This window comes from Ochotona curzoniae, unplaced genomic scaffold, assembly GCF_017591425.1.
Source record: "Ochotona curzoniae isolate NIBS_2020 unplaced genomic scaffold, NIBS_Ocur_1.0 contig_899, whole genome shotgun sequence".
Taxonomy (NCBI): Eukaryota; Metazoa; Chordata; class Mammalia; order Lagomorpha; family Ochotonidae; genus Ochotona; species Ochotona curzoniae.
The window spans coordinates 587,794-876,151 of NW_024466605.1; the positions used below are offsets into that span (position 1 = coordinate 587,794).

At 43.8% G+C, this 288,358-nt stretch overlaps 1 non-coding gene across 1 annotated transcript; it reads right to left on the minus strand.

Annotated features, from left to right (window-relative positions):
* Positions 1–154,689: 154,689 nt before the first annotated feature.
* Positions 154,690–154,796, minus strand: LOC121165584. The gene has a single exon (XR_005885287.1). It is a non-coding gene; the product is annotated as a U6 spliceosomal RNA (small nuclear RNA).
* Positions 154,797–288,358: the final 133,562 nt, after the last annotated feature.

Genomic DNA, 288,358 nt, shown 5'->3' on the forward strand with positions numbered 1-288,358 from the left:
TGTGTGTGTGTGTGTGTGTGCATAGCACATACTAGAAGGCAAATAATGGCAACAAAAAATAACAGGTGAAAGTGCTGATAGCATTGGCAGGCCAGCTGACCCCAAACCTTGCAGGATGATTGCTGCTGCTAACGAGGAGGGCTGGGAGTCAGGGGCAGTAAGAGTGGAGTGTCTCTGTTTCCCCACCCCCTTTCTCTCTGTCTCCACCCACTCTTCACATAGCGACATGTGCAAACACAGCCCCAAAATATCAACAATAGTTATTTCTGAGGTTTTAAAATTTTTTTTAACATTTTACACTAAATTTTTCTAAGAATATATGTATATGCATATGTGTGTGTGGATGTAAATATATATATGTATATGTATGCAGAGACACCCACAGAAATATGAGGATACTTAAACAAGTTTATGGGAAATTATATTAAATGCAAAGTTCATCTGAGAAAAAAAAATCCATGTGTGGGGTCCAGCGCTATAGCGTAGCGGTTAAGGTCCTCGTCTTGAATGAGCTGGGATCCCATGTGGTTGCCATTTCTGATTCCGGCAGCCCCGCTTCCCATCCAGCTCCCTGTTTGTGGCCTGGGAAAGCAGTCAAGGACGGCCCAAGACCTTGGGCTCCTGCACCTGCGTGGGAGACCCAGAGAAAGCTCCTGGCCCCTGGCTTTGAATTGGCTCAGCTCCGGTTGTTGTGATCATTTGGGGAGTGAACCATCGGACAGAAGATCTTCCTCTCTGTCTCTCCTCCTCTCTGTATATCTGACTTTGCAATAAAAATAAATGAACCTTTAAAAGTAAATCCATGTATGGCTTTTTATAATCTGTATCCACAAACATTCTGTCAGCTTCTTGAACGTATGGATCTCACAATCAATTTTTGCTTCAAGATTCGCTTATGTATTTGAAAGAGAGAGAGAGAGAGAGAGATCTTGCAATGGCTGGCTTACTCCACAAATGCCCTCACAACCAAGACTAAAACCAGGAGCCAGGAACTCCATCCAGGTCTCCCCACATGAGCAGACCGGCTGCAGGTGCTTGGCCCATCACTCACTGCCTCCCAAGCACGTGAGCAGGGAGCTGGCTGGGAAGTGTGGCAGGAAGCAGGCCTCCAGGAAGCCATGCAGTGTCCCAAGCAACAGGTTCATCTGCAGCAAAACACCTACTTTAAAAATCAAACGCTTTGAAGTACATTCTTAAACATGCATCTTTATAAAATAATAATCCTCTATTTTTAAAACAAGACTTTGAACCAAACTTCCACAATAACAGTTAGAAAAACACCATGTGGGGACCCCACCAGCATGGCCTAGCGGCTAAAGTCCTTGCCTTGAATGTGCCGGGATCCCATATGGACACTGGTTCTAATCCCGGCAGCTCCACTTCCCATCCAGCTCCCTGCTGTGACCTGGGAAAGCAGTCAAGGATGGCCCAAAGCCTTGGGACCCTGCACCCGTGTGGGAGACCCGGAAGAAGTTCCTGGATCCTGGCTTCGGATCAGCATAGCATTGGCCATTGCACTCACTTGGGGAGTGAATCATCGGACGGAAGATCTTCCTCTCTGTCTCTCCTCCTCTCTGAATATCTGACTTTCCAGTAAATAAATCTTAAAAAAAAAAAAAAGAAAACGACACCATGTGTACAATAGACAAATCAGTCCTTGGCTGGAATTCAGCCACTGTTCCAGGCAGAGTATGGGACAAGCTGAGGAATGGAGCCTTGCTGTTCACACAGAGAGAAGTGAGAATGTTCTGGTGGCCAGCTGACCCAGCTGCTTCCACCTCCGACTCCTACAATGAGAACACATCCATTACCAGATGATCAAAGCATTAGCACTGCGCCTTTCTTGCTGCAGGAATTGCAAGTAACTTCGGTAGTTTAACACAACAGGGTTCATGCAGGTGTCGAGCTCTCTTTAAAAAAGAAAAAAAAAAGCTGATTAAAAACTACAGGATCCCTTAGAAACCCTTTAGATGACCTAAGAGCTAGAATTCTGGCAGACTCAGCTCAAGGAATCGGCATCATCATTTCCTAAAATTCTTCCGAATCTTTACCCTCGTTTGTCTTTCTTAAATCTACAAGCTCCTCTTCCCTAATCGGTAATTACAGATATTTCTACAGATGGAGCTCAAACCCCGGGCCTGTGCAGCATTTCTGAGCTGCCTTTATGAGAGTCCTGAGCCTCTGTATGAGAAACAAATTAAGGATCTGCAGTTTGAACGGTCACAGGCAAAACTTTCAAGAAGGAAGCACCTTGTAATTTTCAACCTGTGCTAAGTATGATCAATGCAACATTTCTACAAGATTGATTTTAAGCAGAATCTTGGGAAATTCAACCTCTTCTCAGAGCATCCTTTACCGCCTGCCAATAATATGTGGAAGATGGTTTGGCCTCGACTCTATGATTCATTGTGGTCCGGGATGGGGATCACCGGAGAGCTGCTAGCGGGGCTGGGAAGACACTGATACACATGGAGAGAAGCTGTGCTGCAGATTTTCCAAGACTGTTTCTTGGTCCTCACTACTTGGGTGTGTACTTAAACAGAGAGCTTCTCTGGGGCTCACCAAGTGTCCTCTCTAGTATTGCTTTGTTTTTCCGTAAGGGACATTAACTCACGGTGTGCCACTGAATGTCAACGTGACATCCTCAGCATCACCTGTATCCCAATGATGTGAAGGCTGTGCTTGGACCAAGTGACCACCAGGGAAAGCTCTCTTTATAGGGAACTTATCTCCTTCCGCACCTCAGCCTCACTGCAAGTCTGTGAGGTGATTCAGTGGAGCCCTAAGCCACCTGCTGACACTGTCCCAACCCCTTCCAGCGGGCTGACACTTCTTTTCTAAGAAGCTACAATCCCAGATTCAGCTGTAGCCAGTTTGAGATGCCTGTTACAACTGTAGCCTTAATCATAGAAAACCCAGATGCCTCCTTGTGCTGTTGAATCTCCACTTCCAGGGGAACATGGGCACATACGTCATCCCCTATAGCCGAGGGAAGTCATCCCATTTCGAACCTGCAGAACACTTTCCTGGGACTGCTCTGAAACCCAGAGAACTTATCTATCTCTCAGAAAAGCCAGCTCTGCAAAACACACAGCTGCAGAGAGCCTCATTTGGCTCAGTCAGTTTGGCTCCCGGCTTGTGGAAACTGCATTTCTGTTTATAGATCAAATTCATGTCTGTCTATTTCCATTGGCACACATGTTAGACAAGAACCCTCGGATATTCTGCCTGACTACAACGCTGCCCTTGGCACACTTACAAGGCTACTTCAAAAGGCACATGGAAGCTGGGTGAGCACAGTAGCCTAGTGGCTAAAGTCTTGCCTTGCATGTGCCAGAGTCCCATGTGGGTGCTGGTTCGTGTCCCAGCAGCCCCACTTCCCATCCAGCTCCATGCTTGTGGCCTGGGAAAGAATTTGAGGATGGCCCAGATTCTTGGGACCCTGCACCTCTGTGGGAGACCCAGAAGAGGCTCCGGGCTCCTGGCTTCAGATAGACTCAGTTCTGGCCATTGTGGCCATTTTGGGAGTGAATCAACAGATAGAAGATCTATCTGTCTGTCTCTCCCCGCTCTACATATCTGACTTTCCAATAAAAATAAAATAAATCTGGTTTTGCTTTGGAAAAAGGTACATGGAAACAATGGCAAGTTTACTTTGGTGCTAAGAAACCTTGAAATCTGTGCCTTTCCATGAACTCTTGAAAAACCCCTTGGATATATGAATTTCAAAAATTTTTGAACCCGAATAAATATCTTTTAATTCTATTTTAAAAATTGTATGTATTTTCTTTAAAAACCATGGTTCCAGAGAAAGATAAATGGAGAGAGAGCGAGAGAGAGTGCACACATTTTATACCCACTGGTTCACTCTGCAAGCTGCTTCAAAGACAGCCCTGGTCCAGGTTGAAGCAGGCAGTCTGGAACTCCACTTTGATCCTCCGTGTGAATGTCTGGGGTCTAAGCACTTGGATGATCTTCTGCTGCTTTCCCAGATCCATTAGCAGGGAGCTGGATTATAAGTAGAGCAGTCAGGAGTCACATTAGCTTTCATAGGAGATGCTGGTAAGTGGCAGCCTAGCACTCTGCACCACAAAGTAGGCCTCCCTTATTTCTATGTGTGGTGAACTTTTTGAAGCACCCACTGACACGTTTTGCAAGTGTCATTACAATGATCTGGCAGCTTTCCAGGGAAATGGTGTCCTTTATTAGTTAAGAACACATCTTTGGATATCCGGATGTACAAGTTTGCCTTTATCAATTACTAATAGCATTGCAGAGTTGCGATACTATAAAAATAGTTATTTCAGAGAGCTTTTGTGAGGATTAAGTGGTATAAGAGTGCTCCAGCAAAATCTTGTCATATTTAAATGCCAATGGTGATGGTGATGACGATAAAAATTCCAGTTTCAGCTGAGGAAGGCGCTCTGGTCCAGGAGGAATCTCTACCACCATTCTTCCCGTTCCAGCCACTGCCTGAGGCACCACGCCAAAGCTCTGCTTCTAAAACCATGCTCTAGCTATAGAAAAGAAAGTTTTAAAAAGACGTGTTTAGCTGGGGCCAGCACTGTAGCCCAACAGGCTAATCCTCAGCTTTGCACTGCCGGCATCCTATATGGGTTCCGATTCGTGTCCCGTGTGCTCCACTTCCCATTCAGCGCCTTGCTTGCGGCCTTGGAAAACTATAAGGACTGCCCAAAGCCTTGGAATCCTGCACCCAAGTGGGAGACCCAGAAGAAATTCCTGGCTCTTGGCGGCAGATCAGGTTAGCTCTGAGCATTGGGGCCATTTGGGGAGTAAATTAACACATGGAAAAATTCTCTGTCTTTCCTTCTCTCTGTAAATCTGCCTTTCAAATAAAAAAAAATTAAAAAAAGGTATATTTAGCTGCAAGTGAACTAAAATTTGCAAAACGATGCTTGCATCTAGGATATCAGACTGCTGATGAAGCACATGAACTACCCTGAGTCCAGGATCACAGGATTCAACCCTCACTCCATCACTTGCTAACTAGGAGCCCGGGACAAGTGATCACCTGCAAAGGAGATAATCGGATCCCTTCATGGGATTGATCGAATATCCATGAGCGCTATTATCCAATCTGTGCTCTAAAACTAGAACTTCATTGCAGAGTTTGAAATAAGTATACCGTGTTTACAGCCTTTTGATATCTATTATAATGCCCTAAATCAGAAATGTGCCACACTGGCGGGTGTTGGACCGAATGCTAAAGATGGCTGGACTCCATGTTAGACGGGCTATATTGCACTCCCAGCTCTGGCTTCTAATTCTAATTTTCTGCTGAGACTGACCTGGGGAGGTAGTGGCAATGGCCCAAGAAGATGGGAATCTCCTGAAGAGATGCCAGTCACTCAGGGTTTCCTCTGTGTGCGCCAGTTTCATGGCCCTTATGCCAAATGCGATGCTGTGGAGCGCTATACATACTCTGTTATTTTTCATACGTAGGGCATAGGCATGGAAGATACACAGGCACAAAGACAGGTGGGTGTGTCCAAAAGAATGCCTCCTGGAGCTTCTTTTCTCTTCAGCACGTTCTCAATTTCCTCTGCGCTCCTCAAAAACATTGATGGATAAAGAACATTACTTCAAAAGCAGTGATTCCACCGTAGTGATGATTTTGATGGAGAATCGAGTAAAAGGGACCTGGATAAAGCTTGGAGTTTTTGCCTAGTATTCTTTTGTTCCAGCCTGAAGGACTTCCTTTACTGTTTTACTTATTTATTTATTTATGAATTTATTTTATTTTTGTTGATGCTTACATAGTTGAAAAAGATGTACACTCAAATGGATGGGAAGAGTTAGCGAATAGGGGAACGTGGGTAAGACAACTGCTTCCAACCTTTTTGGAGAGAAGGGGAGAGGGCTGCTCCCAGCAGTGTAACTACATCACTACCTGGAGATGGGGGACAGCCCCTTGATATCATCCTAGGATCCCCAATGTGGAACATGTTTAAAGGGTACAGCTACGTGGTTTTGATAGCTCTGAGATGTTGTTGATTTTGTTGCTCCCAGACTAAAGAAATCCTTCCAAGGTCCATGGGCTGACATAGTCCACGCTAGGGTTTCCATTTATCTAGTTACTTGCAGTCAAAGCTTGGCTGGGAGAGTTGTCCAGTATGTTCTGCCATCCATGATACTGGACATCCTCTGCAGGCCTCAATGAACTGTTGCATCCTAGTGATGAAACACAAATGCCAGAAACCAAGTTGGTCTCATTGTTAGTGAAGTGTTGATATATGTGAAAAAAGCATTTTCTGCTAAGATGTACTTATTCTTTTTTTATATTTGTGAAATGGGATGAGGTTGCCTCTTGCCTTTTGTACCCCATTTTAGCAAATAACAGCACAGGGGTCATTTAAGTGTCACTAATGTTCAGGCTTTTTCCCCCCCTTTTTTTTCTGCAGGAGATTTGATGCTTCTTTCAGGTGGTTAGTTGATTAAGATGTAGGGACACCATCATGCTCACCCCATACACCCAATTAAAAGCCCTGCCCAACTCCCCACACTGCTGGCTGCATGTGAGAAAGCACAAGGCCCAGAAAACCTTGTCTGAGTTAGGAGCAGAGCTGCGACTTAAACACTGAACTCAAGCAGGAGGAGGTGGTCACCTTCACCACTAGGCTCGGGCCCTGCCCCTCTAACTCCCTTCCCAAAGACCCTTTGAAATACACTGGCATTCACTGCCCAGCAGAAAACCGTCCCACCTAGGGGCACAAGCAGCCACACTGCACATGATATTACAGATGAAGAGTCCCTTCTAACAGCAAAGCATCAAGTAGATGAAAATCAACATATATTTTAAAGCCCAACAACCATTTTTTTACGGAGACAGTGTCTTCTGGGAACTACACCATTCCACTGCTTTCTTTACATGGCACAAGTGAAATAAAACTTTCTCTGAACAGCCCTGGTTGAGGCTGATGACTTGGGGACATCCCAAGTGAATGGACCCCCTTCTGACCATTAATACAAGAGCCCTGCAAAGGCAGGTTTGCTTTAATCCATCAAGCACTGAGACCCATGCTTAGTTTTTGAAAATACACATTTTCCAGTAACATGTTGAGGAAGCTTCATTTGCATCAATTCTGAAATTGCTGCACTACAGGAAGCCTATCTTTGTCTTCTGTTTTTTAACCCCTGCTTTCCCCTAGTGCTAGTTGGAACTGCTGTACTGTGTGTAGTTCCATTGCTTGGCTGTTGGACCTCGTTGCACCTTCATCAGCCACGTCCAAGCTTAAACCAACCATCTAATTTCAGACTCGTAATGAACTTGCAGGGTGTCGATTTCGATCCTTTCCAGAGGTTAAGAGGTTGAAGCCACAGAAGCGGGAGCTGTGGGTGCCATGCCTATAGACCCCAAAAAGGAAAATGACATCAACTGACATGTCACTCCCTCCCCTACTCATCTTTGTTTTTTTTTCTTCTTCTTCTTCTTCTTTTTTTCTCTGAAGAGCTATTTGCCAGAGTGAAAAATTGTTTGCACAGACAAATTGGTTTCCAGAAATTTCCTAAGGTAAACAGAAGCATTATCGATTAGTTTTTCTGCCTTATCTTAGAAAAAAGAACCATTATTTTGACAGCAACGGTCGCAGTTCCTAGTCCTGGATCGAGCTGTGCAGACACGGCTGGCTTGTTGTCTCGCTGTCTTTCTCCCTGCTCCTGCCCTCTCTGCTTTTGCCTCATCCTCTCTTTCTTCTCACTCAGCGCTCCATTCCCGACCAAGCCGCCCGTCCTGGAACTTGCCCTCCCTCTGCGATCTGGGTTGATTGTTGCTTGCGCTGGCAGCACCTGTTGGCATTTTTCTGCTGCATTCTGCTGCTGGAGACCTATCTCCTTCAAGTCCCTCTGGTGGAGCACAGCCTCAGCAACTACTTCCTGAGGGAGAAATGCGTAGACATCTTGAAAGCCTCTTTTCATTTTATGATTTTTTTATTGTTATTAACATTGTACTATGTGATACAGTTTTTTTTTTTTTTTTTTAATTGTTGCTTACATTGTATTGTGTAGTACAGTTTTATAGGCGCTGGGGATTCCCCCCACCCCTCCCATACCCCTCCCCCCATGGTGGATTCCTCCACCTTGTTGCATAACCATAGTTCAAGTTCAGTTGAGATTCATTGCTTGCAAACACATGCCTAGCATAAAGTTCAGCATCTTATTGTCCAGATAAGTTCAGTGGCCTCTTGGGGAGACCTTCTATGGTCTGAAGATAGGTCTAACAGAGTAAAGATCCGGTCAGTTAAAAGCCCCAACAAGGCCTCAGTATCAATATACAACATTATGGAATTAATTGACATAGTAATGGGTAGACAATATGTTAAAAATAATGCAAGTTCCATTCTTCGAAACATCTGGGTTGAGACAGTATCAATGACAGGTTCAAAAAATAACAAACAACCAAACAAAAAATTACAGGTTAAATCAAGGCAAACATGTGGTATCTAATCTTTTGGGATTCACTCATTTCCCTTAGCATTATAGTTTCCAGTTGTGCCCATTTAGCCACAAAGAACTGCATTTTGTTTTTTTTAATAGCTGAGTAGTATTCCATGGAGTAGATGAACCAAAGCTTTCTTATCCAATCTTCTGCTGATGGGCATTTTGGTTGCTTCCATGTTTTTGCAATTACTGATTGTGCTGCAATGAACATAGGGATGCATGTTGGTTTGTCGTAAAACAGGTGTTTTGGATATATTCCTAGGAGTGCTATTGCTGGGTCATATGGTATGCAGATTTTGAGTTGTTTGAGTGTTCTCCAGACTGATTTCCATAAAGGCTGTACCAATTTGCAGCTCCACCAGCAGTGGAGTAGGGTTCCCTTTTCCCCGCATCCTCGCCAGCAAGCGTCGTTGGTGTTCTTGTTTATGTGGGCCAATCTTACTGGTGTTAGATGGTACCTCATCGATGTTTTAATTTGGATTTCCCTTATTGCTAGGGAGCTGGAACATTTTTTCATATGTTTGTTTGCCATTTGGACTTGTTCCTTTGTGAAATGTTTGCCCATTTCCTGTGCCCATTTCTTGAGTGGTTTGTTTGTTTTGGTTTTTTGGTTGTTTTGAAGTTCTTTGTATATCCTGGAAATTAGCCCCCTATCGCCTATATCGTGTGCAAAGATCTTCTCCCACTCTGTGGGTTGCTTTTTTACTTTGTTGATTGTTTCCCTTGCTGTACAGAAGCTTCTTAGTTTGATGAGGTCCCATTTGTTTATTCTGTTCTCAACTGCTATTGCTTTTGGTGTCCTTCTTAGAAAGTCGGAACCTACTCCTAGGTCTTGCATGGTATTTCCTACATTTTCCTGCAAGAGTTTGAAGGTTTCTGGATGTAGGTTTAGGTCTTTTATCCATGTAGATTGGATCTTGGTGTATGGTGATAGATGTGGGTCTATCTTTTTGTTTTTACAGGCTATCAGCCAGTTGTCCCAACAACATTTATTAAAGAGGCCTTCCCACTTGCTTGAGTTGTCATTGGTCTTTTTGTCAAAGATTAATTGGCTGTATTTGTGTGGGTTCCCTTTTGGTGCTTCTATTCTATTCCATTGATCTTCCTTTCTGTCTTTGTGCCAGTACCAGGCTGTTTTGATAACCACTGCTCTATAGTATGTCCAGAGGTCCGGGATTGTGATTCCCCCTGCTAACTTCTTATTTTTCAGGATGGTTCTAGCTATTCGTGGTTTTTTGTGTTTCCAGATGAACTCTTGAATCATTGTATCCAGTTCCGTGAAGAATGTTTTGGGCAATTTGATTGGAATTGCATTGAAAATGTATATTGCTTGTGGTAGTATAGACATTTTAATGATATTGATTTTGCCTATCCAGGAGCACGGGATGTTATTCCATCTTTTGAGGTTTTGTTCAATTTCCTTTTTAAATAGTTTGTAGTTTTCTTCGAATAGGTCTCCTACGCTTTTGGTTAAATTTATTCCCAAATACTTCATACTTCTCTCTGCTATTTTGAATGGTATCCTGTTGGTTAGATCTTCTTCCATCTTGGTGTTATTTGCGTACACTATGGCTGTTGATTTTCGTTCGTTAATTTTGTACCCCGCCACTCTGCCAAACTCTCGTATAAGTTCTAGCAGTTTCTGTATTGAGTCTCCTGGTTTTTCTATGTACAGGATTATGTCATCTGCATATAGTGAAAGCTTGACTTCTTCGTTTCCTATACGTATGCCTTTGATTTCTTTTTCTTGTCTTATGGCCTCTGCAAGTACCTCTAGGACTATGTTGAATAGCAGTGGTGATAGCGGGCACCCTTGTCTTGTTCCAGATCGCAGTGGGAAGGGTTCTAGCTTTTCTCCATTCAGTATGATACTGGCATTGGGTTTTTCATAAATTGCTTTGATTATGTTGTGGATTTTCCCATCTATGCCTACTTTGGCTAGAGTTTTTAGCATGAAGAGGTGTTGGATTTTGTCGAAAGCTTTTTCTGCATCTATTGAAACTATTATGTGGTTCTTGTTTTGCAGTTTTTGGATGTGGTTTATAACATTTATGGATTTCCGAATGTTGAACCATCCCTGCATTCCAGGGATGAATCCTACTTGATCCGGATGAATGATCTGTCTGATGATTTTTTGAATTCTATTGGCTAGGATTTTGTTGAGAATTTTAGCATCAATGTTCATCAGAGAAATAGGTCTGTAGTTTTCCTTCTCTGATGGTTCTCTGTCCGGTTTTGGGATTAAGGTGATGTTAGCTTCATAGAATGAGTTTGGGAGGGTTGCTTCCTCCTCTATTGTTTTGAAGAGCTTGTAAAGGATTGGGGTTAGTTCTGTTCGGAATGTTTTGTAGAATTCTGTAGTGAAGCCGTCTGGGCCTGGGCTTTTTTTCGTTGGGAGATCTTTGATGACTGTTTCAATCTCTACCTCGGTTATGGGTTTATTTAATTCTGCAGTTGCCTCCGGACTGAGTTTTGGTAAGTGGTGGGAGTCCAAGAACTTTTTTTGATTGATTATGTATTTGTTTGAAAGGCAGCGATAAAGACAGAGAGAGCTTCCATGTACTGGTTTACTCCCCACATGTCTACCAGGTCAAGGCCAAAGCTGGAAACACAGATTTCAAACCAAGGCCTCCATGTGGGTGGCAGCTCTGAGCTGTCAACGTTGCCTCCCAGGGTGTGCAGTAGCAAAGAGTTGGATCAGCAGCTACACTGAGACACAAACTCTGGAAAAGTGGACGTCGTAACCAATGGGACACTGACCTATTCCCACCCTTTCATCAGTTACTGGAGTTTTTTCTCCCCAAGTTTCCAAGCAATGATCATCAATATTCCACTACCTGCCTCCTGTCCTTTTTGTAGACTAATAATCATTTTATTATTTTCCTGAAATTTTAGTGCTATGCCAAGGACACGGCGTTCTACAGTTTTCAATTTGATGTGCATCACCAGTTTATGGCTTCATTCTACACAATTTTACATATTTAATTTTCTTTTTAACATTATGCCATAATCAAAATGCTAAAAGTTTGAGGAGCATATTGGTTTTTAAATGAACTAACTTTGAATTTCCACTAATTTCATAGCATTTGTCTTCACTGATTCACAATTTTATCTTTGAATTTCATCCATGCAATAATAAAACTGATCTCCTTATGGTTTAAAAATAAACATAGACTGAATTTTAAAATTGATTCTTTACATATTTCTTAACTATTCTTGTTCATTGCTGACACAGTGAAGACCTTAAAAAAGATTTAGGTGGCCATGGCATTGGTAATCTATTGCAGTATTTCAAGTCTAATTTTGTTGGGCCACAACGCCAAGCAGCAGAGGCAATCTCACGAACAAGGCCTGCGCGCTCTCCCCTTCCTCTTCCCATCTCTGCTTTGCTTTTCTTACTCTCCTGAAGTCCCCATGTCAAGCGTTCCACAGATGCAGCAGGCGTTGTGGCGTAGCTGCTACAGCTGCTGCCTTCGATGCCAGCATCCCAGATGGGAGCTGGTTCATTCCCTGGATTCTCTGGTTTGGATCCAGCTCTGGGCTGATGGCCTGGGAAAAGCAGCTCTGGGGACAGAGCACACACTTAGACCCACCTTGGTTGGATATCCTAGCAGGCTCTTACCCACTTCCTTATGCAAGGAAGAGCTCTTTTTCTGTCGCATACCACACTCACGCATGGATGTGTATTTATTCCTTCACTGCTAAGTAATTTCTGTTCCTATTTGCACAGACACTAGTCTGAGCTTAGCGCTTCTGTCAGTGGAAACAAGAATCTGGACTGAGCGTCACCACGTTCACTGCTCACATCACTTTGACTTTGGGGTTCTTGTGGGTTTTTGTTAGCTCTTCCTTCATTATTGATCATCAACTTCCTAGACACAGAATTGGTTTTCTTTACCTGACTTTAGTGTGATGAGGTCACAAGGAGGCAAATCCTAGTAAGATTCTCTTTTCCTCTTGTTCTTGGAAAAGCTGAACCTTCTACATGGATCCTTAGTGGTGAGATGGGCCCCAAACTCAGCCTGGATAACTAGTTGCTTACTGAAATGAACACTTAGCAGGAATTGTGCTGCTCTTTCAACCGCCAAGACAAACAGCCTCCCAGAGTCCCGTGTGCCAGTTGCACCTGACCGATGGTAATGAGGCACAAGGAGTCTGCGCGTTGGGGTGTCGACAGATTGTCAGTTTCATGCACGAACCACTTCAAGGGGACACTCATTCACTGTGCTACATGGAGGAGATGGTGAGAAGGCAGAGTTCCCCATGGAAACCACTTCCCTGAGAAAGTCTCCAGGGGTTGGGGAGCAGCTGTTCAGTGGAAAACAGGAGTGTGAAGCAGAGCTCCATATGTGTCTTGGCCGCAGGTGCTGGCTACCATCAAGTACTCCTCTCCACAGTCTCCCAGACCCACTCCTTCAGCTTAAAGCTTCCTTTTCTCACGTTTATGAAGGTCAACCACCTCCCCACCGCCACTTACCAAAATTCATCAAGTTGAGGTTAGCGGTGCAGGTTGTCCCAACAAGATCCCCAGTCACTAAATGCATCAAATTCAAGAGACAGTTCATTGAACACTTACTCTTGTTTGACTGGGATTTATTTGCCAGGAACCCCAGACCCCTAACCTAAAGTATCCACCACTGTTACACAGCCCCAGCACTGACTGGAGCCTACTCTGTGGTCATCAATGCTCTGTGAAGGACCCTGAACTGCTGACCAAATGAAGGAAGGTCCAAGAACGCTGCAGACCAACCAGGACCTTGGGCGTGAGCTTGAACACACATCTCCCAACACCAGCTTTGTTCTACGAAGTCAACCCCTAACCCCGCTGCAAACTAAGCAGCTGCCCTACTGGCTCCTTACTGTGGACCTAGCATGGACAATTCTTTTCTTCCAGCACCCAGCATGGATTGGCTCTATGCTCACTGAGTGAGAGCACTCAGCCCGGGGAGCTTCCATAGCCATCCCTGCGACCAGCTTTGGGGGTGCTTTGTATTAAGTAAAGGGGCCTTTCCTGCTGGTGATGTGTGTCTTTATCCATGGCAGACACAAATTCTAAGCCTGCTTTCTCATAGCTTCCTCTGAGTGCAATGCTGCATGATCAGCTTTTCTGGAAAATTCTTTGAAATGCAGGCTCAAGAGAGGCAACTGTCTCAGGGTTGCCGTTTGGGCCCCAGTGGCTCCCTCTCTCCAATATCCTACATCTTTGGGCCTCACAAAGAACTGTGGCCCACAATCAATTTTTTAAAATCAATCCATCAGGACTCAGTGCTTTCCCACAAGCCTCCATGCCTTGATTGATTGTGTATCTCATGGGCAGAGACTTCCGCTTTAAAACACAGCCTCTCTCTTTGTCACACCTTTTTCTTTGTACCACAAACTGTTCCTCTGCTATCTGTGGATGATTTCCCAGAAGAAACAAGAAAGCTCTCCATTTTGTCATTTCAGCCTAGCTGCAATGATTGCCACTGACATTTCCACATCTCAAGAGCTTGGCTCATGCCCATCGGGTTCACACGAGTCTCCACCACCAGCACGTATAAGGCTAGACCAGGCAGTCAGCCATTTGGCCGGTGGGGGTCTCCCATCTCTGCTTGAACTACGTACCAGTTCTCAGGAGGGTGTGTCTGAACTGTTTCAACGTTCATTGCCTTGATAGCATTAAGGGTCTTTTTTTTAAAATCTTTTTTGTTGGGGGGTGGGGCATGTTGAGAAGAACTACACACACCCTTTTTGAAAGACAATTCCTGCGTCTAATGGTTTTCAGATCTAAAAAGACTTACTGTTTTTGAGTCATTTGTGAATATATTTTGGTTCCTTTTTTCCCCTTTTTTATTACAAGTAGGCTAAAATTTTCATTTAGATTCCTCTCCTAAGCCAAAAATGGAACTACAGTCTCAGAAAGTAAGAAAGCAGCTTATTAAAAACTTGTTTAGGGTCTCTCCAGGTTCACTCACTGCTTCTGGCAGCCACACAACCTTCCCTGTCGGATGCGTGCAGACTCTGTAAAAACCAGGACACAGAGACCATCCTGCTGCACTTCCAAAGAAGGACAAACATTTCATAAGGAGCCACAGGATCAAATGCAGCTTAATTAAAATCTGATTCTCAGGATACCATTTTCTTTCAAGGTCTCTCTCGTCTCTGTCCTAGATTGTGCTTCTCTCCATGAAAATGCTTCACTTTGTTGAAATCCTTGTCTCGGACCCTTGTTCCTCTTTGCAAAATGTAAAAACCTTTAAGATCTGAATCTTTTTAATTGCTTCTACTTTGCCTACCTCCATTCACTACCAAGAATCCTCCATCCACTTCCCCTGAATCTTCCGCAGGTTTCCCTTCAAGTCTGTAGCACCTGCAGACAATGAAATGACAAAATTACTAAGGGAAGCACGAGAGTTCTGGCCATCACGTAAGAGGAACTTAGCCCCATTATGGAAGCCAGAGAAGACTCCAAGGGCCCTTTCTGGGATCTTCTTAATCCCTTCCTGGGGGCCTTTGGGTCATTTGCAATGGAAATTGACAGGCAGTCAATGTGCAATTCAGAAAAGGCTCATTAATTTTTTAAGACTGATTTTATTTATTTGAAAGACAGAGTGGGACTGAGAAAGAGAGAGAGAGAGAACGTTTTCTGTCTATTAGTTCACTCCCCAAATGATCACTATAGCCAGGGCTGGACTAGGCTCAGCCAGCATCCAGGAACTCCACCCAGGTCTCCTAAATAGGAGTCAGGTGTTCCAGCACTTGGACCGTCATCCATGGCTTTCCTGGGGCATTAGCAGGGTACAGGATCAGAAGCAGATCAGCTGGGACTCCAAGCAGTGCCTTAATCAGATGGAGAACACTAGGCATATTCGCCTCCTTCCTGCCCTCCCACCAGGCAAAGTTTGTGGAAGGCTTATGCTAAGCAGGAAGGATGGCTGAACAAGGGGAGCTAGGCGAGGGCTGGAGAAAGACGGGAAAGTGTGAGGCTGTCTCCTCTGCACTCATTACTGTCATCTGTACCCTGTCTGCAGTTCTGGATGGTTCCCTGCAGCACAGGGCACTGGTGGCAGCCTGCATGGTTGCTGCTGTTTGTCTTGCACAATATGTACCTCAAGCAATAATGTCGGTCACTGTCACCACCTCCTGGAACGTCACATATCAATTATATTGTGCAAGCAGCAAAGGGTCTTATGCAGGGTCTGGCTGCTCCTTGCTCCTGATTGGTTTGGAGCCGGGTGGGGAAATAGACTGGAGATGGGATCACGTCCGGCAGGAAAGGGCCTAGTTTCTTGAGTCCTGCTTGTATGCTTCCTGTATCTTCCTGGAACTGCCACAGGAGTGTGGAGAGGCTCCTATGGGGCTGAAACTCTGCCTTGCTGGATACGAAGGTTGCTGATCTCTTTGGCTTTGGTGAGTACACAGGGTTACTTATTTCATGCTGTGAAAAGACACTGTGACCTTTGTGTGTTTCGTAACAAAGGAGTCACTGGCAAGAGGTAACTAATGGCAGGTGCATTGTATGGTCTTGATGCAGTTTTCTATCGTCTTTCTGCATTTCAGGAAGTCTGGCTGAGTCAAACGGGCAAGAAATGGTCATTTGCTGTAGAGAACGACTCAGCTGGGTTGATCCATGGATCCTGGTGAGACCCGGATGTTGACAAGCTGCTGGAGCCCCGGGGGAGCAGGATGGTCACAGCTGGGCTGTAGGGTCTTAGAGCTTGTGACTGCACAGTTGCATTCTTCTTCAAGCAAAGAGCTAATCACCACAGTGTTCGCAGCTTTCAGCATCTGCAATATTTCCTTTCTTCTTTTGACAATTTGTGTTACCTCCTGCTTTGGGGCACTGTGTCGGAAAAAAGGCATTTTGTGCAACTTACATGTTTTGAAATATAATCCCGTCTTGTTCTTGATCTTACCATCACTAAATAGTCTTGGTTGGCTGATTCGGCGTCTGCAGAGCCCTCATCCCTCCCCACATGTCACCTGTAGGGAATGTGCCTGCATTGTGCCCAACTGTTGTTTCCTGGTAAAGATTATATTTTCCAGGGGACAGGCATGGTGGCTCAACATAACGTGCAGGGATCTTATATGTGAGACTGGTTGGAGTCTCAGCTGTTCTGTTTCTGACTCAGCTTCCTGCAAGGGCACCTAGGAAACCAGTGGGTGTAGCCCAAGGACCAGGACCTCGGCTGGATTTCCTGGCTCTCAGCTTGTGTTTGGCACGTATCTCACTGTTGTGGCCATTTGTGACCCAGCAAACAGCAGGGCTCAGTGGGTCTGTTTCCAGTTCAGGTACTCTCTGGCTCTCTCCTCCCACTCTGTCCCTCATTGTTTTTTGCCACTCTACCTGTCAAAGAAATGAAAATGCATGCCCCTCCCCGCCATTAAACAAAGACTACTGCAAATTCTTTCACCTCCTTTTTAAACATTTTTTTGGCCTTGGACATGGATGCTGTGACCAGAGCCATAGTAGGCATCTTACAATCTTGAAGGAAAAGCTGAAAACAAAAATCACAGAACTCAAATGCCATGGTATGCAAGAAAAAGGAAAAGACAAACCAAACAGCCTCTCCCGTGCCTCAGCAGCCATATTTTAATAACTTGACATAATTCCTTACTAATATGGACCTATTCATTGCATACTAGTGTTCCAAGACAATTTCAGAGGATTATCGTAGTCTAGAGTGTCAAAAATCCTAACATTCTCATTATATCAACCTTTAAGAATGTATGTTATACAAGGAAATACCCGTAGTCTTTTACCCACAGCTTTCCGTTATTTCCCCTGTAACTTGGGCATTAGTTGTTAATATCACTGCCTGGTGGTCATTTTGCGAAACATATTATGTGCAAAGAATTCTGTTCCTTATTTGCCTTCTATATTGCTGTATGATTTTTTTTTTTACAAGATTAGATTCAATGGCATTATGTTTAACTGATTTGGATTCTTTTATGTCAAAGATTTCCCAGTCTGAATTTTAATTAATTAATTCTCAGAGGCTGGAGACAGGGACATACATGGAGGAGAGAGCAAGAGTGAGTGACAGAAAGAGAGAGAGCACACTCCTATGCATTGCACCCACCGGCTCATCCCCCACAGTGTATACTTCCAGGCTTGGTCAGGTTGAAGATGGAAGCTGAGAACAGAAGGCAGCTCACCCTGGGGAGTACAGGGGATCCAACCACTCAAGCCAGAGCGCTGTCTCCCAAGATGTGCTTTCACAAGAAGTCACAATCAGGCCCCAGGGCTGAGTGCCAAATCCAGGCACTCCGAAGTGGGATGTGGCCTCTGAGCCAGCATCTAGACACCTGCCCCATCACGACCTTTTCAGATTGACCAATGGCTTGCTCCGGAAGAGCACACGTGATGCAGCGGCGATAACGCACTGTTGAGATGGGGCCTAATGTCTTCTTTTTCTCTCTAGAACAGGCTTAGACAGAGAGGTACACTTGGTTCTGAAAACTTCAGACAAAAGGCAAAGACACTGGACTCAGAGGAAGGCTATCCGGTGGTCATGATAACAGCGGCGTGGCATTTGCACAGGTGGTCCAGAGCCACGGCTGCCCGGAACTATGGGGTACACTGCTGTGCTCAGCTGGTAGCTCTGGGCCCTCAGGTTTTCGGGGATGCTAGGAGTTAGCCGGTGCCCCTGCTACATGTACATTTGGTTTGGATTGCTTAGAGCCGGTCTCTGTTGAAAGCCACTGCCTCCTAGATGCCACTCCCTGTGTGCCTGGGGCTAAGCTCCAGAATTCAGCTGTTTCTACTTGCCTTAGCTGCTCAGCAAGCTAAGCTTGTGTATTTGCACAAGTCCCCTGCAAGCACACGCCCCAGCCGCCCAGCAGCCGGTGCACCAGCCTGCTACCAGGTTCCTGAAGGCAGCAGAAGATTTAGGGGACTTCCTCCCGGGATTTTACTGACACTTCTTGCTGTTCAGCAGAGCTTGCTCAAGTCAGCCTTGATGAACTCGGTTTTTTTTTTTTTTTCCGCTTCAGGATTGTTATCTGGAGATTTCTCCAAGATTCTCACTTCTTGATTGAATCCTTCCCCGACTACCAAGAGCTTTTGTTTGTTTCCCGCTATGCTTTCCAATGCATTGTCTATTTTATTGAGGGCGATCTTGATATTTTGCTGGCTGTTCGTGATGCAGAAAGTGAATAGGTTATCTTGCCATACCACTGGACTTCACTTTTCAGCCATGTGAGATGAAGGAACTGTCCCCATAAAACTATGCAGCAGTTGCAGCAGCACCACAGCTACTACAAGACTTCCTGTCTGTCCCCAGACTCATATACCGGCTTGAGGGGCCAGGGCAGAGTGTGGAAGCATTGTGTCTGTAGTGAAATGCACCCTGGCTTTGATCCTTCGAACTCCGGGTGCCATTAGACCATCACCCTGAGACTCCAAGTCGCTACGCTGACCAACGGCATCTTACAGCTCGCACAACGCCTGCTTCTTCTCTAAGCATTCCCTCTTGCTCAGCTTCCCTCTGACCTTGACAAATCCATCAACCTGCTCCCCAAATCCTACCCTAAATTTTTCTCTGGCTAAGACCAAGAAGTAAGGACAGCCTTGTACTCCCTTCCTCTATCCGAATGCCCTGTTGGAACCCTCTGGGTGGCACTCTCCTGGCTGCTGTCAGCACAGGGTTCTTTATCTGTGGAAGAGAGCTGATACTCCCCACCATATGTACAATATTTGGAAGATCAAAAAAAAAAAAAGTGTTCTCCTGTCCCCATCACCTTAGATCCATTTCATTAATTCAGGACATAAATTCCCATTTTTAATATAAGCTCACGCCTCCTTTTTCTATTAATTTGCTCATTCAATTTGCTAAAGCCGTGGGCTGACTCATAAGCAGGCGTGCAATCTAAATGATCCTCTTTGATCTCTTGCTGGCCTTATTTTCATCGTTAGTTAAAACGTCCACTAACAAATGTGTGTATTTTTATGGGAAAATTAGGAAAAAACAAAGCAAGCCTTCCACTTGTGGATAAGCCTAAGAAAGAGAGGAAGCACAAAAGATGACAGGGGGAAAAATGAAAAAGAAGAAAACTAAAGGGCAATTTTTCTGTAATCCTAGAGGCAAAGCCTTCCTTATGTTTTGACAAATTGGTTTCAGAGCTTGGTGGCAATTCAGGTGGCATATATATGAAAATGCCAAAAGAGTTTACTCTCAGAGGGAATTTTTTTTTTTCCCCTGCAGATTCTGACAGTAATTTTTTAATACCTATAAATGATGTAGTTGTGCGTTTCTTTTCAAAAATAATTATCTTCTCAGTCAGTTCTTTCCTCATCATCCTTACTCATCATTCACATTCCTCATAAGCAATTCACGTCATTCCCCACAGCACGTTTTACAGGCATTTTCTTTACTGTCCTTCCCCGCCCCCCTCTCTCTCTGATTAATGAGAACAGGCAATTTGTAAAATAATCTTTAGAAGGTGATAACGATTAAATAAATCACCTTAACTAAGTTTCTGAGACAGAATTCTGCTGCAGGAGACTCGCTTTGACACGTGTGCCCTACAGGTGCCGTCATGGCCCTTGCTAGTCCACCCAGGGCTCCTCTCCGCGGGCCGTGTGCAGAGGGGCAGCTGTCTGTCCCGTGAGAGATTCTTCATGATGAGCAGTCTTAGGGGCATGCGGCGTTGTAGACGGGGAGCCCTCAGGGATGGCAAGGCTGCCACGTGACCCCATTGAGGGTGCACTCAGTGGGGCTCAGGCGCCACGTCGAGCCCCTGGCACTGCCCGCTGCTACTTGGTTCTGCTGGAAAACGATGCAGGTTACAAATAAGCAAAAGTCTAAACCATCACCCTTGCTCTACATGAGGACAGCCTACTGGCTGGAACCATCGCTTCGCAGGGAACCAAAACTCCTGCTCCACCCATCTTGTTTATGTCTGACAAGGTCAGACACAGTCCCTCCAAGTTCCCGCTCTTGGCTTTTGAATGTTAGCTGAATTTCCTATCACTGGTTGATTGGAATTTTACCATTTACCCAGTCTACGTTCCCGGATCCCTGCAATGCGGCTCCCATCGTTGGAGGAGCCCACACTCCAACACAGGCTGGACTGCTTACCTGCTGCCTGATGGTACAGCTGTGTCTACCCTCTCTCTGAAAGAAGACCACCACCATTCTCTTCTGCAACTCTCGAGTCACTTGTATTTCTTATGTTACAGCATCCACTATTCCGGCTGCAACAGCCACCCTCACTTTATTGCAATAGTGTCTTATTCCCACCTTGCAATAATCTTTTTGCAAAGTCTCTTTATAATACACCCATTTTTAAAAAAATTGACAACAAGCGCTGTGCTCAAGTGTGGATCATGCCACGTGGTAGGCTCAGTATATCACACTGAAACAACCTGAGAGACGGAACATACGAGAAGACATCTCTGACTGCCCCCCGTTGTCTTGTAGCAGGTCCTGCTAAGCAGAACTTCTCTGGATCAGGAGGAAAGGAAGATGCCTGTTTGCAGGGCTGGCACTAACACATCAGATTAACCACCTGAGAAGCCAGCATTCCATATGAGCACTGCTCATCGAGGCTGCCTCGATCCCAGTCCAGTTCCTTCTTGATATGCCTCCTACACCCATGTGGGAGACTCAGAAGAAGGTCCTGGTTTCTGGATCCAGGCTGGCCTAGCCCTGCCTGCTGAGGCAATTTAGAGAGTGAATTAGAGGATGAAAGATTCTCTCTCCATTATCTCCTTCACTTACTGTAATTCTTTCAAATCAATAAATCTTAAAAATCTTAATAGACTTCCAGTCTCCTAAATGACAAGGAAAGGATCAACATGAAGGATGTTCGGGGAGTAGGGCGATGGCTTGGGGAGGCAGGTCTTGCTAAGGCCCTGTGGCCCACACTTGGGGAGCAGGTTTTACTAAGGCCCTATGGCCCACGTGCTCCTGGCTCTGCTGTATACTAAATCCCAGTGTAATAGCACCGGGTTGAACCAACCATTGCTTTGGTTCCTTATTTATTTGTTTTTTTTCTTTTTCTTATTTTTATTGTAAAGTCAGATATACAGAGAGGAGCAGAGACAGAGAGGAAGATCTTCCTTCTGATGATTCACTCCCCAAGTGAGTACAGTGGCAGGTGCTGCGTCAATCCGAAGCCAGGAGCGCAGACCCTCTTCTGGGTCTCCCATGTGGCTGCAGGGTCCCAAGGCTTTGGGCTGTCCTTGACTGTTTTCCCAGGCAACAAGCAGGGAGCTGGATGGGAAGTGGAGCTGCTGGGATGAGAATTGGTGCCCATAGGGGATCCCAGTGCATTCAAGGCAAAGATTTTAGCCACTAGGCCATGGCGCCAGGCCCTAGGTCCTTATTTCCTTATGAAGGTTCAAGTGTCACCTGTATTGTGTAAAACCAGTGTATACATTTTTTGCATTGTCCATGTGTATTTTGTCGATCTAATCTGTAAACGCGGTTTCCTGGAGCTTAGTAGGCCTCTACTATTCACCAGAATGAGCACGTAAGAAGGGGCAAACTTTGACCCTCTGGTCAGGGCTCCCACACAACAGCAGTGATCGGCACGCAGGGCTGGAGTGACGGAGGCAGGATTCTCTCTCAGAAATCAGCTCTCTCTCTATCACTTGTATAAATAAACAAATTAAAGAATCCCACTGGGCAGGTCATGTGACACTGTGGGTTAGGATTAGGGTTAGGATTAGGGTTTAGGGTTAGAGTTTGGGTTAAGGTTAGGTTTAGGGTTAGGATTATGGTAAAGGTTAGTGTTGAGGATTAAGGCTTAGGGTTAGGTTAGGGTTTAGGGTTAAGGTTTATGTTAGGGTTAAGGTTAGTATTTATGGTTAGTGTTGGATTAGGACTAGAGTTAGGGTTAGCTTTAGAATTTAGGGCTAAGGTTAGCGTTAAGGTTAGGGCTTGGTTTAGTGTTAGGGTTTCGGTTAGGGTTAGCGTTTAGGGTTAGGGTTAGGGTTAGGGTTTCGGTTAGGGTTAGCGTTTAGGGTTACCTTTAGGGTTTTATGTTAATGTTACAGTCTAGGTTAAAGTTAGGGTTGTCAGCATTAGCTTTAGGTTTAAGTTTTGGTTAGCATTTGTTGTTAATGTTAGGTTTATGTGTTAGCTTTATGGTGTTTGGTTAAGGTTTACATTTAGGGTTAGTTTTTAGTGTCTGGCTTCTGGTTTAGGGTTTGCCTTAGTGCCTCTCGCAAATGCTGGCATCCCATTGGAGTGAGACAATATGCAACGGCCTTGCTCTGCTCCCGTTCCCACTCCCTACAGATGTTTTAGAAGGCAATGGATGGTTGCAGACGCGCTGGGGTCCTGCTCCCTGTTGGAAAGACTGCATTCAGCCCCCGACTCCCGGCTCACCCTGCCACAGCCACTTCCCGGGAATGAGTCGCCAGGTAGACCACTCCCTACGCTTGACTCTCACCCGCTCCCTCTCTGTGCTTCTCCTTCACACCCTTAGTCATTCCTGCTTTCGGGTAAGTACATACATCTTAAGCAAATAAGAAAGAACGTCTTTCCTTGCAATTTGTGGTTGGAAAACATTTTATTAGGAATACGGTTCATTTCTACATAACAGAGGGTCCCCAAAAATTTCATGGAAAATATGTATCAGGAAAGCAATGTATAGATATTTTTTTCAAAATATAAACTCACCTCAATCCATTTTTTGTCTCACAAACATTGTGAAAACCCATCTTGGAGGGCAGAAGGGAGTCAGGTTCAACTCTCCCCCGATTTCTCTCACCCACGTCCTAGTTGATCAGCCAAGGAGGTCAGACCGAGTCTAGTGAGTTTTTAAAGTAGAGCATCCGACAGCCGCTAGGTGGCACCAAACACTGCAGCGACAAGGATAGCCTGGCGTTCAGGAGGGACCCTTCCTGGTGCAGCTTTGCAGTGGAACCTGCCTGTACTCACCAGAGCAGCCCCTCAGGGGGTTAGCCTATATTTTGGATTTTGGACTCTGCTCATCCATTGGTTATCCCTCATAAATTGTATGTCGTAAGTACCTACTTAAAGAAAAATTTAAATTTAAATCAATATAAACAGGGCCTGGATTAACAACCCTGGGGTTTCAGACACGTACCCTTTGAACGGATATGTGAAACTCATGCTATACCTACAAACCCAGTTTAAATTCGGATCCAAAATACTTAGAAATGTTGGTAGGTCAAAGGTGAGGGGAGAGAGTGATTCCAAAACTGGAAACAATGGAAGCGGAGGCTAAAACTCCTTGGGGTTTCCTTTGCTGTCAAGATCATGTGGGTGAGACTCCTTGTTACGGGAGTTCTATGCAGCAAAGAGCACGGAGATGAAGATATGGGAGCCGCTGCACGGCTGGGAAGAATAACAACATACAGGCTATTATTATTATTATGGTGCATTATTTCATTCAAACTTCCACAGACCGTCCCTAGGCCCTGTGGTTTACACTTATCGTGGCAGAGCTCACACACGCACTTCCCAAAGCAGTTTTCCTCAGCCCACGCAGGTCTTCCACAAGGGCCGTTCGTATTCTGTCCAAGTTTTACATTCCTCCATCATTGCACATAACTTCATGGTTAAGATGCCCGTGTTCCGTGCCCGAGGTAGCCGAATGCCAGACTCGGTTCCAACGCTTGACTCAAGCTCTCTCAAAACACAGACTGTGAGAGGGAGCAGTGATGGCATGAGGAGTGGGGTTTCTGCCCCTCGCGCGGGAGACAGAGACGGGGCCCCTGGATCCTGCCCTTGGCCAGCTGCTGTGAACCTGCACATGGGAGCCCTCCGTCTGCCTGTGCCTCTCTACCTTTTATAAAAATTAGATAACTAAGTCCACACATAAATGAAGAAATAAAATCAGTCTGCTGAGTTGCAATCTGCCAATTTAAGGGGATTTTATTCAAAACATGTTTCATTTCTAAATAGGATGCATTTTTTTTTCAAAAAGCTCCTGGAAAATGCATATTACAAAAACTGTATGCAGTTTCGACATTTAGTTTTGCACTAAAATAAGCATTCCTTTTAATTCTGTGCTTCCACGAACTTTTGAGATTTCCTTGTATCATATTTGGAATATTTCTCACTCTTGTGGTGGCAAGACTCTCCTGTTGACAAACCCTCAACTCCTTCTTCTCAGAGTCCTCCCTCCACTTGTCTCTGAGCCTCACCATGAACAGCCCAGATGCAGCAAGCTTCTCCAGGAGTTCCACCCTGAATACCTCAGCACCCGGACCTGCCTTCAGCAGGAATCCTGTCCAACAAGTTCAACAGCAATCCTCTCTCCTTACTTTTTATCCTCTGTCCCATCCAACCCGCTCTTCTGCCACCAATGCTCCCGTTCATCTGTCTAACAAGTTCTCTTCTGAGGTTTGCTCTGTACTGTAACTCTGTCTGTTTAAAATTTTCTTTTACTGCTTGGTCTACTATCTAGCTCTTTGACAATGGAGACATGACCGTTTTTGTTCTAGTCGTTTCTACTTGTTTTAAAGATGTATTTACTAACTTGAAAGAGTTATAGAAGGAGAGGAGAGACAGAGAAGTCACCCATCTGTTAGTTCACTCCCCCTATGGCTTCAATGAGTGGGGCTAACCCAGTGCAAGGTCTCCAAGTCCTTGGGCCACCCTCCGCTGCTTTCCCAGGACGTTGACACGGAGCTGGGTTGGAGGTGAAGTAGCCTGGACTTTAATTAGTGTCCATAGGGGACGCCAGCATTGCAGTGCTGCGGGGGCAGGCCTAATTTGTGATGCTATAACATCTGCCCCCACTGGTTTCTTTGGGGAGATCCAGTAATGATTTGGAAGCTGCAGGGGAACTCACCGAGGAAACACCTGCCTCCTGTTGTCTGAGACACTGAGTGGTGAACTGGGCTGTGGCATGCAGTCTGGAATGTGCTGATGTGTGCTTAGAAACGATCCAGAACATACCGAGAGTTAGCTGGCTCCTGTGGATGAAATCGTGCCTCTGGGTGTGAAGGAAACGCTGCTGATGGGAGAGTCGCTGGATGCACCACTCTCAGGAAAGAAACAATGGCCATGGATAAGACATTGACCCTGAGGTAGGTAGACAATGGCCAAGGCTTCCTGGAGACCTGGGGTAACCTGGCCAAGCACACGCAAAGGCAGAGACATGAAGCGTAAGAGTGGGTGAGAATGAGCCTGCACCTGTCGTTTCAGACCGTGACCTTTTCTAGAAGCATTGTTATGCATTCCTTCTTGCATTGTTGACATTTCTGTGAGGTTGTGTCTGAACATGCACCTGGTTGTTACTCACACAATGACATGTTATGATGAGGGTGCTTTACATGCCTAGACAGTGCTTGGTCATCACCTGGATCCAGAGACTGCGGTAACAGGACCCACGCAGCCTGGAGAAACCTGTGGGGCAGCCATTGGCCATGAGGCAGCCTCCTGATGACTTGGTAAGAAGCCAGAAAGAGAAAACGCAGGAGCTGTGTTCTTCAGCGCAAGTAAATAGAGATGTAACTGTGGATTCTGTCCTGAAGGACAAAGACGCAACTTCGCTGTAGTTTGCCCAGTAAAACCTAACAATTCCTGTTCCTAAGTTTATGCACAGGAAATGATGAGACGGCTCCAGTCCTGTGACTTTTTTTGCCCACTGTCCAATAAGCCAGGCTCTCAGAGTTTAGAGGAAGTTTGACAGGACCAGCTTAACCCTCAGGATTTGGAATCAGATTACAACAGGTGGCTGTCAACAGGAGAGCCTGGGAGAAAGCTTCTTCCCCTGCAGCCTTGTGTCCGACACAACACCGAAGGCAGTTGTCTGACGGAGACAGAGGTGACTGAACAAGCTCAGCAGTGTCAGCTCCGTGCAGACTTCAGAACCTTCAGGACTGTCACCGGGACCAGGAATTCGGCATCACAGGTCAAAAATAGCAACACGCAAAATATAAAATCCCCGCTTGTTTTAACTTCAGGGACTGGGTTTTGACAGTAGAACCAAATCACTTGTGTGGTTCCAATTTCAGCAACTGCAGTCCCAGTGCACAATAGGTAACTAATTGAGCAGAGTGGGAAATGTTCCAGGATTATTGCTACTAAAACTCCCAAATAACAAGGCAACGGGAAGGGGGTGGAAGCTGTACTAGAGATATTTCAAACCCTCCTTTCAAGTAATGTGGTCCAGATCCTTTTGGCCAGCTCTCCCACTGAGAACAAATAAATAATACATTAAAATGTTTTGCAAGCCTTGAGAATCTGGAGGATGTGAGGATATGTAGGAAAGAACCATCAGGAGAAAATCAAGGCAAAGAGGATGTGGGGACCACAAAGACCGCTTGTGCTTTGGGAACAGCTGTCTACCAGGAACATCCCAAATGGCTCTCAAGGGCCCCAAGCCTTGGGGACAAGAGACCACGGCCCAAGTGCATCCTGGTTACAGAGGCTGAGGGGTGACCTTCGGACAGTCCACCAGGGCCCTGCAGAGGCTTCACTGTGAAAGTAAACATAAGCTAAAAATAAACTCCCCATCCATCCTCCAACTCTAAGGGATGTTTCTAGAAATCCCTTTGTTCCCAGTAAGTGGTGGTGAGGTCATACTGTTCCTGAGAATGCGTGAATGAAAACTGGTCCTGTCACTGACTGGAAGTCAAATCCTCATCTCTCCAGGAGCCAGCATCAAAACACAAGCCTGCAGATTGCAAATGTGTCTTCAAGAGTTTCAGGGTGATTTACTCTCTTAGGGGCCCTGCCTATGAGAAACATTCCTCCCACCCGAAGTTGTGGAAAATGTGTATTATGAAAGAAATGCATGTATTTCAAACTATTTTTGTCTTTTAATTCTACTTCCCATGAACTTCAGAAGTCCACTTGTGTAAATGTTCCCGTGGCATAGTTCTCAAGGCACAAACGCTCAGAAGAAATCTGGGAGAGACTGTAATTGAGCACGTTTGTGAAAATAAGACTAAAAGTAAGCCACATGGAGCCCAAAGCGTGGACATTAGCAGGTGTAACAATACCTCCTACAGTAGTATTGTCACTAGGAATGACATGTGAATTAGAAAAACAAGCTGGGTCAGAGAAAGGAAAAAGACTAACTTGCAGTTTCCCCAAAGGCAAGACTATATATAAAAAAGGAACCTTCCTGTTTACTAAAACAAAGTCCAAATAGAAACACTGGAAATGAAGACCGGGTTATAATCTCTGAAATACGACAGCAGTTTCATAGAAGAATTGAGAAGCAAATTGGACATAGTGACATGTCAACAAACTGACTGGGAACCAAGAGGAGGAAGTAGTAACAAAAGCAGAGAAAGTGCATTAAAAAGAGAGAAACATTGGAGGAAAGTTAGGAAGTGGTAAGAGTAAAAGAGGAAGTACAATATGGAGCATTCAAATAGCTCATGGAAATGCATATTATAAAAGTTGCTTAGACTGCAATATTTTTGGCCTTGAAACAAATTTACCATGTAATTCCATTTTTAAAAAAACTTTTTGAAGTACTCATAGATACTTAGTTACAACCACTGAAGGCAAACAGAGTAAATGTGTGAAAATAATGACTGAGAAATTTCCACAGAAAAAAGCATTCAAGAATCTTAATGAGCGTCTAGCAAATGATTTTTCAATCCTGTGTCTAAAGAAATCCCACAAACGCACAGAACCCCAAAGATAAGCGACTAGCATAAACATCATCAGAGAAATGGGATGTTGGCTTGTTCAAAGAAGCCACAATCAATTTGTAACTGACTTGTGAGCATTGGAAACCAGGAGGTAACAGAATTATATCTGCGATTTGCTAAGAGAAAATTGATAATCTAGAAAAATCTCTATCCAGAGAATCAGCCAGGACAAAACAATTCATTTTATGTTTTCAAACCCTGATTATTTACTTTTTACTTACTTGAGAGAGAGAGAGAGAGAGAGAGAGAGAACAGGGAAGAAGGAGGAAAGGAGAGGCAGAGAGAGCGAGTGAGAATGAGAGAATTTCCATTTGCTGATTTATTCCCCCCAAATGCCTGTGACAGCTGAGGCTGGGCCAGACCAAAGGCCAAACTCAATTTGTTCTCCCTTGCAATTGGGGTGGCAGGAACCTCACCCCTATGTGGTCACCTGGCCTCCCTGGATGTGGATCATAAGGAGCTGGAATTGGGAGAAGTGGAACTGGTGGCCAGGCACTCTGAAATGGAACGTGGACATCCAGAGTGACATCTGAAATGCAGTTCTGGTTGACTCTTGTCTGGGGTCAAGCACAGACAATGGAGAGTGAGGGAAAGCAACCCAAATCGGGTGTGGAAGACGCTTATAGACCGGAGGTCAGCAAATGCCAGCTACACGTTTCCCACCTGTCTTAGATAAAAATTACGTGGACTACCACCACATCTGTTCATCACATACTGTGTGTGTGGTTTTCACAACGCAATGTAGAACCAGTTGTGATAGATGCTGCACGCCTTCAAGCCTAAATGTTTATTTCATATTTTACCCTGGAGGTAAAGAGAATACACTTTGAGTCAGCCCAAGATGGAGAATGCTGTGTGGAAAAGGTGAGACCCAGAACTGCACGTGGAAACTCAGCTCCGTCTGCAAAGCTCAAAGCGGCCAAGCCATGCTTGTGCTGGAGACCTAGCAGCCAGTGCAATGCCTCAACTGGCTGACCTACTACTGTCAGCAAGCTATATGGGCACCGGTTTGTATCCTGGCTGCTCCATTTCCCTTCCAGCTCCCCACTTGTGGCCTAGGAAAGCAGTAGAGGACGGCCCAAAGCCTTGGGGCCTTGTACTACGTGGAAGACACAGAAATAGTTCCTGGCTCCTGGCTTCAGATGGGCTCAGCTCTGGCCATTGTTGCCACTTGGGGAGTGAAGCAGCAGATAAAAGATCTTGCTGTCTGTGTCTCTTTTTCTCTAGAAATCTGCCTTTTAAATAAAAATAACATCTTAAAAAAAAAAAAGAATGAAAGCTAAAACCCTTGTTGGTCAGACTCTGGAGAAAAGAACGCTGTGAAAAGTCAGAAGGGTTCACTTTCTAAGGACATTGGGAACAAAGATTCCCAGACCGCGTGTGTGAGAGGGGCGCTCTCAACTGGCTGTTGGCTTCGTGATTGCCTCTGACATTGTCCTTGCACGCTCACTACCTCCTCACGGCAGGACTGTTCCTGGCTAGTTCAGATGGTTAAACTCTCATCTCTAGGGAAGAGCCTTTGAAGAAGACGTTAAACAAGATCACGCAGACGGACCCCCCTCCAACATTTTCTGTGTTTTTCAAAAGGGGAGGTGATTCAAGGGGCGTGAGCCCAGAGACCACAGCGAGTGAGGACACGGGAAAGGTGCCATCTCGAGCCTTAGGCGGCACTTGCCTAGCCTGAACATCCTACCCAGAACAAGGACACGTTCTGTTTTGTGACACAGGCTGTGCGATTTCATCACAACATCCCCATAGCAAGGCGAGATATCCACTACCTGTTCATGTTAAAACTTCTCAGTCTTTAAAGACGGAGACATTTCTCAAGAAGAAAAAAAGCTCTATAAATGTGTCTTTTTAAGTGGTGTTTTATCTAACGGGAGGTATAGTTGCCTCTACGTTTCAGGACACTTTGGGAGCAATTTGTTCATGGAATAACACGTTTTTCTTAAACTCCCAAACCTAACCTGGTGTAATTGTGATCTATTAAGATTGGCCTAATTTATGACCTCCCCTGAGGCTATGTCTTCTTTTTCTTCTTCTTTTTCTTTTTAATCAGAGTGGCTGTGTTGTCTGAGGGAACTTCTAGGGGCAACCATTCTTACCATAGACGCATTTAGCTCATATTTGGTGACTTTCCGGTTCCCAGACACATCTGGAATAGTGAAGGTTCATTAGCTGTCTGGAGCCATAGCTTGCATCATACCACTAATATTTGTCTCCTAACATGAAAGTATCACTTTCACATCGTGAAAGAGAAAGAAGTGTGACATGTTTGAGCTACAAGCTATGCTGCAGGAATAATTTTCCATATCATTTCCTAGACAAAGTTATAAGCAACTAACATCCAGTATAAAGAAGTTGCCTCATATCCAAACATAGTTACAGGCAATATAGACTAATATTAGAGCATCTTTATTTTGGATGAAAATTGTACAAAGCGTAATTTATGAACAAATCTTATTTTGTTATGCTACCAATTGCAACTACATTTGCAACAGCTAATATAAAAAAGAAGCTTCATAGATTTTTTGGATGATTTTTCTACATTACTTTAAAAGTTAGAGTTGTTTGGAGAGAGGAGAGATGATGGCCAGGGCTGGGCCAGGCTGTGTCTTCCATGTGGTAGCGGGAGTCTAAGCATGTGGGACATTTTCGTCTGCTCTCAGGCACACTGGCAGGGACTGGATTGGAGTAGAACAGCCGGGACTTGGACAGATGCACGGATGGGGTGGGTGACCTGCTGCACCACCATGCCAGCTCCATTGATAAATTCTTTAAATTTGACAAGAATCCCAATCACCTTTAATTACCAATATCAAGTGATGACATGAAATCAACCTTTTTAAAACCGTCAGTAATAGAACTTTTGACAAATGATGTCAAAGGAAAAAAAATAATTACCCTTCTATGGTTTGTGTAGAGAATATTATCAAAAAGCTATCACCATATAGAAAGGCACGCATGGGGCCAACATGGAAGCTCAACAAGTCGATCCTATGAACATTTGTTAATGTCATGACTACTCCACTTCTCATCCAGCTCCCTGCTTGTGGCCTGGGAAAGCAGTAGAGGACAGCCCAAAAGCCTTGAGACCCTGCACCCACGTGGGAGACCTGGAAGAAGCTCCTGACTCCTGGCTTCAGATGGCTCAGCAATGGTCATTGTAGCCATCTGGGGAGCAAGCTAGGAATGAAAGATTTTTCTGTTGTCTCTCCTGTCTGTTACTATGCCTTTCAAATAAAAATAAATAAATCTTAAAAAGAAAGGCTGTCAAAGAAGCAGAATCAAAAATGCAAGAGGAATCATCCTATAGGTGTGTTCAAACATTAATTATTAGTAAATTGCTTTCTGGATTTGGCAATATATACAACATTAGAGGAAGTTGTAATTTATTCTTATTGATTTTCACTTTTGAGGTAAATAGTTCCTGCTATTCAAATACATGGTGCAGTTTTTAAAGGAATGTCCCCAAAGTAACATCAGTTTCATGACTTCCAAATCTAGATAAGCCTTAATCGAAACCATCGGTTATATGTCTGCTGCTTTTTCCTTTCTTCTAATAGTTCTGTCTGCCCTGTGCAAAGATACAGTTTTTCTGTATCTCTATCTTGTCCTATTTTTACACAGTAATCCTATTTGTGAAATTACTGTTACTCATCGATTAGCCTCACATTGGTTAGCACTAGCCTGTCCTTGGAAAGAACTATTTTCCACGTATTTAATCTGGAGATGTGACCTTCAAGAAAGCCAGCACAGACCCTCAGTAATTTCAACCTTATATGCCTTTGACCTCACATTTTGTGTTCTAGTGACTTTGATGTCTTATTATTCTCTGGTGAAATAATTGTTTATGTCTCGTATGCTTTTGATGAGTTCATTTTAGTTTACTTGCAACCTTGGTCTAATCATTTTGAATAATTCCATTAGATTCTATTTCTGATGATTTGCATCATCTTTTTGAGCATCTTATTTTCTCAACAAACTAAATTATTTACAATATTAATCCTAAGATTCCAGCTAAAAGCTCAGAGATAGAAACAGGTAAAGGAGTTTCAATTTAGACCTGTCAGTCAGATACAATTTAATCTACTTTTCTCTGCATGTTTGAAATAGTTCCGTAGAAAAGAATGGAATTCTTTCAGCTATTAGGTTTTCTTACTTGAAAATAGCAGGAAGCCTTCAAGATCATTTAGGAACGAAGTTAATCTACCACACACAGGCATTTAATCAAACTGTCGAGGAGGTGGCATGTGCAGTCTTTTATTGCTTTCCAAACACTCTGTGTCCAGTGCTGAGTTAGGCATATGGCCGTGGTTAACTAGATGATGATGCAAGATGGACCATCAGGAGGCTTTATTTAAGTGGTATGCCCTTAGGGAGTAACTAGAAATAATAAAATCGGGTAACAAGATGAGCAGGAAAAGATGTTAGCATCCTAATTAACATAAGTCACATGAGTAAGTAGGATTGACAAGGATTCCATTTTTAAAAGCTTTGTTTTATTTGACAGATGGAATGATAGAGAAAGGGAGAGTTAGAGAAGCAAAGAGGGAAAGCTTCCATCCACTGGTTCATTCCCTAAGTAGTTACAATGACTGAGGCTGAGCCAGGCCAAAGTCAGCATCCTGGAACTCAACTGGTCTCCCATGTGGTTATCAGGTGTCCTAGCATGTGGAGCATCAAGAGCATTGACAAGGACTTGCATTCCAAGTGGGTCAGCTGGGACTTGAATTGGTGCTCATATGGGAATCCAGTATCACAGGGAATGGCTTAACTTAGTGCACTACAACACCAGCCCTGGAAAAGATTTCAGAAATGAACTTAAGCAGATAAAATAATGATACAGTGTGTTTAATATCAACATTGACAACACTGATCTCTCCAAGTCTGGTTGAAAATCTTCCCAATCTTGATGTCTTATCAAACCTACCTGATCGGAGTGAAGCATTCCATGCTTTTAGCACTCTGTACTTCTGTTGAAGCAAGCTGCCAAAATCAGACATAGACACCTCACCTAACACAGGGAAGGCCCAGATGCCTACACATGCGCCAGTGGTAAGACAGCAAATGATAGATACTTTGACATGATTTGAGGGCACTTGAGTACTTCAAAGGTTTGTGGAAGACTGGATTTAAAATATATGCTTATTTGCATGCAAATTTTTTAAACCCACGCATGGTTTTTTTCATAATTGGCATTTTCCATATCCTCTTTGAAGGCCCTCATGTGCATGGAATTAAAAATGATTTGCTTCCAAACAAAACTATCTCTCAATCCCACTCCCCCTGAGCTTACTCCTACTGACCTTCTAGAATACTTACTTTTTGGCTTACAGGAGATCAAAACCAAGCAGGAAGTGCTTAATGAGAGATGGAACATCCTAGCGTGTATGGTTCAGGTCTCACAGGTGATTCAGGCCTCCATCCACGTGTCCAACAGTAGGCTATGTGCTCCAGTCCTTCCATCTGTCTTTCCAGCTTACATACTGCTGGGTACATGTCACTGAAATCCATATGAGTGTTTATGAACCCAAACAAAAGAGTTTCTTTCTCACAGGTGGGTTAATGTCTCAAGTGTGGGACCTGATTGGCATGGTGTGGGTCAGTTGACCACCCTTGATGCAGTCATACAGTTCTTTGAGAAAACACAAATGGCCACAGGAGGGATCTTGTTTCCATCTGTTGCAAGGGAAAGAGAAAATTGGCTAAAGGCTTGAAAAACTTCATACGGGAGCTAGAAGCTGTGCTTCAGTGCTGCTGGTTCCATCATCAGTTCCCACGCCACATTCTGTATTTGAGAGCCAACTACTCTGCTTCCAATCCAGTCCCCTCATAACTTTCCTGGGGAGGTAATGATTGGTGACCCAAGAACTTGGTTCCACTCCAACCACTAAAGAGACCTGGAGCTCCTGACTCGTGGCTTTGACCTGGTTGGAACCAGTGAGGGAAATAAAGAAATCAATAAGCAAATCTTTAAAAAAAAAATAAAAACAACTCAGATTAGGAAAAATACAACCAGGAAAAATACAACCAGGATAAGCAAAATAAGTAAAACGGATGCAAAGATATAGGCAAAACTGAAGGGTCATGATCTATGTAACAAGCAACATATATGCACCTGTTTTTAAGGGCTAGTTGAAAATAAAATGGAGGGAAAATTTTAATTTTGGTAATGTGAACCATGGATTAGAATATGAGCATGAGTGAGAAGGAGATATCAAAACTGTATATCAGAGATGAAAATTGGAAGAACAAAGTTGCTCATCAGACAGTGGAGACAGAGGGATGCTCATTTAAAAATAGCAACGAAGAGTTAAGGGAGACTAAGTGATTGAGGATCTATGTAGAATCGATAACGATGTAAAATATTTGCCTCTGATAGGTATTTGGAAAGACATGAAGAAAGCATTTTTTTAAATAATCTCATTTAACTGATACATCACTGCTATCTTAGAGACTGTCTTTTAAGCAGCATGGAATATAGAATTTCACCTTGAGTGAAAAGTGAGAGGGAGAATGAGAGAGGCCATTATCAGTCCTATTTAACTGAAAGTGCGGTACTGAAGGAACGGGCTTCCCAAAGACGCCAATGAGTATGGAGCTGACCATGACCGTTAGACTCCTAGCTGCACAGGTGCGGGGAGGAAGCTAGCAGAAGTTCTGTTGACTTGATTCTGTTGAACTGTAAAAGAGAGACAATTAAGAAGAGAGTTGTAAATGTTAGCAAAGTCACCTTGAAGTGATATCTCAGGGAGAAGCACTGATTAAAAAGACAGCAGGCAAGAGTCACAGCAGAAATTCTTAGTGGGCGGAAACATTGCGAATCATAGCCAACAGCAAAGATGACTCTCTCTTGGTCTTGCAGGGAATATGATTGCAATTTCCTGCTGGACAAGGGGTTTAGGAGGTGCTCTTGCTCAGCAAGTGCCCACACTCTCTTGGGAAGGACACTAGCTTGAAGGAGTGGTGAATACAGAGAAGCCGGATGTGGAGAGATGGTGTGGTGTCCTTCTGAGGGACCACCAGGATGCACATGGAGTTGGTCCATGGGGACAGTGAGGGGGAGCGTCGTCGAACTGGTTCTTACAGTGTCTGCAGCTACCTCTTTCATTGTATGGAGCAGCACACTGGTGGTCGCCATCTTATCAGCACCAAGGTATCCATTAATACTGAGTTATCAACAGAAACACGTGCAGCTTCATTGCCTATAAAGGAAGTCTCCTTACAGTGTCACCCAAGACTAAATATTTGTGAGATTTAAGAGTATGACTTAATTTGTACTAATTTGAAAAAAAATCCATTATGTACTATGAGAACATCTTGGAAAAATGCAATCAATAAAGGCATGTGATTTATAAGATATCTTTTTTTTTTGCTTAAAAATGTTATTTATTTGGGAGTGAGGGAGGAAGAGATTGAGAGAGAGAGGGAGAGAGAGAGACAGACAGACAGACAGAAGGCTTGTGCCTTCTGGCTCAGTCTGTAACTCGCTGTAATAGTCAGGTTGTAACAAGACATAGAGCTGGTAATTGGATCTAGGGCTCCCACAGGAGGACATGGGCAGGAAGCTGGAGTAAGGAGCTAGGAATCCAGCTTCAAACCCGGTGCTCTGCTGTGGGATGTGCAGACTAATGACTAATCTAACTGTGCTGAAAGGAGTTGAGCTGCATCTCATCGCACTTTCCTAATGATTAATAATGTTCAGTGTCTTCATGTACCTATTTACCCATTGATCATTCTTGATGGCATGCTTGCATAAATCACTTTTTCCACTTTTATTGCTTTTTTTCTTTCATTAGTAAGTTGTGAAAGTTCTGTAGGCTTATTTTAGAACTCAGCTCTTTATCAAATGCATGTTTTGCAGGTATTTTTCACTGTGTTATGTTTCTTCTATTTTTTTTTAATAATGTCTTTCAAAGAGCACATGCTTTTGGGCTTTGATGAAGTTTAGTTTTATTAATATTGCATTTCATAGTCTGTTTTTTTGTTTCACCTAAGAAATACTTGTGTTTCTCAAGGTTGCAAGGAGTTTTTCTCATTTTTGTCCTAGAATCTATCGATTTTATATTTAGGCCTATGATCAATTTAGCATTATTTTTTAAAAAATGAGATGTTAGGTAAAGGCCAAGGTTAATTGTTTTGAATATGGATATCCAGTTTTATCAGCATTACTTTGTTTTATTTGTTTTTGGAAAGACAAATCTCCTCTCAATTACTTTAGCATGTTTGTCAAAATTCTATTGACCGTATTATGTGTGGGTGTATTTCTAGATTCTCTGTTGTTTTCCATTGACGTATGGCCCCATTTCTGTGTCTATAACATACTGGTTAATAACTACAACCTGAAAGTTAAGTCAACTAACTCAGTCCTGTAACTTTTTGTTTTTTTCAAAATTGTCTTACTTAATCCAGTTCCATTGGATTGCTGTGTAAATTTCAGAATCAGCCTATTGATTTCTACAAAATAAGAACTTGCTTCAATATTGGAACTACTTTGAGTAAATTAAGGAGAAATTGATGCAGATAGCAACAGTATTGAATCTTTGAATCTGTGACTACAGTATAGCTCTCCTCCATTCTGCTCTGCAGTTCTTAACAGATCTTATACATATTTTATCAGATTTATCCCTATTTTTTGCATTTTTGATACTATTGAAAGTTATACTTTTAAATTTCCAATTTCTATTTGACTATTGCACTGTGTAGGGATAGAATTGCTCTTTGTTGATTATCCCCTCCTATAACTTTACAAATTTCCATTAGTCCTAGAGGCTTGTTGCAAAGTCTTCACATTTGTGATTTTCCATGATTATGTCTGATTTGTGAATTAAGGCAGTTGTATAAATTTTGGCAATATGCTTCTATTATTTCTTTTTCTTGCTGTTTTATTTTATCTATGTGTCTTGAAAGGAGTTGGAAGAGAGGCATACTGACTTCATTTCTGATCTCAAGAGAACAGATTCAGGATTAAATGTAGAATGTATTTGATTTGATTTGGTTTACTGTGGGTGAATGCAGACGATTGGAGATGTTCCCTTTAATTCCTTCTTTGGTTAGGGATTTTTGCATGCTTGCTTTTTTTTTTTCCAATATCAATATATTTTAGTTTTCAGAAATATATTTGTTTTAAGCATTAGCCTTTTTCAACAAGCTCTAGCTTTATAGGATTGTGTGATTTATTCTTAGCAAATGTGAAAAGGTCTTCAGAGCCTCATGCCCTGGCTGCAGCTGTGGTCAGGGAATGAACGTTGACCTCTTCCTGTCCACCTTCCAGAGAAGTAGGTTGCAGAACAATGACACATCTGTGTCGTCCTGGACAAGTGTCAGGGTTGTGACACAGCCTTGGGCAATTTTAGCTTTTCTAGTATAGCTGCGTCAACAGGTGTCCAGCAAACTGCATTACCAGATTATTTAAATGTAGCTGTCATCATGAAGAGCAGTGACTGAACAATGGCTTTTTCCTTTTAGTCTTTAGGAAACAAGTTCTTGCCACGGGCTCCTTCCAAATGTTGCGTATGAGGTAGTGGCATTGTTTGCTTTTTCAAACCATGAATAAAAGTTAAATTTTGTTCAAAGTTGTTTTTGCCTTAACTGAAAAGCTCATGAGGTGTTTTTTTTTTTTCCAATAGTCTGCTAATATTCTGAATTATATTCAGTGATTTTCAAGAGTTGACTCTTGGTGCTTCTACATTATCTGGTTTATTTTGTATTTATTTAGAATTCTTGTATCAGAGTTTATGAGGGATGTTGGTGTCATATACATAGCAGTGTCATATACAAACATAGCAAACGCCACACACGTAGTTTTGAATGTCTTTGCAACTATGTTGAAAAGAAGCAGCCAAAATTTTGATAATACTTTTATGTATTTTGAGAATATATCTTATACCAGGTTTACCCACATTATTCAGTGTAGACATACAGTTTTTGAACATATTTGACAAATATTGGTACCAGGGCAATGCTGACTTCATAAATGAGTTAGATAGTATTTTTTCCTCTTACATTTTCTGGAAGAATTTTTGTATAATTTACATTATTTCATCCTTAAATGGTCTATAAAGTTGGCCAGCTAAGCAATTTGTCCTGTTGAAAAAATTTTAACTATGCATTTAATTTCTTTAAGCAATACCGGATTCTTCCAATGTTCTTCCTTGAGCTTTGGCAAAAGTTGTAAGAATTTGCTCATTTCATCGACGTGTCCAATTTACTGGCAAACAGTTGCTCATAACATTCCCATAATATCCTTTTAATGTCTGTGAAACACAGAGAGGTCCTTCTTTCCATTTCTGCTACTGGTAATTTATCTTTTTTTGAAGGATTGATCATCTCTCCCCTGATTTTTAGGTAGATTTTATATTTCTCTTTCATTTTCAGAGCATAAAAGAGCCAAAAGTCACAGAGATTTCTCACACACTCCTGGTACTCATGTGTGCATAACCTCTTCCCATGCCCAGGATGCCCTGCTGGCGTGGTGTAGGTGTTACCAACTGACAGACTTACACTGACGCATCGTTATCACCCCGAGACTACCATTTGCATTAGGATTCACTCCTGCTGCTGTGTAACTGATGTATATGGACAAAAACACAATGGTGTGTATCTACCATAACAGTGCACAGAGGTTCCCATGCCCTAAAATTTGTATAAGCCTTGTCCATGCCTCTCTTCCTTCAATCACTACTCAATTTTTTTAAGCTCTCTTCAAAATTTTATGAGTTTTTCAAAAGGCTTATTCTTCTGTTTGAAAGGCAGAATTAAACAGGGGAAAAAAGGGAGAGGTTTCTTTCACACACACACACACACACACACACACACACATCTTCCATCTGCTGGTTCACTCCCCCAAATGGCCATAATTGCCAGAGCTGAGTTAGTCTGAAGTCAGGAGCTTCTTGCAGATCTGCCACATGGGTATCAGAAGCCCAAGGACTTGGGCCATCTTTTGCTTTTCCAGGTACATCATTAGGAAATTGGATTGAAAGTCAAATAGCAGGTACTTGAACGGACACCCTTATGGGCTCTTGAAACTGAGACAGCAGCTTTATCCGTTATGCCACAAGCGCCAATCCACTATGACTTCTCATAGTTTGGAGCATATATATTTAGCAGTGGGATTTCTGGATCATATGGCAGCCTCACTTATTTTTGTCTGTTTTTTTTTTTTTTAAAGAAACTACTGTTTTCCGTAGTAATTGTAATTTGCATTTGTACTAATTATATACAAGAGTTGCCCTTTCTCTATGTACTCACCCACATTAGTTCTTCTTGTCTTTTATAACAGCCATTCCAACAGGAGTGAGGTAATCTCACTGTAGCTTTGTTTTGCATTTTAAAAAGATTTATTTATTTTTATCTGAAAAGCAGATTTATAGAGAAAAGGAGAGACATAGAAAGAGCTTCCATTTCATGACTCCCTCCCTAAATGGCCACAACAGCCAGAGCTGAGCTGATCTGGAGCCAGGAGCCAGGAGCCAGGAACATTCTAGGTCTCCCATACAGGTGCAGGGTTCCACGGCTTTGGGCAATCTTCTACAGCTTTCTAGGCCACAAGCAGGGAGCTGGATGCAAAGTGCAGTGGCTGGGAAATGGAGGAACATCCATTTGAGATTCTGGAGCTTGGAGGTGGGGGATTAACCACTCAAACCATTGCCCAGGCCCTATGTTTCGCATTCTTGATAATGCTAGTGATGTTGAGCCCTTTTCTCCATATATTTGTTGGCCATTGTATTTCTGCTTTTAGGAACTGTCGGTTAAGGTCCTTTACCAATTTCTTTAGTGCAGAGCTTCCTTTGCTTTTGGTTTCTTGCTTTATCTAGAGATTTATTTAATGTACTTGAAACATGGGATGACAAAGAGAAGGAGAGAGAAAGAGAGATAGAGAGATCATCTATTGGCTGGTTCACTTCCAAATAAATGCGCACAATGGCTGGGGCTGGGCCGGTTGAAGCCAGGAGCCAAAAACATCATCCAGGTGTCTCACATGGGTGACAGAGGCCCGGGTACTTGGAGTGTCTTCTTTTGTTTTCTCAGGCATATTAGCAGACATATTAATCCAAAATGCAGCATCCAGGTCTCAAACCCATGCTCCTCTAGGATGCCAATTTCACAGGAAGCAGCTTCATCCCAGTGGTACCATATCCAGCCTGTAGATGAGTATTTCAAGCTTCTGATAAAATATTCTGGAAGTTAATTGGATAGCTTCTCAAAAGACTGTCAGACTTTCCCCAAGTAGCTGTATGACTCTGTATTCACACTAACTGTGAAAGGAAGTCTCTATCCCCCCAAACCCTTGTCCGTGTTCTGGACGTTGGCCATTCTGGTACACATATGTGGTATCCCACTGCTGCTTTGGATTTCGCTTTCCAGAACAAGTGGTTCATTTGCTAAGTAGCATCTTTGTTGAGATGTCTGTTACATTCTTTGATCCATTTTAAGCTATTTTTTTTATAGCTGAGTTTCAATAACTTTTTGTATACTTTAGAAGTCTTTGATCAGCTACATCTTTTTCTCCACATATAGGAATCGTTGTTTAAGCTTTCTGAAGGTCTCTTGCAGTCAAGAATTTCAAATTTTAATGAAGTCTGGAGTATCAGTTCTTCTGTGGCTCCTGCCTTCGGTATCCTCAGAAACTCTACTGCCAAACTCAAGGTCACCCACACTTTCCCTCTAGATGTCTTGTGGGATGTTTCTCATTTCCATCTTACAGCTAAGTCTGTGATCCATTAAAATTAAATTTTTCTGGAAAGTGTAAGGTCAATATCTAAATTTTTTTCTGTAAATTGTAGCTATATAACTATTTAAGCACTACTCGTTAGTAAGATTATCTTTTGTTTTGGTTGTAATTTTTTTCTCTTTTATAAATAATCAGTTGATTATATTTACATAGCTTAAATTCTAGCCTATTTATTCTATTCTCTTGGTCTATTTATTTATTTTTATTAATATTTTACTTATTAATTTGAAAGACAAAGTTACAGAAAGACAGAGACAGAGAGCTCTTCCATCCTCTAGTTCACTCTCCAGATGGCCTCAATGGCTGGGGCTGGATCAGGCCATAGCCAGAACCCAGCAGTTTCTTTCAGGTCTTCTGGGTGGATGCAGAGCTGAAGCACTGGGTTGTCTTTCACTACTTTCCCAGGTACTTTAGCAAGGACCTGGATCGGAAGGGGAGCCAGTGTTGCAGGTGGGGAATTAAGTCTGTTACTCTGAATCTTTTGCTTCTCCCTGTGTACCTTAGAATCAATAAGTTGATGACCATGCAATTACTGGCTGGATTTTGAATGGGATTACATTAAGTATGAAGTTGAGAAGAACTGAAGTCTTGACAAAACTGAGTCTTCCTAGCTTTTCCTTAGTCCTGGTATTAGTGGGAGAACTTCTAGTTTCTCATTATTAAACATGATGCTGTCTTTCTTCTAGGTATTCTTTATCAATTTCAAATAATTCTCTTTTATTTCTATTTCTCATAAATAAATGCTTAGTTTTGTCAACCCTCTTCTTGTGTCTATTGGTATAATTGTGATTTTTCTTCTTTAGCTTGTTGATGCAATAAATGACATCAATTGCTTTTCAATTTTTTAAGGATGTGTTTGTTTTCACTTGAAAGGCAGACTTTAGGAGAGAAAAGGAGAGACGCAGAGAGAATCTTCCATCTGCTGGTTCATTCCCCAAATGGCACCAGTGGCCAGAGCTGTGCTGATCTGAAGCCAAGAGCTTCCTCTGAGTCTCCCACACGGGAGCAAGGGCACAAATACTTCAGCCATCATCTGTTGCTTCCCAGATCATGAGCAGGGGGCTGGATTAGAAGCAGAACAACTGGCATAGGAAACAGCGCCTATCCGAGATGCCAGTGTTGCAGGTGGGGAATGAAGCTGTTCCATATGCCAATTTGCTGGCCCTGCAAAATGTTTTCAAATTTCTAACTAGCCTTACATACCTGTGGTGAACTCCAGTTGGTCAGGGTGCATGATTTTCGTCTTAAGTTGTTGAGTGTGATTTGAAAATGTTTTTGTATGAAAATTCCTAAGTCTGTGTTGGTCTTGGATATTGAGCTGGAAGTGTCTTTCAACTGGCTTTGCAGAAGGAGTTAGGAAGTGTCCCCTCTGTTTCCACACCCTGAAAATACTTACAGAGAATCAGCATTCTTTGCCAAACATCTTGTAAGACTCACTTATGAACCTATCCAGGCCAGATGCTTTCTCTTTTGGAAGTTTATTAGCTGTTTATTCAGATCTTTAATAGATACAGGCCTATTCAGATAGTCTCCTTCTCCTTACATGACTTTTGGCAGATTGTATCTTTAAGGGAGTTGGTTTATCTAAGTCATCAAAGTTGAGAGCATAGAGCATTTTGGAGTAGTCATTTAGTTTCATCTTGAGGTGTCTGGAATCCGTACCGATGCCCCCTTTTTCATTTGAATTTTAGTAATGATGTATTCTCTCTTCTTTCTTAGCCTGTTTAGAAGCTGAATGAAACTTAAAAACTCTTGAAAGAGTCGCTTTTTGCTTTCATTGACGTTCTCTACTGATTTACTGTTTTTGATTTAGTTGATGTCATTTTTATTGTTTTATTTTCTTCCGCTTACTTCTGCATGAACGTGTTCTCGTTTGTTCACCTCGGGTAGAAACCAACGTGATTGATTGTAGGTCTCTGTTCTTTCCTAATATTTATAGATTTGAGCTACAAATTTCCCTCCATTCACTGTGGGTTGCAGTCTATAAAATTTTTGGTAGTTACCATTTTTATTATTTCACGTACTACATAATTTCTCTCGCAATGTACTTGTTGGCCCAGATGTGATTTTGAAGTCAGTTGTTCAAACGGTTTGGAATTTTCCTTTTGCTTTAATGTCTCATTTAGTCTCACAGCAGTCTGAAGGCAGGCATGGAATAATGCTTGTTCTTATAGCTTCCTGTTTATTGTGATCCAGATGTGGCATGTCTTAGCTACATTCCGTGTATCTGTTGCTGCTGTTTGTTGAAGTAGCCTGTGGATACTCTTTCAAACAATTGATTGATGGGCCTTGCTGAGTTCAGCTATGTCCTTAGCAACTCTGTCCATTTATGAAGGAAGAGCAGAGAAGGCCCTGGCTGAAATGGTGAGCTTTCCTATTCCTCCTTACACTTCTCTGTGTTTGTGCTTCACCTATGTTCACCGTGTTGTTAGGAACGCACACACAAAGAATTACTATGTCTCCTCGGAGAACTAACTCCTTTTTGCTATGTGATAGCTTCCCTTACTTTAAAGTCAGTTTTGCCTAAAATTAATCTAGCTACTTCCAATTTCTTTTACTTAGGGTTTTGTGTAATACCTTTCTCCACCCATTTACTTTTACTCTTGACTCATCTTTAGGGTTGAATAGGTTTCTTGCAGACACCGTTTGTTTTCATTGCTGACCTCCGTCTTTGAGCACATGCATTGAGACCATTGACCCCCAGAGTGATTCTTGATAACAGTTGTTGTTTTCTATTTTGTTGCCTTTGTTCTTCTCTTCTGTCTCACTGGTACATGCTTTTTCTGTGGTACTGATTTTCCAGTTGAGCATTTTATGTGTTTCTACTTTCTATTCTTTATTAACACGTCAATTATAATTCTTTCTTGTGTAACTTTTAAAATTGTTGCCCAAAGGTTTTCAATATGCGTTTACAATTATTGCATGCCCACTTCTAAAGAATAGTGCACAGGTTTGGTGATAAATGCAAGATCCTAATGTCCTTCTTCTGTGCATTCCATCCTTACTGTTATTGGTCTCAACTTATATTTAAAAATATGTAAAGGGACAAGCATAACTCAATACATTTTATTGTGTTTCCAACAAATTATTATTATTGTTGTTGTTGTTGTTATTTGATTATCAAGAATGAGGAGGGCTTCACGTGATGCCTCTAGTGGCTGACCCTCCTTCAAGCACCAAACATTCCGTATGGACACTGGTTCATGTCCTGGCTGCTCCACTTCTGATCCAGCTTCCTGCTTATGACCTGAGAAAGCAGTGGAGGACGGCCCAAGTGCTTGGGACCGTGTCTGAATGAGAGAACCACAGGAAGTTCCTGGACCCTGGCTTTGGACTGGCTGTTGTGGCCACTTGTAGAGTGACAGCAGGTGGAAATCTTTCTATTTCTCCTTCTCTCTGTAAATTTGCCTCTCCAACAAAAATACTTGGATGTTTCAAAAAGAAAGACCAAGGGAAATACGTTTCTTTTCCTTTCTCTATTGTCTTCTGTGTTGTTATTCTGAGTTTCTGACTCATAGAAATTACGTCTTCAAGAACTTCTGTTAATGTGTTTCTGCAATTCAGTGTTATATGTAACAAATTCTTTCAATTTTGCTGTTATTCAAGAAAGTCTGTTTCTTTTTCAGTTTTGAAGCATGATTTGTCAAAACAGAGCTCAAAGTTTACTTTTGGTTTGAATGTATTTTGCTGTGTCTCAAAATCATGTATATTTCATTTCACTCTCCTGCGCCCATGGTTTCAGAAGCTAGGTTGGATACATTTGATATTTTTTGCTCTAGTATTACTAATACATTTCTTCAAACTTTCGGGCGTCCCCCCCCCCTCCCCCCCCAGAATTTGTTCTTTAACTCTAATTTTCTGTAGTTTGAGTATGATATGCTTAGGTACTGGGTTTTGTTGTTTGTTTTTATTTTTTGGTATTTTTTTCTGTCTGTTGTGTTAGAAGCTTCCTGAATCTGTAGTTTGGGATTCAGCATAGTTTGGTGAGCGTGTCAGTCATAGTATTTCAAACTTTTCTTCAGAAATTTTTTTTTCTTCACTATTTTCATAAACATATTATTGTCTACATGGTTTTTGAACATTCTTCTCTTCTTTCCTCTTTTTCATCTGGTGACTTTTCAGTTTGGGAGATTTCCACTGAAATATTCTCAGGCTCTTGGAGTCTTTTCTCAGCTGCAACCGGTCTACTGAGGGACTGAGAGTTAAGCACTCTTTATTTTACATTGTCTTGCTTGCTGACGTTCCATTTTTACTCCTTCTTAACATTTCCAACTTCCAGAAGACATTGCTCATTTCTTATGCACTGTTCGCTTTATCAATTAGAGCCTTGATGCTTTGAGTTGTTACTATTACTGTCATTACTAATATGTATCTCAGAGGCATAAAGAGGGTCAGCGAGGGGGAGGTCAGGTCATCTACTGGTTCCCTCCCCAGCCTGAGTCGGCTGCCTGGCTGTGGCTCCGAGTCCAGCTTTCTGCGACTGCGCATCCGAAGAGGCATTCCCTTGTCTGTGTCTTCTGTTTGGGCACAGCGACTTGCCCTGTGTTGTCACATCACTGGGGGTGGTGGGGGGATCTGAAACACTGCTTGATTTGCCATCATTTCAGCTTTTGATTTCATTGCTAGGACAACTCATAAGCCCCTCCTAGCGCAGCATGAAGAGAGCCCTCTCCCTTGCTTTTGTCCTATTTTGACACATGGCAGCTCAATATTGATCAGCTGTATCTTTCTTTCCGTTGAGTCTGCTTTGATTGCACCGATTCTCTCCAGTATTTTTCTGGTATCGATTTTGTTGATTCCGGCTTTTGTCTTTATTATTTGTTTTCCTCTTATTTGCCTTGCCCTTAACTTACTCCTTCCTTCTTTCTTACCTTTCAAGTCCTTATGATTAGCCGTTTGATAGTTTCAATGTTTCTTGTTTTATGGGGAAAAAAATGACTCAAAACTACAAATCTCCTGTAAGCATCACTCTGATTGCATCCACAGATTTTAGTGTGGATAACATTGTGCTTTCATTTTCTAAAATTTGAATATATATTTTCCAGTATCATTTGTGAATTTCCCTTGGACAGTTAATGTTGCTTAGAATTGTGTTGCTTTATTTTGAATTGTTTCAGGAGTTTTCAATTTTCCTTCTGTTGAGTATTAGCTACGTTCTACTGTGCTGAGAAAATACTTTATCGGATTTGAATACTTACATGTTTGTTATGAGTTGTTTTCAGGCCTCTGACATTTTCTGCTCTACAGAAATCCCATGATGCATTACGCTGTTGGGTGGTTTAGAACTGAGCTCTCATTCTCATGTAAGTCAGGTTGGTTGACAGTATTGTTTAGGTCTTTGTCTCATTGCTGTCTCAACTATTGAGAAAGACGCATCAAGTTCTCTAACTAGAATTTTGAATTTCCCTCTTGACTTTATCGATTTCTGTTTCTCATATTGTAAAATTCTTTCTTTAGTAACTTTTGTGACTAGTGCATCTCTGGATGGACTGAAGTCTTTGTCAGTGGATAATGTTTGGTCAGAAGGCTGACAACTTTATTGACTTTTTAGTTGTCTATAAAATGAAATAAATTCGGAGGGCACTTTAACAAATGTAGCATCTAAGTCATATGTGAAAAATAAAAGGAACTCTAATCAGTGTCAGGATTAATATATAAAGGCTCATGGAAAATGGAATGGAAAAATATATTTTTGGTACAAAAATATTCAAAACCTACGCATGACTGATCTTAACAAAGTTCAAAGAGTACATAGACTCTGACAAAATCATGTGTGAATTTCAAATTATTTTGCACCAAACTTTTAACTTTCTTTTCTTGGACTTTTTTTTTTTATTTTTGAAGTGCCTTTGTATGTACTGATTTCCAATTTAATTTCTTTTAGAAGTTATTTCTGGGGCCAGAACCATGGCACAGGAGGTTAACGCTCTGCCTGTGGTGCCAGCTAGTTCTAATCCTGGATGTTCCACTACTAATTCAGTCTCCTGTGAATGGCCTGGAGAGCAGTGGAGGATAGCCCAAGGCCTTGGGACCCTGCATACCCACGTGGGAAACCTGGAGGAAGCTCTTGAATCCTAGCTTTGAACCAACTTAGCTCTGCCATTGCTAGCATCTATAATAACCCAGAAGATGAAAGAATTCTTTCTTTACCTCTCTCACCATCTGCATCTTATTTTCATGTAAACCAAATAAATATTTTAAGAAAAATAAATTATTGTTACATATGATTTAGTGGATGAATGTATTATAAAAGCAGAGTATCATTTTAGATTACTGATATATTTAGAGTATATGGCTATTGTAATAGATGTATTAAAATTTCCAACATTAAATTGATCTAAATTAAAAGTTCCAAAATTAAACTTTGGAAATAGATGCAGGATATGCAACAATTATATTTTCATCATATTTCTGTGTGTCCCATATCTCTCTGTCCATATGTTGTACCAAAATTTTCTATTGGCTTCCATCTTTCCCTTTACTTGGTTATATCTGGGACAAAACACACACACATATCTCAACCTCTGATGCCCAGAACAGTAGCTAATTCTCAGAAAAAAATACACTAAAGTGCAAGTGCACAAATATATAATGAACGACTGACACAGGCTCCCTGTGCTTCGCAGCTGCCCCTGGTTGTAAGTACTGTGCTTTCTCAAGGGAGTTCTTTGAGTTTCATGTTACAAGGGACCTGCCATGCTAGTGTGCATTCTTTTCCTCATTTGCAGTCTTGTCCCTTGGGAAAGCAATTGCTCCATCTTGGGTGAACTTACACACATTTAGCATCTTAGGTGTACATGCGAATGTTTAAAATGAGAGCCAAAGAGCGACTTCAAATAATCTTTGAGCTGTATGATCTCTTGCCAGCCAGAAGTATTCAAATGATTATGAGCATGTTGCATTTAACAAACAGAAACCTAATTGGGGAATATAAATGCTCAAAATTCAAGAATGAATGATTAAATATTTTCACTTCCTTTGGAAATGTGTCCTTCTTTTAGACAAAAACATCCATTTTATGACTTGCTTGGGTTGAGTTTGGTTCATAAGGAGGTAGTTTTGGCAGACCAGTGGGACACCTGTTAAGAAGCTTGGTGAATATCCACACCTAGCATATATTGAACAGAGTCACCTGCATGTGTTAACTGCTGCCAAGATAGTTTAAGTTGCTGGAGCAAAATAGCAGGAGAAGCTGTGTTCTTTAATAGTGATTGTTAATGACCTCACTCCCAGTTGAATCCTTGAATCCCAATTTCCAACCCTTCTTGTTCCTCAGCAAAGTGGTCTTTGGTATCACAACAGGATATACTGCAAGGACACATCACATTGGATTGGGGTGTTTCTTACTGACGAGCTAAGTGCAAATGTCTCTAACTATCCTTTACTACATTGCTGTCTGAGGAACAATAATTACATCAGCCTTCAAATAGAAGCCATCAACTAGACTGTGCATGTTGAGAACAGAAAAGCTCAACCCAGAAAGGAAAAGACAGTTAATTACTTTATAGGACCAACTTCCTTGATCTCTTCTGACTGGGGATCTACTGGAGATTTGTAAATGATGTAAACATCATATGAATCTTTCACACAATTGATGGACTCCCCAAATTTTGTGTCTATGGTGTAACTGAGAAAATCATTTAAGACAACTTTCAGTTCTAATTTTGTTTCATTTATGTTTATTTTATTTGAAAGACAGAAAGAAAGTCATAGAAAGAGCTGTTTGATCCACTTCTTCGCTTCCCAAATGCTCACATACTTGGGAGCTAAAACAGGTTGAAGCCGGGAGCCAGAAACTCGGTTCAATTCTCCCAGTGGGATCGGAGGCAAGGACCCAGGAACTTGGGCCGTCCAGTTCTTATGCGTTAACAGGAATCTGGAGTCAGAAGCAGAGGCAACTTGAACCCAGGTACTCTGACGTGTAACGCAGGCATCAGAAGTGCCTGGACTGCTCATGCCACAGGGTTCTCATCTAAAATGATTCAAGACATGCAAATCAGAAGTCAATGTCCGAGGGGGGATGCAGAGATCAACATAATGTGAGCTGGTTGCAAATGTCCAAAGTCATTTTTATTTTCTTGTTTTTAGAATTTTTGAACTAAAAGATGCATGCTAAATAATAACAACACTGTTTCAAAATACATAGCAAACTAGTTGAAATGTGCCAATTGGGTCCTTTTTCTTTTTCGTGGATTTGTCAGTTTTAGAATAGATTAATTAATTTTGTGCACAATCCTAACATACCATGGTAGCCTGAACATCACAATATTGACATTACATGGTGCCCAATTAAAGTAAATTAAAGCACTGTATCATTTACCTAGTAATCAGCTTTTATGAGACTTGAATCAATATAAACCTGTAAGGAAAAAAAAAGCCTGTAACATTAGCACACAGCAGGCTAAGCTGACTCTGTTGATATCAGCAGCCCATGGTGGAATGCTGGTTCGAGTTTCAGCTGCTCCACTTTTGCTGTTTCTCTGATTGTAAGCCTGGGAAAGCACTGGAGGATGACCTGGCTTCCTGGGTCTCAGCACCCATGGGGCATCTGGGTGGGGCTTCTCGTTCTTGACATTGGACTGGCCCAGTCCTGAGCACTGCAGACACTTGGAAAACAAACCAGAGAATGTTCTTCATCTCTTCCTCTCTGTGTCATTCTGCCTTTCAAATGAATGCATTTATAAGCCAAGAAAAGGAAACCTACTTTAGAAAAATAAAGCATAAAGAAAGCTCTGTAAAATGTTCAGGTGCATCATGTCACCTTTCACTCCAGTAAAGCATATTTCATTCTTTTTTTTTTTCAAATTTAAATGCTGACCTTCAAAGAGTAAGCAACCACTGTGAGGCCTCTTCCACAGTTGCAGGAGAGGGTGGGCCTGCTGCCCGCCATCCAGCCTCCTGGCGCACAGGAGACAGACAGAGGTTCCAAGTAGTTCAGGTTTATTTGGAAAATTCAGTTTCTTATATAGAACAGGGAATAGCCTCAGGCCAGGAATCCCATGAATTTCAGAGCCAATCGTCATCTGCATGTCTGCGGAAGCCATCCCCTCCAATAGGCCAGGGGCAGGTGAGCAAAATGGCCCTGGCCAGATCAGTCTTTCTTTGGAGCAATTGACCCCCGCCCTGCTTCACGCCCAGGGCTCTGTGCTTGGCCGCCATCTTGCTCGCCACGTGTAACCCAGTGACCTTGACTGCTAGTCGCTATCTTGCTGACTTTCGAGCTCCACAAACTATATATTTTTAAAATAATACACAGTAGTCAACATATATTGTGCTTTTACTGTATGCCAGGTTAGTCATTCCTATGAGGAACTTACAGCCATTTTAAAACTTGGGAAAAAGAGAACAGATCACAGACCTAGCTTCACTTGCCTCTTCAGGGGTCCATAGCCAGTGAATGAAGGAATCAGTTTTGAATATCAGAGTCTCTGAACAACCCAGTACCATCTATCAGTGTCCCAGCACCATGAAGGTTTTCTTTTTTTAAAAAAGATTCATTTATTTTTATTACAAAGATATATATATATATAGAGAGAGAGAGAGAGAAAGAGATGGAGGAAGATATTCCCTCTGATGATTCACTCCCCAAGTGACCACAACGTCTGGAGCTGCACTGATCTGAAGCCAGAAGGCAAGAACGTCTTCCAGGTCTCCCACATGGGTGCTGGGTCCCAAGCCTTTGGGCCGTCCTCAACTGCTTTCCCAGGCCAGGCAGGGAGGGAACTGGATGGGAAGCAAGGTTGCCAGGATTAGAACAGGCGCTCATATGGGATCCCATATTACTTTTACCACTAGGCCACTACGCCAAGTCCCACAAAGGATTTCTTACACATCCAGAAGAAATCATGTGTCCATATTTTATGCTGACGCAGATCCTAATATTGAAATCTTATTCTGGCTCATGAGCAGATTTATAATGCAGTTTTTAAAAAGTCTTAACATTATCTACAACTAGCTCCTATTAAATTAATATGTCTCACAAATGAGATCAATGTGTAACAGAATTTCTCACTCATACATCATTAGCTAGCCTTCAATGATGCATTTACAGGTGGTTGAGCAAGGGGAAAGATGGACTTCAAAGATCGCTGTTAGCAACCCAGTGACTGTGGGCAACCACTGGTCACCAACACCTTTCCCAGCCTAACTGTCCAGGTCATGAGCTTCCCTACCTAGTTTGCATCCAACCTCACTAGTGAACTGCACTGAGTCTTCCTTCAACTTACTGCCTTACATGCACCATTGCTTCTTATGGCTTTATTTATAGTCACATTACACCCTGCAGTCATTTCAGTTAAGTAGTATCTATAAAAAATAAGTTGTGCTGAATTGCTTCAATAAACCTCAGCTACCTTGCGGTACAGAGAACTTTTGGTCAAATTAATGACTTAAAAAATCATTTGAGTATGTGTTACATGCCAAGATACTCTTTCCAGAAAAATCTGTTTTAGGATGAGCTGAGGAAACCCAAGGTAGGGTATGTCTTGAGATTTAATTTGTAGATTACTAATTTGTAACTCAGTAGTTTTATTTCTTTAACGCTTCAAAATGGTATTTTGGTGTCTGGGTTTTCTTTATTTGTTTTTTTCTTATGTCTTTAATGCCTACTTGACTCTAAAGCAAAATCAACATCCAAGGAAATATCAGAGATGCGGTGAGAGTCACAACAAACACTGCATTTCTTCTAACAGAAAGAAGAGAGTTAGACACACAGTAAGTGACTAAGGAGGGGTACAAGGCAGAGTTGCACTTGAACAGGGTAATCTATAGCCATGGAGAGCTATTTAGCAGTTGAAATATGGGTAATTTAAATGTATGTGCTAAGACATGAAATACTGGGTGGGAAGAGTTATTATGGAAGAATAATGTTAGATACTTCACTAAATAAAAATATTTTAGTTTGATTATATTTTGAAATGAAGCATATTTTGGACTACTTTGGAGAACAGTTTGAATACGTTTGCATGGAGCTGCTAGGAAGCATTGTAGCAAATATGTGGCTTACACATCTCTATTGAAGAATGCTGATGTAAAGGAAACGAGATTCATTTTTCAATTTTCATGACCAAAGAAAGCTTAGCAGAGAGAAAGCTAGAAAACTGCTGAATAAGACAGTTGTGATCTAGGAAGGGAAACTCCATTGTAGAGGTCACTTCGGAGAAACAGCAAAGCCAGCATCGCTCTGTGGTCCTCTGGGGGGGGGGGTCTACATTAGTGTTGTTGCTGGTATTTGGAGCTCAACCGATACTTAAAGGATGAGGGACGGAGCCCTGTCGTGAAGAACAGCTTGAGGAGCATGCCTGTATGTGTGGGACACACTACATGGAATGTGTGCTCAACACCGTGGGATACACGCTACACTCAGTGCCTGCTCATGACCTGTCCATAAAACTATATTCTCTCTAAGCCTCTTCATTGTTTGTAGACTGGGCTAAACTGTTTCATCAAGTCTACGCTTGCCTGTGTGGCTAGCAGAGGTTTCCAGGAGGATTTCCTGTTTTTGTCAGTTCTTCTGTGGTCCTTCCACAGGAGACAGACAGATTCCAGGTTGTCACTGCCCCTTCTATCTGGGGCCGGAATGAGAGACATATGATACAGATCTGGCCAACCCAGCCAGCCTAGCCAAATCCTAGCTACAGGATGTGAGCAGAAAAGAAATGTTTTAGAATTGCTGATTATGCACCATTGCTTCCTCAAAACCTGACGAATATACACACTATTCTTCCCGGTAGGTCTGTGACAAAGGTTTCATTAGTTCCACTTCAAATACGGAAAGCCAGGCACAGAAAAGACCCAGTCCTCAAGTCTACAACTAATCAGTGGTGAGGACAGGAGCTTGTGAGATTATATTTTTTGAAGATTTATTTATTTTTATTGGATAGTCAGATATATAGAGAGGATTAGAGACAGAGAGGAAGATCTTCTGTCTGATGATTCACTCCCTAAGTGACTTCAATAGTTGCTGCTGCACCAATCTGAAGCCAAGGAGTCAGGAACTTCTTCCATGTCTCCCATGCCAGTGCAGGGTCTCAAGGCCTTGGGCTGTCTTCAGCTGCTTTCCCAGGCCACAAGCAGGGAGCTGGATGGGAAGGGGAGCTGCTGGGATTGGAACCGGTACCCATATGGGATCCCAGCACATTCAAGGCGAGGACTTTACCCACTAGGCCACCACACCAGGCCCTCATAAAACTCTTATTCCATGGATGAATGCTTATCTAGGATTTGCCTAGTGGTCTTTTTTTTTTTGCTAGTTGTATGTATGAGGTTTTTGAATCTTGACATCTCTGTGTTCACCACAATATCAAGCCCATGACTTTGCATAGGACGGGAGGCAGACTGATGTAACGGTACCTTATCCTCTAGTCACTGTCCATGCCATGGAAGTTATCATCAACAAACCAGGCTCCGCTTCTCAGGCACTCGGCTGAGCACCTTGGATGACGGTTTCTTTCTTTCTTTTTTTTTTCTTAATATATTTTTATTTTGAATTTTGAATTATGCGATACAATTTTGTATAGGCTGGGATTCCCACCCAAAACTCCCAACCCCCATCAGATTTTTCTCATTTTGTTACAATAGTGTAGTCCTTCATAAGGAATCGTAGTTCTGTCAGTCTCTTATTTAAGTGTACCCTGACATTGTTGGTACAGACACTGTCAGACAGTCCAGCATCCCATTATCTACACATATCCAACAATTTCATTGGGAATCCATCTTTCATCTGGAAGCAGGGATGCATGTTCCATTATACTCCACATCTGGATATGATAGACCCCGATACTCCATCACTACACATGTCCATAAGTGAGAAGCCATGAAACAAGGTCAACAACTGGTATGATTACCAGTAAGGATGATGGTTTCTATTCTCTGAATCACTGTACTTTATATTTTTGAAGGGCATGTTTTAATTTTCATTGCACATTTTTATTGAATCCAAAGAAATATTTCAATGTACAGATACAATGTAGAATGATCAGATTAGGGTGTTGTGTTATTGTGCAAGGTACTATAAAGATAGACAAGGGCAATGCGATAGAGAACAACGCAGAAGAAGAAATACAGAGTAAACACATTTAGATCAAAATTCCAAATTAAGTAGCAAAGAATGCAATGAAAAATGCTGTGAGTCTGTCACAATTCTGTCTCTAAAATGCCAAAGTCTTTGACACAAAGAATCGTCTTAAATATTTGCACTTTCTTTTCTGTGTTTACAAAGTTACTGAGTACCTTATTCAAATTTTTGCAATTACTGAGGCTGGCATTGCGGGGTACTGGACAAAGCCATCACCCGGAAAGCCTGCAGTCCTTAAGTACTCTGGCTTGTGTCTCAGTCGCTCCACTTCTGGTCCAGTTTCATGCTGATGACCTGGGGAACGTGGTGGAAGACAGCCCGTGTGTTTAGGCTCCTGACTCCTAGATGAGGCTCCCTGATTCTGGATTCACCTTGGCCCAGTGCTGGCTGTTGAAGCCATCTGGAAGTGAACCAGCAGGTGAGAGATGCCTTTATCTCTATTTCTCCCTCTCTGTAACTCTGACTTTAAATTAAATAGATCTTTAAAGATAGCATTTAAAAAATTGAAGAAAGAGGTTAGCAATCAATGTACTCTTTCCTTCAGTATATTTAATATATTATTTCCTTCTGCAGTGCTGCTTTCTAATCATCTGATCATCATGAAAAAAGAAAGAAACCTGTGTAAATTGTGCAATTACCTTCACTAGTATTATTCATGTCTCTGGTTACTGTTTACTGACCTAGACTGCACCCTGAAACCCTCACATTCTTGTGTTGGGCAAGACAGGTCTACCAGCTGCAAACACTCTGTTTACAGATAATAAGCATGACTTAAATCTACTTCTACCTTATTGCACATAGAATTTTTGATAGAGAATCTGCTTGTCAGTTTTTTTTTTCCGTTCAGAGCGGTAAATGTGGTGTCTGTCCTTCGTAATGAGTTGACTGCTAATCTCACCGAGTAAGTGGTGTTTGCATTGTTATACATCAGATAGCATGTCTTGTTAAGCAGGTGTCAAATGAAAAAAGTCAGAAAAAAAAAACTGACAGAGAAATTGGTGTTTCATCGGATCATCAAATCTCTAAGCTAAAATGAACATAAAAAACCATTTGTCTGACTATCTTGACTAATAATATGTGACTGTTTTCTGAAAAGATTCTTATGAGATAATGAGCAAAGTTTTGAATTTAAAGCACAAAATCTGAATTGGTTGCACAAAAATATTGTGCATTGTCAGGACTGCATTAGTTCTGCTTTGCAGACTGAGTTCATTTGAGGCCAGCCTATTAGAGAATGTGTGAGACCAGAAAACACAGCGCTGTTCTCTTAATCAGAGCCGAAAGAAACATCAACACCCTATGGCAAAATTTCCCCCCAGAGGTCATATTTTTGCTTTAGAATGCTTCTAAAAACACAATCTCCACTCTACAGTATCTCTGAGCGCTTTGGATTTACTCTAGAATGGAGAGCAACACACTCCATAGTGTCAGAGCTCTTCCCTTGTTTGCATGTGCAGTACAAGCCATTGGATCCCTGTGCTGGCTTTTGAATCCAACCCTTTCTCCTGTCACGAAGCTGTATTTACCAAAGCGAGGATCAGGTCAGAACAGCACAGGGGCCAGGACAAGAGCTGCTTATCATCTGATTTCTTTCTTGTCTTGTGTTTTACTCACCACAGTCTGCTTATTCCAAAACTAGGAAGGAAATAGAAATAGGCAAGCAATGGGTGGATTTATTCATCAAACAATGTGATTTCTACAGGATAAAGCTAGCCTTTCCTTCACCTTTGGTTTCTTTCCTTTATATTTCAGCTGTGGGCTTTCTTATGAGAGCTTTACTGGATTGTCGGTGTTTGGCAGTGGTGTGGGGCTTGACTCTTTCTGTACTTTCTGTCGCTCGTGTCTCCTGGCATCTATCTGCACATTAGCAGGTGCCGTGGGGGAAGTGAGAGTGCCATATTTTCAAATCTGAGAGCCAGTGGGTGGACAGAGGGCCTGAGGAGAGGAACAGGTAAGTAGAGGAGAAGGTAGCAGACGCTGCATTTGTTCTCAGCCAGCTTCAAAAAGCTTGACCCTTTGGGAACTTGTAGAGGGTAACATATGTGTCTGAAGAAAGGCAGTGACACCCTTGGTATACAATTTCAAAGCAGAAATGAGGAACCTTGTGGAAGTCCTGAGGTGAAAGGAGAGAAGCTACACAGAAAATACAACCTTCTTGAACTTCTATTCCACTGCCGTGTAGATGCGAAACAAAAAGATCACTACGAAACTATGCATAGATTTAAATTGTTTCCTGAAGATTCCAAGCTTTCCTGCAACAACATACTATAGAGCAGATTTTCTGTCACAGCTAGAAGGTGTCCAAGAGCTAATCTGAAGGTGCTCACTCAATATTTTAGATAAGGAGCCTGATGCTATCAAGTTAAACCGCTTATCTCAAGGTGGAGGGCAGGTTGAAGTCTGACCTTTCTCACATAGCCTCTTTACCAAAACCCAGAAGACATCATGTTCTGCGTCACTCCACTCAATTCTTTCAAGGACAGCCCAGAGCCATCCTAAAGTAACAGGAGGGAAGGTAGTTGCTAAGAGTCAGTAAGTGCTTGATGACCCTGGTGAAGAAGGCCTTCGCCACCCCCAGCCCCAACTGGCTTCTCTGTCAGTCTTTGGTAGCTGACCCAGCAATTCTTTGGTGCCTGATCTGTAACAGGGAAGCCCCGTGAGTGCATGAAGGGTCTGCAAAAGAAGGATGACCCATCCTGGTCATCAGTTCAAAGCCTCAGAACTGAGGAAGCAAGTTACATTCTCTGTGACCTTAAGGTACAATTCATCTATAACAAGCACTGGCTGCTGCGCTTGAGGGAAACTACCTTTGCTCCCCCTTGACCCAGAAGCATAAATTTCCCTTGCATTAGAGTTCTTCATAATAATGGCCTTGCCATAAAATGTCTCTTAAATAGCTCAACATTGCAAGAGCTGGCTAATAAAAACACTCCGTGTGCTACTGGCGAGAGACCAAAGTGTGGAAAAATGGAAGGATAACCTACAAATAATGGTTAGGAACTGATTTGCTTAAAGGAAGCAGCTCTTTCTGCCCCTGGGCATTGTAGAGATGTAGCAGCCCCCCACCCCACCCTCATCCCCAGCTTAGCTCCTCAAGGAATCATCCAACATCATCAGCCTCAACAGAGAAGCACCCAGAAGCAGGAGCTGCATCAATGGAGTGACACGCCTAGTGTCTCCATGGATGACCAAATTCGTTCAGGAGAGAAAATATCATGTTCACTAAAATGAGCTCACCTTTCATGCGTGATTCCTCTTGCACGGAGGCCAGAATCTTGTGTTCTTGATTTAGTCATCCAGGATCCCTTAATCTACCCAGGGGTACCGTGTATCAGGAGAGGGGCTTGAGTCCTTCTTAGGGCTAGGCTGCTGCTGGTTGTGGTGGAGTCCAAAGACAGTTTAGGATTAGCAGCACAGAGTCACTGGGCACAGTGACCCTGAGTTGTGTGCCCTGGGAACTGAATTCAGACTAAGGCACAAGGTTCTAAAACCAACTCACATCTCTGTATAGTGTGAGGACAGTCACTGATTTGCCCGACTCAACAATAAAACCTGGGAAATTTGACAAATAGTCACTTGGGCAGCCCACTAGGTAGAGGAGTGAAGACAGAACACTGTGCTACAATGAACCAGAGTCATTATCTGGACCTGATTGTCACTTTCCTGAGCAAAGTACTAAAGGTGAGTGGATACCCCTTCCGCACACACACCCCTGGCACCATTTCTTCTACATAAAATGTGGATGCAATGCTTGAAGACACAGCAGACATCAAGAGCATATTGAAAAAAATTATGGAGAATGGAAATGGGAAGTGCAAAAAAATTAGTTTGTGCATCAACGATTATTTTCTCTTCATATGAGAGAGGGATCTGTAACTCTAGATTTACAGCAGTACACATACAATAGCAAAAACATGGAAACAATCCAAATACCTGTCCAAAGAGGAGTGGTTAAAGAAACTGTGGTATATCTACTCCATGGAATACTCTACAGTCATTAAAAATAATGAAATTCAACCATTTGCAACCAAACAGTCCCAACTAAAGACCATTATGCTCAGTGAAACAAGTCAATCCCCAAAGGACAAATATCATATGTTCTCTCTGATATAAGGCAGGCTTCATGGAAGATACAAGATCAATAGCCCTTTCAATACTATTTTTTGCTATTTCTCAAGGATATGCTTTGTCTTTTATTTTCATTTATTCAAAAGAAAGGTTTTGTTTTCCTTAATCACCGACTCATAGGTCACACAATAGCATTGTTTGCTCCAGAAAGGTTTTTGACTTTCGTTTTTATGTCTTCGGTGACACATTGGTCATTCAGTAGCATGTTATTTAGCTTTATCTTGTTGAAATAGTCTATTTTCTCTCCGTTGTTGATTTTGTTTTATGGCTTTTCCTTTAAGCGGGTGTATAGTAGCCGTGTAGTAGAGGCTATCACATACAGATATGAAAATACAATGCAGTGTGCATCTCTACATCAAACCAAAGATGGATTCCCAATCAACCTGTTGACTGTATCTTGATAATAGGATGCTGGACTCTCTGCCATTGTTCATGCCTACAGTGTCAGATACACCCAAATAGCAGAATCATGGACTTATGACTGATTGTGAAAGACTATACAATTGTAATTATATGGGGGAAATCAGTGTGTGGGAGGTAAGGACTTAAGGAGGGGGCAAGAAAAACCCCAGAGCCCATGGGACTGTATCGTGGAATAACAAAATAAATTAATTACTTTAAAAAACAAACTTTGGGCCCGGCGCGGTGGCGCAAGTGGTTAAGTCCTCGCCTTGCATGCCCGGGATCCCATATGGGCGCCACTTCTAATCCTGGCAGCCCCGCTTCCCTTCCAGCTCCCTGCCTATGGCCCGGGAAGGCAGTCGAGGACGGCCCAAAGCTTTGGGACCCTGCACCCGCGTGGGAGACCCAGAAGAGGCTCCTGGCTTCGGATCAGCATAGTATCGGCCGTTGCGCTCACTTGGGGAGTGAATCATCGGACGGAAGATCTTCCTCTCTGTCTCTCCTCTCTGTATATCTGCCTTTCCAATAAATAAATAAATAAATAAATAAATAAATAAATAAATAAATAAAAAACCAAACTTTTTTTTGTACTTGAAAATAAGAGTGAGGATGAGATAGTTCATCCACTGGTTACTCCCTGGACTATCAGCAAATGCTGAGGCTTGGCCAGACCGAACTGCTGTAACTCTATCTGGATCTCCCACATGGATGGATGGAATTTGGGTCACCTTTCACTGCTTTTATGGGAAACGGGGTCGCATGTGGAGCAAGCAGCACTCAAACTAATGCTCATACGGGAATGTTGGCATTGCAGGTCACAGCTTAGCCTGATGTACTACAATACTGGCCCCAAAAGAGTTCTTAGGAAAATTTATGAACATTTGTATTCTGAAAAAATTGTGCATAAATTTCCAGTCTTTGCAATCAAATAAATATATTTTGTTTCCATCTTTATAAGCTCTTGAGTGCCCTCATTTTTTTCATGAAGGAGAGAATGTGGTAACAAAAGGCAATATTCTAGAGATAAAATAAGAAACTAAGAAAATTTGAGCATCTGCTTCAGTCCCTAATAGTATCAGAGAGAAGGTAAAATGATACTGCTAACCATATACCTTAGGTGCTTTTCAGGACAGAAAAATTCCTTCCTATTTGCTGACACCACTATCTTCAGCATCTACCACTACACTCAGGCCACAGAAATATTGATAAAGACACTTGAGAGCAATCCAGGATCCCAGAAACCAGAATTAAGATAATTAAGGAGAGTCTGAGAGCCTTCAGTAGCACAATGCCTTCGCTGCTTTCACCTGCTCCTCGGAATTCAAAAAGTAACAGACTCTTTGCTCCCTTTTTGGTGACTAACAGCAGAGATGGGAATTGTCTGAGCATCGCGTGATGACAGGGTCTTGTAAGGCTCATCCTGCTGGAGCTGGTGTCTGGGTGGGGTCAGATAGATTTTTTTCTGCCTCTGCCTTCTCAAGCTGCTTCTGCAAAGCCCGAAAGCCTATCCCAGTGACTGAGTACGGAAAGAAGGTAATCACACTGCTTGGCTCACTTAAAGCAAAGAGGATCATCAATAGCTCTTATCAGACCCAGAAAGTGGCTCTTCTGCTGAAAAGCTGGAGGCTCAGCCAGGAAGGAAATGATATGAAAATACACAGAAAATAGATCCTGTGAACAACCGTGCGAAGTGGAGGTCAATGACAGATCTATGGCCTATACAGTTGCCAGAAAACGTAGCTCAGAAGAAGGGCTGGTCTTTCACTAGGAACCAAAATATATCTTGCAGCTGATACTGTGTGGTCAAATTTCATTGCATTTATGATTTTTCTTGCTTCAATAAAAGCAATGCAAAAGTCCTACCTCTTAGAGTCACAAATCTATTACTTTGAAATACCCATCCTTTCCCTCATCAAATCACTCTCCCAGATCGCGGCAGTACAATTTTGGGGTCACTTTTCTTTGCATTTGGCCTTGTCTTCTCCAAGATTCCTTGGATGGAGGAAAAAAGCTTAGACATGTTGGAGGAAGCCTACAGTGATAAAAGCTTTATGGATATAGGTACCAGATCTCATCCTGTGCAAATGACACGTATGTGTGTATCTTGGGTGGGGAAGGCAGGGGTAGTGTGGAGAGAATGAGGGGGATATAGATAGCATGCAAGCATCGGCGTTTGCCCAGTAGGTGGAGAGGCATGAGTAAAGACCGAAGCGGGTGTTGAGTGTCAGGATATGGTCTGTAGCAGCACACTGCAGTAGGTAGTTGTGATCCCTGTTGTCTGGTGAAGAGTCATTGCTTGAGCAGCAAGGAGCTTAGGGGTGGGGAAAAGAGGGAGAGAGAGAGAGACAGAGAGAGAGGAACCTTGATGCCAACATTGGCATTTCCCAGTTTACCTCTGGGGGCAAGATTCGGTAGTCTCACCTTGGGAGTTCAAGGAGCTCTCTCCTTAAATACCTCCCCCATCTTTCAGAGAAGCAGATAGACAATCAAACAAATGAACCACATGAGTGTGTTCGGGAGCTTGTCCCCACTTCCTGGCAGCAACTAGCCCATTGACAACACAACCAAAGCCCAAAGCTGCTGGGGATATTTAACTCCAGAAACAAATCAGTTAGAAACCAAACTGTTTTTATTGCCCCAGAAATAGTGCTTGTGAACAGGATCACTGCCAAAAGGCTCAAAAAAAATAAAAAATAAAAAACAAACTTAACTTAATTTTACTGTGGGCTGAGTTCACGGGATTTCTTCCTCACCCCAAGTTAATATTAACTAAAAAAAAAAGGCTTACAGAGTATTTTCATTAACACCCAATTAAGGAGATCGTGGTATTACAAACGGCTGAAGCAAAACAAACAAACAAAAATCTTTCAAGGTTTGAGTGGAGAGTCCCAAACTCTTCCATTCTGCTTAATAAAATTCTGAATATAGAAATGTCAGAATTGCAAAGACCCCAGCATTCATAGGCCATAGCAGGGGTTAACCAGCCTTGGCAGTAAAGAGGAGCTCACAGAAGCTTTTATTTTTCCATGGAGCTTGAAACCTTTCATTTGAACTGTAGAGACTGTCTTTTGAAATGTAGTAACACACGGAGAGGCAGGTCTTACTCCATTGTATCTCTGTAGGACTTACAAAGAGAGCTCCTTTGTTACTTGACACGTGGCTTTACAATCTACACACTTGATCATAGGGTTATTGAACACTCCTCCACCCCTAAGATAAAACATGAGACGAGAGGAGAATCTGCAGCCATGGTTAAGATGGCAATGCCTCCTATCAAGAGTACCAGGAATAACTCCTGGCCCCACTCTTGATTCCAGACTCCTGCTAATGTGCACCCTGAGAGGCACCAGGAAAAATAATGCAATCTTAAAAAGAATGCTGTCAATGAGGCCATCAGCCTAAGTGGATTATTCTGTCATCCCACTTCCAACCAGTGGAAAGTGCTACCAGCAAGGTGTATGCTTGCAATGGAAAAGTGTATATTCTGTGGAAGAGGCCGCAGGCAAATGCTGAGGAGAGCATTTGCCTAGTGTTTCATTTTTCTTCTCTATTACATTTTCCAATTTTTCCTGCGATGCTTTTTCTTACTCTGCACATATGAGCCTCACCTGGGGTATGGGGAGGATGGGGTCAAGGGAAGAATTAACATGCAGATCCTGAAGCAGAAAATCCGCCTTAATCTCATTTTCAGCTGATTTGTGTTTAGTAGACTCGGGAAGAAGTCTGTGGCAGTGCATGATCAACAATGTTGTGCACCTGCCAGCCTTGTGCAGGTGGCCAAGCATTTGCAATGCTACTGAAGTTGATTTTCTCAGCATATTCATGTGCTGAGAATTCTCTACAATTTAAAGAGATCTCAAAATCTTCCACCTCATGTGTGGACAGTTTCCAGTTCTACTTAAATTTCCCGGTAGAATATTTACACTCTCATTTTGTAATCCACGGGTTTCCTTCCGAATACACAGGAGGAGTCAAGAGCTCACCAGAATCATCCGATCAGAGGGTTGCCACCTGCTGGATCTGGGTCTTGGAATGATTGCATGCTAAAGGAAACCCTTGGATGTTCTTAATCAGTTTGTTCTGGCTTACAGCAGGTGCAGAAATGACTGCAGAGAGTCTAGCCATATATATATATGTACATATATATATATTTTTCAATGTGGAAACCATAGAGATGACTCACAAGTGAATGCTTCCACATGCTCGCCTTGATACCTGACGCTGTAAAGATGGTTCCAGCCTCTTTATAGGGCAGCAAATTAGAGATGAACACGCTTGAATCTCTTGAGTTTTCCTTCTCCAATGCTGGGGAAAAATGGTATCTATAACGATTGACCAGTTCTCTCCCTCACAGCCCGTGTCTAGTACTGCTCAAGCTCCTAGCAGCAAGCTCAACCATTCTCGCCTAGAAGGGGTAAAGTCGCCTTCTGTTTTCCCACAACCAAAAGTAGAATTTACTGGAAGTCTTTTGTATCTTATTCTGCCTGCTGATAAAATACAGAACATGGCCTGAAATCCTCCTCTCCATATGCGCAGTGACTGCTACAAACATGAAAGGCACGGAGGCACTTGCACTGCGGGGGCACGGCACCATATGTATCAAGCTGTAAGGAGGAAAGGAAGAGACGTCACTGCCGTGGTCTCTGCAATGCTCATTTTGGGTGCATTTTTGTTGTTTATGCGGGACATCATACAGATTTCCAAATAGGGAAGCATCACCTCTCATTGTGACACCTTCCCTATGGTAAACCTAATTAAACTTCCATTAAGGACTGTATTCACTCCATTATGCCAAGGTGACCGCAGCTGCTTCTAAACATGGACTGTATCTTCCTTCACTCCGTGCCAGGAATTTCCGGAGGAATCTGAAATAGCAGTCCTTATAGAAATTGATGTTAACACCTGTTCTATTTTCAGAAAATGAACGCTACAATAAATATTCACTGATTCTGAAAATCAACAGAGATGATCATGAATCTTCTTTTCACAAAAAGACCACTCGTTTGGAAATGTTCTAGTATTTACTAGAGTCTGGTGAGCATCTGAAGGCTGTATTTGACTGTTTCTCTGGTTTTGGGATCCAGAGCTCCAGTGGATATCCCCACCTTCTCAGGCCTGTTTACCTTGACTTCAAGAGTGTTGCTACTGACAGGTAGACACGGCCCTCACACGTTAGCCACTGTGTGTTTATTCATATAGATTTCCATTTCTTTCTTTCCTTTCCCCCCCCATATCTAACTCCAATTCATCTTTAGGACTCAGCTTTAAAGACAGTTTATCTGGGCCACAGCAGCCCTATGCATTTTCTCCTTCACCTGAACTCAATTGACAGTCCAGGGAGCCCTTATCTCAGAATCCCTTGCATTGTCACTCATCTCTGTTTATCCAAAGTATTTGCTGCACCAACAACCAGAGACTGAAGAGGCTGGGCAATTCATAGGCATAGTGTGGGGTCTTTTCCATTGCAGTGTTTGCTTTTGTTTCTCCATTATCTGGATACTTCCAGAGTTTTAACTTACTTAACTTTCACAGAAACATACAGACTGGGACTATTCAGCAGGGCCTCTTCATGTAGTCCTTCTCAGTGACATCTCTTGGGGCCTGTGCTATGGCATAGCAGGCTAATGTAGTGCCAGAATTTTATATGAGTGCAAGTTCGAACCTTGGTGGCTCTGTTTCCAATCCAGCTCTCAGCTTATGGCCTGGGAAGGCAGCAGAGTATGGTCCAGTTCCTTGGGCCTTTGCACCTGTGTGTGAGACCCAGGAGAAGCTCTGGGTTCAAACTGGCCCAGCTCAGGCCACTGCAGTCAGTTTGGGGGTAAACCAGCAGATGGAGGCTCTCTAACTCTACCTTTCCAAAACAATATTTTAGAAAATGAATCTATAAGAATAATATAAGAATATAATATAAGAATAATAGTTCTTTGATCTAAGTTTTGCCTGTTTCTTTTCTTGCTTGGTGGGGGCAGGGTGGGGTGGGGAATCATATTGGAGCCATGCTTACTTTGTGCTTCTCCAGGTAAACAAGCTCTGCTCTGCTTCTCCTTGCTCCAACCCCATGCTGCAGGTGCTCCTGAGTCTTCCATACCTGGGAGGCACAGCCTAGGAGGACTCCCCACTCACTTGGGGTTTTCACTGCTCCTCCCTGCCCCAGGTCTTGAGGCCCTGCTGTTTGGTCCAGGTCGGTGTGCCTCTGGGAACACCATGGGGGCCTCTCTGAGCTAGACAGAGGAGTAAGAATTTTCCCCATTTTCATCTTTGCCCTTTCCTTCTCTGTTTTTGGCAGTTTCTTTCATGACACCTCCCAGCCTCATCACTAACTCTCCTTCCACTTGGCAGTAGCTACAAGGTTTGTGTGAAAGCATCCCTCTCACCAACTAGATGCCTCTTCAGGTTTTGTGTAGGTTCTGTGCCTAGTGGACCTGAAATAGATGTGAGCTGAAGTCAATTACTCCCAAGCTATCTTCAGAACCCCACAGCAATTAGAGCAACACCTACCCAGCTCTTCTTTGGCAGCTAGGTTCTTTACCTGAATTATCTCATTACCGCCTCACAGCCTTGCCAGGTGGCAGGTGTCTGTACTTAGTCTTAAAGATGCTAAGAACAAGATGCAGAGAAAGGGAACAACTTGGCCCACATCACTCCATCTCAAGAGTCAGTGAAGAGATTGATGGCCACGTCTTCTGACTGTATTGCACTGCACACGTAGCAGGCTGATGTCCCAGTGAAGAGGCAGCTCCCTGGGAAGACTTACATGTGTGATTCTCCATATTTAAGGCTGCAGCTGAACTCCAAGTGTTGGAACCCCAGCACTGGATAGAGAACGCACGGTAAGCTTTCCACGGTGACCAGAATCTTGAGAATAATCCAAAGATATAGGTGCTTCCCATCACTTACCACATGTAATCAGTTGGTGTGCTTTGAAAGACTCAAGTCATACTGACACAGTTCCTTCTCTGAGGCTCTGAGTTCTGTTCTCAGCCCAGATCTGGAGTCAGACTCAGTCGCTTGGAGCACACCATCCTCTACCGCTCAGACCAAGATACATTTCCCCCACCTAGATTATCAGTCAGTTGAAAGTTAATAATCAAGATGCTAATGATCAACTGGCACTTAAATGCATCATTTTTTCTTAAACCAAACTCCCTTAAGAAATATCACTGTTTAATTAGTCTAGAAAACACACCTCATCTACTAAATCAAAGTCAGGGGAATCTTCCTTTGCTGCTTGTTTGTCTTCTATCTTTCTCTGTTTGGCTTCACAAGTTTCATAAATCACTTAGCAGCTGTGATTGTTATCAAAATGTCTGGATGGCAAATGTAAATATTTATCATCATGGTTTTATTTTGCAAAACAGAGAGGAAGAACTGCGTGGGAAAACAGCAGCTTTTAGGAAGATATAAGCCACTGTTGTTACTCCAGGAACCTGATGGAGGCCGTTTCTCAAGCACTTGCTTAGAGATATGTAGTCTTGTGTGCTGGATCTTAAGTTGAAATTAAAGTTTAAGGCTTCCTAATTTAACTGAATTGTATAGATTAAAAACCCAGACTTTGCTGTGCCCTTAATACACAATCTTCTTTGCAAAAAGGGGCTCAAGTACATTTCTTCTTTTTAAAGATCTAGTTTATTCATTTGAAAGGTAGAGTTAGAGAGAAGGAGAGAGAGAGAAATCTTCCATCTACTGGTTCATGACCAAAACAGCTGCAAAGGCCAGGGCTGGGTCATGCTGAAACCAGGAGCCTGTAGTCTCCCACATGGGTGGCAGGGGTCCAAGAATTTGGACCCTCTTTGCTGCTGTCTCAGGTGTGTTAGCAGCGAGCAGACTGCAGGAAGTGGAGCAGGTGGGAAGGCTCTTGAAGAGACTAGCATCACTTCAGTTTCTATAAGGTTAGATGTTAAGCATAAACAAACTAGCCCCTCCTGTCTGTTCCCCCTCTCATCTCTGACTGCACCCTTAGCTCTCGGACAGTTGTCTGTGTCCTTGCCACAGGCAAATCATGACGATGCAAAGCAATCAAAGGTCTCAGTGTCTCAGCACCCTTGCCACCTTCAAAGTATTACTGGAAAACGTATTCCCAGGTTCTTGATGCCAGCCCAAGAAAGAATTCTAGAATGTGCCAGCATTACATTTTAATTAAGTAAGCAAGCAAAGTTTGTTATAAGCAAAAGTGTAATGCCATAAGGGGAGTGGGTAGGCTGCTGGTGACAAGGGGTTGGGTGGCCACTCATCTGCCCCAGCAGTCTGAGCTTTCTCTTTGGCCTTTATCTGGTAGTGATGAAACAGGGATATTTATGGGAAGGGACAGAAAGTTCTGGAAATAAGGTGGGGTTTTCCTGGAAGGGAATTTTCTTCTCTATATCGTTTTGGATCCGTCATAACAATTTTAGAGGCGGGTCAGAGTCAAAACCACAATGCTAATGATATTATAACGAGCCTAAGGTTAATTAAGGTAATGAGATGACTGGCAGTACAACTGCCTTTTCTGGGACATTTGCCAACTCCATGGTTTTTGAGTTGTTCAGATACAGAAAGTCCTTGAGACTTCCCAGGGCATCTGGGCTCAGCTCCTCTCTTGCTGTCTGCTTGTTCTAACAATAGGAATCAATATGTGAAGAAGGATTAATTTGTCAATTTATCTGAAAAAGTTTATTTTTCCAAAAGAATCTTTTGTGACTTGGAACATAAGTGTGCAAATTGAAGAAATCTTAAAAAAAATGCAAGTTATAGATGGAGAGGAGAAAAATACGGTATGTGAGCTAATAAAAGCCCAGTTCACATATGTGAGCATTCACTGTTGTTCTCGGTTTCCATAGGCCGGGGAGGAGAATGACACTGCGGCATCTAGCATTCACATAATCAAGTTTTAACAGAAAATCAACATGAAGTTTGCTTTTAAATTTGAGGACGAGGGAAGCCTAATTCCCGAGTCTAGATGAAAGTGTCTGTTCCCCTTCTGCCCTCCCACTCCCTCTCCCCCTCCACTTCTCCTCATCTTCTTCTTCTTCCTTTTCTTCCTCTTCCCTCTTTTAACAAATTTCACTTCGGTCTTTATTATTATGGAAATGGCCTTGTATTGTTCCACTCTTAGTAATCATTAAATTTCATATTCTTTTCCTCAAAACCCACATAATCGCATCAGGTGAATTTTGACAGGAAATAAATGACCAAGAATACAAAGTACCACTCGCAGTCCCCATCCACCCAGGAGTGTTTGGGCTGTGTGCAGGTGCTGTTTGGAAAGGCAATGCAGGGGCACCAATGGTTCCTGACCTTCACAGGTCAGAGGTCTATGGGAAACCTAGGAAATTTTTCACCAGCAAATGTGCCACCATACAAACATAACCTTTTAAAATGCCATTTCAGGAAATAATAGTGCGAAGCTAAAGATCTCCAAAGCAGCATTAGACAGACAGAAGGCTTAGAGAGAGAACTGCTGGTGCAGAACTAAGGGTGATTGTGAGGCGCAGTGATTTGGGAACTGAGATTCAAAGATTAGACTCTCTCAATGAGTCCCAAGTGTTTTAGCTTGGGGATTCTACGTTTTATATTATTAAATTGGAAAGGCAGATTTACAGGCAGAAGGAAAGACGGAGAGAAAAATCTTCTCTTTGCTGGTTCACTCCCCAAATGACCACAATGGCAAGACCTGAGCTAATCCAAAGCCAGGAGCTAGGAGCATCTTCCACATCTCCCACACAGATGCAAGCTTCCAAGGCTTTAGGCCACTGCTCTCCCAAGCTGTAAGCAAGAAGCAGGATGGGAAGTGAAACAGCTGGAGCATGAACCGGTATCCACATGAGATGCCAGCCTTGCGGTGGAGGGTTAGCCATTAGAGCCATCGTGCTGGCCTCAGCCCTGGGAATTTCATTTTTTATACATTCATATCCTTATTTTTAAAAATTGCTAAGCTGTTAAAAATTAATTGAAAGACAGAGTGAGAGAGACTATTAAAAAGTAACAAAGGTATCTTCCATCTACTTGTTTACTCCCCAGTTAACCTCAATGGCCAGAAGAGGTTGAGGCCAAACCCAGGAGTCTGGAAATCCATCTTGATCTCCCATTGGCCGGCAGGAACTCAGACACTTGGGCAATCATTTGCTGCTTCCCTAAGAACATTAGCAGGGAGCTGCATCAGAAGCGTAGCAGCTAGAATTCAAATCCATGCTCTGATGTGGGATATCAGTATTGGAAGTTGCAGCTTGCAAGTACCAGACTTTTCATCTTGGGGCAGACTTTCTGTGGCTGGTATCATGGTGGGACTATGCGTATCTCAGAGAAATCACACAGCAGGCAGGAATCAGGCACACCTGCTTACAACCTACTCTTCTGAGAACTGATCCCTTTTGAGGGCAGCATCCTCAGAGACATCCTTATCCCATAACTTCCACCTCTGAAACATCCTGCTTTGGGACCACCACTGAGGTGCAGTGGGTCAGGGCTGCCACCTGTGATGCCAGCATCCCACACGGGCCCTGGCTTGAGTCAGAGCTGCTCCAATACATCTCCCTGGTAACACATCTGGGAAAGCAAGGGAAAATGGCCAAGGTGCTCAGGCTCCCTGCCACCATCCACGTGGGGGACCCAGATGGGATTTCTTTGGGCTACAGTCTGCTGGCCATTGTGCCTGTTTAGGGAGGGGAGTGAACCAATAGATGGGAGATCTCTCTCTCTCTCTGTGTGTAATTGCCTTTCAAATAAATTGTTCAATCTTTAAAGAAAACAAAACAAAATTTCCTGCCTCCTCCTCCTCGCATGTGGCCACCCTGTGGACTAAGCTTCAAACACGTGTACCTGGGGGATGAATCATAGAAGATATCAAAATGGAAAAAGCTTAAAAATATGTTTTATTAATTAATTTAAGTTGATAATAGTAAGTTAATTACAGGTTCACTTAGATTCATGGGAAAAATCACTATTTTTTTTTTCAAAAAGTGAGAAATTGGCATTGCTTCCTATTTTTACAAATCTCTTTAGCGCCTATGTTAATGGAAGACAGCTGGATGCTCATATTTGTGTCTGTATTCAATCTGTTGTGTTAAGTTGTTTTGGTTAATCCAGCCTCACAGCTATACATTGTTAGAAGAATGAGAAATGTGTTAGTATACTTTTCATACAGTTTTGAGCACCTTATTTGCTACTACTTTCCAAAATTTAATAAGAATTGTAATTTTTTAAAAAAAATATTTATTATTTATTTATTTGAAAGTCAGAGTTACAGAAAGAGAGGGAGAGAGAGAGCAAGAAAGAGACAGAAAGAGAGAAGTCTTTCACCTACTTGTTCACTACCCAGATAACCATAAGGGCCAGGATTGGGTCATGCCTGTAGCTTTTTTGGGGTCTCCTAGATGGATGGTAGGGGAGCAAACACTTGGGCCACCATCCACTGTTTTGCACAGCCCGTTAGCAAGGAACTGGATCGAAAGTAGAGCATCTGGGACACAAACTAATCCTCATTCAGGGATGCCAACATTGCAGGTAGTAGCTTTACCAAATATGCCACAATACCAGCCCCAAGAGGTAGTATTTAAAAACGATTTTGATTTGAAATGCAGAGAGAGATCTTTCTCTCTGCTGGTCACTAACCAAATATTGACAATAGCCAACACTGAGCCAAGGCAAACTCACGGGCTTTGAGCCGTCATCCAGCACCTTCTCATCACGTGTATTAGCAGAAAGCTGGACTGTAAATAGGCAGGACTTGAACGAGGCCCTCCAACACAGGATGTACGTGTGGCAAATGGTGTCTTCACACATCGTGCACTCAGTCCCCTGCCAGCCACATAAGAGACATGGATGGAGTTTTAGGTTCCCTGCTTCAGCCTAACATTTGGGGAATGAACCAGTAGATGCAAGATCTGTCTCTTTTTTCTCTCTCTGTTGATCTGCCTTTCAAATAGATGAAAAGACGTTAACATTAAAGCAACAAAAAAAAATCAGATTCACCTATTCTTGATCTGGATGGCAATTGTACCTGCAACTCAAAGCAGTACTTTGATGTCTCCCTTGCTGAACTCCCAGTTCTTTGCAAGGCAACTAGCACATTTTTTTTAAACAAACACACACACACACACACACACACACAACCTAGGTAGAAGTTTAGAAAAGCTGTCGAATTAGCCAAATTTAGATCTTACTTCTACCACTAAAATCCCTTCTGCTCATAACAAAAAAGGGGTGGGCATTTGGCCAAAAATTAAGACTCTACTTGGAATCTCTGCATTGCCTGTCCAGGGCCTAGATTCCAGTCTTGGCTCCGGTTTCTATTCCATTTGGTGTTGGCTCTGGTAATTGGGTCCTTGCCACTCTTGTGGGAGGACTGGGTTTAGCTTCCATCTCCTGGCTTCATTCTACTGTAACTCAGGCAACTGTGAGCATTGGGGAGTGGACTGATGCTAGGCATTCTTTCTCTCACTCCTCCACCTGCCTCTCAAAAAATTAATGCAATACATAAAATTTTTAAATAATAATAATAGCATTGATTTCCTACACTGAAGTCAGGTGATCACAGATAAATGTATATATATATATACACACACACACATTGTATGTGTTTTGAAAGAGAGTGGAATCTTCCATCTATTGGTTTACTCCTCAAATGACTGCAATGGTCACGACTGATCTGTAGTAAAGGCTGAAGCCAGATGCTTCCTTTGGGTCACCCACATGGGTGGTAGGGTCCAAGCACTTAGACCATTCTCTGCTGCTTTCCTAGGCAAGTTACCAGAGATCTGGATAGGAAGTGAGGCAGTGGGACACAAACTAGTTCACACATTGGATGCTGGTATTGCAAGCAGTTTCACTTGCTATACCACCGTGCTGGCACCTGTAACCTAAATCTAAACAAACAAAACAAAACAAAAAACTCATAACTAGTGCTTTCTCTTTGCTAAATGTAGTTCTGACCCTGGACTTTCATATCTAGCCTAGAAGCTCCCCTTTCTAGTGCTCTTAGTAACAGCCTCTGATAAAATGTTGGAAAGCTTGAGCCACCCCTGCCGATGTGGCCAAGAAAGGGAGTGATGACATGCTAAGAGCTAAGGACTGTCTACCCCAGCCATGTGTATTCCTCAGATGCCATGTGTATCCCACCCCCCATGCCATCACCCTGTGTTGATTCAATATGGCTGAAGATGGCATGCAGCCCAACTATGACATCATGGATCACCATGTGCTCAGCAGCTTCACCCCAAATCCTGTCTACTTTGTACCTTCAATCAGGTCCTAAGCACCTGTCTGGGTGGAGGCAGTTACCCACACTCACACCTGAGTATATAGCACCCTCTTGAATTTCAATGACTCCTATTCTTGCTGCCCACTGCTCCCTTTGTCTCTCAGCTGTATCCCTACAGATGAAAGGACCAGAACCAGGATTAAGGTTGGCTGAAGCTCTCTCCAAAACCAGCCAGGGCTCTCAACCTTCCTAACATCATTTGGAGAGTGCCATCCCCATGACAATGCACATTTAATTTCAGTCTTGCCACCTGGAATAGAACACCTTGAGGTGGCTGACCTTGGCAGGAGATAAGTGTTAGGTACATTGGGAACAGTTGATTCTACCATCTTGCTCCAAATTGGACCTTCCGCTACCACATCTCATTCTTAAAAAACAGTCCACTACACAAGCACATGGTCCAATGAAGAAGTCCATTTGCACCAAGAGGTGAGGTCTTCGACTTTCAAGTGACCTTGTTGCTTCTTCACAAGGAAAAATGCACACCCAGTGAAGCCAATGTCAATCTCCACCAGTGGCTCCTGAAGCAGACATTTATTGCTGTGAGAATCAGGTTAATGAGGAACCTAAGGCAGAGGACCACGTGCAGGGAGGAGAGGACCTCTGTTCAGGTTGTAGCTGCAGTGTCCTGACTATGCTAATGGAAGCTACATCACTGCTTCGGGGACCAGGAGACCCAGAGGCAGGCACATGGCACTGCTTCGGAGAACAGGAGGCCCAGGGGCAGGCTCATGGCACTGCTTTGGGACCAGAAGACCCAGGGGCAGGTGCATGGCACTGTTTTGGGGACCCAGAGTCTCAGCTGTGTTCAGTACTTATGTAGACCTCTTCTTCACTGAGCTCATTATTCTTTCACTTTGCCAGGAAAGGGATACTGCTTGCTACCAAGGCTGTCTGTATTAATGAACTACTTAAAATTCATCTCTGGTGCTTGCCACATTCCTGTTATGCAACTCGTGTCCCCAAAGGAGTTGTAGTTTGGAGACTCGGCGGGCCTCCGGAGGAGTGAGGCAGAAAGAGCACATTGCACATGACAGGCTGGCCCATGCACACAGCACCCAGGTGCAGGGTAAACTCAGCTCCCTTCCAGATAGCCACAGGCTCCAGGGACATATTTTTTAGTGTAGGTCACTGTGAGGCTCTCCAGCATCTCCCCTGTTAATGGCTCAAAGTGGGGTAAGGGGAGAAGTGCTGGCAGCCAGCATGATGATCTCTCCTGCTGTTGCATCCTTCCTGCAGAGAGCAAGCAGCTCCCGTCTGCTTCGTATTCCAGACTTGTCAGGTACTCTTGTTGTTTTCTCTGCTCCCCAGTTCCCTGGTGGAAACGAAGCCAGCAGCTGTACTGTTCCCAAACACCTTCAGGAGAAGAGGGCTCTTGTGGGGCAGCCCTTCTTAGGAACATCTGTGAACTGTGGAGTTGAATGGAGCTACAGTGAAGGTGGACTGCACGGAAAGTCTCGGGATTACTAATGGTTTGATTGTGTACGGATCATTTCTCATCATCTTTCCCTTTCTCTTGTGATGTTTTGGCAGAAATTACAAAAAAAAAAAAAAAGCAGCAGCGGGGGGAGGATCTGAACTCCAGAGGCCCATTCAGCATCCAAATCATCCAAGAGGTTTTGGATTTGCAAACAAAATGGCATGAGGGGTGGGGGCTGGGCTTTGTATTGAAAGCGGGCTTGAGAAATACATTCTGTCAGAGTTAGAGCCCTCCTCCTATCCAGCAGTAAAAGAAAAGATTGACCAGAAAATTCATTATAATTTCCCAAGGGGAAAGACTTTGAACTCTCATTGCCAGATAAACTTGGCAGACGAAAACCGGAATTGAACTGGAGAAATGAAAATACATAGACGATCTTCTGAACTAAATCACAAGACCCAGGAGTTTTTGTTTTTGTTTTTAGAAACACAGAGGTAAAGAGTCCATTTTTTTTTTTTCTTTCTGCAAAACTGAATACAAATGAAGCTCCCGTCATCCAGGCTCCGCTGCTCTGGAGGCCCTGTGAGTTGACACGGATTGCTGTGTCCTTGGCAGATCTTCACAGCAGCGCCTCCATCCTCTGTCCTTGCTCCCCAGTCTGTGTTCAACACGGACCCCAGATGAAGAGTCCCCAAATTGCTTGTTCAGAAAAAGCATTCTATGTGTTGGGCATTGCAACTTAATTTTCCTAAGAAATGGGGGTGTCGGCTTGAGGTGGTTCCTCAATGCTGCAAACCTGAGCTCACAGCTGTGAGGAAGGGCGAATGGCCAGGTTTCGTGTCCGTTAATCTTACAACAGCCACCTTTGGAAAGAACTCTTTGGAGAGCTTGCTTATAGACACTTGCAGCTGATTTCTTCCTGCTGGGTGGAAAATCACCCTGCAAAAGGGATGTCAAGGTAACAAGAGTGGAATGGCACCTGAAGCTCTGGATAACTTTGACATCATCTTCTTCTGCCACACTCAGGACCAACAATAGAGGACCTTCTTCCACATGTATGGTGCCCAGCCCAGGTCCTTCAGCCCATTCCTCTGTTCTTCAAGATATATCCCACTGCACAAGAGCAGAAACAGCACCAAGCAATGCCTCCAGATGAATAAGCAAACACAAACAATGAAATAAAAAAAGGCAACACCATGCAGGTTAAAATCCCTTTAGTCCAAGTGTGCATTGTGGTTTTTCTTTTGTTCTAGCTAGAGATATTTTCTTGGAGGAGCCCAGAAAAAAAGGGGGAGAAGTACTGAAAAAGACATATGGGATTGAAATTAGCTGTTATCTTCAGGATGCCACTGGATCACACATGGGATAATGAATTAAATGAAGTAGAAACCATGGCCTGAACTGGAAATGTGCTTCGTGCCTAATGTAATTAATCTCTATTGAAACAGCTAAGCCGTTTAATTTGTGTTGCATGAATAATGAAATGAAAGGGGCACGTATGAATTAACTTCTTCACCAGCAGAAAAGATGCAGCCTCTCAGCCTAAGACCTGATGGAGGCTTCTCCTGACAACTAGGTCCGTGGTTATCAGCCTCAGGATGTTTGTCTCATCAGCTGGTCAAAGATGAATGAGGCTTGTTTGCCACTTCCAGGGCTTCTGCACCCTTACGACGTTTGTGGACCATGGTCCAAAGGATATGTCTGTAATCCAGAAGGCTGCTAGCTGTACAGTCTATTTCATACGAAGTAATAAGATTTCTCCAGTCCATGTTTGAAAAACGGCAGCTAAGAAAGTTGTCTCATGGCTAATTCCACGTGGCTGAGACCCTCAGGGAGCCTCAGCCCCATTGTTGTTCATGCTATGCAATGGAATTCATTCCACATCTTTAAATTCCTTTAGCATTTACTGCTGTTTTGCTAAAGACTTAGCACTAGCATAAGATGATTTCCAGGGCCTCTACCAGTTCCCATGTGTGCTGTCCGTGCCTTTGTCTCCCAGCAGCTGCAGATAGCTGTCTCGTCATGGCCCCTGCACAAACATCTGGACACAGGAGGGAGGGGGAATTGTTGAATATTTCTCAAACACAAATGCGAAAAGGTCTATGGCAATGCAATCTAAATGCATACTCTGCAATCTAGGAAAAATGTTATCTGGAATGGTACTGATTTGGAAGGATGCATATAATTTACACAGCAATGTGCCCTCTTGGTTTCCCTTTGCCAGCCATCTATTTTCTCATCTCTTCCTCTTATCATCAATGGAACAAACACACTGGCCGGCTGCTGAGTCAGTGGGCAGGATGGAGCACTGATTACCATTGTGTGGGGAAGGCATCATTATAAAGGGGGAGCAGTAGAGGCTAAAGGCGAGAAAAAGACAAAAAGAGGAAGCGTTTGACGATTTGTAAGCACAAGCAAAAACGGCCTCAATTAGGGTTTGCCGGTACAAGTTACCGAGTGGCTTTGACTAAGCAGAAAAGGGGAGTTTTTGTTCTAAAGTTTGAACAGACATCAAAGTTGTGTCTATTTATGGGGTACTATTTGATGTTTAGTTGCCTGAAAACATTGTGTCATGCCCGTTGCAGGTAAATGTATTTATCTCTTCAAATATTGAGACTTTCCGTATAGTGAAAACATCCCAAGCCCCATTTTCCAATTTGTTCATGTTTCACAGCAAAATATACATTGCAGCAACATTATCTATAATCAACATACTATGTAACTGAAAAACAACTCCTTATTCCTAATCATCACAATATCAGAATCATTAAGCAAGCTTTTTCCAGCCCCCCACCCCAAGCCCTTTTAATCCCTCGTCTCTGGACCCCACCATCATGCATACATTATATATATATACATATATATACATATATATATATATATAGCTTCTATGACACCACTTTTCTTTTTGTTTCAAGAATACATAGGACTGAGATCATGCATTCTTGTCTCTCTGTGCTGGGTTTACTTCACTTAACACGATGCCCTCCCATCTCTCGTCTGTTGTGACTACTGCTTGAATAAACATGACACTATAGATGTCCCCTCAACAATTGTCATTTCCCTTGGATGCGTGTCCGGGTGTGGGATTGCTGGTTCATATGGCAGCTTCAGTTTTAGATTCTGGAGAAACTGACCTACTGTTTCCCAAAGTGGCTGCACTAATTCACATTCCCACCAACAATGTGCAAGGGTTCCCTTTTTTCCACATCTTTGTTAGCTCTTGTTTCCTTTTGCTTTTCTGAGAATAGCCAATGAGACTAGGAGGAGGCGATAAGTCATGGTGGGTTTGGAATGGCATTTTCCTGCTTTTTAATGATGTCAAGTATCTCGTCACACACTTGTCGATTATCCATATGTTTTGCTTTGAGAAATTTCTGTTCATATCTACTGCCTTTTACAATTTGAATTATTCAATTATTTATTATTTTTTTTAAAGATTTATTTATTTTTATTGGGAAGTCAGGTATACAGAGAAGAGGAGAAACAGAGAGGAAGATCTTCCATCCAATGACTCACTCACTCCCCAAGTGGCTGCAATGGCTGGAGCTGAACTAATCCAAAGTCAGGAGTCAGGAACCTCATCCCAGGTCTCCCACACAGGTACAGGGTCCCAAGACTTTGGGCTGTCCTCTACCGCTTTCCCAGACCACAAGCAGGGAGCTGGATGGAAAGTGGGGCAGCTGGGATTAGAACTGGTGCCTATATGGGTTTCCGGCACTTGCAAGGCAAGAACTTAAGCTGCTAGGTTTCTGTGCCAGGCCCTATTTATCTGTTTTTATTTGAAACAATTACAGAAAAGTGTTTTATCTGCTGGTTCACTTCTCAAATAGCCGCAAAGTCTAGAGCTGATCAGATCTGAAGCCAGGAACCAAGAGCTTCTTCAGGTTTCCCATGTGGGTGCATGAAGTCCAAGGCTTTTCAGGCCGTCCTCCACTGCTTTCCCCAGACCATAAGCAGGAAGCTGGGTTGGAAGGGAGCAACCAGTACTTCAACTGGCATCCATGTGTGAAGTTGGCACGACAGGCAGAGAATTCGCTTGCTGTGCCACGGAGTCGGCCCCTGGCTTCTTCTACTATTTTGTGTGATCCTTACATATTTTGGATGCTAGCCACTTGTCAGATGTAGACCGTGCAAATATTTTCTCTGATCCTGTGGGTTGTCTCTGTGCTGTACTGATGATTTCTTTTTGCTATGAAGAAACTTTTAATCTGATAAGACCCAGTTTGTCTATTTTCACTTTTAGTTCCCGGGACCCAGTTTAGAAAAGCTTTGCCTATCTCAGTATCATGCATTACTTTCCCTGTGTTTTGTTCTGCTGGTTTCAAAGCTTCAGGTCTTGCCTCTGGGTGTTTACTCCGCCAGAGGCTGTCTGGTTCCGTGTTAGAGAAAGGAGTCTCATTTCCTCCTTCTTCCTGTGCATATCCAGTTTTCTCAGCATCACTGACTGCAGTCTTTCCTTTTTCCCAGTACGCATTTTTAGTAGCTGGATCAAACATCAGTCGGGTGTGGATGCACTGGCTGTGTGCTGGAGCTCCCATTCTGTCCCACTGGTCTGCGCTTCTGCTTTCATATCAGTATCATGCCGTTGTAATTATTGTAGCTTGTAATATATTTTAAAGTCAGGAAGTATGGTGCCTCCTGATTTGTTCTTTAGCTCAAGATCACTCTGGTCTTTTGGGGGGTCCCATACATACCTTGGTAGTGTTTTTCTAGTTTTGTAAAAAAAAAAAATATCCCAGAATTCTGGTAAGGATTGAATTAAATCTGTAAATTGCTTTGAGAAATATTGGCATTTTAACAATATTGATTATTCAAACCCATATGGGATGTCTTTCTATTCCGTTGTGTCATCAGTTCCTTTCATCAATTTTTAAATAATTTTTATTGTAAAGATCTCTCACCTTTTTTGTTGATTTTAAGATATTTTATTAGGGTTTTCTGCTTAGTTTTTTACAATGAAAATGCACTCTTAATGCTTTTCCAGATGATTGGTAATTTATAACAATGCTCTTGATTTTTGTACACTTTGATTCTAAAACTTTGCTAAATTCACTTATTAGTTCTATAATATGGTAAATATAGTTTTCTCATAGCACTGAAGATGTCAATTGTTTACATTTATAATATTAGAACATTCTTTACCGGTGATATTTCGCTTCTGATATACTATTCTTAGCCGTTATCATAGCTTTCTTTGAGTCTGAAGCAATGAATGCCTTGAGCATTTTGTTTCAGATTTACCTAGCTACTGATTTGAAAGTCAGAGTCACAGGGAGCTCTTCCATCTACTGATTCACTCCCCAGATGACTGCAGTGGTCAGGACTGTGCCAGCCTCAAGTCGAGCTGGGAGCTTATTGCAGATCTCCCCCATGGCTGGCGCATGTATATCTTCCTTTCCAATAAAAGTAGATAAATCTTTAAAAACCAAACGAATAAACACAGAGAGAGAGAGCTCAAGATCTTTCATTTGCTAGCTCAGCTTCTCAAGATCTTTTATTTGATTGGGTGAATCATTTGAAAATTTAAATTTAAATTTCTAGATTTCTGGGAGTCTTCCTCCACCTTATTTTGTTCTTCTCATTCTGGCTCGCAGGAACTTCTTGACACATTCTGATGTATGGTATCATCTCTCATTGGTGAATTCATCCTAGCAACCTGGCTTTATGGCTGTCCTACTATAAATTAGCCAATCTGTTGACTTTCTGTGAACTTATTCAGCAATAAACAGCACCTCGAGTTGTAGCTTTCCCCCACGTCTACCACTGGGATGCTTCTACTGATTCAGTCCTATAATAGTCTCCAAACTAGTCCCAAACACGCAGTCTCTGTATTGCTTGGAATGGAGTAGGGTTCCTCACAAGGGATAGCTCACTCCTACAATACTCTTCCCAAGCCTGCTCCAGGCTCAGACCTCCTGTGTCCCCCAGGGCCATGAGGTTAGAGCACACCTGGAGCTCCCTGCCTACCAGGATGGGCATGGCCAATGATACAGAAAGTTCATTAACACATTTTCAGTAGTTTATTCCTCATTAACCAGAAAAGAAGTTGCTTAAGCGCTGTCTGTGCCTCCTTCCTCTCTGGTACCCTTCCCAGCTTCTAGATGTCCACCCATGGTGCCCTCAGGCTCTCTGACACTGCCCTAAATGCCCACACCATCTCCTCAGCCAGGTCCACCTCCCCTGGAAACATGCATGTCTCCTATCTTTTCTCTTAACTACCTCCTAGACAAAATAAGACCCCAATAAATGAATGCACAATATGGTATTGACCCATTTAAACCTAATCTTTGTGGCCAAAATAAGCAAGTCTCCTGGTACAGTATATTATGCAATAAACCTGGTTGGTGAAGCAGATTTCTAAGGGAAACACAAAGAGCTTTCCATTATATCAATTGCTAAGATGGACAATTCCTCGGAAATATGAGACATCTTTAGAAATTTCACAGAAAGTCCATATATCAAAAATTATAGAGATGTCAAAAACTTTGCATCTCTTAGGCATATCTTTCAATTCCCCTGAACTTTTGAGTACGGTTGTACATCTTGACAAAGGAAATGACTTGCATAGTGAAGCTCCAGGTCCGTCCAAAACACTTAGCTCCATATCTTGCTCGTCATCCAACATTTAATTTCCAAGAGATCATATAAGACATTTCAGACCCATGCTTGCTATCTCTTTTATACCATTTGCTATTAAGAAAGCCTGCTCCACCCAGGCAGCCCTTGGGGAGCTCTGATCAATAGACCGAGGTTTCCTAACATTAGTCTTGTGTGAGAACAATCCAAAAAACAACCCCTCCAGCCTTATAAGGTTGCACGTGTCTATAACCCTAGCTAATACCTGGACCACCATGTCATGAAAAACCCTAGACTAGAAAAGCCCTACTAAAGATGCTTTTAAATTTCTGGCCTACAGACATGGAGATTATAAATATCTTCTACTGTTTTAACTTGTGAGCTCAACATTTTAAGGTGCTGCATAATTAATGAAACCACACAAATATATTTTATATTGAAAATATATAATGAAGGGCTAGCATAGTGGCCTGCCAGGCTGATCTTCTGCCTGTACTGCTGGCATCCCCTATGAACTACAGTTTGTGTCCTGCCTGTTCCACTTGTGATGTAGCTCTATGCGTATAGTCTGGGAAAGCAGCAGTGGGTGGCACAAGTCCTTGGGACCCTGTACCTATATGGGAGACCCAGAGGAAGCTCCGGCCCCTGACCTCAGATCAACATAACTAACCATTACAGCCATTTGGGAAGTTAACCAGAGGATGAAAGCCCTCTCTCTACTATTCCTTCTGTCTCTGTGAAATCTGCCTTTCAGATGAAAATAAATAAATATTTAAAAAAATACACAAATGTATGCCAAATCATAGGAATGCAATATTCTTCCTTGTTCCAAAAAGATGTGATGCAATGTCATGATTAGTTTTATTTCCTTGCAGAATAGCAATACTTTTTCAACAATAGATTAAGTTGTCATTTTACGACACATTGTGCTGCAATGAAGTAAAATTTTCTTTAAAGAATATTTTTTATTTATATGAATGTATTTACTTTCATTTTTTTCACTTGGTTCTCATAAACAAGAAAAAGCCATCAATCTTATCAAAAATAAAACCCAGCAATAACATAGAAAATTAAACTAATCATAATGATTTACATATGAATAAAACTTAATTACTTTTGGATTATTTTCCTGAAAATAAATGTTTTCTGTACCTATTCAGAGCAATGCAAGACAGTAATAGTGATTTTAACTTTGAATTAAAAAACGAATTTTCTACCTTTCAATTATGATGCGCTTTCCAATTTGAACCAAATAATCTAATTATCTCTAATTTACAGAGAATGAAGAATTGGCAGCAAAAATATGACAAGTCAAGTGAGGGGCTGAAGTTATAGAAAGATTTGAAGCTTATATTTTAAGGAGGCAATGCCCATTCCTGGGTAGATCATCCAGGTATTTTGGATATAGAATTTGAAAGTTCCTTTCTAAATAGACTATTTAAGTGATTTATTTCTTAAACAGTCCAATGAATGTGTTTACCTACATTTCTACTGTTGAACCTGGTCATTTGCAACAGCTTGAATAAAACTGACTTATCTATTGTTGCTATTTTTTTTAACCTAAATCCAAGAGGCTTATGCAGCAATAAAATTTCTTATCTCACAAAGTTTCTGTGGGTAAAAAGTTTGGAAGTGGTTCAGCTGTGTGGTCCTGGCAATGAGTTTTTGATGAGGTTGCCGTTAGGATGGGAACTGGGAAGCAATCCTAAGAAGACAGTTTGCAGGAGCTGGGCATCCACTCTTACCTATGTGGCAGGAGGTCTCATTCCAGGCCCTGGGGACTTCCGCATGGGTGGCTCATCTGACAAGGTTCATTCCTTTCTACAAATGGTTCAAGTCAGGCAGAATGGTTATGTTGTTCGTGACCCTAGTCTTATGAGTAGTGAACCAGGACTTCTTTTCCAAATAATCTGTTGGTTGCCCAGATCATCTCTGTTGAAGGCAGATTTTTAAAAATGGCAATGCACACATACACCATTGCCTCACAACCATCCCAAAAGGATCTGTGGGTAGCATTCTTTCCCTTTAACTCCCCAAAATTTGTTCTGTAAAGCATGACTGTTCTCCATTCAGTTTTTATCTTCAAGAACTTTTCATAAATTTCCTTTTAAATTGAAGATTTATTTATTGCTACAGGGAGTTATAGAGAGAAGGAAAGACAGACATTTTTCATCTGTTGGTTTCCAAAGGGCTATAACAGCCAGAGCTCGGCTGGTCCAATGCCAAAATCCAGGAGTTTCCTTTGGGTTTCCCATGTAAATGCAGGGTCCAAGGCTTTCCCAAACTGTAGAGAGCTGAATGGGAAGTGGAGCAGCCAGGATATAAACCAGCAGTCAGATGGGCTACCAGCACTGCAGGCCATCGATTAGCCTGCCACCAACCTCCAAAATGTCATTTTAAAAAAGAATTTGCTTGCAGTACTCTTGGTATTTTGGTGAAATTATTGAAGGTCTGTCTGTTCCATTCACATTTCCCCTGTCATACTTGTATGTAGGTCCACAGCTGAGCTACCAAGCTGCTGATGCAGTTTAGTCCAGTGCAAAGTCCGCTATGGAGTTTCTGATGTATAACAGGTGGTATTTGGTCTAGCAGCTGAGACACCACTTGAGATACCCAGTTCCCGTATTGCGGTCTCTGGTTTCAGTTCTGACTCCTCTGCTTCCTATTCAGCTCCTGCTAATAGGAAAACCTCATGCATCGCGGGAAACCTCATGCTGTCTCAGATAATGGCTCAAGTACTTAGGGTCCCTGTCACCTATATGGGAGACCCAGTGGTGACTTCCAGCATCCTGGGTTGGACTTGGCCTAGCCCAGGCTATAGTGAGTAGACATTTATAGCATAAGTGGATAGAAGGTCTCTCTGTGTCTCTCTGGCTTTCAAATAAAATTTACTTTAACTTGAAAGAAAAATTATTTTACTGTATAAATGTTAGGAATAATTTTGAGCTGGTGTCCATGGTGCCTTAGGTTTAGTCTCAGCCTTCAATACCAGCACATCCCGTATGGATGCCAATTTGAATCCTGGTTGCTCCACTTCCCATCCAGTCCCCTGCTAATATGCTTGGGAAAGTAGTAGAAGATGGTCCAATTACAAAGTCCCTTAAAAAGCCAGAACTCTTTGTCTTAAAATTGTCCAGGCTGTCACCTCTTTCAAGTCTAGGTGCAGTTGAAGCTGCTTATGTTAAAGCGCGGAGTGGTTCTGGTGGATGGTATGCAAGTAAACCACACTGCAGTTTGTCTTTCCTTCCTTTCCTCTTCTTTCCCTTTCTTTTCTTCTTCTTTTTGAGCAGCAAGCCTTATTGGGATGATTACATGCTGTCAGGTTGAATGCACGCAGACATGATCTCTAAGCCATATTTGACTCTTGATAAGCAACTTAAACTCTTTGAGCTTCAGTTCTATAGGAAATAAAGCCTATTCTTCAGATGACTTTTCAATGATATCATTAGCCTAGGTCTTGTCAGCTGGTGAGGGTTCAAAAGGTAGCTTTTCCTGTCCTTCCTGTCATAGCACCTTTCTGAAATTGGGTCGAATTTAAAATGCACTTAGGAGTTTGCCTGTGATCAAATTCTTTGTTAATTGTTACTGCCAAAGAAATCCATCTGTCTGTAGAAACCATGACCTTCCAGCGTACCTGGGCTGCTAAGGATATTGTAGGTTGGTCTTGAGTGCAGCAGAGCACCCCTGTGCCAGCAATTAATGCCTGGGGTCCTCACCTCACCTCTCCTCTGATAGAGGGGTGGTTGGGCCAGTGCCAGAGATAATGAACATGAATTTCCGCTGAGGTATAAGTGCGGTGTTTACAAGGTTAGATGTTTAGCTCTGGACTTCAACATTATGTGCTATCATTTCTGTTGTTAATGGACCTCATTCGTATGCTCTGAAGACTCCTGTGCTGGTGGCAGAAGCATACCTTTACATTAATACAAAGGGCACTGTAAATTTTAATTTACAACAACCCGATCAGTCCAATGGATGTGCTGGTCTCCTCATAAATTTCAGTGTGGTTTCAGGGCTTGAGTGGATAATTAGAGAACACACCATTACTCTGCTGCTTTCTACACGATGTACTGTGTTTTCAGCCACACTTATTTGAACAAAGAGTGGATTGAATTTACGATACTGCTTGCCCAGAAGGAGCATACGGGGATAGGTTGTAACCAACGAAAGGTGAAGGAGGTTGCTGGGGGCCCACCATTGCCTTTCATCGGGAAGAACATTCCAGAAGACAGAGCATTCCCCAAGGCTATGGCAGTTCCCAAGAAGTAATCTGGTGCCAGAACCCAATTTCCTGTTTCCCAGTACAATTCTTGTTCCTTTTCATTTCATTTTGCCACAGAGCAAAATGTGGTGACACTCTAAATGAGAGAGTTCAGGTTCAGTTTGCTTTTCCTTATCCACTCACAGTTCATTATAAAGATATTAAAACATGCTGCCAACTTCTCCATGACGTATACATCACCTGCTGGGCAACCAGGGCATTTATTGAGTCTGGGGGGGTGGATATCAATTTCCCCCTTTTCTTTTTATGTACCTGAGGCTTATTGTCAGTCTGCCTGCTGCAGATAGCCACAGTGCAAGCTGCCATGGCCTCGCTTCTTCTATCTCTTCTCACCATCAGATCTGAGAGACAGCCACAGCAGACTCGTTCACTCAACAGCACTTCACGCACCTATCATGGTTGAGGTAGGGCACTCTACTGTGGCCGTGGAGAAACCAAAGCCTCCAAGCTCATCAGAAGATCCTGCAAACTTATGATGCTCTCTTCAAAGAACGTGTCTGCCCATCGTAGCCAAGGTCAGTCTCTTTTCTCCTCTGGAATCGACACATATCACTTTAGAAAAAGAGCAGAGCAGATTTCTGGACATCCTCTCAAGCCTTGAATCAGAACCCCAGGATTAAAACTCCACATGTTTACCAAACATCCACCCTAGGCGAGTCTTAGGCGCATCAAAATTTGCAGTCCACATTCCCATAAAAATCAATGGTTGTGGCATACATTGGGCACTTAGTATGTCAGCCATCTTAGCACCTGCCACTTTTATTTTGTATTGCACCATGGACTTCTTCCTAATACCGCTCTACTTTTACATTCTCCTCTATGTCCCGTGAGAGCTCAGGACCACTTATTGAATAGATTAGCTATTCAATTTATTCAATGACTCCATAATTAAATGTAAAGTTACATTACTCATTCTTAATACATACTTTCCCCTGTAGGAAGGCAGCGCATGATTTGACTTTTGCATTTAGAACAAGTCCACTTCGTAAAGGGCCACATTTGACCAGAAGCACTATGAGGACGTGGAGGAGGCTGTCCTGGCGGTCACTCTCAGTGGTATTGCACTGCTTTCCTGCCATCCTGCGCTGATGTCCTGGACACCTATGTTTCTTGCCCTGTGCTCCTGGGCTCTGCCCCTGACTGGCTGTATCCAGTTCATTCGCATGATTTTATCTACTGCTCACAGCGCTGTTAGGAACGTGTGTGACTCAAAGAGGAAATGACGCAGACAGAGAGAGGTTGGCTTTTGCTGAGCTTGTGTGTTAGAACTTGTAACCATGTTCATCTTCTCTGCACAATGCTATGGAAGACAGAACACTTCTCAGAGAGTGGATGAGTCGAACTGCTGCTCAAGTCAACTTTAAAATTGTAGCAGTGATCCCTTCTGATTGTTTAAGCCACTTTGACTTGGGCATGGGACTCCACGTGACCCAACACCCCCGAGTTTTGCAGGTAAGGACAATATTTATCTAGATTGTTGCTATAGCTCCGAGGCCTAGAATGGCTAACGCAAGGCACACAGGTCAAGACATATTTGGGGATGCAAAAATTTAGCAGGAATAGTGTATTTCCATCTCCCTGGTGGAGTGAATCACTGTTCTGTGTTGAGTCTCTCACAGCATGGGAGAGTCCTGTTCATGCAATTTCATAACAGTAAGCTCAATATTCACAGACTGAGTCTGTTCCAGAGCCCATGGGCTATGTTACTTTCGGGGAAGTCGGAGTTGTTTTTTTTTAAAGCAAAGCAGAAGTACCTGCTTGCTGATTACCTGAAGCAGTCCTGGCACGGTGTGACGTACATTCACACAGCTGTTCTCAATCAACCCTCACATAAACCAAATTATCTCAAGATATTTAAGTGATTAGACCAAAACCCACAGCTATGCAGGCAAGTCAACGTTTAGATTCCAATGTGTCCCCTTATCCCAGCCCAGGAGTTTGGTTTTTGTGCCTGAGCAAGTTCCAGGCTCATCAGCCCTCACCAGCTGCCCCAAGCAAGAGACTGATGCCAAGAAAGCTCCCAGCTCCCCAGTTTATCTGCCAGAGCAGCAACTCAGGGACTCATGGCTGTGAGCTTGTTGGAGGGGAAAGTTGAAGTTGCTGCCTCGGAGGAATAGTATTGCTTGCTCCTCACAGTTTTGATTCTGCTTGCAAATTTAATTGGAGCTGATTTTGTTTGTTTGTTTTTAAGCTTCTATGACTGCCAAGTGACCATGAGGTCAGTTGCCCCGCTGTGGAGAGTTCGGCCCATTCACTAGGGTGATTCCACTTGAGAAGGATCCCATTTGAACGGGAAGGGTTGTCATGTCCTACTCACATCCTGTTTTGGAGCTTGGTGAAGCAATTTCCTTGCCCTCTCAGCACTGGCCCTTCCTGGATTTTCCATTCTGCAGCCCCACTTAAAGAGAGAGAAGGAGAGAGAGGAAGAGAGGGAGAGAGAGAGAGAGAGAAAGAGAGAGGGCGAGTGAGCTCATCTTGGTCAAGCTGTGTCCTGCCTCTTTGGATTTCCCCCAGAATCTGACTGTGCTTTTCACTTCCAGCACCAGGGAATGTGCCAAACTCCACAGCAGCTGCCCAAGCCAGCTGCTTTGGGATTGCAGGCAATGCGGGTGAGGACCTTATCAGATCTAGCCATCACCATCAGCCACCCTCCTCTGCTCAACAAGGCTATTGTGACCTGTGCTGCTTGGCTGAGCAGTTGCTTCAGTTCCGTCTCAGCTGCAGCTGCCATCATTCAGCAGCAGACAAATGTCTCGCAAGGAGCCTCCAGGCAGCCCAGTGCTTGAACGAAAAGGGACATCAGTTTGGCATTCCTTCTGGGGACGTGATGACTTCCTGAGCACCAAGAGACCACCCCAGAGCTCGGGTTAGCAAAGCTGGAGAAGGCAACGATGATGGAGGAAAGAATGAATGTAAAACAAGATGTGAAGGAGAACTGAACTGAAGAGAAACTGAAGAGTAAGGAGCAAGCACAGAAAGGCATGTGACCTGTTGAAGTGCTGAGGCCTGACCCTTAGGAAGATAGGGTCTCCTTCTCCATGCGGGTCCACTAGGCATCTTCACCTGGGTTAGAGCCAATCTATTTCCTGGACTCATCTGAGGGCTTAGAGCCCAATAGAAACTTCTCATCAGGCCCGACATGGTGGCCTAGCAGCTAAAGTACTCACCTTGAATGTGCCGGGATCCCATATGGGCACCCGAAAGCCCTGCTTCCCATCCAGCTCCCTGCTTGATGGCCTGGAAAAGCAATTGAGGATGGCCCAAAGCCTTGGGACCCTGCACCCGTGTAGGGGACCTGGAGGAAGTTCCTGGCTCCTGGCTTTGGAATGGCATGGCTCCAGCCATTGTGGTCACTTGGGGAGTGAATCATTGGACAGAAGATTCTCCTCTCTGTCTCTCCTCCTCTCTGTATATCTGATTTTGCAATAAAAACAGCTGAAATTTAGTGTTAGCCTGTCGTTAGGACTATGTGCCTGGGATGGACACAGACTCTCCAACGCTTTGAATCTGCAGCATCCTCCATTCCCTCCTGGAGTTGATCCAGCTGTCTTCCCCAGAGTCCATGCCCTCATCTGCAGTGCTCCAGGTTTGAAGCCAGCAAGGCAAGGGGCTCCTTGGAGAGCAGGGAGCTGCAGGGAGGGAGACTGGGTGAGTGGATGAAGGAGTTGAATGAAGAGAGAATATCCAGAAAGTTCGGAGTCAGTGCCCCAGCTGGGCTTGCATGAGGTTGTCCAGGAGGAAGACTCCCCTCATCAACCACAGGCCGCCCTCCCTCATTGCCGCAGCCTCCCCCACACTCATGGTCCCAGCCCCAGACTCGCAGGGTGCCAGCCATGACTTTGAACCCTGCGTTTTGTCTGAGACTCCTGCTTGGTCCGGCTTCTGAGAATCTGGGATTCTGCTTTGGTCCCTCTTCTATTTTCAGCTGCTTCATTAGATTGGAATCCTATTCACATCCCTATACCAGTGGCACCCACTGCATTGCCCAATGCCAACGGTGCCCTGTGGGCTGTTGTCTTTGTGACTACTGACAGCTATATCATTCATGTACAGACTGTATGAGCAGTTGTGACAGACTGGTTGTCAACATCCCAACTTCCCTGCTTTGTGTTGGAGGTTTTAGGGTTCGGTCTTTCAATACCAGACTCCAGCTTGGTTCTTATCCCCAATCACGATGTCTTTTTACACAGCAAGGCACTGCTGGCGCTGTGCCTCCTGAATGGATCCTCCTTTGCAGCATGTTGATCTTGACCGAAGCCAGTAAAAACCCTCTTGCATTCTTGCATTGCCACTCCCTTGTACCTGGGCCTCCCATCAAGGAATGGCATTAGATGGAAGCTGAGTCACTTCTCCCATCAACTTTGCCTCCTCCAGGCCCTAAGTCATCTTACCCCTAGCTGGACGTTGCAAGTGATAGTGAGACAGAGCTCAGTCTATGTGCGTGGGGCTTCCCTCTCCACTCCACGTCCCACAGGGAGCGCAATGGTGCTCATAGGACCAACCCACTCAGGGCATTCCTCCATGCTGATGTCTTCAGTGACTTCTCAAGGCCTCAGAGGGAATGCAGCGAAAAAGCTGACAGCAGAAATTTAAAAAGGCAATCACAAATAGATGCTCTGACAAGTAAAAATGGCAAACCTCTGGCTAACTTAAGGGCAAGAGACAAATATAGACCAATCAAAGATTTATGTGGGATTTTCATATACACATGTATCCACATACATAGCCCCATATGGCTCCCTATGCACATGTATATGTTTTTCAGTACGAAAATTGAAAACCTTAATTATTCATATTGAAGTCTTTGTGAGTGGCTCTGGTAGAAAGAAAAATAGACTGAGATGAACCAAAAACATAAGCCTTTTTAAATAGGCCTTTAAAAAAAGAGAATCCTTTATGTACAGTATTCTTTTTCAAAGAATTAAAAAGCAGAGAGGGAGAAAGAGAAGATCCGCCGTCTGCCGATTCACTCCTCAACTGGCTGTCATGGCCAGAGCTGGGCCGGGCCAAAGCCAGGAGCCAGGAGCCTCTTTCATGTACCCCTTCGTTCTCACCTCTTATATTCCAGTGTTTATATTCCTAACTCCCAGCGTTCTTTCCCAGGGATTCTCAAACTACAGTTCTAGTACTCTTAGAGTTTCCAAGATCCTTTCAGGAACGTCTAAGAGATCAAATGTTTTTATCAACATCCTGGGATTTTATTTGTCTTTGTTTTCCATCTTTAAAACTTGAAATGATGGTCTGAAAGCAATATGGGATAAGACGACTCGACACCAAGCAATGACCAAAGACATGGGCCCAAGCCACGTGTGTGTCCATGGCCTCTTCACTGCTTGGTTTTTGGTTTCACCTTTTTTTTTTTTGAAACAAAAGAAATTATTAACTTTATTAATTTTGATCCACAAGTACATTTCTTTTTAATAGTCTGTGTAAGGATACCAGAAGTCCACAAAACAAGACAAGCAGTGCTTGTCTCATGTTGGTGTAATAAGATCCATTACCCTCAACAGACTGCAATCCATGAGTCTACTGGTTACTTGACTATCCCCTAATCTACTTTAAGCCGATCTTTTCTCCATGTACTTGTACCAGTGCTCATCAAAAACTACTGATATGTGGCATTATGCACATCATCCATATGTTGACTTACAAAATTTGAAATTCCACAAGTTTAACTACCATGTTTTGGATCTATGTGGAAGAGCAAAAAAGAATATCCACAGTAATCTAAAAATATGCATATATACTCCTACCTTTTCAAGCTGCCTATTTGGATGATGCCAGATTTTCTTTATGTATGAGAAAAAACTCATGGAAATGAGAATTGCAAGAGGTGCTTACTTCTGGTGCAAAAAACCTTGCGTGTCAAAGGGATCCTAGAAAAGCTTATGACCAAAGTGCATTCTGAAACGTTTTGCCTGGATTTCTTCTCTTTCTTCTTCTCGTCATCCATCTCCCCTCCTCCTCCTTCTTCTTCTGAATCAAAATAAGTGTATTCCTTAATTCCACTTTCCATGAACTTCTAGAAGTGACCTCATGTGTCAGCTGAAGCAATGAAACAAAAAAGAGTAAATGTTGAGGTGGATGTGAGTCAAGTGCTCTTTTACTGCCCAGTCTTAGATCGGTCAGCAAAATGCATAAGTAAATGTCCCGGGATCCTCCCTAATATTTGAGATTAAAAAGGAGTCCTGGAGCCATGAATTTAAACACTTTGGTGAATTCTGTCCCACTCTGCGGGGCCTTGATTCTCTCCAATGCACACAGTTCATTCTCAGTCACAGTCCAGCCCAGCACTTCTCCAAGCCCAAAACACACACACAGGGCATCTGGCCAAAGCATACAATAGACCACAGTTTCTGATGCTGTTGTGTCCAGGGTGTGGCCAGCTACCTCTCAGACTTCACCCTCCCTGACCACAGGTCCCACCAGAAGCAGCAGGAGTGCCACTCACACTCCAAGTGTCACTCAGGAGTACTGTGGCCTGCTGTTCTCTCAAGTCTGTTATTATCAGCGCCTCTATGATTATCATTGCTGTGCACATATCATCCAGCTGGTGCTGCACAGTGCCAAGGCCTTCACAGGTACCAGCTCATCTAATGCTCACAGCATTCCCAGGAAGGAGGGCAGTGTAGGAGACGCAGGGTGAGTAATTTACCAGGTTCTGATGCCAAATCCACCTGACTCCAGCCAGTACTCTCAGTTCATCCCTATATAATAAATCATTCCCATTTCATTCTTATGTAATAAAATCTGATTTCAGTCATATTTATTTAGTCTTCTTGTTAAGAGTGCATGCTCCCTGAGCTGCAAACCTAGGTGTTATCTCAGTACTCTATACATCCTATGTACTATTTCAGAGACCTACCACCATTATATAAGCTGTTGCTACCTGCGTAACTCCAGTAGCACTTATTTTAATACCTGGTGTTTAGGCTGCATCTGTGCTGATAAAATTTCTAGTCTGTTTCTCTCTTTTAGTTCCAAATGTGATGCTAACACCTTAACCTAGCTAAAAACCTTGCTAAAAATAAGCAGATGCCACCGCAGGTGGACACGATCACAACTGGTTGGATGAGGACACGTTCCTGTGTTGAATTCCCTTTGGTGAGAAACTAACAAGCCTATTGGAGGCTGGGTTCAGGATCCTGCTCGTCAGCGATATCCTCTTTCCAGCTCAACTTTATGATGCAGCAAAGCCAGCAGCTCTCTCATTATCATGTTGGCTCTGCAGATCTAACTAAACACAGAAAGCATGTGGCCTACATAACTGGGCAACCGTGTATTCCTAGTTCTATCTGAACATGTGTGGCCCCTTTAAAAACTTCTCTGAAAGGAATAACAAGTATGTATAACTTTCCTAGAAGTGAGGTCCATAAAGCTTAGAGCTCCTAGCTGTTCAGAGAGTTTGGATGTTGACTTGGCCAACTCCAACATTTACCTTTCTGCTAACAGAACCAGCTATTTCTGTGTGTCTCCTTGGGCAACAGACAAGTGTCCACAAGTTTCCTATCTTGCTAATGATGCCTACAGTATTTATTGTATTATGTGACACAGTTCAATATAGGCACTGGAAATCCCTCCACTGCCCTGTGTAACCTTACCTGTCTGTCAGTCCAGGAAATATTTCCTCTCACCTGTAAGCTGGGAGTTTTATCACATAGCCACTCCCCTTTCCAAGCTCATAAGAAGTCTGGTAAAGAGATGTGTGTGCTCTCTCTCCCTGCCACAGATGCAGCAGACAGAAAGGAGGACTCTCTCTCTCCCTTGCCTTTCTTTTTCCAGCCCACTCTATCGTCAAACGTACAGGGACTATGCCCACATTTGGCTGTGAATTCTTCACCTTGGAAATAAACCTTATCACTTTGCAAGTTTTATTGATGCCTGTGCTTAAAATGCTTTTAAAGTAAGAGACAAGAAAATAGGAAACAAATATTAGATCCAAACCTAGACTGCAATACCAGGAGATTCATCCAAATCTCCCACATGTATTGCAGGAGCTCAAATACTTGGGTCATCTTCTCCTGGGTTTTCATGTGTATTAGTAGGGAGCTAGGTAAGGGGTGAACCAGCCAGGATTTGAATAGGCACCCTGGTAGGAAGCAGGTATCACAGGTAGTGGTTTAACCCGCTCAGCCATAATACCAACCTCTCTTTAAGATTCTGACGGTAATTTGTACGGTGTTCCTCTTAATGTTAATAGTTACCTTGATCTGTGAGGTCTCTGCTGAACATCTCCCAGCAGCCAGTGCTTGCATTAGTAGAGTTTTCTTAAAGGAGTAGAAAAAGGAAGCTGCTACTGTGAAGATGGGAGCAGATGGAGAATGCAAACCAGCAAGTAATGTCACGGAGTGTTGAGTGCAGAAGAAGAAACCGATTTTGTCAAGCATAGGTATATTTGTGTCTTATCTACTCATACTCATTTTTTTGTTTAAGATTTGTTTGAAAGTCATTGAAAGTCAGAGCTCCAGAGCTCCAGAGACAGAGAGAGAGAGAGAGAGAGAGAGAGAGAGATCTCCTATCCATTGTTTCACTCAAAATGGTTGCAATGACTGAAGCTGGGCCAGTCTGCAGTCCAGAAGCTTCTTCCAGGTCTCCCACATGTGTGGCAGAGCCCAACACTTGGGCCATCCTCTGCTGCTTCCATGCCATTAGCAGGGACTTGAACTGGTTCCCCAATGAAATGCTGGCACTGCATGTGGTGGCTGTACCTACTATGCCACAGCATAAATCCTACTCTTAGTTGTCTTGTTTGTTTGTTTTAGGATTCAAATAATAATGTGCAGACTGCATTTGAAAGATAAGGATTTTTTAATTTGCCTTATTTTTCTAAAAGCCTAGTGTCAACTTTGCTTTCTCATAAACACATCATCAGGAAGGCCAAACTCACCCAGTGGGAAAATAGCAACAATTAGCATTTGTATGGGCTTCTTTAAGCAGATGGAGCTCTTTTGCTTACATGAACTAATTTGATCCTCATTGCAACCTAGTGAGGTTGATATTATTGCACTTCTGTTACAGACAAAGGAACCAAGGTTTAACGACCTCTCCACTTGCCAGATGATACTAAAGGGTTCAGTCTAATAGCAGCCATGGCCATTCCTTCTCCTGCAGTATGCTGTCGGCATAAAATTAATACGAACAGTTAGAATTAGAAGTTGTGTGTGGAACTGGTGAGAACTGAGAGTAAGAACACTAATTGTTGGCTCTGAATTTCCATGAAACAATGAGCACATATTCAAACTATTTGGCTTATTACATTTACTGTAATTCTTCAGATCACTATGGTAACCTGTACTTGGAAAGGTGAAATTCCATTCTCTGACCAAAGTCAAGTTTACTTCTTCTACATTCATGTTTATTGAATAAGTAAGACTGGAGAAGCAGTGAACATATTGTTCTGTTTCCTGTGTGTATGTGTTGGCGGCGTTTATCCAGGGATAGAGAAAATTGAAGTGTCCTGTTTTATATATGTATGTCTTTACTCTGATTAGCATCTAGTTAATACCTTTTCTTTTACATTCATGCTGCTGTCTTTCATTGTAAAGGAAAGGAACCTGCTGTGATCATTTCTGATGTTCTAACCAGCATGCTACATTTCTTAGGACATATTCTTGAATTTTCATTTTGTTCACTTATCTGAAAGACAAAGAGAGACACAGACAGAGTGAAGTTCCAACATCTGGATTACCTCCTGAATGGTGACATGGGCCAGAGTTTGGGCCATGTCAGAGCCAGGAGCCAGGAGCTCAAATCCAGGTCTTCTGGCTGAGCGTCAGGGTTCCAGTTCCTTGAGTCACCATCATTCCCCCTCAGGATCTTCATTAGTGAGACACTGGAGTCAGGTTTCAAACCCAGAGACGGGATATGGGGTGAATACATCATACCTAGGATTTTCACTGCCAGGCTAAACACCCACTTATAAACCCACATCTGTCGTGACACCACAGCAGGCATCTAGAAACCAATGATGACCACTCTTGTCTCTACATGCCTACTCCACTCTGTGGTTGCTTTCCATTCAAAACCTGATGTGCCCACTGAACTGGAAGGGAAGTCTATAGGCCCATGTCCTATTGACGAGGCATCCTTAAGATACTTTGGCACCAAAGATTCAGAATCATGTAGTTCCTAAGACCTCAGCTCCCCCTTTAGGGAAGTTGCCTCCAGAGCCTCCCTGCCAGTCACACACAGATCTGGATTTCTTCTAGATGCAAAGTTTAGCAGATTGTGGCCATGTAGGCTAAAATCCCTGTGTTTTCCCCATGTCTCATTGATAAAATTGGATATAACTTCTAGCAAATATTTACCATGTGCCAAGCATTTTGCATGTATTATCTCTAATCCTCGTAAAACCCATGCAAAATATAATTATCCCCAAGTTGCTAATGATGGGATTTAGATTCAGAGAGGATGGATAGTTGACTCCAGGACTGCTCAATTCCAAATCACGTGTCTTTGCTAATATATCTCACTATTGCAGTGTTCTGGCCTTTTTCTGGCCGCAATTAACATCTATGCGCCCAAAGCAATCCATCCTCAACACAGAACAGTGCAATCAGCAAAGGCTTCCTTGCTGGAATAAGGACTTACATACTCTACTCACTGACTGTGCAGAGTCAAGCCACCACCTCACTCTGCTTCACAGCAAGGGGCTTAACCTATTCCTGAGCTGGGATCCTAGCATTGGTGGCCTTTGGTCTTAACCCATTTTGCATCAAGGTCATTAACAGAAATTATTTAGGAGACATGAGCTCCCTTATGCATCATCTCATGGCTCTTTGTATAGCAAGGTCCCTGGGGCTGGCACAATGGCTCAATTGGCTAATCTTCCAGCTGCAAGCACCAGCGTCCCATATGTGTGCCAATTTATGTTTCAGCTGCTCCATTTCCCATCCAGTTCCCTGTTTACAGCCTGGGAAAACAGAAGATAGTCCACAGCCTTGGGACCCTGCACACATGTGGGAGACCCAGAATAGTCTCCTGGCTCCTGGTTTCGGATTGGCTCTGCTCTGGTCATTGTGGCTGCTTGGGGAGTGACTTAGTAGATGAAAGATCTTTCTTTCTGTCCCTCCTTCTCTCTGCAAATCTGCCTTTCTGATAGTAATAATTAAAAGAAGAAAGCAATGTCCTTGTCAATTTTTAAGTAACTCCAGATTTCTGAGCAAGAATCAATCCCAGAGCTTATTTCTTCCATGGATTTACTTTGGAGATAATGAAAGTCAAGGCTTGGTAAGGTGAAGTGTCCTATTTTCAGCATGTACCAAGTAGACAATCTGGACGACCAGGTTGCTGGTCTCCTAACTCACTGTACAGACCATTTCCCAGCCACTACACGGAATCCAGAAATCCCCTGTATATGCCAGGGAGTCATTTGTGATGTCACCAGTCCTTGCCAGACCAATAGCTAACATGGCTGTGAGATGTTTCCAATCTGAACAGAAAGCTTGAGGGATGTTTGGTGTTGTTGTAGGTTCATTGCTCTTGACAAAACTGGAAAGTGCCATGCTGTTACACAGCCTGGTTAAAAGCCCAAACAGCACAAGGCAGCCAGTTAGCTAGAGACAGGCATCCCACCGGCAAGCTAAGTGCTTGGAAGAAGTTGCCTTTAACTTGTCTTGCACACAAATTTCCACATGATCTGAAAGTCAAAACAGCCTCACAGAACTGTGCAGAGCTCTGCTTGAGATAGCTCCTTCTTTTCGTCATAGGGAATTTGAAAGATCCTAGCAAAAAGGAGAAGAGTGGGAGCCTGCTCTGCAGATGGCATTCCACATGAAGGGAGTGTTCGCTGGATGAGCTGCCTCGTGGTGGACATGGTCCTCACTGGCAGGTAGGTCTCTTGCTATGCTAAGACCACTTTTTCAGTGAGAGAACTTTGAGAGGTCAGACTGTTTCTTTGGGCTTAAACTTCCTTGTTGGTAAATTGAGGGAACTCGGTCAAGCTCTCTGTAAGATCTTTTTGAACCTTCTGGGACAAATCAAAAAAGCTTTCAAATGTAAGCAGTACCTCCACCAACAAATCCTGTGTGCTCTCCACCCTGTTCTGATCCCTATGCCGCTCCTCTCCAAGGGTTCCTTGGTATTCTCAGCCCCTAGCCACCTTGGCCCTCAGTCCCAATAGCTCTGTTGATGCCACAGTTTAGTCTCCTCCTGAGAGGCTAAGTTCCAACAGGAAAAAGGGAGAAGATAATTTAGCCATAGTAATCGGATCCATTCCAGAGTTATGATTTTCTTCTGCAAGAGTCACAATGCTCTTCAAAATTCTCTTAATCATTTCTAGTTGGCTTCCTCTTGCATTCTCCATAATAGAAAGCTCCAACACTTATTATTTCTCTTAATATCCTGCCGGCACTCATGATTATAAATTAGCTGCCATTTCTCCAAATGTATGAGAATTTCCTTTGAACAAAATCAACAGCCATGATTCAAGCACGTAGCATTACCAGAGGTTGTTACAAGTAACAAGGATAGGGCAAAATAATATCTGTGCTTCCATAGTGTAGTAGAAAGAACAGAGACTAACAGGTAAAACCAAAAAGAACTTTGAGATTCAGATGAATTCCAAACTTCTTGTACGTGTGGAGAACAGTAAGTAATGTCAGGATCAGAATGACTATTGGGGACCTGTGGGTCACATAGAGGTCAGAGCTTCTGTAAAACTGAAGTATTGTCAAGTATTTCCAGGTATGACTGAAATCACAAAGTTGAGAGTAGGCGATAGAAAGTGATAGAGAAATAGTCGGTATATGAGACTGTCTAGGAAGGCTACATGTACAGGTGAATTAGCAGACAGGAACTAGAACAAGTGAGAGAGAAGACAGCAATAAGAACGTGAACCTTTAGTCAGAGAGAGCAATCAACAAATGTTCTGACAAACGTGATTAGTTCATCTGAGCAAGATCAAGTAAGCTGAAAGGCCAGAGTGGAATTCGGAGTCAAAGGATTAGCAAAGTAGAATCAGTGATTGCCCAGACAGGACCACCCTTCAGGCCTTGGAGCACAGTCAGAGGATTCCCACAGTTTCAGGGAGCAGGGCATCCACTCTCAGCCCCCAAACCTCTCCATCACTGAGGGAGCCCTGGCATTCTTGAAGCCAGCTGTCTTCCTGACAGAAGCTACTTGGCCCTTCTCTTGGGAAAACTGAGCTCAGGCTTTGATAGTTAGGCGGAAGGGCACAACCTGCCCTCAATTCATAGGCCCATGCAGATGCTCTGGGATGCTCTGGGACCAACTCAGCATCAATGGGGGTCAGGGATTTATCCTTCTAATAGAAACCTCCCAGTCACTCATGGGATGACAGGGCAGCCTCTACATGCCTGTTGAAGGTGGCACTTCCTGCCCCCAAGTTGCTGGCTGTCCTGATGAGTGGAGGAAAGAAAATCAATGTGCTATCCCTTCATGACATTAGATTGACCCCTGTCCCCCCACTAGCACTTCAGGTAGAACACCATGTTGGTGGAGACTGAGAAAGCACCGGTCACATGGCTCTCAAGCCGCACTATCTGAGAAGACAACATCTCTTCCCTCTGCTCCCTGACTGTGGGGTCACTGGTGGTGCCAGATTCACTGCTGCAGGATTCCACCTACTCCATGGAGTATGTATTGTATCTATAGGCTTGTATCTATGCAAATAATTTTATTCGTTTGTTTATATTTGAAAGGCAAATTTATATAGAGAAAGATATTTTCCATCCACTGGTTCATTTCCCAAATGACCGCAATGACCATCTGAGCTGATCTGAAAACGAGAGCCGGGAGCTTGTACTGGTCTGCCTTGTTGGTGTAGGGCCCCAAACACTTGGACCTTCCGTCCCCCACTGCTTCCCAAGGCCCAAAGCAGGAAGGCGGGTGGGAAATGGAGCACCTGAGACTACCGGCAGAGCTCATATGGGATGGAGGATTAGTCTGATGAGCTATTTTGCTAGCACCAGCTATGTGGACTTCTTTCCAACTGTCCCCTGGGGAATGTGGTTACTCACCTGTTCTTTTGGTATCTTCTCCTGGTCAAAATCAGCAGACCCATTCCCAATGGAGCCATTATCTAAGTAGATCTTTAAAAACAAAATCCTCCCTAACTCATTTTATGAGCTTGTTATAGTCATAGCATAAACTAGGCAAGGTCAGCCCATTGGAAAGATAATGAAAGATCAGTTTCATTCGAGATCATAGGACACACGGGATACAACAGTGTTGCCAAGAAATAACGCCACATGACCAACTTGGATTTATCTCAGAAGTACAAAAAGAAATCTTTTTTTAAGTTTAACTTTCATGTTTTGAATGAGAGATTAAAAAACAAAGAGAAGGAGAGGCAGACAGGAAGGAAAACTTGCCCATCTTCTGCTTCACTCCCCAAATGCCTTTAGCTGTCAGGACTGGGCTGAGCTGAATCTGGGAACCTGGCATTCAATCCAATCCTCCCACAGGGTGGCAAGAACCTGATCATTCAAATCATCAACACCTCCGCCCAGGGCCTATGCTAGCAGGACGCTGGAGTCAGGAGATGCCCCAGGCTTGAACCCAGGAGTCTCATAGGGGACACAGGTATCTCAAGCGCTGGCTGGGCTAAACACCTGTCATAGCAGACAGACATCAGGGAAAATGCATCCCTGGGATTCCTCTAAACTCTGTCTTCAACAAAGAAAACACTAAAGCTCAGTTGAAGACAGAACATATTGTTGAGTTAAATGCTACATCCACTCAACATAAAGGGAAAATCTATCACCAAATTCATAGTAGAAAAAAGTCTGACATATCAAGTCTATATTATACACATTCTGCTGAATTTTCAACTGCTTAAAGCGTTACCTTGAGAAACAGAAAATAATCCAGAGTGTTTAGCCATGCTTATGTTCACCATCCCATGCCAGCTTCCAGTTTAAAGCCCTGTCAGCTGATCTCACAGATCTCAGGATGGGATCCAGGCAGAGTCCCTGGAGGAGTCGGCTACCTCTGAGCCATTCACCCTTATTCCTCATTCCTCTTTGCTTCTTTCCACTTCTCCCTTAAGAAACTCACCCTAAATCATAGACAGTTGTCAACTTCCCAACAGCTCATCAGGAAATGTTTGTCTTTGGCAGGTCCGTGGTCACGGTTCGTAACAAAAGACTACCACACGGTATGTGCATTCATATAAACAGGGCAGTCAGCATTTCCACCCTTCCAGTTTTTATTGCCACTCTGCATGGTGGGGATGGGGAGCGGAGAAGCTGAGCCAAGCTACAGTTGGGGAAGAGGGGTAAGAGCTACCATTATACTGCCTAGTATGGTGAATGTCCACAGCTAAGTATGTCCTCCATGAGTGTCAAGAAGGACCTGTCACTTGGCCTCAGCAGAAGGCAATTTCTTGTTCCCTAAGCAGCAACCCTCCAGATCCATGTGGGAACCTCCCGATAGAGTGTGTCTTTTTCACACATCTCTAGTGGGAAAGGAATGGGAAAAATAGGAGGAGGAGGGAATGGGGAGATGAGGTGAAGGAAGTCTCAATCAGTATGTAGCTTCCTCAGGTGCCTGAAATATATCAGTTCTTTGGCTATGTCTTTTCTGGCTCGTTGATTATTCAGAAGGGGCCTACCGTTTCCTTGATGCTGTTTTGAGTTAAGCAATCTCTCATTCTTCTTGACACCCACAGTGTTTATTCTGCTTTGATCCATACCTTGCTGACCTTTCTTTATTTTGCCTGTAACTTTTATTGTTCCCAAGTAGCCCCAAGTCCTCTCATTTATCTTTGTATATCTAAAATTAACTTATCAAATAACAGTGTCAAACAACAGTGTCCAACATATTGACTGAAAATTAATGAATCAATGTGTTAGATGCTTACCACATTCCATATACTAGGAGCACTTGACATGCATGGCATAGCATAGGCTTAAGCACGCTATCCTATGTGGACAACAGTACGGCGCCCACTATTAGGATGGGAAATGAGGTTCAGAGAGAGGAAAAGAACAAGGCTTAGCCAAGGTCCTGCAATTGCAGGATTTCTCATGATTCTGGAGGCAGAAGAATAGCAGGTATTTGGTGGGCCAAAGTATGCAGGACAAACAAGATCAGTTTGGCAGCAATATCTGTTTTATTTCACAGAGGGAAGATGGCTATGATTTAAAAAAGAAATCCTGGACAGGCTAAAGTAAAAGGAAAAAAGAAGATGAAAGAGAAAGGAAGGGAAAGGGGAGAAGAAGGGAGAGGCAGAAAGCGAAACAGAAAGAAGGGGAAGGGAAGGAGAAAGAGGAGGGCATGGGGGAAGGGAGTGGAGAAGAGGGAAAGGAAGGGTGAGGAGGGAAAGGAAGCAGAGAGTGGAGGGAAGGAGAAGAATGCAGTGGAGAGGAGGGAAAGGGAAGGGCAGTGAATGGTTAAGATTCAAAGATCGGCAGTAACAAGACAAAGGCTACCTCTAAAGACCCTGAACTTATAGATGCTGGAGCAGGCCATGGTGATGTCTGGCAGGTTTGGGCTGGTCTGCATCCACCAGATAGGAGGTAGAGCAGGATGCCATGTTCTGAGAAGGATCACGAAGAAAGAGCTGACATTTTATTTTTTGGACATATTTTATTATATGGACATTTTATTTTTGGATTGAAAATGGAATGGGTAGTTTCCTCATTCGCTCTCGCCACTCTCCCAACAGGGAGTACAACACCAAGACACTGAAGAAATCAGTTTCTTGCTGCAGTAGGTGAGGGCCACCATCTTGTTGGGGGACCACATGGCCTCTTCTTGTATGGTGGGGACCTTGGAGAGACCATGGAGTGAGCTCTCTGCCATCTCTTCTTCTAAAAGCACCACTCTCTATAACCAGCCTCATAATGTCATCTTACTTTAGTCAACCCTCTAAAAGACCCCACCCCAGTTTTCATCACACAGTAGGGGATGGGGGAAGGTAGAGATTCTGCACAGAAATTTTACTTTTCAGTGTATAACACTTGCACTAAAAGAACCATCAGTAGCCCAGCTGTAGTACATCTCTGTTGAGAAACCTCAGAATGCCACCTACCTCTCGGCCTCAGCCCACGAGGTACGCTTCCACCTTGAGCTTCTGCACACTGCCAAAATCCCCTACTCAAACTTCCCTGATGCAGACACACTTTGCACGGATGCCTCCCTGATTCCTTCCGCGTTCCAATCTGAGAGGCCGCACCCTGATCTGAATCCTCTCACCACTTGCTTCTTGGTTTGTCCAGCTCTGCTGACCTTGAAGACTCCATCACCGTGTCCATCAAGGTCACACAGATTTTCCCCAAAGGGACATGGCTGTTTATGCTTGGTGTGGTTCTCTCCTTGTCTACTGCCTGTGCAACGTAAAGCATAAACTCCTTCTCCTTAGAAACTCTGCAGCACCCAATACTGAGGACACTCTATCGAAGTAGATTTGCATTGCAAGCTTGCTTTGGAGGAAAAACTATGAGGCTTACTGATGGGAAACTTGCGTGGACGCAAATGAGGAGTTTGCTTTAGAATGAATTGGAAGCTTCAGTCCTGCATTGTCTGAGACCAGGGGACATCAGTAAGTCAGAGTTAGACAGGCTTGTATTGCAATCACAGATAGAATGATAGGTCCCAAATGATAGGTCCCAAAATGCATTTTCTAATGGCCCAGTGCATGAGGCAGGACTGAAAGAGATGAACAGCTGTTAAAAATCAAAATTCTTGGAGAGAAAGTCAGCTTCTAATGAAACTGAAGCAACAAATAGAAGTGACCTGCAAAAAAATAGCAAGAAACCAATGACGCAAGCCCACCCGACAAGGAAAGTGTCAGGCACAGGATCATAAAGGCAGTGATGCCCTAGATTCTCTGTCCCACACCCAGTCCATCTAAGAGAACGGGTTGACAGGCTGGGCTTTCTGAGCAAGCTGGCACATGGAGCGTCTCCCCCTTGGTCCTTCCTCATTGGTTACTGGTCCATAATTTGCACTAGCCTCTTAAAATAGGTTCATGTCCACCTCCTCTTCTTGTCAACTTATTCTGGGAAGACAACCTCTATTCCAGCTTCTCCCAAGAAAATAAAAGACAAGAAAAAGGCACTTGCTTGTTGCACGTGGCTCCCTTTTCTGTCCTACCTCTCCAGGGACCCCCAGTCCCTCGGTGACCTGCTATATCTGATTGATGGTCACCTTCTGCTCTCCTATGCACTCTCCTAACAGCTGTCAAATGCTCTCACTCTCTCCCATTTTAAAAGAAAAAAAATTGCTGTCCCACTTCTCCTGACTTTGCTTGCCAAATGGCATTAGGAACTTACCTCTTTCTACTCACCTCCAATTACCTAGTTAGCTAGGCACAAAGTGGTTCCCTGTCAGCATCCCCCTGAAATAGCAGTGTCCTGGGGGGTGCTAGGCACTTCTTGTGTGGACAAAATTCCTTGGATATTGGAAGTGGATTTAAGGTCAGAAAATGGAGGAAGTGGATGGTACTTCCTGCACTGGGCCTTCTGTTTCAGCTCTACTTTCTACTATGTAACATGAATGTCATTCATCCATCTCGAGCACAGTCATGACCACAGAATGAGGAAATGTGCTCCAGCCATAGTTATGAAGGACTTGTTGCTTTTCACGTTTCTGCACATTTGAATCTGCTCAGTTCCTTCCTCCTTCTCAACCTTTGTTTCTATCAATGTTAGTTGTTTCTGCAATGCTGATCCCTTGCCTTCTAGAAATTCTGAAAAGCAGTGAAATATAATGAAAATCAAATCAGAGTCCTTATGTTTGGGTTAATTGCAGGTAAGATTACATTGGAGATGCTATTCACAGCTCAACAAGGCTTCCTCTCCTTTTTCCAGAGCCTCAAAGTTGAGGCCCACATGGCATCCTGGTGTCCATGGTCTACAGCTGTGGATCCCACTGTTATTTTTCCATCTGCCATCCCAGACAGCTTGGAGAAAGTAGGTGGAGGGAAGAGTGCACTTGCCATGACAATCCTGAATGAGGAAGTCCAGCAAGGCAAAGCCACAGATCCATAAGTGAGGATATTATATTCCCCATCTCAGCAAAGAAGGCAGGGACCCCAGGAGAGGACAGAAGATGTTTCTGTCACTGGCTCTGCCTGGGTTGGACTCTCCCTTGCCTAGCCACACTGCTCTGCTTGAGGAACTAACCTTAAGCCCTCTATTGTCTCTGTGTGCAGACACTATCTGAGTTGAATGCCCAGACACCATGGTTTTCATGATTGTTTATTTGCTGATGACCCTAAAAGCTCCACTGCTGGTTTGTTTTCTTTGTGTGCGTGTGTGTGAGACAAATGACATTTTTATTGACCTACTTGTTTTAAAGCAAAACATCTTTATCATGCCAGTACTATGGGTCTGAATCTGGCCACAGCTCAGCAGGTCCCCAGCTCAGACCTGCAACAGACGGAAATCAACCATGCCTGGGGATTTGCTCAAGCCCGAAGAGCAGGGTCTCTTGGGCATCCCCATAGCTGCTGCCCAAGTGCAGTTTCTGTGGGATGCAGTTCCTCATTTTCCGGGCAGCTGTTGGTTGAGGACAGTCCACATTTCTGTGAAGGTGCCCTCAGGTCCTCACTTTGTGGCCAGCTCTACACAGTAAGAGCTTGCTTCTTTAACACAGCCAGAAAATCTCTTTTAAACCTGACCCAGCTCCTTCTTTAAGGTCTCACCCAGGAAAATGTCTCTTTTGATTAACTCCATGTAAACCAACTAGTAATCCAGTCAGGGAAGTGGAAGAGCATCCTGGTCCCTAGTTTGGCTCACCCATAAGGGAAGACGGTTCTACAGGAACCTGAATTGTGGGGATCGACTTCTGGTTCTGCGTTCTGTATAGACTATTTTTCTTCCTGATGCCTAAGTATGTATCTCAGCCTGCTGAACAGCTTCACATAAAAGTCACACTGGCGCCTCAAAGTAAACATGTTGAAACCTGAACTGTGTTTCTTCACCCTACTGGCTGAGTGGCAAAGCAAGTTCTGAGCTCTTAGTTGAACTGGGCCCATCATAAAATGTGACCTCACATAATCCATTAGACCTTGAGAGAATAACCTTCACCGCACAAGGATGGAAAGACAATGGCCTTGATGTTCCAAGAGCTGACCAGTCTATGGATCTTGCACACCTTAAGTTAACCATGTGGGCGTTCACTGAGTGAGAGGCCAACTGGCATTGAAATGGGGTAGCATGAAGCTATAAAATATCTTTACATTTTTATAGTGACTTGACGTATTTATATTTACTTTTGGAGAAAACTATTTCCTTCCTTGCATTGAAAATTAGCTCTTGAAATGATCAGATTCTAAAACGATGCATCTTTAAGACCAAAACACCATCATAAATACAAAGAAGGAAAACAATTTTAAATGACCTACACCTTCCCATTAAATAGATTAAGGCTGGGCACTTGGCATACTGGATATGTTGAGATTTGGGTTACTCACACCCCGTATCACAGCGCTGGGTTCAAGTCCTGTCTCTGTTCCTGACCCCAGCTTCCTGCTAATGCACATCGTGGGAGGCAGCAGGTGGTGTCTGAAATAGCTGGGTCCCTGTCAACCGTATGGAAGACCTGATTGGCTTCTCAATTCCTTGTTTTACCCTGGTCCACCCCTGGCTGTTTCAGGAATTGAGAAGTAAAACAGCAGATCTCTGTCTACCTGTCCCTGTCTCTATTTGTCTCTAACTCTCTCACTCTGTCTCTTGAAGAAATAAAATACTTTTGAGAATCCAAGATAAGAGTCCAGCATGGTAGCCTAGTGCCTAACGCCCTCACCATGCACACTCCAGGATCCCATATGTGTGCCGGTTAGAATCCCAGCAGCCCCTTCCCATCCAGCTCCTGCTTGTGACCTGGGAAAGCAGTGGAGGACAGCCAAAGGCTTGGAACCCTGCACCCATGCAGGAGACCCAGAAGATGCTCCTGGCTCCTGGTTTTAGATCGTCTCAACTCTGGCCGTTGTAGCCGCTTGGGGAGTGAATCAATGGATGGAAGATCTCTGTCTCTCATCCTCTTTGTCTACCTGCCTTTCCAATAAAACATTTTTTTTAAATTAAGGAATCCAAGATAATTTTTAAAAACTTCTTCCCCTATAAAAATCCAGATAGAAAAGTATTAGCATCTTTCTCTTACAATTTTATCTTTTTTTCTAGTTAAACTCTTTCTGTTTAACTTAAATTTATTTTTTAATTTTTAATTTTATGATGTAATTCCACAGAGTCTGGGATTCCCCCTAAGTTCCCACCCCTAACTGATTTTCCCCATATTGTTATAATAGTATTGTCCTTCATAAGAAGTTATAATCCCATCTATTATTTATGTGTGCCCCAACATTGCTACAGACAATTTTCAGACAGTCCATCATCCCATTGTCTAGATATGTCCAACAGTTTCATTGGGAGTTCATCTTTGATTTGGAAGTAGGGATGCATGCTGCTTTGTATCATCACATCTGCATATGGTAGTCTCTATTACTCCATCACTATATATCCCACTTTGCATGATGGTTTCCTTATATTAGAGAGAACATATGATATTTGTCTTTTTGGGATTGACATATTTCACTGAGTATAATGTTCTCTAGTTGGGACTATCTAGTGGCAAATGATGTAATTTCATTCTTTTTAATAGCTGAGCAATATTCCATGGAGTAGATGCACCACAGTTTCTTTAACCACTCTTCTTTGGACATACATGTGGATTTTCCATGTCTTTGCTATTGTAGATTATATTGCTGCAAATATAGGATTACACATCCCCTTCTCATAGATAGCTTTCATTTCCTTTGGGTATATTCCTAGGAGTGGGATAGCTGGGTCATATGGCAGGTTTATTTGCAATTCTCTAAGCACTCTCCAGACTGATTTCCATAGTGGTTGTACTAGCCTGCACTCCCACCTGCAGTGAAGGAGGGTACCTTTCTCCCCACACCAACACCAGCAGATGTTCTTAGTAGAGTTCTGAATGTATCTCAACGTGGTTTTCTTTATATCTCTCTATTGGTTAGGGAGCCTGAGCATCTTTTCATGTGTCTATTAGCTACTTGATTCTATTCTTTTGAAAAATGTCTGTTCACTTCCTTTGTCCATTTTTCACAGTTTTTTGTTTTGTTTTGTTTTGGTTTTGGTTTTGTTTGGTTGTTCGGTTGGTTGGTTGGTTGTTTTACAGTCCTGAGTTTCTGAAGCTCTTTATAAATCCTGGATATTAGTCCCCTATCACTTGTGTAGTGTGCAACATTTTTTCCCCCATTGTGTTGGTTGCTTCTTTACTTTGTTAATAGTTTCCTTTGCTGTACAGAAGCTTTTTAGTTTGATGCAGTCGCACTTGTTTATTTTGTCTTTGACTGCCTGTTCTTTGATGTCTTTTCTAAGAAGACTTCCCCCGTTTCTGTTTCTTGGAGAGTGTTTCTTATGTTTTACTTTAATAATTTAAGTTTCTGGATGCAGATTTAGGTCCTTGATCCATTTAGAGCTGATTTTTATGTAAGGTCACAGGTGAGGGTCTTGCTTCTTAATTCTACAAGTTATTATCCAGTTATCCCAACAGTGTTTGTTGAATAGACCAGGCTTTTTCCTGCATTGTTTAGCTGGCTCCCTTCTGCTGTTTCCATTATGTTTCACTGATCTTCTTCTCTGTTTTTGAACCAGTACCAGGCTGCTTTGATGACCACTGCTTTCTAGTATGTCTTGAGGTCTAGAATTGAGGTTCTTTTAGCTTGGTTTTTATTCTTCAGGATAACTTTGGCTATTAGTGGTCTTTTGTGTTTCCAAATAAACTTTTGTATCTTCTTTTCCATTTCTGAGAAGAATGTTAGGATTTTGATTGGGATCGCATTGAATCTGTGTATTACTTTTGGCAATAGGGTCATTTTGATTATGTTGATCCTGCCTATCTGGGAACATGGTAAGTTTCTCCATTTTCCCAATGTCTTCTATTTTCATTTTAAATGTTTTATAGTTTTTATCACAGAAGTCTTCCACATATGTAGTTAGCTTAATCCCTATGTATTTAAGATTCCTCTCTGCTATTTCAAAGGGGATTATACTTAAAATTTCTTTCTCAGCCATAGACTTATTTGTGTATACTACTGCCATTGATTTGTGTTCATTGATTTTGTATCCTGCTACCCTGCAGAAGACTCTTATGAGTTCCAGTAGTCTCTTGATTGAATCATTTGGTTCCATGTAGAGAATCATGTTATCTGCAACTGGAGATAATTTCAGCTCCTCATTTCCAATTTGGATTCCTTTACTTCCTCTTTCTTGCGTAATATCTCTGGTAAGGACTTCCAATACTGTATTGAAGAGTAGTGGTAACAGTGGACATCCCTGTCTAGTTTCAGATTTTAGTGGAAAGGCTTCCAGTCTTTCCCCATTTGGTATGATGCTGGCATTGGGTATTTTCGTAAATTGCTTTGATTGTGTTGTAGAATGTTCCTTTTAAGCCTATCTTGCTTAGGGTTTTCAGCATGAAGTGGTGTTGGATTTTATCAAATGCCTTGTTTGCATCTATTGAGTTGATCATCTGATTTTTAGTTTTAAATGTGTTGCTGTGATGCATCACATGTATTGATTTGTGAATGCTGAACCATCCCTGCAAGCCTGGGATGAATCTCACCTGGTCTGGGTGAATGATCTGCCTGATGTGCTGCTGGATTCTGTTGGATAGTATTTTGTTGAGGATCTTGCATCTATGTTTATCAAGGATATCAGTCTGTAGTTCTCTTTTTCTGTTGTTTCTCTATCTGCTTTTGGTGTTAAGGTGGCATTGGCTTCATAGAAAGATTTTGGAAGGATTGCCTTTCTTTCTATTGTCTGGAAAAATGTGTGGAGGATTGTGGTAAATGTTTCTCTTAAAATATTTGGTAAAATTCAGCAGTGAAGCCATCTGGTCCAGGACTTTTCTTGGTTGGGAGGATTTTAACTGCTGATTCAATCTCACTCCACATTAAATGTCTATTTAGATTATTAATTGCTTCTTGATTATGTTTTTGTGAATTGCATGTGTCCAAAATTTGTCCATCTCTTCTAGGTCTTCCAATTTCTTTGCATATAGTTGCTTGTAATATATAGTTCCTAATAATACTTTGTGTGCCTGAGGTATCTGTTGTCATATTTCCTTTCTCATCTTGGATGCTATTGATGTGTGATGTGTGTTTTCTCCCTCTTCTTCTTTCTTCTTCTTCTTCTTCTTTTTTTTTTTTTTTTTGGATTAGTTGGGCTAGTGGGGAGTCTATTTTGTTGATTTTCTCAAAGAAGCAGCTCTTTGATTCATTGATCTTATGTATCTTTCTTTTGATCTCTTTTTATTTGTTGCCTTATTTTAATTATTTCTTCTTTCCTACTAATCTTGGGATTACTTTGCTGTTGTTTTTCTAGTTCCTTCAATTGTAAGGTTAGCTCATTTACTTGGTGCTTTTCTAGTTTCTTAACATGAGCGTTGATTGAGATGGGCCTTTTAATCATATCTTTTACATCTTGAATATATATATTTTTTAGTTTGACCTAGCTCTAATTCTAACTTTTTCTTTGTTTCCCCCTGGTGACAGAAAATATCTTTCAGTCTGAGAGTCTTTCCTCTGCTTCATTCATTCTCTCTTTGAGACTCTCCACTGTACTTTTGATTTGCTCCACTCTATTCTTAACTTCTGAAATGTCAGCTTGCATTTGATTAATTTCCCGTGTGACATATTCCTTAAATTTCTTGAACTGCTGTATTATGTGCTTCTCATTGTTTGTCAGAAACTTTTTGATGAGTTTTCTGAATTCTGTGTCCCTCATTTTCATTAATGTCTTCCTCAGTCAACTCTGAGGGTGGTAGAGGCTTTTGCTCCATTACCAGAGAGTCTGCGGTAATATTCGTTGTGCCTTGGTCTCTTCTTTTACCTTTTGTCATCGCAATTTTGTTTGGTGGATTCTTCTCCTTAGTACAGGTTTCTAAGAAGTATTACCTACAAGTCTACAAGTTAATTTTAATGTTCAATCAGTGTCCTGGATTAGGAAGACACCAACTGTCCCAAATAGCTGATTTGTTGGTGGTGCTGATCTTTTTTGCACATGCTGGCTGTTAAGCTTGAGTGCTACCTGGAGTTACCTTAGATGGAGTACATAGAGTGCCACCAAGCAACTGTTTATCTTCTGAGGAGCCTGTGCAGTGATCTAAGCTGGAAGTGCTTTTGTTCCTAGTTTAGCCTATGCACAGCTCAGCAGTCTTTCCTTCAGTCTAACGGTGCCTGGTCCCATGAAAATGGCTTCTGAGCTCTACTAATTTAGTGCCTGCGCAGTTTACCACTGCTCCTCCTGAACTCTGAGCTCTTGCCTCTCTGTGCAAGATGTCACCTGGCAGGGAACCAATATGAATCTGGGGCTGTTAGCCATCAAATCCAGGGACCACTCAGACCCTGAAGGATGTGAGGCTGGTTTTGCTTTCTCCAAGGGCTCAGCTCAGTGCAATTAATTAGAATCGAGCCCACGCCAAACTGTCCCCTGACTGAACTCCACATTCTCTTCCTCAACACACAAGATGGCACCTGATGAGGCACTGCTAGAGAATCAGGGATCTCGGCTTTCAGAATCAGGTCCCACACAGACCCTGCAGGCTGCAAAGCAGGTGCTGCCATCCCCATGGGATCAGCTTAGTGCAATCAGCTAGAAATGCAACCACACCAGCACCTGATCTCTGTGCTGTGAGCTCCCTCCTGCCACTGTTGTGCCCTGTGGAATTGCTGCACTTTCTCTGTTCATTACTGGGCCAAACTATTCAGAAGAATTGGCTGGTCTCTGTCTGACTTCGCTTCCTGAGCTCCCCGTGCAAACCCAAGCTTCCACCTGGCTGCCACAAGAGCCGAACCATGGCTGCTTCTGGAACCCTGGTTGTTGCTGGAGTCCGGATTGCTACTCCCTGGTTGCTGGTGGGTTTTCTGTTCATGGCAACACCGCTCCGCCATCACCACCGCTTCCATGTGTCCAGGGGGGTCTCCAGATACCCCCTTGACAACTGTCTGAACCTCTATCTTTTCCTATATTCTTCTCCCTGTGCTTCACCCTGTCTAATGATTCTCCATCATCCCGAATGTGTCTGCACCCTATGCCACCAGCTTGATCACTCTCACAATTTTATTTCTAAACCATTTGGTCATCTTCTTTTTTTCCCCACCATAATTAATTTGTTTTAATTTTAATTTTTCACAAACTTTTAACCTATTCTCATCTAATACATGACAACAATAATTGAGCCATCATTTATATGCTAGCTGATTGGTTCATACTGAATTCTTGACCTGGCTTTGCCAAAAATTACAAAGGCATATCATGGAAAATAATAATGACAACATCAACAACAAAAGTAGTGTATGCTATAGTATGTTTATGAGGAAATGGCTACCATCTGAGCAGCACTATTTTTCCTGCCTGTAGGGATGCCTCATGGGTGTATAGTCCAATTTTCAGTATTATTTTCTTTTTTAAGAAATGCTGCTTCCAATGCGTGACTGGCTAGGGCAAACCTTCACACAAATTTCTTATTATACAAAAATGCCACTACCGATATACAATTCATCCTGACCTGTGTGTTCTTGTTTCGGTTTTGCAAGTCATGGAAAAATGCAGATGCAACAATCTGTCCTTTACAGAAATAACACCAATAGATTGCTGAACTTCCAGCCATTGTCTGGGCAGGTCTCCAATCAATTGGCACAACAAAAATGGCCATGGCCTCCCTGTGCTGCCCCACAGAATGCCTATGCATGAGATCTCACTGTTTAGGTGGGGTGTAGGACCTCTGTGGGTGGTCCTGGAGCTGCCCCTGAAGGATGCGTGCATGAGATCTCACAGTGTAGGTAGACTTATGGTGCTCACAGAATGCAATCAGAGGGCATTCCTTAATTATTACGCTATGTCAGTGCTGTTCCACATTCCAATTCTTCTCTCATTCTGTTTCCATGGCTTTTGGACTGGAAATGAAACAATCCCTAGGCTTTATTCTACTCCAAAAAGTTCATAGATAATGAAATTTAAAGATGAGTTACTTTGGTGCAAAAAAATTACATGCTGTAAAATAACTGTGCTTTGAACTAAAAAAAAGTTTTGCAAAAAATTAATTTATAAAATTCATTTTTTAAATGTTTATGAATTTATTTTACAGGCAGAGAAACAAAACAAGATACAAAGAAAGAGACAAGACACAATTTTGGTGTAGTGATACTGCCTACTTCCCCAAATGCCTGCAAAAGACATTCTCATACTTTATGAATTGAAACAAATTTTAAATGTTGTCAAAATGGAATATTATATAGATAATTGAAAATATCATAGTGTCTAGAAAATATTTCTAGAACAGAAATTCCAAGACTGAATTATCTGTCACAAACAAGTCACCACCTATAAAGCTCTAGACATAATTGAGAATAAAAAGGGAAATTTTAGCAGCTAGATTCCATTCAATTTTATGCAGTCCTTGGAAAAACTTCCATGTATGCATACTCAGTTTGTTCAGCTTTTGAAACCTTATGGTTCCTTCAAACCAAAACTCCAATATATTTTCTTTTCCATGTATTCTACAACCGTGGCTTCTTCTTTAGTTAAGAACAATAAATATTAGCAAAATTTTATTTCCTCTTAGTGGATAGTCAATTTATGTAAGCCTTTAGAACAAATAATATATTTTCTTGCATTAAATGTTTTTGCAGATGTTTAAGATCATTTGTTTATTTGGGAGAAATCCCCCTTCTACAGATTCATCCTCCTAATACTGACAATGGTCATCTTGGCCAGGACGAAGCCCGGAGTCAGGGACTCCGTACATGTTGCCATGCGGCTGGCAGGGAAGCAAGCACGTGGGCCATGTTCTGCTGTTTCCCAGGCACATGAACAAGAGGCCAGACGGGCAGCAGAGCAGCCAGCACTCGGGTACAGGATGTAGGTTTCACAGCAGACACTTGACTGCTCCACCATAGTGTATGATCTCCACTGAAAGTTTTGACAGAAGTCAGTCATTCAGCTGCAGGAATAGAGTCCTGGGGTGAGGGGTTAACATTCTTCTGCTAGGTGAGCCATGTTGTTGACCACTTCACCTCTACTGAGGAGGAATTTTTGGAAAGGGTATATAACTACATCTTAGTTTAACACTGAACTTACAACAAAGACTTTTTTTTTTATTGGTAAGTGAAAAATCATATGCTGTATACAATTCGGATAGCAAGGACACTGACTTGTTTGAGCTATGCAACAGGCACTATTTCCAGGCTGTCAAGTACATTCTATAGATACAGCACGAGCTGTAAGCCTACCATCACCTGCCCTACCCCAACAACCCGTTACATAGTCCCTAACAACCAAAACATTGCTCCAGATGAATATTTAATGACTGTAAAGAAGAATGCATGTGATCTAAAAAACATTGTTAAAGATTCTTATGTAGGGCCTGCATTGTAGCTCAGCGGGCTGAACTACTGCCTACGTACCAGCCTCCCATAGGAACACTGGCTTGAATGCTAGCTGCTCTACTTCCAATCAAGCTCCCCCATCACACACCTGAAAAAGCAGGTAAAGATGGCCCGAGTATCTGGGCCCCTGCCAATGACATGGGAGACTCAGATGAAGCCCCCTCCTCCTGCATGTCACAGTCCCAACCAACGTGATCATTTGGGGCATGAATCCATGAACAGAAGGTCTCTCCCTCCCTCTTCCCTCTCTCTCTGTAATTGCTTTTCATATAAATGAACAATAATTCTTTAAAAAAAAAAACCTCTTCGTTCATTATTGCCTCTGATAAGCGGAATAATAATGCATGTTATAAAAAAGATTAAATGAGACGATGCAGGAAAAGGGTTCAATACATGATATCTGGATTTTTATTAGTTGAGATATCAAATATGTACTTTCATGAAACAAAAGCTTAAATATTATAAGGAAACAAAGTGCTCAACCTCAACAAATAAGAACTAAGCAAACAGGTTAAAGTGGAACTTCTTGGGGGGTGAAATTGTTAAGACATGAAGGGAAGGGAGTAAGGGGATCGTCACTGAGTGTTGGCGTCTGCTTGGATGAGGGCTGGAAGGAGGGCTAAAACGGGACTGGTCGGATGGAGGCTCTAACTGGGAGGTGGGCTACGAAAGACTGAAGCGTTAATGGCAGATTGCCATGCACATGAGTGTTTAGGAATTCTAACCAACTTTACAGGAAATAGAAATGTGCACAGAATATGTTTCTTCGCAGTCCTGTGGATGTTAATGATCTGAATGGCAACATCTTCACATCCCAATGTGTGCATCCACATAAGCTTCTCCATTTTAGAATGCATGAAATGTGACAGGCTCAAACCCCACCTACCCAAGCATTTGAAGGTATGACCTTTTGAGAATTTTGTAAATGTGCTTTTTCATAAATATGTTTTACATCCCATGTGTATCGAGATAGTCTCAAATATAACCAAGTTTTCTATCGTATTGGTAAGGCAGGAGTAGCTATAATTTATTGATTGTTCACTTTTTTGAGCTAACAAGATGCCCAGCAAGTTCAAGTCTGAGGAAGTCAACAGTGACACAGGAAGTGGGACAATGGAAGTAGCAGCGGGACTGTGGTATGGCCTTGATGTTGAAAAGGTCACATGAAGAACAGAAAGGGTTTGACGTTCTGTCACGAAGGAGAGCAGCCTTCACAAGATGGTGTTGGAGCTCTATCTCTCCAGCACCTGTCAGTTGCTCTGTGTATTACATGATTAAGATGCAGAACAGATACACAACATGTGCTCAGCCTAGTGGTCTGAGGCATGGTATATGGATGACACTCTTGGTTAAGCACAAAACGAAATCACACAGAGTACACGCAAACCCTGCATCTGGTGTGGGAAGCAGCTGGCAGTGAGTGAAGCGCTTATTAGTGTAACAGCCACCACTGCTTGTATGACATCAGATCAGAAAATCCAACTGCTGTCTTTGGAGAGGCAGACTAAAATTCTAGCAGTTTTTGGACAAGATAAGGGGGCAGGATGTTATATTCTGTGCTCTAATCACCGTGGGCCCAGGCTAACAAACCAGCTTCCTGAATCTCTCTCACATTCTTGTGTAACTAGAGCGACGTGTAGGGACCATTTGGCAAAGCCCAGTTTTCCAACCCCTCCTTCTCATGGCCATCTGTGTGCACAGATAGACACATGGGCGGGCACATTCCCCCACACCCATACTGTAGCCATATGCCAATGCATGGAGAAGTAGCTGCTACCCATGCCCCACACCTTTCTTTACAATGCAAATGATTGGAGAGCTCCAAACTCCTGACAGGAGAATGCAGCTGAGCATAAAGTCCTAAAAGAATTGGTCCTTCTTCCTTGGGCATTCAGGGTAGAGACACTACATCTCCTATTGCAGTCTCTCAGCCTTGCAGCAGGGATGAGTCTCCAGGTTGAAATGAGCTGCTCCACAGGAAGCACCGCTGTCAACACAATCTATCCTGTGCTCCATGAGCCATGGAAGATCTAACAATTCCTATAAAAAAAAATAATTGATTTGTAAGGCCTTGTGTCTGAGAGAGAGTGAGAGAGCTTCCATGCTCTGAATCATTCCCCACATGGCTGCCATAGCTGGACTGGTCCTAGTAAAATCAGGAACCTGTGACTCCAAGGGTTCTTTTGTGTGGATATAGGAGCCCAAGCACTTGGGCCACTTCTGTCACGTCCCCAGGTGCACTAACAGAGAAATAAATAGGAGGTGGAGCAAGTGGGACTTGAACTGGCTCTCAAATATGGAATGCCAGTATCTCATACAGCAGTTTAGCTCGCTGTATGTCACAATACTGGTTCCACCCAGTGGTTTTGATTTTTCAACCAACAGATTCAAGTAAGTGTGTATTGCACATCTAATATATTCCTGTGAGGTATCTTCATTGGAAATGTAGGAATTTAGAAAAGATGGCAAAAGCCCATTTAGTCAGGTGAGGCCTCTGTCCACTGAACAGATAATCACAGGGTGATGGTGGCATGCTTCAGGGTCCCTTGAAACCCAGGATGGTTGATACATTCAAGTCTAAGACATCAAGCAGGGCCTTCCTGGAGATGTGAATTCCAAGCTGAGGGTCCAGAAAGCAGGACAGAGGGCCTAAGTGACAGCTCTCGGGCCACAGGGACACAGTTCTAGAATGGATCTGTTTGGTTACAAATCTGCCTCCTGTGTGCTTCCTATACAGATAGATGATTTCAGAAAGTTCTTTTCTCTTCTGGCTTCTATTTTATTCTGGATCATACGGAGCTTTGGCAGACAGGAGAGGGTGGGAAGTGAGTGCAAGCCATGAGTCCCTTTCATCTTCCTGTGATTGCATTGTTCGGACTGTGTCTTTTGACCTGAGGTTACTTCTTTCAAAGTGGCATGGTCATGACAAGCATGTGTTTGCCCTTTCTGGTTCTTTTTTTTTTTTTAAGCACAATGAATTTATTTAGTTAAATATTCATGTGATATAGGGAAAATGAAGAGCCAAAGGCCCAAGAAATTGTCCATTTATGCATAGGTTTATAAATTTTTTTAAAATGTTAATGCTGTTTACATAGTTGAGAGGGATGCACGTCCATGTGGGCCTTAGGATGGGGAGGGTTAAGACATGGAGGAAGGTAGGTGGGATAAATGTTTCTGTTTTTTGTTTTTTTTTTTCTCTTTCTCTCTCTCCTGTGTCCTAGGAGACAAAAGGAGAGGGGGCTGCTCCTTGTTTTTAAGCTACATCAGCACTTGGGGATGGGGACAGTCATTTGATGTTGCCCTAGAGTCCCAAAAATAAGGAAGACTGTTCTGAGGTGTTACTTGAGTGATTTTCATAGTTCTGAGATGTGGTCAGCCTCCTTGTTCTAAGCTTGAGAAAATTTTTCCAAGGTCTATTGGCTGACCAAGTCATAATCAGACACTGTGCTACAAAGCTTGGCCAGGTTTGTCCAACCTGTTCTGATTTCCACCCTCTGACAAGGCACTCAATGTCCTCTGCCTGATTAGATGAGCTGGCTGTCATGTCATCCATGTGCATCTTGATATGCCACCCACTACCAGGGCATCAGTAATTGAGAAGTCCAATCCTGATACATGCACTCTACAGCTGGACTGTGATCTTTCCTGTGACCAGAGTCTGAAGTCAGTGGTCGTGTTGGTGAGTTACCCAATAAACCTCAGACTTGACTTTTGTGTGTGCCAACCAGTGCATCGTCAGGTTCAACTTGTTACCTGTACCAACTAAGGCTCATACCAGTGGATACAGCTGCCTGATCAGTTCCACTTCAGCACTATCTCTCTCACTGATCGACGGGTGCCGTGGCCCAGCCCAGCCTAGCCCACCGTAAGTCTGGTCTTCATGCACACCAGCGAGTGCCTCAGCCCAGTTGGTGAGCCTTAATAAACCTCACCAAGCCCACTCCCAGCATGTGCTGTGGGCTAACCCAGGCTGGCCCACATCCCATCCAGTTCTAATGCACACCCATGGGTATCGTGACTTAGCTGAGCCAGACCCACCTCCAAATCAGGTCCACATATATGTCAATGTGTGCTACTGCCTTTTCCAGGTTGGTCTGCCTCCAGGCCTGGTTTTGTGCTCACCAGCAGGCACTAAAGCCTAGCAAGGAGTTCCTGATTCTTGCATCATTCTCTCTTTCCCTCATTGGACCTAAGTACAGTTCTGTTATTAGGGCAGGGTAGCACCAATCCTCCACTAACCCACACCACTGCATGGGGTCTATTTATAGTTTTCTGGTTTTGTTTTTCTTAAAGATTTATGTATTTACTGAAAGGATTCATGTGTTTACTTGAAAGACAGTTACAGAGAGGGGCACAGAGAACTCTTGCTTCTGCTAATTTCCTCCCCAAATGTCTACAATGGCCAAGGCTGGGCCAAGCCAATGTCAAGAGCCAAGAACTTCATCTCGGTTTCTTATGCGGGTGCCAGAGACTCAAGTACTTGAGCCATCTTTCTATGCTGACATTGCAGGCAGCAGCTTAACCTGATGTTCTACTGTTCCTGCTGTTCTCACTTATCACCTTAGTGTTTTATTTGAGCATGTTTCATGTTATGATGTTAACTAATATGATTAGTTCAGAGTAGCATTGAGCCATCTCAAGACCAACAAAAGCTCAATTTTCCCACCAGGGAATGGTAGCATCACTCAGGCCAAGAGGCAGCCAAGCATTGCAGAGGAGGTAGAAAACTTTTAGAAAATCTCTACTGAGGGTTCTTTGGTCCTGTAGCTTTTGCTTACATCCTTCTTGGAGAATGGATAGCCATCTTCCATTTGAGCAGGGGAACTACAGCCACATGCCAAGGATGGAGGGACACAAAGGTAGGAAAGTCTAAAGTGGGTGTAGCACCAGTCTTAGAATCCCAATTCCATCCCATTTGTTCTTCAAACCAAGCTGCATGTGCCTGGGGCTGAGGTCTGGTTTGTGCAATCCAAACATTTCTGAGGCCTTTTCCTCCAGCTACACATCCTGTAGGCTGCCTCCTTATGTAATGTCGCTGACCTCTTTTTTTTTTTTCTGCTCTGATCTCTCTCAAGTTTGGCACTTGGCAATGTCTGGGCTGCTCAAGCTTTTGACAGTTTTTTTTTTTTTTTTTGCTGCATTCTATTTCCAGATTCCCAGGTCTTATTCTCGTTGCACTTCGCCCACCTGTGCTTGACCCCCACGTATGTCTAGCCCACTGGAACACTCTGACAAGTTAATGGAGCCAAGTCCTCACTGCACTTGGAGACAGAAGCACTCCTCAGGTTTCTCTGTTACTCTCTGGTTAGTGACCACAGCACGTTCCATCATCTCGCTGAAATGCAAGTCGCATCACCTGCAAATTTTGATACATTGGCTTCACCCACGCTGTGGAATGGTGATGAGATTCAAAATCCAATAAAAACATTTTTTCAGCTTTAAAGAAACAACTCCACAGTCAGAATAATAAGGCCAGGATTATTATTGGAGTCTCAGAGAGACAGAGCCAAGGCATTGGGAAACAACCAAGAGACCCTGGGGAGGTTATGCCAGGAGGAGTCCACTAACCTTCTGCAACTTCAGCTTCCGCTAGCTACACAGTGACTTTATTAACATCATCTTTCCCAGAGTGTCTTTGGATATTCGCTGCCCTAAATAAGACTGTCTCCTCCCAAGCACTGTTTTTGGTTTTGACTTTTTTTTGCACTTTTTTCTCATTGTAGAGGTATTAGCACAATGAGGGGATCACGAGTAGATTAGTTCTGAAACTATCTCTTTATTATTGCAGGGGAAAGGGACCTAAAGATTTCTGGCAATGTAATGCAATTGCTCCTGTGGTGCTGGGAAGAGGAGACAGCTGGCAGAGACTGCCTTCTGTCTGAATCTGGCATTCTCTCCATTTCAGTTGGCACCCTGTCTACCCGACCAAAGTCATGGGTAATTAACCTCCATCTACCAAGTCCCTGAGGTCCTCTCCACTGTTCTCTCAAGAATTAATTTCAAAAGTGAATCTTCATCCAGAGTCTAAGAGACTCGGAAGAAATAGGTTGCACACACGCACATGCTTTATAGCACCAAAAATGGACTGAAGAGCATCAACAGTGGGGTATCATTGCAGTCTTGGAGTGCAGTCCTGAATCTGCACTTGCTAAGCTTGAATTCGCATCTCCGCCACCTCTAATCACATAATCTGTGTGTTTCCTTTGAAAATGTAGGAATGCAGAAAGTACTTCTTCTGTAAGTTGCTAAGGGTTCAGTGGCATGGTAGACAGAACGTACTTCTGCTGGGCACATTGCCAAGAATCCGTATGGCATTCCAATCTTTGTCACTGGACTAGAGAGCCAGGCTTTCAGAGCCAGGCACCTGCAGGAGCCAAACAAGTAGTGCTGGATGTCAATGGCACCTTGGAAATCAGAGGTCCATCACAGAATAGGCAGCTGCCACTCAACCCTTTCCTCTACCCACCACTGCCAAAGGTGAAGAATAAGAGTCAAGCATTCCAGGTGATTCAATTATTTAAGGAAAGCTAGCAACTGGAATTTTTATTGAGGTTTTCAGAAACTGTCAACTAAGTTGATAACACACATCAAACAAAACGCAGTGGAGAGATGAGCACAGCCTTTAAGCCTCTTTGTTTTGCAGCATCTGCTTTAGGGAAACTTGGTGGCAGGTGGCCATCAAGGATTCCATGACCATATTCTGTGATGTCCACAAGCTGGGTCCCCGGTGCTTGGAAACTTCTTTAAGCCAGAATATTGCACCTGGAGATTGACTAGACTGAATTATTAGGGGAAAGAGGAGGGCAGCACCTGCTCGAGAAAACCAACAGCTGATACTTGGCAGAGACTAGCTGCTCATGCCCTCGTAGCCACACAACTGATAGATGTGGGCATTGCAATGGAAGGGAGACTTGGGTCTCCATGGAGTCCTCAAGTTACTTCGGTTTTGTCTGGCTGCAGTTGGTAGAACAGAGACTCAAGTTTTGATACGTCTGACACCAAAGTCTTCCTTCTTCACCACTTTTTTTTAAAGATTTATTATTATTATTATTATTATTTTGTTGGAAAGGCGGATATACAGAGAGGAGAGACAGAGAGAAAGATCTTCCGTCCGATGATTCACTCCCCAAGTGAGCGCAATGGCCGATGCTATGCAGATCCGAAGCCAGGAGCCTCTTCTGGGTCTCCCACGCGGGTGCGGGGTCCCAAAGCTTTGGGCCGTCCTCAACTGCTTTCCCGGGCCACAGGCAGGGAGCTGGCTGGGAAGCGGGGCTGCCGGGATAGAACTGGCGCCCATATGGGATCCCGGGCATGCAAGGTGAGGACCTTAACCACTTGAGCCACCGCGCCGAGCCCACCACTTTATTTTTAATACCTGCCCATTAGGTCAAAGAAATGGAAAGAATCTTTGCCAACTAGTACAGAAGTTCCAATAATTATTTTTGAGGTGCACATGTCTAATCAATGGACACTTGTATATCAGTTGTTCGGGGACCTGGGAGGTTCTCTATTATAGCTGAGCAGAGAGTGGGAAAAGAACATAAACATACCATGGTGGGTATTAGGGTACTGCTTGCCCTGTGTGATCATAGCCATGTCTCCAAGCCCAGATGTGGCCATGTAGGGCAAGGGAAGATACTGGGATATGTAACCCAGCTGGCTTAGAAGGGAAAGGAAAGGAATTTGGCAAGCATCAGGGAGCCTCTGGTACAGGTTGCCAATATTTCATCTGAGATGCAATCATTGTTTTAACCACCTGGATTCAGGGCATTCTTCTTTGGAGAATCTTTGAAATCAGATAAGATTCTCAGTCTGTCTTGTCCAGTAGATGATGATGAAGTTCCATTAAGTAGCTGTTTTCTGAAGAACATGTCTGGCTTCATTGGCATTAGCGTGTTACAGAGGCCATTGCTATCTGATAGTTTGTAACCTTAGAAAAAGTTATGGTGTGGACATTCCGTTAAGTCCCATAATCTGCCATCAACAAGAGTATTATGTAGTAACTCCCACTTTTAAATTGAATTTTAGTGCTCTCCATTAACCATTCACTAGAGAGAGATGACAAATAATTTCATGGCTCAAGAGCAGCAGACAGATGAGTTCAGCAGAAGTGAGTCCGTACTGGTGTGGGGTGAACCAAGTGTACAGCCCTCAAATTAAGGGTGTTTGCTTTCCATCTTTCTAATTGCATAATTTAGTATCGCCAGGGGTCATTAGCCAACTTCCTTTGAGGAGCAGGGAGCTATTTTCCTGGACTAACATTTGTCTTCTTCTTTCCCTTGCTTTAGACAGCCCCATGTTTGTTTCCCAGCAGGGGAGACTGGAATCTGGAAAGTTCAAATTCCTTGCCTCAAGACTGAAAAAGCTTTACACTCTCATTTAAACGCATTACACTCATACCAAGCTGTTCCAGGGTGCTTAATGTTTTCTTCCCCGGATGTTGCTCATTGTTGTCCACTGTTTGGGGGAAGAATAGCACGTTAGCCTCACTTCATTGGAAAGATGTGTGCATGTAGGTGGCATTGGCCTCCATACCCAGTAGGACAGTGGATGCACTCAGCAAGGCAGCCTTTGTGCTAGCCATTGGAGAGCAGGTGGCTGTCTTAGGCAGTCTCCATCTCAGGGCTTTGCAGAAACAACAAACTGGAAACTCTGGAGAATTCTGCCAACTCCTGGCCAGATTGGACATTTCCCCCACCCCCAACAGAAGACTGTCTCATGAGTTTGCATGAGACATACTGTGGCCACCATGAACAAAGAAGACATCTGAATAAGACACAGGGAAAGGCAACGATGTAATTTCTTTAGGAGCAGTAAGAAGTAAAGAGGGAATAGGGGCCATAATGCCTCCTGCAATGTCAGCATCCTGCAAGAGAGAATGCATCCCAGACTCAGCTACTCCACTTCCAGTCCAGCTTCCTGCTGACATGCCCACGAAAGTAGCAGAAGATGGCTGTTATTCAAGGGATCCTACGAACCACATGGAAGACCTGGCTGGAGTTTCAACCTATGGCTTCTGCCTGATCCAGTCTCAGATGCTGTGACCACATGAAGAGTGAACCAGTGGCTTAAAAACCTCTCTCTCTCTTTCTCTCTCTCCCCTGTGCCTTTCAAATAAATACAAAATGAATATTTTTTAAAGTAAAGCAACCTGAAGACTTTCTTTGTGAAATTCAGAAGAAGCTAGGCTGACAGCACTGGGTTGTAATTCATTTGTGTGCACAGCATTCTGCAGCACTATCGTTTCACTACGGTCGTCTACCAGAAAAGCAGGTAAAGCAGGTTGCCCACCTGTACCCGAGCACCCAAAATAATGTCAGAGATGGCGTCAGAGCTGTCCTTCCCCGCTGCTAGCATGACCCTGAGAGGATATGACACTCTGACTCAGCACCGTGTCTCTACAGCTCACAGACTCCCGGAGTTGAGCCTTCAGGGTTCCTTCCAATGTCATTATGCAGACTCTAAGGTCACCTGCTCCCCCTCTGACATTCCACCCTCACTCACCTTTGGGAACCACTAGCCCGCAAGCATTGTTTCATCTAGCACTGCACGGCTAGTCCAAGCTTCTAATCACCACAAGAAAGCAAGGTGTTCTTCTGCAAGTGCCAGGTCCCACAGCAAAGTCACATTTGTGTCAATTTACTATGTGACATCTGTGATCGAGAGGCTCTCAGAGTAATGGAGAAAGCAGAGATCTGAGTGTCATCCAATATTGGGAAGGTCATGGCCCTCATGCTATCTGATGACATTTGTGGGAACCAGCAATTTTGATATCTGTTATTCAAGCCAAAGTAATATAGCATGTCATTGTTTTTGATGGGCTAATATTTGCTCTCTGTGTTACAATATCATTTTCACAATCTCTAAATCTCTTCCTATTTTAATATCTTTCTGCTGCCAAAATCTTTCTTTAAGCCTCCAATAAGGGACAAAATGCATTCATTTGAAGAGGTGACAGAAATTAAGTATCAGAATGTAATATTTACCTCCACAACTAAAAATGTTTTGTCTTCACAGATATCACTCTAGTGGCTATCTTAATTCCCTGCTTGTGCAATCTTATGATAGTCAAGAACAGCTCACAAATACCAAAAAAAAAAAAAAGTTCTCCATAAATAAGGAAGAATGCAGATGAAGTAAGGAAGTGAACTCTAAAACAAAACCTAAACAGTCAAATGCCCAAGTCCCATTTGAGAATACATTAATTTGATACTCAACGTTGCCTCTTGACTCCAGCTTCCTGCTAATGCAGCCAGTGGAAGCAATCGGGATGGCCCAGTAATTGGATGCCTGCCACCCATCTGGGAGATGTGAATTTAATTCCTGGCTTCTGCCTTCCACGCAGCCCTTGCTGTTGCAGGTGTTGGAGGAGTGAAGTCTGTTATGCACACCCACGGGGCAGAGACAATGCCACTCAGTGAAGGGTGGGAGAGTCTTATTTCTTGCAGGGGATCATTTTGACACTCACAATGCAGGTCCACAATGATGCAGCCATTAATAGAAGAGATTTATTTTTGTTAAGTAATGAAAGAATAATCCTTAACTTCATAATGATTAACAGATACAAACTATTCCTTTATCTAAATGCAGGGCAAGGCTGCTAATGAATTATCAAAGCACTCATCTAAATTTCCATTGATTCTTTTTCTTCTCCTGGTCCAAAAATTGTCTCCAATCATTATCTTATATCTCTTTTCACAAAAGCTATCCAACTGATTCTACCCTGGCTTACACACACACACACACACACACACACACACACACACACACACAATCCCCTGCCTTGCTGGTTCCAGCTGGTGTTATTCAGCAGTCTTTCCTTTCAAGCTCTCACAAAGGTGACTGCCTTTCACCATTGTGCTCCCAATCTCCCGGGATCAGGTCCCAGATCTTCGGGTCAGTAATTTGTTAGAGATTTGTCTATATTCATTATAGGTGTATGTCTACATATATATACAGAAATTTCTATATCTAGATATTTCTGATCACTTTTACTTTTCTTTGTCGTATCTAAGATGCCTGTGATTGATCCGGGATCACAACAGTTTATTCCTGTGTTTTCTTGGAGGAATTGGTATCTGCAGACATATCTCTGACTTATTTTAGTTATTTTTGTTTATGGCAAGAAATAATTCAACTCAATTCTTTTACATGGTTATGTAAAAGTGTTCAAAAATGTGTTCAAAATTCTGTCCAAAATAATAATTCTTTCCTCCTTTGAATTGTCTCGGTTCCTTTATTGAAAATCAGCTGTACATGTAACAGTATGCTTTTCAAGTTAAAACATTTTGAAATTAGAGAGTGTCTTACTATGTGAAGGCTACTGTAACAAAAGATTTATCTACGTCAGGAATTTACGTCTCACAGTTTTGGAAACATAGAACTCCAACATATTGGAAATTTCAGTGTCTGCTGAGAGTATGTTTATCTTTTCCATGTTACCTCAAATGGTGATGGGAATGAACCTCCGGGATGTTCTTTCTCAGAGCACTAAGCCAGTGCGTGAGGGCTCTGCATCATCATAGGCCCTCTCCCCTCAATACCATCACCTTGGTGGTCAGCATTTCAACAAATGAATGTATAGGGGGCATACATATTCAGTGTAATGAGTAAGCATGAATCACTTTTAAATTTATGTTTTAATTTATTTAAAAGTTAGAGCCAGAGAGAGAGAGAGATCTTCCTCCTGTTGGTGCACACCCAGGTAACTACATGGGCCAAAACTGAGTCAAGCAGAAGCCAGAATTCAGGAGCTTGTTGTGGGTTTCCTGTCTACATGCAGGGACCAGGAATTAGGCCAGCTGTCACTGCTTTCCGCAGTGCATTGGCAGGGAGCTGGATTGGAACTGGAGCATTAATGAATCCAGATGATACTCTTATTCTTTCTCAGGCAGTTGCCCAACCCACTGTGCCAAGTACGGATTCTTCAATATTATTCTTATTTTTCAAGATTATTTTGGTTGTTCTTGGTGTCTGGAGTTTTCATATGAGGAACTTTGTCAGTTTCTGAAAATAAGTGGGTTTTTTGGTATGTTGTAGGATATTGCAAGAATACCTAGATCAGGATGAAAAGTATTGCTATTACACAAAATTAGCTCTTCAAATTCATGACCGTGAGGTTCCTTGCTATTTATTTGGCTTGTTAAATGTCCTACAGTAATGTTTTCTTGTATTCAGAATATGAAATTCACACTTACTGAAGTTGTTTCTCAGTATTTTAATTCTGTTAATCACGACTACAAATGAATTTTTGTTCTTATTTTTGCTAGTGTACGTAAGGACATCGGCTTTGGATTTGGGCTTTGTACTTTGAAATCTTGGCAAGCCTGTTTATTCATTTTAATAGTTTTCAGTGGATTCCTTGGGATATTTTTATACACAAATTTATATCATTTGCAAATAAAGTTAGTTTCACTTTCCAGTTTAGGTAAGTTTTAGCCTACTTACTAATCCTATAATCTCCAGCATCATCTTGACTAGAAATGATGAGAACAGATATTTTTGTCTGATTTCTGATCTTAGGGGCAAGCATTCGGCCTTTTGCCTTTAAATATGATGTTAACTCTGAGTTTCCACACAAGAACTTTATCAGATTAGGATATTAGTCTTCTATCATCAGAATTGTAGGATGTTTCTGCATTCTGTGATTTTGCTCATCAGGAAACAAAGTTGGATTGGTCAACTGTTTTCCCTACATTTATTCAGATGAGCTTGACCTGCATCAGAAGTAGGGCAGCCATGACACAAACTGGCACCTCATGCATTATCTGTCTATCTATCTATCTATCTATCTATCTATCTATCTATCTATCTATCTATCACCCAGATGCCAGCATTGTGGACAGAAGCTTACCTTGTACCACACGCTGGTCCCCACGTAGTAGAGTTTTGAACCTTGAGCTAATCTTCATTATTGGGATAAATTCTATTTAGTCTTGAGGCACACTGTTTTTTTGAACTTGTTTCTTAATTCTCTTTTCTAGTACTTCACAAAGGATTTTTGTGTCTGTATTCATTAGAGATAATAGTCTTTGATTCTCTGGTGTCTTTATTCAATTCTGGAAAATCTTTTATAAACAGCAAAATGGTTTACTACCCTATTTCAGATTTTGGTGTTTTACAACTTCTCAAGGAAGAAACATCAGAATGCTTGATGTGGTAGCTGGTACTGTGGCATAGCAGGGGTAAAACTGCAGCCTGTTTGAGTCTAGATTGCTCCACTTCTTTTTTTTTTATTTTAAAGATTTAGTTTTTATTTTTTTATTGGAAAGGCAGATATACAGAAAGGAGAGACAGAGAGGAATATCTTCTGTCCGATGATTCACTCCCCAAGTGAGCGCAACGGACGATGCTATGCCGATCTGAAGCCAGGATCCAGGAACTCTTTCGGGTCTCCCACACGGGTACAGGGTCCCAAAGCTTTGGGCCGTCATTGACTGCTTTCCCAGGCCACAAGCAGGGAGCTGGATGGGAAGCGGGGCCTCCGGGATTAGAACCGGTGCCCATATGGGATCCCTGGCGTGCAAGGCGAGGACTTTAGCTGCTAGGCCATCGTGCTGGGCCCAATTGCTCCACTTCTGATTCAGCTTTCTGTTAATGTGCCTGAGAAAGCAGCAGAAGATGACCCAAGTTTTCATACCCCAAGGTGGCTCCTGACTTAATCCCAGTCCAGACCAGTCCCAGTAATAGCAGCCATGTGGGAAGTGAACCAGTAGATGAGGCATGAACTAGTGGATAAAAGATCCTTTCTTTCTCTCTCCCTCCCTCCTTCCCTCCCTCTCTCTCCAATTCTCTTTTTAATGTATTCTTCAAAGTATTCATAGCTGCGCCACTTATCTCTAGGGTCGCCTTACCTTTTCTACCATTCACATCTTGCAATTCTCCTTTTTGCCTCCACATGTCTGATATCTAATGAAGATGCCTAATGAAGCATTAATCAAAAACAACAGTATACAAAAGTAAGATTCCTTAAAGGAAAAATGTGATCATAGAAGGTGTGAGGCAGTGCTTAAATGCCTGGCACATACTATCTCTTTATACAGATATTACCCCTACTTGACAGATGATGCAACTGTGACAAGGAGGTTGAGCCGCTCATCTATGCTGCAGGCGTCAGTAAAGCGCGTATTCATGCATCAACCATTTTGTGATGACCTCATCTCAGCCTGGAAATTACACAGACATGTAGTAAAGGCACTCTTACAAATAGCAGGCAAGGCAAGACACGTGAAAGAATTTCCTCATGTATTCCCTGCATGAGCAAAATTTAAAATAATTTAATAATAAAAATGAATGGGTAGATATATGATCATCAAGTATCAGTCTTCAGAGTAAAGATGATAATGCACCAGTCTTGCCAAGCTCTGGGCTCAGGATGAATTTTATGGATGAGTTCGAATACAGATTGCATCTCCAGAGGAAAGTAGAATTTGAATAGGCTGTAACTGGGACAGGAGAAACTCAGAGCCTGCTGGAGCCCTGGGAGCTGGCTGCGGCGCTCCTGGCTTCTGAGTCTGATGGTTCTGGATGAGCCTGAGTGCATGCCCTCAGCAAGCTGTTCTCCTTCTCAGCAGAAGCAGCACCTCTGTCAGTCCGTTCTCAGAAAATAGAGGTAATGTTCACAGAGTTCTAGGGAATTGTGCCTGGATCTGCACTGCTTGCCTTGAAGGCATTATTGGACCCCCTGTGCAGAGGATAAGATCCTGAGAATGAAAAATTCCAGAAAATTGGAAAAGCTAATAAGCAAGTATGTAAAGTCAGAGGGTTCACACTTTCTGATTTCAAACCTTACTACACATCCATTTTCTGAACAGTGTGGTGCAATCATGAGGATGGATATGTAGATAATACAACTGAGGGTCCAAAAAGTCAAATCCACTGAGAAAGTTCTATTAACTTATTAGCAGTTAACTTGTGGCAAAGGTTCCCAGACTGTCCAAAGAAAATAATCTCTTCAAGAAACGAAGCTGCAATTGCTGAAGATCAACATGAAAGAGTGGAGATGATTCTCTCTACATCACACAAAAAAAGTTAAAGAAATTTATCTTTGGCCTAAATACGAGAGCTAAAACTATAAATGTCTCCAAAGAAAACTCATGGATAATTCTTTATGTTGAATTTGTCAACGATTAAAGATTACACAGAAGTCATGAGGAATTTCAGACTAGATATTTTGTAATTAATGAGAACTTAAAACTTTTGTGCATTGGTGGACATTAAGAAAATGAAAAGCTGGGACCAGTGGCATGGCATGGTAGGCTTGATTGCTTGTCTATGACACCAGCATCCCATATGGGTTCCTGTTCAGGTCCCAGCTTCTGCACTTCCAATCCATCTCCTTGCTGTGGCCTGAGAAGGCAGCGAGGATGACTCATTCCTTGTGTCCCTGCACCTATGCAGTAGAACCAGAGGAAGATCCTGCCTGCTGGCTTTGGGTTGGCTCAGCTCCGGCCATTGCAGCCATATTGAGAGTGGCCAGCTGATGGGGAGTTGCCTGCTCTGTCTCTCTTCCCCTCCTTCTCTCTGATAACTCTGCCATTCAAATAAAAAGAAAATAGATCTTTAAAGAGAGAGTGAAAAGTCCACGGAATGAGATAAAGCATCTACCTGATAAAAACCTTGCATATCAACTGTTGCAAGAATCGAGTCTAATCAAAAGCTGAGCCACAGACCTGAAGACACATTCCTCCAGGAAAGAAAGAGAAGGAAAAAAAATGAGCACACACAGAGTTGTTTAACAATTGTTAGGGAAACACACACTAACACAACCATGAGCTATCACTGCACACGCAGGAGGACTGCTCTCACACTGAAAAACAGCAACTCAAATCAAGCACACCAACTCAGAAATCAGCAAGTGTTGGCCAGGACATGGAAAAGTGGTCACACTCACACATTGCTCAGAAATGGCATAGCTGCAAAGGAAGACAGTGATGGCTTCTCAAGACATTAACCAGCAATCCCTCTCCTCGGCACCTGCCCGAAAGAACTGAAAGCAGACTCTCAAGCAGATACTGATATGGGATTACTTCAAAGCTGCAGGACTCACAGCTGCCCAAAGGTGGAAGCAATGTAGATGTTTGCCAAGGAAGGAAACCCTGAGCCATAATGACAAACGATGTTCTACATGCCATAGGTGGTGAGCTCTGAGAACACCGGGTTAAGAGGAAGAAGCTGAACACAGAAAGCCACATGTTTCATGGTGACACTCATGAATTATCCAAAACTTTCAGTTCATCAGAAGGGAATGCAGAGCAGTAATTGCTGGATCCTATGCTAGCTACTCCCCACCCCCAACACAAGAGGGAGACGTGGAGACTTATCACATGTAGGTGACATGGTTTACAACTAGATATATACCGTATTTACACAATTCTGGGAATGAACTAGATGCATACTAAGCATTGTAAGATGATTAATCTTATGCACATTTTCTCTCTGATAAACAAGTATGTTCTTATTATACACTCAAAATCGACTGTTTCCAGTCCCCATGTTGCCAGGAGTTCCTTAAGCTTTGCCTGACATGCGCACCCTCTCTGAAGCAGGAGCCCACCACTAATCAGCCATTACAACCTTTATCCCAGTGCCTAAGAATGTTGACATGCTGTGAGCAGGGCCCTTCTGCTGTTTCACTGCCTGCCAGTGAAGTACATGCTGATAAGTAGCCAAAAATACCCAGGGCCAGCACATGTTTCTAAATAGAAATGTGATATACTCACAAACAGGCACGAAGCAGAACGTGGCAGAGCACCCAGAAAAGCAGCAGATCGGTAGTTTAGACACAGCTGCTATCACTGGGGAGGGGCGGTGCAATAGACTTGCTGATTACCATCAAGATCCAGGGGCTAGGAGAATTCATCTGCAGAGAATGTTGCAGGGCATAAAAGATGTCAATAGTTGCTTCACAATTAAAACCCCCTAAAGGGACCATAATATAATTGGGACCATGGCATGGATTGTAAGCGGCAGGTGCTCAGGAGCATCAGCCTTAGTTTAAGATCTCCATTTGCACCCTGGGACTGGGAGGTGGGCAGAGCTGCACACACTGCTAAGCAAAGGGCTGGATGACACGTTAGCATTGCGACAGGCTGAAGGTCGTTCACACATCAGGAAGATTGCTGCCGTCCCCCCTCAACCTAACTGAGCAGAGAGCTTCATTTAGTCATTTTCCAGCTTATTCCATCTCCCTCTGGAGCTGTCAGTGGAGCCTGTCTGTCATCCCTCCAGGGGAGGAGCCAGGTCTACCCTTGTCTCATTGCTAGCATTTATGAACCTGAAATTCATCATCTCCACTGGCTCAATCATCTTATCAGGATGCTACCTTTGTCATAGTTAACGTTGTATTCTTGAACAGCAAGTTGGCTTACTGGAACATTTACACTCCTAGTACAGAGGTCACTGCATTCTAGACCTCTCTCTCTCTCCCTACCTATCTATCTATTGGTCGATAGATATAGATAGATAGATAGATAGATAGATAGATAGATAGATAGATAGATAATGCATAAGGTAAGCAGGTGCATAGTGCTTACCTTATGCCAAGCACTAAGTTAAAGGTCTTAGAAACATGGACTAATGTTAATCATGAACCCTAAAAGTACTTCAGTTTTCTTTAGCTCTCGCCACCAGTGAAGCCTTTAGGAATTGGCACAATGAGTATTAAAGTCAGTCCTCACAAATGACATCCATGGCATTCAAAGAGTGTGGCATTACTAAAATATTGGTCCTTTTGCCTGGACATCTAATCTGATTTGCCAATGTTTCTCTAAGGACTAGCATGTGGGATTTGATGTCTGATGTTTCAGCCATGGTACATGATCACATTCAGCTAAAGGTGAGATGAGTTTGCTGGTGATTCCTATGCTGACGATGAAAAGATCCTGTCTGAAGAACACTGCCTCAGGTGGGATTCTCTTAATAATACACAATTGGTTATTTTCTGCTACAGCTAGTTAGTTAATTAAGGTTTAGCTCAGGTGGCATTATGCTATCCCTTGCATCTCTTTGATCATCTGTTTGATACACCCACTTTGCCAGGATGCACCTGTCCACCCTGGACCAGAATCCCTTCTTGTTGGATATCCAAATGGATTACCCAGAGGTGGAAGACAGGAGACAGCTATCTTTGCCCTATGGACTGCTCTCAGATGTACCCTATTCATTTTTTCCCTCTCTTGTTCCCAGTCAACTCTTTGTTCCACTTATCAAGAATATCTCTTTGCTTGGGGTGGCCCACCGTGGCTTGGGGATATGTTTATTCACTCACTGTTAAATTCTGTCCTTATTTGTACATAATCCTAATCTCTTCCTAGTATTTCTCTGTGCAGGGGAGGGAGACATGAACCTGGACTTGAAGTTAAAATATTCATCGCCCACACCAGTTGGATGATCTTTAAGGACAGAATGCTGGAATCCATCCTGTTTACAGATTAGGAGATGCAGATGGCTTTCAGCCTCCTGTCTAATGAATGTTTATTTACACAGTGTCCAAATGTGGGGAATACATGGATCTGAGATTGGTTTTCATTGCCTTCTCATACCAAGGTTCAGGAGCAGCAGCTGCTCCCCATGTACTCACCAGAAAGAATGAGCTACATACAGCCACACTGGCCAGTTTGGTTCCTCTAGTACCAGCCTGGTATATGGCTTCCAACAAGAGCGGTCCTCACACCATCTGTGGCTGTCCAATAGACTTCCTATCTGTAGTTTCATTTTCCCATGGTCAATCACTACTCTGATATCACAAATGGAAAGTTTCAGAAACAAACAATGTAGATATTTTAAGCTCTGTGTCACTCTGAGTAATAGGATGAGATTTTGCACCACCCCCTTCATCCCATGCAGTAGGTGAGTCATCTCTTTGTCTAGCATACCTGTGTCACATAGTAGAGTAAGGATTTTTGAAAGGTCAGGATGGTGGCATAGTGGTTCAAGCTGCCATTTGTAATGTTGGTGTCCTATATGGAAGCACTGATTTGAGTGAACCTCAGCCACCCTATTTCTGATCATGCTCCCTGCTAACAGGTCCAGGGAGGGAGCAGATGATGGACCAAGTAGCTGTGTTCCTGCCACCCACTTGGGAGCCCCAGATGTAGTTCCTGGATTTTGGCTTCAACGTAGCTCAACCTCTTTCCCTCCACTTGATCAACATTACAGTCAGTTATACTGAGTTGTGGTGATGGATGCCCACCACCATTGCTATGATCCGAGAACCTCCACCAATACTGACATAAATGGACCTGCTGCTGAGTGGGAGGTGAAGTAATTGGGCATCATCACGGAACTGAGTGGGTCCTTAGGGAGGATAGTGCCCTTGCTGTAGGGGTGGGTCTGGCCCTTCATGTGCTCTCTGTCTCGTACACTGCTCACCTCCCCTCATTCCCACTGTGCTGTAACACGGCACAAGGGCCCTCCCAGAAGCAGTCTGGATCTTGGACTTTCCATTCTCCAGGGCTATCAGAAACAAAGGTCTTGGAAATTCTGTCATGGCTGCAGCATACCAGCTGAGATAATTCCAGTTACAGTGCCACCTTGAGTGGCCTCTCTTCGCCTTTTTGGGAGCTGGAAGGTCAAGGTCGTGGGTTGAGGAGCTCACATTATCAACAAAGGAAGGGGGCCCTAGGAGTTGGGGATCCTCATACTTTGCCTTTGGGAAAGTTGCAGATTCTCCGCAAGTCTTAGCTTCATCATCTATAACATAGATGTAATAATCTGTGCTCTCTATGCTTCATAGAGTTTTTGGAAGAAGAAAACGTGAAAGTGCTTGGTAAACTATGAAGTGTTAAGTATGAGGCATTATTATCATCCACACATAGCAATTCAAAAACCCAAATGTAAATTTACAAATTAGAAAGCCATTATGTGCTAAAAATATTGTTCCAAATCTAATTAAATTAGAACAATGGTTCATTTGTCAATTTGTATGCTAAGTATTGGAATGTTAATGCTATGGAATGTAACTAATGAACAAGAATAGAAAAAAATAATAGGTTTGTTATGCAGCAAAAACAACTACCTATATATTAGCCAAGTCTTAACAACAATCTGATTCAGAATTCATTTTTCAGAAGACTGGAAATCAGTATATTATTAACACCTGGTTTACTTACGTCCCATTTAACAACAGAGTTAAGATAAATACAGAATTTTTACTGGTCTTGCATTTTACAGGTTTCACCAGGTTTTGAATGTATTTCCCTCACTTGATTTCATCATGGGATTCTTGGAGGCTAACTGGAACAGGATCACTTCCCGGTGATAGTGAAGACATTCAGCTTCAGAGAGTGTGAAGGCCATCCAAGGTGGTGCGACCTGTACGCACGGGTGGCACAGCCGGGACTCCCCTGCAGGCTTTCTCATTCAAGATCCACACACCACGGACACTGTGAAGTTTCTGATAGGTAATCTTGATCTTGCAGCCTCTCATCCCGCTGCTGGCGTCTCACATATACGGACAGTGGTCTTCTCTCTCAGTGAATCAGCTCAAATCACCACTTCCTTTGACTCCCAGGGTGGATCTGCTGAGTCCTCCTTACTTCTGACCAAGCAGATCATGCTGCATTTTTCTTCCTCCCTTAAGAGTAGAAGCCCAGCATGCCCAATGCTTGCCTATTTCCGCAGCCTATGGAGTCCTGTGTGCAAAACAATCTAGTTCCAGGAGCTACAAGGAGCAGGAGGCCTGATTTGTCCTAGAAACAAAGTAGGACACAGCGCAAGTGATTCTGTACACCCAGAAAAAAGTCAAGCGAGTAATAAGGGAGACTTTAATTTTTGGCATCTCTCTCCCTCAGGGATTCACAATTAAAGGCAAGAGCTTTCCATGTTCTTATTTTTTGGTGTTGTTTTTAAAGATTCATTGTATTTTAAATTTTTTGATTTTCTTTCTTTTTCAAAAAAAAATTTTTATCTGAGAAGCAGAATGACAGAAAGAGCTGGACAGAGGGCTTATAATCACTGGTTCACTTCACAAATGCCCATAACAGCTGGAACTGGGCCAGGCTTGAAGCCAGGAGCCCTCTGTGGCAAATAAGCAACTGATCCACTACTTGCTACCTCCCATTGTGCATATTAGCAGGAAGCTGAATGGGAAGCAGAACCATTGGAGCATCCCAAGCTGTGATTCTGCTGCCCCAAACACCTACGCCATCCATGTTTCTCTAATAGCCTCCACTTTTTCCACTACTTGCCGAGAGCAGAGTTGCATGGTAGGGGTCAGGCCTCTGTGTCTGACTTGACTGCAGACTCACTGCCTGACTCTTACCTGAACTGGGAGGATGGCGCTGGCATGCTATTGTACTCTGAGAAATACTGCAGTGTTTCTCCAGTGATTTCATTTGCTCCCCACAATACAGAGATAAGCTCACAAGTGGCCTAGCGCATTCTACAGTGAATATGATGGACAGACAGTAGAAGGTGCTGCTGGGAGGATTTTCCTTTGATAAACAATTTTTCATTCGATGAAGAATTGGAGCAGCAGGAATAAATGAAAATATTCACACTAGGGCTTTTTAAGCGTAAATACCAAAATACTCACTGTAAGATTAGGTTTTTGGAAACAAAGTAGTCAGTCAGTAGATCAGAAAGGAGATTCACAAAACACACACTCACACACAATCCTAGGCTATCACTCCTGAACACAAAAATTAACCTGTAGATGTGGAGAAAAAAGAACTTTCACATGCTGATGCAGCATGTTTCTATACACTACATTTTCTCCAACTCATAAAGGTCACTCAGGTTGGTTGTATGTCTCTGCTGTAACTATGATAAAATTCTACCATGTGTGATGAAATGCATACGCCTAGAATATGTAAGTGAAGTAAAATAGGCACAAAATGACAAATGCCACACCTTGTCACTCAGATATGGAAGCTCGGAAGTCTAGTATTTATGTGGACAGAATAGTGGTACTTCAAAACGTTAATGAAAACATAGGATTCAAAGATCATTTCATTTTGATATAAACTTTCTGAAATTTGTACATTTGTAGTATCATGCTAATTATCTTCACTTTTTTATTATTCTATATAGCATACATGTGATCCCATAAATGCGTATCAGTTTTATGCATCAATTAACAATAAATTAACTTTTAGTGATAAAAGCCACATATAAGATTTATTTATTTTTATTTGCAAGGTAGATTTAGAGATAAGCAGAAACACAAAAACAGTGGAAGAGATCTTTCCTCCACTCAGAACATCGGGAGATGAGTCAGTCTGAAGGCAGGAGCTTCCCCTGTGTCCACAGGGGTGTAGGACCCCAAGGACTAGAATCATCCTTTACCGCTCTCCCAGACCATGAACAGGGAGCTGGATTGGAAGTGGAGAAGCTCGACACAAACTGGCGTTCACACGGGATGCCAGCACCACAAGCAGAGAGTTAGCTTGCTAGAGAGCAATAATTTATACATCGGTCATGTGCAAAACTTTTCTGAGACACAGAACCATACAGGTTGATTAGCTCCCTGAGGCAAGTTATAAGATCTATTTCAAAAATATCTCAGGCCCGGCACAGTAGTTTAGAAGCTAAAGTCCTCGCCTTGCACATTCCAGGATCCCATATGGGCACCGGTTCTAATCCCAGTAGCCCCACTTCCCATCCAGCTCCCTGCTAGTGGCCTGGAAAAGCAGTCCAGGATGGCCTGAAGCCTTGGGACCCTGCACCTACGTGGGAGACCTGGAAGTGCTCCTGGCTCCTGGCCTTGGATCAGCTCAATTCCAGCCGTTGTGGCCGCTTGGGGAGTGAATCAACGGATGGAAGATTTTCTTCCGTCTCTTCTCCTCCTTATATATCTGCCTTTCCAATAAAACTCTTAAAGTCTCTTCATTCTAAATGTCTGCAGCAGCCAAGACTAAATATTACATCCAGGACTCCCACAGGGACAGCAGAGATCCTGGGACTTGAGCAGTCAGCTGCTGTCTCCCAGACACACTGGCAGGCAACTGGATCTGAACCAGAAAAAAGAGGACTCACACCAGCGCTCTGACATGGGATGTGGATGCGCCAAGAAGCTACTGAGCCCATCGAGCGACATCTCACAGCCCGAGGTTAAGACTTGAATGCAGGTCTACAACGGGCTGTGATTAGAAGAGTGAGCAACATACCCACCGCCTCAAACATCTCTTTGGCATAGTGTGGGCACAAATACTCTGCACTAGCAGTTCTGAAATATACAATGAACTCTTGGCAACCGTAGTTACACTACAGTGTGACGCATTAGAACTCAACCACCTCCCTGTTATATTCTCAATAAATATCCTCTTCCCGTCTCTGTCTCCTACTCATCCCAGTCTTTGCTAACCACTAATCTGTTTTCTGAAAAGACCTACGTTAACGTGCAAATTCCCAAACATGACTGCTGCTTAAGAATTGACGTATGCATTACAATATCACTAAAGGAAAATTCTAGGTAGAAAAACCTTGCTTCTCCAACAAAAATTAAACACACAAATCACAAAATTTAAAGTGATAAATATTGAGAGAACATCAACTTCAAATTCAAATTCATTTTTTCTAACAAATGCTTAATAACCACATATTTATATTAGATAAATTCAGCATTTTCTTCTTTCTTTACGATCCTCAGTTTATTTATTCATTTACTTAATTTATTTGACAGAGACAAAAGGAGAAAAAGACAGAGATTCTAGTGGAAAGTCAGATCTTATACTTGCTGGTTCACTCCTCAGATATCTGCAATAGCTGAGGCTTGGCTGACTCTAAAGTCAGGAGCCAGGGAGTCAATTCGGGTCCCTCTCACATAGTTGAATCCTCTTTTGCTATTTCCCAGGATATCCCTTAGCAGAAAGCTTGACTCATCAGAGATGTCAGGACTTGAAAATAGGTAACCTGGTGTGGGATGCGGTCAGATTTTATTTTATTTATTTAAGATTCACTTGCTTACTTACACTCCTACACACTGGCTCATTCTCAGAATGTTCACAATACCCTGGAATTCGATCCTGGGCTTCCATGTGGGAGGCAAGTGCTTAAGCCCTTGAACCGCCCTTTGATGCTTTCACAGGATACTGAATCAAAAGTAGTGTAGCCAAAATTTAAACCAGCACTCGAATATGGGATACCAGCACCATAGGCTTAACCCATTGGGCCCAAACACCATCCTTGCAGGCAGGCATCTTAGCAGTGGCTGAACCTTTTTGCCAAACATCCACCCCACTCAGGATGGCCCCTCATAGACACCAGTAACAGAGATCAGATAATAGATGTTTGTACTATATTAGCAGTGCTTATCGGACTCCGGTTTCTGGGGCTGTAACTGCATAACAGTGACCTCCCTGATAACTTATAAGCAATACATGTTCACATGGCTGGTAGTCCTGGAAGCTGGGTGTCCAAAGACTTGGAACCAGGAACCAGTGAACTTCTTCCTGCCGAGCCATCCCACAATGGAAGAAAAGACCTGTAAAAAAAAAAAAGTGCTGATTGAGGGCAACATCCAGGAAGGGTAGGACTTGCTGTTATTAAAAACAAAACTGAGCAGGTTCTGTTGGTGCAACCAAACACCCCTGAGCAAACATCTGGCTCCCTGGAACTAGGAGGAAGTCCCTGGGAGCAGGGGACATGCTGCACTAGTGCTACAGCACACTCACTTTCCTTTACCAATTGTTACGGCCCAGCCACGGTAGTGCAGTGCACAGTCTTGGCGTCCTTCTGAGCTATCTGAAATCCATTCTCCAGCTCCTTGACATAAAGAATCTGAACTCTTCCTGGCTTGTATTTCTTCCCCCCATGAAGCCAGGGGCAGAAGTTCCTGCCCGGTCTCCCTGTGGATGCCCTTGGGAATCAGGGCACTGCTAACTTCCTACTCTGCAATGGGAATAGCATTGCTAGCTCCCTCACAGGTGATTAACTCACGCATGGCCCAACACATGATCAATCCAGTGCTGTCCAACAAACATTGAGTGTGAATCTCAGAGCACTGAAAATATCCTTGCTTTTAAACTGGTAGATGGATAATCTTCATCAAAAGGACAGGAAAGCAGCATCCTTAATGATTACAGACTTCATGATGCTTTAGTGAGAGGTTGGTAAGAAGATCAGCATGGCTAGAGGGTTCCCCAGTTGAGTTGATAGGGCTTACTGGGGTCCCCAAGGCATAGAGCCGGCGGTGGCTTGAGCTCAGGATCTGTCTCCAGCCAGATTGCTGACAGCAGTTGAGGATATGTTTGCTCTCAAATCTGTCACAACTCCCTCATAATCTCCTAGTGATCAGTAAAAATAAATGTGGATGTGCTTTAAAAAGTTAGAGCTGGGATGTAAAAGCGTTGTTGATGCTTATATCTCGTCCTGCTTTACACCCTCAATGAAATCTGCAGCCGGTTTCCTTTTTTGACATCGTGTTCTATATGTAGCTGCATATTTAAATACAGACATAAACATATGCATAAAGAAGGGCGGTTGTGACTGTGGTTATAAATGTACCTTCAGCTTTTTTTTTTTTTTCCCTCTGCCCAGTGCAGATGACTATGTGTCTTAAACCACTTTAGGGAGCTATGTTTTGCTTTCAAAAGCTGGTGCTCCCAAAATAAGGCTTGGGCTGAGTCATCCAGTTCTGGGCCTGGGAAAGAGAGATGGGACGGGAGGTAAGGAAGACCTTCCAGGGAACAAAAACACAGAAGAAAAAACGGGAGGACACTATCCAAGGTCAGCTCCCAATGGCTCACCAGCTCGCTTCAACCTGCTGTCTACCTCGAAACTACACGTTTGTTGAAAAACAGACATGTTGATCACTTGCTAGCACCTAGTGTAGCACCTGTGTTACAAGAGAACAACTATTTAAATGCAAAAGGAGACCTGTTTGTTGGAGAACCTTGAAATTCACCACCTGATCTGCCCTTGCTTCCCTATCAAGCCAGGCCATTTTCCCAGACTTTGTTTTTCTTCATTTTTGACTCAGTGTAGCAGCACTAAACCTACGGAAGTAACTACGGCTGAAGTCTTTATGACCAATTTTTGGGTGGAGAAAATGAAGCTAAGTTTGCTGACAGGACATGAGTCAGAAATTACTTACACTCAGATTTCTCAGTGGTGTGTGTGTATGCAATTCTTGGCAGGCTACTACATCTGATCTGGGCAAGGGCTTATGTCCACTGTGCAGATGAAGAATTTAAATTCAAGCTATTAGAGCAGCATTTTCTTAGACCCAAAGTTACAACACACTTCAGCGTAAATCTCTCTGGCTTGGGTCTCTAAGATCTTTTGCCTCTCAAGTTTTGATACCACAGAGTCTGAGTTCCCCACCTGCAGGCAAGCTAGGGAAGGTTAAAAAGGAATCACCAGGACATTAACTACCTGGCCTTTCTGCAAAATATCCTATTACCCTCCCATTCAAATTCTCCCATGTGTCTATGGACTGCCCAGATGATGCACTTGTGCAGGTAAGGTGAGGAGAGATGGTTTTCAGCCCTCACTATCCTTAACCTCTTATGTTAGCCACTTAGTGCTGACTCCAGCTTTTCCTAGAAGACTACAACTTTGCACAGAGTCTGGTGACAGGGTTGGTATCTACAGAAAAGGGGGGAGGGACAAAGAGAACAGTCACTTATTTTGTTACCAAAGAGCCCTTCTTTTTATCCTTTTAATGGAATGTGCTATTTTTAAGTCCCCGTCTGCCTGCAAGTACATGTGCAGCAATTGTCCTGAACAAATTTGAATAATGTCCTCGCTTTTTGCTGTGATGTGGTGCAGAACAGTAACTTTCTGCTTTGCATTTTTATTGTGATGAAGATATTTTGTGACAGTGCTTGAGTCTTAACAACAACAACAGCAAAATCCTGAAAACAAGGCATTTCAAGACCACGTATACAAAAGAAAGTTGGCCTGGGCTGATCTTGCCTGGGGAAGTATGAGTTGGGCAGGCCTGGTCTCTGTAGCAGCAAGGTGGCCTCACCAGTCTGTAGAAGCTAATGTCCATTATGAGTAGTCCATCCCCCATTCAACTGACCATGCACCTAGCTGCATCAGGAGCAAGCCTTGGATGAAACTGGAAAGTCCAAACTTCACAAAATTGTGCCATCTTCTGTTGCCTGCACTGTCACCTTTACTTTCCCTACTCTGGGTGAATTTACCTTTTAGTATGTGCCTGAAAGATTCCCATCATTAGAGTGATGGGAAGAAGGTGGGACTTGAAAGAGAAGATTGTGAAACAATCCAAAGTTTTACAATAGCGGGAAACTATGAAAGCTCCAGAGCTGGAGAAACCTGACTAAACAATGATATGCCAAAGCTCAGGTGCAAGAGCTCCCCAGTGGAAGCCAGGCTCTCATCAGAAGCTGCCTGCAGAAGCTGGGGCCACAGGGAGATGCTGTCTGACGTGAGCTAGAACCATGGAAGAAGCAAATGCAGAAATATATTGTTTCTGGATTCAAGATGGCAGAATAAGGTAAGGACACATTTAAACAGATCAAGAATCATTAGCCAAGGTGAAGCACAGAGGGCACATCCCAGGAAATAGTAGAGGACAGGCAGGCCAATGGAAAAAGAGGACCTGGAGGCTGACGGACACTGGAAAGCAGCAGAGTCAACACTGTGGTGTTGCAGTGACTATATACCCCACTGGCAGTCAGCAAGTGACAATGTGAGCTCCACCAGCAGCAGCCAGACCTCCACCAGCAGCTAGATGGGAAGGGGAGTTCACCAGGACTTCAGGAGGTATACACAGGCAAACAACTGCTTGGCCCACTGATTTGATTCAACCAGGAGCAGAGACAGAGAAGCAGACCCCAAGCAGGCAGTACAAGAACAGATGGATTTCACAGCCCAGACCCTCCACCAGAGCCACATCAAGCACCATTGTGTATTGAGAGGCAAAGGCTATGGGGCAGGACTGCACATGCACTAAGCTGGGAGTGAACTCATTTCTGGATCTTATATTTTAGCAATGTTGCATCCTACAGGTTCCATCCAAAATAGGTTCAGGTAGCCCCCAGACCTAATGGCCAGCCAATCCAGAACTCCATGAGTGTCATATCTGGAATCATTTTGTATAGTGTGGCAAAGGCTGTGAAACCAGAGGGACAACAGTGAGCTGCTCATGCACTGAGATGGGAGCTAGTTATTTAGGGCACCTGATGTCTCTCTTATGCTTGGAACTGCTAGAACTGGAAGTGGGAGAAAGGTTGTACACACAATAGTGCAGCTACAGTACAGGATCACAGGAGGTGGAGACTGGTGAGCCAGGAGCTAATGATATGGAAACCATTGTGGAAGTCTAACACAGGATTCCAGACCTGAAACTCATTGGAGGGAGTAGCACAAGTGACTGCAAACAAAGAACCAGATACCAAATGTACTCAGCACAATCAAACTGCAGACTTGTGGATGACACATCTTAGAAGCCTGTCCCAAGGAGAAGAATCTGCTAACCAAAAGTACAATGACCAAGAGCGAAAGAAGAAACAGAGGCGCAGTGAATGTTATTGAAGACTCCCCTGCAGAGGAGCAAAAGCCTTTGCCAATCTCACAGTTGACTGAGGAATACATAGAAGAAATGAGGGTTATGGAACTTAGAAAACTTATTATAAAGATTCTTATCAACAGGAAGCACTTTCAGGAATTTAAGGAATATGTCATACAGGAAATAGCAACATTTAAACAAGCCAAATTATTAGAAATGAAGGAAGAAATGGAGCAAATTAAAAATCAGTGAAAAGTCTCAAAAATAGAATGAATGAGGCAGAATTGGAAGACATTTCTAATCACAATGGTGAAACAGTTAAAAAGCAGGAAGAGGAACAGAGTCAAGCTAAGAAAAACATTTAAGAATTAAGGGGCACTATTACAAGGTCAAATATGGGAGTTATGGAAGTTCCAGAAGGCACAGAAAGAGAAGAAAGATCCTTAGGGGTACACATGAAAAGATTAATTGATGTATAGAGGAACCCCAATCAGACTCACAGCTGACCTCTCATTGGAAGATACAGGCCAAAAGAAAATGGACTGGCATATTCCATATCCTAAATCGAAAGAAAATTGTTGGCCCAGAATAACACACAATAAAGCTTTCCTTTGTCTTTAAAAATGAAATAAAATTCTTTCACAGGAAAGAAAAAGCTAAAGGAATATGCCTTTTCTAGACTTGCCCTAAAAATCATACTTACAGATGTTCTATAACAGAGAAAAAGAATAGCACCCACCAAAACCAAAGGCAAATGTGAAGAACATCCTGGTAAAATAGCAACGGAAGACTAAATCAATTAACAACCTGTTGCTAAAATGACAGGACCAAAATTACCACCCATTTATATTAACCCTGAATATAAATGGCTTAAGCTCATCAATCAAATGTCATGGATTAGTAGACTGGATTAAAAAAACAAAGTCCATCTATCTGTTGCCTGCAGGAAATACATCTCACCACAAAGATGAGTTGAAACTATATCCCATGAATTTTGCTCTTCTTATTTATATTTCTTCAAAACAGTTTTTTCTTATATTAAATTCTTCACTGGCTCATAGATCATACAATAGCATTATTTTCTTCAAGAAGGTTCTTGATTTTCTTTTTCATTCCCTTAGTGACACAGTAGTCATTCAGTAGCATGTTTATTTAAATCTCTAGTTCTATTCCTGCTGTTGATTTGGTTTTGTGGCTTTTAATTTAAGGGGATGTATAGTAAGCGTGTAGTGAAGATTACCATAACCAGATAAGAGGATACAATGGAGTATGCATCTTTGCTTCCAAATTAAAGATAGACCCCCAGTAAAACTATTAACTATATCTTCACAATAGGATGCTGGACTCTCTGCCATTGTCCATGCCCACAATGATGATCATATATCTGTTTTTGAAAAGCTATACTATTGTAATAACATATGGTAACTATGGACTTTATGGATTGTATAATAATAATAATAGTGATGAAAAAACAAATGAAATAAATTCAAAAAGAAAGACAAACAAAAATATATTGTTTCTGGATACAGAACTAGGTATGAGTTTTCAGTGCTGAGACTGGGGCCAACGTTTAAATTTTGTTTTGCTTGATGGGGCCTAAATATTGGGATAACCAGTTATCAGTCCCTCCATTAAAAAACCTGTACCTTTGTCCACTTCCTCCAGAGCAGAATTGAGCCCAAAGTAAGCTGGCCACCAGAAACCACAGTACTGTTATTATATCTATTCATAAGACTCCCATCTAATTTACATTTTTGCTACCACTTTTTTCCCCCCTGAATACCAACAATGTGTTGCTCAGAGAGTAACACAAAGGCCATGTGATCCCCAGCATTTCCACATCTACCCTCAGTTCTAGAGTGACATCAGTTCCACTGGGATCCGTTTTCTCCATCTTCAGTTGTGGGCGGGTCCCATTGCAGAAAACAGTCCTTCCAGGAAAATGGGGGCTCATTTAAAGGGTGTGGTGTTGAACAGAATTCACTGTTGTCCAAGGCATAATTTTTGCTGGTTGTCTCTCTAATTAATTCCTCATTTATTTTATACTCTAGCCTGCATTAGAAGAGGCTGACCCGTGAAATATCAAAATGTTCTGGCTCTGGGGTATTTGTTTAGTCTAGTACAGAAGAAATGTCATTGGAAAGCTAGAGCGTACAAGGCAAGGGAATTTCTTTGCCCCAACCCTTGTCTTTGTTGGTCAGTTTCTTTGGTTGGTTTGTAAAGATAAAATAAGCCATGTTTTCTCTATCTTAATAGTGTAACTTCAGAGAATCAGTTTCTCTAAGTTTGAAACACTTTATGGATACAAATTAAGCCTAGTATTATTATGTTCTGTACAGAGCCTGACTGAAAAAATTAAATTGAGTAATTAGAGGATTTACTCTAATAAATGTTCCATAAACACCAATTGATATAATCATCACCATCATCATCATCATTATAACCTACTTCTGAGCAGTAGAAACGGAATTCCTAAGTCCCTACTTCCTTGATACTTCCCATAATAACATTATCAGCTTGATTTTTAAAAATATTTTTACTTTCAGTCATTCCCAGACAAGAGATGGCAGTTGTTCTGTATAGCAACAGTTGAAAAATAAATCCTCATCTTCCTTGAGTCTGGTTGGTAATCCTGTATCTTTTAATTATTTTTGCTCTCCCATATAAGGTTCTTTTGACCCGAAAATCCTAGTGTCAGGTACCTAACTTAAGACAACATTCTAGGTTCTCTAAGACTGTAGTTGACCACTTACTTCCGGGTCCTCTAGCATCCTCTGTGAAATAAGCCTCCAAAAGTTTCCCCAGGATTGTAGCTTACTACTTATCGAGTGTTGAGGTCAAGATACAAGGTGTTTTGTGTAAAATCTCAAATACGGCTGTTGTATTGGAACTGTGTGTCCCAGCTGGCAGCCAGTAGCCATGAGAAACATCTTACAGGTTCGTATATGTTTTTCTAGTGGTATGATTTACCAGTTCCAGCCTTGAAAATGTGTGTAATGACTAGGGAAAAATAGTTGTTTATCTCACAATAATCTTCTATTTCTTATTGATAGGGGATTAGAAGACATGTTGCCAGACCTTTGGCACCAGTGGATTTCTGAGTTGACATATCAGAAGACTGCAAGCATCATATGCTGGGAAAGCTAGGAAGGGGCAGGAAAATCACGCGGTGTTACGGCCGTGATCTGCGTAGGATCCTGCAGTTAAGATCTTAGTGGACACGCTACTGGTCCATTCAAACTGCGGCTCCAGCTCTAATGCCTTGTGCAGCTTTGAGTCAGCCTCTGCATAGTTTCATGCCTCAGGTTCCTAATCTGAAATATGAAAATAACAATAATTGCTTTGTAAGACTAAGGTACAATATGGGTGGATTGGCATGGGCAAAACACTTAGACCAGTGTTCAATGGCTCAGAAAAGAAACACCTACGTGACTTGTTCCTCATTTCTTTTCACTGTGATCTTGTAGAATGCTCACTCTCAGAGTCTAGCCACTGACCGGGGCTGGGAGTTCTGCCTTGCAGGCAGACAGTATAAGCAAGCAATCATTTCTGAAGTAGGAAAGCCACACTGATCCCTAGTATTATTTGGGATTAAGTACATATAACAGAAAACAGAGTAGCTAAAATTGTATGGATTTATTTCACACACTCTCTCTCTTAAAAGAAAAAAAGACCACTGAATAAAATATTGAAAAGGAATATACAGATATGGTCAGGAGAGGGCCAGCCCCCTATCTCCCTGTGCCATCATCTTAGTACATGGCTTCACTCAAGCCTGAATCACAACCCAACTGAACTGGCAAAGCTCCAGCCTTCATCACCATGTTTCTGGCAGGAAAATGAAAGAAGGCAAAACAGAACGTCTCCCCAAGGAATCATTGGCTTCTAATGAGCTTATCTGAAAGACTCCCATAACCGCTAGTTATATATCATTAACCACCTATGGCTTTAAGAGAATTTCTTAAAAGTAGCCTGGTTTGAGCAAAGGAGGACGGTGTCTTGAAGAACATCCCAGTTCTGTTACAGGGAAAGCAAAGGATAAAGATTGCAAGAACTGTTTCTGGTTGTACTTTTTTGCTCCGCAACATCCACGAGGGTCATATGTGGAATAAACCAAAGTGGCATAAGTGGGCAGTACGTGATCTGGGATCCTTGTACCACTGCCATGTGACCCATGTGATGCTGTTTCTTTAACTGTTGATTTACCTGGACCAGGGTAAGGGCTAAGACCCCACCCTAGTAGCACCTCCTTCTCATGAAAAGAGATTTAGGGCAGGAAAGGATTCTCTTGCCCGCCATGCACCTGGCTTAGAGGCACTGCTCCAGTTTCTCTTTCCACTGCAGAACACATTTGGACACACTGTTCTCACGTATGCTCTGCCACCAGAGTTTGGATGGACCTTCTGTATGGTAAGAACCATTTTTTAGTTTCTCCTTTCTTTAGTTTATGGGCAATTCTTTAGGTCACTTAGGTTGGGATATTTTTCAGTGTGGAGCAGCCCACACTCGCATGTGAATGGATGTTTATTCCCTGACTGCCAAACAAACTCTATTCCTATTTGCCCACATTAACACCCATTTTCCCCAGTATCCGTTCTGTATTTCTGTCTCTGTGGGTGCCAAAAGACATGTTTTCATTGCCTATATCACATTCTGCACTGCCCTCAGGAGTCAACTTCAAATTATGCAGTCCTTGGGCACTTTTCATTGCTCCTCAACCGCCATGATACTTTGAAACAGGTGCTGGAAAGAATTTCAGGTGAAGCACGGGAGCTGCATGTCTTTCACAGCCCACTTGCTGCTGGCACAGTTTTGGAACCCAGGGGAAAGCCACAGACTGCTGACGGTCCTATTTAGGCCCACTCTTATTTTGTTTCAGACCAAAGTTAGAAATAGTTTTTTCATGACATGAACTCATCCTTTATTTACCAGCCTTTGGGCTCTGCTGTGTCTTGCTTACTCTAATTGATGACCACTTCCTTGACTTGTCTGAAACGATGAGCTTGGGTGGGAAATGGAATATCTTTACTCTCATATTTGTCAACAAGTTTGTGACTTCTTTTGAGAGTGTCAGTTTTATCCCTTGGAAAGACAGCCACTTTACAGCCACTATTTATTACTGCTTCAGTTTGGGTAACAAATGTGTTTGCCCTTTTCAACTATGCAAAACTTAAGTTCTGAGTCTGCTGCTCCACTAACAATGCAGACTGTTAGTCTGAGTATTGCCCCTGGGAAAGAGGCATCACTCCCCATTTGTGCTTGTAGTGCAGCTAGCTCTACTATGAGCTCCTTCCAGTCTTACAAGTCTCTACCTAGAGCAATAGCTAGAAGCCAACAAATAACAGAACATCCAGTTTTCCTATCAGTTCTCCAATGCTTCAACCTTGATCAGTGTGCAGGCTGATTTCCAAGGCACAGACTGGCGAAAGAAAATCCCCTGCTGTATCCACCAGGGCAGTATGATATTCAGAGGGGTCACCTTTGAATCCTTAACTTCTTTCCTACACCCCTCATATCTTTCATTCTACCTGGTGGATATTTGGGGTTCTCTCATCTCTTACACCCCACCTCTTTGAGAACCAACTTCAATGTCAGTTGGAATTGGTTTCAGCTACATAGAACAGAAAGCCCGTGTCTATGACCCAAACAAGGTAGAGGTACATTTCTCTCTCACTTGAAGGGAGAAGGTGGTCTATGATTGAAACAGTAGTTCTAGAACACCCAAGGAATCAGGTCCCTTCTTTACCTTGCATCCTCAAGGCTGTCAGAGGATTTGCTGACTCTCTAACCATTACGTACAAGTTCCAAGCAAGAGGAAAGGTGAGAATTGGAGACGGTGAGCAGAAAGAAGGAACACCTGCCTGCTGCGTCCGACTGTGCTTTCTCCAAGGGCTTCTAGTTAGATCAATTGGGTCACACCCAACTTATGGAATGCTGGAAAGTGTAGACTTTTAGTTGAACATACTTTCACGCAAAATAAAATTGGAATCATATTAGTGTAAAAAGAAAAAAAAGGAAGAAAAGGCAGAATATAGGGTGGGCAATTACCAGTCTCTTCCACATTTTCCAGCAATTATGCTCTGATTTGTTTTGTCCTGCCAAGAACATGACCCTAGGGCTCATTTGCATTACAACAAATTGCCAGAAGACTAAAGCTAAATATTTGGGGGCGGGGGGAGAGAAACAGAACACTATTATGAGTCATCAGCAACTTAACGCCAATACATTTTATGTCATTTCCTGACAATGAGCTTCAATGTGAGAGATGAAAAGAGGTGAAGGAAAATTATGGCAGGAGAGCCAGGCAGCAGAGTTGAGAAGGGCTGGGGAACAGATGCCACTGGCAGGTTCATCAGCCCTATTGTAGGTTGCCTTTTGGGCCAATGAGCCAATGACCATTTCCCTTGAACATGGCCCAACTTAATCAAGTTCACAGTTCAGAAGTCTTTTCTGTCCTGCCTGTCACTCACTGCTAGTCACTGGTGCCACCTCACCTCACCTCTATGAACACAAAAGTAGAAGGCTTGGTCATTGCCACAGGTTGGCTCCTTCTTGGTGTGGTGGGTACAGGTGGCAGGGTATGGGAAGCTATCAACTACATAATAAAATGATCATTCTACTCTTGCATGATGTTATATCACCCACTTTTGTCATCTTAGCAAGCAACACCCAAACCCAACAACAGGCTCTGCGCCACCTTGCACGTATGACCGGATGCTGTACGTGGTCAGGGTCTGTGAAAAGTCCTCTGCTGGATGCCCAGTGCACTGGCCAGGACTGAGACCTCCATATCCCCAGAACTCTCTCCTGGGTGGAAGAATGGTTCATAAAGTTGTAGCTTTCTTCCATCAAGAGGATTCTAATGGATCAGCCCAGTCCAAGACCATGAGGGGGACTGTGTGGAATGGACTGCAATTGCCTCACAACCTAGACTCTCCTTTGGCCATGCACTACTTGCCTCTTTTTTCTTGGCTGTTTTTTGAGAGAAGACTTCTCTGGGAAAACTTGTGCACACAAATCCCAGGCTCCCTGAACTGTAACCACTGACAAGGCAAGGAGACTAAGCGGAAATGACCCAGCTGAGTCACAGTCCACCTGGCCATGTGTCATCTCTTTAATGGCACAGTCTGGGTTCAGGCAAGGAAGCACCTGATTGCGTGTCTCCTCTAAAGACACGTTCAGAGGGTGCAGATGGTTTTTAAGAGCCATCCGAGACGGCTAAGAACGGGTTCTTATACCCAGTGACAAGTAAATTTCAGATGTGACACAGAGACTGGCGCTAAGAGCAGACTTGCCAAGTTTGATGAAGCAGCACTCCAGATGGGCGACTCCACAAAGAAAGCCGAGTGTCCAGTCTGCTTTCTGACTGGGATCGCCATTGCTCCACTCCTGTCTGCTGTTTCTTCCTGTTGGTTCTCAAAGACCTTCCCTTTTCCTTTTCCACTGGTATATTGCGTAGATGAAATTTATGAAATTTCTCCCATGGTTTCACTACCAAATGGAGGAAAAGTTGGGCCTCCTACTTGATTATCCCAAATGGGTTGGACTGTGCACAACCTGGGCAACTTCTGCATTCTTTCCCATGCTAACTCCCATGTTTTCCCTACAACAGTCTCCACACACATTGACTAATGCCTCTCTCCCTACACAAACACCACTGTTTCTTGCCATGATCTCCAAAGATTTTAACAAAAATATATGCAGACCTTATGTGCCTAAGCTATTTTGACCAGCCTTGCCCATTTGGGAACTTGATTTAATAATTTTAATATATTAACAATTTCATTGATTTTTTTCTCCAGTGATAGTTCTGAAACTTTTTTTAAAAAAATGTACTTATTTAATTAGTGAAGACACAGAGACAAAATGAGGAGGAGACTAAATGATTACTGTCATATTCATGCCACTGCTGGGACTAGGATGGGCCAAAGCCAGGGGCCAAGTGTCAATCCAGGTATTCCATGTAGGTGACATGAACCCAACAACTTGAGCCATCACTGCTACCTTCCATGGTATACATAAGCAAAAGTCAAAGCCAGGCCTTAAAACCAAGCACTTCTTTATTGGCTCTGCACCAAATGTCTGCCCCAGTGCTCTCAAACTTTATAGTATACTCTGAGCTTATGATGAATTATCAATAATGTCCCATATGTTAGTGATGTTATGAGTAATATGCAGATTTTTTCCCTATAAGATATTCCAGTTCTCATACATCTGTCATTTTTCAGCTTTATAGCAGATCATATGATTATCATGTGCTGAGAAATTGCAAATAAGATTTTCCCTAAGAGGAGAGAAATAAGATCTGATTCCAATGATGCAGCTAGTAAATCCTACACACGATATTTAGAGATCCAGATGCATGCATAAGAGAGTGCAAGTATGGGACCAGGTGATTTGTGTTGTGTCTTGATCCTACCCAAGGTGACCGGAGTCTCAGCCAGACACTTTCTATTTAGTAAGCAAAAGCCCAGTCAATTGCATTGTAACATATGAGGATAAAGGGGCACAAAAAGTATAGCTTAGGAGGACACAAATTGCCAATGTTCTCCCAGCACTTAGAAGCTGGGAAGACACTGAATCTGCAAGACAACCTTAATTTAATTACTAGAGAGGTGTTCTGTACTACGGGGTAGGAGTGATTCATCATGACACTGCACGACCTGGAGAAAAAAATCTCCCAGCCTCTCCACCTCCCGCTGTTCTGATGCCGTGCTTGCTATGCAATTCCTGAGTTATTACTTTGACCTCTCCAGGAAGAAATTGTCCACCCAGCAGGTGCAATGAGAATTCCTATCATGGTACCAGGGTCTCTTCCAATGGGTGCTGATAAGTCTCCCATTGTGCTTTGATCTCAGTTCAGTTAGTAAGAGTTGGTGTCACTGTTCCAGAGTGATTCCAGGACAAGGGCAGAATGTAAGGATTCATAATCCAACAAGTCCACCAAGTGAACATCTTCCTCTGAGACCTCTTGGTACAGGGCCAACTGGTGTCCATCTGATGGTGCCCTTATCTTTCACAGTAAGAGATAGCATAGCTCTTTGAAGAGTTTATATGTGTCTGTCTCTTTAAGATTTCTTTTTTTTTATGACCAGGAAATGCTGGGATGCTGAATGTCATTGACAGCTTTGGGAAATTCTCTGTAAACTTACCCTTTCTGATCACTCATAAAACCAGCAGACAACAATGTCTCTCAGCCCGGAGAGACTTATTATATAAAAGCTGTGCTTGTTGATTCACACACTTGGTGTCACAGATATATAAAGTTGTTACTAGTTGACAAAGTAATTTCTTCCATTTGCAGATGCTTAGAGTAAGGAAGGACTACTTGCTCAAGTGCAGGGGAAGTGTATGAAGCCCCTCCTGGGTGATTTTCTTACTCTGGACTCCCACACTTGTTCACTGGCTGCCCAACATGTCTCCAAATCAAATGGCTCAGAGTCCTGCGTGCCACATAGTACACTTTCCCTTGACCCTCAACTCTCGTATTCCTATGCTTCTATACAAATCTGGTCTGCTCAGATTTAGTGTCCCCCAGGACATATCTTCTATTGTCTAGCCTTGGTTTTCCAGCTTCTCTGGCGCTAGGTGATCCTCTGGTTAAAACATACTATGTTGTCTCTGGTCTACTCCTTTCTCCCACCAAGATGGAGGAAGAGATTCACATATAACCTTGAAGCACACACTTCCTATCATTCTGGCCTTTCTTCTCTGGGAGCCCTTGGCCTTGCAAGCATGCAGGAAGACAGCTGCACTCACTCTCTGGTGTCCACACTCTTATTTATTAGTGCCCAAATCCTGTAGGATTATGACTTTGCCCTTACTCATCATCTCGAATATATTCTAAAAATGCTCCACCTCCAGATACCATCAAGTCAGGGTTCTGTATTATACAATGGATTGTAGATCATATTATGGACTCAGAGGGAGCATATTTCAGTTCATAACAGCCTCCTAGCATCTTAGGGTTACCCCAGAGAGCTAATTCAGGACTCCCAAATGATCCCTCTCAACTATCTTTTTCAGATTCTTTTTTTTTTGTCTTCTCTCTAGCTTGGGCATCAATGGGTTCTGTGAGAACCCATTGCTTCTTGGTTTCCAGTTGGACTCATTCAATAGTATAGGCAAAATTACAAAAAAAAAAAAAAAAAAGAGGAGAGAGGAGAAAGTTGGAAAACCCACAGCCCAGATTCTTGTTGGGTCCACGTAACAGCCTCCTCCTCAGCCACAGTAGGACAATACTCATTCTGTTGGTAGTCTCTGAAGTTTTGCTGATCCTTTATTAGTCCATCAACCTCACTCTACTCCATCAACATTCCGCTCAATGAATGTTATTCAATTCAAGCTTTTGAGTAGGCCTGGATTCTGAATCACTCAGCGACACTCCAAGTTCTAGTCATTTCCCACCTCTGCAGCCAAGTAGAGCTCTCCAGTGCTGCTGATTGAGTTTTTCTTGTAAAGAAAAAAGACTCAAAAGGCCTTGAAGGGAAGTGAGCATGGCTCCCCTCCTGGGAAGAAAGGAAGCAGAGTCGCCATTGGTTCAAGGATGCTGCTGATGCCTCTCCAGCCAGGCAGCAGAAGCAGCAGTCCTGTTCCAGAGGCGACCCAGCTCCGCAGCCTTGCTGCCTGCTCTGGAGACACCACGGCATCCACAGTGGGAACGCAGTGAGAACCGTAACAGATGACAAGGAAAGGCAGAGCAAGCAGTGGAAGAGAAGATGAGCTAACTTCTGCCGTCCAGGAAATCAGGGTCCAGTGAGGGAGGAAGACTCTTTACAAAAGGAAATGAGTGTTTTAACGATTGTTTGGTTGAGAGCTTTCAGTAACAGGTATACTTACCTGTGTGACGTTGAGTCTTGGGGAAATGTGTGGGCTTCACCTAACCAGCAACGAGAGGGGGATGCCCTTCCCTGCTGCTGCCGACTGAGTGAGCAGTGTGGAAAAGCACCTCAATACAGGGTATTTCAAAACCAGGAGTTCCATGAGTCAGATTGGGACAAGGGAAGACCCCCAAAAGTCAGGAGCCCCTTGGAATTCCCTAGGTGGCTGAAGTTGCTTACTGAATGCAACAGAAAGGGTTTCCCAATATGGAATCCAAGTGGAAGCAGCAGATGAAAGACTTTGCTTGAATTTTGCAGTCATATTCTGTAGAACACATTTGTCTTCAAGCCCTAAGCTGCATCACAGCACACTCAATCTAGGGAAAGAGCCTGGAGAACAGGTTTATAGCTTCTGCCCCTCAGTGTGCTGTGCCAGGCCAAGGCTCATCTGGTACACTATCCATGTAAATGATGGCTTCTGCTGCCTGTTCCTGATTCTCCTATGGCAAAGCCCTTAGCTGAGCTTGCCGAGGATGTGACTGCCAACAGTGGGCTGCAGGCTAGACATGGCCTGAGGGGCAGCAGCCAGGTGCAGGTGCAGCAGAGACATGAAAGAAGGAGTTGGCAAGTTGATCGGGTGCTGCCCAGTGACACACAGTGCATGTCCCACTGGCTGTTTGGAGATTGTCTTTTCATATGTGTTTGGAATGTGGGTGAGGATCTGCAAATCACTGTCATGGGAAGGGAGCATGTGCTGAAGAAAAGGGACAATGGAGAGAGTGAACTGTTTGGAAAGCAATTGAAACTTTGGAGCAAGTCAGGATAAATATCACAGCTCACCCGAGAATTCCTGGAGATAGAAAACAAAGAGGAAACAGAATATGGAGAAGCATCTGGTTGACACCCTTTGTAGGGTTTGATCATTGGTAGACTTTAAGGTGCAAGAGTTATGGAGAGAGGTGAGAAGTAACTTCCGGAGTTACAGAGAGAGAGAGAGAGAGAGAGAGATCTTAAGACACACACACACACACACACACACACACACACACACACACACACACACACAGAGCTTTTATCCTCTGGTTCACTCCCAAGATGGCAGTAATGGCAAGCCTGAACCCTGCTGGCCAGAAGCCAGGACCCTCATCCAGGTCTCCCACAAGGTGGCAGGGGTCCAGGTACTTGGGACACTTTCCATTGCTTTCTCTGGCACGTTAGCAAGAATCAGGATCAGAAGTGAAGCAGCCAGAACTTGAATCAGTACCCACATGGGATGCAGGTATAGCAGATGGTAAATTCACCCTGTTACACCACAGCACTGGCCTCTGGAACATGCTTTGACCTCTGAACTCAGGCAATACATTTAAACTTTAAAGGCTTAAATTAATGTTTTTTAAGGCACCAGAAACATAATCCAACAGTGGTTTATGGGAGAAGGGCCACATGGGAGATCCTTAGGCCACTGGAGAGTGTACTGATGAAAAGTACAGGTCTGTGTCAGGAACATTCATGCTCTCTCTTCTCCCCAATTCACCTTGTGAGCCCCTCCACTGCCCATGCCTCCCACTATCACCCATGTCAGAGATCAGAGACATGGGGGTGCCCAATCATGGTCTGAGAACTAAACAGAACCTTCCCTCTTCTAGAACTAGTTTTCCCTGGTGTTTGGTTATCGTAACCAAAAGCTGATTAGGACAACTGAGGTGAGAATTTATTACATGCCAGCTGGAGCTCACTTCTTTCATGCCTATTACACATTTTTGTAAGAATAGCTTTGCTTTATCTTACAAATAGCCAAAGTGTGAAGGTGAGAAGGGAGCCACTCTGAAACTAGTCAGCCAATGCAGGATTTGAATTCAGCGCTGGGTGGCTCCTGAGAATGAATTTCTTGTTAGTGAGTTAATGAAAATCGTGCACAAAACAAGAGAGGACAGAGGTGCTAGCGTCGCACTTCAGTGCTCACAATTATTCAGACGATTTATAAACAATTTCACACACTTCACCTCCACGTTCAGATCAATTGTCTGTTTTCCATGGCTTTGGGTACAAAGACTCATTAACCCATCCATTCCCAGCACAAGAGGAAAGCTGACAGCATATGTGGCTCATGCTGTCTTGGCCTCCGGCTGGAACACAGCCAAAGTGCGGGTAGAGTGTGGTGAGAGTAAAGGCATCACAGGCTGTGAGACAGGTGCCTGAGCAGAACTCCTGCTGGCTGGGCCATTTTCACGCTGGATGTCAGTGTCTCCCTTTCATACCAGCAGCCATGGGAGTGGCGCGGTGTCTGTGTGACTCTTGGCCATGGTCCATCAAAAGGCAGAAATCTGCCCCTGTAGAGCAAGCAGATGCCTGGCAAGCATGTCACTCTCTTACTGGCAGGGAGAGGACCAGGCAAGTAACGAGCCATCACAGGTGGTTTCCCCTGTAGCCTTAGAAATCAAAATTCTTCTTTTACAGTTCCTTGGATTCTTTCTCTTCCATTGTCTCCTCTTGTTGATATCTTCCTCTTCCCCCTCCTCCTCTTTTCATATTCAACTCTGGTTCAGTGCAACAGATTCAGAATTTGTAAAATCTAAGAACTTTTTTTGTTGTTGTTGTTCACATGCCACTGAGTTTATCAGGCCTTCAGGTAACTGGGAGAGAAGCATCTCTCTGGTCTGGCAAGCAAAGGAAAGAGACAAGGACGGCATGGAAACATTGGAAGGGCAAAATGACGGAGGGTGCTAGGAAACAAACCCTCTCCTCCTGTTGTGTGATACACATTAGCAAGGCCTGGGGAGATAACCTTTTGGTCCACAGTTTCTTTTTTTGTTAAACAATTTATTTTATTTATTTGAAAGACAGCATTACAGAGGAGAGAGAGAGAGAGAGAGAGAGAGAGAGAGAGAGAGAGAGGAGTCTTTCATTTGCTGGATCATTCCCCAAGTGGCTACAATGTCTGGGACTGGGCCAGACAGAAGCCATGAGCCTAGAACTCCATCCACCTCTCCTATGTAGGTGGAAGGGATCCAAGAACCTGGGCCAGCTGATGGTCTTTTCCAGGTGCATTAGTAGAAAGCTGAATCAGAAACTGGACTTCAGTACTTAATGCTAATGCCTCAGATGATGGCTTAACTCATCGTGTCACGATGCTAGCCTCAATAGACAGAATTTATTTTTATTTTTGTTGTTTCTTTTTAAATATGGAATGCTTCATGGATTGTCATGTCATCCTGTGCACGGGTCGTGCTAATCTTCTCTTACATTTTTCCAGTTACAGAATGCATGCTGCTGAAAAGAGCACAACACAGTCGTAAGCGGAGCAGCTTGGGGATGTCACGAAGGCTTGCTTTCTGTCCAGCAGGACATGGGAGGCATGTTAAGACCTGATAAGCCTGCAGGACAGATATACAGGGAGGGATGCTGGGAGAGAGAGTGCACCAATGTCCCAGTGGGCTCTTAGCATCCAGAAGGTACAGGTGGGCCTTCACTATCAACTGGGAGAGAGATAATCAATCAATTGAGAAAGGAAGGTCAAGATGGTTCCATAGTCAAGTTCAACTAGGAATTGTAGGTTTCAATTATCAGTTCACATCCTCGGCATGCTATGTAACATTTTCTGTTCACTTCACTTACTTACATTATGTGAAGAGGAACTGTCTAAGGTTCAGAGGTTCTGAGTAGCACAGCCATGAGGGCTGAAGGATGCTCCCAGCTGGGGCACCATGACACTAGCACAGGCACAGGCCATGTCATGGCTGAAGGGTACTGCCTGCTATGGCACCAGGACACCAGCACAGGTTCAAGCCATGTCACGACATATTCATCCAGACAGCAGACACTTCTGACATTGCTAAGGAGGAATAGAGCTCTATGTTTTTCTTTAATAATTTATTTATTTCAAGGTAAAATGACAGAAAGAGAGAGAGGGCCTGGCATGGTGGCCTAGCGGCTAAAATCTTCACCTTGAACGCACCAGGATCCCATATGGGTGCCAGTTCTAAACTCAGCAGCTCCACTTCCCATCCAGCTCCCTGCTTCTGGCCTGAGAAAGCAGTCGAGGATGGTCAAAAGCTTTGGGACCCTGCACCTGCATGGGAGACCTGGAAGAGGTTCCTGGTTCCCAGCTTCGGATCAGCGCAGCACCAGCTGTTGCGTTCACTTGGGGAGTGAATCATCGGATGGAAAATCTTCCTCTCTGTATGTCTGACTTTGTAATAAAAAGATAAATAAATCTTAAAAAAATAAAATAGATTTTAAAAAGAAAGACAGAGAGATATCTTAAATGCTGTTTTATTCCCCAAATGGTTCAACAACAAAGTCTGTACTAAGTTGAAACCAGGAGCCAGGTACTCCATCTGGCTCTCACACTGCGTGGCAGAGGCCCAAGCATGCAGACCAACATCTGCTGGCTCTCATACCTGCACAGCAGGAGCCCAAGCATGTAGACCATCACCTGCCAGCTCTCACAGCGCATTAGGCAGAAACTGAATCAGAATCAGAGCAGCTGTGATTCTAGCCAGCATTTGGTCTTATATGGACGCTTTCTATAAATAATGATCTATCCTTGTTATCCTCAAAACCATTCCTCCTTTCCCATTATTTTAATCTCTGAAGTTTCATTTTACAAACGTCCCTTCTTCAAGTGCTGTGGAATTTCTGGCTCCAACTAACTGAGCCTCTGGAGTTGGGGGGAAAAAAATAAAGTCCCTTTTGTCCCAATCTGATTCTGATCTTTCTTTTCTCTTTCTTCCTTTGTTTTCTTGTATTTCCTTTCTTCCTTCCCTCCTTATTTTTTTTAAGGTGTATTTAATTTTATTGAAAAGGCAGGTATACAGAGAAGAAGATAGATGGAGAGGAAGATCCTCTGTCCATTGATTCATCCCCCCAAGCGGCCACAATGGCTGGAGTTGAGCCAATCCAAAGCCAGGAGCCTGGAGCCTGGTATCCCAAGGCTATTCCGGGTATCCCAAGTGGGTGCAGGGTCCCAAGTCTTAGGGCCATCCTGGACTGCTTTCCCAGGCCACAAGCTGGGAGCTGGATGGGAAGCAAGGTTGCTGAGATTAGAACAGGTGCCCATATAGAAACCCGGCACGTGCAAGGTGAGGAATTTAGCCACTATGTTACTGCTCCAGGCCCCCTTCCTTGTTTCTCAAAGGCTTATATTTATTTTTATTTGAGATAGGAATAGCTGCAGAAAGAGGAGCTACTGAGCATCTTCCATCTGCTGGCTCACTCCCCAAATGGCTGTAGCATCTGGTTCCAGCAGCCAGAAGCTTCCTCAGGCTCTCCCATATGGGTGCAGATGCCCAAACACTTGGGCCATTTTCCACTACTTTCCAGATGCTGGATTGGACGTGAAGCAGTCACAATTCAAACCAGTGCCTATGTGGGATGCTGGAGCTGCAGGTGGAGGGCTAGCCTACTCTGCCACATCGCCATGCTTTCCACATTTCAAGGCTCTTGATGCTAACCTGCAAGGTGCTTTAAAGAGATTTATTTTTATTTCAAAGGCTGAATTACAGAGGAGAGATGAAGAGAGAGAGAGAATTTTCTACCCACTGATTCACCTCCCCAAACAGCTCCAATGGCCAGTGCTGAACTGATCCAAAGTCAAGATCCAGGAGCTCCTTCTGGGTCTCCCATGGGGGTGTTGGTGCTCCACAGTTTAAGCCATCCTATGCTGCCTCCCAGGCCATTAGCAAGATGGGAAGTAGATCAGCCAGGACAAAAACCAGCACCCATATGAGATTCTATTGCCACAGGCAGAAGCTTAGCCACAATACCCAGCTACTGCAAGTGCATTTTGCTGTGTAAGTGTAACACACTCACAGATAATGGGGGCTAATTGGTAGTTATTGTTTAGCAAAGACATGGAAACAACCCACATGCCCCTATAAAGAGGAATGGACAAGGAAACTGTGGTACATCTACTCCACAGATTACAACTTAGCCGTTATAAAGAATGGTCCTAACTGGAGACAGTTATGGTCAGTGAAATAACCCAATACCAAAAGGACAAACATCATTTCTTCCCTCCCTGATATAAGGTAACATTCAGGCAAAATACAAAACAAATAGCTACACAGGTAAGCAAATATGTGTGTGTATTCTCATATGTGAACTGTATAATGGAGACTTGCATATCAGGAAATGAATTTGTGCTACAGTAGGCACCTTTACAGACCCACAAGAGAAGGACTTCCAATGAAACAGTTAAATATTGTTTGATAGTATGATACTAGATTCGCTACCATAACTAGCATCTACAAAGCCACGATACATTTAAATAGCAGAATATTGGGCCTGTGACTGTTGCTGAAGGACTATACTATTGTGAAAATATCAGGAAAATAGTAGGTAAGGAGAATGAGGAAAGAGAAAGGAGAGGTAGCGTGGGAATCTCTACTCCTATAAAGCTATATCATGGAAAAATAATAGTAACAATAAAATTAGCCAGAGAGAGAGAGAGAGAGAAAGAGAGAGAGAAATAAAACAGTTGATAAACATTGATGGGCTTCTGTGATTTGTTTGCCTGTCCTTCATGGTCATTGATCTCTTTGAATGTCCCAGTTTTCCAACACTAATTTAATGTACAGATGCTCCTTGACTTAAAGCCGTAGTAAGTTGAACATGTCATTGGCATAACACTAGGGTCCACCCAACTCAGCAACACAGTGCAAGCCCTGGATGTGTCTTCTACGACCACAGACTGACTGGAAGCACACTGATGGCTGCTGGCACCAGCACCAGGAAGACATTTGCTCAGCCGCCTGGTGCTACAGAAACATATCCAAAACCAAAATTATACATGTGGCTCTCCAGAACGAGTGCTGAACTCACACCATCAAGAGATCTTATATAGGAACTGGTGTTGTAGCACAGTGGGCTAAGATGACATGCATGATGCTCACACCCTATACAGTTCTGGTCCTTGCTGCTCACTTCTGACTTGGCTCCCTGCTGATGAGCCTGGCAAAGCTATGGAGGATGACTTAAATGCCTGGGCCCCTGTGGCCACATAAGCGATCCAATGGATGTCCAAGCTCCTGGCTTTGGTTCAACCCAGCCATTTAGAGAGTAAATTATTGGGTGGACGATTTCTCTCTCTCTCTCTCTCTGTCTCTCTGTGTATGTGTGTCTTTCACTGTGTAGCTCTAACTTTCAGCTCCATTCCCAGAGGTCACTCACTTATGGAGAATTTATGCGTGCAGGAGGAGAAGGTGCCACTTCTCTCTGACATGATGGAAACGATCTTTCCTTCCTAGCTTAGCACACAGATGGATGTCCCATCTGCATCAGCAAACGTGTCTTCTAGACACAGGACAAGTATCCCAGACTGGAGAGGTGCAGAATCAGTAAAAACTGGGTAGCCTTTGCCTACACCCATTGCTTGGCACACGAAGTCATTACAGTAATGGTGTCTCATAGAGTATTCATTTATAGGGAATAAATCCTCCTGCACGGGTTCCTCCTGGCGTAATTACATTCCCTGCGATTAAGCAAGGCAGATGTTAGCCAGCTACTTAGGTTTGCCGTGTGCACACATGTACTTGTGCACACACGGATTCATTCACGTTCACCTGCACATGCCAACCGTGTTTGGAGAGTCACACGACGGTGAGCATATTCCATTCAAGCTTGGCCTGTGCTTTGGGGCAAGTAGGCCCAGGACAGGAAATGAAAAGCATTGAGCCTTTGGAAAGGTTTACAGGCAAGGCTATCGATTGCTGTGTGATGAGAAAATGAAGAAGGATGTGGCACATTTCGCGATATTGATCCTGCCTATTAGCAGCAGTGGCAGGTCACTCCATCCTGCCCAAATCTTCACTATGTTCCAAACAACACAGGCATAGAAGAAGAAGAACGGGTGTGAAAAGATGATTTTTTTAAAGAGCTGTGTGTGTGTGTGTGTGTGTGTGTGTGTGTGCGTGTGACAGTGACATAACAAGTTCGAAAGAGGGAATGTGGAAGAGACAGAAAATGATTCAGAACGGTGGAAGACAAGAGCATGTGTCAACTCTAAGCCACAGAAGCTGGCAGTTCAGTTATGATCTGGCAAGATGTTGAGGGCAAAAACTTTTGAGAACTAAAATTGAGGGAGAAGTAGTTGTCCAAACAATCGGATGCACAGCTGGAACCCTCTCTCAGTTAATGAATGTTGGTCTCCATGCTCTGCCCCAGGTCGGCCCTGTTCTGATCTTCCCCACTGATGTCTTTCATGAAACCCCATGGTTGGAGAGTGTTTGAAGGTGAAGGAGTTGTTGCAACTTCAGGAAGGCTCCTTTTCTAGCGGAAAACAGCCCTCTTTGGCTGAAGAGCTTAGCTCCACTAAGGTCTTATGGTAATTGCATTAAATTTTTAATAGAAGTGGCCAGGACAAAGAAATGTTAAAGAAGCAGGCATGGGGAACGAAGAACCCAGAATAGTGGGGGAAAAGGGAGAAGAATATGAGGCTGGACCGGAAATAGAATGATGACAGAGAATAGAATAGAATAGAATAGAATAGAATAGAATAGAATAGAATAGAATAGAATAGAATAGAATAGAATAGAGTAGAATAGAATTCACATGGTGGTTCTGCCCATGGGAGCTCTGGCCTCTAACAAGTTGCTTGACCTCCTAGACATTAGAAATGGAGCTCTGGTGTGAAGGGAAGAGATAAGGTCAAGGATGAAGCCCAGTGTCTGGTGCTCAAAAACTCATGTCCCTGTACTCAGAAGGAGATGATGAACATGCAGAGTCCCTGGCAGAGGAGGCAGGAACACTGAAGCCAGGGGTGCACCCCAAGGCAGGTAGTTATAGCCCACCATAACAGAAGAAGCAATAGATCTAAGCAGTGACACAACTTTCAGGATCTCCCCCACCCCCTTTTCCCTTGAACCATTAACAACTCCCCCTCTCCTAAACCCTTCTCATCACCATCCTGGAATTCCACTGTTATTTAACCATTCCCCAGAACATGGTGCTGGGCCCATGTTTCACTCCTACCACTTGCCCCACCATCATTTGGCTCCTCTTGGAAGTAAAACTTTTAGAAGGAACGGTTGATCTTGCTCTCTGAAATTTCTGTCACCCTGTTCTGTCACCAGGCCTTTGTTCCCAACATGCCATCCAAATGGTCCTTGTCTAGGATGCTGAAAACTTCAATATGTCTAACTCAGAACAATTAATCTGCATGTTTTTTAATATTTAGTTTTTGCTTGGAAGGCAGTTACTCAGAGAGAGAGAGAGAGAGTGAGATACAGGGACAAAAAGACAAAGTTTTTCCATCTGCTGATTTATTTTTAAAATAGATACAACCATCAGGGCTGGACCAGACCAAAGCCAGGAGACAGGAACCCACATGGGTGACAAGGGCCATGAGCTTGGGCCATCTTCCGCTGCTTTTCAAGGCACATTGGCAGACACCTGAATGAGAAGTAGAGCAGCTGGATCTTGAGCCAGCTGCCGAATGGAACGCTGGCATGGCAGGTTGCAGGTTAGACCTCGTACCACAATGCCTATCCCCATTGATCTGGCCATCCCAGCTGCACTCGGCACAGCTGCTGGCACTATCTCCCTTGCCAAGTGTTCTTCTCCCAGCCTGCAGGGTGTCATCCTTGCTGCTGCATGTGCCATCTCACAGGCTCCTTCTTTGCTCTGGCCTTTGCCAGTCCTTCTTGCTCCCTGGGCTAGGAGCTTTCTCCTCCTCTCCTGTCTGGGTACTCCTGCTCCCATGCATCTGACCCTGCACAAAATCCATGCTGTTGATTCCTCATTCTCACCACCCACATCTGCCCTGCTCTGTGACCCTGGAGGTCACCACGGATGCAGACTCCTCCCCCCAAGCCCCTTGCTGGCTGACATCTAGCTGGCTGGCCCATAGGAGGCAACTGCAGGAAATGGAATTTTCCTGGGCTATAATTCTCACTGACTCCAGGCACATGGTTCCCTCTCTACTTCTCCTTCAAGCCTAAAAATGGTAATGGCTTTCCACATTTGCTGGTCCCTGGGTGCCCACCATCTCTGTAAATCCCTTTAATCCTGCCAACAGCTCTGTAAATAGCCCCTTTATTAAATTCTTCTCCATTACAGCCTTTGGATGTGTCACAGCTTCCTGCGGGGCTTTGTCTGATAACGCCATCTATATGCTGATGACTTCTGGGTGTAGCTCCCTGGGCTCAAACTTCCCTTCCAGACTCCTAGATCAAAGGAGATACATAGAAACTTCACTGAATGCCATATAGCTGTTTCAAACAGTGGGTTCCCTACAGTGGGCACATGATGGGGACCCTATACCTGCTGACCTCATTCTCTCCCTCACCCTTTCACCTGTTCATCACGCCAGCAGTCATCTGTGACACACCCCTGCTTACACAGCCTGCATCACATCCTCCAGGAAAACTTGCTAGTTCTGCCCTTTGAAGAGATCCAGAAACTAGCCATTTCTTCCTTACCTCCACCACTCCTCTCTTAGATCAAGAGTGTGCTTGATTTGCTTTCCTCATGCCTCTTTGTTCTGCGCACAACAGCCAGAAAATCCCCTTAGAAACGTATGGTTATTCTGTTCCTCTACCCTGCCAAGGCCTACAGAATCTTCCCACTTCCCACCAAGTGGGAACACAATCCCTCGTTATGGCCCTAAGTCCTGCCAGCTGGTCCCAAGCATCATTTCCATGACACACTGCTTACACACTGGCCCCTGCCTGCAAGTCTGTCCTGTGATACCTGCCTCAGTGACACCTCTGCTGCCTCCCAGCAGTCTTACATTGGAACCATCATCTGCAGGAGCTAAGGCTATGCAGATGACCCTCTTTGAAACTGTTGCATACAGGGCCAGGGCTGTAGAATAGTGGATGAAGCTACCACCTGCTGTACCAGCACCCGTATGGGCACTGGTTTGAGGGCCAGCTGCTCCACTTCCAAGCCAGCACCCTGCCAATGCATCTGGGAAAGCAGTACAGGGTGGACCAAGGGCTTGGGTCTTTGCACCCATGTGGGATTCCTAGAAGAAGCTCCAGAACCTTGACCCAGCCCTGGACTTTAATGGCTGTTTGTGGGTGAAGCACCAGATAGAGGATCTCTCTATCCCCACCTCCTCTCTCTCTCTCCCTGCCTCTTCTCTGTAACTCTAATGCAAACGAATAAATACGTATGATATCCTTGTATTACACTATTCCCCTTGTAGGGAAAATAGGCATAGACTACACACAATAACCAAACCTTGTTCATGTGAAGTAAGTTAAAGTAGGCACAAAATTATTAAAGCTCTAGTAGCATTTAATTGTTATCCGTTTCTTTGACAAAGATTACAAATGTTGAGGAAACAGCATTTGTAAGAAAACATACACATAGGAATTTCTCTTTATTAAAAAAATTATTAGATTTTTAGTTTACTTTTTAAAAATGTATGATACAGTATTATAAGCTCTGGGATTTTCCCTCGACCCCTGTTCAAGTTGTCTCCCCTGACACACAGATTTTCCCCTATATTATAGCAATAATATAGTCCTTCAAAAACGGTCATAAGTTCCTCACTTTGTTATTTAAATGTATCCTGATATTATAAGCATAGAGAACAATATAAAGTCCAGCATTCTAGTGTCAAGACGTGTTTAACAGTTTCATCGTAGTCCACCTGCGATTTGGAAGTAGGGATGCATACTGCTTTGTATCTTCACATCTCAATATCATAGTCTCTATCATATTGCTCCTTTAGATGACTAAGTGAAAGATTGTTCTTGTTAATTTTAGCTCTCACATGTAAGAGAAAACATGTAATATGTGACTTTATGAGTATGAATTGTATTATATAAGAATGCCTTTATTAGGTGTATTATAACCTTTATTCTGCTAGTATAAGCTTTATAAGATCAAGTATCTTTGTTTTGTTTTCACTGCAAGAGTGCTTGGGGCAGAAGAAAGGCAGTACTGTTTTTAATAAATGGAAGAGTTTACAAAGTCAACCAAAAGCGCACCTGCCACTTGCAGCTGTATCTTTGCCATTACCACCCTTCCCCTGCTTCCTTGGTCCCATCCTGGACCCCACCAGCAGATAAAGTGAGGAAGAAGGCAGGATCTAGAAACAGGCCCAAAGCTGAGATCCAGCAGCACTGCCTACCAGCTTTGTGATTTAGGACAAGCCACAAGGTTTCTCTAAGATTCATTGTTCTTGCAATATAAAGTGAAAGAGCCATGTCAGCCATCAGAGTTGACTATGAGCAAGCAGGACACACACAGGCACAGACATGCACACACACACACACACACACACACACACACACACACACACACACACATACTCACAGAGGGTTTCTGGAAATGCTTTAAGTCTGCAGATGGAGATTCAATCCCATGCACATAGGTCTCACTATCCAAACCTAAACATTTCTTGACCCTTGGGAGACACCATTTCTGGGGTGCACATTTATCTTCCACATAGATTGAGGGCTCTACTCGGTCCTGATCCCAGTATAACTCAGCTACTCTGCTTACAGCACTGGGAATTGGAAGTAGGTGTTTACATTTCAAGACAATTCCTCCTACATCCTCCAAAAGTTCTGATGAAGAGCAGAGAGAGCTCTAAGTAATTCATCGCCAGCAGGGACATGAGAGAAGGACTTGAACCAGTTGCCCTAAAGCATGGGCTCTCGGACTCGGGCTGAACACAGGACACTAGCTGGCCAGTGACTCCACCCACCTGGACATGTGCCATCCGTATATGTGAGTTTCTGCCGCCAGGCAGGCCTGGGATCTGAACTCGGGTCATGCAGCAAGGCCTCACCTGCCAAGGCCTCAGCACTGCAATTGTCTCTTCTGAGAATCCTGCTCCCTGGACCCTTAGGACACTCAGCACTGACGAGTGCGGCTCCCAAATGAGTAATCCAAACTTAAACACTTCTGTGAGCCCTCTGGCTGGGAACTGAGACCCAGGGCCATGGACAGACTAGACGCTGCTGCCATTACAGGCCAGTGGTTATGGCCTGCTCACAGGACAGTGATGTCCACAGCCTGGGCTAGGTCCCACCTCCCCCTGTTTCTTACTCAGAGCCTCCAGACTTCCCCAGTTCACATTAAAGGAAGAAACGGTGGATAAATGCATACTATGCCAACCTGAAAAGGACATTGAAATATCACTTTGGTAAGTAGGAATTACGATGCCAATTAACTCAGGTTTCCACAGAGACTTATTAGATAACTGTAGAAATGCTAATTGGTCCTGCCTTCCAAAGTGCCCTCCAAGGTAAATTAAAGTGAAAAATCATAAATGAAATACTTGCAGGTTGTAGACAGAAATCTGCTATGAGCTGCATGACAGACTCCTAAAATTCTGGATCTGAGTGGCTTTTCTTATATCCCTGTCTGGTGAGCTTTCTCTTATTATTTGAAGTGAGAGAGGCAAAAGAGAGACAAAGAGACAGAAAGAGAGGGAGGGCTTCACCCACCAGTTCATTCGCCAAATGGCTGTAACCGGGAGATTCATCTGGGTCTCCCACGTGGGTAGCAGGGTCCCAAGCCCTTGGGTCATCTTGTGCTGCTTTCCTAGGATCATCAGCAGGGAGCTGGCCTGGAAGTGGAGTAACTGGGACGTGACAAGAGCTCTAATATGGATGACACAACCCACACCACTGCAATGCCCCCACTGTGGAGCTTTCTTCACAACTTTCAGCCTGCTTTGGATTGTGTAAGTTGGTTATCAAATTGTTTCTGAACATCTATTAACAGCAACACCTATAAGAATCTGTCTCCAAACAAATACTGTCCTGGAAACAGACGGCTAAAGAAATCAGTTAGGCGAGTTATCACATCATCATTTCCCCATCCATCTGGTCCTGGCTTTGTGAGTCCTCATGGTCAAGCAGCGTTTGCCCATGCTTGACCATGAGTCTGTTCTTACGAGTAAGGCATCGTCTGTCACACTAGGCAAAAATGCAAGTTGCTGGACTCAGTCTAGCTTAACTCAATCAAGTGAAAGAAACTAAGAAACTTCATTTTGTCAGGTAACCCCCACCAGATATCACAATGCACACTGCAGAGGGGTGAATGAATACAAGCAGGCCAGAAACTGGGAGAGCGCTGCTCTTCTTCCTTAGGAAGACTTTAAGCAGTGTTCGATCTGGAAGGGGTTGTTTCTCTTTCTCTGATCCCATCCACTGAGCTGCCGGGTGGACCTCACTTCGGGGTTACAGAGCCTGGGGCAGTGAAAGTTGTCATTCAGCAGCCAGTGGACTCTTATCCATCTCTTCCAGTAACTAATTAAAAAAAAAAAAAAGCTCTATTTAATAAAGAGAGAGAGAAGAGATCCTGTAGGGCATGATTTTACAAGATCTTGCAAAACCTAATTGAAATTCTTTACCTATTTTCAAAACATCCTTTCCTAAAAGAGTTTAGAAATATTTAATAGGAATTAAAAGGCAGTTTAGCAACCCTAGCTCCTGACCGCAGAGTATTCCCAAGGCGCATCCATGTCTTTTGTGGCACTTTTAGTTCCTAGGGATCTGGATATGGGCTAAAGAAACCACGCGAAGGGCTGGTCCTGGGATCACAGACGTGCATGAAATGAGAACTGGAATAAGAGTAGCCAGTGTGTCTGTGTGATGCTCACTTTGTAGTAGGTGCTGCTCTGGCCACTGCATGGACCCTGAAACACAGGGAGGGTAAATGACTCCGTCTGAGCTCACAGAGAGAATGTTCTGTGGCCACTTTCCCTTAATCACTGCACTGACTGACTACCTCAGATGCCATCTGCTCTACCTTCTTACTCTCCAAATGTAGAAAGTAAGTCTAAGACAAGAGGCTGGTAAGATCCCACAGCAAGGGAGGAGGTGAACTACAGGAAAACTGCGCTTCCCTGTTTACTTGTGCTCCTGGATATGTTGGCTGCAGAAACCCAAAATTCCAGGGCTGGCAGGAAAAGTGAGGGTGCGCCAAATCTTATGCCACCTTGTCCCTTTCCCATCCTGCCACTGTCTCCTTCGTCAATCAGCTAAATAGTTCTGTTGTTCAGCTGAGCAAGGAAAGACAAAGGTCCTACCCTGAACTTCTCCTGGTGCTACTGCAGGCAACCACTCTTTTTTTCTCCTTGGCATAAGAATGCTACCACAGGAGACCCTCTTAATATTTCTCTCCTAAATAAGAACCTAGAAAGATATGGTCAAGATTGCTTGGCTTTTGTTCTCTCACCTGGATTTGGCTAGCCCAGTTCCTTCTCAAGCTGGGTCAGCCTAGGTGGTAAGAAAGTCTGAGTACATAGACTTGGGGTGCAGGGGAGCCAGAATGTTTTCCTCCCAGCATCTCAGCAACCCAGCACACACAGATGAGTCTCTGCACTTGTTTTGTTCATTCACTTTCAATTTGGCAGAACGAGGTCCCTCTGCTTTCAGTTGCGTTTGACCTTAATATTCTCTGAGCTCCCGTGCAGGCCTTCCTACAAGATTGTCAAGTTTAATTTATTAAAGCTAAATGTGAGCACACCAACTCTAAGCCCACCAAATATGTCTTCATTCCAGTACAAGTCATCTGGCCCAGAACCAGAGCTACATATTTGTGTTGTAAAAGGATTCCACCTAATTGGACAACCCACAAGGTGTTTACATTATTTTAGACCAAATCCCATTGCTACTAAATCCAAAGCCCCTTCTGAATTCTTCAGGGCAAGTGAATTTTGTTGGGAGGGTGGGGTTGTGAGAAATGTGGCTTTAAAAATAATGAGCTGTCAAATGGAGCTTAGAAATCATTTAGTTATGTAGAAATTTTCAGGGCAAGAAATGCTTCTTTGATATGCAAATGCATTTAGCGAGTTCTAGGCCTTATACACTGGCCTTTATCAGTGATGAATTCTTTTCTTCTGTTCTGTCACTGCACATCTCCTTGGGTAATCACATCCAGCTGACCTCACTGTGCACCTGGCTGTAACAACCACGCACCCACAAACCCTTTCCGCAGTTCCAGCACCAAAGGTGCAACTTCCTCTTCAAATGTCTTCACAGGGGAGGAAGTCAACCTCATAAAAACAGGTTTCCTGCCCACAGAGACTGGTCGTCCTGCTTAAGCTGGTGAATCTTCTTAACCACTCTCCATTCAGTAAACCAGAGCACTGACCCTGGTCCCTGCTACATCCCCACATCAGAACCATCACTGGCTGGGTATTGAATAATGTGGAGTGCCTACTGCTCTTCCAGGCTCCACCCTAATATCTAGAAAACGCTGCTTTGGTTCAACCATTGTCACTCACGCCCACATCATACATATATTATTCTGAAAAAGTAAAGCCCACCATCAATTTCAGGCATGTCCTTGATTGGCCTAATGATAATCCCACTCCTCTTGCCCATAGCTGAGTCGGGAATAGGTGTGTCCCAAGATTCAGGCTAAGGAGAATCCAGCAGAAATTGACCAAGAGCTTCTGAGATGGTGTCTGTTTCGTTGACAAGCCCCTGGAGATGATCTACTCTCCCCGGATGAGTGGTAGTCTAAACGGTTGTCACCTCCTTACCACCACCAACCTGAGAATAAAATCAACACAAGGAAGGCCAGGAAATTGCAGTGAGTTGTTCAGAGTCAAACTCCCTATTTGTAGCTCAGAAGTCTGCCCTCTCTCTGGACTTTGTGTTTGGTTAGCAAAGGCATTTATTTACTGCTGGTGCTAGTTTGTGCTATTTATTTTCCTATTATTTGTTGCAAAACACTCCCTGAGTGATTCATCCAGTCTTATCAGTATCTAATGCTTACCTCTCAACCCTGTCTGCCTTGGCACTGTGGAGCCCAGGCTTTTCATTTCTCACTTAGATGAATAGGACAGTCTTCCTAACTGGTGTCGCTGCCTCCCACCTCCATCTGTGGCCATCCATCCTCAGCAGCTGCCACAGTGATCTTTCTAACGTAACAAATAGAGTGAGAGAGAAATCTGCTTATCTCGGGCTCCTTCTCAAAATCTCTACAGGGTTCTTTCCTTTCTCTTATCGTTTAACTATTGAATGCAAGATGACCTTATGGTTTACACACTAACTTGAAGAAGCGCTAAGAAGGGATGAGGTTCAAGAGAGGAGAGAAAGCCAGCTGGGGGAGCTCCTGATGACTAGGGGCTGCTTGCAAGGACTCTGACCCTGCCTGAGTCAGCCTCTTAGTCAGACTAATCAGACTGTGTGGGTAGAGACAAAGGCAGACAAAGGTAGATGTAAGCAGCCTCTTCAAGGTCAAAGTCAAGGTCACAACACTTGCTATCACAGTGCGATAGCGTTGTTACATGCAGGAAGCCATGGCAGCTGCTCTGCCAGCACTGGCAACTTAAATCATTCCTGTCCTCCAGCTTCCCCGAAATGGACTGCAGGTCATCCAGAACAAACAATTGAGATACACATGTTGGCCACATGGTGAAATTGCATTGCTTGTATATAACATGGGAAGCTCTTGGCATTCTATTCAATATCAGTCATGACCACACCCTAGGCTTTCTCTTTTAACAATAGCAAGGACATGTATACCTTGGTTTTCTGGCACCTTATCACCCACCTCCTCTGTTCTCAGCATGGGCAATGCCACCTCCCTGGAATCTGATGATTTCTACAGGAAATTCCATATTGTCCTGCTTCCTAGACCTCAGTAAAATTGTTTCAGCAGCGAGTTTCTGACCGTGAATGGCCTGTGCCTGCTATGTTGGAGCTGTCAGAGGATTTCCATGGAAACTTCTGACCTTAACTAACACAGGAGCATGGCCTCTGGATGAATGAATTGTATTTGGAAATGCTGCTAGAAGCTACAGGACTGCCACATACACTGCATTGGAAAAGCAAAGAATGTAAGCAAGGAAAGAGAGAGAAAGAGAGAGAGAGCAACCAAGAGGCAAAGAAATATGGGGGGGAGATGTTTAGAAAGAACAATGAGAATGATTGTTGGGGTTTAAACTTTTTGGTCATGTTACTTCTAGGACTAGGACAGCTTGTTCTTAAGCTTATCAAAACACCACAGTTCTGTTTAGAAATAATTCTGTTTTCCTTCCTTCTCCTCCTCCTGACTTAGGCTACTCCACTTACATGTGTGACACTGGAACCTCACTCCTCTGCCTGTTCATCCACCATTGGGCTGCAGTAGTTCAGTGACTCCTACAAGCTGCCCGCGAGGGTCTTCCTTGTTCATTTCTCTTTCACACATTCATTTCTATGCCCATGATTTCTCTCACATGGTCCCCATTGGTTAAGTCCTTTCTGAAGTCACTATTTATACCTCCCTCTTGAGGCAAGTGCCCCTCTTCCAGACTCTGCAGGCCCCCCTGAATGACCCGACCATCATTCTTGAAATACTGCACCGGACAGGTTTGGGCCGTGATAGTGGCTTGGGTGCCCGGGTTTGTTTGGGCCACGGGACTTCATTGGTCTTTTTTTCAGCTCTATCAGGGCAAATGTTCAATAAACATTCTATGATGGGCTAATTGACTCATTGATTCAATAAATGCCATGTAGAAACATATATGTGTTTTCCAGTCCAGGAAATTAGCAATAAATACATGAAAGACAAATAGTAAGATTTCTGGAAAACCAGTATATACATATTCTCTTGGTGCTTCGTTCTTGTTAGGCAATATAATCACAGGCAGCAAGTGACATGAACATACTCTTGTCGTTGGGCCAACCATGATCTTTTCCCCTAAGGATACAATTTTGCAAAAGAAAAAAGAAAGTATAGATATGTTTAGGGCAGAAATTTATAATAGCAATAAAGCTAAAAAGAGGGAGAACTATTAAATTATAGCATATCAAGATGGTGAAATATTGCTGTTATTTAAAAATAAGAAATAAAATAAGAAGCTTGAAAATGCTCAATAGATACTAAATTCTAAACTGTAAAACTATAAAAAGGCAAGTCTTCTGATACTTTTAAAACTTTCAAGTATACTTTTCAAATCTGGAAGGGGGGGTCAAGTTGGCAAAAAATGAAATTCTTGTGCCTAATAGTTGGATCCTTGGAGCAAAATTTTATTCTGATTAAAATTATGTCATAACTCTTTTCATTAAGCAGGGAAAAATCCAGTAATGTATTTCATGTTGTGAGTTCCTGCCAATAATGCCTGGAATGAGGCATGGAACTACCTGCCTTTCTAGACAATTCTGGAGAGGTACAAATCACTGCATTCAGCTGCAAGCCCTGGTATCAACAACCAAACTCCACAAATTTGCATAATGATTTATGGACATTTGCCCTAACAATCGTGTGGGGATAAAAAGCAGCTGTTCACTAGCTTGGCTTTGATTTTTCTAACAAGAGGCAGACAGCTGTGGTTAATGAAAAACAATTGCTAATAGATAATTCCAATTTTGCCCTGAAGTGCGCGTTTCAGTATGACCAATGCCCAGAGGGAATGCGCTCCACTCCCTTTCTCTCCTGCAGTGCCATCTCCTGGGCTCGACTTGTTGGGGAGGTGGCCTCCCCGGCTGTCTGGAGGCACGCTGCTGTGCGGGAGGCTGAATCCTGTTCTGCTTGGTGGTAGCAAAAGATAAACACAAAGACATAGCATGGTTGGTCGGAAGCAAGCAAGAAAACCAAGAAGAGAAGATAATGGGGCCAAAACAAAGCTGGGAGTTGGGAATCCAGTCCGAGTCTCCTTAGGTGAGTGGCACAAACCAGTCAGGAGTTGAGAATTCAGTCCAGGTCTCCTAGGTTAAGTGGCAGGGACCTAAGTAAAGTGAACTATTGAATTAAAGTGAAGAATTGTGATGGCCCCATACTTGATGCTCCACCAGCCCGGAACATCAGATTCCTTCTCATCTTGTGTTATTGTTTGCATGTGTTTTAACTCCTAATTCACATAGTTTAATCCTCCTAATCTTATTCTAACGGTACTAGAGGAACAAAAAAACTTTGGTTATAGGAGTATGAGATAGGGCTGCTTTGAAAATGTCTAGAGGTGAAGCCCCAAGAGTAGATTCTGGTGGAGAGAGACCCTGGTATGCACACTCCCTGCTTGGTGACATGCAATGTCTGTGCCAGCCTTAGGACATGGCATACAAGAAGGCAATTGCCAGAGGCCAAACCAAAACGCCCTGCCAGTCTTGAACTGTGAACCTTGTCATGAGTTCACTGCCTCCAGCATTTCATGACAGTGACAGGGAGCTTCTACAAAGCTCTCTAGGGCTTCTAGAAAATGAATCTCAGGGATGGCTCCATAGTGAAGCATCTTTAGCTGCCTGTAATGACCGCATCCCTTATGGGTAGCAAGCAGTCCGAGTCCTGGTGGCTCCGCTTTCAGTACAGCTCCCTGCTAATGCATGTAGGAAAGCAGAAGGTGGCTCATGGGAGTGGGTCCCTGCACCCTGGTGGGAGATCTGGCTAAACCTCCTGGTTACTGGTTTCAGCTTGACCCAGCCCTGTCCATTGCAGCCATTTGGAGAGGGAACCAAAGAGTGGAGGACGTGTGTGTGTGTGTGTGTGTGTGTGTGTAACTGTTCCTAATAAATCAACACATTCTTAAAAGAAAAGAAAGTTCAGTGTTACCCTAGAACAGGGTGAATGATTAGAAATAGTCATGTTTGGTACAGTGGTTCTCAGAATCTTGATCTCTCACTATCCCTCTCCGTTATCGCTGTTGCCTTCTTTTCCCATCTGTGAAATAAGGGGTGGGACTTGAAGGTAGTTCTCAGAGTCCTCCTCTGGCTTTGTGATGCTTGATGAAACAGCTGAGCATGTTGTCATTTTAGACAGAACATCTTTAAGTTAGTCTAAATGCATTGAAATCCTCAGTCACTTCTTTTGAACTTCGCTTCTGAGTTTGAATGCAAAGTTGGGAAGGCAACAGGACTCCAATTAGAAATGAGGTAATTAGTGAACTGTACAGTGGAATATTTTTAATATATATGCAAGTTTCAGTTCATATACCACAACTTAATTGAATTTGCCCTAAAGCCCTTCCATTAAAAATAGTGCCGAAGCTTGCATTTTCAAGATAAATGTGGGACCTTGATCAAACTCCGAGAAAACAAAACAGTAAGTTTTTGAAAGGTTAATAACATTTTTTTTCTAATCAGAGCAGTAAAGGAGATAGAAAGACTGTTTTTCTTCTTTTATGATGTACAAGACAATTTGATGGGTCCATTTTGGGACTAACCTGACATTTGTAAGAATCCACTTGATAAATGAATGTCTTTGAAGCCGCTGGTAAAATTGGATCACCATTGGCAGGGCATCTTGCTGAGATGTGTCAGGACGGGTCATGAGACTGCAGAGCCTGGTGGCATCCTCGTGGCTGGCCTCCTTGCTTGCATCCTTGGCTCTTTGGCTTTTTACTAAGATGGTACTGTGTTCCTGGACTTTCCTCGCTGTGCCCATTGCTCATAGTCCCACAACTCTCCCTTTTGCTTTATTGCCTGAAAAATTTCTCTTGATCCTTTGGGATTCAGGTCAACTGGCTTAATGTCAGTTAAATCCTAGATCTGCTGCTTATTAACTGTACAACTCAGACCACATCTTTCATGCAAAGAACTCATACTCTCATGAAAGAAAATAAAAAGGTCAACTTTGAATGGGAGCTTGTACATTTGCAAAATGTGAAAAATGGCATCCTTAGGGTATTTATATAAAAACACTGGGAGTGGGGCCAGCACTGTGGTATAGTGGGTAAAGCCTCCTGCTATGCCAGCATCCCTCATGGGCCCTGCTTATGTCCCATTTACTCCACTTCCAATCCCCTGCTAATGGCCTGTGAAAGCAGCAGAAGATAGAACAGCTACTTGGACCTCCACATCCACATGAAAAACCAGGAAGAAGCTCCTGGATCCCAGCTTCTATCTGACCGGTTCTACTGTAACAGACATCTGGGGAGTCAGCCAGCAGGTGCAAGACCTCTGTCCATTTCACCTTCCCCCTTATCTGTCACTTTTCCTTTTAGATACATAAATCTTTTTAAAAATACCAGAAGCCTTCACTTTTGTTCCCTTGATATAACATCAAGTTATCATGTTACTGATTCAGAATGTGTCCATGTATTTATTCTTTCAACTTCTCTGTCTCCTGCGAATAAGTAAAAGAAGAAAAACCCAGCATGTGATGGCCCAAGTAGTTGATTTTTGTCGCACACAGGGGAGATGTGAATGAAATGCCTGGATTCCAGGTTTGATGTATACCAGCCCCAGCTGTAGTATTAGAAGCATGAATAAAATAGTCAAGACACTTTCTCTCTCTCAAGTAAATCAAATATATATATGTAAATCAAATATATATGTATATATATATATAAGTTAATCAACTATACAATATTTTTAAAAGGAGAAAAGTTCACAGCACACAGGTATGGCAAAAATGGAGTCCTAGTATAGCCCACTGACCAGGACATAGGATGAGAGGAGGAAAAAGGAATTTGAAGATAAGATGGAAAAGGTGTGCAGCAAGCATGCGGTCATCAAGGGAAAGACTGAGAGATAATAACAAGTTCAAACTCTTTAATGAAATAAAGAGATTCAGGGTTTGGTTCTAGAATGAGCTCAGTGTCTTTGACTTGTACCATCTCTGTAGGATTGTTTTGTTCTTTGGTTTCTTTACCAAGAGACAAAGTGAGAGAGGTAGACACCGTTTCCATCTGCTGCTCTACTCCCAAAGTGTCCACAATGGTCAGGGCTGGACCAGGGCAAAGCCAGGATCAATCCGGGCCTCCCATGTGGACAGCGGGGATCTAGCAAGTTGAGGCATCACCTGTTGCCTTCGGGGGTCTGCAGTGGTAGGAAGCTGGCTTCAGAACCGAGAATCGCGCCCAGGCAGTCTGATAGGGCACTGGACACAACGTCTCCACCCCACCCACTTCAGTATTTTGACATTTTCTGCTTTATGTATTCTGGCCCCAACACTGTACAAGTTCTGGTTCTCTTGAAGTGGCCTAATTCGGGAGAGCAAATGATGTAAGTTCAGGTAAATGTATGTCTCTGCTTACCTGGGATAGTCCTGCCTCCCTCCCCTCTCCACCCTCCCCTCTCCACACTCCCCTACCATCACCACATTGTCCTAGTTTCATTACAAAAAATGTCCTCCTTTTACTCTCTAAAGGGTCCCAATTTGGGCAATATGTGTTATTCTTATTATCTGGAGAAGTCACAAATGGGAAAAGGAAAAAAAAAAAATAGTAACTCCTACAAGGTTTACAGCCTAATTTTAAAAAGTCAAAAATCACTATTAAGAGTAACTAAAGGACCCAGTGTGGTAGCCTAGCAGCTAAAGTCCTCACCTTGCACCCACTAGGATCCCATATGAGCACTGGTTCTAATCCCGGCGGCCCTGCTTCCCATCCAGCTCCCTGCTTGGCGCCTGGGAAAGCAGTTGAGGATGGCCCAAAACCTTGGGACCCTGCACCCACGTGGGAGACCCAAAAAGAAGCTCTAGCTTCAGATCAGTTCAGCTCCAGCCAAGGAGACTGCTTGGGGAGTGAATCAGTGGATGGAAGATCTACCTCTCTGTCTCTTCTCTATATATCTGACTATCCAATAAAAATAATAAATACATCTTTAAATGAAAAGGAGTAGCTAGAAAGGAGGTTGATCATATCTGGCAGAGCAGTTGGGCGGTACTGGTGAGTCGGGGTCTAGGTCCCAGAGCTGTGTTTCTGGCAGGTGCACGTCACGCCACTTTTGCATGGGGTCCCACACACTGCAGTTCTGCCTCTTTTCGCTCTGAGTTCCCCATGCTTTCCCTACCCCACAGAGACCTGGGTTGCTGCTTCATCTTCAACAACGTTATCACTCTCATTACTCATTTGCCTAATGTTTTTCCACTGAACAAACAAACACAATGTTCTCTTTAAGAACAAAATTCTATTTAGAAAGACACAGGTACAGCCATCGATCAAGCTGCTAAAATTGTGTCTGAACTTGTGCGTCTTCCCCACTGGAAACAGTGAGCAGGAGAAGGCTGCATATTCATTTTTCTTTGTTTCTGACCTCATACCTGCTTTCTAGTAAGACTTGAGTTAGTACTTGTTGGAGAAAAATTGGGACTCTTGGGCATCTTTGTTACCACCACGGTGGCCCCTGTGGAGTGGCTTTTCCATTCCTTGTTTTAGGAGATTTCTACAACTGCAAGCAAATAGATCTTGTCCTTTGGCAGCCAACACCATTTCATTGGGAACTATAGAATGCACGAAGTTTGCAATCATATAGGAAACTTGCGTGGCAAGTAGAAGCAAGGGTAAGGTAAGATTTAAACCTGAGGGAAACCGGAAAATACTGGGAATATGCCAGGCAGATGCAGGATGGTGCCTTGAACTGTGACACCTAACCTTTTGTTACCTTCTGCACAGGTTGTCTGTTGAGTGGTTAAACACCCAGATGCTGGGAATTCCCTTCAAGGCTCACTAAGGGAGCCAGGGCGCCTCATGCAGTTTCCCTGGAAGTCAAAGCAGAGGGCAAGAGACGAGTTCATGTGCTGCTGGGGGTCAAGTCTCAGCAGAAATCGCTCAACAGGACGCAGAGGGAGGCAGGAAGAGAGCAGAGCCCCACAGGAGAACATGCGTAGTTGGGCTCAAGTGCTCCACACCGTAACACTCTCTATTTTGCCAGATAATTTCAAAGAAATATCATGAAGAGGAGTTAGCTGCCAACTCTGATTTTGTATTGATTAATCAATCAACATCCATCACTACTGGGAGTGAACTCCCCTGAATTGGTGCTTTTTCCACGTGTGCGTGACCACAGGGAACCACAGGCTGCGGGACAGCGGAGAGACGCAGGTGGTTCAGGCAGACAATGGGAAGTGGTTCTCAAAGCATCAAAAAAGCTACCCCAGCCCGACTTTATGCCAGAGGTTTAGAAACCACCACATCCATTCCATGATGCTGACAGCAGTGAGACCATTGTCGTTCTTTGGATATTAGAAACGTCCCATCTACTCTGGTATGTGTCCAATCGTACCTTTATCTGTGGACTAGTCTTTTTGTTTTTTTTTTCCTCCTTTAGGGGGTGTGTTTGAAGGTGAGTTTTGTGAAGGTGGAGTTCAGCACTGAGTGATGTCTTGATCATGAAATCCTACCCCACACCCCACCCCAGCGCTGGTGTCAAGTCCCCTGCCTTGCCAGCAGTAAGGGTGTGAAACAAGCACAGAGACCAGAGGTGGCTCCCATCCAACAACCTCTGACCTTATCCCTGCCATGGTGCCAAGGAGTGCTCTGGGAAAGCAGAGAGCAGCCCTACAGGTTCTCATCACTTTGGGGGAAAAAAAGGAAAACAAGATATTTTTATTTATGTAAAAGGCAGAGAGAGAGAGAGAGAGAGAAAGAGAGAGAGAGCATGTGCAGTCAATGCAAGAGCTTGATGCTCCACCTGTGTGCCCCCTCCTAATGCTTTCTTAGTTGCATTGTCAGAGAACCAACTCAAAAATGGAGCAACGGGAAGTTGAACTGGTGCTCTAGTATGGCATACCAGTTTGCAAGCGGAGCTTTAACGCATTGTGCCGCTAGTCCAGTGCCACCCACAATGCAGTTGTGCCCCCTACAAGTCCTTGCCATGTTAGTCACCCCTACCAGTGTGACCAAATATAATTCTGCAGACTTGTTGTCTGGGGAGAATCCATTAGGACTTCAAAGACAGCATATCAGGCTCAGCAAACTGGAAGCCAAGCAGACTTACTCAACAGCCCCCTAGCAAATCCAACTTGAGATGTGTGTGTGCATGCTTGGGCGTCACAGCGTCTGTGTCAAGATGTGCCTTTCTGCTCACAGCTATGCATTTTATTACATTCATGTCAACGTGCTCTCACTGCACTCAGGCTTCAACCTTGCCTTCTCAACTGGAGTGGCCATTTATCATGGATACACCAGCTATCAGATATTACAGGTGTGTGCAGGAAAACTCAAGCCCTGTAGCCCCACTTTCAGCCCCCAAACTGGCTCACTCAAAAGAGAAAAGATATAGCAAAAGGTATGGAGACAACATGAAAAATGGCATCGCCTTAAAGAGACAGACACAGTACAAAATGTGGTAGGTATCCAAGGCTGATGCTGCAGAGCGACTGCATACCTTGCCAATTCCCAAGCATGTTTCATCTCCCTTTAGGAGCAGGAAATGCAAAACGTGTGCTTCTCAACTCTTCAATTCCCAGGTTGCCCTTGTGCTCACAGACCCCTGAGCTAGAGCACAGTGCAAGGCTGACAAGGTGCTCATGTGACGGGGTTGGCGCTTTTATTGCATCTTAGTTTTTCCAACAGCACGGTTGCTCAATTAGTAGACGCAGCAGCACAAGCTTGTGCAGAGCTCTGTCCATGCAGCCACAAAGGCCCTGCGTTGCCAGTGTAACAGCAGTTCCAAAAGGGGCCTAGAGCCAATAGCTGCTGCCACCAGTTCCTGATGTAATCGCCAATCCTGGCAGCTCTTCAACGGCCTGTTCCGCAGTGTGGTTCAGGGTTCATTTCTGGCAGCTAGGGCTAGAACCTGGGACTCAGGTTTTCCAACGGCATTTCAACGCTTCATTAAATGTCACTGTGCCTAAACTAACTAGAGTGGATTCTGTAAGCTGCAATTGGACTGTGATGAACAGCGTAGCCTTGCAACTTTTGCTATGCATATCGATAAAGCAGGGATGCTCTTACTTATGTCAAATATTGGCAGCTTCATCTTTTTAAAACTATTCATTATTTAAAAAGCCATTGTGAGACGAAGACAGAAAGAGGGAGAAAGAAGAGGGATTTTTTTCCGTGTCCTGGTTCACTTCCAAAATAGCTGAAGAAGTTAGGAGACTGAATTCCAACCAGGCCACTCACATGGAGTAGGGATCCACGAATGTAAGCCATCTTCCTCTGCGTTCCCATGTATATTAACAGGGAGCTGGACCAGAGGCAGAGTAAGAGGGACTCAATCCAGGGCTCATGGGATCCGAGCATCACAGGTGGCAACTTAACCTGCTACACAGAGTACAGAAGGAGAGCGAGGAGCAGAGAAAGAGGGATGTTTCACCTGTTGGCTCACGCCTTGGGTGACTACTATAGCTCAGATTTGGCAGGACTGAAGCCAGGGGCCCAGAGCTTCTTCCAGGCCTCCCACAATGGTTCAAGTGGGCTTGGTTCATCTTCTGTGGCTTTCCCAGGTGCGTTAGCAGGGAGCTGGGACTTGAACCAGCACCCATTTCAGCTGTTTTTTTTTTTTCCAAATTCACATGTAACGGCAACAATAGCTTTTTTGTCAGTTTTCCCATGACAACACCTTCAGAATCTGTGATACAACATCACAATCAGTATCCTGACACTGATACAGTTTACTGATTTTATAGTCTTCCCTGCTTCACCTGGAAGTGTGTGTGTGTGTGTGTGTGTGTGTGTGTGTGTGTGTGTAGCTTTATGCACTTCTATCACATGAGAAAATTTATGTATCCATCACCAGTCGAGATGAAGATGGTTCAAGTGCCATGAGTTCCTTCTTCTTGCCCTTCCATAGCCTCATCACATCCTCTCAATTCTCCTCCCACATCCTGAACATTTTGCCCCTCTAATCTGTCCCTGGATCCACACCATTGTCATCTCTAGGATGATCTATAAACAGAAACAGGCAGTAAAGAACTAATGTGGTTGGTATGTGTGTGCCCTCTAAATCCACGTGCTGGACTCTAATCCCCAGCGTGGTGGTCTCCTGTGGGACTTTGGGGAAGTGATTAAGCCATGGGGAGTGAGCCCTCATGGTAGGGTTAGTGTTCTTAGAGAAGAGGTTTGCAGGAACTCACTCACCCTTCCACAGAGGGAGCAAGCAGGTGTCATTCACAAAGCAGAGCACAGACCCAAACCAGACGCCAAATCTGAGGCACCTGGTTCTTCCCAAGCTTCTGGAACAGCAACAGATAAAGTTTTGCTGTGCATGAGTGCCCTAACCTAAGGTACTTTGTTATCGCCGTCCACCACGATCCTGATATCCCCAGACTCTGTCCTGCTCCAATAGACAGAGGACTGTTTGGTCACATGAATCACATACCAGTGGAGCCAGCAATCAACCACTCTGGAAGTCAAGACTTGCGTGGTTGACCTGGGACCTTCCAGAACCTGATGGCTGTTGCACCCCTTCACCTAGGGGGCTGGCACTATTCAGGGGCTGATCCCTGGGCTGCAAGCAAGCAGTGGAACAATAAAGCCAAGCCTTAGCCAGCTTTCACTTGTGTTGCTATGAAACCAGGGAGGACCTAGAGATCATTAAGGAAACACATTTGCCTCGGAGATGAGTCAGGAGAGGTTCTGAGCTGGACAGTTCATCAGGAGCAGAGCCAGAGTAGGTCCACTCAGGCTTGCTGAGCCACGCTATCTTTTTCAGAACCTTGTCACGTCTGATCTGCAGCTGCTGCTGTTGCTAAGGCTGTCATACAGAAGCGGGGCTCGCTGCGGTTTAGTTTAGGTTTCTGTGTGGGGGACGGAGACGTAGCTCTCCACTTGTCCCGTGTTGCTAAGGCATCAGATGCTGCCTGCTGGACATTACAGCAAAACACAGACACAGAGGTGCCCCTGTCTCCATCTCACAGGCCTGTCCATGGCTTCCCAAGTCCAAGGAAACATTCACTGTAAAAATATGGATCAGTGTAGTCATTCTGCCACCTGGAAATATCTTTCTGTGAGGTGTGCAAAGCCGAAGTAAGTCACAGAGTAGGCACTTTGGAGAGGAGTGACGGCGTGTGCACAACAAAGGCCATTGGACAAGAGACAGCGCTTCATAAGCCTTGTAGTCTCATTAAGAGAAGTGCTTGTGACACATGGGAAAAACAGGATACTGTGCAACGGGGCCAGAGTGGGTGTTAGGATGATGCAGTGTAAATGGCCAGAAGCTCCACAGGAGTGGAGACGAGGACTGCGTGGTTCCTAGCTATTTCTAGTGCCCAGCGTGACTCCAGGTTATGATAGCTCTCATTACATACAGCATTCTCTCAATCTAAAGCGGCATTATTATAAAGAACATCATCACACTTTGTTCTCGTAAGAAATATAGAGTTGTATCTCAGCAGGTGAAGCTTTGTGCTTACGATGCTGGTTCACCCCATAGGTGTGCACCAGTTCTTGTTTCAATCCAGATTCTCGCTAATGTGCCTGGAAACACGGTGAATGATGAGCCAAACACTTGTGCCCCTGAACCCAGATGGGAGGGACAAGGGTGAAGTTCCATCCTCCTGTCTTCAGCCTGACGCAGTCTCTAGTTGCTGTACCCATCTGGGGAGTGAAACAACAGGTGGAGAAGAAAGATCCTCTTTGCCTCGCTCTTCTTCTCTGCCTTTCAAACAAACAAATCTTTAGAAAAAACAGAAGCAGTGCTGCTGATTAAGCATTCCGTGACAGCTTTAGAGATGTTAAAATGTGAATTAAAAATGTCTCTTAGAATGAATGAACTGTGATACCTTGAATGAAAGCATTAGTGAGTATCCTGGGGCACCTGCTGCTCACAGAATGATGCTGGGCAAATCGCTTCAGGGTTACTTCATGTGGCAATAGAAAATCATCATAAAAACCCCAGTGCAGAGGATTTCCACAATGATAAGACCGTGTCATACAACTGAACCTTTGGGGAAACTCAAAGTCTTCATGCAAAGTATTGAGTTGCACAATCAGGGCATCTGCAGTCATTGTCATGGCTTCATTTGGAAAGGGCTTTGCTTAAAGCACAACATTGGGAAAGGCTTATTGGGAACTGTGGGAGGTGCCCTGTGCCTTGAAGGGTGTGGGGACAGGGAGGCAGTTTGCACCCACAGGATTTAGAACATCCTTTAGGCACAAGTCCATGGCAATATCAGTGAATGCAGACCCAGATTAAGAGTCAGAAAGAAAGAACAGGCTAGATGTCTATTCATAAAGAACAGATATTACCAGAAAGCTGACATCACTTAGGCCATTTTCAGACACAACTTCTCCATGATCAACCAGCAGGATGAAATAAAAACCAGAAACAGAAATTCCCAATCTTTCCAAGTGGTGCTGATCTCTCTCTGTGGAATGTTCTAAATTACCTACATTGGCAACTTAGTTAAAGCAATGGATAAAATCATACAGGTTGTGGCATTGTTGAGTCAAAAGATGTTTTCAAGGCCTGGCGCGATAGCCTAGCAGCTGAAATCCTTACCTAGCACATGCCAGGATCCATTGTGGGCGCCTGTTCTAATCCCAGAAGCCCTATTCATCTCCCTGCTTGTAGTCTGGGAAAGCAGTTGAGGATGGCCCAAATCCTTGGGACCCTGCAACTGCATGGGAGACCTGGAAGAGGCTCTGGGCTCCTAACTTCAGATTGGCTCAGCTCCAGCTGTTGCAACTGCTTGGGAAGTGAATCAATGAACAGACGATCTTCTTCTCTGTTTCTCCTCCTCTCTGCATACTGACTTTCCAATTAAAAGAAATAACAAAAATAGATGTTTTCAGTGATTTGTGTTTTAACTCATGAATGGGTGTCCCACAACACATATATGTCTGATCCCCAAAATGATGAAAGCAAGCTAGAAGAGAAAGAACCGTGGGAGAATGGGAGCAGTTCTGCAAAGGTTGCTTGCATCTGTTTTCCACGTCGATTCTTCTTCAGCCAGTGAAGGTAAATGAGGAATTTGAAGGGTTTTCCGAGGCATGGAACCTGGAAACCAGTGTTGCGGCACCCGGGTTAAGCGATTGCATAGGATACACCAATTCCATATTGAAGTGAGGATTCTAGTCCCAGCTGCCTTGTTTCCAGTCCATCTTCCTGCTAACGCTCCTGGAATTGCATTGGAGGGCAATTCAAGTACTTGGGCCACAAGTGGAAATACCTAGTTGAGTTCATGGGACCCAGCATGGTAGCCTGGTGGCTGAAGTCCTCACTTTATCAGTGCCAGGATCCCATATGGGCACTGGTTCCAATCCCAGTGGCCTCAATTTCCATCCAGCTCCTTGCTTGTGGCCTGAGAAAACTGTTGAGGATGACCCAAAGCCTTGGAACCCTGCATCTGCGTGGGAGACCCGGAAGAGGCTCTGGGCTCCTAACTTGAGATTGGCTCAGCTCCAGTCGTTGGGAAGTGAATCAGTGGATGAACTCACCTCCTCCTCTGCCTTTTCAATAAAAATAAATAAATCTTAAACAAAGAAACAAAATAGTTGATTTCCTGTCTCCTAGCTTTGTGCAGGCCAGAACTAGCTATGGCACCATTTGGGGAAGATGAAGGGAAAGGAACTCCCCCCTCCCTCCTTCTCTCTCTGTCACTCCACCTTTCAAATAAAATTAAGTTAATCTTTAAAAACAAACCAAAAATGACATGAAGTGCTGCTTAAGATATTTATTAGCAGGAATCTTCGGGGTCCCTCTTCTCTTAAGTAATGTGACTAATGACCATTCAGAGATGCTAGTTGGATAACATTGTCCTCTTAGCTCACTTGCTCTGCTTTTTCTGGCTCTGTTGAGCCTAGAGTCTCACTCTGCCCTGGCAGGAGCACAACCCCCTCTACCCTGCATCTGAACTTGAAGATTTCTCCAAAGACTCTCTTCCTTTTCTGGCTATCATCTCCTCGAAGAGCCGTTTGGCTTCATTTGACATTGGGTGTAATCTAAGGATAACTCAGGACACCCTGGCACCTGACATAGAAAGGATGACACTTACGCCCCACATCTTCATCTGCTGTGGAGATGAGGAGCACATGTAATCTCTGTCCTGGAGCTCCTACCACAACCAACTTGGTGGGGAGTGGAATTCATTGCAAAAGGAAATTTCCAGGATATATTTGGTTACGCCCTTGGCCCCTGAAGTTACTAAATCCTTCTTCTGCCCCTGCTTGCATCATCTGTCATCTTTGTCTGTTTGGCAGGAGGACCAGCATGCACCGGTGGTATTCTGTACTTCAGCATGCCATCTTTGTCACCAACAAAATAAGACCTTTGCTTGCTTTCTCATGGGTCTCTCTCTCTTTCTCTCTCTCTCTCCCTCCCTCCCCTCTCCCTCTATCACATACATCATAGTGCACACATCAGTAATGAAAAACAAATATTTTCCCATTTGGTTGGATAGCGGGATCTGTTAGTTTCCTAGAGGTGGTGTAAAATGTCACCACAGACTCAGTGCCTTCAAACAACTGTCATTTATTCTTTCATAATTGTGGCGAGGGGGCATCCACACCTGAGGTTTTGATAGAGCCAACTCCCTGTGGAAGTTCTAGGGGAGAATTCTTGCCTACTCCTTCTAGCCTCCAGTGCTTCAGGTGTTCATTGGCTCACACATAATGTAACTTTTGTCTCTGCCTTCATCTTCACATGCTTCTTTGTGTCTGTTTTCCTAATTAAAAAAAATAGTTGTTTATTTTGAAAGTTAGAATTACAGGAAGAAAAGAAAAGAGAGGTAGAGAGAGACTGAGAGAATGAAAGATGTTGTATCCACTGTTTCACTCTCCACATGGCCATAAGACCTGGGTCTGATCCTGGGGCTCCATGGGATCAGGGGCTCCATGGGTCTCCCACGTGGGTGCCAGGGTTCCGTGTATTTGGTCCTCTTCCATTGGTTTCCCAGACCCATTAGCAGGGAGCTGGAGGGGAAGTGGCATTGCAGGGGGTGGCTTAACCTGCTGTGCCATAGACTGGTCCTCTGTGTCCCTCTGGTAGAGACAGTTATTAGGGCCCATAAGGCTAATGTTGAATGACCTCATCTCAAGGCCCTTGGTTAACCAACTTTACAATGGCCCTTTTCCTAAGTGCAGTCTCACTCACAAGTTCCAGAGAAGAAGGCATGAGTATATATGTTGGAAGGTGGCAATTTAAGGCCTGCCAAGGTCTTGTTGTTCTTTTTAATGTCTCACTCCCAGTGTAGCAGCTATTGCTTGACTCATTGCTCAATTTTGCACATCCTCCTTTTGAGAAAAATTCAATTCAGGTATATTGAATGTAGAATCACAAGATGAAACAAAGGAGGACAAACAGTGCCCTTTCTAAAATTGTCTTTGTACAGACTGGATCCTTTCTCATCAAGATGCTGGGTGAATGTCTCATCTGATGTCGTTAAAGTTATGTGTGACAGTTTGAGACAAGGCATGTTCATTGCACTGGGTGCACGGTTCACCTGCTGTCCTTCCCTTTAAGGATGAGGAGGCAATTCTCAGCCACTCTCACACCCAGCATATCTTACGAGAAGAAAGCCACATCCTGAGGGTCTGAGGGAGTGAGCTGTCCGGACATTTGATCTTAGTTGCCTTGATGATCATTAAATGGTTTCCGCTGTTTTCATCATTCTCCAAAATGTAAACTCCTAAGGTCATTGAAAAATATTGCCTCTATCCTTCAGAGCATGTCTTGGGGCAGCAGTTAAGTTGCCTGGATGCATATCGGGATGCATGGTTCAAGTCCTTGAAATTCCATTTTCAAACCACTTTCCTGCTACTGCATATCCTGGGAGGCAGTTGGGTCCCTGCTACCAATGAGTGAGGCTCAGATGCAGTTTCAACCTCCTGGATTCAGTCTGGTCCAATCCTCAATCCTGGCTGTTGCAGGCATTAGGGAAAATCTTTCTGTCTGTTCCTCTAACTCTCATTCTTTGTGTGAAGATGAAAATAAATCACTTTAAAAGGTGTGTTTTCTCTATATTCACTCTAAAATTTGGCCAGAGTTTTACTTTCTGTTTCCCTCTGTAGCTTATTGCTGGTGCCTACTGGAATGCACCTTACAAGACAGGTGGGTAAATCCTAAAATTAATTCTGTACCCGCTGCTCCTAGGCAGTGTGATGTCCTGATGTTCCCTAAGCCTCAGAAACTATGTACTCCAGCACTTAAAAGTACATGTTCACTCCCAATGCTTCTCCCAGACCCACTGAAACAGAATCTTACAGCCAGAAGACCTCTGCCTTTTAAACATGCACCCCACCACACACACACAAATAAGTTATGCTGGAAGTCATCTGTTGATGGCGAACTACAACCAACAGCTATTCTAATCCACAGATACCTTCTCATGAGAAGTTTTTTTTTTTTTAATGCTACACTACGTAAACTTGGCAGGACTACATTAACATGAAAATTAAATTCAAATTTAAAATATTTTAATGGAAAGAGTGGTCACACCATGTCTGCTTCATATCCTTCAGGGACTGGCACTGTGACATAGCTGCTTAAGCTGATGCCTAAGATGCCAGGATCCCACATGAGCACTGGTATGAACCCAGCCTTCTTTGCTTTCAAACCAACTTCCTGCTAACACACTGTGGAAAGCAGAAATTGCTGCAAGTCTTTGTGGGAGACAGGAAGCAGCTCCGGCTCCTGGCTTCAGCTTGGCCCAGCCTTGGCTGCTGTGGCCATTTAGGGAGTGAACCCGTAGACTAAACAGCTCATGTACTCTCTCTTTCTCTCTCTCTCTCCCTCCACCTCTCTCTCTCTCCCTCCACCTCTCTCTCCAACTCCATCAAACAAATAAATCAATATTAATACAAGAAAATAAAGCAGAAATGTCAGCTCTAATTTCAGAGGAGTTGACCTTGGCTCACCTGGGTAGCAGGTGCTAGGTGAGAGAATCCAACTGACTTGCTGCAAGGAGAGCCACTCTGGGCTCTTTTTAGAGTAAGTCCCTGGGTCACTTTCCTGGAGATGGTATTTTCTTCCCCGAAGAAGGCAGGGACAGCAGAGAGAAAGCTCACAGCACACTGACTCCTGTACAAACCCTCCTTCTAGCCTGCTCACCCTAGCCACCCCAGCTTACCTCTATCTGACTCCATCACAAAAGTTGCAGAATTCTCTCCATTATCCCCAAAAACATTCTTTCCTAAACCCGCATTGCCTTCGTATCTGAAACCGTCTTGTCTCTATTTTGCATTTAGGGGTCTGCTGTGGTTTATGAATCACATTTTTCTCAGAATCTATTTGTTTTGTTTAGAGGAAAGTTTTCCTTACGTCTTAATGTATTATGGAAAATTTGCTCTTTCTCATTGTACAAGGTTCGAGCCATGTCTTTATTGTATTACCTTCCAGGCTGATGCACAAAGTTGTTTTGCTTTAGGCATATGGATCAATTTACCAAGTGCATATGTCGCAGCTTTCATAATATAAAGAGAGAGAGAAAGGGAGAGAGAGAGAGAGAGAAAGGAGCAGATGACACAGACCCACAAGAAATTGTTTAGACCGTGATTATCCATCTCAAAAAGCCAAAATCCATTGCTTGTGTTCATCAAGTATCTTACTATCTTTCCAAGATTTCAGCAACAAAAGAAAGTTTTGATCTACAGGTAAATTCACTTGTCCTGAATCATCCCAGCCCCCAAACACGTGGCAAATGGAATCTCCTGTATCCATTTCCCACGAACCTCAGTTCCTGTCTGTCCCATGAGCGGTAATCACCGAGTCAGGCCACAGGGACCCTGAGTTGTCGTTCAGGGTTCCTTGGTGGTCCACACTGTTGGTTCTCAAGGTCCTGGAAGAGAGAGATCACATCCTGGTGGAGATGGTCTACAGAGCTCAGCAGCCAATGAAGCGAGGAGGAGGAAATTCTCTCCTGAATGCAACTTTCTATCTGATCCAAGATTGTCTTCATTTCTTTGGATTTTCCATGCCAACCAGATCAAAGAATGAGCACAAGAAGGAAGTCTGTAGAGGGCTCCAGCTGGAAAATGAACCAATAAATATTTAAATGGGAATTACAGAGGCAGCCCGATCATTTAGCTGGCTTTGTATGAGTTGTATAAATCTTTAACAAAAGCTACCTTCACGTTTGCATGAGAGATGCAGTTTTTGCTTCTTGAAAATCTTATCTGACACATTTGAAGATTCTATCGAGGTTTCTGGTTGACTAACCTTCTATATCCCATTAACCTGTGTTACCAAGAGATGCCTCTGGTAGGCTGCTCAGGCCTGCGGGCTTCCCTTCGCCATCCTCAGAGGGAAGACAAGTTTGTTCAGTTGCCTCTCCCTCTGTCTCTTTCTCTTTTTCACTGTGTATGTCTGTGTGTGCATGCATATGTCTTTCCTTCCTTCTATTATTCTATCTTTCAAATAAAATAATTCTTTTTTTAAAAAAGATTAATCTATCTTCCTAACTGTCTTTCACTGGTTTGCTTATTGAGGAATCTTACATTTTTCGCATGTGTGTCTCACATTATGAAACACAAAATTCTGCTCCTAAATTGTAGTTCTAAAATGATCTATAGAAATAGCAATTATGTTCTATAGTATAGGAATTGAAGCATAATTTCCAAATCATTTAGCTACTTTTGAGATCTTAAACCAATGCTAATCGAGGGGATTAATATCTTATCTTTGAATCCTTGGCTAATTGTTATCATATCAAATGCTTCCAAGAAAAAAAGTCTCTGTTGTTTGTATATTTTTTTGCTTCCTGTTTTTTTATTTTATGCATTATAGAATGCATGTGGATCATACTAACAATTGTGTTCACTTTTGCCACTTAGAACAGAAAGCAAAAAAATAAAGATACTTGCTGCATATGCAGATGAGCTTTTCCGGTTGGTACGCAAGCTTCCCTTTGACACTTGTCACTTATCTCCTAGTTCTTCCTGTGAAATAGATAAACACATTCCCATCAACTGTTTTAATTAAGGGATCAGCCCAGCACAGAAAGATGGCCTGTCACCTGTGAGGCCATATTGTAGCACAGGTTCAAGTCAGGGTGCTCTGATCTATCTTTTTATTAAATGTGTCAGAGAAAGCAATACAAAGTATCCCAGAATGCTTGGGACCCTGCCACTGTGTGGAAGACCTGCAAGGGAAGTCTGGAGCCTGGTTTTAGTTTGGCCCCGCCCTGCTTGTGGCGGCTATTTGAAAAGTGAACCAGCATACGGAAGGCTCCCAATCTCTCGCTCTTCTCTGCTTGTCACTCTGCCCTTCAAGCAAATAAAATAAATCTTAGAAATTACAATTAAGATGCAGGAATGAGAATTTGCCAGGGAGCATAGCATAAAAGCACTGAGATATGTTTAAGTAGGCAAAAAAAAAAAAAGTTTTATTTAATATAGAGCAAATTATGTTAGCGTTCTCCTAATTCTAAAACATATAATATGGAAAAACAAACTTAAACTTTTTAATTTTTCAGAAAAAGTCATTCTCTTAGGACTGCTGTATGGGAAAACACTGAGTGTAGAAAGAAACAATAAAATGCATTGATATTTTGCAAAATGTGATGAGTTTCCTCAAAATACTTTTACAAACAGCTGTAATTCCTTTACTATTCAATATTACAATGATGCAAAAGTTGAAATTTTTTTCCCTGTTAAAATGATAGATGTGTTTTTGGAATATTGGTCTGATCTTTATTTTCTATGGTATTGGATGAGAAAACTGGGCAAGGAACCATGAGAGCATGGGGTTAATACACTCAGGGCAAGGGTTAATACGCTACCATGTTATGCACCAACTGTGGCCCCGCAACTGTCTTTGTAAATAAAGCTTTGTTAGAATATAAGCACATGTTCTCTTCCAGGTGTTATTTATAGAGCTTTTATGCTGCACCAGCAAAGTTGGGTAGTCACAAGAGAGACCCTCAAAGTTGGAAATATTTGCTCTCTTTACTCCAAGTTCGCTGATCTCTGGCCTCAATTTCCAATCTTAACAGGTAGCGAGAAAGGCCATTTCTTGGCTGACCAGGAACCGTGCTTGAGAAGAGAAGAACTCATCCACATTTATAGAAACCACAGGCAAACTAACGGAGATAAATAACTTAAGCTTGCTTTCCTAGCTGCAGATTAGAAAACAACAGCAATAAAAAAGATTAAAAAAATGCACACATAAAAAAGAGCCTGTTTCTCCACACAGAAGTTAATTTTCTGGATTTATAAGAGACTTGACTTCAAGTTGTTGGAGTCAAGTTATGCTGGTGGTAGTAAAACATGGCTTCTTCATGTTATGTAACAGTTCACTGAAACTCTGTGAATGGATCAGGCCGGTGTTTCACTATCAGAAATTATTGATGATTAAAGCAGAGACTGTTGGGGTGGGCAGTGCCTGTGCTTCCTATAGAGGCCTGGATTTGAATGCCAGCTCCAGTCTGAATCCCGGCTCCCTGCTGAAGCTCATGCCAGGAGCAACATGCGGTGGTTCCTTGGCACTCAGGTGAGAGATCAGGACTGTTCTCCTGACTTCTATTTTTGATCTGGTCCAGCCCTGGCTTTTACAAAGCCACTGGTGGTGATATACCAGGTGGATAGGAAATCTCTCTCTGTGTCTGCTTCTATGCCTTTTAAATAAATAAACATGTGAAGCTGTTAAGAAAAATAAGCCAAACCATGAAAGACAGACCAAGGTGATGACTGCGGGTCCTCTCGGTGCTTGTGTGTGTTCTCCAAAAGATTCTCCTGTGAATGATCTGAGGAAGAGCTGGGATCTTCAAGTACCAGCCCAGAAGCAACCTCTACTGGTAAATACAGTTGCAGTGAAACGCCACCATGCCTGTTCATCTGGCTACCATCCGTGGTTATTCACATAGGCAGACATGACCAGGAGTCATGTGGCTCACAAATCCAAGATACATTGTATCTGGCCCTGGATACAACCAGTCTATAATGTGTTCCTTCTTATCTTATTTCGCTACTTAGGATGGAATGGGATGGCTTTCATCCCTGTCTGTGCCCCTGGTGACTTACATAAACCTAGTAGATGGAGTGAATTAGGGGAGGGGGACAGGAAATCCCAGAGCCTATGGATTTGTATCATAAAACAATAATAATCATTTAAAAACTAAAATAAACCTAATAGACACATGAATGGTTATTATCAACTGGGAATAAATAAAAAGGCAAAAAAAAAAAAGAGTTCTTTGTAATGAAAGAGCTAGTCTTCAAAGTTACAGTCCTTGCACTGTAGGCTGTTAACTTGTTCTGCATGCAAATTAGCCCTCTCCTATAAGTGTTCTTCCTTTCAGCCACTGAGAAATGCCTTACTCTCTCCAGACTGCCTTGAAAAGCCTTAGCATTTTGTTGATATGTTCATTGACTAATTAAATAACTATCTGACACTCGTGTTAATTTGCAAGAAGATTAATGTGCAATATGATGTTTGCCTTCAGAGGAAAGAGGACAGCTGTTGGTGTTATCATCACTGGTTGAAAAAAAAAATGTAGGTTGAAATTACCTGGGATACAATTTCATATCTATCATGCAGTGGAGTCATGGCTTATGAGCGTGAGGCAAAGCTCACAGACTTGTGCTCATCCGGTATTGCTTCCTTGTTTGAATTGCTACTAACGATGGATTAGGATGGTTTTCAACTCTGTCAGTGCCCCCTATTTGTAAAACAACATTTTATTGCTGTTGTTTCTAATAGAGCTGAAACTGTGTATAAACTGTGGCAGAAGGAGTCTTCTCCGAGGCATAAGCTACAGAGGCCTGTGTGCAAAGCACAAGGACACAGGATACGGACCGTGGACAGCAGAACTGTTTGCAATAGCCAACAACTAAGCCTTGAAACACACATTTCCAAGAGCAGAAAACAATGGTATTCTATGCATGTAACACCAACAAGTGCAGAGAAGCCATATGCACCAGTATAGAATCCAGAATATAGTGTTAAGTTTAAAAATCAAATCAAGAAGCTGGGCATTCAGCCTCACCGTTAAAATGCCACTTGGGACACCTCTAAGCAACCCAAGAATGTCTTCACTCACATTCCAGCCTCCAGCTAATGCATACCCCGAGGAAGCCACAGGTGACGGCTCAGGTGGGTGCCTGCCCCTGGGTCCCTGCTACCCATGTGGGAGGCATACACTGAGTTCACAGGCCTTGGATTTGGCCTCCTTCCAACTCTGGCCACGGAGGGTGTTGGCCAAGTGACCTAGCAGCTGGAATTGCTCTGTCTCTGCCTGGCTGTCGCTGTCTCTCCTGCCTTCTTATTGTCTTCCTGTGAAATACATAAGAGAAATAAAAGATATCTCAAAAGCAAACATTAAAAAAAAGCACATCGAGAAAGACTGCAAGTGCTATAATACTTATCTGAATTTAAAAATCATGCGAAACCACAGTAAATGACTTAGTACAGCAGAGATATTACACATTTACAAAGTAAAGCAGGTGGATCCAACACAGAATCAAGATAGTGGTTACTTCTGCAGGCATAAGGAATCTTAACTGATCTACTGAGAACTTATGGATAAAAGGCGTGTTTTCTTTCTTAAATTGGTTTGCAGATAGTTGAGAGTTTGATTCATTACTATGCTAAATCTTACCTTCTTTAAACTCTCAGCATTTAATAAAACCATATCTTAGAAAACAGCATGGTAGAAACAATCAATATGAATCTTAAAAGTAGGGCGCCTGAGAAAACAGACTCCATATGGGAGGGATCTTCAAAAAGTCTGTGGAAAGCATATATTATGAAGAGTAACCATGAAATGTGGCATGATTTGAGGAGCCGTCATCCTATGAATAGTGTCCCTTCCCTCTGCTCAAGTTTTATGACCCAGGTCACCTGTGCAGAGAAACCCCAAGAGGGAGGCAGGAAGTGATGAGCAGGTGATGAAATGGGATGCTGCAGGTTGGACCTGTGTGGATGTAACTGCACCCATGCTGACCCAGTTTCTGACACACTGGCTGGAATAAGAAGCAGTAAAGACCACGTGGATCCACGCAATGCCTTGGGTGGGGAGACTCGTAGATGCAGTCTCCCTGAGTGATTCTTTATGACACTGTCAGCCTAGGCTTCCCACCACCTCAGTGATACAACAAAAGCTCCTGCCCTCTCTCAATTCTCTCCGTTCTCCTGCCCCGAATGTTGCTGCTGGGTTTTGGCCCACCAAATGTGTCTAGAAGTGGCAATGTCTGGTGCATCAGCAGAATCAGGTAGGGGGAATTTGCCCTGGGAGGGGCGTCTCTGACTTTGCCAGGTAACCTGTGAAGTGGACTGCTTGGGTCCTGAGCTGAGCTTCAGCAGATGAACAAGCCTGGGTTCCCATGAGTCCTCTACCACTCTGCAACTGTGAGTACCAGTGGGGAACCTGACAGGAGCTCAGGGAGGCACAGTGAGAACAACAGGAGGACTCAGGGCATTGGGCAAGACGACCCCTGGAAAGGGGACAGGCTTTCTAGAATGGATGACTTGCAGTTGATCAGGAGAGAAGACTTACAGTCAAGGGATTGTTTTCTTGTAGCATAAATTGTTAGCGTTCCTGCAAGGTTACTTTGCATGTAGCTTTCTGTAGTACTCTGATGTATAATTGGTTTCTGGGAGGTCAGTGGAGGCTCATAAAAAGCCCATTTGAAAAAAAATCAATCTGAAACATTAAAGTGGAAATAATTCCATGCTTAGCTACAAGAAACGACAGCAACACATTGCATTGATGAAAAGCTTTTAAAAATAATATAGACCTTCATTTCCTGATCCATAAAATGAGGGGGCTGCATTAGGTGATCTTGAAGGTCACATTTTTTTTCCTTTGTCTTGGTTGCTAGGAAGCTTCAAACTTCACTTGCTGCAGCTGTTAAGGGGGAGAATTGTAGGAGTTAGATCTGTTTACATCTCTCCCTTTTCGCTTGGTTGATCCATCCCGTTTGCCTTTCCAGTCTGTGTTAACAACATCAGTATACATGACTCTCTGTATTTATGGTGAGCCCCAGTCCATTCTTTTGGCCAGAATATATAACCAACCTCCACTCCACTTCCAATGCTCTGTCATTCTAATACCTTGCCTTTCCCGGCTGCATAATAGAAGCAAGGGTTCTCACAGCTCCTGTGCCCAAGCTGCTGAGTTGCTGGTTCTAGGTGAGCATCATTGCCCAGCTCTGTCTTGCATCCCACCCCCAGCAGTTGTTCGTGCCATGCTTTTTTTCCTGGAGGAGTAGTCACCAAACTCTTATCAAGGGTGTCCCCTGTGGTCATCCCCAGGTTCAAGTGGCTAAAAGGTGTCTGGGATGCTTGAGTCTGCCTTGACCCAGCTACCTCCAGCCCAGGTCTCTCCATGAGGTCCATCAGAGTTGGCCCTAGCACACTTGACAGAAGGCTCAGGACTTCCCAGGCCTCCCCAGGGCATTCACAGATCCGATCTCCCAGGAGGCCGGCAAGTACAAAGTGGTGTGTCTGGCCCCAGTTCTCTTGCTTTTCCTCTCTGTCATCCTCCCCTTGCCACCATGCTATAGCAGCTGCCTCTGTGGACCTGAACTCTACGTAAATTCTCTGTTTTATTGTCAATCCCCGAGTTTGCCTGTGTTTGCTTCTTCTTTTGATTCTCTGCTTTTCTCCTCTTGTCAAATGCTCTTCCCTTCTGGGACAGCTCATCCTCTGCTCTGTATTCCACTGCTCAGGTCCCGTGTTTGTAAATGGAGGAAAGTGAGTTTTTAAAGTTCTTTATTAGGTGCATTGCTATAGGAGGTGGAAGGAATGAAGTGAATCTGCAACACCTCACCTATAAATGCTGCCATTGTGCCTTTCAGGGCTGCTGGTCTTCGTGAAACAAAGTCAAGAGGTTTCCAGTGAATGCTTCTTTTCTTCCTGCCACTTCAGGTGGAAAAAATCCATTCCTGACTGTGGGTGTGAGCTGTGCATGTGGGATCATCGTCCAGGTGAATCCTGTCTGACCGGTGCTAGCGCTGGCTAACGATGCATGCGTTTGCCCCGGGAGAGAGGGAAAGGGCCAGAGAATAAAGGAAAGCCCTGGCACTTCCCCTCTACCCATAAACTGTTAGTTATCATAGCAAACAAGTGAAAAATTACTGTGAAACCATTCAGCAGTTGAATAAACTAAGACTTCAGTTCATTTGGTCTTTCCCAAGGTCCCGTGGGGAGCAGGTGCTAAAGTCGGGACATCAGCCAGGCAAAGTACTCTAACTGTGCTTCCTCATCTCACTGTGGTACCAACCCTCTGAGATGGGAGTTAGTATCCATGACTGGCCAATAAGAAAAGTGAGGCTTGGCAATGCCCACTGAGTTTCCTAAGCTCTTCCAGACTGTCCTTGGGTGGTAGTCGTCTCTGAACCCACTTGTCCTCCAGAGTCCACATGAATGATTCTTCTCAGTGAACATACCAAGCCTTCAACCCCCAATGTTACAGGGTGCAAGCCAGATCACACCAGACATGTCTAAGGTGTTATTAAGGAGTCCATTAACCAAGGAGCTTCCGGCAAGAACCCATGCCCTACTCTCTCCCAGGGAGGTGCTGTGTGTTCAGCACACCTGGTTTCTCTCAGCCCCGATTCTGCTGATCAGTAGGAGTGGTTGCACCATTAACATCTCATATGGCAGGTGCTACACCCCCTCATCTATAAAAATTATCAGGGAAAGGCTGGCAAAGACAGAACTCTCTGCCCTATGGTATGATGCCATGTGGAATCCATACCAGGGCCCTGCAGTCCTAGAGCCACCACACTGCAGCACCAGCCAAGCTGGCCAGCAGAGCCATTTGCCAGGGTTTGAGGGCAATCTGAACTTGAGTGCATAAGAATTGCCAACTAGATCTTTACAGCTGTCCCACTCTCCCTTCAAGCAAAATGGCACCTGCAACATCCCTACTCTAAAATGGAAATGTATTTATGGGGACAGAACTTGCCGGGAAAAGATCCAAAAGCAAAACCAATGCAGACTTCTCCCTCTAATCGCTGACACCCTGGGGGACAGAATGCCTATTCACTCGGTACATCAGCACTCCCATTTGTAACCAGGAGCCTGCTCTTCTCCTCCCACCATACTCTCAGATACTCGAAACATCTTTTTGGAGCTCTTTCCATGGAGAATCCAGATGCACAATACACACATGTCATAAAGGAATGCCAAAGACAAGGGCCCTAGGCTAACACTTGGCTTTGAGGGGCTGTCTTTCCAGAGGCCAATGGTCCAAGATGGACAGCAACCAACATGTGTAACTCATCATTGAGAAACTACCAAGGACAGATCAGGAAGAAGCCAATTGAATCCCAAGACGAAGTTGGAGTACCTAGGGGCTATGAAACACACTTGGGGTCTGCTTAGGACAGCCCCATGCCTGAGTCTTAGGAGGCTATCTTCAGGCCCCCTCATGTGCTTGGGGAATAGGCACCTGGCCCTTCCTAAAAGGAAGGCACCTCTGGAACAGGAAAGAGACAAACTCTTGCCTCTAGGAAAGGGATCAGGCCTTCAGGACATATGGGTCTTGTGGCTCTGGGCTGGGCGCAGGAGCTCCAGGCCACTTCCGTAGATGCTGAGCCACAGCACTTTTGCAGGACAGAACTTTGTCCAACGACATAATGTGTTAAGGTCTATGAGGGAAGTAAGAACAGGGTATCCTGAGAAGGTGCTGGTCAAGCTCCAGCTAAGTGCGTCCTTGGGCAGCAGGCCTGAGAAAGACATCAATGGCACTCCATGCAGAGGGAACTATGCCCTCCCGGGAAGGAGGAGAAAGGAACATGGCATACACAGAGGATCACACGTCTGCGGTTCCTTGACAGAGCACAAACAGGGAGAAAGAAGGGGCCGGATGAGCAATCTGTGAACTGCCGTATGCCACAGCGAAGAGTGTGGATGTCACAGTGGAGGAGTGTCTTGGCCCATTTCTCCTCCCTGAAGTACACATACATAAACAACATAGAAATAAAATCTCGGGTTATCCAGGAAACATTCTGTTTAGAAGAAGAAATAAGCTAACTTTTTGCTGCCGATCATCAGTCGGATGCTTGCCTCCGTGATGTAACCGTTGGAGAGCAGGTGTGATAGTCAAGACTCACTGAATGGTTATGTCAACAGCCCAAGGGAGAAACTGCAAAAGACTGAGCAGTATCATGGCAGGGATACCAAGGAGGGGATGCGTGCCAGAAGAGTTTGGCAGTTTATGTTCAATTAGAAACAAGCTGAGGATTAAAGGAGAATCCAGGGTTATGTGTTTACACATGGAGATGGCTAGCAAAATCAGAATTTGGAAACATGGAAACATGTGTAGAGATTGCTAAAGAAAATTCTCCCAAGAAAAAATGTAAAGTAGGGACAAAAGCGAAAGAATAGGAAAGTTGAAGGAATTTCAAATGTCCCCCATAGAGAGAAAAGATAAGCCATCGTTATGTAATAATGAAATCTGCATGTCAGTGTAAAGGAATCACATTGAGAGAAGTTACAAACATCGGAAAAATACATGATGTAATTCACAATGAAGTTTAAGAATACACAAAAACCAAGGGATTGTTCCAGAATACACTCATATGGTAAAGGAGAAATGACAGACGAGACGATTAGGAGTGGAGCCTCAGAGTGGCAGGAAGTGAATGCCAATTCGGAAAGAATGTTATGTTCTTCAAGAGGTGAGGCCTTGAGCCGTATTAACATCTACGGTCACGATCATCTCTGATGGTACCTCTCACAGCTGTCCATTTCCCCATCTACTTACCGAATTGATCCACCATCTATATCTGTATTTCATCGATTTATTCTCTGTATGTATCTTATCTCTGTGCCATCTGCCCTCTCGTTTCTAGCATATCTATCATCCATTTAATCTACCCACCTATATCTACCTGGCATATGCATCTATTGCTTATTTAACTATACATTATGCTATCTACTGTATCTATTATCTATCTAATCTACATATATCTATCATTTATGATATCCATCATATATACTATTATATCTGTCTGTTATGCAGCTATCTTTCGCCTCTCCATTAATCTATATATCTATTCATCAGATCTGTCTGCCATATCCATCACATCTGTTTGTCTATCATCTATCTGTTCTGTTTATCGTTTATCCATGTCAATCTATTCAACTTGAGTAGTTGACACACTCCTTAATATTTCTAAATGAATCATGAAATTCTAGAGACTGAAGAAGTCAAGACAGAGAATACCGATTAGTGTACCCGGTAGCTTGCCTGAGAAGTCACTGAGCGTGGGTGAAGCTAGAGGATGAGCTGAAACTGGGGGTGCTGACTCTGGCGAGTGGCTGTAGACACACATGACTGAGCGTGTGTCAAACAGTTGGCTTCTTGTCCTTGGGAACCGCATTCCTGGTCACATCATGCTCTCCCTTTTCTGTCCTCTGCAACACATGGGTACAACATACACATCCACGTTAATAAGGTGATGGTGCCCAGCACAATGGCCTAACGGTTCAAGCAAGTCCTTGCCTTGAACGCCCGGGATCCCAGATACACCAGTTCATATCCTGGCAGCCCCGCTTTCCAAACAGCTCCCTGCTTGTGGCCTGGGAAAGCAGTCAAGGACGACTCAAAGCCTTGGGACCCTGTATCTGTGTGGGAGACCCGAAAGAGGCTCCTGGCTTCGGATTGGCTCAGCTTCAGTTAGTGCAGCCAGTTGGGGAGTAATTCAACGGGTGGAAGATTTTTGTCTCTCCTCCTCTCTGTATATCTGACTTTCCAATAAAAATAAATAAATCTTAGAAAAAAAAATAAGGTCATGGATTGCCCTAGGACACATTCTGCCTTTAATATTTTAATTTTCAGAAGGAAAGCTGTATTCCCCGAGGACAACATCTGGCGGCCACTCTCCTCCACGCTCTTCAGAGGCCACCTACGTGCTCGAGTCTTCCAGGTCGTGCTGTGAAACACAACTGAGTGTACAGCATCCACGAGTCCAGACCCTCAGCTCTCTGAAAAAGACAAGGGCTGCTTCAGTCGCCACTGGACGGAAAGCACAAACCTACTCATCGCCTCAGCTGGTGTGATACCATTGTGGCTTGCACTTCCCAGCTATTCTTGCTGAGATGTTGGGAAGACAGGGATCCTCCCTCATCCGTGCCTTTACTTTCCATGCTTCAGTTATCCATGCGCAGTCAGTGGAAAATTCCAGAAATAAGCAACTCAGGGATGTTAAACTGTCTGCCACTCTGAGCAGCAGGATGAAATCTTGGGACTGGGATGTAAGCCACCCAGCCCACCCAGGCTGTCTGTTCCTTCTGCCTGTCAGGCACTTTGTGGCCACCTGGTTATCAGCCCTGTTGGCAAGGCAGCACAGTGTTGCTGCTCACGTCGGCCCCCTGGCGGCCTCACAAGGCAGCACAGTGCCTGCGTCATCTTGCTTGGTCTCCTGGCGCAGACATTGCATCATTTCCTCTTCCAACAGGGCAGGTGCTGACAGCGCGAGAAGATCCTTTGCAGCAAGATGAAACTCTATTTGTGCGACTTTGATTACAATTTGTTGTTACGATCGTTCTATTTTATCATCACGGTTGTTCATCTCTTCCTAGGTTAACTTACAAACTCCATCCTAGGAACGTGTATGGGAAGAGACTTAACAACCACCCGAGCATAATGGGTTTGATGCTGCCTCTTGTTTTAGACCTCAGTTCAAGACCTCTGGGTCTCGGAACACATCGCTCAGGAATCAGAGGCACAACTGTTGTCTCCCCACAGTTCCAGGTCAATATCCCTGAGGCTTCATGCCACTGCTGCCTGTGACAGATTCCCACCAGATGCATTTGGTGCTCTAGTCTTCACATCCCAGGGCTTTTTCCCTGTGTCAACTGCAGAACAAAGTAAGGCACCTTGAGTGGCTTATCCTATTGCTGAGCCACTGCCGAGTCTACATTTGCACTTCTCTTGACCTCGCTCTTCTTCAATCTGCTGTATTCTGCAGGAACGTAGAATGTCTTATACAGTATTCCATAATCAATTTTCCCTGTGTTTATTGCCCTAGGCTCAGCTATCTATGTTCTCATCTTGAAGGGCTGGCTCTGTGACTGAGTTATAAACAACACATACACACACACAAAGAGAGAAGATTATTTTCCAGCTGGTACCCAAATTCATCTTAGGGCTAGGATTACTTTTATTTTGGAAAACATCATAAGTCACTTGGGAGTGGAAGGTAAACTTCTGAAAAGATGAGCTGGCTAAAAGAAGACAAAAGTGCTACAAGAGATCATTATCATCACCACATAAAAAATGAACCAGGGTGTTGTATTTATGATATGACGACATGAATTCCTAACAGACACGCCCACTGACAACAACAGTGAACATTGCACAAAGCTCAGCTCCCTGAAGGCACTTGAGTATGAACACCGTAGGAATTTTGAAAGAGAGGCAAAAGCAAAGCTGTATTGCTGTTCTAAACATAAAAGGGAAGAAAGAATCTTAAAAAGGAGAAAGTCACCAAAAGACACCATAGATTTGCGCTTATGTTCTTCCTGGTATTCCCAGCAGACCCTGACACCTGCCTATATGAGTAGGCATGAAGCATCTCTCTGCAAAGCCTAGAGGATATAATCTGAGTTGATGCCCACCACAAGCAAGAAATGGCTTTGAGACTGGCAGTACGGCAGTGTGGGTCAAGCCACCAGCTGTGACACCAGCACCCAGTTCCAGTCCCAGCTGCTCCGTTTCCAATTCAGTTCCATGCTACTGGACCTAGGGAAGCAGTGGAGGATGACATGAGTACTTGCACCTGCTGGGAAGTGAGCCAGCACGTGCAGGATTTCTGTCTCTCTCTCTCTCTCTTTCCCTCATTCTCCGAAACTCTGCTTTTCAAATAAATAAAGTAAATCTATGAAAAGTGAGAAATGTCTTCAGTATGAATCTATTCAATTAAATTGTTTGTTAAAGCAAAATATCAATAACCTTTGAGAAATTATAACAGAGCCTAGAGTTGCCATAATATAATATTCATAATGTCCAGAATACTCCAATATTATTCAGTATGCAATGACCTAAAAATACATGGCCATTCCCACAGAGTTGAGCATCCCAACTAATTCCAAGGAAACTCAATCTTCAGATAAGGATGCTGGTGTCTAATGAGCTAAAGAAAAATAGACACATAAGAAACAGGGGGAAAGGAGTCTCAACAATGACGTAGAAGGTGAAAACCAAATGGAAATTTTACAACTTCAAGTTTAAAATATCATTCTAACTCATACTCATTGGAATCCCGAAAGACCAATAAATAAACACAACAAAGAATGTTAAAAGTTCCAATTATTGCAAAAATGTAGTGTGACTAGTAGCTCTCCTAGTGATGCTATGAATTGTACACACACTTTGTCATCACTTAAGAAGCGATTTGGCCCAGCCATATCCACGTTGGAGAATGTTTCCAAGATACCTGACAAGCTCTGTCTGCACAAAAATTTGCATGTAAATATTTTAGCAGCTTCATTTCCCAATAGTCAACAGCCAGAAATAACCCAAACTTTTCAGTGAATAAAGAGGTAGACAGAATGTGACTTTAGCACCCAATGAGATAGTGCTTCTTGGTTTAAAAAAGAAAAATGGGTGAGTCCCAAAGCATTGTGCTGAATGGAAGAAGTGAGGCATAGCAGAGAGGCCTAAAACTGTAAGTCTTAGGCTTCTATTTCTATAAAGCTCAAGAAAATGGAAACTAATGTGAGCCGACAACAAGTTTTTCAGGGAAAGCCTCTAGCTGTCGGGAGAGGTTAGATGGCAAACAGGGAGGGAGCATCCATGGACAATGGAATTGCACTCATCTTCATTGGGCCAGTGCTCTCATGTTGGCGGTCTCTGTCCAAATTCATCAAGTGGTACATTTAATGGATGCAGTTGGTTTACGTAAAATACATTAGCTGAGTTAATTTTTAATGGTGAATGGTAAATGAGCAATCAGAACAAGGCAGAGAAAAGAAGAAGGTTGAGCAACATGGTACAGGCAGACAATAGTACAGGTAGACAATCCCGTTAAGATGCTTCTGAAAATCATGGATGTTTAATATTTAATCTGAGCCTATTTCGCTCACATCCCACTTCATGATCTCTGAAACCTCTGTAATTCTGATAAATGCACTCCTAGACTACGAGTGGCTTTCCATGGAAATTAAGGACAGGAGCCTTCCACTACCTATAACTCAATACAGCTTGGAGAAAAGCATTCAAAACACAAAGAAATGAACCACACACTGCAAATTGTCAGCAGAAACCGGAGATTGCATCCGTTCATTCCAGGAGAATGTGTGTGGCTTTCAGAAAGCTCACAGAAATTTCATATTACGAACAACCTGTCAATGCATTTCAAAAATTTTTGCAAGAATATTAATTTCCTTTTTATTTCCATTTTCATGAACTTTTTGAAATCCTCTCACATAGTGATCCCGGAATCAGAAGACATCTTTTTTTTTTAAGATTTATTTTTATTATGTTTTTATTGGCAAGGCGGATATACAGAGAGGAGAGACAGAGAGGAAGATCTTCCATCCGATGATTCACTCTCCAAGTGAGCGGTCGATGCTATGCCGATCGGAAGCCAGGAGCCTCTTCCGGGTCTCCCACACGGGTGCAGGGTCCCAAATCCTTGGGCCGTCCTCGACTGCTTTCCCGGGCCACAGGCAGGGAGCTGGAAGGGAAGCGGGGCTGCCAGGATAGAACCGGCGCCCATATGGGATCCCGGGGGTGCAAGGCGAGGACCTTAACCACTGCGCCACCGCGCCGGGCCCCAGAAGACATCTTAATGAAGCAAATGGTTTTTCTGTAGAGTATGGATTGAGACAACTACATATAGATTTTATTTTTTTAAGATTTAATTTTTTTTTTATTACAAACTCAGATATACAGAGAGGAGGAGAGACAGAGAGGAGGATCTTTCATGCGACGATCCAATCCCCAAGTGACCACAATAGCCAGACCTGTGCTGACCCGAAGCCAGAAGCCAGGATCTTCTTCCGGATCTCCCACATGGATACAGGGTCCCAAGGCTTTGGGTCATCCTCAATTGCTTTCCCAGGCCACAAGCAGGGAGCTGGATGGGAAGCGGGGCTGCCAGGATTAGAACCAGCACTCATGTGGGATCCTGGTGCCATCAAGGCGAGGACTTTCAGCCATTAGGCCTCTGCACAGGGCATAAAGGATAGCACTATCTGGTTAAAATTGTGGATGAGTTCTGTATGAGCTGTGACTGCTGAACTTTTTGTTCCCTGTCTGCAAACGCACAGATGTAATCTAGGTCCTATATATTTTTTAAGGTAATGATTCTAAGTTGGGAAAATATGTTAGAATGCCATGGGATTGTTCAAAGATCATAACCCAGTTTAACTAAGTCATTGTGTCTACAATATGGCGATAGCAGATACACTTACACATTTTTTAGGAAGTTTTTTTTTGTTTTGTATATGTATTTAAAAGGTCAGTGACAGAGAGTGAAAAACAGAGAGCCAAACTGAGCTTCCATCTACTGATTTATTTCCCAAAAGGCCACAATATTTAAGGCTGGGCCAGGCTGAAGCCAGCAAGCTAAAACATCATCTTGGTCTCTCCATAGGTGGCAGGAGACCCAACGCTTGGGCCATCTTCTGTTGTCTTTCCAGGTACATCAACGGGGAGCTGCATGTGAAGCAGAGCCTCCAAGATTTATTCTGGCTTGCTGGTCTGGGATGCCAGCACCACAACTGATGGCTGAAGCTGATGAACCACAGTTCTGCCCCGCAGAGCAGCTGCACTTTCAAAATGATGCTAAGAATCAATGCACTGGCCTTTTGGGGCACAGAGGCATGATTGAGTGGTTCACATTCTTGTCCAGATGTGACTTGACTCCTTAGCCATCCACATTCTTGAGTTAACAGGAACAATCCCCTCTGCTGGGATGGCCTGAATCATACCACTCCTTAATAGGAAACTCGTCCTCAACCCAGAAACCCACTGGGCAGAGAAAGGCCTCTTCAAGCACATGCCAGGAAGCTATTCTCTGAGTGATAAAGTTGTGCTGTCTCCATAAAGTGACTCTGGGTACTTCAACTCTGAAACTTTTCTTTTTATCCTGAATACTGGGCTAAGAAACAGAAGGGTCATGCTTCTAAATGTGCCAGACAAAATGACATCTTCATAGAAATGCTTTTCCACACGTTCATCCAGCCAATCCTTTTCTGCTTGTAAAATGAGTAACATAGACACCCAGGATGACCGAGTTTACAGAAGTCAGGATCTATTGTACAATGAGCACTTATATATTTGCTATTTATGATCTAGATTTTTGCTTTAATGTGCAAAGGTTAAAGGGAGCTATAAGTCATCTTTTGTCTATTGCTTTGAAAGATTGATTTACTTATTTGAAAGACACAGTTACAAAGAGAAAGAAAGAAGGAGCGAGGGAAAGATGGAAAGAGAGCCTTTCAACCATTGGTTCATTTCTCAGTTGGTCACAATAGCCAGAGGTGGGCCAAGCCAAAAGCCAGGGACTCCACCAGGGTCTCCCTTGTGGATGGCAGGGACTCAAGCACTTGGAACATCGACTGGCACTTTCCCAAGAACATTGGCAGGACGCTGGATCAGAGGTGGAGCGGCTGAGACACAAACATAGGGACTTCGTAGGGAAGGGCAGCACTGAAGGCAATGGTCTTACCCGCTACTCAACCGTATCAGTCCCTGTTTTTCACCTTGGTTAATAAGATGATTTTTTTGTATTTTCCATTTCTTTGCATTCTAAATGTAATTCCACAACATATTGGATAGAATATATCAATTCATTGACAAACAGTATTCCAGTTTTATTCTATGTGCTATATATTGTTCTAATACAACAATCAGAAAGTTTTCAAAAATCTCAAGGAGACCATTGTATTATGGAAAATCTATCCAAGGGTTTAAAAGCTTTTACACCAAAATCAACATTTTCAAATTTCATTTTCTGTGAGCTGTTTGAAGTGCTCTTATGTTAAATAATTTAAACTAACCCCACAAATTCATTATTATTTTTAGCTTCACTTTCCTGAACGAAAAAAAAAAAAAAAAGACCAGACATAAAGAGCTTAAGTGACTGTCTAAAGATCACACATGTTTAAGGATACTTCAAAAAGAGGGGGAGGGTAGGGGAAGGCGGATTTAAAAGTTATCTACATGGTGCAAAAATCTTTGAAATCCATACATGTCTTTTTCATAAGCTGCATTTTGTGTAGACTTTTTGAAGATGCATTGAATGCACGGATGTCACACTTTCTGCCATCCAGTGAGCTGATCTTTCACTTCTTGTCCCCCAGACTTTCTGAAGTGCTCACATACATCCTGGTGAAGCTGAGATGCCAGCCCGCGTATTCTGCATCCAGACGTTACCCCATGGCTCAGCCACTGCGTGCTCGACTTTGGGCCTGTTTCAACAGCACCTTGAAAATGCTAATCATCCATGATCTCACGCAGGGAGCGCTGTTCTGCCAGCCGAAGACGGGTTGGAAAGGACACGGGTTGTGTGGAGAATCCTTCTCAGCTCTCAGCACCATCCTCAGGACGAGCAGAGCCCATTGGTGTTTCATGTCACAGAAATCATTGGAACAGGAAGGTCAGCGCAGAGAGTAAATGGGTCAGCCTGCAAGCACAGCCATGCGCAGGGAGCAGGCAAGCTCCACTGCAGCCAGGGGACGCAGCTTTGCTTAGGAGGAGCCCAGGCCCTTCAAGCCCTGCCATAGGTCCCATCTGCAGTCTGTGCAGGCAAAGGATTTTTCACATGCATGAGGTCAAATCCATTCTCTCCCCAGCACTCCATACAAGTTTGGGTGTGACAATAACTCCTTTGTGATTCTGTCTTTGTGATATCTTTATTATTTCTTTCCTGAGCTATTGATTTTGAAAGTACATTTAAACAGCTCCCAGAGTTTCCTTTGGACAAGTCTCATGTACAAATAGGAAAGTGGACATCAAACCACATCTCAGAAGAATCAGGTTGTGTTTTGGGTTCTGAAAACAGCTTGGTAATGTGGCCCTGAGCTGAGTGTGTGGCCCTGAGCTGAGTGTGTGGCCCTGAGCTGGGTGTGTGGCACTGTGTTCTCTCCAACAGGCTTCACTCGGCTTCTTCATGACATGACATCTCATCCCATTAATTCCATGAGGATCTCTTAGGCACCAAACACAATAAAAGGCACTCAGGAGATGAAGTCACCGGCCCGTTCTGATCTCCATTCACAGCGAGTGCCTGTTTCTCAGTAGTGTGATATGATATAGACTGTAATTTTGACATAGGTACAGCAATCCGTTTCGGTTATTTTGGGAAATGAGAGAATCTGGAATGGACAACTCCCTGTGTCTATTTGTTTAGGAATATTTTTCTAAAAATGTTTAACAAGCCGTGAGCAATTCTGTTGCCAAGTTCAAACAGATACATTATCCGCCTGCTGATTCTGAATTCCACAAATGCTATGACTTTCTTATTTCCTCATTGCCTGCCATACTTAGGCTTGTTCAGGAGGCAACTTGCCAGGCACTGGGAGGTGATCTGTGGCTGTTCTGGGTCAGGCACTGAGATTCTACCTACGTGGTAAATGATTCAGCAAGGGGTAGGTAGCATTGGCTTAACACAGAGCACTAAGATTTAACAAGGAGTTTGGAGAACATTTTCCTCTCCGTTGCAAAGCAGGTTCACAAGACACAACTTGCATGAGCTCTTTTACTCACTTCCTGCCCTGGCCAATCAACTCAGTCTTCTGTTTGAGCACAAATGAAGATCTACTGTCTCTAGTGCTGAAAATCACAGTCCCATTCATTAGCTCAGGTCAAAGCTGTTATGCCAGTCTAGAAGTCAATTTCCTGTAGATTTACTAAGTCAAGAATTCCGTGCCTTGTGGTTTAAGCCCATCTTAGTCACATTTTCTCTTACTCGCAGCAATTCCCTTCTGGTCTGGGGTGGGATTGCCAGGCTCAGCCAGGGAAAGTAGGGGACAGCAGGAGTTTGGTCTGTCCCATTCGTTCTCCAGAATTTCTTTGCCACTCTCACCCCTTATGCAGAGGCACTGATGAAAACAACACAGATTTTTAAGTTATACTGAGAGATGATAAATGCTCTCTGAAAAATGTGTCATTGTTCTTTTAAGCTTTGTAGTCTCCAAAAAGCAGAAGATTCATATATGACAAGCTAAGTCAGGGAGAAGGCGTCCAACTCCTTTCAACTCAGATGCATCTTCTTCGGGCACCTGGTTCTCGGCTGTCCTACTGGGCTAGAATGATTTGAAATAGTCAGGTGGTGAATCAGGAATAGTGGCAATTCAACAAGTCCGAGTGGATGAAAATTTGAAATATGATTTAAGCTTTTAAGAAGTGGGAGTTGGGGAAGCTGCACACTGTGCCAAGACTCCATATGGGTATCGGTTCAAATCCCAGATCTTCCACTTCTGACCCAGCTTCCTGCTGACAACCTAGGAAAGCAACAAAAGATAATTCCAATGCTTGGGCACCCACAAACATGTAGGTTCCTGGCTCTGGACCAACCTAGTTTGGGCCATTGTAGCCATTACAAGGAATAAATAAGTCTTCCCTCTCTTTTTCTCTCTTCCCGCCTCACCACCCACCCCTGTAACTGTCTTTGAAATAGACAAATAAACCTTTGAAAAAGAAAAAACAATCATAACTGGAGGTGGTGATTATGGGCATGCAATGTCTCTGAGGCCACTTTCCTGGCATAAAAGTCATGAAATTAAAATAGCTACTTGCTCTTTAGCAAAAAAAAAAAAAAAAAAAAAAAAAAAAAAAAAAAAAAGCAAAATTAGGAACTGCTGAGGCAGCAGGTGTTAAATTATTGACCACCTGGCAGAGAAAGGACGAAAGGACTCTCAGAGTTTGATGAGGTTAGAAATATTTTTTTCAGGACATTGAAGAAAGCAGGGTGTATGAGGTCAGGGAGATTTTGTAAGGACAGAACAAGTACTGAGGGGAATTCCACCAAGCTCAGCTCTCTTCACCAACTCCTTGCACTTTGAAATGCCTTGGGGAGTCACCTGCAGCTTCAGCCAAGTCTGGGGCGCCATCAGTGAGAGCTGAAGCAGAGAAAGTTGTAAAGGAAGAGGTTTGGTGGTTTCTCCTTTTTGGGTGATAGTGGGCATGTTCCTACAGGAGAAGGCACAGCTGCAAGAAGACATTGCAGCAAAGTCACCCCGGAGGGCCAGGTGGAAAGCCTGTCCCAGGTGACAACCAGGCAAGCCCCAGCAACTCTTCTTGCCTGGCACGTGTCTGCCCCAGGTCCACTCAGCAGAAAAAGTTCAGTGACTTCTCCATAGCTTCTCAGTGTCTCACCAAGAGGGAAAGGCACAACAAGTCTCAGGTCTTCATGTGCACCTGTCACACGTCAGTGACATTGCTCCGCATCCAGCTACCACACAGAATGGGAGCCTGCGCAGTGAGAACCTGATGAAGGTCTGATGCAGAGGACTCGACCTAACAGAAGAGTCTGTCGGTCCTACATCCTCAGTGTGGATGAGCCCCTCGCTGTCGGGAGGTGAACACTGGTTCTTAGGTGTAAACGTCACAACAGTTTATGTCTCCCACCCACTCCCCTAAGTACTAGGTTCATGTACAGACGTCCTGAAACCATGACATTGAAACTTGAAGGTTATTGGTAGAGACCAGGGGAGCATGATCTAAGAGAAGCTTCTTGTAGTGGGGACATGCTTTTTTTTTTCTTTTTTTCAAGTGTGAGCGACTGTTAAGGAGAAGCCCTTCTGCTGGGGGAGCCCTAGCAGGAACTCTTAGTGGATTCAGAGGCAGCCAAGCCTTTGAATCTCTACAGTTCTCAGGCCAGGAGGTGTGAATGAAAGGCCACTGAGCAGAGAAACTGCAGCTTAAGGCACCCTGCCCCAGCTTCAGGAAGCCACAGACACTGAACAGTAGCCCAGGAGAAGCAACCAATCAGCCTTAAGACCAACATCCCCCTGACTGGCCATGCCAGGGTGTCAACAGGCCACTTTCTGCCCACTCACTCAACTGCTTACACATTTGGCAAAAGCCAAGAGTCCTTGGTCTGGGGAGGCTTTGGTGGATGACCACCAAGGATCTAAGATTTTATCCAGCAAACTTTGTGCTGTTCTCTGCAATGTCAGGGGACACTTAGTTCCATTCTGTAGATCTTAACCTATAGGGCTTAGCATTTGAACTTGTGAAGCTCAGATGTGTTCAGAATAAAAGCGTAGAGAAGATGGAGGAAGCCACAGCCTTACTTGCTGGACCAGAACCCAGCAGGCATGAGGATGCTAACACACGACCCCTGTCTCTAACAGCTAACTGCAATGAGAAGTAACTCCACTATGGAAATGGCTCAAGAACGCCTACAATAAGGATAGAGTGGACAGGTTGCCTCTGTGCCCACCTCATGTCATATCCTCCTTGGAGGGAAACAGTTTGCTTCTATTTGATAAACTCTAAAAGCTCTTCTTTTTTTTTTTTTTTTTTTTTTTTTGGAAACTTCTGTTGATTTTTTTTTTTTTTTATTGTTGCTTACACTGTATTGTGTAGTACAGTTTTATAGGCGCTGGGGATTCCCCCCACCCCTCCCCATACCCCTCCCCCCATGGTGGATTCCTCCACCTTGCTGCATAACCATAGTTCAAGTTCAGTTGAGATTCATTGCTTGCAAACACATGCCTAGCATAAAGTTCAGCGTCTTATTGTCCAGATAAGTTCAGTGGCCTCCTGGGGAGACCTTCTATGGTCTGAAGATAGGTCTAACAGAGTAAAGATCCGGTCAGTTAAAAGCCCCAACAAGGCCTCAGTATCATTATACAACATTATGGAATTAATTGACATAGTATTGGGTAAACAATATGTTAAAAATAATGCAAGTTCCATTCTTCGAAACATCTGGGTTGAGACAGCATCAATGACACGTTCAAAAAATAACAAACAACCAAACAATAAATTACAGGTTAAATCAAGGCGAACATGTGGTATCTAATCTTTTGGGATTCACTCATTTCCCTTAGCATTATAGTTTCCAGTTGTGCCCATTTAGCCACAAAGAACTGCATTTTGTTTTTTTTAACAGCTGAGTAGTATTCCATGGAGTAGATGAACCAAAGCTTTCTTATCCAATCATCTATTGATGGGCATTTCGGTTGCTTCCATGTTTTTGCAATTACTGATTGTGCTGCAATGAACATGGGGATGCATGTTGGTTTGTCGTAAAACAGGTGTTTTGGATATATTCCTAGGAGTGCTATTGCTGGGTCATATGGCATGCAGATTACGAGTTGTTTGAGTGTTCTCCAGACTGATTTCCATAAAGGCTGTACCAATTTGCAGCTCCACCAGCAGTGGAGTAGGGTTCCCTTTTCCCCGCATCCTCGCCAGCAAGCGTCGTTGGTGTTCTTGTTTATGTGGGCCAATCTTACTGGTGTTAGGTGGTACCTCATCGATGTTTTAATTTGGATTTCCCTTATTGCTAGGGAGCTGGAACATTTTTTCATATGTTTGTTTGCCATTTGGACTTGCTCCTTTGTGAAATGTTTGCCCATTTCCCTTGCCCATTTCTTGAGTGGCTTGTTTGTTTTGGTTTTTTGGTTGTTTTGAAGTTCTTTGTATATCCTGGAAATTAGCCCCCTATCGCCTATATCGTGTGCAAAGATCTTCTCCCACTCTGTGGGTTGCTTTTTTACTTTGTTGATTGTTTCCCTTGCTGTACAGAAGCTTCTTAGTTTGATGAGGTCCCATTTGTTTATTCTGTTCTCAACTGCTATTGCTTTTGGTGTCCTTCTTAGAAAGTCGGAACCTACTCCTAGGTCTTGCAGTGTATTTCCTACATTTTCTTGCAAGAGTTTGAAGGTTTCTGGATGTAGGTTTAGGTCTTTTATCCATGTAGATTGGATCTTAGTGTATGGTGATAGATGTGGGTCTATCCTTTTGTTTCTACAGGCTATCAGCCAGTTGTCCCAACAACATTTACTAAAGAGGCCTTCCCACTTGCTTGAGCTATCATTGGTCTTTTTGTCAAAGATTAATTGGCTGTATTTGTGTGGATTCCCTTTTGGTGCTTCTATTCTATTCCATTGATCTTCTTTTCTGTCTTTGTGCCAGTACCAGGCTGTTTTGATAACCACTGCTCTATAGTATGTCCAGAGGTCCGGGATTGTGATTTCCCCCTGCTAATCTCTTATTTTTCAGGATGGTTCTAGCTATTCGTGGTTTTTTGTGTTTCCAGATGAACTTTTGAATCATTGTATCCAGTTCCGTGAAGAATGTTTTGGGCAATTTGACTGGAATTGCGTTGAAAATGTATCTAAACAACTTCCAAAACATTAGTATCATACCATGTACCCTCTCAGACCACCATGGGATGAAACTGGAAATCAACAACTCAAAACTCCCCAGGAAGTATAGGCACTCTTGGAAATTGAACAATATGCTATTAAACGAACAATGGGTCAGAGAAGAAATTAAAGATGAGATCAAAAAATTCATGGAAACCAACGAAAACTCTGATACAACATTCCAAAACTTGTGGGACACCGCCAAAGCAGTGCTAAGAGGTAGATTCATTGCAATCGGAGCGCATGTCAAGGCCCAAGAAAGACGCCAAATACAGGAACTAACCACACACCTCCAGGATCTGGAAAAACAGCAGCAGAAGAGTCCCACGCACAATAGGAAACAAGAAATCATCAAAACAAGGGAGGAGATAAACCAAATAGAAATCAAAAAAACTATACATAAAATCAACAAATCAAAAAGTTGGTTTTTTGAGAAAATAAACAAAATAGACACTCCACTGGCCCGATTGACCAAAAAAAAACAAGAGAAAGTGAGAATCAATAGCATTAAAGATGAAAAAGGCAACATAACAACAGACACTGCAATCATTAAGAAAATAATTAGAAATTACTACAAAGAACTGTACTCCCACAAATTTGAGGACCACCAAGAAATAGAAAAGTTCCTGGACTCCCACCACTTACCAAAACTCAGTCCGGAGGCAACTGCAGAATTAAATAAACCCATAACCGAGGTAGAGATTGAAACAGTCATCAAGGATCTCCCAACGAAAAAAAGCCCAGGCCCAGACGGCTTCACTACAGAATTCTACAAAACATTCCGAACAGAACTAACCCCAATCCTCTACAAGCTCTTCAAAACAATAGAGGAGGAAGCAACCCTCCCAAACTCATTCTATGAAGCCAACATCACCTTAATCCCAAAACCGGACAGAGAACCATCAGAGAAGGAAAACTACAGACCTATCTCTCTGATGAACATTGATGCTAAAATTCTCAACAAAATCCTAGCCAATAGAATTCAAAAAATCATCAGACAGATCATTCATCCGGATCAAGTAGGATTCATCCCTGGGATGCAGGGATGGTTCAACATTCGGAAATCCATAAATGTTATAAACCATATCCAAAAACTGCAAAACAAGAACCACATAATAGTTTCAATAGATGCAGAAAAAGCTTTCGACAAAATCCAACACCTCTTCATGCTAAAAACTCTAGCCAAAGTAGGCATAGATGGGAAAATCCACAACATAATTAAAGCAATTTATGAAAAACCCAACGCCAGTATCATACTGAATGGAGAAAAGCTAGAACCCTTCCCACTGAGATCTGGAACAAGACAAGGGTGCCCGCTATCACCACTGCTATTCAACATAGTCCTAGAGGTACTTGCAGAGGCCATAAGACAAGAAAAAGAAATCAAAGGCATACGTATAGGAAACGAAGAAGTCAAGCTTTCACTATATGCAGATGACATAATCCTATACATAGAAAAACCAGGAGAATCAATACAGAAACTGCTAGAACTTATACGAGAGTTTGGCAGAGTGGCGGGGTACAAAATTAACGAACGAAAATCAACAGCCATAGTGTACGCAAATAACACCAAGATGGAAGAAGATCTAACCAACAGGATACCATTCAAAATAGCAGAGAGAAGTATGAAGTATTTGGGAATAAATCTAACCAAAAGCGTAGGAGACCTATTCGAAGAAAACTACAAACTATTTAAAAAGGAAATTGAACAAGACCTCAAAAGATGGAATAACATCCCGTGCTCCTGGATAGGCAAAATCAATATCATTAAAATGTCTATACTACCACAAGCAATATACATTTTCAACGCAATTCCAGTCAAATTGCCTAAAAGCTCTTCTAATGTCAAATCAATGAGCAAAGCAAGTTGTGCTTGTCCCAAGCTGGAGAGTTGAGTTCACACCAAGTTCCTGGAACTGGTGACCACGACAGTGTCAAGGAGTGAGCCACCATGTGCCAAGGCTTACAGCTGTAACAAGACTAAGTCTACATAGCATTGTAGTAGCATTGTACTCTTTCTGCAGTAAGAAGAGATTTCTATTTATTTACTGAAAAGCAAAGTAAGAGAGAGAGAGAAAGAGATCTGTTTGCTGGTCAACTCTCCTAATGGCCACAACAGTCAGGACTGGCTATTCTCTATCTTGCAGCCTGGAACTCCTTCTGGTACTGGGCTATCTTCCACTGTTTTTCCAGGCACATGAACAGTGACCTTGACTGGAAGCAGAGCAGCAGAGTCGAATTGTTGCTCATGCAGAAAGCTGGCATTGCAGGCATCAACTTAAGCTTAATGTCACAGACAACTTATTCTTCTGACCAGTCTTTTACATATTTGGTAATGGTTTATTTCTCCTACAGAGACTCATACCTGCTTCTCAGCTGGACCCAAAGCAGGACTATTATAAGGGGAGCATCTGCTAATTTTCTTTTTTTTTTTTTTTAAGATTTACTTATTGGAAAGTCAGATATACAGAGAGGAGGAGAGACAAAGAGGAAGATCTTCCATCCGATGATTCACTCCCCAAGTGAGCACAACAGCCGATGCTATGCCGATCTGAAGCCAGGATCCAGGAACTTCTTCTGGGTATCCCACATGGGTGCAGGGTCCCAAAGCTTTGGGCCGTCCTCCACTGCTTTCCCAGGCCACAAGCAAGGAGCTGGATGGGAAGCGGAGCTGCCAGGATTAGAACCTGTGCCCATATAGGATCCTGCTGCTTGTTCAAGGCGAGGACTTTAGCCATTAGGCCACGCCGCCAGGCCCGCATCTGCTAATTTTCACAGATTTTTAAATATAATGCTGAATCCTATTAAACTTTTCGGCCTTTTAGGAGGACACCCGAAGATATTGATGTCATTCAGTTGAAATCCACAGGCAGTTGCATCACATGGACCCTTCTGCTACTAAACCAAAACAGCTCTGCTTATTCTTCTGCCTGTCTGGTACTAGTTTTTATTGTTTTGTTTCCTTGCAATTAAGCTGGTAGATTCAACTTATGGTAGTTTCACTCTATGAGGCATAGTGTCCCCAAATGCTAATATTCAGAGAAGATGTAACAGGCTGTCTTAAAAGAAGTTGAAGAAAGGAAGAAAGGAAGAAAGGAAGAAAGGAAGAAAGGAAGAAAGGAAGAAAGGAAGAAAGAAAGAAAGAAAGAAAGAAAGAAAGAAAGAAAGAAAGAAAGAAAGAAAGAAAGAAAGAAAGAAAAGAAAAGAAAGAAAGAAAAGAAAGAAAGAAAGAAAGAAAGAAAGAAAGAAAGAAAGAAAGAAAGAAAGAAAGAAAGAAAGAAAGAAAGAAAGAAAGAAAGAAAGAAAGAAAGAAAGAAAGAAAGAAAGAAAAGAAACGTAGGGTCTAGCATAGTGGCTTAACAGGCTGCACTCCACTGCACGGGCATCCCATATGGATTCCGGTTCAAGTTCCAGCTGTTCCACTTCCAATATAGCTCCCTGCCTATAGCCTTCAAAAGCAGTGGAGGATGGCTCAAATCCTTGAGGCTCTGCTCCCATGGGGGATACCCAAAAGAAGTTCCTGGTTCTTGGGTTCAAGTCAGCTAAGCCCGAGACATTGCAGCCATCTGGGGAGTGAATCAGCAGACAGAAATCTTTCCATTTCTCCCTCTCTGCAAATTTATTTTTTAAGTAAGTAAGTCCTTAAAAACTGATGTTAAAAAATACAGTGGAGTTCTTCTTGATGCCATATCGTGGATCTGTCGCTAATTAGATGATGGCCTTGGTTTTCCTTTCAGAGCCTTGGCCTCCTCTTTGCGATTAGCCAACAAAGTAATGGCAGTTATGTGTGGTCACTTTGTGAGGATGAAAGGAAGTAATTTAATGGCTTTAGCAGATCACACAGCAAATGTTCAGAAAGTTACAGTTCTTCATCATTTCCATAAGTAGAAGTAGCCTAATCTGGCTGACTCTGACTCCTTCTTCCTGCCAATACAGATTCTAAAAGTCAGCAGGTGTTAACCTGAGTCAGAAGGTTCCTGCTGCACATTTAGGAGACTTGAGTGATATTCCCAGGTCTTGGTTTAAGCTAGTGCCCAGTGTGAGCCTTGAGTGTTGTGGGCATGTGAGGGGTGGATCAACAGGTGGACATTCTGTCTGCCTCTGTCCCTGCTGAGAGTTGAGCCCTCCAGACCAAATGGTGAAATTTCTTGTCTTCCCTGAAATGGCATTGGCAGTTGTTCTCCAAGTACAGCCCTCAGACCAGTGGCAGTGGCATCAACTGGGAGCTTGTTGGGAATGGAAATGCACAAGTCCTACTCCAGAGGTAGTATATCAGCAATCTTTGGGCACAGAGCCCAGGAAATGGAAGAGGTATGCACGGGCCTCTCAGGCATGTGAACATTGGAGTATCTGAGAACCACTGCCGAACAAGGTGGAGAGCATGAGTTTCATCTCCGTGGAATCAGACTCACCTGCCACAGTCTGCCCCCAGGGCTGCCAGGGGGAAAAAAATGATAGCTCTTCTTAGTGATTTCATTTGAAAATAAGATATCCAAAGCCATCTGAGTTTGAGGCAAGACAATGAACTTGCCAGCAAATACGATACCAAAAATATATGCAGTCAGCCTGGGGAACCACATTGAATTCCACTATGGAAGAATGTGCTTAAAAGTTCTGGTGCTGCAAGCCTTGCCTCACCACAAACTCTGCCTACAGCCTGCTGCGCAGAGAGCTTCACTTCCTTTCAGACAAGGTATAGGAACTTAGCTTTGAAGCTTCAGAGCCTTCCTCCTCTTTCTGGATGGGCAATTCTTATGAGTGAGCATCTGATTAAAAATTCTGCACACCAAAGAACCAATGCAGGTTACAGACAACATTTTGGAAATGGTGCAGTTTGGAAGTGAACACGTTGAGTCCCAATGTCTTTTAGATCTGCTTCCTCACTGTGTGCATACAATTGCTTTACATCTCACATGGGGCTTTTTGTTTTGCTTCTGCTTCTCCCCAGTGCTGGAAGAGCCTGCTCTTCTCTTCACACCAGTGGGCACGGGAAGCTGACGCCTTGTTTTCTCCAGTTTCCTGGACAATGCTGAGTGCCATCAGTGCATGGGTGTAACTACTAGTGTACCAGCTACACACTCTTTTCCTTTTGCCCTGACTTGGCTGCTTTATTTTGCTGACCAGTAGTGGTAATTTCAGTCTGTGCCCCTTATAAGCACCTCAGATCCACTGTCTTACGCATTGTATAGCACTATAACACCTCCATAATGTCAGTGCCGACAAGTCCACATTGTTTATTACATCCTATCTACTCATGCCCTAGAAATCATGCAGTGTTTGTCGTCCCTCTCTGCACTTCTGTCCTCACTTTTCCACTAACCCGGATTAAAAATAACAGTTCCCTTTGGTTTTCAACTGTCTTGACCCATTGCCATAATTTGGTCACACAACTCAACTCTCCTCCATTTAGCACCTGTGCCATAGAGGTAAACATAGCTATCAAATATAAAGTCATGCTACCAGGCTCACACCTTGACATTATAATGCGAACCTCAATGGACCCATCGTTCTGTTCAGTAATCACACGTCCTGGAATTCTTCCCCTCTCCACATGACTGTTTCATTTCTTCTCCCTTTAGCATTCCCAATATTTCCTCTTCCTTTCTCTTGCTCACTTGATGGCTGTTTCCCATTCCACTGAAGAAACAAGCATCAGAAATAACGTCCACAATTTGTCACCACACTGCCACTCATCTTCCTCTGTGTCTACACACTACGCTCTTGTCTCCCTATGACCGAGGACTAGCTATGCCTCTCCCCAGCCCTCTTCAGGTGCATGAAATTCAAGGCCTTCCTGCCCACACAAAGACAGGTTGCTTAAAATTACCCCTCTCAGCCTCATCAGTCAATGTCTACACTCTGCTGGCATTATCTCTCGCTCTCTCTCTCTTTTTTTTTATTTCCTTGTCTTAAGAAAGAAAAATAATCTCACTTCATTTCACTTCCCACTCTACTTATTGCTCCCATTTCTCAACAATTCCTGGAAGGTAACTTGGACTCACTGTTGCTCCTTCAGTCCCTCCTCACAGCTTTTGATCTCATTCTAGTCCAGCATTCATCCTACCCTTGGTCTTGTGCTTCCACAACAAACCTGTACTTGCCAGTGACCAACTTTCAGCTTTACCTTGCAGTTGCTTAGGTGGTTGTTCATACCGTTGCACCCAGCAGCAGCATTTGGCAGTTCTAGAACCCTTCCATCGCCACCTCACCTTCTCCACTTGGCTTCCAAGACACCCCTGCCTCTTATTTCCAGTCTTACCCTTCCACTTGACTGGTTCAGTCTCATCTCTTGAACTGAGCTCTAGGCTAGTTAGGTGTTCAAGTATCCCTTTTTTATGTATGTGTTTTCATTTCTTTAATGATCTCATCCATCCTATTTTTAAGATAACATTATCTATATTATTTTCTGTCTTGACATTTACTCTTTTTTTATTTTTAGTTTTCTTTTTAACGTTGCTTGCATAGTTGAGAGGGATGCTGCCCATGTGGACCTCTGATTAGGGTGGGGAGGTTCAGGCACATAGAAAGATGAATGGGACATATGTTTCAGGATTTTTTTTCTTTTTCTCTTGTATGCACAGGGAAGGAGGAAGAGGGGTCACTCCTTACTGTCAAACTAAATCAGCACCTGGGGATGAGAGATGGTCATGTGATGACAGCTTAGAGATCCCGATGTCAGGAACAGAGTCTGATAGTGTTATTTGTATGATTCTGATAGTTCTGAGGAGCCATTAGTTTCACTGTTCAAGAGATGAGAATGTCTTTCCAAGGTCTACTGGTTGACAGAGTCCAACTACAGACCCAGGAACATGCTGCAAACCTTGACCAGGATAATTATCCAACCTGTTCTGCTTTCTATCCTTTATCAAGGGAGTCAAGATCCCCTGCCAGCCTAAATGAGCTGCCTGTCATGTCCCCCATGTGCATCTGGGCATGTTGTCCACTGTGCAGACATCAGCAACTGAGGAGGCCCAGTCTCAGTACAAACCACACATCTTGAGGTTTCCTCTGTGGCCAGGGTAGGAGTTCAGCAGTCTAGTCAAGAAATCCCCCAAGAAACTTCACCTGGGGTGACCTCGAACTTGACTTTCACGTGCACCAGCCAGTGCAGGGTCAGGTTTGGCCTGTAACCTGCTCTAACCAACATATGTATTCAGTGGCTGGAACTTTCTGGTCAGTTCTGCCCAGTCCCATATCTCACAAGAACCAGTGAGTGCTACAGTGCAGCCCACCCAGCCTACCACAGACGCAGTCCTCATACATACCAGCAGATTCCATGGGCTAGTCAAGGGAAGCAAGTAAGTACTATGGAGTATACTCCATCCAATCAACAAACAAGGATATGTTGAACCGTAATTTGCAAAATCACCTTAACTCAACTCCTTGGGAGGTCCTGTTTCTTTTTGCTTTAGGATTTATATGTCCAGTGGTTTACTGTCCAGATCTGGGCCAAGCTGAACCCAAGAGCTCAGACTTCCTAATTATCTAGCATGTGCGAAGGGGTACAAGCACTTGGGCCATCCTCCACTGCTTTCCTGGGCACGTTAGCAAGGAGTTGGATTGGAAGAGGAGCAGCTGAAACAGGAACTTGTCCCCACATGGGATATCAGTGAACAGCGACTTTACCCTCTGTGCCATTATGGCAGGCCCTGAGGGATCATGGACCTTGTTAGAACAAGGAAAAAGGAGCATTCAAGAGGGGCAGAAAACCTGTAAAGGGCTGGGTACTTAGAATTATTAAGGTGGATGTGCCTCGCAGTCTATTGCAGGGATGCCTGTCTAAACGCATGAGCTCAAGACAGATGACATCAGCATGCAGGAATAAGCCAAATGAGGAAAGTTATGGGTAGTCATTCCTAGAGGCAAGCAGGATTAAAAACCAAGCTTTTGGGGAACCATGCAAGGGCTCAATTTACTATCCTCCATTTTTGAGCATCGGGATCCTATATGGGCACTGTTTCACATCACAGCTATTCTACTTCCCATGCAGCTCCCTGCTTGTGACCTGGGAAAACAGTCAGGGATTGACCAAAGCCTTGGGACCCTGAACCTGTGTGGGAGACCCGGAAAGGAGTTCCTGGCTTCAGATCAACTTACCTCCAGCCATTGCAGCCATTTGGGGAATGAATTAGCAGATGAAAAATCTTTCTCTCTGTCTATCCTTCTCTCTTCAAATCTGCATTTTCATTAAAAATAATGAGTATTTTTTTTTAAAAAAGAAAAGCTGATTTTGTTGAGGAAAAGCATGTCAACATTCCTGCAGATAACGGGTTCTCAAAAAGTTCATGCTAATGCACATTATGTAAAACTCTCCATGGGTTTGGAGAATCGGTTTGCACCAAGCTAAATGTGCCTTTGATTCCATTGTTTGCACAGACTCTTTGAGGACCCTTCATTCACTCTCTGTGTGAATCTACTAGGACACATGGGTCCACACTTTGTTTTCCCCACCTTGAACACACCTTCGAGAGCCCCTGGTTCTCACACACCTGCTCAGAAAACAGCTTCCCTTCGGCATGGTTTGCCAGCCTCAGCACTGCTGGCACATGGGCAGGATCCTCCTTGACTGTGAAGGTTACCCTGGACAGCCTTTCTGACCTCTGCTCACTAAAAGTCCTCATGCCCTCCCCTCTACCCACCTGCCATAACAATCCAAATTATCTCCAAAATTTCCAAGTATTTTCTGTGGTGCAGGTCTCACGGTTTTGTTAGGATTCTTTGGGGAGGGCAGGCAGAGAGAGATACATACAAACACCCATAAAGACAAAGAAAGTTGCAAGCATAGACACAGAGAAATAGAGAAGAAGCACAGGTTATCAGAAAAAAACAACTCTGAGAGATTCAATGTTTATGTTTTGCAAATAGCTAGTATTAGGAAAATGAGGAGAAAACTCACGATTCACTGCTTATTTCTTCATGTCTATTACTCATCTTAGATGAACCAATAATACTCCAGTGATATTAAAATGGCACCCAAGGCCATTGAATATGACTCTGAATTAAGCTTTGATGATATCCCTAGCAACACGTTTAATTAACTGGGACACTTGGTTTATATTAAATCCACATCAACTAATATTAAAAACATATATATTGAAGCTTAACAGCTTCAGGAGAGCTAAGGATCTGATTGTGGTGTTATTCATTTTCATGTGCAGGTTCACTGAATCTTTCAAATTGAGCATTGGGGACTGGAATGTTGGCACTGATTTGGAAAGCAAAGTGGGGAAAATTAAGTTCTTGTGTGTCAATGTGTGTAATGAGCTACATAAAGAGGTTGGGTGCCTTTGCTACACTGGCGTTTCTTCTTCCTACCTCTAAATGTTTGGGTTTCACTTCATTAAACACATACAGGAGATTCATCGGGATAAAATGGCCATGGGATGTCATCCCCATCCCTTCTAGGAGTAACCCTGGCCCTTGGGGACAAGTTTGGCTCACCATCGTCATTTTTCAGCAAGACTATCTCTTGGTCTTTTTCTTTATCCAAGCTCAGAGGAAGAAGATAAGATGGGGGGGGGGTCTGCATTTCACAGAGCAACTTAGGCAAAAAAAAAAAAGCAGGACAGCAAAGGTGATAAGATACAGACATGCCAATCAAAGGTCCTTAGTATTTCATCAAGTAAATGTGTTAGCAAGCTGTGTGCAGAACATGTTCTAGAAGATTCAGGTTTATGATACAGAAAACTTACTACAGAATTTTTTTCCAACAAATGAATATTTATATGAAAGGAAGGATTTCATGAAGGGGAGAGAAAGAGAAAGAGAGAAATAGAGGGAGAGAAACAATATGAAAAAAAAAAGTATCTTTTATCTGCTGATTCACTCTCCTAATGGCCATATAGCTGGGACTGGGCCAAGTTGAAGTGTGGAGCCTAAAGCCCCACCTGAGTCTTCCACATGGATGCAGGGGCCCAAGCACTTTGGCAATCTCATACTGCATTTCTAAATGCATTAGCAGGGAGCTATGCTGAAAGTGAAGCAGGCAGGACTTGAATCAGAGTTCATGTGAGATGAACTTTTTTGCAGGTGGTAGCTTAAGCAACTGCACTACAGTGGCCAGGCACCACAGAATTCTTAAGCATTTTCCTTAATTGTGTAATGCCTACCATCTTCTTTGTCACGTTCATATGTTGCCATCAACTGTTCATAATTGATTTCTTGCATATTTTGTCTTCCCCACAAATACTGGAAGATCCTAGATGACTGAGTTAGAAGGAATAGCTAATTTGTACAGAAAGAGAACGTAGCTCCCACATTCCTCTCTGGGCCTTGGCTCTGTGTTAGAACCCTAATGACCCCACTGCCTGAGAAGACCCATTGATTTGTCACACCAACATGAGACCACAAAGAGGGCACTTAAATTACACGATGGAGCCTCTGCTGGTCACCAAGACCCCAAAGGTCACCCTGTGCTCAGTCTCAGAACCCAAGGATTTGGTTCTGAATGTCATGTTGTGACCTCACAGAGTACTGATGGCAGATTTTCAAGAAGGTCAGCCAGGGCATCTTTGGGGAATTGTGGGTCTTCTCCCAGGAGCTCATAACCTCCCTGTCCTATGTACCATGGTTATCCCTCCTTGAGTGCAGCCCCAGCTTCTGCAGGGACAGTATCTACTGCTCCTGATGGGCAAATGGCCAGCCCCCAGGGTGCTGGCTGTACAGGTTTCCTGGTCTCTGATGAGTCTGCAGAGCAGAACCGCCCTGGGCAGTCAGCTTGTGAAACAATTTTAGCAGTGCCATCTGTTCCGTCCCAGTCCCCTCTCTACTGCTGCTCCTCTTCTCCCTCAGGGTGACTTCCTTGCAGTAAAGTTTCTTGGTGGCAGCTGAGGACTTGCTTCCGGTGGCCACCCAAATACCCTTGAAGCCCAGCCTTCTCCCTTCTCCTGGTTCCCCTCTCTTGTGGGACACTTACCCAAGAGTGCTTCCTCCAAATTACAGCTTGAGTTCTGAGAAAGTGGAAATCTAGTCCTTCTTACATGTGGATTTGCGTATCAAACCAACTATCTCGTATTTCCATCTGAGCATATTACTTTTTTTTTCAGTTTTTAACAGATTACTAAAATTTGTAGGTAGAATTCTTAGAATATGAACATAACATTCTCTTCCTCCCTCCTCCATCTCTTTCCTCTTTTTTACTTCCCAAGTTTCTTGAATAGCACATTTATCATTATGTGACAGGCAAGTGCTTATTGCTCCACCAAATTAAGAGTCTAAAAAGTGAAAAGTAAAAGTATTCTAACTTAGCAGGAGTATAGACAAGGGCTATAAGGTCTTTGATCATATTCCCAAACCCAACATAAACAACATTCTTTTCCAAATGTTGTCTAGCTAAAAATATATATATACTAAATTATCTAGTTTCTTAGATCAAAAACACTGGTGCCATCTCTGATTCCTCTTTTTTTGTCATAACCCATCTCCAGCAAATCCTATTACCTAAGCTTTTGAAACACAGACAGATTACGGTTGCTTTTCATGTCGTGCACTACAACAACCTACACTAAGCCATTATCTTTCCCCACCTGGCCTATTTTGATCACCCCTTTTTGTTCTTTGCTTTTAGAGATTCATTTGTTTATTTAAAAGACAAAATTCACAGACACAGAGAGAGAGAGAGAGAGAAGCAGAGACATATCTTTCATCCACTGGTTCACTCCCCAAAGGGCTACAACAGTCAGAGCTGAGCGAGACCAAAAGCCAGGAGCCAGAAGGTTCTTCCAGGTGCCCTGGTTGGGTTCAGAAACCCAAGGACTTGGGCCATTCTCCACTGCTTTTCATATCACATTAGCAAGGAGCTGGGTTGCAAGTGAGACAAATAGATACCCATCTGGGATGCTGGGCTAGCAGGTGCTGTCTTTATCTGCTACTCCACAGTGCAGGTCCCTGTATCACTTCTTGAGGGAATTCTTGCTCGTGTGCTAAATCTAGTCCACAATACATGCACTATGTTGGTTGGTTGAAAGCTGGTACCAGTGCCCTAACCTCCAGAACCTGTATGTAACATAATTTGTCAGGGGCGCAGTGTTTGCAAGTTTAATTATGGTAAGCATCTCCAATTGAGCTCATCCTAGATTATCACTGTGAGTCTGAACTCCATGATATGTGTTTCATAGCAGATTCCCCAAGAAGCTGCGTAGAGAGAAGAAAAAGTGATGCAAAGGACATAAATTGAGATGGGAGAAATGCAGCCACAAAAAGGATCAATGGACACTAAAAGAGGAAAAGAAGGAATGTCCCCTAGTGCCTTCAGGGGACATTCAGATTGAGACGTGGGTCTCAGACTTCCAGTGTCAAGTATGATGAGAGAACACATATCTGTTGGTTTAATCCCTCAGTTTATTGGGATTTCTTCTGACAACTGCATAAAGCTACATCACTCCAAAGAACCCTTAAAGCATCAATCTCAATTCATCCTTCCAAGTTCCTCCAACCCAACTTTGAAAGTATGTTTCCTCTTGTCTCCTTTGTAGGGAGCTGCAACCAGCTTCCCTCTGCGGGAGCTAAATATTGAAATGCCAGTGGGACCTGTTTACCACCCCTTTTCTACATAAAGTTAGTACCACCTGTGGACTAGAACAGTGCCAACCATGCAAAGTGTGACCAGACCAACAATGGCCCGTCAGGAAGTGCCAACTTCATCACCAGGTTTTCCAGAAGCAATACTGTTAAGGATAGAAAATTCAGGGCAATGCATATTAGGCTAACTGTTGGGCCCCCAGGAAACTGGGAAGGATGGAGGCAATGAACTGCTTAAGAATCATCCCTCAGGCCCAGCGTGGTAGCCTAGTGGCTAAAGTCCTTGCCTTGCACTCACCAGAATCACATATGGGCACCTGTTCTAATCCCAGCATCCCTGCTTCCCATCCTGCTCCCTGCTTGTGGCCTGGGAAAGCAGTCAAGGATGGCCCAAGGCCTTGGGACCCTGCACCTGCATGGGAGACCCGGAAGAGGCTCCTGGTTCCTGGCTTCGGATCAGCTCAGCTCCAGCTGTTGTGGCCACTTGGGGAGTGAACCAAAGGATGGAAGACCTTCCTCTCTGTCTCTCCTCCTCTCTGTATATCTGACTTTCCAATAAAAATAAAATGAAATAAATCTTAAAAAGAAAAAGAATCATCCCTCTTGCTCATGTATTTCAGGAGCTGAGGGCATTATGGGATAACATACCAGCATGTGACACCTTAGTGTTATTTTGTTGGAATCTAAATCTACATAGGAAGGAGGATAGGAACTTTCCCCTCATTTTAATTTCTGATCTGAGAAAAGGGAATTGATGACAAAAAGTGATTTGCCTGAAGTGACACCATTTGCCAAAGCTTAAGTCAGAGCTGACTTCTGGCATGTAGCTCATTTCTACATCATTTTTGAAGTTTTCTCGAGGTTTATTTCTTCAAGCCCAGGCAAAGCTTTACCTCTGAATTGAAAAAAAAAAAAGTTACATAGGCTGAGATACTCAATTTATCATTTTGTTGTTATTTACTATTGTCCTGGGTCACTTAAAAATTCAGTACTAGAAATAAAATGTTCCAATTAAGCGTATTTTTATGCTCCACAAGATATCACTAAGTAGCTCACTTACAAAGGACAGTCCTGATTTTCAGTCAATGAAAGCATGCGTATCACAGTGACTTCATTACAATGTGAATTTGATTGCATCATTTGGCTGATCACTCTACACATGGAATGTATTTGGAAGTGAGACTAAAATAAAAACATCCTCTAGAAATCATTTGTGGCTCTTCAAACAGTTTACACAAATTTGCTTGAAGTTCTTCGGTTTTAGCCTCTGAGCAGGAGTTGAATGAAGGAAGAGCACGGACCCAATCTGCTAAAATTTCTGTGTGTTCTGTTCTTAGGTCTGGTAATCTAGCCTTCCCGCTGTCATTTCATTTCATCCTCACCGTTCTTTTGAGTTAACATTATTTATATACTTTCATTGTAGATTTAAAACAAAAGAACAGACTCAAGCTTGGTATCATAGCAGGTTAATTCGGCTCTCAGGGTGTCTGAATACCAAATCATCAGATGTGATTCAAAACTCAGCTACTCCGTGCTCCTCGTCCAGCTCCCTGCTAAACACACCTGATAGGAGGTGGAAGATGGCTCAAGCATGTAGGCCCCTGCCACCCACTGCGAGATCTGCGTGGAGTTTCTGCCTCCTGGGTTTGACCTGGTTCAGCTGTAGTACTGAAGGCATTTGAGGGAATGAACCGGCAGAGAGACGTTTCTCTCTCTCTCTCTCTCTCTCTTTCTCTCTCTCTCTTTCTCTCTGTGTGTGTGTATGTGTGTGTGTGTGTGTGTGTGTGTGTGTGTGTGTGTGTGTGTGTGCATTTGTGTGTAGCTCTGCCTTTCATACCAGTAAACAGATCTGGCACAAAGAAAAGCGTGTAAATCTTACCCAAATTCCTGCAGTTTATTAAAGAAGAAAGACACGTTTTGGAGCAAAGCACAATGACATTATTTTAGGAGCGGCGTGTTTCTTCTATGTAACATTCTGGACACTAGAGGATTCCCCCAGAGAGTTTTCACCTAATCTTCTCTATGGGAAACGCTTTTCCCCCAGAACTGGTGACCTGTCTTCTGATTGAGTGAACATGAGCAGCGCACACATCTTAAGCAATATCCATGAGAAGCGAGAATGTGTCAGCTCTCAACATCATCACTAACACAGTTCTTAATTAACCTGCCAATAAAGCCACTAACGGGGCTCCCTGTTGTTTCAGAAATGAAACCTTTTTGATTACTTTTTCCTCTGGGACATCTTGCCCATTTTGCACTCCTGGAAGTCTGATTTGGAATTCTAAGACGTCCCGCTCACCAACCAGCGCTGTAAATTTTAGACCCAGCACTTGCGGAACCTTTCACATAACCATTCATCCAGCCCTTGTGATAATCCTAAAGCATAGGAAAATATTTTCATTTTTGAGATCAGTTGATGGAAATTTGGAGGATCTTAGTACTTTGCGAGTACACCTTAAAAAATAAAGACAGCTAAGCCTCTACCTGTGGCACTGGAATCACTGCTTCTGTCGTGACTGCTTCACTTTTGATCCTGCTCTGCGCTAGTGGCCTGGGAAAGCAGCAGAGGAAGGTTCAAGTCCTTGGGACCCTGCACCTGCTTGGGAGACCTGGAAGAAGCTCCTGGCTCCTGGCTTTAGGTTGACTCATCTCTGGCTGTTGTGGCCATTTGAAGGACGATCTCTTTCTCTCTTTCTTTCTTTCTCTCTCTCTCTCTCTCTCTCTCTCTCTCTCTCTCTCTCTATCAGTAACTTTGAATTTCCAATAAAAACAAATAATAAGTCCTTTTTAAAAAGAAAGGCAAACTACTCCTTAAAAAACAAGCAGAACGTCACTGGTCTTGAGTCTAGTGTCTTTCCTACTCTTTATCAATCAAATACCTTGTGTTCCCGGATAGCACAGAGACCATCAGCTTGGCCCACAGCATTCTCTGAAATACTGTGGCTGGTATTCCAAGAAGGCAAGGTGAGGGTGTCAAGGTCACTGCTAGATCTTACTACCTATTCACACCATCACCATACATGAGCCTTCCTTTATGCACAGCCACATGAAGAACTCCGAAGCTCTCGGCTCTGTTGTTCTTCTCCTGGGCTGGGACACAGGCCTTCCGAGGCTTACATCTGAGTTTTCACCAGAAGGTATCCAGTATTTTGGGGATGGAGGACACTGTCACACAATCACCACATGTGGAGACCCGAGGAGACCATGGTCACTGCACAGAGAGACCTTGCCACTGTCTCTGCTACAGAAAGAAACAGCATCAACAAAAGAAGGACCGAATTTCCAAGGACTGACAAGGGTCAGTTTTACAAAGGCAGGGATAAAAACATCACGTGGCACCGACACTCGGAGATCTACCAGGTCAACTGCAGCTCTTCCCTTGGGTCTCTGCTGGACAGTGACTGCTGTCTTGCTTGGGGCCTTCCCTCATTGATGCATTAAGAACTGCACAGTTCTCCCCAGCCTTCAGTGCAGTCCAATCCAGAAAGCTAATTGGGTTCCCACTGATTTGTGTCAAGAAAGCAATCCACATTATCTCTCTTCCTTGTTCTCAACATACCTGTTTCAGCCACTGCAAAATTCCAGTCTGTTAGGGAAGAGCACCCAGCGCATGACCAGCAGAAGCTCACAGAACCTAAGCCAGGGCACTTCACAGGGCAGACATCAGGCCTCTTCATCCTGCCACTGCAGCCTTACTGGGCACAGGCAGCCGAGTTGCAGTCACACACCCTGCATGATCAAGCAGCAGCCTCCTCAAAGACCAGAACACAGGAAGTCCCTATCTGTAACTTAGCACAGGATGCTAAGGCACAGTCTCCAACATCACACCTGCGTGTCCCATGGGAGCTAGGAGCAGTCCCTTCTGTGTCCTGCTAAGCTCTCAGAATATGGCTGCTGATGCTATAATCCTTGTGATAGCTCACACTTTCCAGTGGGGACTGGAGAACCATGAATATTGCTCTGCCTCGGGGTGGTGACTGTCAGTCCTAAGGCCTGGCACCTATACCTCTGAGGCTTAGAACTGTTGGAACTGTAACCCACAGCCATTCAAGGTCACATCAGCAGACTGAGGTAAGGATCCCATTGTATCCTACAGGTCTGTGCACTATGACCTATAGGTTCCCAGGGACACTTGTGATCACCCATGGGGAAGGCCCTAGCTACATGTTACTGATTCAAGCTTGCATCTGCTGGTACACAATGCCAAGCATCTGGGATCAACCTGTGACGTGTAAGGAAGGTCTCCAGTTGTCTCCCAGCTCTAAGATCATTGCAACTATCTTTCTCAGAGTCAACTGAATCCACACCATGGATCCCGGGGAGGATGTCACCTGCATTCAACTCTGAAGATCAGGTGCCTGGTGGAGCACAGCACCTGACACAGGCTGTGTGTGAAATACGGGACCTGGCCTAGTTCTCTTGACCATGTAAGTCCCAGGAGCACAGAACCTTTCCTAGGGGACCTGAAAGTTCTCTGTCTCCCTCTCTCTACCCCACTAATGTACACCTGGTATACAATCTAAAACATGATCTCTACTTTTCCCATGAGACTTAAGCAAGGTATGCTTCCAGATCTGTGGGCTCAAGACAATGACTGTAAGTATCACGTTCTTCAGTCAATTGGACCTACCTGCAAGTCTTGGCTATGGGCCCACATGGGCTAATGCACAAACCTCTGTATTCACCACATGGGAATTGTCCAGGGTCCCCTCCCACCCTGCAGTACGGGGACCAAGGATTCTGTTGTCCCCTAAATCAGTCATTTCTACTTACAACAAGACTGGAGAAGCTCTCATCACTCCATTCCAGAGCTATAGCTGTTCGTGCCACAAGCCCCAGCCTCATTCAACTTCTCTTGTGAAATGAGGAACACAGCTCCCTCCACCATGTCCTACAGCATCATCAAAGGTTTAGTATATTTGACACACAACTCTTCGGGACCTGATGACATACATCTGTGCAAGCTCACACCCATCTTGGTCATGCTACCAGCACCATGAATCACTGCAAAAAGGAAGGCAAAGTGGCACTTAGGGACACTGCTGACTTCTTTTACATCTAGAAGAATCCACTCCTGGGTTCACCTGGAACTAAAGCCAAAGCAACTGTTACACCTCCACCTCCCCTAAGTATGGAATGGAAGCTGCTCTACAAAGCACAATAGATGAGCAGACATCCATATGTGGACACAAGGAAATATGAAGAACCAAGAGGAGGATAGTTCTCCAGAAACAGGTCTTGATTTGAAATTAATCAATGAAATATCTGAAAATGAATTCAAAAACTCAATGAGGTGCAAGCAGTTCCAAGAAGTTAGGGAAACCATTTGTGCTGTGAATGAGAAATTCAACAAAGAGATACAGACCATTAAACAGAATCAGTTAAGGGCTGGCTGACATTGTGGTCCAGTGGGTAAAATTGCTGCTTGCAATGCTAACACCACATATTGGAGTGCTGGTTTACATTCCAGCTGCTCTGCTTCAGGTGCAGCTCCCCGTTAACGCATCTCTGAAAGCAATGGAAGATGATCCAGGTACTTGGGCCCCGCCACTCATGTGAGAGACTGGAGAGAATTCTAGGCTCCTGCCTGCAGAATGGCCCATTCGCAGTCATTGTGGCCATCTGGGGAGTGGCTCAGTGGACAGAATGCTTCCTTCTCCTCTGTCTACTGCTCTGTCTTCTGAATAAACAAACAAAAAATAAACTTTTAAAGAAAAGAAAATGAAGAGTTGGAAAAGTTGTATCATGCGAATGGAAACTAAAACCAAGCAGGAATAGGTACATTCATATTTGTTAAATAAGCAACTATAAAAAGAGAAAAAGAAGAACTTTATATAATGTTAATCAAATCAATCTGGCAAAAATGAACAATCATGATGCATATACATTCAACAGAAGATCACTCAACTGCATTATTAGACCTAAATGGAGAAATAAACGCCAATGCAATATTACTGGGGAATTCAGGCCCCCGTTGTCATCAATGAACAGATCATCCAACCAGCAAATTAACAAAGACATGACAAAGATGAGCCATGCAACAGAGCAAATGGATGTGACAGACATTTACAAAACATTTCATCCAACAGTCGCAGAATATGTCTCAATAACAAATGAAACATTTTCCAGAAAAGATCATGTATTAGTCAACAGATTAAGTCTCAGGAATTTTTTTTTTCAATTGAAATCATGCTGTGTGTCCTCTCAGAAGGCAAAGGAATAAAACTGGAAATCAACATTAAAAAAAATGATAAAAAAATTTTCCCTAATACATGGAAATTGAATGCACTCCTGAAAGAACAATGGAGTACTGAACAAGCAAGGAAATCAAGAAATTTCTTAAAATAAATAAAACAGATGAACAGCATATGAAAATCTATAGGATATAGTGAAAGAATTCTGAGAAAGGAGCTTTAAGGAATAAATGTATATGGTGAAAGATAGATGTCAAGTATATCATCATGGTATAAAGGTTAAGCTCTTACAATGCTGACATCCAAAGATGGAGTGCCAGTTTGAGTTCCAACTATTATGTTTCCAATGCAGCTTTCTGCTAATGTGCCTTGCAAGACAGAGGAAAATGATTCAAGTACTTAGGCCCCTGCTACACAAATGGGAGACCTCGATGGACTTTGAAACTCCTAACTTCGGACTGGTCATCCCAGACGCTAGCAGCCATTGGGAGAGTTAACCAGTGGATGGAGGAGCTCTCCTTCTCTCTCTTTCTCTGTCTCTCTGTAAGTGTGTGTATGTGTGTGTGTCACTGTACCTTCACAAGGAAGAAAGGAAGGGAGGGAAGGAGGGAAGGAGGGAAGAAAGAGAGAAAGGAAGGAAGGAAGGAAGGAAGGAAGGAAGGAAGGAAAGAAAGAAAGAAAGAAAGAAAGAAAGAAAAGAAGGAAGAAAGAAAAGAAAAAAAAGTAAAGAAAAAAATCATTTTTTAAAAAAAGTGAAAGTTCTCAAATAATCTAACATGTACCTCAAGAACTTAGAAAGGCAAAACTGAACCAAATTCCAGGGCCAGAATTGTGACAGAGCACCTACAGTGCTAGAACTCCATACAGGCAGTGGTTTTCGCTCTACATCCAACCAATCTCTGTGTTATGCACCTGCGAAAGGAGCAGAATATGACCCAAGTCTTTGAACCCACAGCGCTTGTGTGGGAGAGTTGGATAGGTTAGGTTCTTTCCAGCATAATCGTTGCAGCCATTTGGAAAGTAGGAACCAGCAGTTGGAAGATCTGTCTCTCATTCTGCAACTTAACATTTCACATAAAGAAGTAACTCAATTTTTTTTTAAGATTTATGTATTTTTATTGGAAAGTCAGATATACAGAGAGGAGGAGAGACAAAGAGGAAGATCTTCTGTCTGATGATTCACTCCCCAAGTGGCCGCAACAGCCGGTGCTGCACTGATCCAAAGCCAGCAGCCAGGAACCTCCTCCAGGTCTCCCACGCAGGTGCAGGGTCCCAAGGCTTTGGGCCATTCTCGACTGCTTTCCCAGGCCACAAGCAGGGAGCTGGATGGGAAGTGGAGCTGCTGGGATTAGAACCGGCATCCATATGGGATCCCAGCGTGTTCAGGGAGAGGACTTTAGCCGCTAGGCCACGCCACAGGGTCCAACATGTAACTCTTTAAACATGAGCCTGAAGTTATCAGCAGACAAGAAATAAAAGCAGAAATAAATACAATTGAATCTTAAATGAGAAAATATCCTTTGAAAAGGTCAACAAAATTGAATTGTCTTTAGCTAGATAAAAAAGGAAAAAAATTAAATCTGGAAACTAAGATGTCACAACTGATAGCATAAAAATAAGAAGACTTACGTAAGAAACTTCTATAAACAACTATAGCTTAAGATTTTGAATCAAAATAAAATGTATAAATTCCTGGGTACAAGTAACCTCCCAGGATTAAATCAATAATACAAAAAAATAGTTTTGGGGCTGGTCTGGCGTTGTATCAGGCTAACCCTCTGCCCACAGCACCAGCAGCCATATGGGCCCTGGTTCATTTCCCAGCTGCACCACTCTCCATCAAGCCACCTGCCAATAACAGCCTGAGAAAGCAGTAGAGCATTGCTCAAGTTCTTGGACCTCTATACTCAAATTGAAGACTTAGAAACTCCTGGTGCCTGGCTTCCACTTTGGAAATAAGCCAGCTGATGCAGGCCTCTTTCTCTGTCTCTCCTTCCTCTTGTAACTCCTTCAAATAAAAAATAAGTTTAAAAAAATTAACAGACCTATAACAAGTAACAAGCTTGAAACAGTAAATGAAAGTTACCCATCAAAGAAAATTCAGGATCAGATGACTATGCAAGTGCATTTTATAAAGCATTTAAAGAGGGGTTAATGTCAATGCTTTTTAAATTTCTCAAAAACATTGAAAAGGATGAACCTCTTGCCAAACTCTTTCTATGAGGTCAGCAAAATTCAAGTCATCTTTTCAGAAGACTTTTGATAACTAACACCTCCCTCCAACCCTATGTCGTCCACTCAAATGTTAAAAGAAAAAATTCTAATCAAACCATTAACCAATTTATTTTGCAGGACTAGGAGCGTCTCTCCATCTCCCATTCCTCTCACCAGGCTGCAACAGAACACTGCGCCCAAACTCAGCTTGATGGAGAACAATGCCCCTTTTCATTTACAAATGACAAAAGGGAGGAATGTAAGGAGTTATTCAAACACTTCACCCTGGACCCGGTGCCATTTTCTCCTCCTCACAGCTCAGGAAATTCGCACCAGTCCACCTGGTTACAATCAGATATAACCCAGCATTTCACCTGAGAATCCCACCCTCAATCTCTCAGCCCCTCCTCCAACCCCGCCCACTTACCAATCATCCTAAGGCAACAGTCTCAGGAACCAATCCCCTGGGGCCTGCTCTCAATCCCTCCCAATCCCAGTGCCTGACATAAAAGGCCCCCCAGGTGCCTGCTCACTCTCTGCCCTTCCACCTCTCCCTTCCCAGCTTCTTTCTTCCCCCTGGCTCCTCTGTTCTTCAATGCCCTTCCACCACCTCTGCCCTGTTCCTGCCCTAATGGAATGAACCTCCTGCAGCACAAAAAATAAAACAAAACAAAAACCTCTGATACCTAACGAAGCACACTATACAGAAACAAAGCTACAGATCAATAACTTTGATGAACATAGATACAAAACTTCTCAATAAAATATTTTAAAATAAACAATTCACATAATTTTTAAGAATTCATTTAATTTTATTGCAAAGTCAGATATTCAAAGAGGAAGAAAGATAGAAAGGAAGATTCTCTTTCCACTAATTCACTCCTCAAGTGACCATAATGGTCAGATCCAAAGCCAATCTGAAGCCAGGAGCTTCTTCTATGTCTCCCACATGAGTGCAGAGTTCCAAGGCCTTGGGTCGTCCTTGACTGCTTTCCCAGGCCACAAGCAGGGAGCTGGATGGGAAGTGGAGATGCCAGGATTAGAACCAGTGCCCATATGGGATCCCAGCACGTTCAAGGTGAGGACTTTAGCTGCTAGATTATCGCATTGGGTCCCCAATAAAATATTAACAAACTGAATCCAACACTACATCAAAAAGATCATTCATCATGATCAAAAGAGATTTATTCTAGGAATGGTTCAATATTTGCAAATCAATACCTGCAATAAATCACACCAACAGAATAAAGAACAAAACCATATAATAATCTCAAAAGATGCAGGAAAAAACTGATAAAATTCAACATATCTTCATGATCAAAACTTTTAACAGATTAGCTATGAAAGAAATGTATCACAAAATTATAAAGGTTATATATGATAAGCCCACATCAATATCAAATTGAACAGGGAGCATCTGAAAGCATTTCCCCTCAACTCTGGAACAAGGATACACACTTTCACCAGTCTTTTTCAACATAGTATTGAAAGTCTCAGCAAAGGTAACCAAGGAAAACAAAAGATAAAGGACACTGAAATTGGAAACAAGGAAGTCAAAATAGCTGTCTTGGAAGATAGCATGATTTTCTTTTTAGCCTGGACAAAACAAAACACTGTTAGAATTCATAAACTGACTCAGTAAGATTGCAGGATACAAAATAAATATACAGAAAGCAAAAGCCTTTCGTTATATGTCAATAATGATCTTACTGGAAGGAAAATCAGTGAAGATATTTTATTCACAATCGCTGCAAAAACTATTCCTTCTTCATGGATTAGAAGAATTTGTACTTAAAACATGCATTTTTCTAAAGCAATCTACACATTAGATGCACTCTATCAAAATAAGAAAGATAATCTTTATAGAACTGGAGAAACAACACAAACTGCAGCATACCTAAAAGAATGCTCAGCAATAAGTAAATCAATTCATGAAACTGGAGTCTGATGACTGATTTCAAAGCATACTGCAAAGTTACAGTAATGAAAACAGTATGATACTGTTGTAAAACCAAATTCATGAATTATTAGAAATGAATAGAGAACCCATGTTATACAGTCGATTGATTTTTGACAAAAGTTCCCAGAATATACACTGGGGGAAAGAATAATGTTTTCAATAGATGATGCTGGCAAAATTGAACATATATATTTGGAATAATCAAATTATACACCTACCTGTTGCTATTGGCAAAAACAAGCCCAAGATGAGTAAAAAAACCAAAAGAGAGGAGCTGACATTATGAAATTACTAGAAGAAAACAGAGGAAACACTTGATGACATTGATGGAGGCAATGATGTGGGGGGTAAAGTGCCAAAAAGGTCAGCAACAAGAGCAAAACCAGACAAATTGAACCACAGTTACCAACTTCTGCACAGCAAAGGACACAGCAGAGTGAAGGGTATCTAACAGGATGGGAGAAAACATTTGGAAACTCTGTCTTATGTGAAAAAGGAGTAATAGTTAGAATATAACATTAACCCCCAAAACTCCACAGCACCAGGAACCCTGTCAATCCAGTTAAAAAAATGGACTAAGACTCTCAATTGTCAGCTCTCCAAAAAAGAAACACGAATGGCCAATAAAGTGCTAGATTTCACGAGCCATTAGGAAAATTCAAAGAATTCAAATCAAAATCATAGTGAGATAACATTTCAACCCTGCTTGCAATGATTATTATCAAAAGGACAGGAGGCAACAAGTATGGGTGAGAATTTGGAGAAAGGACAGCTTTTATACAATGTTGGCAAAAACAGCATGAAGGATTCTTCAAAAAACTGCAAATGAAACTGCCACAGGATCCAGAAATCCCACCAATGGGAACACATACGAAAGACCCAAACTCATTATATCAAAGCAATACCTGTTCTGCTGTATTTACTGCAGCACTTTCACAATAACGAAGAAACAGGATCAACATCAGATGAAGGGATAAAGGAAATGTGCCTGAATCCTTGCCACCCATGTAGGAGACCCATGTGGAGCTCCTGGCTTCACACCAGCGCAGCTCAGCTGGGAAGTCACCTGAGCTCTGAACCAGCAAGTGAAAGACTCTCTTTCTCTCTCTCATTCAAATGACTGACTAAATGAATCAATGAGTCAATAAATAAATACACAAACTTAAAAAATGGAAGGTGAATGCTGACCTTGTATTGAAGGATAGGCATTGCACACATGTGCTGAAATGTCACACTATAGCTCCCACATTCATGCAATTACTATTAATTACAATCACTTTAAAAATCTGAATGTCTGACACACCTTCAGATTTTAATGCTCATGACACATTTTGTGTGTCTGTGGGTGCGATGAACCAATTTTATAGAAAAAGCAAGAGGAATCATTAAGGCAAGGGCTAGTGTCCCATGTCGAAACTGAAAAGTAGCTTCCCTATTAAACGGCAAGTCCTTCATCTTAAAGGTTGAACAGTATGGCACCCAACAAAAGACTTCCAGCTGTTCCATTTAAGGGGCTGGACAAAAGGCCAGGCCTAGAATATCTCCTGACTGGAGGCCGAAAAATACTATCCTTTGATAACAAATAGGAAACACGAGTTGCACTCTGAGCTCACCCCTTGAAACTGGGCCCTGTGAACCTAGAGGCACGAACATGAAAGCTGCGGTGATACAGAGCTGGGTGCAGGGACCACAGTGAGCTGTCAGCCCTCGTTAGTGATCACCACGGAGGAGCGGGGAGCAGCTAGCTCACACGAACACCTGCACAACACTGACATGACAATGCTCTGGCAAATTCTTCCCACCGGAAGAATGGGAAAGAACAGGGCAAGCAGATTCGGCTGTCGCTGTGATCCCTCCATCACACCCATCACCTCCGACTGTCAGTACAGGCATCCCCTACCTCCCCCATACCCAGCTATGCCCTTCTCCCAGGTGCTCCTCCTGCTCTCCAGCTACTCCTATAGCACCTTTTCTTTCTCTTTCTCCTCCTCTTCTTATTTCTTCACTGAGACTTTTTCAGTTCAGCCTTTTAATCTGCTTTTATAACCTTTGCTTTTTTCACATCGTTTCTTCTCAAACTCTATTGAGGAAGAATGCTCGCCCAAATAGAGCTGGCTTTCTTATTTGAAAGAAGTTAACAAGAATGGAAATGGTTCACGGCCAAATTTTGCTGTTAGAGCATCTTGCTGATTCGTTTGTCGGTGTTGTGTCTGAGCAGGTTTGCACTGAACACACTACATGTTCATCTACAGGGATAACTACAAAACCTGCGTCTTTCATTCTGACATCCTGATCAGCTTCAGTATCTACTGCGTAACTTCGCCTCTAAGTTTATTCACTTGTGTGTCTTGTTTTTTCCATTAACCTTCTTTATGGGGTGCATGAAATCATGGCCACCGGTCTCACAGACATTCCATGAAACCAAACAGCAAGCTGATGGTCGTGATGGCAAAAAGTGTGCCATCTGGTCTGGAAAGAAGAGCTCACGTCTCAGGTGTGATGTAGGGAAAGATGGAGGACGGAGCAGCAGCAGCAGCTCTCAGCACTGGGAAAATTGGGAATGATGAGTCAAGGGGGAATGCCTAAATGAGGCAGCATAAGCTGGAAGTAAGGCTGTGCTGGGATGGAAGAGAGTAGAAATGTGGCAGCCATGTCCCCAGGCCTCAGGGTTTCCCACCTGGATTCTTTCTCATCACTGCTCCCACCCGCCTTCCCACTCTTCCTAAAATCCTGCTCATGGCTCGACTTCCACTGACTCGGAATCCTCAAGGAGCTTTAGTAGCATTTACTGCGTATTCCGGTACTTTGGTTCTTTTTATATCTCCTTCTCTATTTAATTAATTTTTCATGTCTCTTCGACTGCATCCTGGTAGCCAAGTATCATTGGGGATCCTACCCCATGTGTTCTTCGATCTCTATAGAAGCACCTAACCCTGTGGCAGGTGTCTAAGAAATATTTGGTTAATAAATAAATGTTCCATTTTTAAACACACCGAGATCTACAATCTCTCGCGGCTGCCATTATGTTTAATGCATCAACATAGTGTTCGGTTTCCCTTCTCCGCTACGCAGACCATCCTTGGAGCTGCATTCTCTCTCCTGGGGATGTTTGTGTGGATCTATTACCACATTCATGAGGCTTCCCCTGTGACCAGTAAAGCGAATTTGCAAGACCGTTTTTCAAGGTCATAACTTCTGCAGTTAAACTTTTGCATCCAGGGCACTCAGTAAACACATCAGGCTTGGTACTCATATTCTGGGCCTCTTTAACAGAACACATGAATTCATGCTGCCACACAGACCCTGACTGACAAACTTTGGGGTCAGTGATTTTTCAACACAACTTACCTTCAGGCCTGCCCATGATATAGGGTGCTCCCTCTCCAGTGTTTCATCTCTGTGTTATTACATGTGCCTTCACTGCTTACCCCCACCGTCCCTTGAGCTATCCTTTTAGGTGTTTGTCGAGAGGTCAGGCTGGGTCATGACTACCCGATGGTGATAAAGCTTGTGAGGTGAGTTAGTAAATGACACCTTCCCCTGTCTTAATTTGAGCATAGTAAACAGAGAAAATAAAATAGCAACCAGATGTAACTTTTTTTTTACTATAGAGCCCAGAAAGAAGGATGGGACATAGGGGGTCACTTCAAAACACTATGGACAAATGGAGTGAGATGACAAGTTTAATCTGTTGCAAAAAGAGAGAAAATCCTAAATTCCATGCACAATAGTTTTTTCTAGAATATGTTTGTTTGTGAAGTTCTGGCAGAGTTGTTTAGAGGCAGGCATTTTGCCTAACACTGAAGTCTGAATTAAGCTGATTTAAACACTCAGTGAAGGCCAGGGCGGATCACGGCAACCCAGTGCCCTCGGAGGGTGACAGTACCTGAAAGCAGACACCGAGGCATAAGTAAGGAAAGGAGACCAGCCAGATGTATCTATTAGATTAGTCACCCCACTTGCCCTAGCTGGGAAAGAAGAAGAAGAAAGAAGCCAAGGACATTACTCTGCCTTGTTTTCCCTCCTGGGAGAGAGTGTGGCAGGCAAGAAGAAAGCTCCCTGTCCCACGGCAGGGGACATCCTTGTGCTGGCCCTGAGTCTGAAGTTTCTATAGAACTAGTTCCCAGTGAGGGTCACAGCATCCCTAATTACCTTCTCTCGCATCTCCCTCCTAATGTGTCACTTGTCTAATCAAAGTCAGAGGCACAATCAGCTGAGGACTGGAAGGAACTAGTGCAGATGCATACTAGTATCTGAAATGAGGACTGCATCCCGCAGGAATTCCAACCCAAGTGCTTTGAATGAAGCTCCTGTGGATGGTGACAGCAGCTTTCAGGAAGCTGCAAGCTATAGCCGAAGTTCCCACTTGACAGAAAGCAGCAAGAAGCTGGACAAGCTCCTGTTTCCAAACGCTGCTGCTGCTGCACCCTGCTCTGCACCCTGCTGTGCTCTGACCAAGGCCTGTTTCATGGAGGCTAAGGCTCAACCTTACAATGGTTTAAGAATTGTTCTTTTTTAAACAAGCAAGGCAGATAACAGCACAGTCCTCTCTCCCATCAAATCAGCATTTGCTTGCCTGCGTTTATCTGCAGGTCCACTGCTCTGATGAGAAGAAGGACCCTTTCTTTGCCTGGAACCTGTTCTAACCAACAAGCACAGGCCAACTCATTGCATCCTCTCCAGAATGCTTTTGACAAACGGGGCAGTCATGTCTTAGAGAGCAGCATTAGAGCTTGTTCTCAAGGTCACAGAGCTAAAACGTTTTGGAGCTAGGAGTTGAGTCAAGGTCTTTTGGGTTCCAAAACCACTTTGTGTCCCTCCCTGTGGTAGTCTGCAACCCTTAGAACACACCAGAGAAAGGCTGATCGTTGGGGTCCCACCTTGCTGTCCATCCAGTGAATAGCCAAGGGCAGGCTGCTGTCTGTTCTGCTTCTTTGTCCGCTGAGCACCTGCAGGTCCGGGCTGTTGTGAGGAAGAAAGGAAGCCGTGCCTGTGAATGCTTCGTGTGAATTGTACAGAAGCACAGGTGTAGAAGGGCTCAAGCATGTGCCTCCCCGTCGGTGTGGCATCTCAGGAGAGTGGATCCCCAGGGCAAAGACAGATGCTGACCCTTTGCCCTGCGTGACCCTGTTTGTTCCCAGTACCTTCTCTCCTTGAGCGCTCTGTTCACCTCCCTGCCCCCTATTTCCTCGTGGGCTATGCTTGTGGGGAAAGCCTTCTGACATCTGCATGACATGCGTGCATGACACGCGGGGGAAGTGAATGCAAACAGAGACTCAGCATAACAACAATTTTACCTTCTCCATGGAGAGCAGGTGATGTGGGCGGATGGAGGTTAGGAAGGGAAATAACTCAGGCAGACATGACACATAGAGTAATGAGTTCATTCTCCTTGTATGGATAAATCAAATGCAAAATCGCCGCTGATGTGGGTGTTGGTCCAGTTAATCTGGGCTTGCGAATGCATTTCCGTGGATTAATTCTTTTTGCAAGTGGGTTTAAATAACCTGTTTCTGATCCTAAAAAGCCCAGGAGAGAAATAACTCACCTCATAAATGAAAAAAAAAAAGAAAGAAAATCACATGCAATATAATAGACATGAAATACCAGGAAATTCAATCACAAAATACAAACTGAATAATAAGAGGAAAGGGCTGCTATCCTCAGAAACTTGAGGTACCCCTCAGAGGATGCTGAGGCTTCTGATGTGTACCAGGAGAGCCCATGAGACCTGCAGCCTGGGCTACTCAGGAGAAGGTTCAGTGGCCATGAGCAGGCTGTGGGCTGGGAGAGTCAAGGCCTTTATATGTGTGTGTGTATATATACACACAACAACAACAATTTTATGACACAATTACATAGGCTCTGGGGTTTCCTTTAACACCCTCTCCAAATCCCCTCCCTCAACTGATTTCCCCTATATCATTACAATAGTATAGTCCTTCACAAACAGTCATAAGTCCACTAGTCTGCCATTTAAGTGCATCCTGACATTGTGGGTGTAGACAATGGCAGAGTCCAGCATCCTACTCTCAAGGTATATTTAACAGCTTCATTGGGAATCCATCTTTGATTTGGAAGTAGAGATGCATACTGCATTGTATCCTCATATCTGCAAATGATAGTCTCAATGACACAGTTACTATACATCCTCTTAAATGAAAAGTCATGAAACAAAACCAACAACAGGAAGAAAAATATAGGCATAGAAGGAACGTTCTATAACACAATCAAAGCACTATACAAAAAACTCAATACCAGCCTCATACTAAATGGGGAAAGTTTGGAAGCTTTTCCACTAAGATCTGGAATGAGACAAAGATGTCCACTTTTACCACTGCTATTGGAAGTCCTTGCCAGAACTATGAGGCAAGAAAAACAAATTAAGGGAATTCAAATAGGAAATGAGGAATTAAAATTATCCCTGCTTGCAGATGAAATGATTCTGTACGTAGAGGCAAATGATTCAATCAAGAGACTATTGGAATTCATAAGAGAATTTGACAGAATAGCAGGATACAAAATTAATGAACACACATGGTGCTAGTATATGTAACTCCATGGCTGAAAAAGAATTTGTAACTATAATCCCCTTTAAAATAGTAGAGAGGAATTTTATATACCTTGATATTAATCTAACCAAAGATGTGGAAGACCTCCATGATAAAAACTATAAAACATTAAAAAGAGACATACAAGAAGATATTAAAAGATGGAGAAACTTAACATGCTCCCTGATTGGCAGGATCAACATCATGAATACGTCATATTACTAAAAGTAGTATACAGATTCAACACTATCCCAATGAAAATCCCAACAACATTCTTTTTTTTTAATTTTTAATAAAATTTTATTTTAACATTCTTTACATAGTTAATTAGGGTAAGAAGGTTCAAGGGCTACAGGAAAGTGGATAAGACTAGTATGTTTTCCATATTGTTACCTTCATGTTCAAAGGGGGGTATTAAGGGAGAAGGCCCACCCAATTTCCCACCCTCCCCAGGTCCCGGATGTAGGGCATGCTCTGAGGTTCTTGCTCAAGTGGTTTTGATATTGTAACAGTTATGAATTGCTGTCAATCTTGCCACTCCAAGCATGATGGGGTCTTTGAAAAATCCACTGATTGACATAGTCCACCATAGCGGAGATGGTTGGTTGACCTGTTCCTTCTTCTCTCTTTTCTTCATCAGGGTTCTGAGTCCAGCATTTAATTAGGAAGATCTCCAAAGAAACTTCCTGTATGTGCTAACAAGTACAGGGCCTGGCACCGTCCATCGCTCCAATCAGCTGGTGGTTGCTATTGCTGGGTTGGTTCTGTTCTCACTCCAACTTCCACTGGAAGCAATGGGTGTTGCAGTCCAGCCTGGTTCTGCCCAGCACATACTTGGCCCTCACATAAACCAGTGGGAGCTGCAGCCTAGTTGGAGCAACCCACAATAACCCCCACCAGGCCCACCCCCTACCCTGGTTTGCCAGTAAGTGTAGCAGTAATCCAGTCTGTCCTACACCCCATTCCACCCCAGCCGCAATCTTAGTTTTATGTCCTCCTGTGGAAGTGGTGACCAAAGAGGGATGAGCCCACTATTTCCCTCCCAGGCCTCTCCCACTCCCAGATTCCAGCTGATGCTGTGTCTAAGCCCAAACAACCCTCGCCCACTTTAATTTTGTTTGCACCAGTAGGAATAATCCACCCAGCCCGGCTTTTTCCTGATCTAGTCCACATGAGGCGCATAGGTGTGGTAGCTCTGCCTAGTCTGGTCTGCCCCCATCCCAGCTCATGCTCTCCTGCGGAAGTAGCTGTCCTGCAAAGGAACCCTCCCTTATTCCCCTGCCAGCTCTGCCCACTTCCTTTCTTAATCTCAGGCCGGTTGGGCGCTACGGTCCCTTCCGGTACAGGCAACCTCACCTCGGCATTCCATATTGTGCACTAGTCTTTGTTGCGACCGAACCTGGGTCGACCCACACTGGTGCCTGGATTTGCCAGTGGATGCCGTGGACAGCTTCAGCCTGGTCTTGCCCCCACGTCTGCCAATTGTATGCCAGTGTGTAGCTTTCCATGGCCTTTTCTGGGCTGTTACCTATCATGTTGCCCAACAACATTCTTAAAAATAGAAGATACAAAAGTTCATCTGGAAACACAAGAGACCGCAAATAGTTAAATCTCTCCTGAAGAACAGAAATCAAGCTGAAGGAATCACAATTCCGGACTTCAAAACATACTACATGGCAGCGGGCACCAAAACAGCCTGGTACTGGTACAGAAACAGAGATCAATGGAACAGAATAGAAAGACCAGAAAGAAGCCCACATGCGTATAGCTGACTAATCTTTGACAAGAAAACTGAAAACAATCCAGGGAAAAAGCTTGGTCTCTTCAACAAATATCTTTGGGACAGTTGGATAGCAGCTTACATAAAAATCAGCTGTTATTTAAATGAAGGACCTAAATCTGTACCCAGAAACCATCAGACTATTAAAGCAAAACATAGGAAACACTCTCCATGATACAGGCATTGGGAAAGACTTCTTGGGAAAGATGCCAAAGCACAGGCAGTCAAAGCCAAAATAAACAAACAGGACTATATTAAACTAAAAAGCTTCTGTACAGGAAAGGGAATGATCAACAAAATGAAGAAGTAATTAATGGAATGGGAGAAAATCTTTGCACACTACACAACTGATATGGCACCAATATCCAGGATTTAAAAAGACCTTCAGAAACTCAATGACAGCAAATCAAACAACCCCGTGAAGAAATGGGTGAGGAAATAAACAGACATTTTTCAAAAGAACAAATTCAAATGGCTAACAAACATATGCAAAAATGTTCAGGCTCCCTAGCCATCAGGGAAATACAAATGAAAACCACATCGAGGTACCACCTAACTCCAGTGAGAGTGGCTTACATTCAGAACTCTGCTAACAATACCTGCTGGCATGGATGTGGGGAAAAAAGGTACCCTCCTTCACCATTGGTGGGAGTGAAGGCTAGCACAAACTCTGTGAAAGTCAGTATGGAGAACACGGTGAGAAGTGAAAATAGCCCTGCCATATGACTCAGCTATCCCACTCCTGGGAATATATCCAAAGGAAATGAAATCTATACATGATGAAGGGATCTGTAATCCTTTATTTACAGCAGCACAATCTACAATAGCAAAGACATGGAAACAACCCAGATGCCTGTCCAAAGAGGAGTGGTTAAAGAAAATGTGGTGCATCTACTCCATGGAATACTACTCAGACATAAAAAGAATAAAATTCTGCCATTTGCAAATAAACGGTCCCAGCTAGAGACCATTACACTCTGTGAAATAAGCCAATCCCAAAATGACTAATACCATATGTTCCCTCTAAAACAAAGCAACCTACTTGCAAAATCTAAGATCAATAGGTCTTTCAATATGCTTTTTTTAATCAATGCATTTTGATATTTTAATTTTTTTTTTATTTCTCCAAAACAGTTTTTTCTCTTATTAAATTCTTCACTGACTCATGGGTCATACAGAAGCATCATTTTATTCAGGAAGGTCTTTGATTGTCTTTTTTCCTTTCTTCAGCAACACATTGTCATTCAGTAGCATTTTATTTAGTTTCATGTTGTTAAGTCAAGGTCTTGTAACATCTGAAAACTGCTTTCCTGCTGACTAAACATGACAGACCCCTGTGAGTCTAAATTTAAGCATTGTTAAATAAACTTTTAAAAAACTAGATATTGGGAGCTGACAACCTGACACTGCAGGTTATGTCACCACTTGCAACCCTGGCATTGCATAGGAGTGCCAGTTTGTATCCAGTTCCCCGGTAATGCAGATAACAGCTCAAGTCCTTGGGCCCCTGCCTCCAAGTGGGATTCTGACTTTGTCATGGCCCAGCCCAGCCATTGCAGCTATCTGGGAAGTGAACCAGCAGGTGGAAAAGCTTGCTCTCTCCCTCTCTAACAAATAAGTAAATCTCACAAAATTTCAGATGTCTTACAGAGTTTCAAACAGAAACTAAATACAAAAAAAAAGAGTTGTAGTTTTTAGAATGGAAAAGAAAAGCCAGTCATTTAAACAAGACAGGATAGAAATGCCCAATTATGGGTCATAGAGGAAGCTGACGCAGAGGGCAGTGGCTGGGCTTTCTTCCAAGAGGCTGATACTTCTTAATTTGGGCAGTGTTTCACTGTCACTGGGTTTTCCCACCTCCTCTGACCTGAAAGTCTGGCAGCATCAGGCATCAGAAAGGATACAGCCCAGCGTCTGCAAGAAACTCTAGGTGCAGGGCCCTTGGCAGGATTCCAGTGGGACTGCGCCAGCCTTCACACTGTTTAGGGTCACTAGCGCATGGGTAATGAAAAAGCAGGTGCATTCCTCTTCCACATAACACCCAAAGCCCAGGACATCCTCCTCCAACCTCTCCCTCTTGGGCTCCAGGTGCTCAGAATTCACACACAGTGTGTCACTGATGCTTCACTCCTCCGCATTTCAAAACACCAAGTTTCCATGTTTCAAGTTGCCAGCAAAGAAGCGATCTGGGAGATGGGCAGGAAGGGAAACAGGCCTTCCTCTGAAAGATGCAAAGTCCACCCTGACTTGGATAGTGTGGACAAATGCCTTGATACCAACTATGTGCCAGTCAGACAGAGGAAGTGGCAGCTGATCCATGTGGTCTTTTAGTTTCCAGGCGTGTAGTTCCTTGCTGGTCCCCTGTGGCTTATTCAAACTCTGGCCCCCAGCATTCATTTGTAACCTGCCAAGAGCCATGTGAGCTTGGGTAAACACCGATAAACACAAGTGAACTCATTTTTCACCTCTGGTGTTTTCCTCTGGTGCGTATAGAATTCTCAAAGAGCTCAGAAGTTGCTTCCTTCACTCTGCTGCATGGTGTATCCTGGCTTACATTCTTGGAAACCCCTCAACAATCAATTAACGGCTGCACTTGGATTTCAACAGCTGACACCGTGGAGAATGGGGAGGGAAATGACCCCAAAGGAGACCACTTGAAAGTGTGTCGTCTCAGTTAGGGACAAGCACCACTCACTTTTTCCTCTGGCCTACCACAGACCTTAGGGATGATTTGCTCAAGGCTTTTTATTTGAAGTATGAGAAAGAAGGGAGCATGAGCCAAGGGTGGGGATGGAGAATCAGCATCCATGCTCCATTTCATGCCTTTGGGTACTTCGACACGTTTGGCTTGGGGCTCTCATCTGCTTTCTGGAATACACATTAGCACATCTCCCCAGCTGTATGCCAAAGTTCCCACACTGTGCACTTGGTTTTTGTTGCTGCTTTGCTTTGGGATTTTTGTTGTTGTTGCTGCTGTTCAGTCCTGAGGGTCTCTCACCATGAGAGTTTCATCTAGGTTTCCATGGCTTGGTGACAGCCTTGCACAGAGGTCTGAGGACTCAGGGCAAGCAGGTGCCAAGAGGAGAAGTTAGGTGGTAGCAGAGCTAAGCTTGAGGCTTAGGAGATTCCTGGAGAGTAAAGGAAGGACCACACAGGATGGAGCCCTCCAGGATCCCACAATCCAATCTCCAGTTGATGCATTTGTTTTCTTCTGTTACTTTTATTATTTTCCATGACACAGTTTTGTAACTATAGGGACTGTCCCCTTTCCACCCACTTTTCCCCTCCCAACCTTCCTCTCTCATCCACCCTCCCTGTACTATTACAGCAGTATAGTCCTTCAGCGACAGCTAGAATTTCTGTTTCCCATGTATACTATGGCACTGTAGCTGTGGACAAAGGCAGGAAATTTAGCATGCTATTATTGTGGTACATTTAACTATTTTACTGGGAGTCCCTCTTTATTTAGGAGGAGAAATCCATAACTATAACTTTACTTCCAGGTATGCTAGACTCCATTATACAGTTCATCTGCAACAATACATAGATGAATATATATGTGTGTATATATGTGTGTGTGTGTATACTTGTTCACCTATATATCTATTTGTTTCATATTTTCAATGAATGTTACCTTATATCATAGAGAATATATCATGTTTGTCTTTTGGGATTGGCTTATTTCGTTGTCCCTAATAGACTCCAGTTCAGACCATTTTCTTGCAAATGGTAAAATTTCATCCTTTATATGGTTGAGTGGTATTCTAGGGATAGATATACCACATTTCTTCATCCATTCAGAACTTTGTCTGCTTTTGTCTCTTTTTTAAAAATTTATTTTATTTTGATTTTAAAGGCAGATTTTGCAAAGAAAGAGGACATACACACACATATATACAAATGCAGAGAAAGAGAGAGAGAAAGAGAGAGAGAAAGATCTTCCATCTGTCTTCCATCTGTAAGTTCATTCTCCAAATGGCCACAAATGGTCACAATGGTCAAGGCTGGGCCAGTTCAAAGTCAAGAACCAGGAGTTTCTTCCAAGTCTCTCATATGGATCCAGGGGTCCAAGTGATTGGATGATGCTTCGCAGCTTTTCCAGACCATAACCAGGGAGCTGGATCAGAAGTAGAGTCAATGGGACATAAACCAGCGCCATAGGTGGACGTCTAACATGCTCATGGTGCTGGCCCCTGTTTCTTATATTAAACTTCATTTACTTTGTTCACTGTTACTTGTCCATGTCTCATTCTTTTGTGATCATGAGACAAGGAACCTGGCAGAACAGAGAAGCTACAATACATGCGAGAAGAGAGGCTATAACATAGAGAGCTCTAACACAAGGCGCTGAACTGCTTCTAAAGAAGAGTCGGCCACATCTCTCAAGGCAAACCAGGGCAAAACAGCAGACCTTGGTAACCAGCATCACAGACTTCAGCCACTTACTGCCCCAACAGAGGGACCTGGAAATTCCATGGAATGAGGCTGAGAATGACCCCTAGAGCCTGGGAATCACTGAGGTTCCCAGTGTGTGGTGTTCCTGGGAAGCTCCAAGCACCTTGCTGGGCACTGCGCTGAGTGTGAGGGACCAGGTCCCTGCTTCCAGGCAGTGCATCCTTTAAGACAGTTTGCTAAGTAATCAGCTGTAACTGTGACTCTGCTATAAAGTGAAAGGCTCCTGGAATGTCAGAAAATCAAGCAAAGCCTTAGAAGGTATTTGCTAATGGCAGCCTGGGAGGAGGGGGTACAACCAAAAGATACTAACACCATTCCAGGGGCCAGGCTTGCTCGGAGCAGGCCAGCCCTGTTGCCAGAGTCACCTCATCCACACTCCAGGGGCGTGATTTCTACCTGGGACACATGGCACCAATGTGCTCTCATTCCCTGGTGCAGCTGCATCCAAGGCCCACAGCAATGCTGCTTCTCACAAGATCATCTCAAGGTCAGAGGCTGCAGGGAACCAACTGCCTGCAAACTTGCTTTTGAAAATATCCAGGTTAACAATAATGTTTGTCGTGCTACTGTGAACCACAGATGAGGAACGAAGGGCACCAACAGCTTCATCATTTCAACCTCATCAAAGACAGGCACAGCCCAGGGGGTCTTTAGCCCAGCAGATGTCCCTTTCGAAGCTGTTTCTTTTGCACAACTCACAGCCTGGTTATGACAACACCTCACTTTGGGGCTGGGGCTGGGGGAGGAGGCTGGCATGCTATTTAGAATGGAATCCTCCAGAACACACTGGATTGTTCCTCCTATTCCCTCTCCACTGGCCTAATTCAGTCTCTCATTTTATAGACTGCTTAGGATCACAGCAGATAAATGACACAGCGGCTCTCTGTTTAGCAATCAAACTGGAATCAGACCATAAGCTCATAACATTTTTATATATTTTTTATGCTTGAGCTCTGAAGGCAGTCCCAGCTTAGAGGGCAGGCAAGGAAAATGCATCAGTAGGGGTGGGGAGTACAGTCCCTGAGTGGGACTGGAAACAGGGCGGGGACAAAGAGCTTGGTCCTGGCTGCAGGAGAACTCACTGCACCTCCACAGAACTGGGCGGCTATTGTTGCTGCCATGTCCTGTCCCACCCGGCTTAGCTGCCTAGCCACAGCAGCCTACACAGACTGCATACCCTTTCTCTAGAGTGGGCTATGCTTGGCAGCTGCAAGGAACAACCTTGGGGAGTGATCTGTTTCCTGGGAGTCCTTTAGAGTCAGCAAGGAGAACCAGCTCAGCTCTCAAGCCCCCTTTCTTTCCCAGGTGCAGGGCAGGAGGATGGGCCTTCAAGAAAAGCCACTTGAAACACAAAACTAGACATAACAAAGGGGGAGGGGTAGATTTTCTAAATGTTTTTCTTGGATCTGCTTCCAGAGTAAACATCAAAACACGGAGGTGTTTGGTCAATTCCAACTCTGCAAAATTTCAAGAACTTTTGTTTTCCAATTTATTTTAAAAACAGATTCAGAAATAGACAGGGAGGGTGATTTTAAAAACAAAAGATTTTAAAATTTTTTATTTAAAGACATCGCTACAGAGAGATGGAAAGACAGAGAAAGTGGTCTTTCATGTGGTGGTTCACTCCCCAAATGACCACAAAAGCCAAACCTGAGTTGGTCCAAAGTCAGGAGCAAGAGTTTCTTCTGGATCTTCCATGTGGTAGCAGGGACCCAACACCTCAAACCATCTGCTACTAGAATTCTAAGCTCACAGCTTTAGTGTGGTCCTTCCTCATACATTGAAACTATTTGAGGAGAAGGCCAACAGATGTAAGATCTCTCCCTTTCTCTCCCTTCCCCTCAATCCCTCCACCCAGCAATAACCATGGCTAATCAAATGTCGTTTCCCACTCTGGTTTTGCCTTTCCTTATTTTTCCCAAACATTGAAATAGGAAAGACAAAGCGACGTTCAAGTTCTGAGAGGAGAAGCAATTTAATGAAAGATTGGTCTCACAGGGAGCAAAGCACAGATCCCATTTGGAGATACAACTTGTCAGTAAGAGGTAAGGAGGGAACATTCACCATGCCCAGAGTCTGTCCCTTCTTGGAGGACAAGGGAGCCTTGTAGACCAGCTGGGCACCAGCCATGTCTCTATTGTGGAATGACTCTAGCCATGGTTAATAGGGGTCTGGCCACTCTCATCCCTCTCACCCAGATGCTCTTCTCTTTTTAGGAATACATCTTTATGAGAATCAAATTCCCAGTGATGACCAGTGTGGAAAGAAGATAAATGGGGATGTCTCACATCTTGCAGTGCTAAGAATGTTATAAAAGGAAAAGAAGATAACAAGAGCTATGGCAAAGAAACGCGCTGAGGGCTAAAATTCTTCCATACCTTGCAAGGCAATGTTTCATTTTACTGAAATATATCCAGTTTTCTCCACAGTTGGGTAACTATAGATGTGAACAGTACAGTCTCACTTTAGACCAGCATCAGCCAATAGGACTTTGCTCAAGCAGGGAAATGTCCCACATCTGCAGCTGTGGTCAGTGCAAAGGAAAAAGAAACCTTGGAAGTTATTCCAGTTTAATCCATGTTTGCATGCAGCTAGGTGCTACTGTCTCGGAAAGCTCGGCTATAGAACAGGTACATTGGACAAATAGTAAGCACTAGGAATTGGGCTAAAGAAAATTAAATGAAGTAAACTTGTATAATCAGTTTCTCTCTCTCCTTGAGACTTAATAAGGTGATCCAAGCAGGTAACACAAAATCTCATTCTATGGGAGGTAGAACTATTGACCTTACCAGCTTTTGCCCTATTTAAGGCTCAGGAGCAATAAAAAAGAAACATTGGACTCAAGCATAAATTTTAAGGGATAAAATAACAAAAATATGCATTTCATCATCTAGGGAAGAAACACAAAGTGTATTTTGGAAGCTATTGCTTAATGTTGCTAAAATTCTCAGTATAGTTAAGAATAGCAACACTCTGTTAAAGGAAAGTTGAAAGATTCACTACCAATTGAGAAGGAAAAATAGGTCACTGAGAATGCGGGAGAGATACAAAAGTTAGATAAATTATGGGTGATGATAAACAACTAGAATGCAATCATGGAACTTCAGTCTGAATTAGAAAAACTGTACTTAGGATCAATACTGTAGAAAAATCAAAGGGATAATCTGGAGGATGAGAGTGCAAAGATCCACTTGACTGTAGAGTGCGAAAGCCAGAGATGCAAGCCAACGAGAATGAGGATGCAGAAACAGACCAGAAGCAACAATGGACAAAATGCCCAATCAGAAACAATAGTCACACACACAAAAGCAGTGACAAAGCACAGATAGAGAGAACTCGCTGAAACAGCAAAATGAGTGAAAAGGAACCAAGGCGTCAGACACACAAAAGGTCGGAATACAACTCATGGACACAGAGAATTGGAAGATGAGATTATTCTGCTCCAAAGAATTGTACCCCAGCTGTAGGCAACTGCCTAGGTTGCTTTGTGCCTAAGCAAATGTTACAGTGCTGAGAGAAAAAGCAAGCAGTAGCTGCTGGACATTCTGAGTCTGATTAAAGTCAAATTTATGTAACTATACCAGTATGCCAACACAGTTGCTTATTTTTATTCTTTTTCTTTAGATATGTGAGGAAGACAGGGACAACTCACTGGGGCTTCCAGGTTAGGGGGTGGCTGCAGATTGTCCGGGGGAGAGGTTCTGGGGACATATTGGAGTGGGCGCAATTGAGGACAGGGGAGGAATGACTTTTGGGGTCTTCCATGAACTAGGCCACTGTACTTGTAGGTAGGTGAAGGAGCTGAGAGAGTGGTTTAGAGGAGAAAGGAGGGGGGCATGTTTGCGTCAGGTCACTGGCCACATGGGAGACCTAGGCTGGGCTAAATAGCATCATCCATGACCTGCTGGCACACACAAAATTTGGGGCTGAAGAGATCATTCCTGGCTGGGCTGGACTACAGTACCCAACTGTGAGTGTCAGAGATGGGAGTGGGCCACATGGGCTATACTGGGCTGGGCCACAGCACCCATCAGAACATGATGAACCAGAGCTGAGGGAAGATTCTGTAGGGGACTTGAAGGCTTGCCTCTGTGTGACTGTAGCACTCACCCTGAGCTGAGGATGGTAACAGGCCAAGCCAGGCTGGAAGACAGAATTCAACCGACAGAAAGAGCCTGTGCATGATTAGGCTATAGCACCTGCTGGCACATGCAAAGGCCAGGACTGAGCAGGGCTCAGCCAAGCAGGGCTGTTACACAATCTGGCAAATTTAGGATCTGGGACTGGGAGCAGCTTGGTAGAGGAAGTTGAGGCACTCCTCTACTGTACTACAGATCTCACACATGAGGAAGCACAAGAACAAGGTATGGTAGTTGGCCAAGCCAGGCAGGGCTGCAGCACTCCTCAGCATTTGTGTGGGCCACATCTGGGGACAGGCCAGGCTGAGCCAGGCTGCAGCACCTGCTGCCAAATGCCAACACCAGGGGCAGACCATCTCAGTCTGGGCTGTAGCACCTACTGGCCTATGCAAGACTCAGTGCTGGGAACAGACCTAGTAAGGAAATCTCCAGAACTCCCCTGCCAGGCCACTACTTTCATGGGGGAATATGAGAGCTGGCAATGGGCAAAGCTGGGCTAGGCTGCTGTACCAACTGGCAAGAGCCAAGACTGAGTGCAAGCCATGTCCGGTTGGACACCTGTAGGCACAATATCTGGGGCTGGGGATACACCTACTAGGGAAACTCTGGACAACCTCCTGCCAGGCCATTCTGATTGCTGGTGAACATGATGGCCAGGTCTGGGGGTGCGTCAGACTCTTAAACCACAGCACTCATTGGGTGTGTACAAGAGACAGACGGGATGAGAATTGGGCCATGTTAGGTCATAGCATTGGCTGGTAAGGGCAAAAATCAGGGCTAGAAGCAGGCCCGATGGGGGTTATTGGTGATTGCCTTGATTAAGCTGTGGCGTTGTTGGTATGCGTGAGGACCAGGCCTGTGATGGGCCGTTTGGGCTGGACCGTGGCACCCATTCGTTCTTGTGAGATATGAGGCTGAGCAGAACTGATCGGGAAACTCCATCCTCCAGTATGCGTGTTGGCTAGTACAGGTGCACCTAACCCTACACTGGCTGGGGCACACTAAAGTCGAGCCTGAGGTCACCACAGATGGGGTTTCTTGGGTGACTCCCTAGCTAGGCCAGTGGACTCAAAATCTGGCCACAACAAAATCACAGGATGCGTGGCCCAACCTAGGAGTTTATGTGTCAGGACTGGGCCTCCTTAGTTACTGATGCTTATGGGGTGGGCAGCATGTCCAGATGCATACAGCAGACATGAGAGCCAACTCATCCAGGCCAGCAGGAGACACTGACTGCCTCATTAGAGAATGGAAAGCAGAAAGGGTTTGACAAAACTTCTGGTCAAGGTTTACAGCATGGTCCTGGGTGATGGATGCACTAAGGTGGACTTTATCAATGAAGAACCTTGGAAAGATTTTCTCAACCCTAGAGCAATGAAGCCAACTTCTCAGAATCATCAAAACCACTCAATTAATACCCTTAGAATACTGTTTCCCATACTGAGATCTATAGGGTGTCCTCAAATGCCCCATCTCCAGGTGCTGATGTAGTTTGACAGCAAGGAGGAGCCCCTTTCTCCCTGTCGACCCAAGCAGACCAGGGGAACAAAAAGAAAAGAACTGATTTTTAAAATGCCCAGATTTTGAATCCATTTTTTGAAGATCCCACATATGCATTCACTCCAAAATCTTTGCACCACAAGAGATCTAGCTTTTAATTCTGTAGTCCATAGACTGTAATAAAATAAAAGTTCAACACTTTCAGAGTTAGCAGAAAACTCCAGGAATTTTCAGACAAATCTCTCTTCCCCAAAACCTGGGGGACAACAGAATAGCACAAGAGTGATCAATATTAAGAGCTCTGTAAAAGAGCATCAAGGCTGTACTGATAGGCAAAATGTACGTGCATTCCAGCTTCAGAGCTTTTACTCATCTTCAACCTTTTACTGAGAATACAGAACAGAACTTTTTTTTTTTTTAGTTTATTTTTATTTATCTGAATCATAGCAGCAGAGACAGGGAGAGATCGATCTTCCAACTTCCACTCTCCCAATGCCTGCAGCAGCCAGGGTGGAGCCAGGTTAAAGCTAAGGCCCAGAACGCCACTTGGCTTTTCCCATGTGGGAGGCAGGAGCCTGAGCACCTGAGCAACCACCTTTGGGATCCCAGGATGCACCTGCAGGAAGCTGGGATTGGAAGCAGAGCCAGGATCTGAAACAGTCACTTCCACGGGAAACAGGTGTCCCAAGTAGAGCTTCAAACCACTCTGCCATGATGCCTGCCCTTTAAAATCATTCTTAAAATGAAAGAGACTTTAAGCTAATGATTTAGTCATCCAAATTCTAGTACCTTTTTTAAAAGGTCAACTTTTACTCTTGGTTTTTCCAATTTCATCAATAAATGAGGTATTTTCCTTATTAAAATTTGGGCAGTATCATCTCTTTAGGGTTTTTTGTTTGTTTGTTTTGCAGAACTGTCAAGGTAATTCTGTTTGAGCCAATTATAAAACTACATTTTTTAAATCAAAATTTAGAAACTGGTCCAAAATTGGCTCCCTTTATTCATATTGACATCTTTTATGGCCATTAAAAACTCTTAAGCTTTTATGTGTGATGATGAAACTTCATCAGAAAATTCTTAAGCTTGAACCTTTAATTTTAATCTTGCTTAGGGTCCACATCGAGCTGTGCACTTAATGGCAGGATAATAATAACTTTAAACGCCCCTAAGCCCTACCTTTTCAAGTTAAGGTGCACCACAGTATATTGAATTTCATTTACTGTTTAGACATCTGAGTTCTGGAACCTTTTCTGAGTTTGTAATTGGAGGAAAGCGACTCCCTGGCAACAGCGCCCCCTCCAGGCACCGTTCACAGCTGTTTCTGGCATCTCCCCTGCTCTTTCATCTTAATTCTCAGCCACAAGCCATGGCCATGGTTTCCCAAAATGCTCATGACAATGGAAAGTGGGAAGGACAATGCTGTGGTATAGTTAATTAAGCTAGTATTGGGGCTGACCTCATTCCATAGCAGAGTGCCTGCAACTGAGTTCTGCCTCTGCCTTCCCTTCCAACTTCTGCTAATGAGCTGAGAGGAGGTGACGGGAGCTTCTGGCTGATGGCTTCAGCCTGGCCCAACCCTGGCTGTTGCAGGCCTTTGTGGAGTGAAAACAGTAGATGGAATATTCTCTCTCTCTCTCTCCAAACAAGAGAATATATAAATAAATAAAATGGATAAACATACATTTTATTAAATTGTAACTTACTAGATGGAAAGAAAGGAAATATGGTATGAGAAAGAGACAATACAAACCAGAAACAGGCACAAAAATAAAAAACATGCAAAAATGTGCTCACAGTACCGGCACTATGGCATAGCTGGTGAGCTGGTGAAGCCACCACTTGTAATGCCATCGCTCCATGTGGGTGCTGGGTGGAGTCCCAGCTGCTCCACTTCACATCCGTCTCCCTGCTGGATGGGCCAAGTGCTCGAGTCCCTGCACCCAAAAGAAGAAAAGTGGGAAACCCAGAAGGAGCTCCAGGCCCCTGCCATTGGCCCAGCCCAACTCCAGCCTTTGTCGTCAGAGAGTGAACCAGCAGATGAAAGATCTCTCTCTCTCTCTCTCTCTCTCTCTCTCTCTCTCTCTCTGGCTCTCCTCACACTCACTGTCTCTCAAACTCTACCTTACAAATATGCAAAATAAATCTTTTCTTCAAAAATGAGCACAGACCAAAGATCCAAGAGTTTCACAAGACATAACAGTTTTATTGTGGTAAACATCAAAGACTTTCAGAATAACAAAGCCAGGACCAAAGCTTGTAACACACTTCTACAAGAGATGTGACTAAGACAGAATGATCCAGGCAACTCTAAGCTGGAGGTGAGGTGCTGCTCAGGGCGCCTTCCCTGCTTTTTCTCACATTTCAGCAGTGGTGATGGGATCAGAGACCCTAGGTTTACCCAGAGCCCAGCCATAGCAGGTGGTTTCTGGCAGCCAGGAATCAACTTGTGTCCACAGGTGGATTGTTTATTGGGAAGGAGAAAGGCTGAGGATGGCTGAACAGGACATTGCTGTTCTGATCTCTTAAGTCCAGCTCTTTCCATGGAAAAAAAAGCTATCATGCTAGTCAGGGACTAAGAACCTGCAGACACACCCACAAACATTACACCAGCACTTGCTGGGATCCTGGTCGTCAAGAAGGTATTTGGGATAGCTTTGAATAATTTTTGAACAGCTAATATTTTATCAATCTAACTCAGCAACTGAAGCTTTGCTGTCAGTTGACTGTTTCATAGCAACATCGTAGAGGAATAAGCTGGACTTCATGCCAGGGCAAGGGAGCCTCAGCAGCACTGCCATAGAAAGATGCGGTCTTGGGTCCAGCCACGTTGCTGGCCAGGTTGTGTGTGGACTTGGTATCCAAGTGTTTTACAAAGACTGTTAAGCTTAACAACTCCCATATTTCCTGGAGGTGTGGGAAGCACCTGAAGGAGGTGTTTAATTAGAATGGGAGGGAAAAGAAAAAGGAATTTAAAGGAATTTAAAATGGGATTTTTAAAAATATGACAGATACTGTGCATGCAGCATTGCATTGTGGCAATAATGGCAGAGTAAACCGTGCCACTTGCAAACATAGCAATCACCAGAACAAGCCATGAGGGTGCAGTGTACCAGGCAGCTTCTCATCAAGTCAGACGATGGACGGGAGTCAGTGTCAGGTTCTGTGTCAATGTGAAGGCCTTCAGGGCAACACACCGAGAGAATATGGCACTTCATGGGATTCAGATCAATGTCAGAATCATTCTCCAATGTATTGACAGTATCTGCAAGCTATTGTACTCTACGGAAGAAAGCGAGGAGAAGTGTCTGCTGACCCCAAGCCTGAGATGTAGGGTTAAAACCTCAGCATTGAAAAATTGCAGTGATTTGGGAACCTAGCATATTCTGCCATTTTCTCTTTGGATTTGGCCCCCAAGTTCTCAGACCTCAGGGGTACACAATGTATATCAAGACCTGATGAGGACTTTGAGGGCTGAGGCAGTAGTTAGAGCCCCAGCTCCAGTTTGGGAAGCATAGAATATCCTGTATCCAGGGATAGCCACCCTCCTTCCCCAAAAACAGATTCAGCCCTGATTCTGCAAGTGGCTGGCTGGGACTCTGGACTGTAGAAAGGTCTACTCCAGGGGTGTTAAAGTTGGGTGGACCTTGGGGACCACCTGTCCCTTGGGAAGGATGCTGCAGCCTGTCAGGTGAGGACAGGTCTCCCTGAGTCACTCTGGCTACACTGAGTCACTCATGACACATCCAGTGGGTACATGCCAGTTTGTGCATTACATGCTCTGTCATTTGTACGCTGTGACACAACCTTCATGTCTTCAAGACAACCATCCCTCCAACAACAACCAGATGGAAGTCGCCACTTCTCTGCCTTCCGTCTTTCATGGAGGCCTTTCTTGCTCAATTAAATGGAGAATGGACAACACCCAACTGATATCCAGCCGCCAAAGTTACTACCTGTGGCAGACTTTTCTCTCTGGAGTGTGTAGGTGACCCGCTGCTCCATGCTATGAGGAGCAAACTCACGAGTGCGCCTCTTACGGTTGTTTGATTCCCTTTATTTCTCCAGGTTTGGGGAGAAGGGGAGTTCATGTCCAAAGGAAAGGAACATATATTTCAGAATGGGTTAAAGTCTTCAGAATACTTGGGCTATTAGCTGACTCATGCGGATGGCAGGAACTGGCCTGGGATATGTCTCCAACCACCGGCAAAAATGAACATGACACATCATAGTGGGGTGAAAAGCAGAGTTTTAATCACATCGACAGCATTGCCTTTCGGTGTTGGAGCCTCATGTCACCCCAGCACGGCTTTGTTGGTCCTTCAGTGTAATAAGCAGTTACATTTTCCAATGTACATAAAACCAAATACCAATTATGTGATTAGCAAACACATTTCTAATTAGAACTTCAAGTTGATGACAAATACAGCTCTCTCACTCTCTCTGGTTAACCTGTGAGAACATCTCCGTGCTGTATTTTTAGCTCCTGAAATGCCATGAAACAAGACCTGTACAAGCACCTGTGCCCACAGCATAGGTCTGTCTTTAGGTGTTAATTTGAGAATTGACAGAGAGCTTCAATTAACACCTACAGGGAGTTTTTCCTCCACCTGTCTGTCTGGGCTACAGCCTCCACTTCCCTTATTTCCCACAGTGACTTCTTACCAGCACCAAATCTATCAGCAGCATGGAGCCAATGGAGGCAGACCCTGCGGTCTCCTTGAAACCCCAAGTTGCCTTGGTGCATCTGAACACTCAAGCAGCTGGAACTCAAATATGCCATTCACAAGCCTTCCAAGTGCCAGAGACAAAGACCCTGAGACACGTACAGAGAACCTGGGAGAAAGTTGGAGTGAGCAGAGAGCTGGGGCTAATCTGCAGAGCTGCTTTTGCCATTCTGCTTTGTCTGCCACACTGTGTCTCTTGGCACCTCTGACAGGGGTGTGTCCTCCATCGTGTTTCCTGGCTTCTGACTTTGCAGTCAGCCACCCCGTGCCTTCTTTGGTCCCTCTCCCGTTGCTCAGCACCTCCTCTGTCTGCAGCAGGCAGGTGTGGTCATTTAGTTTCTACTGCTGGCTCCAGAGTCATCCAAGGTGGGTCCTCTCTTTGGTAGCCTCCCTTATGTAGCAATGGGAGAGCCATGGTGGGCCCCAGCCCACCCTATCTCCCTTCTCACTAATGAAATTCATTTGACTCAGATGGCTGGATGCACTGCCTGCCAGTGTCTCTTGGTCTTTTCCACACATGCATGTTCAGGTCCCCTTCTCCCACCACGATAGGAACTCTTTCCTGAGTCACATGTGAGTTTGCAGCATCCCTCAGAAATTGCTCTGTGTCTGAAGGTAGAGCTAACAGAGTAAAGTTCCGGTCAGTTAAAATCCCCAACAAAACATCAGCATCAATATACAACGTTATGGAATTAATTGACATAGTATTGAGTAAACAATATGTTAAAAATAATGCAAGTTCAATTCTTCAAAACATCTGGGTTGAGACAGTATCAATGACAGGTTCAAAAAATAACAAACAACCAAGCAAAAATTACAGGTTAAATCAAGGCAAACATGTGGTATCTAACCTTTTGGGATTCGCTCATTTCCCTTAGCATTATAGTTTCCAGTTGGGCACATTTAGCCACAAAGAACTGCATTTTGTTTTGTTTTGTTTTTTTTTAATAGCTGAGTAGTATTCCATGGAGTAGATGAACCAAAGCTCTACCTTCAGACCAGAGAAGGTCTCCCCAAGAGGCCACTGAACTTATCTGGACAATAAGATGCTGGACTTTATGCTAGGTATATGCTTGCAATGAAGGAATCTCAACTGAACTTGAACTGAGGTTATGCAGCAAGGTGGAGGAATCCACTACGGGGGGAGGGGTGTGGAAGGGGTGGGGGGAATCCCCAGTGCCTATAAAACTATATCACATAATACAATGTTAATTAAAAAAAAGAAATAAAAAAAAGAAATTGCTCTGTGTCTGCTTCCCTGCCACTGCAACCCTCCGCCCCCAAGCATGTCTGCCCATGATGGGCACTGACTGCAGTGAACCGTCCAGAAAAGGGGCCTCATGGGTCACCTCTTAGCAAGAACACACATCACAGTAGGCAAAGCAAGGCTCCAGCGTGACTTTTTCCCATTGGCAGAATCCTGGTTCCTAAGCCTTCAGGCACCTCGAGCAGGTCCTTTGCAACCTGGTGGCTCATCTCCAGTCTGGGTGACATGAGGCAGTTTTGTTTTCAGTTCATCTACCTTGCTCCTGCATCAGGGTATAAAGATATCTCCAAAAACTCTTGTTCTTCCCTTTTCCTAGAGCCCTGAGTTTTCCTAAACCCTACAGTTTCCACCATCCTGGTGTCTGCATCCTCTCTTCCACCAATCTGGGACCGGCCTGTACCTGTGGATGTGTTTCAACACTTTCTCTTCTCCCCAGGAAGGAGAAACTTCACAGCAAGCATTTCACCATGCCAGAGAACATGGTCATTAGCAGACATGCTCATGTGAGAACAAGAAGTTTGCCAATCCTTTCGTTTGAGAAGTAAACTTGCCTGAAGTAATCACCTCCAACATTTTCTTCCGAGGACATTCTCCCCACACAGGAATCAGTATCTGTCATTTCCAATTGCAAGGAACAGGGAAAATATTTCCCCTGCTAAGTGATGCAAATGATGTTTGTCTTTGTTTTTGCTTTTGCTTTTCGGAAGCATTAGCAGGCTTTCTGTTGAAATAAAGCTATCTTTTTAACATAAAATTCAATGCATGCTCGCAAAGATTGCAGCTTTCAAAGATCCCATTTAAACCTCCCTTTATTTACATTCTCTTCCCTAACAACTGTTATGTCCCTCTGCCTTGAGTGGCTCCAATGTTTCTTTCTCTCCTGCATGCTTGCTTCCAAAATTTAAACCCCGCTCTTGCCTTGGTCCCAGCCTAGCACCAGGTGAGCATTCTAGACAGTCAATGCACGTTTCTGCACAGAGAGGCTGATAGCAGTGCATCCACTGGAGCAAAAAGGAGCTGGGAAGCTACTCTGGACATGTGCCCAAGGCTGCAAGGACTCCTTGTCACCCTGTCTTGCTTTGTGTGGCAGCTTCTGGTGGGAGAGTGGACTGCCCAGCCTCTTCTGTGTCTCGTGCACACTGTTCCCTGCATGCTTACAGCCAGATGACAGAGCACTGCCTCCTTTCATCTCACAGGCGTGTGCTGCTTCTGCTTCGGGGGCCCAGAGGGTGGAAGCTGAGCATTATGTGTGAGTCGTGTGCATGGATGCAGGTGGTCACAGGATGATTCTTGTGACAGATTGATAGCCATTCCTCCTCTGTGTTCCTGGTGACACATGAGCTGCATGTTACAGCAAGACTGCCACTATGCTGGTTTGACTTTCTTGTGCTGCACTCAAGAGCTACATGTGGATTTGATCTTCGCCTTAGAGCTCTTTCTTTGATAATAAAATAAAGCTGAAATTCAGCATTTGTTGGGCAATTCGGGTACACAAAAATAAAAAGAGACCATATCATGGCAAGGAGCAAGTGGAGGTGGCAACAGGGCATTCACCTCTGCTAGCTGAAGGCAAGGGGCAAAGTGTCAGAGCCTTCCCCTAACTACCCAACATCAAGAGTAATCTGAATGTGTTGTTGAGTGACCATGGGTGCCAGAGCTGCCCGCCTCTGACTTGCTGCAGCTCACCCTCCTAAATACCAAGTCAGCCTACTCCGCACAGACACTACTCCGTTCTAAGGCATGATAGCAACACTGCCAAATCCCTTCCCTTGCCATCACACTACCTTCAGATTTGACATAAGTGCCAAGAGCAAGGCCATTCCTCCTTCATCATCCTTTGTTTATTATTCAAGGAGGCTGGATCTGGACAAAGGGAAACCAAGTCATTTGCTTTATGGAAGCCCGAGCCCCCGGCCCCCGGGGTCAGCACTGGAATTGAGCAGCCTGAGCTGCTGACCCTGACATTGATATCTCCCGTCACATCCCCTGCTCAAGTCCCAGCTGTTTCACTTCTGAACCAGCTCCCTGCAAACATGCCTGGGAAAGCAGCAGAAGACAGCTCAAGTGCTTGGGTTCCTGCACCCATGTGAGATACCCGGATAGAGTTCCAGACTCCCAGTTTCAACCTGGTCCAGCCCCAACCATTTGGGGAGTCAACCACTGGATGGAAGATCTCTATCTTTGTCTCTCTTACATTCGTGTTCTGTTTCAAATAAATAAAAATAAACCTTTTTTTTTTTTTTTAAAAAAAAGAGCCTCCTAAGTTTCAGCTCCCATCTTGTTCCTGCACTTGGGTATCCACAGTCTCTAGGCAGCATCTCCCATGACAGCTGCCATTATTTCTCTGAATGATTTCTTTCATCCCTTCAGATTCTTAAGCTCATGAAGCCATTTTTTTTTCATTGTGTAGAGACTACATATAGACTAAAGTCTCATGGGTTTCTGTCTCCTTCTTCTCTACAAGAGGGGAGCAGTTAGGACTGCTTAGCCCAGGAGCTAACAGGACAGCAGCATCCACCTCTGTAAGGGGGATCACATAGCCAAGATCCAGGTGTTGATGAAGGGAGCATGATTCCATGCAGGGACAAGGACTGTTTCTGGAGTGCCCACAGATGAGCAGGGATCTGGGAAGAGTGGGTGGCAAGCCAGATACAAGGTGAAGGCTATAAGGGACAAACTGAAGTGCCTGGTGGTCTGGAAATCTCCTGAAACACCTGACTCAAGCCAGAAGGACAGCACATGTTCCCAGAGCTCAGTGGCTGCTAGCAAAGCTCCCATTAGTCCAGGACCCTTATGCATCCGTGTTGCTCTAGATAGAATTGAACAGCCATAAGTCAACCCCAATCCTAAAGGATTCAGATGTGCATCCTAGGACAAGGACTCCATGCCTACTCCTGTGGAAAACACCCTGAACCATAGGGCAGCTGCACAGATGAAGACAGAGAGAATGCTAACCAGGGAATGGAAAAGGAAAAAAAAAATAGTCTATCAGGGGCGGGGGGTGGGCAACCATATTTGGAAGGGTGGGTCTCTGCATGCACTGGTAGTCAGCCAGCTTCCTGGAATGGGGGACCACAAAGAGCATACTGATTGATAGAGTGCATCCAGCTCAAACCCAGCGAGTTTATGACTGAGCAGCGTCTGCCTGACATCTACAGCCACTACATCAGACTGCAGTCATAAAACCAGCTTTGTTCTTACAGTGAAATGGCTCTTATCATGAGAAAAAGGAGCACAGGAATATTGCCCAGCTGTGTTGTTCATCCTCATCTGACCAAAGAACAAGAGCAAGGGTGCTATAGAGGTCAGGGTGGAGTGCAGGTACACACACGTGTGTTCCATGTAGATACTGATTGGATGCAGTGAGCCAATCCCTGCTCTACCTACAGAAGCCTGCTGAGGCCCTGCCTGTCTTTTCCTTATGTGCTAGGGCATAAACCACCAGGAGCTTCTTTCCCCAGTGCTCTTAGACACAAGCCGGAGTGGCTTTCTTTCAGCCACTGGCAAGAGTACGCTGAGAGATGAGTAACTGGCAGGCAGAGCTGCGGGTGGAGGAATGGTGCTGACAGAGAGGTGGAAGTGGGGTGAAGAGGAATTGAGGCAGACAAAGGGGCTCTCAAGAAGTCACACCAACAGCTTCTAGAACATAGGGTTCTGTTCTAGTGGGAAAAAAAAAAAACTCCTTATAGGGGTTGCCCCAGCCCTGGAAGGCTCCATGTCAGCACGTATTGATAGAAACAGAAAGATGAAAATGAGGGGTTGGCAGGCAGGGGTCTCTTCCAGCACTCCATGTATCACAAGTTTTACATCACTTTATTATGTCACTGGATGGTTAAGAAGAAGAAGAAATATAGTTTGTGTGTCAGAATTCTCTAAGACTTTTTCTGGCTTGCTTTAATTATGGAGCAACTGAAACTCAGCAAAGTTACATAATTCACCCAAGATTATAAAGCAAATAAATGGTCAAACTATACTCAGAAACCAGGTTATCTCAATTTGGTATCATTGTCCCTAAAATGGATCCTTAGTCTAGAAATTTGCATTTCATCAATAGTGAATTAATAGCTTCAAATATGATAAATCAAGCATATATATATATATACATATATATATAAAACGTCTTAATGACATATAACTGGATTAGAAACGTTTGGGGAAGAAAAGGGAGAGAAATAGATTTTTTTTTCCTTTTTTGCCTCTTTGAGGTACCTGTCTATTCTCAGAAGAATTTTGGCTAAAGAAGATAAATTTCAAAGGAAAAGTGTTTGTTCTCTTCAAGTCCCAGCAATAAGTCAGATACTATCAGATACTGCCTCAGAGTAGGAACTGTACTTTCTGTACTACAATCCGCAGAGAAGGAGCCCTGAAGGAACTGCAGCAGGTATTACATTAGCAAAATAGATAAGGAGAGATTCCCAGGCCACAGAAAAAAATCACCATTGACCAGGGAGATGGACGGTTGTGGAACCTATGGCGTGACTAGGGGGGAAATCCAAACATTAGTTCTTTTACATCAAAGACGCAAATGGCTACAGCAAGCCCCCAGGGAAACACCACTTCATCACACCTACCATGGGTAGCTTGTACAGGGAGCTCAGTTAGCTGCCATCACAGTGAACATGCTACATCTGCTGGACCTATATAAAGAGATAGGAGATGGGATTGTGATTGATAGTAAGTAATAATAATAATAAAAAAGATAACGAAGAAAGCAGCCTTTGAAAATATACCTAGGGGCTCAAACTGTGGCATAGTGGGTGAAGTCTCTTCCTAGAACAGTGGCATCCCATGTGGGTTCTGGTTTGTGTTCCGGCTGCTCGGCTTCTGAACCAGGTTCCTACTAATGTGCCTGGGAAGTGGAAGATGATGCAAATCCTTGGGACCCTGACACTCACACAGCAAACCTGGATGAAGTCCCTGGCACTCCTGGCTGTTGCCTGGCTCAGCCCTAGACATTGTGGCCATCTGGAGACTGAACCAATGGACAGAATCTCTAACTTTTCCTCTGTCTCTCACCCCTCTCTAACTCTTTCACATAAGGAAGTCAATCTTACACACACACAAACACACACACGCACACAACATTTCTTGGCTTTTAATAAAAGTAGGATTCAGAAATGATAAATATGCTCACTATAATGAAGAGATTCTCTGCTTACTGGTTGCTTCTTGAATATCATTATACTCTAGTTAAGCAAAACAATGAGGCAGAGAAGGAAAAAAAAACCCCCAAAGCTCCAAAATGCGGAATCTGTAGTCATTAAGGCCAATCAGCACGGAAGCTACAAAGTGGACCTAACGTGAGACAAGAATGAATTCACAAGGAGAAGGAGGGAAGCTGTTTGTTGCTGCTATTCCAGTGAATGGCGCATGCCTAGAAGGCAAGAACACATTTCTTTGTTGTAAGGTGGGCAGTGGTTGGGCCACCACTGTTCTGTGTCGGGGAAGAATTGCTCTGGTTCACCCTCCCTGCACATCATCGACCCTTGTTCTACTGCTGTTGGACTCAACCAAAGAAACTGCATGTTTCACAAAACAGGAAAATATCCCTACTGCTTGTTTACTCATACATGATGCTAACACTTTGTTTGGGACTCATATTAGGGAGACCAGTCCTGGTCTCCTGCTAGGACCCTTTAAGAAAAGATGTGAAGCCAGAGTAATGGTGACTACTGCTTGACATCTTTTTATTCTGTTCTACCAATAATAAAATCATCAGCTTTATAATGGCACATGGCCAAAGTAACACTTTATCCAACAAGGAACACAATTTTAGGAAATAGTAGAATAACCAGCAACAAAAAACTGATCTTAATTTACAATATGGGCCCCTATCCCGTCAGATACAATGTCACCTTAATCGTGCTCACTCATCGTCAGTGGGCTTAGAGTTAGACCCTCAGTAACCTGAAGTGCAAAACTTCAAGTAGAAAATGTGCAGAAAATTTTTCAAAAGAGACCTGTAAGCCAAGCAGCCAAGAAGCCATTCTTATTCATAGCAATGTCCCTGTTGTCTTTAGCCAAAAAGATTCAACAGCCACCTGTGCCACTTTCCACACTGCCACCCCTCAGAAGCTAACCCCTCCAGCATCCCCTGATCCTGGTGACTGCTGAGGGGGGAGGAATGAGGATGCTCCAGCCTGGTCCTCACATAGCTGTGGCTGACACACCAGCTTGGCACATGACTCAGAACACCCCTTCTTCAGAAACAAGCTAATCAGCCTGCAGTTATGGGACACCCAGGAGGCAGGATCGGACCAAAGTTTTCTTCACTTATACAATGTGAAGATTACAGAATGTGTTTTCTAGAGGTCAGAATTACTAATTAAATTGAGGCATTTGAAATTAGCCAATAAAACTGCTCCTCAGAACCGTGATGAAAGAGTAATTAATCATGGGATGTTGGGAGGGCAGCGCCATACAGCCAGTAAAAACAGTAGTGAAATTATTTTTTAATTAATTGCCCTATAGAGCCTTAGGACGATGGTACCAAGAAATGATTAGATATTAATCCCATGCCTTTCTCTTTAGGCTATACCCTTAAAACAAAAACAAAGCAAGTGGCCAATACTTATCCAGAAAGATATATGCCAGGCACTGTTTGTCTCACAGCTATTAGGCAAGTATTGCCGACATGTCCCTTGTCGTTGACTCAAGATGCTGAAGAAGCAACAGCTATAGTAGCAAGAAGGCACTAGCTTAAACACATGCCATTGTTTTATGCACAAATTGCTACACACTGATATTTTAACCTTTGCAGCATAAAAATGCTTCACACACTTATCACCCATGTTGACTTCCACTTTTGAGACTGCCTACGTAAAAACATCTTGAGTTCGCCCCTAGGTGTTTGTTTTCGTCTGTTTGCCAGGCTGTGGGTTGCTGTTCTCAGTCTCTGCCGGGGCCGCCAATTCAAGACTTCTGCATCAATTCACAGCCAAGTAGAAAGCATGAATGACTATCACAATGGACTACCTAGTGAGTAGACTGCACCAGCCAGGAAGCAATACAACGCTATGCAGACAGACCTACATCTATATTCTTAAGCTCTTCACAACATCGATTAATCGGCTAATCCACATCACAGACATATGAGGTAGTTCAGCATGCCTTTAGTATGAATAAATTAGGAAAGAACCGGTAAAAGAAAACAACAGACTAAAAGATCTGTCCTACAATACATTGGTCAAAATCTTCTTGGTGTAGACACAGGAGCAAAACAATCATTTCCTTGAACATGTTGGTCAAATGGATATTTAGCTTGGGTGGAAGGTAGAATGTAAGTTTTTTTTTGAAAAACAGCTGAAAGTTCATGTAAGTTGTCTGCCTACCAGGATCCTATTGCTTTTGTTCTCACCGATCTGTCTGGTACATCACCGTTAACAGGTTAGCTTTGGAAGAGACATGAGCCCTTGCCCCCAAAGTCCCCAGACTCAAATTTCCCTACAAGAATGTTGGCACTTTTCAAGCATCTTGCATGCTTTTAGTTTTGATGCATTTGGCCTAACAACTATTGGGTGCTAATTTCCATTTGTGATTCACCTAACAGGCAAATAACAAGCCCCCCTGTGTGTCTTTCACAGCCAGGAACTTGAAGGAACATTTCCCTGCCCACTTCTATGAGCCGAAGGAATCCCTGTGGGCTGTCTCTATTGAGCAGACTGCTTTGCAAACACATCAGTTGGTGTCCTGGGCTGCGCGTGCGGCGGGATCCAGAGCTGCTTGACTCGGGCTTCCCTACATGGTTTCTGTGGTCACCAGTGTGGGTACCAGCCTGAACTTCGGCTCTGTAGTAAAGCGAAGTAACTATGGGCCAGATGCAGGAGCGGTTCATCTCCAGGAAGACAGGCAGCCTCTGCCACGTGACAACTTCCCTTCTAACTACAAGAGCTGTCACTTGCATAGCTTTGTGTTCACACTTCTTGGTGACCGTTTCTTTTTCTCCCTCACTGTGACAAAATCTCGATGGGGCAGCCTGTGGTTAGTGTAGTTAACATGACTACTTGAGCATGAGACACTTCGAACATTACATGGAAAAGGGAATTAAGGGAGAAACCGCTGTGATGCAGACATTTTGAAATCTATTCAAAGTTGTTTTTTTTTTAAATAGCACACACTTTCTGTGAACTTAAGACCCTTCATAATCATGGATTCCATTTTCCTTTTCCACCAAAACTAACTTGCTGTTTAATTTCATCGCATCCACTTTGAAGGAGCCTTGTACTGCCTTGTACTCCTGGGAGGGCAGTAAAAGTGCTTTAAATGTTGTTCACTTTCTGGATCTATGTTCCCTCTAAAACATGTCTGGTTCTTCTTCACTCACCTCGAAAGGAGATGTTACAAAATGCCCTGATGCACATTCTCCTCTCTTCCGGAACTGCTGCTGGGATCCAACGGCCCTGCCTGCTGGACTGCGGGACAAGCCTCACCACTGGAGGAGGACAGGGCCAGGAGTGCATGGGGCTCCCTACTCCCCACCAGAATGAATCTGGTCCTTTGAAAACATCAACCTGACACCAGACTCCCATCCTGAAGACAACTGGAATAGCATAGAGTTTTGTTAAACCTGGAGAAACATACCAAACCTAACACAAGACAAGCAGCCAGTTTCCCTAACAGCCACGTTCATGGATGCCCACAGCTTACAAATTGCAGACAATGTCCCTTACCTGCTTGGGAAAAATAAAGCAATCTAGAAACAGACCATGGTAGCATGCAACAGAGCTGTCTCCTTCCCAGGGCCAGGTGTTAAGGGAGTGGAGCTGGGGAGATGAGGCAGTCTGGAAGTTATCTAGAAAGGGTTTGCCACAGCCGTTGTACAAAGCAGAAAGCAAACCCAGGTCCATAGGCTTTGCTGTATGAGGTTATTAAAATTAAAAAACAAACGCAGAATGCCCCCGGGGCGTGAGCTCACTCACTAAACAAAACAGAATGTTTATTTTACAGCAGAATTCACAAAGAAAGCTTTATTCTACACATTCAAAGAAAAGCTAGGCCAGACAGCAGATTTGTTCCCATTGATCCATCGTGCTGCTTCTCGCAAGCTCCTGGCAAAGGGGGCAGCAGCCCTCTCCGCGGGTTAGGACAGACAGCGGCTGTCCTGGGCTCTCCTGAGCAGATCCTTCCGGAGCCAGGTGCCAACCGTCCAACACGGAGAAAACAGTCACCTTAATAACAACACTGTGCATTTCTGTGTCATTTCATTTATTGCTCACTGGGTTGTGAGAATCCCAACACCTCGCGATCGAGCGCCTGTGGCCACAGGGCTGCACAGGACAGAGCGCAGTGAATCCATCTTCTAGAACCCGAAGCTCGGCGCCGCGCCCGGTAGGCAGCTGCGTGCAAGACGGCAAGGGGGTCCTCTCGGAGCAGAGCGAGCTGTGCCATCTGCACGCCGCAGCGCCCTTCCTCAGAGAGCGGCAATGGGCAGTCTGTGCTGCTGGCCCAAGCAGCTGCACCGGCCCGGGCAGCAGGACATGAGCAGGCAACAGGAGAAGCAGCAAAGGACTTTGCACTTGACCCGCTGCTTCCACGGCTTCAGAATTTTTTTCTTTTCACATCTCCGGTACCCCCAAATTAGAGCTCAGGCTTCTGACAACCTTTTCTAAGAAATATCCATTTCTTTCTGCCTCACTTCAGGGCTTATCATTCTTCTTTTTAGACGCCTTTAGAAAAACATTTCTCCAAGGTCAGCTGCCGCTAAGACTTTTTTTTTTTTTTTTTTTTTTTTGCCTAAGAGGATCATCATGCAGGCAAACTACTTCTTTTCCTAAGCTATTATTTGGCAGCTTGCAAAGAGGGCTTGTCTTAACCTTGAAAAACTGTTCTTTGAATTAGGGGGGGAAATGGACGCATATTCGTCTCATTCTCCCTGTTCGGAGGGCAATCCCAGCCCCCCCTGTTGAAAGGCAAAGGACTGGAATTTGTCCATTATTTAGCTTCCCCTATTAGTGAATTTTTCTGGTGCTGGGCATGTTATCCACAGATATGCTCATTTTGATGGAAAAAATAATAGTAACGTCTATTTCTCAACAGAGGAATTTTACATTAGAGTCATCGAGGATTTAATAGATTGTACTCTGAAGACATCTAGGATGAATTGGCAATTAAAATGGTCCCATCCTCTTTAAGTTTCTATAGTGCTCCGGTTGTTTGCTCTAGGATTATGATGCAGGATATGTGCTAAATATGTTATCAGGAAAGCATAAAAAAAAATCCATCCAAATATCATAACCTGTCACAAAATTCCAAAAACAAAAAAAAAGCAGCAAAGGGGAAAAGAAACCTCATTGACTTTCCAAAATCAGGATTAGTCATGTTCATCTGTGAATCCTGGTAAGAAATGTTCATTGTTCCAGAAAGAATCCTCCTCCGGTGGTTGATGAGCAATTCTCCACGGCAGAGAAGCAACTGGCACCCCATCTTATCTCTTGATGGATGTTTTCACTATTTATTCTTCAGGCTGCAAGACAGGAGGGAATACAGGCTCAGCTTCCTTCGTAATTATATCCAATCGCACCTTCCGTCCCCTCTGCCTCTGTCTCCCTTACTCCCCGTTGGTATTTGCAGGTTCTAAATGGCCTGTATTTGTAATAACTCAATTACCGGCACCGGCTCTGAGTGTGCAGCAGGAAATGCAAACCTTTGCACCATCAGCTGGAATGAGAGTCTTTTTACTGGAGGTGTGCTCCATGCACCCATTGCTGAGTTCCAGGTAGAGCCTCATACAAGACTGTCCAGGTTGGAGTAGAGAATGACATGTTAGCACCCAGACTTCAAGTTCACACAACTTGAATAATGGCTTGGAGAAAGCAGCAGAGGATGGCCCAGATATTTGGGCCTCTGAAACTGACTCAGGAGACAGATGAAGCTCTTAGCTCCTGGCTTCACTCAGGCCCAGCCTGGCCGTTGAGGCCACTGCAGCAGATAACAGATATCTGCTTTTCCCTCTCCCTCTCTGTGTGCCTTTCAAAGAAATAACAAAGAAATCTTAAAAAATAAAAGTCACCCTGGTAGAGACTTAGCTGGGGCCAAAACAATATCTTGTGGTAGTTGAGATTAATGCTAAAGCTATGCGTTAGGCAGGCAGGTGGCAAAAGTATTGACGATGTTGGAATCCTTTCTCATCTCTAAGATCCAAATATTGGAATGATAGCTGGTCGATAAAAATTCAGAGGGCCACATAGAAGAATCCTATCCCTCACCTAGAAATACACAATGAGTCTTGAAATTGTGATCCCTGAAAAAAAAAAATTGGTATAGAATATTCTCAACCTCTGAATAAGAATTTGAATTTTACAGTAAGGGTGATGGTGAGAAGGGTTCAGATACCACTTGCTAGCACCAGTAGCACGTAACAGCTTGCTGGTTCAAGCCCCGACTCCTCCACTTCCCATCCAGCTCCCCACTCACGCACTGTGGGGAGTCACCAGATGATGCTCTAAGTACCTGAGTTCCTGCCACCCACATGGGAGACCCACATGCAGTTTCTGGCTCCTGGGTTTGGTCTGGCACAGCCCTGGTTGTTGCAACTGTTTGGAAAGTGAGTCAGCAGATGAAAGCTCACTCTCTCTTATCTCTCTCACTGCTTCTGCCTTTCAAATAAATATATCTCTTTTAAAGTATGTGAATGTAGAGCAAAAGAAATGCAGACCACAGGTGAGTTACTTCAAATAGCTCTGGAATTTTGCTTTGGGACTGCCCTGGTAACCACAGCTACTTTTTAGTAGCTGCGATGAAGAGAAAGATCCAGTTTTAAAATCTCACAGCCCATGGCCACCCAGTCACAACTGAAGGCAAGCCTACAGTTGTCATCTTCGCGAGTTAAGGTGACATAAAGATTGGAAGTTCTCACTGAGCAAACAAGTGTAATTTCATTTCTACGAACTGCAAAGTTGAATACTTTCCAAATTAAACTGAGTGTGCAGCTGAGCATCTGTGTGCCGTAGTAAGAAGACCAAACATATCCGCAGCTCAGCAGTCTTTAGTCGTGATGACATCATTAGAGGAAACCGGATGAGAGGTTTTTGGGTTTTTTTTTTTAAGTGTATAGTAAAAGTGGTATATTAAGAACTTAATGAGATAATGAGGAAAAATATCATACTCTTACTTTTCCTGCAATCAGCATAATTATTCGGCTCTTTTGGGAACACATCGAAGAAATGACAAATTAAAATGCCTTTCAATCCCCCATAGCTTTTATGATTATTCACCCGTTACTGTTATTGTTGCAGCAAAGGCCCCTTCGTATTTCAGTCAGCACTCTGTGCACTACAAAAGAACATGGCACGCTTTACAGCTATTAATAAATATGCAGCCATTCAATCCAAGAGGAAATTTCTTTTTCATTTCGGAGATAAACTGCATAATTCATGCAGTTCTGAAATGTCTTTAAATAGAAAACTGAAGAAAGGGAAAAAGAACTTGTAACATAGCTTCCGTCTATGGTGAGGGTCACCCTTGTTCTCGAAGAGTCTCCTAGTTGGTTGTTCTTGGCAAAGACAACTTCAGTAGCTTCCTCTGCACTCCCATCCTGGTCATGCAGTTCAACATAAACATGACGGCACGGTTTCTGGCTCACATGTGCTAGCTTTCTATTTAAAAAAATGACATAACTAGATGAGGGTCTTAGGACACAATCAGGCATATTCAGATGAACTTGGCAAGGATACCTCTATCTCCTAGAAAAAAGAGTCTACATGAAGCCACTATGAAGCTCCATGTACCATCGGTGCATCCCCCACCCCATTGGAACTCCAGCTGTTCAGCGCCTTGGTGATCTTCTAATAAGCTGGGGGGAGAGTCAGACCTGCAAAACTCTCTAAGTGTGGGTGTTTCTTCTATGACTGTCCTAAGCCAGAAGGTCCAGAGGATGAGAGAGTCTCCGCCCTGGCTAAGAGCCAGAAGTCTTCATGTGGACCAGTAAGGACCATGGAAAATGATCAGAAATATGCATGGTCACGGCAGACATTACCAGTGCTGGCAGAGAGAGGCACGAAAGAGATTTTGACAGAGTGTGTCTGAAGATGGTGGCTAGAGAAAATCTGATGACTCATTTGTCCTATGCAGGATAGAAACTGCGTGATGAATCAATTAAAAAACTCAGCAGAGCATCTTTGGTCATCAGAAAGCCCATTTTCTCGTAGCTAAGTAGCAAGTTCAAAGTGACAATAATGCAATCAGACCGTGGCTTCCCTGAAATAAATGATAGGAGCAGAATTGGTTAGATGAGGAGTTGTGTCCTAAGCTTTTTCAATAGCATATTGCCAAACAGAGATGAATTTGAACTCATTTAACCAACTCCCTCAGAGGTGAATGACCTCCAGAAACTTAATGTCTTTGCTCAATTTATTAAGATAGTACCATGATGAGACAAAGAAATTGAATTTCCAAAACCAGACATCTCCTGATTTCTCTTATTTCTTTATTTATGCTCTTCATCTGGACAAATAAGTATCAAAGAAATCTGAGTTTTTTCTTACTGGTTACTTTTTCTCCTCCAGTCCACTGACAGTCCACTACCAATTTTATGGGCCTAATGTCCTACTTCTTCTGTGTGCCCTGTCTCGCTGGCCCAGCCCCAGGCCCTTGACATGGCAGTAGCCTTTTGTTTGCTATGAGTGTCACCACCTGGATAAAACAGAAGTGGCCTAGAGCAGCACATGAAGGCCACGGGTGATGTGACAGCAACTCCTCTGGTCCCAGTTGTGTCAGTGAGCTCTCATGATCACTCTGAGCTCCCATGGTTGACTTGGGGTTTGCAAATTTGCCATATTCTCCATTTCAGAACACCAGCTATTAATGCCGTTGGGCAACTCTTCTCCCCCTTCTCTTACTATGTTTCCTCGAATGATGTCCTTTCCTGAAGTCACCCCAATGTCACCAAAACATAGTTGGGATATTGTGAGCAACCATTCAGGCAAAGAGGATCAAAGCCTCAAGAATACACCCATGTGACCAGGGGCCATGTGCAAGGTGAGGGGGACATGTGCTTTGCTTTGGACAGAGATAAATGATAGAAGAACACAGAGCATTGGGGAGGAAGGCAGAGGAGAGAAGGAGAGGATAGAAGAAGAGAAGGGAGAGTGCCCAGGGAGTTGGGTCTGTGTCACTCTGTCTCTGAATAACACCCAACTCCCAAGCACCCTTGTGTGTCTAGACACACAAGGCAGCTTCAAAGAACTGATTTTCAAAGAAGATCTCTGCAGTGGAAAGGGGAAAGCATTTGAACCTACAGGAGGAGCAAGATCCCGAGATGCTGGAGCTCAAGGTGAAGACTTCAGATCCTAGGGCTGAGAGCATCTGTTGGGTCCTCAGCAATTTGAGATGCCTGAAGGTGAGATGAGCGTGTGCTCTAGGCTGGTATCTCCGGCAACTGATAAACACAGTGCAAGTTCATCCCAAATCCCAGAAAGACAAGTCATGTTTATTTACAATCCGTGAAATGAAGGGGTAATTGAAGGAAATTCAGCCTAATTCAGACACGAATTGGGTACTGTGAGCGTTTGAGACAAACACAAAGGTATAGAATATTTAAAACAAATACAGCTTTATTACTTCCTAGACTACACAGACTCACAAGATTGACAGGAACGATTGGTAATTAACTTACCGGAACATCAAAGACAACCGGCCTCCTCTGCTTATATGGAATTTGCATTGTTTATATGTAAATGAATGCTCCTGATGTACTCCACAACAGTTTATTCCCTTAAGAAAGCAAATCTTCTCTTTATAATCTTGTTTACACTATTCATTTGCTTTGCAAAGCATTTTTCATAAAACCCCAAAATAATGAAACGTTAGAGCCAGAGGGGACTCCAGGGACCACCTCAGAAAATCCAACACCGTCTCTGTATGGATGAAAAAATAGGAGGGAGCCAGCCCGTCCCACACATGGAACACCTGTTCTCACGCCCCTGCCCGCTTATTCCTCCCCACCCTGAGCTCCCTTATTTGTGTGACTCCATTCCTCCTTCCTCACATAGCCACAGCCTCACATGCAAACACAGCATGATGCGGGACTTTGGGCCATCTTCGGCACCCATTACATCCCTCACTCCTCTCCCCGTCTCACTCACTCACATTCCAAGACGCCTGGGTGACCGACAGCTAAACCTCAGCATTCTCTCTTCCACCTTTCGTGACTGCCATTTTCCACCGCTTCCTTGTTAGTGCCCATCCTAAGGGGTCCCCGTAGCATCAGCAACCAGGTCACACTTCGGAGCTACATGCTTCCTCTCCGATCCTTGTCTCTGAACGTTGTCTCCATCTCTGGAGTTCCAATGCTCAGTGCCAGGCCTAACATGGAATCAGTGCTGACCCTTTCCTAAATAAATCCACGAGAAATGCTGGCAAACAGATCGTGGGCACACATCAGGAGAAAGGATTTTCCCATTCTCATTCACTGTCCTACTTGGGAAGTCCACCCTCATCAGCACATTCAGATAAGAAAAATAAGCAGGCACTCAAAGCAGCTCGGTCTCTATTCTTTTCTTTTTAAAGCCTTTATATATATATATATATATATATATATATTTAAATTTTTTTATTGTGTTCTTATAGTTGTTTTTGATTGTGTCTTTTTTAAAATAACCTTACTTAGTTGATTAGGGTGCAAAGGGTCAAGGGCTATAGGAAAGTGCGTAATACCATTGTTTCCACACTAATATCATCATTTCCCCCCCTGTATCTGGGGTCAAGGGAGAAACAAAGGGAGAAGCCCCACCTAGCCTCCCACCCATCCCAGGTCCCCGATGTGAGGCACGCTCCGAGTGTCCTGCTCAAGCAGTTTTGATAGTTCGACAGTTCTGAATTGCTGCCAATCTCACCATTCCAATTGTGATGAAACCTATTCAGAATCTACTGGATGACATAGTCTCTTCATGGTTGGGGTTCTGAAATGAGCAGTTCAGTTGGAGGGATCGCCAAAGAAACTTCATCCGAGATGATCCCAAACCTGATTCTTGTGTGAGTTTGCCAGTACAAGGTCCAGCACAGTCCATCACCCCAATCAGCATATGCACATGCTGGTCATGCAATTGCTGGGTCAGTTCTGTTTCCAGCCCTGTCTTTTACTTGAACCGATGGGTGTGGTAGTCCAGCTCAATCCTACCCACTTCATACTCGGCCCTCAAACAAACCAGTGGGAGCCTAGTTGGGGCAAATCCCCGTTACCCCCATCAGGCCTAACCCCTACCCTGGTTCCCATGCATGTCAATATGTAGCACAGGTTTGTTCAGTCTGTCCCACATCCCATTTAGCTCTCATACTTGTCAATGGGCATTGAAGCCTACTCCAACCCAACCAACCTACTATCTAGCCCACACACATGCTGGCAGGTGCCTTTCTGTCTAGCCACCCCTGCCCCTGTCCTGGTTTTCATTCTCTTCAGTGGGAGTGGTAACCCAAGAGGGAGGTGCACACTATCTCCCTACTAGGTCACTCCAACTCCCAGGTTATACACTCTCCAGGTGGTTCTGGCATTTAACTTGACAGAATTGCCTCCCCCAAAGTGCCAGCCTCTGCCATCTGATGCTGCGACAAAACCCAACCAACCCTCACCCACTCTAATTTTTGTTTGCACCAGTCAGAACAGTCAGCCCAATCTGGCCCTTCCCTTATCTAGCTCTCATGAGGCCCACAGGTGTTATGGCCCTGCCTGGTCTGGTCTGCCCCCATCCCAACTCACGCCCTCCTGTGGGAATGTTTGTCCAGCAGGGCAACCCACATTCCCCTGCCGGTTCTGTCCCTCCTCCTCCCGGTTCTCACATGTGCTGTTTGGGCACTGCAACCACATCTGGTAGAGCTCACTTCACCTTGGCATTCCTTAATGTGCACTGGTATGTGTTGCGACAGAAGCTGGCCTGACCCACACTCTATACTGGTGCTCGGATTCGCCAGCGGTTGATGTGAATGGGTTTGGCCTGGTCTGTCTCCACCTATGCCATTTGAATGATGGTGGGTATCTTCCTCAGGCCTGGTCTGAGTTGCTACTTATTGTGGTTCTTGCACTCACCTGAAGGAACTGTATTCCAAAGGAGGAGTTTCCCAAGCTCCTCCTTCAGAATCTCTCCCTGTCCCAGGTCTTGCGCATACTGGTGGGTCTATTGGCCAGCCCTCATTGCTGGCCTTCAATCCATCCCAGTTGTTGGTGTTGGCTGTTTCACCCCAGCCAAGGCTTGCCCATGCCCAGACACTGCTCACACATAGCTCAGTAGGAGTAGAGACCCAACCTAGTCCATCCTACATCTACCCAGGTTCTTCAGAGTGCCAGATGGTGCTGGCATCTTGTCCAGCCTGGTGCACCCAGCTCCTGTCCACACTTGTGCCAAGGGAGATTGCAGTCTTCACTGCTGCCTGATATAAAAGACTCAGAAAGAAAACTGAGAGCCACAAACCAGCTAAGCGAAAGTCTGCTCATGAAGTAGGAGATAGCTCATATTTGCTGTTGTGTATGCACCAGCACATCACACTTTTGTCTGTGTACTTGTGGCAGCCCTGGCAGCCCTGTCTATCACTATCTATTATTATATCCACTTTTTAGGGGGCACTTTCCGGAGTATCTGAAGCAGCCACACTGTGCAGGCTGTGAACAACTCAGACACCTCTGAGAGGATTCATGGGGGAAAAAATATCCTACTGCCCTGAATTGCAACAACTACACCCTCGACACTGTCCCCTGGAACAGCTCCGACAGCATGCGGCTCACTGCTATGGACAGCATCTAAGGCATGCAACGAGCAACCAAGGCCTGATCATTCTGAGCCTCAGCTCTCCCATTCTGCATCAAGGATAAGACAACCACCACACACAAGTTTGGTGAGGAATAAACAGATTCACAGCAGCCCTTGGAAAATAGTAAAATTAGTGATGAGGCTATTCAAGTGGCAATCATTAGAACAGCAAAGATATAATGGCATTGCTATACCATTCCTTAAAGGCTATTTTCCACAGTTTAATTAAAAAAAGGCAGTGAGGATTATATATCAGCCGACTAAAACATCGTCAGTGATTTCTCTAGATGAAGGATCTCCAACACCACCATTTTGGAGCTAAAGGAACAGAGATGATTCCTAGAATGGGAGACCCCCAGCAGTCTGACTGGCCAAGCACATGGCTCAGGTACAAGTCCATGCTTGCTCCCATGACAAAGGAAGGATGGAGGAGGGCCCACTGAGGTGGGCAGCTTCTGCACTGGCTGCCAGCACTCCCAACACATTGGGATTCCCCTGAGTGAGGACCGCACCCAGGACCTGTTCCTAACAGACCCAGCAGGAAGTGAGCAATCATTGGTGAGATGAAGGTATCAGACACTGTCAATACCATGTCATAAGCCCAGCCTTCCTTTCCTCTTGTTTATCTGCTGCTGTGATTACAAGGCACTGTGTGCCATGAATCCACAGATGCCGCTGCCCCAGCAGAGCCCCTCATCCCAGCGGAGCACCAGGAGCTCAGCCCTGCCAGCAGCAACTGGAGTGAGGTTGAAAGTAGATGTATGCAACAGTTGAGCCTCCAGATGAGGGAATCCCTGATTGGAGCCTGAGAAGAAATCCAAAAATGGGGCAGCCAAGAAGCCAAAGAGAGTCCCACTGGATGCCCCCTCCATGGGAACCATGAGGAAATCTGTGTGGCTGCCTAAAGTCATTAAACATTAGGGATAATTTGTTAAGCAACAATTGATGGCTTAGAGTGTCTCAGGCTACATGGTGTTTGCTCCATCCAAAACTCATGTCAGACCCAACCCCCATCTTTGTGCATGTGCTGTGATCTGGAGTCACGGTCAGTCATGACTGGCTAAGCAGAGCACAGATGGGAGTGGGTTGGTTTCCTCTTACCCAGTGTCCTGCGAAAAGGAGCCATTTGGGGATGGCATGTGGCTCAACCGACTAATCTGCCTCCAAGCACCACATCCCATACGGGCTGGTTCATTTCCCAGCTGCTCCACTTCCCATCCAGCTCCCTGCTTGTGACCTGGGAAAGCAGTCGAGGATGAGCCAAAGCCTTGGGACCCTGCAACCATGAGGGGGCCTGGAGGAGGCTCCTAACACCTTGCTACAGATTGGCTCAGCTCCGGCCACTGAGGCAATTTGAGGATTTAACTAGCAGATGGAAGATATTTGTCTCTGACTTTCCTTCTTTCTATAAACTTACCTTTCCAATAAAAAAATAAATGTTTTTAAGAAGAGAAAAAGGAACAATCTGGACACAGGCACATGCAAAGGGAAGACTGGCATCGTGCTGCCTGCAGCCAGGGAGCCCCCAGAATCTAAGACACAGGTGGCAGGGGACCCTTCCCCAGTGCAGTCAGGGAGCATGGAGCTGTGGGCAGCCTTTTCCTGGGCTTGCCCCTTCATCATCACCTCCTTCACCCACCTTATCCAGGCAAGTACAGACCGATGAGCTGGGGGAAAACAGAGAAAAGCCAAAATATCATGCAGGGTGGAGAAAAAAAATTAAGGTACAGTCACATGTATTTCAACTGCAAAAGACATTCCTTCCTGGTTAAAAAAAAAAAAAAAGGAAAGAAACAAAGAAAGAAATAAGAACAAGAAGAAACTTTGATTCCTTTCAGGGTAATATAATTAACAGTGCTAGCTGACCTAATTGAAGAAACCACTGGATACATTACTCTAACAAGGAACAACAACAACAAAAAATCACATTTGACTGGGTTCTGTGGGGGCCACACCTGAGCTGGGATGTTCACCTGAGTAGGGTGTGGGCACCACATGTGTGCTCCCTGAGCTGGGCTCTCAGTGTGAACCAGCAGATGCTGGCACCCTACATTCTCTTGCTGTATAAATGTTCACTTTCAGTTAGTAGAGGAAAAGAACTTGATGGTGGAAACCCAGGGCCATAGCACAGCCTCCTTGATTAACATTCACGCTGCCTGCCCTCATCCAGGGCTGCCAAATCCCAGAGAAGAAAATCCTTTTTGGGGGTTGTTGTTGACTTTGTTAATACAGAAAAACTGAAGAAATGAATTAGATTCCAACAGTCCTGGGAGGTAGCATAATGATCTTCTTCCAGCACATGACCTTTCGCCTCTGGTGCCCAGCACAAGAAGGGAAGGCAAAGGGACTCTGTGAGCTGCCAGAGCCCGGAAACTGCTCCGCTCCTGACCACTTGCTACAGAAAAGCAGGTTCTGTGTTACACACAGCTGCACTGAGATCTAGCTCCATCAGGCTTCTTCTACATCCTCTACACATGGACTCGAGCACACCCTGCCAGCAGTGGCTGGAGCCAGCACAGTTTGATTTTTGGAAGCACGTAGCACATGTGTGTGCAAACACACATGTATGCAACTAACATGGAAAACTGGAAATGTGCCAGTGATCAAGAATGGCATTCCTCAAGGTACACCTGCAATATTTCAATTAGCATCCCTTTCAGAATGAGAGAAGAGCTTATGTTAACAACCAGCAAACTCCAGTTAGACACGCAAGTGTGCGTGTGTTTCTCTGCACGTGCATGCAGTCTGGGTGGCTGTGTGTGCTATGCAGCCCATGAGCCTGAAGGGGGTCGATGATCTCATGAAACACAGCACAACGGCATAAAACCCTCCCGCCCCCTTCTCACAGCGGCTGCTGTTGAAGGCCCCACACGTGTTGCTCACAGCCTGCCTGCCCCACCTCAGCATTCAGGGACTGGAAAACAGAAAGCCATTGCAAGGAGGCCTTCTCCTAATGACACTTAAGGGTGTTGGTGGCTCTTTGACATGGAGGAAAGTGGAGGAGAAAGCCAGGGCCAGGGACATGGGCCAATCAGACATGGAGTTGAAGTCAAGCCTTGCTGTGTGTTCATCACTTGGCTGGGATGCAGTGTTTTTGCAGCACCTGAGGGGAAGGAGGGAAGGAAGGTGACAGGAGAGCTGAGAGCCAAGGAGTAGCTCCATCCTTAAGAGTTCAGTGGGCTGAAAATAAGAGAGCAGCATTGTGACAGTGGCTTAAGCCACTTCCTGTGATGCTAACATCCCATATCTGTGAACTCGACTTCTGGTTACTCTTCTTCCAATACAGGTCCCTGCTCATGAGCCTGGGAAGGCAACAGAAAGAAGTGCTGATGCTGTTACCCATGTAGGATCCTGGCTTTGGCCTAGGCCGCCCTCAGTTGTCACAGCCATTTGGGGGTGGGGGGAGGTGAGCCAGCAGATAGAAGATCTCTGTCTCTCCCTTTCTCTGCCACTCTGTCATTCAAATAAATAAAACTTTTAAAAGTGAGAATGCAGGAGGGATAGGACAAGCAGGAAGAGGAGGAGGAATGACTTAAAGCATAGAGTGCCTGTCGGGGGGCATAGGTAGGTGACACTGAAGGATGCAGTGCTGAATCTCTCTTCCGAAGAATGCTCCCCTGTGCCCCACCACTGAGTGATTTATCCATAAGTGTCAGGTTGGAAAGCTTTATAGTATCTGAAATAACATCATGACGCAAACAGCTGGAATGAGGTTTCAAACCCAAGCAAGTTGTGCTCCTCAGAAATCTCATGAACTGTGGGATTGCTGTAGCCACATGGGGATGCACCACTGGCCTCAGCCGCATCGTCCTCAGCACGCCCTTGACCACACATGTGATCACTCCGTGCTGTAGCCCAAGGGAGTGCAGCAATGGACTCTCAAACAAAGAGAAAGACAAAGTCATGGGCACGCTAGGCAAGGGCTCCCTTATCCATTTGGTGGAAAAGTCGTTCTGGAAACACATGATCTCAAAGTCATTACATTAACATTTTTTATCGACCTCTGCTAGGTACACAAGGATGCAGGGGGAGCAAGTTCTTGCATGCCTTCCTCTTGTAACATTTGGAGCTGTGGGTGGACTCTGCTTGGATTGTTAAAAGTGATTTCTGAGGCAAAGAGAATGGTCCAGAACGTAAGTTTCCACTAACTAGGATCTCATCACACAGTCAGGCGCTGGCCCCTGCCTGGCACGAGCCAGACCTGGAAGTCCAGGTTCCTGGGCCAATCGGCAAACACTCAGGGTGTTTTCTTCTTTCGGATACTTCTCTGAGTCTCTGCATTTCCTCAGGGGGCTGATGCAGCTCAGAGAATAGCTCTTTTAATTCCTCTCCCAGTTCCCCATCATACCTTCCACTCAAGCCCCTGACTGATTTGGCTTGACCCCTGACTCAAGCCCCTTCCCTACTTGCAGACTCTTCCTCCTTCAGTGTCTCCATTCCCTACACTTTGACACGTGAGGGGTCTTCAAAAGGCCCATGGAAATTCATGCCACAGCAAAGCACGGCATGGATGTCAAAACATCATTGGAACTTTTGACACACTTACCTTTTAATTCCGTTTCAGTGGAACTCTGTGAAGAACCCCTGAAGGGGAGGCTGGGGCCTGACTCCTCATCAGCTCTAACATTACTCCTCAGAGCCCTCTCTTCTTGCCTTCTCAGGTCTCCAATAGAATGAATATAGACTCTGATCGTGGTGAATCTGTAGTTGGTTTTTTTTTTTTGTCTTAAAGATGCACCGAGATGCCTGGAGGACATTCTTCTGTTTGCTGCCTCTCGGTCTGGAGTGCAAAGTCCACAGCTGTGGCATCTCTATGCGTACCTCCTGGCTCTGCACCTGCAGACTGTGGGCGATGGAGCCACCTAACGGCCCAGCCCTGGTGTCTTCGTCCTACTCTTACCAGGTGCAAACCCAGAGCAGCAGCAGCCCCACCTTGCAATGGTCCTGCTCTCTGACTCCGGGACAGCATAGGGTACCAGAAGGCTATCGTCTGTCAGCATCCTTAGCTCCTCCGTGAGCTCTATGTTTTTCCCCAGTGGACTCTAACATGCTTAATCCTCTTTTGGAATCTGCTTCTCCAAGGACCCAGATGCAGACAAGCACAAAGACCATCTGAGCAAGCCTGCGTTCTTGTCGACTGGCTATTATAGAAGGTACCTAATGACCCCTGTAACCGTTACACTAACTGTATTATAGGAGCAGAAATGATCACCACGTGCCAGCACTGCTTGGAGTATAGATATGAATTTTCACCTCTCTGCTCCATCTCCTGGGAAGCACCAACATTCCTTCTCTTACATGGCATCCCCAGCCACCTGCTCCCACACGTCCACTGCCTCAGAGCTCAGCACAGTGGCTGCCTTGTGACCAATACTACTTTAAGGGCAACTAGGAAAAAAAAGTACTTGACCCATATTAAATAAGTAAAAATGTTTATACATTTTACAATTTGTCATGAAATTTGTGTCAAAGGGTGAATGAATGTTTCCTGAATGAATGAATGCAAGAATGCCACAAAAGCCTGGAGGGCAGAGGTAGAAACAGAAAGAGTTATAAAGACATAACTAACAAAGAAAAAATGTCCCCCTTCCTTGAAAGAATACTGAACAATTAGTCAATTCTAACTTGTAAGAATTGTAAAGAAGAGACTAAATTGAGCTATTGATATTTCAATTAAAAATATAATGATTAATAAAGTGTTCAGGGTTTTGTAATTCTGCTACAGTTGATTGTTATACTGGTTATATAGTTATTAGGTTTTTTTTTAAGATTGATTTATTGTATTGAAAAGAAGAGATGCAGAGAGAAAGAAATACAGAAAGATCTTTCATTCACTGGTTCCCTCCCCAAGTGGCCAAAATGGCTGGAACTGCGCCAATCCGAAGGCAGGAGCCTGGAGCCTCTTACTGGTCTTCAATGCAAGCACAGGCAGGTTCCAAGGCTTTGGGCCATCCTTTATTGCTTTCCCAGGCCACAAACAGGGAACTGGATGGGAAGTGGAGCAACCAGGACACAAACTGGAGCCTCAGAGCCTAGTTTTTACTCATTTATTTCTTGTTATTATATTATGATACAGTTCCACAGGCAATTGGATCATATGTCCAGCCCTGGCTGGACACTCCTGGCTGGCATTGGATGTGCAAGGTGGACCAGAAATTTGTGGTGGGTAGCATGCCACTCCACCTCTGAGCAGGACCATATGTAATTGCGGAAGAAACTCCCACCAAGAAAGTCACCACTCCCACTTGGGATGTCCTCATGGGACCATGTGGTCACAAGCAAGGCTCTCTCAATACAGCGAGCCAGGCTCCCAGCTTAGCCTCTGCTGGCCTTTACCTTGGGGAAACGCATATTTTAAGAACTGTGATTGAATCCACCCTGTGTGTACATTTGCAATTTCCCTTTCAGAAATGAAAACTGGCACAAAGAAGTTCAAACACTTGGATTGCAGTCCTAATTTTTCTTTCTGCTCACTCTGTGACTTTGAACAAAGAACATAATCTTGCAGGGCACTAATTTCCTCTCCAAGAGAAAAGATAATGAAACTTCCCATACAGTGTTGGTGAGCATTGAATGAGATCATCAACGCATGTGCTGTAGGGACAAGAGTCTGGCACATAACTGACACCCCACAAACACTGGCATCTAAGGCTGCTTAAATGCCTGAGATGAATTCATGGCTTGGAATTTCTCCAAAAATGAAATCTACTTGGAAGACTTTCTTGTAATAACCCTCCTCCGACTATTTGCCAAAGCCACTTACTGTCTGGGTGTATGCCAAACTCTGGTTTCTGAATGCTGCTCTTGTTTGATAGGATCGGAGATGTTTCTCCAACAGGCTGCTCACTCTGAGTCACAGCGTCCTCTACCAAGCTGCCGCCGCAGCTCCCAAAGTTGAGTCCACTCTGCAGCCCTGCAGTCTAGCACTCCTTAAGCAGATGCCATTGGAAAGCCAAGCTTTCAGCACGGTGGGCTAAGCAGATACCTGCAGTGATGGCACCACATAATGCAACACCACTCTGAGTCCAGGTTGCTCTGCTTCCAATCTAACTTCCTACTGATGGGCTTTGGAGGCAGCAAGGAATGGTCCAAGTGCTTGAGCCCTTGCCACCCACAAGGAATACCCAGATGGAGCTCTGGGCTCCTGTTTTGAGCCTGATACACACCTGCGTGTAGCAACCATTTGGAAAGTTAACCAGCAATGAAAGATTTTGCCCTTCCCCTACCCTATTTTCAAGTAAATATTATATTCTGAGCGAGAGAGAGAGAGAAAGTGCAAGCATTTTGGAGCTCCTAGAAGTTAAATATGCATATTGCCTTCAAGTTGGCTGCTAAATTTCTTGTGCTACCAGGTCTGTGCCTAAAATGTAGCCATCCAATCAGTCTGGGCCACAAGTAGTTGCATTTTGTATTCGTGTAGTTCAGCGTTCTTGGTATCATTTGATCCTTGCAACAATTTCACTGTAGAAGCACAAAATTTCATCAATGATATTAAGTGAACTGCCCATGGTTTCATAGAAAATGATTGATATAAATGGGGTGAGAATTCAGAACCCCAAATTTCAATCTCACCCAATTTTCTCTGTGTCATTCTCTCTACACGATTGCTTTCCAAGACCAAATAGCAAAGAGGAAAGAAAGAACACAGATTTCCATTCTGTGCCAAGCAGCACACCAGATATGGGTTTGATTTGACCATCACAGCCAATGATGTAGCTCAGATGGCCTCAGTTTTCAGACGGAGATGCTCAGGGCAGAAGAAATTGCAGGAGCATGTCAGGGTGCCTCAGCCACTTGGGGTTCACGTGTTGCAGTTACTATGAATGCCAACATTGCCACGGCTCAATTTTAACATTTTTGTGCCTTTTTAGCTTTTGCACTTGTTGCTGGATGTAGGATTATCCCTAAGCACTGTATGTTAATGACAGGCCTTTGTGTTTGAGTGAACTGCAAGGACAGAACAGGAGTCCATGCCTCCATTAAACTCGATTATCAAGGATACTAGCACTGAGCCCAGTGCTGGAGTCTAGTAGCTAAAGTCCTTGCTTTGCATACACCAGGATCACATATGGTCTCTGGGCTTCCCATTCAGCTCCTTGCCTGTGGCCTTGGGAAGCAGTCAAGCCTGGCCCAAAGCCTTGGGACCCTGCACCCACATGGGAAACCTGGAAGAAGCTCCAAGCTCCTGGATTTGAATCGGCTCAGCTCCGGCTGTTGTAGCCACTTGGAGAGTGAATTAGTGGACAGAAGATCTTCCTCTTTGTCTCTCTTCCTCTACCTTTCCAATAAATATCAATACATCTTTAAAAAAACAAAAAAGATTATCAGCACTGATTGAGTCAGCCTGTGGTCACGACAAGCCCACCACTGCCTTCTGAAACAAACAAAATTAACTCAATAATCTCAGCACTGGGTGTGTATCCATGAAATAAGCAGATGTCAACTTCCTCTCTCACACAGCTGATAAGGATGTGCCAAGCAATCATACACAGATTCAAAATAACCAAAAATCTCTGGGGGGTGGTACCATCTCCTTCCTCATGTTATTTCCTCATCTGTTTCCGTTGGGTCATCTGTCACATTGGCCAATCTCTTCATCAATCATTTTTCTCCAATACTTGCTCATCAGCACCCAGATGTTCTGCATGGCTTCAACATCAGCAACAGCAACCTACAACGGCAGCTAGCACCTGCTAAAGCTGCTTTAGGGTAAGCACCGTCTGCAGACCTGCGCTATGCGCTGGTATAACCAAACAAACGAAGCCACTTCTCCAAGGTCACACAACGATGGAGCTGCAGACAGAAGCTGCAACGTTACAGCCCAGCCTCCTCCCCACAAGGCACAGTGCTTCTTTTCCAGTCTCTGCTCCTTCACTGAATAGTCATTCCTTCTTTATTCCTTGGTGATATTGATGCCATGCAGCGAATGCCCCATCTTCTTTGGCTGTGTGGCGCCCGTCCTACTAGCAGCCGCTTGTTCTGCTCGCCCCTCAGCACATGACACTGTCTTCTCTCCCCATTACTGCCTCTGTTGGGTTACCACCATGACCCACTTCCATTATCCTAGGGGTGCACGGGCTTTCTCTCACTACACTTCTACTGCATCGACACTACCTGTGAGTCTCTACTGAGCATCTTTGCAGGGGCAGCCGCTCAGCCTTAGCAGGTAGGAGCCCCATCTCTCGAATCATAGTGTCCGCACGTGATGCCAGGTTCTACCTCTGACACCAGCTCCCCACCCCTACAGAGCCTGAAAGGCAGGCAATGGATTCCCACTGTGGGGGTGGTAGCCTGGGATGAAGTTCCTCCTTTCTCATTTCAGATTTATCTGGGGAGTAAACACAGGATTGCTCTATTTTTTTTTTCTCTTGCAAACAAATAATAAAACCCACCCTGAAGTTTCCGCCCACATGATTCTAAAACTGACATTTCCATCCTTGCTTGACTCTGTGCCCTCCAAGCGTTTATTTTCATTTCTTTACTGAAAAAAAAAATATGCCTGAATGAGGCACAGAGATCTCAAATGTTGCAAGAACAAAACTGAACTCACGATGTTCTTTTTTCTTCTATGTTGCATTTCCTTCCTTTATTCGAGTAATGTCACTCCGTCCACCTGACTCTCAGATCTCCTGTTTCCAAGTCCCTTCTCCACCTGCCAGTGCTGGGAGCACTTCAAACAGCTCTCACACATGAGCCCCTCATTCCGAAGGGCCTCCCTCCTGACCGCACAGTTTGGCCTATCTCTAAAAGGTGGCTTTTCTTCCATTTCTTTCTGTGAACCCACTTTCCATCCACTGCATTACAATCGGGTCAATGTGACTTTCCCACCTGTAGAACAAGCACTTTCCTTTTTTAAAACGACATTTAGAATGTTACTGCCTACTGACGTTTTGGGTCTATTTCTTTCCTCTCTTTATATTTCAGGCTCTTTTCTGGCTCTATTTTAAACACTCATTGTTCCTAGAAGATATCATGCAGCGCCCTTCCTAAAAATACTCATCAGCCTTTGCCAAGGCTTTCTGTGCATCTTCTTCGTCTCGAGCAACTCAATCCAACCACCACCTCTTCAGGGAGGTCTTCTTGCGGCTGGGTGGGCTGCTTGCTCACGGTCCTCTGCTTTCCCTTGATGTGGCACCGCTCACCTTACGGCAACATTACCTGTCTCCGACTATCTAGGGTGTAGACAGATGGCAGGATGCACAGATAAGATGATAAATAGCTGGAAGACAGGCTGATTCCAGGGGGCTTGGTGCTCCATTGAGACAATTCAGGCTAATGTGAGAGAATCCTGTATGACATTCAAGCTGAGAGCTGGGTGATGAGAAGGAGGTAGTTATATAATGACTGTGGAAAAGAATATGAAGCAGAGAATCCTCCTAGTGTGGGAGTGCAGGCCTAAGTATGACTGGAAGCACCGTGGATGGGGTGCCTGGTTTGAACTGGGATAACATGGGCTCTGCTGGGTCAGCACTCAGACTAGGCTGAATAAATGGAAGCCTTCCATGGATTTTTCCAAAGATGGGAACTGATCTAGATTACATTTGGAAACCCTCACTTTGGCTACTACACAAGGAAGCCAAACATGGCCACAGGGAGCTCCTTTGGGAGCTGTCGGGAGGAGTCTGGCTGACAGGGTGACCTGAGGCTCGAACCAAGGTGCCAGTCATGAAGGCGAAGACTAGGAAGTGGACGGCAGGTTGGTCCAGTAAAACCACAGGACTTACTGATAGGCACATGTGGAGATGGAGGGGAAGGGGGACCAAGGTTGACTTTTGGACCTTGGCCTGAGCAGCTAGATAAACAGCAATGCTGTTTAGAGATACGGGGAAGAGGGTCAGAAAGAGATGAAGTGCTCTCTATGAGAACGTGTGAAAACTAAGATGGTTATTGGATATCTGGATGGAGACAGGACATACCAGGCATAGGTCAGGGTTGGGGAGATAGATCTGAAGGCACACATACATGCAAACTTGGACCTTATCTCTTGTAGTCAGCGTGGTAATGGAAAAGAGCAAATGAGTTGGAAATTATGCCTTTGGGTTCCTTTGTCACCTGTCCTCACGCCATCTCCACACTTCCAACATTGGTGCCACCCAACAATTCCAGGCTCCCCCCACCCACAAAGTGGCGGAGTTGTTTTCTTTGGAATGATCTTTTGTAATCCTATCAGACTTCAAGCATATGCACTGTAAATAAAATTGATATTTTCACCAAGGGAAATCGAGACAGATTATCACAACAGGTTGTGCCGGTTGTATATTTACATACATATGCACAACACACATGCAAATGAAACATACATGTATATATGCATAAGTGCGCACATATATACACATATATAACATATACTCATACATATATATACACATATATGATACTACTGCCCTTCTTAGATGTCCCATTTCTACTAAAGCTCAGCAAACCTCTATGCTATCACACAGAAGCTGTTTTTTTTCTCTGTTTTATCCAGCATGCTATTTTTGAGAAACAAATCACTGATCTTTTCCCTCAAAGCATTTTTTATTGCAGATAAAACCATGTATTCTTTAGCTGGTATATTAATTCTTAATCACTCTATGTAACTCATAGGTAGACACTAATTATTTATTCACATGACTTCAGAATATTTTCCTTGAAGGTATATAGTTCAGTTTAAAGAAGAAGCACGCTTTCATTTATAAATTTTAATATGTGCCTAAAGAAAAGAAGTAAAAATGTCATTCATTAGTAAAATAAGCTCTTTTTTTTTCCTGAGAAAACTGGTGATCTTTCAAGTCACTCTATCTTCGATTCTTTTGTGCTTTTCACAGGGGGACTAGGAGACTCAAGAACACTTGAAGTTTCATCTTTGTTTTGGCGCTTGAAAATTCTGCCCTATGTGAAGGTACTTGTAAAAACTCAAGGAAAAAATGGAAAGAACTATTTAGGTGCCAGCGTTGTGGCTCAGCTGGTTAAATGCAGCCTGGAATGGTGACATCCCACATGAGCACGGGTTCGGGTCCCAGCTGCTCTAGTCCTGCTCCAGTTCCCTGCAAACATTTCTGGAAAACCAGTGGAAGGCTTTCTAAGGCTTTCAACCCTTAAGACAACTTGGGAGAGCCATATGGAATTCTGGGCCCTAAGCTTTGGCCCAGCCCAGGCTATTGTGGCCATTTGAGCACCAAATCAAGAGTTCTAAGATGTTGCCATCTTCCTTTCTCCAAAACTCTGAATTTAAAATAAATACGTAAATCTTGAATAAATAAAATAAAATAAAAAGATGTCTATTTTGGTGCAAAACTCCTAGGAACTCAATTCTCAGAGGGGTTTTCAAAATGGTCATGGAAAATATGTATGAAAAACCATGTACGGATTTCAACATTTTGCTTATGCTAAAATAATTCTTTCACTACAACTCCCAAGAATTTTCTGAAATATCCTTGAGTTGCCGCCTAGCAGCTTTATTAGTGCACTCCAGGTTGGGTGGTGGCCACAGGCAGCTAAGCTGTACCCCACCTCTGATGGTTCCCCTCCCTTATGGGCACCGTGAATGTCCACTTGCCAGCTCTCATGTGTGAGACAGTGGGGCTTCCAGCCACCAGCTGTCTTCTGAACAGTAGACCCTGACAAGCTTTGTTTCTCAATGCAGGGTTTGTCGAACTTTTAGAATATTTCTCTTAGGCTTGTATTTCAATATTTTTCCATGTCCATGAATTTTAAAATATATTTTATTTATTTGAAAGGCAAAGGCACAGGGATAAACAGAGGCAACGAAACGGTCCATCTGCTGATTCACACAGCAGCCAAAGGATGCGCATGGCCCAACACCAGGAGCCAGGAGCTTTTCCCAGGTCTCCCAAGTGGGTGCAAAGGCACTAGGAGCCGAGCCACAGTCTGCTGCTTTTTCCAGACCATTCGCAGGGAGCTGAATCAGAAGCAGAACAGCTAGAACATGAGCTGGCACACATGCAGGAAGCCAGCAATGCTGGCTGCGTCTTCACCCGCTATGCCACATTAGCCTCTAAACTTTGACGGCAGAAAACACACCCTTAACTGGTGCTATGCCCTTGTGCTGTCATTCACATAGCCTGACAGAGCAAATAC